The sequence below is a fragment of the Mustela putorius genome, unplaced genomic scaffold (genome assembly GCF_011764305.1).
Source record: "Mustela putorius furo isolate JIRA1106 unplaced genomic scaffold, ASM1176430v1.1 tig00003845_pilon_pilon_pilon, whole genome shotgun sequence".
NCBI lineage: Eukaryota > Metazoa > Chordata > Mammalia > Carnivora > Mustelidae > Mustela > Mustela putorius.
Window position 1 is genome coordinate 5,562,674 of NW_025421998.1, and position 288,358 is coordinate 5,851,031.

General features: G+C 44.7%; 1 protein-coding gene across 1 annotated transcript; it reads right to left on the reverse strand.

Annotated features, from left to right (window-relative positions):
- Window positions 1-8,889: 8,889 nt before the first annotated feature.
- Window positions 8,890-208,941, reverse strand: EGFR (epidermal growth factor receptor). The gene is made up of 28 exons (XM_004739376.3): window positions 208,596-208,941; window positions 71,766-71,917; window positions 70,592-70,775; window positions 67,538-67,672; window positions 64,053-64,121; window positions 62,872-62,990; window positions 61,464-61,605; window positions 59,792-59,908; window positions 55,897-56,023; window positions 55,601-55,674; window positions 54,700-54,790; window positions 51,591-51,790; window positions 50,559-50,691; window positions 48,485-48,575; window positions 46,090-46,247; window positions 43,898-43,936; window positions 41,255-41,396; window positions 40,296-40,418; window positions 39,515-39,613; window positions 33,640-33,825; window positions 24,126-24,281; window positions 23,131-23,206; window positions 19,841-19,987; window positions 18,346-18,443; window positions 17,007-17,174; window positions 16,583-16,630; window positions 15,778-15,880; window positions 8,890-15,046 (listed from the first exon to the last, which is right to left on the reverse strand). Exons 1-28 carry the CDS (start codon window positions 208,681-208,683, stop codon window positions 14,688-14,690), a joined length of 3,624 nt encoding a protein of 1,207 aa, XP_004739433.1. The 5' UTR covers window positions 208,684-208,941; the 3' UTR covers window positions 8,890-14,687.
- Between the last annotated feature and the right edge of the window lie 79,417 nt (window positions 208,942-288,358).

Here is a 288,358-nt window from a genome sequence, read left to right on the forward strand (position 1 = left end):
GAGACTGTAGGAGTAGAATGGTACCGAGGTGGCGAAGCGATAGGATTGGACGATACCACATAACAGGTCTAAAGGACCACATAGCCTGCAAAGGCATAGTACGTTACCTCTCTGGGTAATGACAGAACCTTAACGAGCTCCTGTGCCCATCTCTGTGGGGGCTTCATCTCGCACGGGTCTGGGTAAACTGTGCTGGAGATTCCACACTACTGTGTCATGCTTTGTGCTGGAAGGTTCAGGAGTCATTTCCTTCATATCCTGATGGTCAGAAAAATCATATGGCCCATTCCCCTCACAGGTGCAATTCCCACATGCCAAGAAGAGGAGGTGTGCTGGGCAAGGCTGTCTCTAGAAGTCCTTACCAGAAGTTCAAATGAGACTTTATTTGAAATGTACTTCTCTTTCCTTTTATATCAAATTATGCTCTGCATCTGTATCTCTTGTGTTATGGCCTGTACTTCTTACATACCATGGATTCCTGCAACATCAGGGCTAAATTTCTTGTGGAATGGGGTTGACGCTGGTTCTGGGGTGCTCTGCTTAAAGTGAATATATTTAAGGAAAGCCTTCCTAACCTCCTCTGGCTCCGACTCATATTTTATTTTATTTTATTTTAAGATTTTACTTATTTGAGATAGAGAAAGAGAAAGAGAAAGAAGGAGAGCACAGAGGGAGAGGGAGAAGCAGGCTCCCTGCTGAGCAGGAAGCCTGATGTGGGGCTTGATTCCAAAACCCTGAGATTATGACCTGAGCTGAAGGCAGCTGCTTAACCAACTGAACCAACCAGGTGCCTCCTAAAACACCCTCCATATTTTTCTGTGGCTGATGCCTATAGCCAGTAAACTTAAACAATATTGTTTTATGCCTTAAGTTTTAAAATGTTTTATACTGGAACTTTGGTCTAGAATGGCCAGCACGTGGATGCAAGATCAAAACAGGAATTCCAGGTTATAGGTGGACCTCAAACTGCAGAAGACATGTCCTCTCATTGAGGGCCTTTGTCCTTCCCTAATTTCTTGCTCCTAAAACAAAGAAGACTTTCTGTTACAGACTCTGTTGTCCTTCCCAAATTCATATATGGAATTCACCCCTAATGTGATGGCGTTTGGAGATGGCTTTCTGGAAGTCAAGTTAGGTGAGATCATGAGGGCAGGGTCCTCAGGATGGGATTAGCATCCCTATCAGAAGAGACAAAAGATGGCTTGACTTCTCTGCCATGTGAGGACACAGTGAGAAAGTCGTTCTCTGCAAGTTAGGAAGAGGATGCTCATAAGGAGCAAATCAACCAGCACCTTGATCTTGAGTTTCTCAGACCCTAGAACTGTGAGAAATACATGTCTTTTGTGTAAGTTTTGATTTGTGTGTGTGTGTGTGTGTGTATGTGGCAGCCCAAGCTGAGAAAGGCACTGTCACACTAGAGGGATTCTGTCATCCCATGCTGTGTGTCCATCCTTGGTCATCACAGGAACCCATGCACTCAGTCCCCAGTGTTCTCTGCCCACCACATCCTCCCTGCCACCCACGGTGCCCGAGGACTGCATTCTCCTTCCACTGATGGCTTTCCCAGGAGCTGCTGTCACAAGGCTCTTTGTTGGGGAGAGAGATCAGAAAGAAGAGAATGCTAAACTAGAAATTGCCAACTGTCTCCTTGTAACTAGAGGGAAGGGACAGATAATGACATACATTAAATTTTATCCCAACATGATAGCCAAAGTAATAATCTATTCATTATAAAAATCCAAACAACACAGAAGTATAGAACATAAAAAGTAAAATTCCCTCCTTGCCACTTTCTTGTTGATGTTTTGCTCCCCACTCACCACAGGTCTCTGCCATAATGGGGAGACAGTAATACTTCCAGATGGCCTCCAGACTGTATATGTATGAGTGTGCACGTGCACATTCACACGGCAGGTATATACACAAATAGAAGGTTTTTGAAAAACCAGAAATATTATTCAGCATTGTGTCTTATTTCATTTAAAACTACATCATGAGAATATGCTTCCATGCTACTGTACATAGATTTATTCTGTTCTAACAACTGCACAGAATTCTGTACTATCATGTTCCATGATTTGTTTAATAATTTTTCTTTTGATGGACCTTAAAAACTTTGTTTTTTGCCTATTACAAATAATGTCTTGGTGAACATTCTCATTCATACATCTTTGCCTAGTTGTTTGAATATTTGTCTTAGCTCAGTCTGCCAAAGCAAAATACCATGGACTGGGTGGCTTAAAAACACACATTTACTTTGCTCAGTTGTGGAAGCTGGGAGTCTGAGATCAGGATGTCAACGTTGTTGGGTTCTGGTGAGGTCTTTCTTCCAGGCTAGCATGTGGTTGCTTTCATTTTGTGTCCACAACTGGAAGAGAGTGAGGGAACTCTGGTTTCTTTATTTTCTTACAAGGACACTAATCCAGCTTTACAACCTCCTCCAACCATAATCGCCTCCCAAAGACCCTACTCATTGGGAGTTAGGCCTTCAATATATGAATTTTAGGGAAGTCACATTCGGTCTATATTGATATTCACCAGGAATGAAGACATAATGTGTTTTTATAGTATTTCTTTGATTTTTGTACTATTCCAACCTTGGACAATGAATTGGTAAATTTCCCCATCTTCTTCTATGTTCTGAAATACTTTAAGTGTATAAAATTTAACTAGTCTTTTCAGGTTCCCCAGAACACCCCCAAACTCTTTGGGTCTAGTGAAGTTTTTTAGTGATGGACATTTGCCATTTTAAGTTATCTTATGTTATTGGACTATATGAGAAACAGTGTTCCCCTCCAGATGTTTTTGTCCTTAACAGTCAAAGCTTGTGTGCTGTATTGGATCAATTTCACTTAGACTTGCCCTTGTGGAAAATGGTCAGTCAAGTATAAGAGCAGAAGAAAAGTTGTTAGAGGTTAAAATATCCTTGTTGGTTTATCTCCCTATTTCTGTTAGAGTTCAAGGAATTTTATCTTATTTTTATTTAAAAATTTTTTTAAAAAATTTTTTCAGTGTTCCAAGATTCATTGTTTATGCACCACACCCAGTGCTCCATGCAATACATGCCCTCCTTAATACCCCCTACCAGGCTCACCCATCCCCCCACCAAAACCCTCACTTTGTTTCTCAGAGTCCACAGTCTCTCATGGTTCATCTTCCCCTTTGATTTGTCCCAATTCATTTTTCCTTTCCTTCTCCTAATGTCCTCCATGTTATTTCTTATGCTCCACAAGTAAGTAAAACCATATGGTAATTGACTTTCTCTGCTTGACTTATTTCATTCAGCATAATCTCCAGTCCTGTCCATGTTGATACAAAAGTTGGGTATTCATCCTTTCTGATGGCTGCATAATATTCCATTGCATATATGGACCATATCTTCTTTATCCATTCATCTATTGAAGGGCGTCTTGACTCTTTTTACAGTTTGGTGATTGTGGTCATTGTTGCTATGAATGCTGGAGTACAGATGGCCCTTCTTTTTACTACATCTGTATCTTTGGAGTAAATACACAGTAGTGCAATTGCAGGGTCATAGGGTAGCTCTATTTTTAATTTTTTGAGGAATCTCCACACTGTTTTCCAACGTGGTTGCACCAACTTGGCATTCCCACCAACAGTGTAAGAGGGTTCTCCTTTCTCCACATCCTCTTCAACACTTGTTGTTCCCTGTACTGTTAATTTTGTCCATTCTAACTGGTGTAAGGTGATATCTGAATATGATTTTGATTTGAATCTCCCTGATGGCTATGATGATGAACACTCTTTCAGGTGTCTGTTAGTCATTTGTATGTCTTTTTTGGAGAAGTGACTGTTCATGTCTTCTGTCCATTTTTTGACATGATTATCTGTTTTTTTGGTGTTGAGTTTGAGGAGCTCTTTATAGATCTTGGATATCAGTCCTTTGTCTGTAGTGTCATTTGCAAATATCTTTTTCCATCTCTGGGTTGCTTCTTTGTTTTGTTGACTGTTTCCTTTGCTGTGCAGAAGCTTTTGATCTTGATGAAATCCTAAAAGTTCATTTTTGCTTTTGTTTCCTTTGCCTTTGGAGACATGTGTTGAAAGAAGTTGTTGTGGCCTATGTTGAAGAGGTTACTGCCTATGTTCCAGTCCTTTGAAATATGCCAGTGGGATTTTGATTGGGACGGCTTTGAAAGTATAGATTGCTCTGGGCAGTATAGACATTTTAACAATGTTTATTCTTTTCATCCATGAGCATGGAATGTTTTTCCATCTTTTTGTGTCTTCAGTTTCTTTCCTGAGTATTCTGTAGTTCCTCGAGTACAGATCCTTTACCTCTTTGGTTAGGCTTATTTCAAGGTATCTTATGGTTCTTGGTTCTATAGTAAATGGAATCAATTTTCTAATTTCCCTTTTTATAGTTTCATTGTTCATATATAAGAAAGCAACTGATTTCTATGCATTGATTTTGTATCTTGCCACATTACTGAATTGCTGTATGAGTTCTAGTAATTTAGGGGTAGAGTTTTTTGGGTTTTCCATATAAAGTATCATGTCATCTGTGAAGAGAGAGAGTTTGATGACTTCTTTGTCAATTCAAATACCTTTTATTTCTTTTTGTTGTCCTCAAAAGGAAGGTTGTCAGCTTTTCCTCATTGAGGATGATATTTGCTGTGGGTTTTTCATAGACAGATTTTATGAAGTTGAAGAATGGTCCAAGATAGGTTCTTTCAAGATATGTCTCCAAAGGCAAAGGAAACAAAAATGAAAATTCCCTGTGGGTTTTTCATAGATTGATTTTAAGAAGTTGAGGAATGTTCCCTCTATTCCTATACTTTGAAGAGTTTTAATCAGGAGCAGATGTTGTATTTTGTCAAATGTTTTTTCTGCATCAATTGAGAGGACCATGTGGTTCTTCTCTCTTCTTTACTGACTTGTTCTAGCACATTGATTGATTTGCAAATGTTGAACCATCCTTGCATCCCAGGGGTAAATTCCATCTGGTCATGGTGGATTATCTTTTTCATGTACTGTTGGATCCTATTAGCTAGGATCTTGTTGAGAATCTTGGCATTCATATTCATCAGGGATATTCATCTGAAATTCCCCCTTTTTTGTTGGGGTCTTTGCCTGGTTTGGGGATCAGGGTAGTGCTGGCTTCATAAAAAAGAGTCTGGAAGTTTTCTTTCTGTTTCTATTTTTTGAGACAGCTTTAGGAGAATAGGTATTATTTCTTCTTTGAAAATTTGGTAGAATTACTCAGGGAATCCGTCAGGTCCTGGGTTTTTGCTTTTTGGGAGGTTTTTCATCACTGCTTAAATCTCATTACTAGATATTCGTCTCATCCGGTTGTCAGTTTCTTCCTGTTTCAGTCTTGGAAGTTTATAGGTTTCCAGGAATGCATCAATTTCTTCTATGTTGTTTGACTTACTGGCATTTAACTGTTGATAATAATTTCGGATGATAATTTCTATTTCCTTGGTGTTGGTCATGATCTCTCCCCTTTCATTCATAATTTTATTAATTTGGGTGCTCTCTCTTTTCTTTTGGATTAGTTTGGCCAGTGGTTTATTGGTCTTACTAATTCTTTCAAAGAACCAGCTTCTAGTTTTGTGTGTTCTACTATATCTCTAGTTTCTAATTCATTAATCTCTGCTCTAATCTCAATTATATCCATTCTTGTGCATGGGGTTGGCTTAGTTTGTTGTTGATTTTCCAGTTCCTTAAGGTGAAAAGAGAAATGGTGTACTTGGGATTTTTCAAATTTTTTGAGTGAAGCTTGGATGGTAATGTATTACCCCCTTTGGACTGCAAGTTCAAGGGATTTTTAATTATACAATAAAAAGGGATTAAATAAGAGGGCTCTGGAGAAGTAGAAAAGGGGAAGGAAGCAAACTCTTTAGAAATAAAAACAATCAGTAAGGAGCGGCCCCCAAGTTCTCTCTGGAGTAGAAGGGAAGATGGCTTTTCCTTCTCCAACCTTCTTCTCCACCTAGGTAGAGCATTACTAGATTTTTTAAGATCACTGTTTCAAGAAAGGAAGTATTATGCACTTTAGGATACTGAAGTGGCCTTAAGGCTCCTAGAAACTCTGGGCCTCCCATTTTCTATTAAAATTTCAGGTCCCATTTGCTTGAGCAGTACCATCTTTGGTCCCAGGTGTTGGGGACCCTGGCTTGTAGAGCTCCTCAAACTCACCAGTCTGGTCCCTCACCCCCACCCAATCCATGGACTGCACCCTTTCCCCGGGCAGGAAGCACACACCCGTAGGCTGCCCTTTCTCTCCTCTCCTGCTCTTACTCAGGTATTGGGATTCTAGGGACTTCTTGCCCAAGTGGCCCTGTACTGGAAGCTTGCTCAGCATCTTCATGTGTGTAGACCTCCATGCCAAGGAGTGGCCCTGGAGTGACCTACATGGTGCAGGACTGAGCCCTGGGGGAGAACAGAGTGGTGGGCACACCAGGTCCTCCTGTAGTCTTGCTCCAGACTACACATGTGACAGATTGAGGCTGAGGAATGCACTTTGCTTGGATTCACTTTCAAGAATTGGGTAAAGGATGGGACGCCGGGTATCTCAGTCACTTAAGCATCTGCCTTCAGCTTGGGTCATGATCCTGGGGTCCTGGGATGGAGACCCTCATTAGGCTTCCTGCTCAGTGGGGAGTCTACTTCTTCCTCTGTTGCTTGCTCTGCTTGTGCCCTTTCACTCACGTACGCTCTCTCACACAAAGAAATAAATAAAATCTTAAAAAAAAAAAAAGAATGAGGTAAAGGATATATCTTTGTTTCTTGTAGACCCTATAATCCAGTTTTTCTAGCTCAGTGTCCCAGGAAGGGAGAAGGGGAGTCAAGGCAGAACTTGTAGAAGCACGTCGGAGTATAGATGTGGTTGTCCTACCGATGACCTGTATCTCTCAGGGCTCTCAGTGTGACTGATGGGGAGCAGAGGGGGAGGCTGCTTCAAGGTACTCATTTAGAAACCACAAATGTGTGCCTATAGGATCTCTGCCATATTTTGTTTACAATTTTTCAAACTAGGGCAGAGATCAGATGTGATCTTAGGGCTTTTCTACTCAAGTTTTTAAATGTCCTTTCTGGATGTGGAAGCCAGACAGTTATAATTACTTTCACGAGATTATTGGCCCGGAGCAAAAGTCTCTTCAGGCTGAAACTCCATCTGCCTTGAGCTTTGGCTGGAATTATGGGGAGCAGGATAGTGGGGGGTGGTGGAGACAGAGGTGCTAGTGAGTTTGCCCTGAGGTGAGGAAGCTCCTGTGGGATGGCCATGGCCTTCCCTAGGTGGGTGACGCTTTAGGCTTGAGGTAGCCAGAGACCCATAATACTCCAGGTCTGCCTCGTTTGCTGACACTGGTTTTTCTCTATATGGAGCAAAACCTCCTAATCGAAGGCTTGGGGCCCTAAGAGGCTTATTCCTTCCCAAGGCACCTGACCATGCCAGGGTGTGGCGGTTCAGGAGGCCAGGAAGCCGGCGAAGCCTGGGGCTCCCACGGGGACAGTGAGAAGCTCCCGCCTGGCTTATGCTTCGAGGACCTTGTTAGCCTGGAGTCCTGCTTCCATGTGGATTGCAATGTGCTCCCAGCCCTCTGCATGTAGGCGCTTGATGATCTTCATAATAAACAACACAAAAACAAGGCTGTAATCTCCGGGGAGATGATGAGCATGGACACTGAGCAGCAGGGGCGGCTATGAGCCGGCAGAGGCCAACCTCCTGCTCTCAGTCCTCTTGTGTGACAGAATCAAGGTGGAGCACTGTGCGCTGAACAGCTGGTCCCAGGAAAGTAGTTAGGGGATTGGGGGTGGGGGGGCTTTATTCTCTGGAGTCAGAGCATGGAAGTCAAAGAAACCTAAAGCCCTGTGGACTCTTCCAGGCCAGGGGTGCGGATTCTAGGTGGTAGCTCCACTCTCCAAAGCCAGTTTAGGATGTGCACGCCCACGGCTTCCTGCCTGTGCACTCCCACTGCCCAGCTGCTGTGCTGGTCCCAGTTTCCTGAAGCTGACCTCTCCTGCACGACGGTGTCACCTGCTTCATGACCTGTGTGCATTTCCTCCTTGCTGGGATGGGTTTAGAGCTCCTGACTCCAACTCGGGTTTGAAGAGATAAGAGGACGCACTTCATCGGAGAATCTGGTTATTATAGGGATTTTACCTCAACCGGCACAGAACAATTCCCTCTGGGGCTGATGGTTACTTTCCTGGCTTACATGAAGCCTAGGCTACCGGCATTCCCACCACAGGAAGGCCTCATGGAGTGGGCAGGTCCCCAGCTTGGAAGGGCGGGTGGTGGGGAGGTGAGGTGTGAGCCAAGGATCCCAGCCCCTCTCACACGAGGGTGTGCTTCTTAGTTCCTCAGGTTTCTAGCAGTTAGCAGAATCAAAACAAAACTCCTGTTTGCTTTTGTGCCTGCCGTAGAAAAATCTCTCCTCTTGGCTCTGAGCTTCTCCACAATGGAAGCCAGGCAGTGGTGGGAGATGGGGGCGTTATTCTCTCTCCCTGGGCAGTATCTACACACCAGGGTGAGAACACACGTGGCTACAAAGCATGGCACTGAGGAGTGTCCCAGTCACACACAGGAAACCTCCAAACTTTAAAACACCACCAGATGGGTGCCTGGGGGCTCAGTGGGTTAAGCATCTGCCTTTGGCTCAGGTCATGATCCCAGGGTCCCGGGATCGAGTCCCACATTAGGCTTCCTGCTCAGCAGGGGTCTGCTTCTCCCTCTGCCTCTCCCCCCACTCATTCTCTCACTTTCTCATTCTCTTTCAAATTAAAAAGAAATAAAATCTTAAAAACAAAAAAGGTACCAGGCCATTTGGGTGTAGGCATAATGGTGGGGAAGGCTGGAGGGGTACAAGGAGGGTATGGGAACTCTGTACTTTCTGCTCACTTGTTCAGTTTTTCAAGTTAGAATCGCTCTAAAAATAAAATTTATTAATTTTAAAAAGTCATCAAGAAGAACATCTACAGTAGGTCAGATATGATTATCAACTTGTCAACGCTGCATTGTTAACAAAGGATACAATATTATTTATAAGGTAATCATAAGAAGAGCAATGAATGATATACATCCAATTTTTATATACAGTCAACATGTTCTGATCAACAGTGTAAACCACAGAAAAGAGAGTCTTGCTTTTCATCTGTACAAATAGTTTTCATCACAGCAAAACTTTACAACGTTAAGACGTACCATACATAGAAGCTATCAAGCTCTTGCTCGCTCATTTCAAAAATGAAGCTGTCTGTTAGCCTGTTTTACATGGTAGGCTCTGATTGTCAGCCATCAGACCTGTAGGATCTCTTCATTTCCAAAAGATGGTGTTACACACTGTAAGGTTATTTTTGTAGTCAAACCAGGTCCAAAGGGTTGAAGAAATAATAAATGCACTTATTTTCCTTGCAGTTTTATCTGCTAGGTGATAGGTGGGGATTTGTGGCACTTCTGTGTGCAAATCCTACAGGACAGACCTGTGACCTCAGAGGTCACACTGTGCTTGTACAGTTAAACATGGGAGAGAAAACAGTACAAATCGCTTCAGGTATCTTCCCAGATAAAATTTATGAGGAAAATAGAAAAGTGTTTCTTAAAGCAAGAATCCTTTTCTCTGACTCCTGTTTTTATAAAAGCCATCCTACTGCTTATACAATCATTCTAATGTCTCCCCTTTGTAATGTAACTGATGTGTCAGGGTCTCCTCTGGCTCTGGGAAAGAAAGGTCACCAGGTGACTGTGTCTCCCCTCCTGGGAGCCAACCCCAGGTACCTGCACCAGCAGAATTTGCTGAAAGCCCAGCCACCCTAGGCTGAGGGTTCTCCGCCATGGCTGTGCACAAGAATGACCTCTAGGAGCTTTCCAGAGCAGAAATGCCTGGATTTCACCCATAAAGATTTGTATTTAATGAGTCAGAGGTCCAGCGGGGCCTCACTGGTTTCAGAAGCTCCCCCGGGGATTTCACTGTGCAGCCAGGGCCAAGAACACCCTTTCTGGGCTTGGGGAGGCGGGGGGGGGTGGCTGGGGGAGCATCGTGCGCGGGCCTGGGAAACATGGGCTTCATGCGCGGGCCTGGGAAACATGGGCTTCATCAACATACTGAGTTACCAAGTTACCAAAACATGCTGACCGTGATTAGAGCTCTGCAGGCATTTCTAGTCTATTGGTAAATGCATAGCAACTGTAAATATAAAAATAATTTGTATCAAAGTCAGATTAGTATATAAGCCAGCAAAGTGCTATATTATTGCTTTTCTTTACACTGACGGGATCTGCGTTCACAGTGAGACAGTCTTTCCCTCCAATATGGCTGCCGACTTGACAGAACCCGCTTCAGAGCAGGACTGAGCCACATCACGTGTGCTTTTCACCTTCTCTCGTTTCACAAATAGAAAAAGTGTTCTTCTCTTCTTTATTAGGACCATGACTCAGCTTGGCTCTGCGATGAGGCTGTGCCCTTTTTATAAGACAGACAGACTTGCCCTGCTTGGATTAAATCCTTTAAACAAAGATTTCAGTTTTGAATTTTGATTCTATTTGTCTTTCGAACCTTTCGTAGAAAAATGAGTTTTCCTAAAAACATACAAAGTTCAGTGCTACAAGTGAGGATAATCGTCCTCAAAAAAGTTACAAAAATAGATTATCTTTTAAAATTCCTATCTGAACGCATCTTTCCGTAGTACAAAAAGGTATGCCCCTTGGGGCAAGGATTTCTTTTCGGTAAGGTTTTACAGCCCCAGGCAAGGACATACAAACAGATCATTATGTTGTAATAAAAACGTGTACTTATCAAAAGAAAGAAATGCAAAGTAGACATTAAGGGCAATTTCACCAGCTGTCCCTTCCAGCAAGCCCCTCATTCATTTTCTAACTTCTTAGGAAATCCACACCATTTCAGGGCCCTATCAAGGCTCAGTTTTCATACTTGCCACTTATAGGATAAGCTGCTGGGGACAAAGAATTAGAGGCTTTGGGATAGTCAATAGTAGCCAAGTCTCAGGAATACTAAGGTCAGCTTATTGTTCCCTCCACGCCGTCTCCTCTGGGAACCTTTACCTGACTCAGGCTTCTCTGTCCACCCCCTCTGGGGGGCCCGCTGGGATGCCTGCGGGTCACCTCAGGGATGTGTGTTTCAACTCTGCTTGCCCACTGGGATCACACGGGGAGCCCCTGTGTCTGATTGTACCGGTCGGGGGAGACTGGCCCCCCCTTTTTTTTCTTTTTTAAAAATTTGATTGTGTTATGTTAGTCACCATAAAATGCATCATTAGTTTTTGATGCACTGTTCCAAGATTCATTGTTTACGGCAGCCCTTTCTTTTTAAGGTTGGCAGAGAGGACGAGAACTGTGAGTCGCCGTAACCCAACGGCTTCACCTCTGCTTGAGGAACCCAAGGACTGTGACTGGTGAGTGAGATGCCATCAGCCAAGGGACAGGCCTCCACCCACCCACTGGCCTTTCCTTTTCACCAGTGGTTCCCCAAACTTTGGAGCTCATCACAATAACCTGCGGAAGTTCCGAAAGGCCCCTGGGCCCAGGCTGCACAGGAGGCAAATCAAATCAGAATCTTTGAGGTTGGACCCCGGGAGATACCGGAGAGCAGCCAAGCTCGAGAGCCAGTTCATTTGTGTCTGCGGTTGGTGGGGGGCTAAAGCCCCAAATTAAGAACTTACAACTTGTCATCAAACGATGTCCCCACAGTGCTCCTGGTTACAATAAAGTCGGCGACAACTGGGACTCAGCACATCTAGGAGTTGGAAGATTAATCTTTTTTACTTCATGAGGTGACAGAAACGTTACTTATAGGGCATGAGTACAGGGACTCCTGAGTTTATAGGAGAGGTGTCAGGACGCAGGCCCACTGTCAGCATCACCGAACTGTCTCCAAAGGCCAGATCTCGGGCAGGGCCATGGGCTGACTGAGGAAGGAACGGGCCCTTCGTAGGGTCTTAGGACCTGGGCTCCACAAGGAGGAACGGAAGAGATGCGGTATAAACTTTGAACTCGGGCCAAGCAGGGCCATGAGGTGGAAACACCAGGGCTCTGGGGGGCCCTCCTCTCCTTGTCTGCCCATAGTGATGGTGGGGGTCCCTGACTGGTGGGCTCTGCTGTCTTGGGCTCTGAGGCATCTCCAAGCCCTCCCTGCACAGCCAGGGGGAGGATATCGTGGGAAACACAGTTTTCAAATTGAGGATTTAGCACCTAGATTTTATGCAGGAAAACTGAAATACAAAGGAGAAAAAGCTTGAATAGTTTTTGCTGTTTTATTATGTTATAGTAAAATATTGCAAATTACAAAAATACTAGGATTTAACCGCTACAGTTGAACTGACATACAGTTGCTCTCCCTCACCAATCACTTGCTTCTTGATGAAAAAGTGGTAATAAAATGTGCATCAGTCTGTTTCCCAGGGCCAAAGAAGATTCTGGCTAAAATATTTATGTTCTGAGGCGAGTAAGTAACAAAAGTGATTTACTGACAATGACATAAAATTTGAGAGTCTTAGAAATGTTTAATCTTTTCAAGAATCATTTTCAGATCCCCAGGGAGGGACCCCCCCCCCCCATGTGGGGTGCTGGGGGAATGCCACACGCTAGTTCCCAGGCTTAAAGGGACAGCTGGTTAAGATGCACGAAGGTGGCCTTTCTCCTACTTTTTTAGCAGTTTCTCTCGCAGATGCTTTCTTGGTCAAGGTTTTGTCTGTCGGGAGCACACTCCCATTTCTCTCGTGGCTAAGACCCTGGTCATGTTTTGGCCCAACTCCACCACTCCCTCCCTGATGAGCCTTCCAGGGCCCTCCCAAGGCAGGACGCACTCTTCCCTGCCCTGTGCTGACTGTGCTTGGCTGACCCGTCTTGCCTACCCTGTGTCGTACTGTGTTAAGGTTTGTGTTTGAGTCAATTCCCTTTGCTGAATTGTGAATTTCTTGGAATCGGGGATAATGTTTTACTTATTTTTAGGTCTTCAGAGTCTATGCTGAGCTGGTAGAGGTACTTAGAGTATCTGAAAACACAGCGGAATTGAACTAAATAGAGTTTATATTTCCATCGGAACAAAGTCAATATATTGGTAACAAAACTGTAGGGCCCTGATCCAAGAGTCAATTACTACTTTAACAGCGAAAGGGAAATCTTGTACGTGTGTGGGGCTGGACACATCCATAGGTCAGAAATATGGTCTGAAAGATCTTTTCCTTGAAAGACTAGGGGGTTTAACACCTGCGTACAAAGGGCTGCCACGCACCGGTCAGGCTGCAAGGACACAAGAGCACTCCGGGTCCTAAATTAGCTGGATCCTCCAATGCTAGGGAAACTTTTAGGAGGGAATTTGTTTCCTTTCAAAAAACGATCTGTAGATATTGTTAAGGCATTGTCATGGATTTCAAGCTCTGATTTAATATTTACCGCTTTAATTCCCCCGATGCATAGTGTTAACTTTATTTTGCCCTGTGAAATGTACCCCCAGGGGCAAGGGCTGTTAGTTCCTGCTTGGTGGCCCTGGAATCTGGATCCCTTCATTTTGGGGCCTTGGGGACAGCCTACCAGAGAAGGAGGGGGGTTAGTACCTTTTGAGTAAAAAACATCTATAGTAAAATAAAAAGGAAATTGTCTCCCATAAGCCTAATTTGGTAGTGGGAGGCTCCGTGAGTTTGAGGAGGAGCGTCTCATTTCTGCAGTGTCCGGACAGATGCCCATTCATTCCCCAACCCCCAGGGGACTTGCCGTATTTCCTCTGAGACTCAAATTTGGGAGCCACGTTCTCGTGTGAACTTTTGCATTATCGTTCCATCGCGATTAAAGGCTACCGGATTGAACACCGATCCAACGCAAGCTGGTCCAGGTTAGAGTGTGATGTACCGTCTCCTCTCACCAACAGGGAACTCCTACCGAGCTTCCAAACAGTGGAATGGAAAAGAAACAAGTAAGTCCAATACTTATAGCTAGAAAAAGCTGGTCAACCAATGGAGAGTAAGTACCATGAAGACATTTATATAAAAAGAAGTCCGAAGAAGAATTCTACCCCTTCCATTTCTTTCGTGCTCGGGAAGGGTTCAAAGTGGCTTATCCTCTTGAACGTGCTATGATTTGCTACAGTACCAAACCAGTCCCACTTAGGACACAGAGTACTTCTAGTTTTTTTAAAGAAATTGTCTTGCAGTGGAAGAATCTTGGAGCTAGAGTCAGTGGAATCAAATGTTAGCTGGAAGGCTCTGACCCTTGCTTCTTGGTCACAGTTGGGCCTGGATCTACTCAGTGCAGCCAGTACTTGAGCAAGAAGCTCCTTCCTCGTTGGAAACGCCCAGGAGAAATAAAATCCATAATGACAATTAAAAACCCCCAGGGTCCCCAAGCAATAAAACTCCTTATGCAGATTTTTTTCTTTTCTTTTCTTTTCTTTTCTTTTTTTTTTTAAATCAAATATACCTCACTGAAAAGCAAACTTCTGCCCAAAGAGAATATTCTTGCTGGATGCCTTTTTGTGGCAGTCTCACAGTTTGAAGACAAAGGAACTTCCCAGCAACTTCCCAAAGTGCTTCCAAGGAGGGGGCACTTCCTGGGTGAAAGATGGGTCCGTAGGAGCAAATATGGCCAAACCAGTCCACGGGCCCAGGAGTCAACAAGGGTGTGACTGTCAGCACTGGGCGTTGCTGCCGTGGCTTGGTCCCAGGGTGGGTGACACATCCGAGACTCTTACGGCCACCGCTGTCCTCCGTGGTCACGCTCCAATAAACTCACTGCTCGGCGGGGCTACCCGCAGGTAGTCTGCATGTTCGGCTGCAGGGCCCTTGAAGACGCCGTTGGACTTGGCTTCCTTGGGAAAGAAATGCTGCTGGTAGTCGGGGTTGTCCAGGCTGATCTGGTGGTTGTCTTTCTGGGCCCAGAGGCCGGGGCCACCAAGCGCGCTGGTGATGCCGGGAGGGACAGTGTTGAGATACTCAGGGTTGCCCACGGCATTGCTGTGGGGGTTTTGGTAGTGAGCGTCTCTGCCAGGAGCTGGGTTTAGAGGCTGATTATGATAGACCGGATTCTGCACGGAACCTGCCGGCCTCTTGGGGACGGACTGGTTTATGTATTCTGAAATGGAAAAGAAATCACAGGTGAAGCGATCGGCCAAGCGTCAGCCCCAGCGGACTCCACAGCGCATCTGAACCCTGCCGGTTTTCTCCCGCAAGACCACGGAGCGTCGGGCGTCTGGCAAGACAACGAGCTCGCTGGTGCCCTAAGGGAAACTGTGTCCTTGTCTATAGTTCTCAGAGCAATGGGGACATCGATCTCTTGCCAATTTAATGTTCTCAGAAGGATAGCCTGCCTTGAGATGCAAGTGTGCCCATGGGAACATCGGGGATAAAGCTGAGACTAGGCATATACGTGTGTCACAGGCCAAGAGTGGAACCAGATCAGATGTGTTACACGCACGTGTGCACACAGACACACTCCTCCACACATGCTCACACACTCACGGACACACACACAATCATACCCACACACTCCTGCTCTCTCTCTCTATTATACACACACACATCTTTGACGTTTGCTTCAAGTTCTAGAAAATCTGCAAACTGGTCTTAAAACCACACCTCCCAGCTGGACACGACTTGAGTCCAACACAAAGACCCATGCATGTGCTCAGTCATTTTGTGTTTCTCTGCCTCTTCCTCCCCACAGGTGTCTGCAGGCTTGCCACAATCTCCACTTTTGGACTGGCTTGAGGAAGCAAGAGGCCTGAACCTTGGGGATAGAGGCCGGCCCTGCTGGATACGGGTGCCAAGGTGGGTGACCCTTCTTGTCCAGGGTAAGCCACTCACCGGGTGCTGGGAGGAAAGTGTCATCTATGTTGTCCTCAGTCAAGGTGCCAGTGGGGTCTGAGCTGTACCGCTGTAGGAAGCTGTCTTCTTTGAGAGGACAGCTCTGAGGGGAGGAAATAAGGCAAAGTCACTCCGGTAAGTGCTGCTCAACGCGTATAAAAATCACCTGAGATTCTGTTAAACTGCAGCTTCTGATTCAGTGCGGTCCAAGAAAGTGCCTGGGAGTCTGCATTTCCAACTAGCGCCCAGGGGACGCCCATGCTGGGGGCCCACAGACCACAGGCCGAGTGGCAAGGACCTGGTTGGTACCCTGCAACTGGGTTCCTGGCAATGACAGAAATGTTCTATGATCTGTGCCCTCCCAGACAGTCACCGATTTAAACTGAAGTCGATGCAGAGGGCCGGGGGCTTCTATACTGGGAAGTGTAGGTCTAGATCATGGTTTCGTGGCAAGCATCAGCACCCCCCGAAGGCTGGCTCGGACACAGATGGGGGCTGGCTCTGTCCCTCGCATTCCTACTTCAGCAGGTGTGTGTCGGAGGCTTGGCAGTTTGCACTTGGAACAAACCGCCAGGTGATGCTGCTGGAGGTCCACGAACCCCATTTTGCACAGCACTGGCCTAAGTGAGAGTTGCCTGCTGGCCTTAGGGCAGGGGCTCAGGGCAACCATACAGGAGAAGGAAGGAAGGAAACACAGGAAGCAAAGCCAAGATTCGTTGGGGGTAGGATGGGCATTTTCTTTGTGCAATAGAGCCGTGACACAGAGCTGTTACTTAATTCGGGTTTATGAGGTGTTCATACGTACCCCATTTCTGTCAATGCAAGCCACGGTGGAGTTGTTGCTGGTGGCGCTCTGGAAAAGAATTAAAGATGCTGAGGGTCGATGTGCCTTGTCTCACCCACGCCCACCGAATGCAGGACCTGGGGCCTCACGGGGCCAGTGTCACTATGGGGGCTTAACGTCATCCTGACCCATTAGCTTTAGAAAAACTAGGTTTAGTTCAGACTTAATTCTGGTCCCTAGTAGACCTGAAAAGACTATGGCCCAGTTACTGCAAGGCATAAAAGAACTAATACACCTGATTGATTCGTTCTGAGTCTGGCCTGACCATTTGCTTAAAATGGACTTCTTCGTCTCCCTGTGAGTTCTGCTGGGGGGCTACCATTTTCTCTAAGCAACTCATTCAACCCAGCAGACACCATGCTTGAGAAAGGGGTGCATTTTGTACCAGAGAGCTCAGGAGGGGGGTCCGGGACGTGGAGGGGCTGTGGAAGAAGCCCTGCTGGGGGATGAGGTACTCATCAGCGTCCACCACATCCTCCATGTCCTCTTCGTCCATCAGTGCGCGGTAAAAATTGGAGTCTGTAGGGCTCGGCAAGTGCATTCTCTCATCTCCCTGGTGCAGAACATTTTGAGACGATCAGTAGGACCCAGAGAGGCGCCAGTCCACTGTTTGGGCAGATGCCTCTTTGTTGAGCACTTGGTTTATAATAAAATCAGCCTGATTCTCCGCAGAGTAGTGGCTTCCTCCCCTCCCCCACCTGACATGAAAATATTTAAAAAATTCTCCGATGTTTAAAACCCCCTAAATGAAATAGAAACAGCTTAAGAGGAAGAAGAAAGGTATAGAGCAGAGTTTATGGAGGGTGAGTTTTGCTGTTAGGTGCTGCCATCTTACAGTTTATAGTAAAAAATGTGTCGGAATTCCCAGCAGAGACCTCTTAAACCCTTGGGATCTCCTGAGGGAGGAGAGTGGCAAAGGTGTCATTGTTATGTTAACCAGGGGCTTTAGGCCCACACCTAAGGATGGAGGTGGGGATGGGGGAGTTGGGGATGCCAACCCAGAGATGAGCGGACTGGACCTCTAGGTCAGCCACACCCCCTGATGTCCTGGAATGGGGGAAGGGCTGGAGGTGGACTCAATCACTGTTTGGTCACTAGTTGAACCAGCAAAGCTCATTTAATGAAGATGCCATAAAACCCCACAGGGGCTGGGTTCAGAGAGCTTCTAGGTTGGTGAACACTTGGGAGTGTGGCGACAGCCACCCAGCCTGAGTAAGGGAACTGCTTGCTGGAAGGTGCATGGAGACCCCCTTTTCCCCACCCCCACCCCCACCACTCACACCGGAACTGCTGAGCAGAATCTTCAGGGGCTATGCAAATTATTTTGCATACATGACCTCACAGCCCTGTGAGTTTGGTTTTGTTAAATTAAAGCCTTAAATGGAGACTCCGGTGTGAAGGCAGATTTGCTGCCACGAAGGGCCTGCTTCTCCATCAGAAGGAGCTGAGGCTCTGGCTGACCAGAATATGATAATGGTACATGGAACGAGCATGTCTGGATGCTAGGGTTTAGCTGGGAATGGCAAATGGGGTCGGGTGGCGGGGGGCACCACAAAGGAATTCCACTCCGTTCAGTGGGGCCCGTGCCTAGCTCTACGGCGCTGAGGGTTTAAGGACGGGGCCTAGGAGACAAGAAAATGGAATGGGCACGCAGTGGAACACCGTGATATCGGACGCTCATGAGGACTCCTCCCCGTGCAAGTTCAGAGGCTGTGATCTGGTACCTGGATGACAAGGTAGCGCTGGGGGTCTCGGGCCATTTTGGAGAATTCAATGATCAGCTCACGGAATTTGGGGCGACTGTCTGCATCTATCATCCAGCCTGGGGAAGGAATGAGGAAAACAGTGCGATTAGACCCTGAAAGAAATGGTAAAGACGGCATTGCTTCCAGAAGGCATTTATGGTGAGATCCTTTTAGGCAAGTAAGGGATGCAGAAACCAAATCTTTGTGATGGGCTTTTTAGTCCTGGCACCTTAGCACTGATCCCAGTTTAAAGACCATGAGGACACAAAACACTTGAATCAGAATGACAGCAACATCGTCTAATTTTCAGTGCCTACTCTTCCTGGGGCCGGAGTTCTGGAATTATCACCGTAAGTGTTCTGGCAGCCTCGCATGCACTGCTGTTTGTAGACTACACTGTGCTGTTTGTGGCATCTGGGCTCTCTGGCCCAGTCCTCACGGGGCATCCACTTTCATCTAGACTCGCTTAGCCATCTTGCAAACTGGAAACTAGATTCAATTTAGGGAAAGTTAGGGACTTTCTTTAAGAGCCTCCAGGTTTGGGAACTCCACACCCTGATGCTTTCATTGTCTTACATCCTCAGTCATGCAGCCCACAAGTGAGGGGGCGTCACAGTGCCTTCCCTAGGATCGAAGTCTGGATTGAACAGCTGGAGGAACAGCGATCAGCTGGCAATCCTCGTCTCTCTTGAGGGCTCATATTTATTTTTAATTGTCAGGATGCCAAGTTATTTTAGGACAGACTGCTATGTGACCTCAGATGAACCGTGTGACCTCTCTGGATCCCAGCTTCCTCAATCCACAGCAAGGAAGTTAAAAGTAGGTTAACTCTGTGGTCTGAAGTTGGGAAGGCATTCCTCTTTACATGGACTTGGCCCTGTCCTATTCCGTGTGCTACCTTCTCCTCTAAGTGCCCGTGGCACGTGGAATGTCCCCTTCAGAGCCTGCTGAACTTGTCCTTCTGGTGGAACAAGAGCACTGACCAAGTTACACACTCTTATTTAGATTAAGATGTTTACTTGCTATGCTGCAAAAGACCTCACATAGATCTATTATTTGAAAGGGTTAAGTCAAGGCAGAATTGTAGTTTCTACCAGCCTCGTGGGCTTCTCCTTGTTAGGCTCTCCGATAACAGGCTTCAAAATGTGCAGCTCTGTTTTCATTGAGCAACTCAGAGAATATTTTGGTGTAATGGTTTCTGGGGGAATTTGGTTTTATTTATTTGCAAACATGGGCACAGGGCAGGGCACTGCGCTCAATAGGTCAAGCAAAGGCTTCCTGAAGAATGCTAGGGGAGAGTTTACAGACGTTTCTGGGTTTTGGTCCCGCTGTAGAGAACAGGACAAGGTTTTTTCAGGGAATCAAAGGTCTCAATCTTTTGGCTAAGGGCAGCAACACCTTTCTAGGCACCATAAGGCACTCTGAGTGCTAACACCCAGGTACGCTAGCGTGGCTGGCTGCGGCAGGCACTCACACTTGACCATGATCATGTAGACATCGATGGTGCATATGGGCGGCTGCGGGAGGCGTTCTCCTTTCTCCAGGATGGTGGAGATCTCGCTGGCGGGGATTCCGTCATAAGGCTTGGACCCGAAGGTCATCAACTCCCAAACAGTGACCCCTGAGAGGATGAGAGAGTTGCTTTATGAGTTGGTAATAATCACCATGCCTTGTCCTTAGTCATCATTTAAACGTTTCTGATCTTTAAAAACCTATGTTTCTGTGGCTTTGAGCAATTTGCTCGACAGCCGGAAGCCTCAGTACACCTTTCTGTATAGTGGGATAATGACGGTATCTGTCTTATGGGATAGTTGTGCAGATCAAAGAAGAAAAAGCAACTGAAAAGTTGGCAGATAGTAAGTGGCCAATAAATGTTAAAACTTGAGTGACAGCCACAATGACAAGTCAACCACTATAATGACATAAGGAGCAGGAGTTACACACTCAGAACATCTGCCCTAAGCTACTTGTATCTTTAGAAGATGGAGACCGCAGACAAGGTTGTACACTACACATCTTAAAATAATAATAAAAATTGGGAACCAGAAAACCCTATATTCTTTTTAAAAAACATCAAAACCCCATACTTTTTGTTTCAAAAATCAATAAAATCCATCGTCATGATTCAAAAAAAAAAGCAGTACTTTTAGACTTGGTGTTTTTCCAGATCATCCCTGAGTTCTAATGATTCTTCCCTTTCTATGCCTTCCTTGTTGGGATTCTCTGCTCTAGAAATCCCCACCATGAAGGTGCCCTGGGGCGACTCGAGAGGTGACCCCAGTGGGATTGAGCCTGGGTCCCCAGACTACACAGGAAGGGACCAGACACGGGATCCTGCCAGTTTCCTGATCTCCAGCTGGTCTAATGACCCATTTCCTTTAGAGCTGGCCTCTAGATACATAGTCCCACAGGTCGGCCTGGATTATCCAGAGGCCATCCCAGAGCTGAATGGCCTGAATACAGAGCGTGCAACTTTGAAGAATGAAGCAAAGTCATGGTCCAAGGGCAAGAACGTAGATGCTCCTGTCCCTCCTCACCACAGCGTCAACACGGACTTGATGAAAAAATAAAATCTCATTTCCAGATCCACGAACTCAATTCATCCTAACGAGGTTTAAACATTATGTTAAACACGTACGATGCTTTCCTGTGGGACGGCAGGCTCTCCAGGTTTGGGGACAAATGGTAAGAGAGAAAGTGGTGTGCATAGCTGGTGGTGGCTTTTGAGAGGACCTGGAACGAGGCAGGCATTCTCTCTCTTTCCACCTCCTAAGTGGAATGCATACGGACCTAATTTATTAAAATATTCTGTCTTGACTGGAGACTAGGGAGTGGAGTAATAGGATTTTTTTTTAAAGCTATTTATTTATTTATTTATTTGAGAGAGAGCATTGGGCATGCACAAGTGAGCAGGGGGTAGGGCAGAGGGAGAGACTCTCTCTCAGCAGTCTCTGCGCTAAGGGCGGAGCCTGACGCGGGGCTCGATCTCACGACCTGAGCCGGAATCAAGAGTGGGGCGCTTTAACTGACTGAGCCACCCAGATGCCCCAATAGGATTTGTTTTTTTAAGCTAGAACTTCAGGTCTGTGGTTTAACAATTGTACTTACTGCCAGGGACAGCAGATTATAATCAGCGAAAACACGATTTCCACCGAAATGAAAAACACACAATCGCTAGAGGGATGCTCACTTTCTGACACTGCTTGTAGTCATCCAAAGGCAGGAAGTCGCAGAATTTAAGAGAGTTCTCATTTACTCAACAAATGAGGACCCAGTCCAGACAGGCGGTGGGTAGGCCCACGCTGGTTGCTGCACGGAGGGCGAGGAGGGAAATGCAGACTCGTGTGGAAAGGCCGAAGGAGCCAGGCCACTCAGGAGCTCGGGTTTTATTTGGAACATACGCAGAAAACCAAAGAAGGCTATTAAGCAGAGAATTAAAAGTCTCCTTTGGTTTAAAACTATTTTTTTTATCTGTTGTCTGGAGAACAGATGAATGTGTGCAGAACGAGGAGAGAGAAGACCCGTCAGGAACCTGAGGGAAGGAGGTGACAGCAGAGAGGCCTCTGGACGGGACTTGGGAGCGGAAAAGTAGCATTTTCCCCCGTCCCTCTTGGGGAGCAGACACACTGTGAAAATGACTAAACAACAAGGCATCAGAATAGCCTTAGGTCCTGATCTAGTTCATTGGTTGCAGGCAGCTCTGCTCACAGGTACGTGTAAAAATTCACCTGTTCAGCGAGAAAGATCTCTGTTTTTATAAAGCCTGCATCCTACCAGAAGAGACAAAGATTCATGAAATTGAAATATATTTAGGATATCAGGAAGTTAATAATGCTATGAAGGAAAAAAAAAAAACTAAGTAGATGATGTCCTGAATGATTTGTTTTTTTTTTGTGATAACAACTGGATTCCTCTTGGAAATCTGCCTCAATGCTACTCTCCCCAAACACCCATTTCTGCGGAGATGGGGTGGCCCCTCCCCGTCTTCCCTGTGGCTTGAGTAGTGGGGATAGATAAATGCATCAGATGAGCTATTTTGCAGGCTTCCAGCAGACTGCTGGACTTGTGACAGTGGGTTAGTGACACTTTCTTCAATGGTGAGGCCCTTGTAGGCTCAAGACATCCTTTGTGCAAAGGCAATGAGGCAAGAACAGGACAGGCGTGTTGGGGAGGAGGGGCACAGGCCTGGGCAAGGCCAGAGTGGGATTTGGAGGGGGAAACAGAGAATCCGTCCTGAGGAGATGTCATCCCTAGAGCTGCAAGCAATCACTATTTCGCTCTATCTTTTCCCCCACAGACATCTCCCAGTGCACTCCTGTCAAGCCCTTCTCTCCGACACACAAAGACTTCCATTCACTGCATGAAACAGTGGCCACTGAGTTAGTCCATCACACAAACTCATGCTTCTCCCCGGAAAACCCCATTTGTCATCACCCTTTGGTTCACTTCGAATCCATGACAAGAGGTCAAGTTTGGTTTGATGCTGCAGGTCTACGCATTTCCTAAGTCCAAGCTCTCTCTCCCTCTGTTAACCCGCTCTCGACAAGTTCGCTGATCTCTCCAGTGACACGGAGTGCGCTAGTTAGACCACCCAATTTCCTTTGTCCTGTTTTCTTAGTAGAATAGACAGTGACTACTACGCTATTATTAGTTCCTGTCTTGGAAGAAAGTATTTGGATGACAGAGCATAGAATGTCAATCAAGAAACAATTCAAGCCAGCTTCTGCTCAGTACACATTTATTAGCATCAAGATTTTGACTCACCGTAGCTCCACACATCACTTTGGTGGGTATAAATTCGGTGTAAAATTGATTCCAAAGCCATCCACTTGATAGGCACCTTGGAATGATGAGAGAGGAAGGAATAAGATAAGCTTTAGCTTCCCTCTGTTGCAAAAAATTAAATCACGTTGAAACAAATTACAAGCAACAAATGTGGGAAAGCCAGGACACCCCACCTTGATACCCCAGGATGAGTGCCCCCTCCTAGGAGAAGGAGCAAGTTTTTAAGCTGGTAGAAAACAGGGCTGTTCTGTTCAGCCCCAGGTGTTGTTTCATGAAGGCCTTGGCTGAGGACCTTTGGTCTGTGGGCTGTTCTGGTGAAATGGGTGCACATGCCGGGGGCTGGGGTTTCTGGTGGTGTGCGGTGGTCCCAGCCAGCCCTCGATTATGGGTGTTTGCAGAGACCAGCTGCTTGGAGCCATCCAGGTCAGAGTGAAACTTAAAAGGGGTACAGTGGATTCAGAGCTACTGGAGGGTTTAGCATGGGGACTTGCACCTCCCCCCATGCTGGGAGAGAGTCCCCTGGAGGACCACCAAGCCTGTCTGGGAGGAGGGAGTGTAGGGAGGCTCCCCAGGGAGCCTTCACAGCTCTAGGAACGGCATGGGGAGTTTTCCATATTTCTGAGATGTTCTCAGTAGCTGTATGCCACCAAATGAGCTGTGATATTTCCCAACTGCTCTTCTGAAGGGATGGGCGCAGAGACCCAACCTTGGATAATGGTCACCCAAAGATGGAGCTGAGCTTGTGTTTATTGGCTTTGGCCTCTGAACGCGATAGAAACATCTGTTTTCACTCTCCCTGCAAATCCTGCTCTTAGAGCAGCCCCTCTGGTCTGTACTTCCAGAATAGGACCCTGGCTCGACTCAGGTATCCATGGCTGCTGCCGTGACCTCACCCAGAACGTTCTGAGAACATCCCCTCCATTGGTCAGTCTGCTGGCGAGTGAATGCTCGCTGATCTACAAGCCGCGTCTTACCTTGCCTCCTTCCGCATGGTATTCTTTCTCCTCGGCACCAAGCAGCTTGGCCAGCCCAAAATCTGTGATCTTGACGTGCTGTGGGGTCTTCACCAGGACATTTCTGGCTGCCAGGTCGCGGTGCACCAAGCGCCGGTCCTCTAGGTAGTTCATGCCCTGCAACACGGGGCCATGCAGTGAGGGAATGCATGGCTTAGCAGACTGCCCCGGGGAGCACAGAGCGGGGTTTCAGCACGGATGGCGGGGTTCTGCTCTGCAGAAAGCGGGCGTCCATGCACAGGGCTCTGACGTCCTGTTCCCCATAGACTCAGAGCTTTCCGAACCGGGGGCTGTGTCTGTCCCCGTCTCTGTGCTTCGCCTGATGGACACAGTCCCTTGCACCTTGCAAACACTAGTAACTACCAACTGAGTAGATGCAAAGACAAATTAAGGAGGATATCATGAGCTGCTAACTTGCTAACTTTCCTCCAGCCAGTAACTTGTTTTAAACCCAGATGAACCAAGTATTAGAGGGTAGTGACGGAGCAAGAGCTCTGCTGTCGGGCTGAGACCTGGCTGGGAGCTTGCCTGGAACCTGGCAACCATGCCGCTGCCTGGGGTTGCGCTCCCTACACACAGCTGACCTGGAAAGCAGGGAAGGTAAAGCCGCTTCCCAGGCTGCGGCACAGCCCGGCTTCTCAAGGCTGGGAAGCCTTGCACCCCTCATGCTCTCCCACACTATCCGCTGTGATTTGCTACCAATGGATGACTTTTTTTTTCCAGTTTTATTTCCTCGTTTTTTAAATTGAAATCACATGGACGTTGAATTAGCTTTGACAGATGGCACTTCCCCTCATCCTCCCCCGACCGCCGACCCTAACCCTGTCCTTATCAGAATCACAGCTGAGAGAAAGACCAGCATGTGAATTCCCAGAATTATTCCCCCTCAAGTCCAGTCCTTGCCCACAGCCTTCTTGGTGGCTGTCATAAGCTCTTTGGGCTGGCAGGCGGGGGTCACTACCAGCCTCGACTCTTCCTTGCTCTGTGCCTGCCTCCTTCAGCCAAACTCCCTGGGACCCTATCAAGCTCCAACCGCTAACATGAGCTTGGCAGCTCCCGCCCCGTGCAGGGCCAGCCTGGCAGGCGGGAGATGCCGTAAGCCCTGCAGATATCTTATGTTTGTGCCACATTCTCTGCTATTACTCACGAATGTGGCTCGCTCTCTCTGGCCAGGGGTGTGGACCCCGTTTCCAACCTCCCTTATGGCTGACACTCACCAGCTCTCCAGCAAAGACAGCCCAGAAAAGCTTACTGAAGTGCATGCAATGCAAATGAACGGGCTTCACCCACATGGTTTGGTTTTAGTCTCTAACTTTCTCGAGAGCTGCGGTGGACTCTCCTTGGGAGCACAACAGCGGGGAGAACCCGTCGCTAGGGATGGAGTCCCCAGTTTCCTGGCAAATTCTCTGCTTCCTTTGGCAATAGATAGTATGTGAAAATTCTTCGTGAGGTGAAATTAAAACTTTTTTCTTTCTGGAGCAGAACGAACTCTCCTAGGAAACTAGGATCTTAGGAAGATGCGACCAGGAATTAGCCTTTGGGGGTCATTTTTGAGGACTCTCCTTTTTCTTTCTTTGGAAAAAGATGATTAATTCCCATGTGTCCCTTCTCCCTCGTATGATCTAGAAAGTTCTGAATGTTTAAGATGCTGTTGGATTTAAGTGCTCCCCTCCTCAGATGCAGCAAATTAAGGTTAACGGGGCTCGTGTCTACGCAGGAGGAAACCAGCAGGTTCTCTCTGGCACAGCACTTCCAAATTAGGGATTATTATTTAGGAATGGCATGTGGGGAGCAAGAGGGAAGGAGCAGAAGCTGAGAAAACTCCTCCACCCAGAGGACTGACTTACTACTCCGTGTCACCTCTCCCCACGATGCTGGGTGCCCCATTCAATCAGATTCCATTTCTCCTTTGGTTCTGGGACCCTGCTCTTACAAAAAAGCAAGGCCTCTCTCTTTTACATATGGTGTGCTCTGCCCCATTCAGAAAGGGTTAATTGGGCTTGGCCTCTTTCCTGGTTCGCGAACATGTGCACTGCCGCCTGTATTAGCTCACTTCTCTCTCTCCTTCCTCCTCTCTCTCGCCGGGTTTTTTCTTGTTCCTTTCACCCAGTGTCGCTGGCACTGCTTCTGCAGATACTTCCCGAAGACCTCCTCAGGGCTAGATCTGTGTAGGCGTGGCACGGCCGTGTCAGAATGATCATATGTCAGTGCTGGACACACAGCAAGCAGCCAGTCCAATCTTGCCCTGTCCCTCTCGCTTTATTTCAAATACGTGTTTTCTGAGTTCCTCCGAGCCACCCAGGGTGGACAAGGGGTACTTCAGAGGGAACCACCAGCTTCCTTTCGCTACCATCTCAAACTTCTCATTCTGCCTCTTTGAATGCCCCAGTCTGGCCACCTATTCACCAAGGTTGCTGCAAAATGAACGAACGGAAGAATCAATGAGTGATAATAGCAGCTGACAGTTTGGAGCAATGACGATGTGTGGGTGTTTCCAACCCATCTTCCAAGAAGCCTGCTCTGGGGCTGGAGTGCTGTTACCCCAGGACCACCCCGAGAACTGCCCCAGCGGGTCCAGAGTCCTGTTGGACCAAGTGTGCTGGGTCCCCAAGACCACTGCTGGGACTCGGTCCTAATTTCCTGCTGGGGCCTTCAAGTGAAACTTGCCTGCCAGCCCAGAGGCTGCTTGAGATGTCAAAGAAACTCCAAATAAACAAAGAACACAGCCACCCAGCCCCTTGGCCCCATGCCGCAGAGTAAGTCCATGTTGTTGTGCAAACCTAATAAACTGACCTGAGCCCCTGCCCCCCTGTTCCCCCCCCCCCTTGGGTCTGCAAAGGACCAGAACAGCTTTACTAAATCGTGCTGTTTCCGGAGAATATCCATCTTCAGGGAGGGCTTGGGAAAGAGCCCTTTTGGCCTTCCGGAGCCCCCCAGCCAATCAGTCAGAGGGGTCTACATTAGACATCCCAAGCGGCCAGATGAGGCTCAATTGAACTCAGATAAAACTCTATTTATCAGTCTCTGTCCCAGACCCCGGAGATGAGGCGGTTTAAAAGGCCATCTCCGTGCCCAGAGAAGTTATATTTTAACCAGTCAGCATAGATAAGAGCCCTGATAAGAGCCCCTTTAAACAGGAAGCGGCATCCGCAGGGGGCCTGGTGGGGGCGCTGGGGAAGCTCCTTCCTGATTCCTCTCTGATGTCCTCACTTTAATTGAAATCAATGTATTTATTTGCATTAATTACTACAGGACGGCTAGGATGAATATTGAAATACCAAGGTTAGAAGGGGGTATGAAGAGCCCGGCTGGAATCTCAAAGCACCAAGGAGAAGCCCGGGGGTATGGCTCACATGGATTTCAAGATTTTTCTGGCACTGACACCTACAGCCGAAGGAAGAACTGGGGGTGGTTGGGTTGGACATTTACAGACGTTTCCGGAGGGCTGCAGCATCCCACAACTCTTGGGGGGAGTCCAGAGGGAGAAACTGGAATGGAATCCGTCTCTGTTCTGGTTCATAAACTGCCACGGGGAGAAGCTGGGGGAGCACAGACTTCGTGAGGACAGAAACGGGACACAGCAGGAAGTGGAGAGGCTGGCAGATGGTTTTGGCCGAGTTCCATCAACAGTATGTCTCACCCACCCCTGGGCCCCTGCCCTCAGAAGAGGTAGAAAAGGGTCAGAATTTCCTACCCCAGACGAAGTCATATGGCACCAACATTGTACTGTGGCAGGGACGGGGGGACAGCCAGGCTTACTGGCCCACGGTTTCTGCCCTGAGTCATGCCGGCAAGTGCAAGAGCACGGACTTGGGAGCCTGGCTGCGTGGGGTCCAGTCCTGATGTTGCTATGTACTAGCTCAAGACCTTGGCAAGCTACTTAGACAGCCCCATGCCTCAGTTTCCCTGTGTAAAGCGGCCTAATCTGACAGTTAAGTTAAGCCATGCAGAACACGGGATGGTGCCCGGCGAGAGTCCTCCGTCGGGGCTAGAGTTGTCACGGTTTTCTCCTAGATGCCAAGTACCCCGTCTTTTCTCTATGCATGTGTTGTGAGCCTCAGTTAGGTCACTGTAATAGTCTGTGTAGCTTACAGTTTCCCGGAGTCTAATCCTGCATCAACTCCTGAGAAGCCTTTGCTTGTGAGATGAAGCTGTCTTCTTATGCGGGCACAAGAAGCGACACCTCGGGGTGTCGGCTGTCGTCCCCGGCTTGGCACTGGCGCCCGTTCCTCTCTGCAGCAGCCCTTAACATCTCTCAGCCTCGGAGCCCCTGTGTGTTCTCAACGCCGGGCAATGTCCTGTCCCAGTGTGTGCATCTCCCGCACGTCTCCAGCACAGAACTCTGGAGGCTAAGAGACAGGCTGGCTTGCCTGCCCACCTCCTCCTCCCCCAGCCCTCGCCCCGCTATCCCCCCCAGTACCTGGGGCCCGGCTGACAGACTGAGCTCCCCTAGCTGGTCCCCGCCCACCCCAGCCCTGCCCTGTGCCCTTCAGGGCAGCCTGTGCCAGTGTGGTCCTGCACGCTCCCAGCTCTCCTGCTCTGACAACCCATTCCCTACAGCACTGCTAGCTCTGTACAGATCTCTTTCCCTCTCTGGTGTGTAAGTTGGGGAGAAAAGAAATTTTGTTTTATTTATTTATCTACAGCACCTGATTCCTAACACTGGCAGATAAATGCCCAAGAAATTAATAAGTGAAATATTTATAAAAGCTGGTATTTTAATACTTTTTTTTTTTTTTTTGGAGAGAGAGAGAGAGAGGAAGAGAGAGCACAGGTAGTGGGAAAGAGGGAAATGGAGAAGCAGGCTTCCCTCTGAGCTGGGAGCCCGACATGGGGCTTGATCCCAGGACCTGGAGATCAAGACCTGAGCCAGAGGCAGACGTTTCACCATCTGAGCCACCCAGGTGCTCTGATACTTTAACATAATGATAACTTCTGGCTTTTTAATGACAAACTGCAAAGTGATCATTTAGGCTGATTATATTCACCTGTAATCTTTAGAGGACCATTTAAGAATAAATTTTAAAAAATAGTCCAAATTAGGGAAATGTCTGGTAACAGGATGATGCTGGGCTCTGTCCTGATCAGCCTTATTGGCTGAAGTTTATAGAGCTGTGTGCTTCCGGGGGAATCAGCTCCAGTGGAGTCCTCCTTCCTGAATCAGTGCCCTCCCTTGGGCTGCACCTCGACCCTCCCCTTGATGAGTCCTGACCTATAGCCTAGAAGGAGCGAGCCTGAGTGGGGAAGGCCAGAGCCCACATGGGAGCAGGACGTTGTGCACAGAGGTGAGTGTGTCCTTGCCGCCACAGCCTGGTTGGACTGACGGACTGCAGCCCCTTTTCGAGTTCCTTTTCGGGCATGATTCTCCGTCTCTCACACCCCTGCTTGTCTCTTAGGACCACAGTACAGTGTGTCGACACGGGTTTCACGACAGGGCACCCAGAACGGAAGACAGGCGGCCCGGACCGTTCTGGCTACATCCGGGGACAATGATCCCCTTCTTGCCCCCGACTCAGACATGATAACCTACAAACAGCTCAGCTCGCCCCGTCTCCTCCCCTTTTAACTGCTCCCATGCCCTGACCGTTCTGACAAATGCTTCTGACAAATGCGAGGCCAGTGAAAACACCTGAGGCTTTTTCAAATGAACCTAGACCAAACTAAGTAATCCCACATGCTTAAAAAAACAAATCCTTTGAACCAACTTTTTAAGTTTGCTCTATTCAAACTGTATCGTGTAGATCGACTTAAACACAGTTTGGTGCCTGTACAGTTGTGGTCAGAGGATGAGGCCCCACAGCATGTCTGAGAGCCTCTCTCTCCCCAAATCTCTCCAGGGCCTGCTCTCGAGGATCCTCAACTTCTGGCAATTACCCAAAACCCCCAATTCTGTGAGATCTTAATCTGGGTTAAGTGCTAAGCAAGCTCTTTTGTCCCAGAGGTTTGGGAAATGTCAGATTAATCCATCCAGAGAGTTTCGTAGTAACATGCACTGTGGCGGATGCTCTAAGGGGAAGAAACTCGCACAACAGCAGCGTTTTCCAAGCGACAGGATGATAAGACGATAGGATCTTCCAGATTAGAACATTTTATGACATTACGGTGCCATCTGATATCGTTGGGGGCTTACTGGCCGACTTATGTAGCCAGAAAAGAGTGGATATGCTTTCTGAAGCAACCAAGTCCCAGCATGCAGGGGCCGCCCAGGGCCCCGTGAGCCAGGAGCTCAGGAAGCAACGATCTTTCTGCCAGGGGAGCAGGGGTGTCTCCACGAGCTCCTGCGGCCAGAGAACGGAATCTGTTTCCAGCATGCTGGACGAGAGGGCGTGGCTCTCTTCTGCTCTCCGTCCCATCCGTCCCATCCGGACTTCCTTCTTAGCCTACTCACTTGGCTTTGCTTTCCCTTTTGCCCAGGTGCTAGAATGTGTCCTATTAGCAGATCAGGCAGGGCAACAAGCTTGCCTAACAGTGGCCGGCTCTCCGTCCACATTTAGAAAACGTCACAGGAGAGTCCATGCCTTTGTGAATCAAGGTAGTTCATTTATAAGTCAATAAATTTCACTTTGAAAATGCCAGGAGTGAGAATGGCCTCTGTCGTCCCCTGGAATCGTAAGCACAGGTCCCTGCTGAACAGAACTCGCTGAGGCTATGTACCCCAAGGAGTGTCACCTTCGTGGAGCTATGGACTGACATGACATAATGAGAGAAGAAGTGCTAGCTCACCCTGCCGGCACCCTCTGGGGAACCGGACCGTGGAATCAGGCAGAAGCTGGCCGCAGGTATGCGGAGCCCTGGAAGCCTGGCCCACGGTAGGGACAGGCCAGGACACCCCCCCCCCTTTTTTTTTAAAAGATTTTATTTGACAGAGAGAGATCACATAGGCAGAGAGGCAGGCAGAGAGAGAGTTGAGAAGCAGGCTCCCTGCTGAACAGAGAGCCCGATGTGGGGCTCGATCCCAGGACCCTGAGATCATGACCTAAGCCAAAGGCAGAGGCTTTAACCCACTGAGCCACCCAGGTGCCCCCAGGGCACCCTTCTTACAGAGCTCACCGTCCAGCTGCGGTAGGTGGGCACAAACTCAAGTGGGCCAGTAAATAAGCCAGATCTTCCCAGGTAGCAATTTGTGATAAAAAGAAAAGCAGGGGGCGCCTGTGTGGCTCAGTTGGTTTAAATGTCAGCATTTGGCTGGGGTCATGATCCTGAGGTCCTGGGATCGAGTCCCCACATCGGGAGGGACTGAGCAGGGCGCTTGCTTCTCCCTCTCACTTGTGTTCTTGCTCACCCTGCTCTCTCTTGCACTCAAATAAATAAAAAGTCCTAAAAAAAAAAAAAAGCAAACAAAGCAAAGTAACATTGTCTGCATGGACGAGGGCATATTCTCTGTTTCTTGCCATAGATAATCAGGGAAGAAAGCTAAGGAAGGACTTCTGGGCTCAGGCATCCGTGTATGAGTAGATCCTCAGAAGTAATGCTGTATTCGGGAAAGCCTGCGTGGAGCTGACCATCACCTCCTCCAGATCCACCACTGTCCTGCACTGAATAGGGCCCTAAGTGTCTGGTTGATCAGAAACCTCAGAAAGTGACCTTGTTTGGACACAGGGTGTTGCAGATGGCATCAGGCAAAGGTCCTGGATGGACGCACCCTACAGGATGCCTGGGATGCTCAGTGGGTTAAGCCTCTGTCTTCAGCTCAGGTCATGATCCCAAGGTCCTGGGATCGAACCCCGTGCTGGGCTCTCTGCTCAGCGGGGAGCCTGCTTCCCCCTCTCCCTCTGCCTGCCTCTATGCCTCCTTGTGATCTCTCTTTCTCTCTCTCTGTCAAATAAATAAAATATTTAAAAATATATATATGTGTATATGTATGTGTATATATACATATATATGTTGAAAAAAAAAAAAAGAAAGAAAGCATCCTGCACTTAGGGATGACTGGTGTCTTTTAAGAGAAAGGAAAACGCGATTTAGACTCAGACACAGGGAACAGCTGTGTGAAGACCGTGAGCGTGGGAGGACCTGGAGCCGAGCCTTCGGAGGGGCCAGGCCCAGCCCCACCTTGACTTTGGACTGGCCTCCAGAACCGTGAGTGGATACCTCTCTGTTATGGTCAGCCACCACGAATCTGTGGTAATTCGTGGCAGCCTTAGGAGCCTAATCCAGTCACACATAGAAATAATGAACATTTCTCATGAAGTCACAGCACTGGAAGCGCACACCCTCTTCCAGGACCCCTGCCTACTACCGACAAATACGTCCTCGACCCTGTGACCCGGTGATGGCTGTGAGAAGGACGAGAACACATGGTGGTGGTCGGACCAGGGGCCAGGAGTCTCCAGGGGCTACAGCGGAGAAATCGACAGCAGATGGCGCAGGAATAAACTGACTAGCACTATGACCAGGGGAGGGACGGGCAGTCAGGACCCAGACAAGGCCTGGTGGAAGTCGGGCTTTCTGACTCTGGGGCCTTGGCACACCCCTCCACACCCTGCTCCACGGTGGAGCGAACCAAGGAGCCATGAGAGACACGCTCAGAAAGGGGCCTGTCCACAAGTCCCCTGCATTTGACTGGGTAAAAGAGTGGCAGGAGAAAAGCAAGAATGTAGCATTTGGGTTGCAAGTAATGGGTGCAGCGCTGGGATCAAGAGGGAGAAGTTAGAGATTAAAGTAAGAGCTCCTTGGGAGGCCATGGGAATGGCGAAGTACCCAGCACGTGTCCTTAGCACGCAGGTGGGGTCCCTGGTCCGCAGGCTCGTTCTCAGCTGTCCCTCGCACTAGAACGAGGCTGTTAACAGGGACAGGGAGTCGCACGAGAGGAATCCCAGCACAGCAGACTCATCTGTTTCCCTACTAGTGCTCCTCCAACCTGCACAGCAGATCTCACGCCTGCACCTGCCCTGCCTGCACAGCCCCCTGTCCTCTGGGGCTGCCCAGCCCAGCCCCAGCCTCCTTACTTGCCTTGATAGCAAGTCCTGATGGGGCAGAAGCCACAGCTGCCCCTACTACAAATCACCCTAACATTCAACACAAAGAACACCCGGGAAGTAACACTAGCCTCACACCACACCAAGCACCTAATAAAGCCAATGGTGTGTAAATGGAGCTGAATAATTAGATTTTCCCCATGCAGCGGGACAGGACCTGATTGGATGCAAAACACAATTCATTTGACTGGGTCCCAAACAAAATGCCTGTGGTGTGTGTGGGTACACACTGACACACACACATACTCAGGATTGAGTTATCCCAGGATGGGGAGCCTGTTGATTTTCAGGATGTCTTGATTCCGCCTGCTGCTGCTTTTCTTCACAGCTCTCACTAACGAGCGTAGCATCCCAGGGGAATGGGGGGTGGCAGTGGGGGGGTGGGGGGCAGCCGGCTGAGGCTGCTGCACCTGCTGTTAGTGGGAATTTCTGCTCTACTCTCAGAGCCGGGTGCCTGCTCTGCGCACACTGCTCTGGGCAGGGCCCCCTCGACTTACCTTTGCAATCTGCACACACCAGTTGAGCAGGTACTGGGAGCCGATGTTGTCCTTGTGCTCGCGGACGTAGTCCAGGAGGCAGCCAAAGGGCATGAGCTGTGTGATCAGCTGGACTGTGGAGGTGAGGCAGATGCCCAGGAGGCGGCAGACATGTGGATTGTCCACACTGGCCATCACGTAGGCTTCCTGTGGGGAGGCGCAGAGAGCAGAACGTTAGAAGGGCTCTGCACCGTGGCTGAAGGGAGAGGAAGGCAGACCCCTTTCCAGGTTTAAAAACATTTATAAAAAAGCAAAGCGCAAGTATGATTTTGAGTTCCAAAATGTGTACCGGGGGAGGACAGGGTGTCCCATGAAACATTCAGTGCAATGGACATTTACGCCGGGACTGTCATTTTGTGGCACAGCACACCCTCTGAGCGCGATGCAAGGACTTGCCTGGACAGAGAGACCCAGGCTGTGTGCCCTAGTGGCAAAATATTGAACAAAAATGGGACCTGATGTCTCTGGATATGAGCGCGGCTGGTGCCTGCGTTGGTGAGGACTCTGTCGCAGTTTAAGAAGTCAGCACCTGCAAAAATCCACGTTTGGGTCCCTAAGGCTCGACTTTCCCACTGGACTGAAACACACACGCAGAGGTAGGGCCGCAGGAAAGCTCCCGGCCGGCCGGGGTCATTGGAACCAGACTTCGCTTCCCACCAGGGCTGGAGACGCCCCTCCAGTGGGCCTGTTTCAGGCTTTGAACTGGACAGAGGGCAGCACTTAACGGGAGTCCCAGCCTCTGCCGGCAGCTGAGGATTCATTTCCGGACAGAGGTGGTCTGTGTTGCCCTCTGCCTCAGTCTCGAGATGGGAAACCACGCTACTCTGCGAGGTGCCCCACTCATTCGACTGGCTGCCAAAGCAGGAGCCTTTGTGGACCCAGATCCATGCCTGTGGGCTTTATGTGAACCCTCCTCCTAGTCTTGGGCAGAGGAAGGGCAAGTGTGCACGCAGCAAGGGCCCTCCTCTCTCCCATCAGACCGAGAATTAGGGGACCCTCGCTTTCCTCCCATAAATTCTCCCTTTCAAACACAAAAGGTGGTGACCTTGAATTCAGTTGTGAAAGGGACCACATGGCCAGTCAGAGGGAGCTCTGAGGTTCCTTTTTGTATTTCCAGACTGCCGTGGGTGGGGTGTGGACTTGGGGACGCGGAGTGGCTGGGATGAGAGCACTGAGGTGACAGAGGAGAAGACAGAGTGGGGCTAGGGGTGGAGGCACAGACACGGATTCCTAAACCCAAGCCAGACCACACCTTGTTTCTTGCCTTAAGCCCTCCTCCGGCCTCACAGTTCCTGGGCAGCCCCATGCCTAGCACAGCTGACCCTCCTCCAGAAACCACCCCCTTCCCACCCCCCCTAGCTCTCTCAAACCTCCTTCAGGCCCTCGCCCCTAAGAGGGCCTTTGCCTGGAATGCCCTTCCACCTCCGCTTTCCTTGTCTGATGACTCCTCCTCCGCCTCCGCCTCCTCCTCCAAGGGGGCTTCCTGATTCCCAGGTCTTAACCTCTCCTGGCATCTTGTCATTTTTTTCCTTGGCCGGGAACTTGCTCAAATGCAAATTCTTGGGCCCCACCCAGGCCTACCTTGTGAGAGGCAAGGAGGTGGAGCCCAGCCCAGCCCAGCCTCCCTTTGAACAAAACCTCCAGGGGGTTCTGAGGGGTTTGGAGCTCTCTCCGTAATCTGCACTTGAATACTTGTGTGATTTTGTAAAATGTCCTCCCTCCCCACTGAGCTCCTTGCTGGAAGGACTGCATTCTCAGCTCCCAGCATTTCCTCAGTGCTTTTTGGCACTCTCTTTTGCTGGCAAACAAACACTGCTATTTACTGCCTCAGTATCCCCTATATGTTCCTGCTGCCTGGGCAAGTCAAGTGAGTACCTCGGCCCCACGTCTTTCCTCTTTTGTCTTTGCAGAGGTACCGAACACTTAGGCATAGAAGAGCCTCCAAAATGTCAGGTCTGGACTACGCTGCAGTCACACAAAGCCAGAAATTTAAAGCAAGCCAGAGACGACACACTTCCATTAACAACAACAGAAGTTCCCGTAGCTTTTAATGTTCGCTGTCTGGAAGTTTCCTGAGTGGTTCGGCCCTCTCCTTGCAAGTTGGGCCGGCCTTTCTTCTTCTGTACTGTAAACATCATATCACAAAATCAGAGAGCAGACATGTGATTCTGAAAGACCTGCAAACATCAGGGCTGTTGATAAAAAGTAGGAAAGCCCTATGTGCTTATAAAAAGTATGGAAAGCCCCATACGTGCATTTCTTCTGAGGCCCAGTGACGTGAATGGCTAACCAGAGACACTCTGTGTCAGATCTGGGGCCCCAGGTGGGTCTCCCCACAAGGGCGACACCCTCTGCAAGCCCCCTCGTCACCCCACGGGTCCTGTGGCCTCCCGTGGTGCCCCGCTCAGTGCTCCACTGACCGGGCTACCAGAGAGCTCGGGACCTCCCTACACACACAGCACATACACAAACGTTTGCATTCTTTTTCCACTGCCTGCCCTAAATTTAAACTGGAAAGTCTATGGAAAAATTAATAGGCCATGCGATTGCCAGAAAAGCACAAATCACGTCTCTCCCCCAAGTCTGGGAAACCGTACAACCATAACACCAAAGAAATTCTCTGGCCACTCCTATTTTCTCAAGATCTGGTTGGGATTTGGATACATATTGTATTCATTTTGGAGGAGAGAAAAATCTGCAAACCAGAGCAAGTTTGAGCAGACCATCTGTTGCGGGGCTGTGAGGAGCTGACCTGGACCTGGGCATCGGGGAATAGAGCACCGGGCGTGGGTGTCGGGCCACACAGAGGCTGGAGCTGGGCCAGATCCCCATCCTCCTAAAATCTGATAGAGCCGCAGAACGAGGTCATCACTTCCGCCCCACCCCCAAGGACAATGGAGACGCTGTTCGTCCTATGTCCTGTTTGGTGCGCTGCAGAAGTTAAAGCGAGCTTTGTTCTTAGCTGTTTATCTTGGAATCTCAAAGGTGTACTGTGGCTCGTAGCAAGAATGCTTGGTATTCTATAACAATCTCTGACCTGGGCGCTCCAGCCAGGCGCCCCTGTTCAGAGACCCCAAGGCTGATGTCTCAGTCACATGGCTCGGAGGCTCTGTGACCTTGAAAGTCTATGACTTTGTCCCCGTTGCCAAGATGATCTTCGGTGCCTGCCTTCTTGCTGGTCTCCCTCCTCTGTGAACTATTTTAGGTTGAGAATGGGGGGGGGGGGAGGACTCCTCTAGATTTTCCACTCCTTCAGGGGAGGCATATGCTTAGCTTTTGGAATGAAGAGAAAGGATCCCTACATTTTTGAAATTGTACCAATTAGCTAAGCCTCAGGCCGCGGCTTAAACTAGAGGCTGCCCGATGGGCATGCCGGACTTCGGGGCCTGATCCCCGAACAGGAATCAGAGTATCAAGAATTTGGGGAGCAGAACCATTTACAAGGGAGTGTGAGCATCTCAATGGACGCATGCAGCCTGATGGGCTGTCCGGTCTCAGAATTCACCTGCTCCTTGGCTCACTGCTGAAACCGGCCTTGGATGTGATGTGCTGGGCACTAGGTGTTATACACAATGGATGAATTCTTGAACACTACATCTACGTGGGCTAATTGCATTTAAATTAAAAAAAAAAAAAAAAGAAAAAAAGAAACTGGCCTTGGACTCACTGGCTTTTGCTTCCTAAATGTAGCAGACTCTCCCTGCCCCTCCTTTCCTTCAGGGGCTCCCCATGGCCCAGGCATCATGCTGCACTGATGGGACTCCTGAGTTCTGGGCACACTGAGCTTCAGGAAAAGCAAATGACAAGGCGTCCAGCCCGTCACCCAGGAACTGCAACAGCTGTGATGTGAAACCAGAACGAAGGCGGGAATAAAATAATGGAGGGAGAGAAGAAGCAGTTCTCACTGCGGTCAAGTATATGAGAAGTACAAGAGAGGAGATCGTAAGAGTTCTCACAGCAGGGAGACACTTCTTTTCTTCCTTTGCTTTTTCTTTTTACTGGATTTACAGGCAGTGAAGGATGCCAGCAATGTGTACCCCAGTAACTCCCGTGTAAGTCAAGCCATCCTGCTGTATTAATTCAGCTTACACTGTGCTGTGTGTCTGTTACATCCCAGGAACACTGGGGGTGGGGACCCCAAAACAAAACAAAACTTTTCCAAAAATTGGAGACAGAAGAGAGCCGGAGAGAGACGAAACAAGAGGAAAAGAGGGACTCCCTTTTTAGACTTCTCAGTGTTTATCTCCCCCACCCTGTACCTCACAAAAGCAGGTCTCCCCCAGTTTTTGGGGTCTGGGAGGTCCTTGGCAGTGAAAACTACTTCCCTCCCAGAGCAGAGCCATTGTCCTCAAAGGCGACCCTTACTCTGTGTCGCAAATATTGCTGAAACCCACACCTCAGCGTTGTTCTGTGAGCTTTCTTAGAAAGTCTTGAATAAAGAAGAATGAATTAAGGAAGCAAATTTGGCAAAAAAATATTTTCTGTTTAACAGTATAGGTGAGGCAGCTCTAGGTTCTAGCTGAAGAGACATCCCAAATGTATCTCTCATGGTTACGCTGACATGAGTTGATGTAAAGCTAACAGGACTGCACGTGAACTTGTAAGCCATTAAAAAGAAAGATAATTTCGCTTGATAAGTATCTCCAGTTGGCTGTTGCCTTGTACTAATATGTCATCTTTCCCTGAGAAGCGTGCCAGAGTGGGGGTCTCCCCATAATAGTAAAGGAAAGAAGCCTGTGGGAAGAATTTGGAGTCTAGAGTGGTCATGTCACTGGGAAGTTCACTGTGTCGAAACACAGTTTTCTAAAAGGCCTTGTTTGGTATATAATGTGTGGGTTAGAAGTGAGAGTGGGGAATATTACATTTGGCTCTTGTCCTTCCTAACTACAGGACAACTAAATTCTCTAGATTTCTGAGGTGGCCATTTTGTTTTTTCTGACTCTGTTTCCCTAACCTCCCGCTAAGCCTCCCTCCCTTCTCTTTCTCTGGCTCTGCCTTGGGACGAGAGCAAATGTTTGGCATGTCCCACCATACTCAAAGGCTAACAGTGTTAACAACAAGACTCCATCTGTCCAGTGGATTTTCCTGAGTGTCCCTTAAAAGCGGGCTCTCCCACATTGCATGGTGGCCCCTCTTTTGGACAACCTCTGTTTAAGAGGATGTAGCCCCTTTATTGGCTAGTGAGGGTTCAGAAAAGGTGAAGAAAGTTCAGTGGGATTCAAAGTAAAGAAATGAAAATAATCTTGTGGAACATTCCTAAGTCTTGCTCTAGAAACTAAAAAAGGACACCAGAAATAACATACACATTATTTGGGGGCAAGTACGGAAGATGGGCAACTGTTTCTGGAGGTTATGAAGCATCATACTGTAATCCCAGGCACCTTTAAAAAAGCCATTTCAAAGATAACCTGGTGGAGCCAAATGGAAATGCGTTTCGAAGGCAGAAATAGCGATGGGCTGGAATCCTACGCCAACCACGTAAACGTGAGCAACCTTCTTAACGCTACAGGCTGGTCAGGAGGGTTCACTGTGAGTGTGTGTGCAAAGCAACTAGTCCTGAGACTGGCCCTTGCTGGACATTCAACGACTATGAGTTTCTATCATTTTGGGAGAGAAAGAGAGAGCAGAATTGAAGATGTGACTCTTCTCTTCAGAAGAAACCCTGAGAGGGAATTACACCAACGGCAGCTAGAAAGAAAAAAAACATGAAAAGTGAACAGCTAAAATGCGATGATGAAAAGAAGTCTAAAATGGGACAGTGAGCTGTTAGATACCAGAAAATGTGGCTTCTGACGTCCGGGCCTGTGGAAAACTAGAGAGCAAAGGAGAAACTTACATCAAGAATTTCCTTGTTGGCTTTCGGAGATGTGGCTTCTCTTAATTCCTTGATGGCCACGGGAATTTTAACCTTCTCACCTTCTGGGATCCAGAGTCCCTGAGATGAGGAGGGAGAAAAGACATTAACTGGCAATTGTCATACTATGCAATATGCTGACTCGTGAGACAGACAGACTTTACCAGTGACCCTGTCCCAAAGGGCGAGGGACCTTAAGCACAGCTCTGTATTCCGAGGCCATCAGAGCTGGGAGCCATGACATCTCAGCAGCTCTCCTGCTATCATGTTCCATGAATCAGAGTCATTAGTTTAAAAAAAAAAAAAAAACCCTAAGCATGTGTCAGTTACACCACCAGTGTGGATCATTTTGTCCAGAATTCTGAGATACTGGGTGTCGGGCTCACTGAAATCAGACCTGATGTAATAGGATCCAGAAAAAACAAATTAAGAGGAGCTGTTTTGACTTGGACTTCATTTGGACACTGTCACAGAGTGACAGGCAGCCCTTCTTCAGACTCCCTCTCTGCCACCCACCCCTTTACAAAGTCACCACTATCATCCCTGGAAACTTTTGATGACTGTATAAGGGTCCCACAGGACCATTTAATTTGTCACCATGGTTATACAAGATTTCCTTTTGAGAACCTGGAGAAGACATTGGAATGTCCAAACCATGAGCAACACAAAAGTAGATAAAGTTGATACACAGAAGACAGCCCAGGACTCTGGATTTGCGCATCAACCCACATCCCCAGAAGTCTTGGCGTCCTGGTGGCCTCACCTTGTACACCGTGCCAAATGCTCCAGAGCCCAGCACCTTGATCTTTTTGAATTCTGTTTCCTTTAAGATCCTCAAGAGAGCTTGGTTGGGAGCTTCTCCGCTGGGCGTAAGAGGCTCAACAAGCTGTGAGAGATAAGGAAGAAAAGCCGCTGGTCAATGCTCCGGCCTGTGTGGAAGCAGGCGTTGGCCAAGCCCAGACACAGCCATGCGTGGATGTGCTTCAGCCCAAAGAACCTGCCACACTCACTCGAAAGAAGAAATGCACACCTTCTCAAAGAACTTCACGAAAGGTATGTTGACAAAGGGACTCCCTGGTACAGGAATCCTTGAACAGAACAGCTCCATTTCAACAAATACGATTTCTACTTCCAATTAGCTGGATTGAGAGAATTTTGGTGAGGAAACCTTTCAGAGGGTTGGTCATTTTGGTAGCCTGTTGGGCATCCTAACACGCAAATGCCTTTATGGTATGAGCTGCTGTGGTTCTCTCCTCCCAGGGACTCTGGCTTCTGTCACTCTGCAGGATGAGGATGCCAGCTGAGGACCCATTCACATTGTCACATACAGAGCTGAAAAGGCAACAGCACTGTGTAGACAATGGGATTTTCCACAGTTAGCTTCTCAACCACGTGCCTTCCCAGGAACCAACACCTATGCACAAGCCTTTCCGTACACATATATGCGTGTTGTATTTACACAGGACTCCCCACAGATTGGTAGCTATGTTGTGAGACTTAATTCATTCCAGAGCTGTACCCAAATGGGACTAATTGTTTATAATGGGACATTCAGAGATTCTTTCTGGTTTTTCCACCATCAGAAATAAAACATAATAATACAAACATATACTTAAAATACAAAATCTTGAAGGGCAAGACATGGCAGGAGAGCCCTTGTTTCGTCCAGGAAGCTGGGATAGGGGCATGGGCAGGACATGCCGGGCCTGGGCACCCACTCACCTCTCTTTCTTGCAGCAGTCTACGAAGGGTTCGCTTCCGGACAATATGGCGCCGGCGCAAAAAGAGGCCCACCCCGAGGGCCACCATCACCACCAAGAAAAGGCCGCCCACAATCCCAATGGCAATGGGTGGGATCTTGTTCCTGGAATGAGAGGGAGACATGGCAAAGTGAGGCCTGTGGACAGATTTCATTACATTGACATTTTTTTTTTTTAAGATTTTATTTATTTATTTGTCTGAGAGAGGAGCGAGAGTGAGCACAAGCAGACAAAGTGGCAGGCAGAGGGAGAAGCAGGCTCCCTGCCGAGCAAGGCGCCCGATATGGGACTTGGGATCATGACCTGAGCCGAAGGCAGAGGCTTAACCAACTGAGCCACCCAGGTGTCCCATTACATTGGCATTTTATGATTTCCTACATTTTTTGACACTTTGACATCAATCAACATCATCTCAGAAAGTAGGTACCATGTGGCTTCTAAACAGAGGAAAGAACATCAAGAGTTTCTAGGGTAGTGTTTCCACCTTCTTGAGCATTAGAAGGTCCTCCCTCCCAGCTTTTTTACATTTTTTTAAATTGAGGTATCCTTCGGACATCTCCATATGACAACTGTATTTTAATCTACTGATTAAGAATCCACAAAATTCAAAAAGTAACTCAGACTCCCATAATGCTTTTCATATGAATCTGCATTTACCCCCAGAATCTCTCCATTCATCTGAACTAGAAGGCCACTGCATAAAACATGCATTGTCTCCTGGCTTGCCTGGGTGAAGGCACCCTTTCCATAACGTTCAGCCTCTTTGAAGGGTCCTTGGCTTTCAAGATGGGACCACAGCCCTGTGGAATGCTTTATGAATAAGCATGGGGGAGGTTATAAAGTGATAGGCTTTAACCATAAAAAGCACGATCGTCATAAATCAGTGATGTCACCGTGTATCAGCAAACCACTTTACAGCACTCCTTTTTCCCACTATGGGTGTGCTCGATTTCAGGGACGGCAAAAACCTCCAACAGAAGTTCTGGAGTTCACTGGGGGAAAAGAGCTATCTGGATTTGTGGATTCTGAATTTAGAATCTTTATAAAATTATTATTCTTAAGTATCTATCCCCTTTGAGCTTCTGACAAGCTTCATATTTTCTGGAAGAAATGTTAATGAATATCAAAGATTAATTAGCATCATTAGCATATAACTATCCCAGCATCCTTACAAATTTCTTGTCAGTGGGTCAAAGGTGCTCCATGAAAATGGTATCTACAACACTTTCTCCTTAGTGAATGCAAAACTTGTCTCCTGCATTATGCCATCTCCTCAATTAATGCAGTTTGCATTAATGAGTTTTTACTATATTGAAAGGAACACTAAAATGATACAAAGAATAATTACAGAGTACGCATGGGTTCCGTGGGGAGCTATAGTAAGGGTAAGTGAATAAGAAGAGAAGAAAAAGTAGAGTCTATATAACAATGAATGGTCACAGACTAGTTTCAAGGTGGGGCTTTGATGAAAAACCTCATTATGAATGTACTGATTATAGTGTGAAGATAGGACAAATTTTGCTGATGTAGGCTCAGCAAAGAGGAAAGGATGAAAGGAAATCTTTATCTCTGAGAAACTGCCTTACTCGTCTTTCATGTTTCACTTGATAGTAGGTAGGATTTATTATCATGGCTAAATCTGGGGCAGAAGAGTCAGCCAACACGGAAGCCAGGTCGTTGAAGAAGGGACTGTGTAGACATTACTAGAAATGGAAGAGATGCCTGGAAATTCGGTTAGTGTTGGGTTATGTCAGGAATGGCAAAGAGGTGCCTTGTGCCTAATTCCGATTCCTTGCTTGACATTGTTAATTGATAATACCACATACTCTTTCCTGATGAGTCTGACCAGGAATTCCCAGTTCTGCTTTTCTTAGTACAGCATTTCAAGCAATGATGGCAAATGAATCAGAATTGAAATGCTAAAGGAAGTCACTGTTTAGAATAGGTTAGTTGGGGAGAAAAATGACCTCACGCTGGAGCTCTTTCATCAAACTTGAAGGTCTGAGATGCGGTCCACTGGGTCAGCAAGGGCGAAAAGAAGAGAAGCTAGGAGAAAGATCTGAGGAAGCTGGTGTGACCACGGAAGTCAGAGACAGGCTCCATGTGAAGAGAAGCACTGGGCACTGAGTGCTAGTGCCACACAGAGCCAGGTCCCACTGCTCATATCCTGTGTCCCCTCCCCCGAACACACTAACAAAGTAGGCAGGGGAGAGGTGGGGGGAATCCGCAGGGTGGTCTCAGCCAGGGATGCTGTGCTGGCCCAGAGAAGAACCTGTCAATGCAGAAGGCGATCAGAAATGCGGGAAAGTAGGGCACCAGGGTGGCTCAGTGGGTTAAAGCCCCTGCCTTTGGCTCAGGTCATGATCCCAGGGTCCTGGGATCGAGCCCCACATCGGGCTCTCTGCTCAGCGGGGAGCCTGCTTCCCTTCCTCTCTCTCTGCCTGCTGCTCTGCCTACTTGTGATCTCTGTCTGCCAAATAAATAAATAAAATCTTAAAAAGAAAAGAAAAGAAGAGAAAAGAAAAGTGTGGGAAAGTATTGTCTCTGCCCACACAGTCTTTGGACATTTCTGAGAAGGTCCGCTGGACACCGTTACGACACTTACCCTTCTATCGTACAGCCTTCAAGACCTGGCCCGTCACAGCTGTAGGAATGGAGAGAAGAACACACATTTGAATCACTCTGCTTCTTCAGTATTTTGTCTGAGGTTTTTTTTTTTTTTTTTTCCCCTTTGGATATTTTATTTATTTGAGAGAGAGTGGAGAGAGAGAGCGAGAAAGAGAAAGCATGAGCAGGGGGGAGGGACAGAGGGAGGAGAAGCATGTAGGTCTCGATCCCAGGATGCTGGGATCATGACCCCAGTTTAAGGCAGATGCTTAGCTGACTGAGCCACCCAGGCGGCTCTTAGAGAGTTTTTAATTAAGTCACAAGGCAACACGTTTAAATTACTCTCCAATCATTAAGATCACCAGCAATCCCCATTTTGTGGCTGTGGTTAATCTACTTTGCATTGTTTCATTTATTCATTCTCCCAGCAAGTATTTCTGAGTGTGTACTCTGTGACAGGGACTGTTCCAGCATTGAGCCAAGGGGACAGTTTCTGGCCTTTGCTATTAAGATGTTTTGACGTACACCTCGTGATATAGGTATAGTTGTCTCACGTCAGGCTCTGGGATGTCCATATGGGCTGGGGAGTAGAGGGCCCAAGACTAGAGCCAAACTGATCAAGGAGCAGGTAGGGAGGAACAGATGAGGGAAGACAAGTCTCGGTGGCAGGGAAATGACAGTGATGATTGCAGACCCAGAAAGCCAGGGGTGAGGGGAGGAGCTGGCTTCATTCCCTCCGAAACAACCGAAATGTGTTACATGCATCAGAGTCAGCCCTGGTCTTCCATGACCCCTGAGCCGCTGGGCTCCCATTCTAGTGGGGGAGGCCACCATCCCTTATTTCAATTACAGGATGATGTAAAAAGGCAGAATCCGTGGGCTCTGAGAACAGCAGCATTTGCCAATACAAACATCAGTAGGAAAGCAAACTACTCTAATTAAACGGAAAAGACAACTCATGCTGTTGTGCATGGATGGACCGACAGAGCGTGATGCTAACTGAAATGAGTCAGACAGAAGGACAAATACTGTAAGAGTTCATCTATATATAGGGCCTAAAAAAAAAAAAAAAACAAACGAACACACCAACAACAGAGATAGACTCATAAATACACGTAAATACATAAATACCACAAACCTGTGGTTACCAGAGGAAAGGGCGTAAGGGGGAGGGACATAACGGGTGAAGGGGTTAAGAGCTACAAACTTCCAGTTGTAACAACTAAGTGATGGGGATAAGGAGTACAGCATAGAAAATACAGTCAATAATGTAACAATTCTGTCTGGTGACAGGTGGTGACTACACTTTTTGTGGTGAGCCCTGCATAATGAATGGTATTGTCGAGTCACTATCTTCTACACCTAAAACAAATATAACATTGTGTGTCAGCTGTATTTTAGTTTGAAAAAGGAGGCAGGGGAGATGACCATTTCGTGGCCTGGGAAAGGATGAAGGACTACATTTCAAATTGCGAATGGGATGGGGGTGCCTTCGAGCACCTCATTTCCTATCTCAGTCAAGGGCTGGGATCTGTACACTTCTCTTGGAGGGAGAGGGTCTGTTCCCTGCCCTCATTTCTACACTGTCCTGCTCCTTTCCCCCCAGGGCCTTTGGGCCTTCCTCTCTACATCACACACACACACACACACACACACACACACACACAGAGGCTTTTCAGGCTGTGGGATGCACACTTTATTACCTCCTATGGAAACCAAAGTCAAAGACAACAGGCATCATTGATGAATGACCACTGACTGATAAACTCATACCCTACTCAAAATAACTCTGCTCACTCCCTTTATCCCAATCCCTCACCATGCCTGGCAGTCCCCCAAAAGGGAACACTCTGCAAAGTGAGTGCAAATGGAAATTGTGAATTTGGGGACCACATGCAGGGATGTTTGAGAAAGGCCAGTTTACATCTGAAGAGGTGACTGGCAAGGACGGAGACAGGCCAGGTGCTAGCAGGGAGTCGATTTGAGTAGCGAGATGAAGAGGTCTTTGGGAAAGCTGATTTGCAGAAATGACTGCTGAATATGAAGTAAAAGAGGCCATCGCATATTATCCTTTAATTGCGTCAGAAAAATTGCTCCCTATCTTCCACTCAATTCATTCTTTTCGGTTACATGTAATTAGAACAAGAAACACTTCTGTCCTGCTTCTTCACCTGACATGCTCTCACTCACCCATAGGTACAGTTGGAATGACACAGGTGGCACACGCGATTGGCGTCTGCAAACTTCCAGACCAGGGTGTTGTTCTCTCCCATGATGCCAGCCGGACAGGTCTTGACGCAGTGCGGGCCGTCGATGTAGTGCGCACACTTGACACAGCTGTCCGGTCCCTGTCAAGATTGAGGACGACCTCTCTATACATGTTTCTTTCTCTTTCAAAACTGAACTTGTTACTTAAAATACTTACTGTGAAAACAGCCAAATAATAATAGAAGTTCTTCAAGTAGAAAAACGACAGGCTCATCTGGGATTGCTATCGCTTGACAGGGCCGCTGCTAACAGCTCACTATAAAGTCTTCCCAACTTTAAAGACATTTCATATATAACTATACTAAATACTTCATTACATTTTGCTTAACAGATTATGGGCATCCATCTTTGTCAAAACCATCTAATTAGTCTATGAGTACATTTACATCTTTATTGCTCAGATGAACTTTCTTGCATAACATGTTTGAACTTAAAGGAAGACTGTGGGAAGCCAGACTTGCTGAGGCAAATGCAAGAAAGCCTATATCTCTGTATTTTTAGGGACAACAAGGTGGAGGCAAAATGAACACTGGACTGTGCTAACTTTGATTCTGGTACCTGCACGCTTCACAAAGGGACTGAAATGAAATGGGCAGGGAGGGATGTCCCTATTTTGTCCAAAGACTGAGTGTTCTCAGAACTAGAGCCATCAGATGACTAAAGTCAGTATCACCAACTGATTTATCTCGATGAAAATGTACCCTAACACCATGTGAACTTATAAACCATTGGTTTACTTTGTAACCTGCCATGTTGGCAGCCTATGCCTCAAAACACAGCCTTCTGCCCAATTCAGAGACAACTTCTGAAAAACGTTTTTAATTAGTAGATTTACATATGGCTGTTGAAGCTCAAATCCACACACATGTCCTTAAACATAATATTAAGGATTAACTATAGTTAGGATACTGGTGTGATGGGGGACCTGAATTCTCATTTCTATTCTTTAAAATACAATGTAGATAGAAAACTGAATTTTGGAAAGTTTTGCTAGGTGTTTCTTTAGAAATGCTTTGAACTTCTCAAACTCAACACACACAAAAAACACACACAAAAAAGTCAAGAAATGGGCATAAGACATGAACAGACACTTCTCCAAAGAAGATATACAAATGGTTAACAGACACATGAAAAAATGTTGAACATCAATCGGCATCAGGAAATACAAATCAAAACCACAATGAGATAACACCTTACACTGGTTAGATGGCAAAAATTAACAAGGTAGGAAACAATAGATGTTGGCGAGGATGTGGAGAAAGGGAACCCCTCTTACACTGTTGGTGGGAATGCAAGCTGGGGAAGCCACTCTGGAAAACAGCGTGGAGGTTCCTCAAGACATTAAAAATAGAGCTACCCTATGACCCAGCAGTTGCACTACTAGGTATTTACCCCAAAGATACAGATGTTGTGAGAAGAAGGGGCACATGCACCCCAGTGTTCATAGTGGCAATGTCCACAATAGCCAAACTGTGGAAGAAGCTGAGATGCCCTTCAACAGATGACAGGATAAAGAAGATGTGGTTCATGTATACAATGGAATTTACTCAGCCATCAGAAAGGATGAATATGTACCATTACGTCGAAGGGGATGTAACTGGAGAGGATTATGCTAAGTAAGATAAGTCAGTCAGAGAATGACAATTATCGTATGGTTTCACTCATATGTGGAACATAAGGAATAGTGTGGCGGACCACAGGGGAAGGGAGGGAAAACCGAATGGGAAGAAATCGGAGAGGGAGACAAACCATGAGAGACTCTGGACTCTGGGAAACAAACTGAGGGTTTCAGAAGGGGTGGGGGGATTGGGTAGCTGGGTGATGGGCATTAAGGAGGGCACGTGATATGATGAGCACTGGGTGTTATACACAGCTAATGAACTGTTGAACCCTCCATCAAATTGTAACAAAGTGTTATATGCTGGCTAATGGAACATAATAAAAAAGATAAAGATTTACATGAAATAAAAAAATGCTTTGAATAGTTGTGAACTGATGTTAAATCAGAATTGAGGATGTTTGATTAAAGTGACGAAGCAGTGACGACAGATGTCAGAAATGGTGACAACTGGCTGACAAGGTATGCAGTCTACCACAGGCCTGTTGGTGAAAGAGTAGATGTTATTAAACTTGTTAGGAGGTGTTGGACAGGAAAGGTGAGTGCTCCTGCGCAATGGGGTGTGTGATGACATCAGCTCAACCACAGCCTCTCTGGGACGCAGCTGTGAGGTCACATGTTGGCTCAGTGTTGTGGCTCTACTGCTGGGAGCCTTCTCCCTACGATGTAGGAGGGGCTAACATCAAACGCACTCCTCACCCGTCCCGTGCAGGTTACATTCATGGGCTGGGGCAGGCATTCCGGATGGCACTGTATACACTCGGAGTTCTCCACAAACTCCCTTGGCTCCCTGAGAGAAGAAAGGAAACTGATCAGCACCGTCTCCGTCTCCAGAGATCCTGCTTCAAAATGCTGGGTGGCTACAACCATCTGAGTTGATCCATCTGAAATTTCAGAGGATGCAAATCCTCTTTTCCAGCAATACCAAAAAATTTCAGGTCAACATGCAGCTGTGGGGAATCAGGACTCTACTGTGAGATCATAAAGTGACTGTATTAACTGAATCCTTGGTCATCTTTCCCCTCAACAAATACACAAGCTTCATTCATAATCCAAACATCTTCCCTGCATTATTCTACAAGGCGCAGTTTTTGTCTCTTAGGCAAACAAGCCAATACATGAAAAAGGTCATAGTCCTTAAGAGGTGACCTCATCCCCAACATCAGATTCATGGATATTTAAAGCAAGCTGGAGAAAAATGATTAACCGTAGATTAATGTACAGGAAAAGAAAGGAGAGACGTTAGAACGTACTCCATGGTTATTAACAAAAACCGTAAGTGTGCAATACAGGTGTGAAAAATTTTGCTTGTAAGAGTTTCGCTATTCCTCAGGATGTCCAGATCAATGTTAAGCAAGAAGACCACGTTGGATTGAAAAGACAGAACAGTGGTGGCAGCTACTGAGGTTGAAAGCTGCCTGGGAATTAACTACAGGTCTTCACTCCAGTGAACGAGGAGTGTTTACACCCCTCAACATGTTCCCTAAGTCCTCCCTCATGTCCTCAATTAAACCAAATATGCCCAATTGGTTCTTTCCTTCCCTTCTTCCCTGAGTTATAACACCTGTGGGAGGAGCCCATCCTGCAGGCTGAGTACTTGCTACCAGACAACGACATTCTTAACAGAAAGGGACCACCAACATGGTTATTTAAATTCCCCCCCCCCCGCCTTTTTTAAAGATTGTATTATTTATGTGAGAGAGAGAGTGCACACAAGTGGTGGGTTGGGGGAGGGGGTGTGGGAGAACCCGATGAGCAGGGGCTCTATCCCAGGACCCTGGGATCATGACCTGAGCCGAAGGCAGATGCTTAACCCATTGAGCCACCCAGGTGCCCCAGTTCCATCTCTCTTTAAAACGATGTAGAAACCATGAGACTTGTGTCTCTTTTGGAGCAGTAAGGATTGCACGGATATTTCTTGTTGAAATAACACTGTCAATTATACAACGTACTCGGTCAGGTTACTGAGCCGACCTGCTAAAGGGTTCGTACAGAACTGGACTTGGTCTTCTCATCTTGCTCCTGAATATTTCTGGATCTGTGCTATGGCCCAGACCCCGACAGTGAAACAAGAAGGGAGGTTTCCTGTACTCATATGTAATTCCTATGGCTCCTTCTCTCTGACAAAATTTCCTGTTCTTTAAATTAAAAAAAAAAAAAAAAAAAAAGCTTCTGCCTCTGTCCTTCAATTGTACTTTCCTATTTATTTTTAGTCATTATTCGAGGACCTTCAAAGCTTTATATCCATCTCAAGATTCCCAGAGAATCAACAGACTGTACTTCTACTGATTGCAGATAAATTCAAGAGTGGTTATGTGGTTGTTTATTCCTTTGTCCATGGTTACATTTAAAGTTATATGCATGGTTCAATATTTCTTGAACATAAAACAAAAAATTAATGAGGAAATGTAATTTATATTGCTTTGGACACAGTAGGGAGAGTGTCTCGCAAAGAAAAGTCTAGATGACTGTGGTCTCGGCCATATGAACCACTTATGACTTTTTCGTCTGTCTTGGGAACTCTGTGTGGCTTAGAAAAATAGCAGAGATTTCCAAAACAGAGACTCTATAAATTGGTGAACTGGCATAAGTCATGAAAAACGTTTGTTCATTTCCTTGTGTGATAAACAGCTGTCAACAAATACACGACAAAAAAAAAAAAAAAAAGGAAGAAGAAAAAAAAAAGCAATAGGATCAATGTGAACAACCATAAACCTAGAAAAACAATCTCCTTATCTTTTAGCAAAATCAAGGGGTTACAAAAGAACCTTACCCCTCCAGAACATTGCACTTCTCCACACATTCCTTGCCCCGGCTGACGTTTCTGCAGGACACACAGTCTTTCGGCTCTGGGCCCCAGCAGCCCTCTGATGAGCACAAAGGATGGCAGACGTGGCCCATGGCCTCTGGGAAGACAGGGTGAGCCACAAGGGGTCAGCTGCAGCACTGTGACTAGAGGGGCCAAGCATGAACGCACCCACACCGGTAAATGAGGTGCTGGGTCCTTTGTGACCTTGAGCAGCATGGACGTGCAGAGGGGGAGGGGTGCCAAGAAGCAGGGACACCCAATTGGCTTCTCGAGGTCAAATGCAAGTTCCATTCTCCCCAGTGGGAGTCAAGAGTTCCTGGACTGGACCTGGGCAGCATTCCGCTGATGAATGTCACAGCTGATGGAAACACTGGGAAGGTTTGTGGTTCCTGCCATGTGCTGGGCACTGGGCCAAGAGTTTAACATGTAAAAATTTCATTTCATTCTCTCACTGGCGGCAAGAATCACTGAGAAAGCCAAAGCCTGAAGAAACTATGTAAACCGATCAAGGTCTGGAAGCTAGGAAGGGCTAGAATTGGGGCATGAACGCAGACCTGCTTGTCCCAGTGACCAAGCAGTGCACATGCCCAGCTTCCACAGTGTCCTATGGCTCCCTAATCAGACTAGGAAATGTCAGCATAAAATGTTCATTCTATCTGCAGGCGTGTGCATGTGTGTTGCTAGCTACAGTCATCAGAGGCTGAAATGAACAGGGAGAAACCTATGGCTAACAGGTAAAATAATACAAAATTGATTTCCATTAATTACAAATAATCGATAGCTTAAGCCTCAAGGCAAATTCATCCTGTGAAATACGCGAACTGGAAACAATTCCAAGGAATTTGATATGGTAACTTCACAAATTAGGAATACACAGATTTCTTTTAATCTGCTTCTTCAGGAATGAAAATGTAATTGAAATGTTTGGGAATATTCTAGATTAAAATAAACGACCCAAGGGAACCATCTCCACAATCAGCCAGAGTGATTACTTACTGCAGCCTTTTTCATCTTTGTTGTTTATAATTTTGGTTTTCTGACTTGAAGTCCCAAATAGTTTTTTCCAGTTTATTGTATTCGCATAGCACAATTTTTTGTTTCCCGAGATGATCACATCCCCATCACTGATCTCCTTGAGGGAGCGTAAACCCAAGGACGTTATGTCCAGGCCGACGACCGCAAGAGAAAACTGACCACTACAGTGGAAAAAGAAACATAACGTGAACAATTGCAAAAAGATTCTATCACTTAAAACCTTATTTTTATTTTCTGGACCACCTGATGTTTACTACAAACTGCTTGCCAGCAACTGTAAGTCATACTGTAGTACGTCTTTATTGCAACTTACAAGAGGTTTTTTTTTAAGCAATAGGGAAAAGCCAGTTCCTTGTTTACTTAGTATTTTTGACTTCAGTGGCATATGGGGGGCTGAATAAATGTTAATGTCATTATTATATTTACTGTTTTTTTTTTTTTTTGGCCTGGGGATTGAAAGTATGTTCTAACCTTTTAAATATCCAAATACTTGAAAAAAAAATCACAAGTTCATTTTTTCCATCCACCCACCCATTCATCTATCCATCCATCCACTCACCCATCTATCCATCCACTGGTCCATCTACTCATCTATGCGTGCATGCGTCCATCCATCCTTCCACCTCTCTATTCATCCATCCATCCACCCATCTGTCCATTTGCCCACTCACCTATCTATTCATCCATGGATTCACAATCCATCCACCCACTCACCCATTTGTCTCTCGACTTGTCCATCCACTTATCTATGGATGCATGCGTCCATCCATCCAGCCTTCCGCCTCTCTGTTCATCTATCTCCACCCATCTATGTACTCATCTATGCATCCACACATCCACCTATCCATCCAACTACCACTCATCTATGTATTCATCCATGGATTCACAATCCGTCCACCCACTCACCCATCCAGCCATCCATCCACCCATCTACCCACTCATCCATCCATTCATTCATGGATTCGTCCATCCAACCACCCACTCATCCATCCATCCATCCATCCATCCATCCATCCACTGATGCACTGATCCATTCACCACCCATCCATTTATTGAACAAACATTCAAACGACCCAACTCTGTGCTAGAACTCTATATGTCTATCAATGGGTTTCCATCAAGTGACTGGATGAAAGTAATTCACGCTGAAGGGAGGGAAGTCTTGGACCACCAGGCAGGGCAGGAAGGCAAGAAAGCAGCTGATAGGTGCTGAGAACCAGGGGCTTCTACTGGAGCAGAAACCTGAAAGTGGGGAGGCCTGGGCAAGAGGTCTGGGGAAGGTGGAGGAGGCCAGAGCATAGAAGACTTTGGATACCTTCAGCTTGGTTGTTGTGTGCAAATGATGGAAAACCATAGGAAAGAGATCTGTACTTTTAGGAAGCTCACGGGACACCAGGACAGAAAATGGACCAGTGGAGACAGCACTGAATGAGGAGATATCAGGTAAAATGACAAGTTTAATGTGGACATTCCTGCTCTCCTTGTTTCTCTTTCTCTTCCAACACTATCCTCCTCCTCCCTTCCCACAACCTGGCTCCTGAGGAAAGCGAGGAGGCCTGTGTAGGAGACCTGTGTAGCACTACCATTTAGAAATTCTCTCTTGCCATGTGCCCACAGAAGCCTAGACCCTTGAACAAAGCCGGAGTCCCCTTCCCCTGGTGAGCCACACCTGGAGCTGGTGGTCACCCTGTCCCTGTGTATCACTGGACTCCTCATTAAATGTGAAAAGAAAAAAAAAAGTGATTCTAATTTTATTTAAATTCCTAAAACTAAGTCAAGTGGTACATCCCTGTCACCCAAAAAAACTGATCTCTCTTGTCTCTGCATTAATCTTGGGCAAAAGAAATATTTTTGAGAACTCAGAACAAAAGGGTTTTTCTGTGCAGTTAGTATCAGAGATGCAAAGCCAAGATGGTTTTTAAAAAGCAATATATATTTCATGTGTACTTGTTCTGATATTCTTTAATATTGAGTATCATGTTTAGGGTCAATTAACGAGTAATATTTCTAAGCATCAGAGTTTTTTTTTTTTTTTAGAAATTTTAAAATAATTTTTTTGGTAGATTATTAAGGTTTTTTTTTTTTAATTTTTTATTTGATGGACAGAGATCACAAGTAGGCAGAGAGGCAGGCAGAGGCAGAGAGAGGGAAGCAGGCTCCCTGCTGAGCAGAGAGCCTGATGCGGGGCTCGATCCCAGGACCTGAGCCGAAGGCAGAGGCTCTAACCCACTGAGCCACCCAGGCGCTCCTAAAATAAATTTTGACAGAGAGCGACACAGAGAGAAAGGGAACACAAGCGGAGGGAAGGGTGGAGGGAGAAGCAGGCTTCCCGCTGCGCAGGGAGCCCGATGTGGGGCTTGATCTCAGGACCCTGGGATCATTACCTGAGCCAAAGGCAGAAGCTGAACAACTGAGCCACCCAGGTGCCCCCACATCAGACTGTTTCTAAGGCAGGTTTGACAAAGAGATTCTCAAACTCTTCTTCCCCACAAAACTCATTATTACTCTTACCGTACCAAAGATACTTATATGTGATTTTTTTTTTTTTTTGTCAGAGTTGGAAAAGTGGCAATCCTGAACAAAACACTTATTGTTAAAAAGTCTCTCCACTCCCTCTGATAAGATGTGCTCATAAGGACATGTCGCCTCAGTGGTCTTCTTGCCAAAAATGCACAACCTCAATCGAATCATGAGGAAACATCAGCCATTCTACAGAATGTTTGACCAGCACTTGGTAAAACTGTCAAGGCTATAAAGGATAAGAGTAGAAGTTGGGACAGTTAGAGATGAGAAGGGACTGAGAAGATGCAACAGCTAAGTGCAACATGGCGCTCACAGGCAAACGGCTAAATCTGAGTGATGTCTGGTGCTGGAGTCAACACCATGGCACCGATGGTAATTCCGCCATTTTGTCCTCGTACCATGTGTAGGTGAGAGGTTAACAATTGTGCAAGCTCTCTGGAGGGTCTTTATAACAGTTGTGTAAGTCTAATTTCGAACTCTTCATGGACTCTTATCTTCAGAATAGATAAATAAATAATCTACCAGGCTTTGTGCAGGGTCAACTTACTGTTGCTTTGTTCTTCCACGTATGATTTCTAGGTTCTCAAAAGCATGGAGGTCAGTTCTGTTTTCAGGCCAGGCCTGAATCAGCAGAAACCCTAGAAAGGCAAGAGGAAGGCTCAGACACCCACCACTTAGAAATGTCTTTAGGAGACATTTTAGGAATCTTGAGACATTGTTATTTGAGCAGGAGAGGTGAAGATTTGATTTGATTCTTTTTGTTATCTTCGCCAAGAATCTACCCATGGGTAGATAGAAGCCCAGGCACAATTTTACAGTGGGCACCTGCCTCTCTTATAGAATTCCCATCCCTTGCTGCATCTCTCCTACCACCCAACTTCCACCACAGCCATCCCATGGTGCCATGGCCCTGATAGCTGGGCTGGGCTCCAAAGCTGATGAACCTAACCCTCTCTGCTCTTGACAGCAACCGCCATGTTTGAGCTATCAGCACACAGAAGGAGATTCACATATTTTCCTTACTTAATTCCAATCCTCAAAACAGTCTTGTTATTTAGGTTCAATTACTCCCTTTTTAGGGGGGAGGGCAGGCACATGAGGGCCAGTCTGTGGGCCCGAGAGCCTATGTTGTTCCCTCAGGGTTCTGCCCTTCTTTTCCCCCCACCCTCAAACGTCACTGGGTCATCAGGACGTCTGGCCAGGGCTGAGAAGACGAGGATGAAACATGTTCACAGGGATGACTCAAGGCTCTGATTAAAGTGTTCACCTCTTCCATGCAGGGGAAATTGCGATCATGAAAACTATCAAAGAACTCACGAGTCATTAATGGTAGAAGTTCAGAAGAAATGTTTTTATGATGCTGAGAGAGAAGCAGAGGCAGCCACCAGTTCTCTCTCTAAAACACCCATTTCCCATTCATGTTCATGTGACATGGTAGCCGCACACACCTGTTATTTCCTTTACAGTTTTTAGAATGTCCAGTTCCTTTGGATCGAGAGGCAGAGTACGCGTGAAGGAGTCACTGAAACAAGTAACAGAATGATCATTAACCGTGTCTGCCCGTGAACAAAGTGGATTTTGCGTTTCCCTGTTCCAGTGGGGCTTGATCTCAGGACCCTGGGATCATTACCTGAGCCAAAGGCAGAAGCTGAACAACTGAGCCACCCAGGTGCCCCCACATCAGACTGTTTCTAAGGCAGGTTTGACAAAGAGATTCTCAAACTCTTCTTCCTCTGTTACTTACCCTCTAAACGCTACAGGCAAGATATGAAGATCTCCGCTGATTGACGTGCAATTTTTGAAGTGTTTAATATTTGTAGCATTTATGGAAAGCGTGTCTTTAAATTCGCCAATGCCTATTCCATTACACACTGTAAAGATAAGGGAGATGTTTATTCCCTTCACATATGTTGAATTCAGAAGAGCTCGGGTTCCCCGCACAGAGGAGAGCGGGAAGAGAATTGTAGCCATGAGTCCGTCCCTGCAAGCCATCACTCATTCCTTCGACAGGAATGCAGGCCCGCTGGTATCAATAATGAGGGTGAGGGCTTGGGCTTTGGGTGGCTGGAGAAGGCGATGGCATCCTCATGGCTGGTGATGCCCTCAGCTGGGCTTGCATTCTCCTCCTCACGATATTCCCACTTTAGGACTTAGCCCAATTGCTCTCCCCCATCCCTCCTTGGCAGTGGGATCCAGCTGCTGACGCCAGGGCCGCCTCTGCCCAGCTCTCATCAAGCCACTCCTCTGACTAAAACTCAACACTTTCTATGGTCCTAACCTAGGTTACAGCTTGTTGTCTATTTTATTTATTTTTTTTCTAAGAGTTTATTTATTTATTTGACAGACGGAGATCACAAGTAGGCAGAGAGGCAGGCAGAGACAGAGAGGGAAGCAGGCCCCCCTGCTGAGCAGACAGCCTGATGCGGGGCTCGATCCCAGGACCCTGGGATCATGACCCAAGCTGAAGGCAGAGGCTTTAACCCACTGAGCCACCCAGGCACACCTCATTGTCTATTTTAAAGAACCAATGGATCTGGATTATTTTTATTAAAAAGAGCAAGATGTGTTCATTTGAGAATGCTGCAAAGTAGAATCAAGGGACCAAAATGACCAGAGTTTCCACTGCAGGATATTTTGAGAAATGTTATTTCCAGCTACCCTCCAGGGTTATGTCATACCAGATTATGTCGGGTTTTTGTGTGTTTTGTTTCTTTTACATCTTCTGCTGTGAATGTTCCTCATATTATAAAAACTATTTACGAACATGATTTTTAATGGCTGTCTTACATTACGTCATAGGGAATACTATAATAACTTTTATCAGATAAACTGCTTTTCTTCCCCTGTGTTTACTTGAACCAAATGCTTTGATCTGTGTCCTATTGCTCCATCAGTCTCACAGGCCCTTTTCCACACTCCAAGCCCCTTTATTAATTTATATCCACTCCTAAATTTCCATCTCAAATGCCATCTCCACCCTAAAGTCCGCTTATCTGTTGTAATTCTCCCTCTAGAATTTGCAGAGCAATTTTGGTACCTATCTTCCAGACTTATCTTGACTTTGAAGTATAATCACTGGAAATCTCATTGCTCAGGATAAGGTCCTGTTCTAGGAGGAGCAGTTAAGCTCTGTTGCACCAGAACTGCCACCCCTCCCACCCCCCTTCCCCCATGACCTTGTGCTCCACTCCACTGGGAGTCCCTTGTTGCTCGTAAGGAAACCAGCCATGGCTGACTCTGGTGGCCAAGACTGGGTCTCCAGGCTCACCCTATGGGCCATGTTTCTCTCTGGTTCTGAGAAGCTGCTCTACGGAGTCCTGGGTTGAAGGGCTCAACCAGCCTTCTAGGGCTGCATCTAACACACGGGGGTTATGGGACTCAGGGCCTGGCTTCTTTAGGATTCACAGGGTCTGGCTGACAATGGCGAATGAGGGGGCCCTATGAAGACTTGCCATTTAATTATAGGTCTGGCAGAGAATTCCATGGTTTGGAGAGAATATTCAGGCTCTCTCTCTCTGCTTGTGCGTGACAGTGTGGTGGGGTTACTTAAATCCTAAATCCAGAGACCAACTGTATATGCACCCCTAGACTTCCCTGGCACCACCTTCCTTACCCAGGGGTACTGCCCTGTAGCCAAAGGGATCAGAATCGGGGATGTATAGAAAATTAGGGAATGATAATTACAGGCGAATCAAACTATTTGTTGAACACAAAATTAACAAAACCAAACCAAAACCATCTCTGATTCTATCAGTCCATTTGAGGATGCTGATAGTAACCCTCTCTCTCGTACTTCCCCTGTGCCCGGTACTACCCCACATTCTTATTTTCCTCCTTCCATGTCTGCTCTGCCAGACAGTCTCCTGAAGCCAAAGGATACTCTTCCATCAGGGCACCTGCCCCAACTGCCCCAACTGCCCCAAGGAGTTGCAAGACCAGGAAGACATGGACTTGGCCCACAAGCTCATGGGTCTGGCTTGGGACCTCGACTGCACGAACTTCAAATCTCGACTGCCATTCTTAGCTGTTGAACTGTGTGCAAGTCATTGAGATTCTCTGTTACTCAGTGTCCTCATCTGTAGAATGGGAATCCTAATAACAGACTTCCCTGTGGCATCGGGAGAATTCAATGACATGGTACAGGGAAGGTGACTCTGCCCCACGGGGACACCTGTGAAATGTGAAACGTGAGTAAAGAGGGGAGTGATCCGTTTTGACTGAAAAGACTGATGGCTCCCCAGGGAAGGTGGCACCGGAAGTGGACACCCAAGGTAAGCAGCTATGCACTCAAATGTTATTTGTAATAGCAGAAGAGTGTAACAGTCAAAATGGCCACATAAAGGGAGATCCATTGAATAAATTATGGTACAGCCACAGAAGGGAGCCTACACAGCTGCACCACAGGATGAAGAAGATTCATATGACTTTATCTGGAGTGATTTCCAGGGCCTATTAAGGTTAAGAAGGAAAGTACAGAGTTTAGGTAGTATCTTTTGAGTAGAAGACATGACTGGGACCTGGGGTGTGTGAAAGGGACACAGGAGACATCTGGAGAGGCCATGTGTGGGACAATTCAAGTACCCAAATGAATGACAGGAACAGACAGGAAACTGAATAAAGAAGATTCCATGACCTCATATAGGAACTAATTTTTTTTTTTAAAAAGAATGTCAGTAAATAAATGGGATGATAGAAAAAGAAAATCACTCTTTTATACCCACCAAGATATCTTATCTAATCTGTCACCATCAGTAATGCAATAACATGGCATCATATGACACCTGATTTGATAAAATGAGAGGAAATCAACATGACCTAGGCAACGCTCCTGTCCCAAACACCCAACCGGAAGACGGCCATGGAAAAACAGTCAATGAAGCCAAACTGAGAGACATCGTGCAAAACACCTGGGCTGGACACTTCATGGCTGGTCATGGAAGACAGAAGAAAGCAAATGAGGGGAGGAGGGCTGAGACACAGCTATTGACCAACGAAGATAACGCGGGCAGGACATCTACTTTAAACCCATGATCCTTGACTGGGTTCTGGACTGAGAAGAAGCTAAAAATGACTTACGTGGGACAGGAGGGGGAAGCCTGAGTCGAATTGGGTACTAGAAAAGACTACTGAGTTGATGTTAAGTGATCCTGATGTGAACTCATCTTTCATTACTTAGGAGAATGTCGCCAATTGTAAGAAAACATGCTGGCAAATGTAGGGGTGCTGTGTTGCAATATCTGTAACTGTCCTCTAATTCAGAAGAAACTTGTGCCCAAGCACGCACACATGTACAGACACAAGTATAAAGACAGTGAAAGCAATGGGGCCAAACATTACAAAGTGGGGAGTTTATGTGAAAGGCATACGGGTGTGCACTGCACTACTCTTGCAACATTTCTGGGTGTTGGGAAGTTTTTACAAAAAAAAAAAAAAAGTAAAAGGCAAATTAATAAGCAGGAGTAAATTGGCCTTGAGGAGCCTCCAGGAACAGGGCATGATATGAAGGCAGGAAGAAATTTCTGAGCCTGAAGGAAGAGATGAGCTCAGATCTCTTCCAACTGTGATGTTGGACGGGCTGGTGGACCCCAGCTTTGTGACCAGACGAAAAGCCTTGTCCCCACACCCTGAAGGCTTCCTACCTTTGCGGCAAGGCCCCTCACACTTCTTACACTTGCGGACTCCATCTTCCTCTACCTCGTAGCTGTCGGAGCTGCAGGCTCGGACACACGAGCCGTGGTCGGTCACCACGTAGTTACCTGCAGGGACAAGGAAGGAAGGTGACGAAAGCCACACCAGGTGTTCCTGGGCCTCACACAATTGCCTCATGTTCTCCTACAAAGGAGCCGATGAAAAGGGCCTCTAACCCTCTGGTTTTATTTACTTGAAGGACAAAGAATGAAAGGTTGCCCTCAGAAAAGGAGTCAAGTTCAAGAGTTTTAACAGCTTATCAAACCATGGTACGGAGAAATATAGCTCATCACAGGCAGGAAACGGATGGGATAGACAGAGCCTGGGGTCTGCTCACAGGTTCAGAACATGTCTTTGCAGCTCATTTTTCTGTCAACTCGACCTTCACGACCTGTGGTTAAAGTCTGAATGTTTATTTAAAATAAGTGATCTTGATCAAAGCCCACTAGTCCACATCTGAGGATGGATGGAATTCCTGTGGCCAGCGTGCTGCCTTCTACGGTCCCGCCCAGCCTGATAAACTTCCCTTGGCCGGGGGGTTGGTCCCACCAGCTGGGTTCTGCTTCGAGCCACGCACGTTCACCATCTCCTAAGCCTCCCCTCCCTTTGGAGTAACTTACTAGTCTTAACATTAACACAAACATCAATATGTTTTTGGGGCTCTATGTGTTCCCCTTTTGACTTCCCCAAGTATGTCCTCAAACATATTTACCAGTCATTTGCAATTTTCATTCTATAAATTATTTGCCTTTGCTCTCAGACTCTGGTTTCCTGTGGGTTTTTAAACTCTACCTGTTAAACTCTCCCTCAAAGACGACACCTGTGTCATCATTGTGGCAATTTTGTAAGACTTTAGTTCGTTCGATTCTATTTCTGTGTGTTTTTTTTTTTTTTTTTTTTTTTTTTTTTTTTTTTTTTTCTGCATAGGATTTTAAAAAGTTTTTGGGTCCACAAATCTGGTCGGGCAAATCTCCCCCTCATAGCTGGGCTTCCAATTTTTTTCTCTTGATCTCCCCTCCTAGAAATCAAGATTGGTTTCTAATGCTCCTTTAATTCGACAACTCTATACTTTCTCTATGAGGACACAATTCCCATCATTTCCCTGAACATTAGAGCCACCTGTTGATGCAAACACAAATGAGCAAAAGCCAACCCAAAACAATTCAAACAAAACCAAACAACATACAAAGGGACTCCTCTGAAGTTCTAGTTCCCTTAAGAGGCACAATTTTCACCAGAATCTTAACCACTAAAGAAGGCAGGTTTCCTGACACGCTTTCTCATTTAGGTCTTTTCAAGACCTGCTGGGCACAACAGCTGAACAGTGAAGTGGCCCAAACAGACAACCGAATATTCTGGACGGCTATTATAGCTGGACCTCAGTCCCTGTCCTGGCCCCCACAGACTCCAGAACAGACACTGGTCAGCAGAGCACCAGCCATCGCCTGTCACCGCGGTGGTGACCTGACTCTTCACCCGTGCACTTGGTGACCTGCCTCACAGTGAGGCCAACACACAGACCCAAAGACTCCCCAAGACAAGGAACTCCAGGATCCCAGGGGGAGACAAAGAGGAAAGAGACGCCTGATAAATGAAAGGGTTTTTTGCATGTGATGAACTCACGGGGGCACTTCTTCACGCAGGTAGCACCAAAGCTGTATTTTCCCTCTGGGTTGACGTCCATCTGGTAGGTGGTCGGGTTGTAGAGCATGAGCGGCGGGCAGGTGTCCTTGCACGTGGTTTCGTCGCGGAACTTGCGGCACACCTGTTACAGGAGCACAAAGCTCGGGTTATAGTTCTTGACGTCCAGGATTTGATTAAAGCAAAACCAAGCAATTCTGCCCTCCCGCCCCACAAACCTAGTGAAGCACTTTCAGAAGAGTCGGAAAGACCTTAAAAGTATGATTTTTCTTGTTCTGTCCTAGCTGTGATAATTTACGATTATGATGATAAAAACCCACGTCTTTATTATTTACAAATGATGAAGGAGTTCACTTGCTAGATGGGTCCCTGTGGAGTGAAATTAGTTTTAAATTCAATCTCCTGGGTCTCCCTCATAGGGGACACGTAAGGATGGGTTTTGGCATGTGTTGCCAAACTGCAGAAAACGCTACTGGGGAAGGCTGCTGTGCAGAGGCGACCAGACCACATACACGGGTGACCCGAAGACCCCCAGGCCGTCTCCCCTCCAGCCCAGACCAACCAGGTCGGATGCAGCCTCTGGCATTTAACAACCTCTGCCTCCCTGAAACGGGCGTCTTCTGGATCCCACCTTAGGTGGGCCTCCTCCTCTGGAGCCCATGGGCGTCTCCTGGCACTTGGGGCTGTCCAGGGCTCAAGTTGGCCAGCCCTCATGTCTCTAGGACGCCCAAGGTGCACACTATGGGGGCCACCTCCGGGTAGTGCCCACTGCCCACTGGAGCGAGGAGGCTTTCGTCAGGACTTTCTGCAGTAACAGGGACCAGACCCAGTGCTTTGGGACCCCCTGGGGCGGGGGTGGGCAGGAGGCTTTGAGCTGTGCTGGGGATGGGTCAGAAGAGCTCCAGCCACGCGTTCAAGTCTGTGCGAATCCAGGGACGTGCCTTACCGTCTCTGTGTATTTATGCTAAGGGGCCTTCTGGTGTCAACTCCGTGGGTTTAGACTGAGATGGAATGACAGAGAGTGTGACAACAGAGCCGATGGCCACAAAGAACACTAAGGACAGACAGCTTGTATTTAGTACTGATGCTCGTCCCACGCCCAGGCCCTGGTCACGGACGCCATGTGCACTGTGACATCGGAGCACTTAAAAGGCGCTGTTTACTACGCATCACGCTCAGGTGAGGAAACTGAGGCACGGAGGGGTCAGAGGATTTGCCTGAGGTCACCCAGTAAGTGTCGAAGGCAAGATGATAGAGGGGGATTTGTCCCCTTGGCCAGTGCTCCCACAAGTGTGATTTAGTGATTTCTCCCACAGGAAGCCCCTCTCAGCCATGGCAAGATAAGCCCCCCGGGGGGTGGTCGGCTGGGGGTGGGGGTGGTCAGCCTTACCAGACAGTCGCTCTCGCGGGGCCCTGTGCAGCCGGCGGCACACTGGTTGTGACAGCAGTCGCTGGGGGACCTGCCGCGGCAGCGCCCCGAACACTGCTGGGCACAGATGATTTTGGTCACTGAAAAGGAGCAAAGGTCACCGGTGAGCTCAAGAGCCAGGGAGGGTGGAAGGGCCACCCCTCAGGTACCCTGCAGAACCCTTGAAAACGGTGGGTGAAGTGGCCAACGGGGGGTGAATTCAGCAGTTCCCCAGCTTGTTAGGGCTGCGAAACTTCGCGTTCTGCCAAATCACACCGAATCGTGACCTTTCTTTTTTCTTTCTTTTTTTTTTTTTTATAAATTTATTTATTTGACAGAGACAGAAATCACAAGTAGGCAGAGAGGCAGGCAGAGAGAGAGGAAGGGAAGCAGGCTCCCTGCTGAACAGAGAGCCCAACGCGGGGCTCTATCCCAGGACCTGAGATCATGACCTGAGCCGACGGCAGAGGCTTTAACCCAGTGAGCCACCCAGGCGCCCCAGAATCATGACCCTTCTGTATTCCGCCTCTTTTCCCCACTGATTTTCAGTCACTTCGGAGGACTGACCAGGTCAGGGCTAGACTTTTAGCCGCGCTCAATAATTATGCGCTAGTTAGGACTGAGATTTGTGGTGATACGGAAAATGCCATCCGATAACAAATGTGCCTGCCAGAAAGTGGTGAGTTAAAGGATGAAACTGTCACATCACAATTAAACCAAAGGTCAGACGGTGAAATTTGAGGCAGATGTCCCCAGATCCCTTGGCCGCCCGTGCTCCCAAATGAGGATTCCTGGAGAAAAACCCTCCTGCAAAGTACTGCTCTTGCTTCTGTAGACACGTCCCCGAGGGAAAGGAAACCAGAGGGGCTGGGGACAGGCAACACGGGCAAGTCTTCTGTTCCCAGGAAAATATGCCAACCCCATGGTTCAAAGAAACTGGCTGGCTTGTGTGTGGCTGCCTTCCGCTCATTTATGGCAGACGGGGTGCCCCGACCAGCCCACAGTGGATTAACCGCGCGCATAGAGATCGGCAAGACCATCATTCTCTCGACTGCTGCCATCTGACCTTCTGGAGTCTCCCAAGGGAAAAGGCACACAGTCTGCTGCGTGGAAGGGGAGGAAAGTGGACCCGCGTTGATCTGAAATGCTGCTTGCTGACTTACATTTCTGGCAATTCTCCTTTCCCGGACCCCAACAACTTCCATTGGGACAGCTCGGATCACACTTTTGGCCTAAAATGTAAGAGTAATAGTTAAATTCATATCTCAGGGAAGAGAACAGTGGGGTGAGGGGGTGGGAAACTGGAGGCAAGACCCTGAGCAATGTGACATTCCAGAAACAAGGAGCAGCTCCCAAATTTCTAGTTCTCCATTTGTCTGTTGCTGGCTGAACCCACTGAGCCACCCAGGTGCTCCCGTAACATGATTTTCAATAGCACGGCTATACCATCATTTCTTTAACTAATCTCTTATTTTTAGATATGTAAGTTGTTTTAAAAATTCATTACAGGTAAGGCTGCAAGGAGTATTCTCACACAAAAGCATTTTTCTATATCCTTGTGCTTTTCACTCGCCTAGACATGATGAGTGCACACTTTAAAGCTTTAATACATATTGCTAAAATTCTACCCCGACCGTATTTTATTGGTGTATTTGCTCACAAGAAGAGGATGAGGACTTCTGCTTCTCAATACCTCTCCTCAACCGGGTATCTAAAAGTCGAAAGGAATCCAAATCTTTTGTAAAGGCAAAAATGATGCTTCTTTATTTTGACCTTTTTAAAGTTACAGTAAGGAATAACATTTTACTTTATTTCTTAGGCATCGTGTCTGTGTTGGAGCAGCACAAACTGCTCATGTCTTTGGCCCTTTTTTTTTTTAACTGGGAGGCTTGCCTTCTTGGGATACCTAAGACTACTTTACCACCATCATATTATCAAAAATATTAACCCTTTCCAAGGCAAGCAGATGATGCGCAATATTTTCCTGTTTGTTATTAAGATTTCTTAATATGGAAGTTTTCTTGTATGCCATCTGACTGGGCTTTTCTTCAGCTTGAAAATACCAATAAGCATCTTCATGTTTCCTTCTAGCACTTACACATATATTCAGTAATTTATTGTATATTATATGATTTGGAATTTATATTGGTGTGCAAAGCGGATGATTGATTTAATTTCCCCTTAAGGAAACCCACCTAATTGAACTTCAAATTCCGAACTACATCAACCGTAACATCACGTGGGGGCACACTGGGTAACCTTTTTGATTCTTAAATCCGCTGCCCATAAAATACTTAAATCACGTGATGAGATTTTCCTGGATAAAAATGAAATGCGACAAGTTCTCAGAAGGCATGTGTAGCTTGAAAAGTTCTAGGCAAGGGCAGGGTTTCCCTTCCCTCAAGGAGCGTGGCAGGTTCCTCACCTCGTCACTGGTCGGGTAATTAATGAGGAGAATGCAAGTGGCAGGTGGATACTGTTCTTTAAAAAAAAAAAAAAAACCCTATAGTTCTGGCACTTTGATATCGTCCCCTTAATAGTTCAATCACTCTGGAACGATTTACTGAATAATAAATTCTTTCCTCATTTGCTTGAAATGTCATTCCTTTATGGACACTTAATTAAATTTTAAAAAAAAGATTTATTTATTTGACAGAGATCACAAGTAGGCAGAGAGGCAGGCAGCCAGACAGGGGGAAGCAGGCTCCCTGCTGAGCAGAGAGCCCAATGCGCGGCTTGATCCCAGGACCCTGAGATCATATCTGAGCCACCCAGGCTCCCCTATGGATATTTAATTTAGTGAGGCTTATTCTTACTATCTTTCTCTTCTAGGTCTCTGGTTTATTCTTTAGTGTCTATTCGTAACCCAGCACTCTACTGGTTTGCAGTTCATAGCCTTGTCTTATTTGAATCTTGTTATTGGAAGAGCCTTCCTTCCCAGTATTTTTTTTTCAGGGTCTTCCTCATGGTCTTGGTGTGACGAGGATAGGTGTGCCATTTGGGCTGTTGGTTCTAGTTTATGGCAAACCCATCCTAGCCTCACAGCCGTCCAGTGTCCGTTTTTTGGGTGTTGTTATAAATGTCCACAATTCAACCTCCCCATTGTCTGTCCATCAGACAGCTGAGGAAAGGTTAAGCCGGACATCATGGATAATACAAAATTTTGCATTATAGGATAAAGTCTGCAGTTTCTTGCCACACTGACCATCTGTTGGAATCCTGTATTTAGGAGACAAAGGGGCTCGACACCCAAGTTCACGGCATTATTTGTAACCACCAACAGGTGGAAGCAACCCAAGAGCTCACCAGCTGATGAACGGACCAACAGAACGCGTGCACACAGATATCCCCCCAGTGGACAACGGACTACTCCTCATCCATGTAAAGGTAAGAAATTCTGACATGTGCCGCAACATGGAGGAAACTTGAAGACAGTAACCCAAGTGACAGAAGCCAGTCACAGAAAGCCAAGGACTATGTGACGCCCCTTCTGTGAAGTCCCTAGAGCAGTCACACTCATAGCGATGGAAAGCAGCCTGGGGTTGCCAGGGGCTGGGGGAGTTGGAGGGGGAGTTCCTGTGAACCGGGGACAGAGTTTTAGTTTTGCAAGATGAAAAGAGTTCCGGAGACGGACAGCGGTGATGACTGTACCACAGCGGGAATGTACTTTTACTACCACCGAACTGTACCATTTTTAAGAATGGTTCAGATAGGAAATTTCATGTTAAGGGTATTTCAGTACGATAAGCAAATAAACAAATAAAATAAGATACAATGAAGTAACCAGAAGGGGGTTCTAGTCAATTTTGAAGATCCACAGGAGCTCCAGATTCTTTGAGACCAAAAATAAATAAACCAACAAAACCCCACAAAGAACCCCCCCCGCACAGAAACGCGTATGCAATGCACAGTTTAGGGAAACAGAGAAGCAGGAAACGGTGATGACTTGTTTTAAAGGACTGAAAGACCAGGGAGACCAGGGAGGGGGGAGTTAAAGAGGAGCCTGGTAACTGCAAGCATGTGTCTTCAGAGTTTCCCACACAGTGTTGCCAAGGGTCCAAGTGGTGCAGCCCTGACCTACAGCCTGGCCCCCGGCCAGCCTCCCTCTGGCACGGGCCGCTTCGCCGATGAATGGCGGGGACCAGGTTATGGGCACCAAGGGGAATATGGACCAACAGCCCCCCAACCCCCACCGCTGTGCACTGTGCCCAACTTTGCTGGGGCTCTATTGTTGGAGGCCAAAGGTCAGCCTCCCGTGTTTCCAGAGGGCCTGGCACTGCTCAGCAGCCCGTCGGAAGCACACAAAAGCGTGGCTTGTCTCCTCTGGGCAAGATGGGAGAGGCCCCTGGGGCCAGCACTGACGGCTCCTGTCAGCAGCCACACGAGGGCTCCGTTGTCGTGGCAGGGGGTGATCTGCCCAGTTCGCAGGCATGCCTACTGTCCCCACGAGAGACCAGCTTCCCCTAGGTCCTGAATAAGCACTCTTCTAGCAGGCAGAGCAATTGTTTACTACTTATTTTTGGTTTAGATTAATCTGCTCTCTGTCACACTCCCAACCCCCAACATGCTATAACTCTGTGTCCACCTCCCCCCACCCACCCAGCAACCGTAGGAGCTACAGGCAGAGGGGACTTTCTGGAGCACTTACAATTGCCCGCATGGTTCTGGAAGTCCATTGACATGTTGCTTACAAAACTGTCGTCCACGATGTCCTGCCACTTGATGCTGTCCACGTTGCAGAGGACAGGGTTGTTGCTGAAGCGCACGGCGCCCTGGAGGATTTCTGTGCAGGGAAAGAACCTCGGTAACCACAGGGCCAGGTCTGTAAACTCCCGCAAAGCACAAAGCACGCATGCATTTCTTTACATCTGGAGTTCTGCTAAAGCAGGACCCCCACAGAGCTTGGGCAAGGGCAGGGGTGGGGGAGGCAGCTGAACTATGAGGGGTGGTAGTGTCACAGAGGAGTTGGGCTTTCCCCATGAAACTGGCCTGGAGCACAAACCATCAGAATGCAGAGATACGGGAGGGAAGGAAGCTGTGTGGGGTGAAAGTGAGTGGGGACTTGGGTCGGAGGGGCGTGGCAGACACGCACTGTGGCCAGCAAGGCCAGGAGAAGGGGCTGACGCTGTGAGGTCCTCAGTGGAAACGGTGGCCGGGGAGCGAAGGGGGGGCAGGGAGAAGGCTCTCTAGGTACGGGGAGGAGAGGACAGGCGCCAGGAATGCCACTGGCAGGAAAGACTATGTTTCACAGGAAGAAATGACACAAGATGGAAAACCAGGAATGATGAGAAAAAGGCAAGCGTGAGTGTAGGGAGAGCGCTGCCTCGACGCCAGCTGACAGAAACGGTTCCTGACCGACTTCTGTGCACAAACACCGCAGCTGGGGGTGGGCAGGGGTGAACTGGATATAGGAGCTGATGGGCCAGGGGAGCCCGAGGGGTCACGTGGCTGGCAAGCTCGCGCCCCCCCGCCCCGAGACCCCGCGGGACGCAGGACACAGCCAGGTACTCTGCTGGTTTATTGAAACACACAAGCTTAGCTAATGGTCACAAGGACCCCACCAGGTAGATAACGCCCAGCAACTCCTCAGGCAGGGAGCAGACCTGCCCCAACGACAGAGCACAGACATGAAAGAGAGGGTCCTCCCCAGGAGGAGCTCCGAGGCTGTCGAAGAGAACGACACTTCCCGGAGCATCGTGTGGCCTGTGGGGGGGAGGGGACAGCAGGCTTTCTGAAGCCAGAAGACGGAGCCAATGCGTGTCGGTGGGACAGGTGGGCGTTCTCCCCGGCGGACGGTGGAGAAAACCGCAGAAGGAAGGCAGGGAGGTCCAGAAGGGCCAAACTGTGGGGTGTTGGGTTTAAAGTCAGAGATGACAGCAGGACAATCAGGAGATTGTCAGGAGGCAGCCAGAGTCAAGAGGGTAAATCTCTAATGGGAGGTCAGAACTGGAACCACAAAGTAGGGGCATCAAGGCTGCTGTGACCCTCGTGAAGACAGAGGTGCCAAGAAGAGTGTATGTGGTCGGGCCTTACAGAACACCTTCGGTCTGCCATGGTGAGAAGTAAAAAGTCAGCAAAGGTGCTAGACGATTCGGGTGCCCCTGACTGGGTAGCTTAGAAGAGAAAGAGGCCATCGGCCCGGGTGCCGTCATTCTTCTATTTTTACTTTTAGTACTTAATGATTTTATTCTTTGTGGTGGGCACTGAGTTGATTTTTAGCACCAGTACTTGATTAGGATGGAAAATTTCACATTAAAATAGTTATTTGATCACAAGAAATCACGTGCACGCATCCAACCCCATCCCAAAGCGGAAAGAACACCAACGAGGGGAATATGAACTCCTCAGTGCTTTTACCATAGTGATTCCCTGAATCTCCCCCCACGCCCAGGAAGTGTGTGACCATCGTTATCCACATTTTTAAAGCAGAGGAAGCTGAGACACAGAGAGAACCCGCTCCAGGGGCATCTGGCTGGGGAGTGGTGGAACCAGGCCTGGAACCCAGACAGTCTGGCTCCGGGGTCCACGCTCTTAACCGCACCTGCCCATCACTGCGACAGAGCATGAGGCCAGACGGGCAGATTGAGGCATGCTGGACGCACATACCATTTTGCAAAATGTGTAAATAGCACAAATTAGTATCAGCATAAACGCGAACTATGTGCGTGGGTGCTGTGAGTACCTACTGTGCTGGGTGGAAAGTCTTAGGGCCGTTTCATAGGATGGCCAAACCCAGGAGCCCGACTAGAAGGCTGTGCCAGCCGTTTTGGAGTCTGGGTCTGGATGCCTTGTCTCATTCCAGTGCTGTTGTCTGCCAGGCTCCGACCACTCCCAGGACTCCCTCTGTTCTGTACCCTCTGCTGGCACCCCCTCTTTCCTGGTGGGCCCCCTTCCCATCACAACTGCATAGCACAGGGGAAAGGTAAAGACGCCAGTGGCCATTTTTGGCTTTTTTTTTTTTTTTTTAAATGAATTTGGGACCTTAGGAGGATCACTTTGCCACCATTTCTCTATGTGCGAGACGGTGGCAGTGTAAACACGTGCAATGCAGGACGGGGCTGGGCCTCATGTTCCCGAAGTAACAGGGCCGGCACCAGCTCCGCACCCACCACATTGCGGGGGCACGCTTCCGTTATCTTCACTTTTGTTTAAATCAACGTCTGTCTCTCCTACCCTCTTCCTTAGCTTCTACTTGGAGGACCCTCATGAACGTCCCACTCACGGGAATTCAAACTCTGCAACACCGTCATTCTCTGTCCTTCCCGTCAATGTCTCTGTCCTTAAGTCATGCTCTGTGTGACAGCATCACTCTGAAAGCGGCCTCCGACAGGGGAGGTTTTTAATGCATGTCCCTTATACCCGAGGTCCAGGTAACAGGACCGGCCGTTTACTCTCTCCCTAGGCACAGAGAGCCAGAAGCCCAGCCAAGGTCGTCTGGTCTCTGTTTCCAGGAACCAGTGCCGTTTCTTACTAACTCTCTGGGTATCTCCTCAGGGATACAGGGCAAGTGGTACCTGGCTTAAATCGTCCCTTCCCATCACTGACCGTCTTCTTTAACTTCCACCTACTGTCTCGGGCATGTAGCTAGCACACAGAGCATCTGTACTGGACGGATACGAGACTTCTCTGAGTGGCACAGAGAGAGGTGACCGGTTCGCTGAGCACCTGCAGCCACAGTGTCCCCGCGCCCGGGGCCTCTCACCATGTAAGTTTCTCAGGGGAAGCTCCTGCAGCCCGGTTTTGTTCGTGCCGTAGTTGGATAAGACGGACAAGGCATGCATGTTTTCATAGAGCACGTTTCCTCGGATGATCTGCAGGTTTTCCAAGGGAATCTTCTCCACGGTGTTCAGGGCAATGAGGACATAGCCGGCAACTTCCTGGATGGTCTGAGGAGACAGAACGGGACGTGTTTCTCTTGTGAGGAGTTCCGGAACGCAAGGTCGAACACGCGTCCAGGAAGCCCAGGGCACCTGAGCGAACCACGCGCACGAGTGACCGATGGACATAAGGCAGGCAGAGGACTACAGTGGGGATGTGGGTGGGGGAGGGGTGACAGGATTTCCGTGACTCCTACACTTTTGGCCCTTGAGCCTGCTGGCAGGAATGAAGGGCGAGGTGCGTTACTCAGGAATGCTGTGATTCTCATTTCACGTGGTTTTGGGACACTCAGAATAAAAGGAGAACATTTTATTAATTCATTTTGTATCTGTCTTGCATGCTTTCTTAGTAGAAAAAAAAAAATAATAACCCAGAAGACCAATTCAGCTAGGACCAAACTCTGAAGCCTTCAGAGCTGGGTCCTTTTGGCTCACTAGAGCCTGCTGTGAAATATTTGGGAAATGTGTGAAGTGGTGTAGAGGGAATACCAAGGAAACAGGAAAAAGCTACAAAGTGGAACTTATTTTAAAGTTCCAATTAGGGGTGCCTGGGTGGCTCAGTGGGTTAAAGCCTCTCCCTTCAGCTCAGGTCATGATCTCAGGGTCCTGGGATCGAGCCCCACATCGGGCTCTTCTGCTTGGCAGGGAGCCTGCTTCCTCCTCTCTGCCTGCCTCTCTGCCTACATGTGATCTCTGTCTGCCAAATAAATAGATAAAATCTTAAAAAAAAATAAAGTTCCAATTAAAGAGCCAATACAGCTAAGACAATGGTTAGACGTTTAGTATCAGGGTGTACGATGATGGTGGAAAGCCAGGCCGGCCTGTTTCTCTGTATTATTTCATAGCTGTAACTTGACACTAGCTGGAAGAGTGGTTTTCTGATAAAACTGGCATCTGTAGCTCCCCAGGACTTGTAGTTGCCAGAGTGAAAGCAAATACACTGAGGTTATACTTCTTTTTATCGTATTTGGGTAAGATGGTCAATTTGATAGAACTAACCTTTAAGAAGGAAAGGTCGTAATTCTTTTGCATGTAGGTAATTTCCAGATTCCCAAGGACCACCTCACAGTTATTGAACATCCTCTGAAGGCTCAGGAAGTGGTCTTCAAAAGTGCCCAGCTGGGTGAGCCGGTTACTCGTGCCTTGGCAAACTGCAAAGAAAAGGGAAAAAAAAAAAAAAGATATCACATGAAACGCCAGGTAAAGTAGCAAAGGTAAAATAAAAGGGTCGCACATTTCAACTAACTTTTTGAGTTTTGGTGACTTGCAGTATTAATTCTGATAAAAGGTCACTCAAGACGTATGGGACAAGAAAACGTTTGTCTATATAAGGAACAGTTCATAATATATAATGTATATATATAATGCAGGAAGTCATTTTCAACTGTTAAAAATTCAAGGGGAAATAGGGAGAATTCTATGAAAATCTTTAAGACAACACAGTCTTTTTTTTTTTTTCTTCAAAGATTTATTTATTTATTTCAGAGAGAGAAGGAGAGAAAGTGAGTGTGAGCGCGTGCGATGGAGGAAAAGAGAGTCTGAAGCAGAGCCTGACACACGGCTCCTGTTTGCAAAGGCATGACTGCTATCAGCAGCCAGGCGGTTGGACGCCAAAACAAGGCCAAAGTCAATATGCAGGTACTTTCCTCAGAAACACTTTCTAAATTTACATTTATATTTTATAGGCTTCTTTGTTTCCTCTTCACGGGAACTGCCCGGAAGAGCACCGTCTGACCATCCGCCCTTTGCATTTTTGGGCCACGGCAGCGAGCCCAAGCTCAGACACCCCCTAATCAACCCGAAGCATTTACACCAACATTCAGTGTGAAGCAATCACCACATCCTCTTTGACTCTACAGGGATTTCCCTCTTCTCCTCTTTTGTGGTCTCATTCAAATCTGGTGGTAGCGAGAACTCTCACATGGGAACTACGACAGTCCGACAATACCGAGCCCCCGTCTGCTCCAGGGACAGAAGGGTTCCATAAGTCTCCCAACATTCCATCTGGATGGGATGACCCAACATCTCCGGGCTGCTCTCACTTGTGGGTACGGGCTACTTCGATTGCAACCTCAATCTGGAACATCTGTACACAGCTGGCAGCAATGCGTGCAGATGGGGCCAGACTGATTTCCCAATTCCAAGGTCTTCAAAGATGCCACCACCAATGTAGGTACAGGGTTGTGACAATAACCCATGACCTTTCGGCTGGCACATGTTGAAACAAAAGCTCTTTTCCCAGCTGGCAGACTATGGTCTCTCCATTTCAGCCTAAAACTGACTGGCTGTCATCTCGGTGGCACAGTATTGGTCACACCCTTCATCCCAGCCAGGTGAACAATGTCCTAGAACTTGGGGTCGGAGCGCATCTCCGAAGAGTTTCTTCAGTATCCTGAGAAATGAAAACTGTAACAGTTGCTTTCATTTTAAAGAATTTTTTCTTTTTTTAGGATTTTACTTATTTACTTGAGAGTGCTCGAGCAGGAACGGGGGGCAGGGGCAGAGGGAGACTCCCCATTGAGCAGGGACCTGAAGAGGAGCTCCATCCCAGGACTCTGAACCCTAGGCAGATGGACTGAGCCACCCAGGCACCCCCAGTTGCTTTCATTTTAAATGAGATACAGAGTATCAGCTTGTAAATTTCTCTCAGCTCAACCAAAGAATTTTTATTACTAAATCAATGACAAAGAAACTTTTGTCAGTAAAAAAGGAAAACATGCCCTTTAAGTCTAGCCTGTTACATTATAGAAAAAATAATTTCAAAAAGATTGTAATTGTGTTTTCATTCATTCATTTGAAAGATGCTAAATGAGCTCCTAAAATATTTATTTGATGAATACCTATCATGACCCTTTATTGTTTACAATTAGTATTCTACGTTCAGAAAAAGAGATGCTACATTTGGAAGATAACAGCAACATTACACATTATTGATGTGAACATTAATTCAAAAAACATTTTGGGAAGTAAGTGCACAACCTGTGTGAACAACTAAATATGCTTTAGAAAAGTTCACGCAAAATGTTGTTCATTTTTTTAAATATGGCAAACAACTCCAAACTGCCGTAAATGCTCATCTTGTCCAACATGTGCATTCTTGGGAACAAGAGAGCAGTACGTACACTGTGTGACTCCATTTAAGGCGAATCCATCTTGAATTCTATTCTAGGATTAATTGCTAAAGTCTCAAAAGAAATGATTACAAAGCTGTTTCTTCTGAGGCTTTCTCCTGCCGTCTGCCACAAAGGAGAGGACCGTGCCTTAAAAGTCCAGAGTAAGGATCAGACTGATTTGACCGATGCCTCTTGATTCAACACAGTATCGGCTTCGTTCCATATTTATACCAAAGGTCTCGCAGCATGAATATAAAGTAATGAGAAGACTTAAACGTGAGACCACTGAATTAGTATAATTATTTTTGAAAAAATCAGATTAACAAGTTAGGCAGGTTTAAGACAAAACTGCAATGGGCAAGAACTTTTTAATTCATCCAGGAGAAAGCTTTCATTTCACCCTTCCTCCGTATGTGACCCTGAATGACTTCTCTAAGCTCTCTACCGCGTGCTTTCCTCAAGCAGTAGACACGGTGAAAATAATACTGACCTTCCAGAATTCTTTTCAAGACTGAATAAACACAACAGCTTTCAACTTGCTTTTGTTAAAATTAGCTAGTGAGAAAGGTGACAGTAACACAAGACCCAACTGCACAGATGTTAGAGGACCTCTGCGGAACACATTTGCCCCATGGAATTATCTAAACTGAGAGTGCTGGGATCTGCAAACATCTTTGCTCAAATACTGGGCATTAAATAGAGCCAGTTTGTCTGTAGACTAGTTACCAGAAAAGGAAAGAAAAAGGAACATATTCAGTGATTTCATTAAAATATCCATGGAGGATTAAGGGTTGAAGCCATTGATTCAAAGAGAAACGTGGTATCACTTTAGGGCTGTTTGAAGACAAGACAATTATGGTATATCACAGTCCATACAAGATGCTAGTGATTTGCTTTTCCTGTTAAAATCTGAAGACAAATTCTTCTCCTTTTTTTTTTTTTGAAGATTTTTATTTATTTATTTATTTGGCAGAGATCACAAGTAGGCAGAGAGGCAGGCAGGGAGAGAGGAAGGGAAGCAGGCTCCCCGCTGAGCAGAGAGCCCCAACATGAAAGAGGGCTCATTCCCAGGACCCTGGGATTCTGACCAGAGCCAAAGCCAGACATTTAACCGACTGAGCCACCCAGACGCCCTCAGGTGTTCTTTTTCTTAAGAGTCCCCCAATTTATGTGAACTGAAAATGAAGACATTCCGTCTCCTCTAAGTCTTAGAATACCCTTGATTTTATGGGGTAGGGCCTGTGGTTTTCCCGCCCCGTTATGGGGGTGTACACCTCTCTTTCCCCACAAGTCTGGGCAAATCCGTATTGCTGATTAAGACACAACATTAAAACAAGTTTCTCCAGATTTTCCCAAAATCCACTTAGATACTTTTGAAATCACCTAGGAAAATTTATAATTGTTTTAATTTGTTGTTTTCTCAACTATGTATGAATATTGGCCAGAGCAGCCGGGCTCTTGTAAATCTCTCCCCTTGGCCTCCTAAATTATCTGTCCTTTTATCCTTGCCCCATTTTCCACAGAACACTTCATTTTTTTTTTTTTTAAAGATTTTATTTATTTATTTGACAGTGAGAAATCACAGGTAGGCAGAGAGGCAGGCAGAGAGAGAGAGGGAAGCAGGCTCCCTGCTGAGCAGAGAGAACACTTCATTTTGAAGCAGAAGGCATATGACACTCCTCCTCGGCGGGCATCATCCCCATTTCCCGGTGTAATCGGAACACAGTACAACAAGCTCCTTTCTCATCATCCCTACTTCTCTCGGCCTCCCCTTGCTCACTGTCCAGCCACACTCCCCTAGTTCTCTCCAACTGGCCCGGTTCTCTTTCACTTCAGGGCTGCCCCATCTGCTGTCCCATCTCCCATCTCCTTTCCCTCCAGATGTTTGCATCTTTGTCTCCCTGTTATCACTGGGATTCCAACTCAATGGTCCTCCCTTCAGGAAAGCCTCTCCTGGAACCAGATTAGCTCAAGTTCCCACCATTAAATTCTATCATATCCCCCTGCTCTCTTTACTTCCTAGTAAACTGATCACTACTTCGAACTATTATTTGTATGCAAATATATGCATTTATTTATTCATTCATCTATATGGCGGGGATGGTGGATTTTATTTTTTAAAAAATTTTTAAAAAGATTCATTTGTCTATCTGAGGAGGGGGGTGGCTTGGCTCGATCACAGAACCTGAGATCATGATCTCCCAGAATCAGAGATCATGATCTGAGCCCAAATCAAGAGCTGCTTAACTGACTGAGCTCCTCAGACCCCGCCCCTGGAGGCCTATTCTGATTGATACATGTGTATCTCATTGGACTGACTGCTGTGATGTGTGTACTTGTGTTACTGCATTTCCATTTTAGATGGGGGAGCAATGAGGGGCCGTGGGACCATGAACGACAGGGAAGAGACCACGAAAGTCTTAAATGACTTGACAGGGTCTCTTTGCCTCTGTTTTCAGACATCCAATGGAAGGGGAGGAGACAGGATATCTTACAGGAGTGGCAGTCCTCAAACCTTCTGGTTGGTCACTGTAAAATCTTTCTAGTCTAACATATATGATTAAGCTTTAAGAGCCAGAGGAGGACATTTTTAACCACCTTCATGCTGAAAAGGTTTAAGGAAATCCCCAATAAGATGATATTTATATAACAGATTTAAAAATATAGAAGGCAAAGATACTCAGAAAACTTGTCAGAAGTTTCACTGTATCAGAATTTATCATTTCTTTTGCCTTTAGCCCACTGAGCCACAGGCGCCCCATCATTTCTTTTGCCTTACTGAAACTGTATTGTGTAGTGATTTCAAAATGTGTATGTCTATCCATCTCAACTATGCTAAAAATGCCCAGAAAATGCACCAAGTTGTTAACTGTCTTTGATGAATAGTGGGATTTGGGGTGTTTTATTTATTTTTCATGGGTTTTCAGCTTTTCCTATTTCTACACTGACCATATATGACTTTAAAAAAAAAATTACTGAGGGGTACGTCTACAAACATCGGGGTTAAACAAGGCCAAAAGAAAGACATTTTCATATAATACATTTTTAATGGAGAAATGATCAAGTACAACTATTAAGATCCTCAAAGTTTTACATTGTCCATGTTAAGAACCTGTGTAAATGCGCTTTAAAAATTAGTGATAATTACCCGTTTGCTTCCCAAAACCTAGAATAGATTTTTACTGAATATTGGTGTATCTGGTAATATATGTTTCTTAAAGGTCCAAATGTAATAAATAAGTGGAAAAAAAAAAATTAGTGATAATTGATGAGCAGCGAATTACTACAGACAGAAAATGTTAGGAGGGATAAGCTGGAGATAGTTCAACTCATTATTGTTCTTAATACTTGCATTGAGCAGCTCTTGGAAAACACAATGCATTGCAGAGATAGTCTCGCTTCATATGGCGATGTGCTTAAAGAGTTCCCAAGCTGCATTTTTTCCCCTTGATCTATACATTTTTTTTACATTGGTAAATGTAAATGTAATAAATTGTGATTACAGTACCAGACAAGCCTATGGAACTTATTTAATTAACAGTTGGTAATAGGAAAGTAGAAAAGCTATGGTTGAGTCATAATGAAATCATTGGGCAAAAAAATAAAAGTACAAACAAAGTAGCATTTACATTGTCACTGTGGGTTTAATCAAAACTTTTGTAGAGTGGGAAAAGTCTCACAATTGTGAAGGTTTTCCTTTGTTTTCCAGAACTTAATATTTTATCACTAGTTCCTTATTTTATCCTATTTGATTTTTAACTAGTACATAGTTCTCAGCTTATAGGTATCCAAAGATGGTTTTCAAGCTGAATTTGAATCTACACTGTGACCTGGAAATGCATATAAAATAGTCGAAAGGTCCTCTTAAATATTTGATAATTTGCCACGTGCATCCCTACTGGACTAAACATGCCAAGCTCTGACTTGTCCAACACAACTGCAGGCTACAGGAACTCCAATTAAGTTAATAAGCAGAAGATTTTAAAGTAACATCTCTTTTATTTTTGAGTTAGGGAACAGAACACCTAAGCTGGTTGGTTTCTATCCCCATGGTTCTCTTCCTAGCCATTACATTAATCCCAAGATTTTTAAACAACAGGCAGAATTAGGATACCTTTGTATATCGTGTCTACTCTCTTGGGAATTAACTGATGTGTCTGAGCCCCAGGAAGTCCAGTTCTCCAAGGGACTGTGGAATATGCGTCCAGTGACATCCTCAAAACCTGTCAGAGTGCCAATGGTGATGCTATCATTATGGGATGGTCTCCTGCCGGTTATCTGGGTCTCAATGTTTCTCACTGGTTAAAAATGGGACCAGCTCAGCATACTTGACAGAGGAGCTATGAGATCATGGACCTGGAAGTACTTCATAATTCACAACTCTCTGAATATAAATTACGTCCGACGCTGGGGCTTTACCCTAGCAACCAAACTTTGGCCATCTATTTCTGTCTACATCTTCATGATACCAAAAAACCATTTCCTACCCCCACCCAGGAACTTAAACAAAATTTTTTTAAATAGTCTCAGCAGAATTGATGAGTTGTGTTGAAATTTGGGATAGCTCTAAGATTCTGAAATAAAGGGGTACCTGGGTGGCTCAGTGGGTTAAAGCCTCTGCTTTCGGCTCAGGTCATGATCTCAGGGTTCTGGGTTCTGGGATTGAGCCCCGCATCAGGCTCTCTGCTCAGCGGGGAGCCTGCTTCCCTTCCTCTCTCTCTGCCTGCCTCTCTGCCTACTTGTGATCTCTGTCTGTCAAATAAATAAATAAAATCTTAAAAAAAAAAAAAAAGATTTTGAAATAAAAGTCAGCACTTTGTTTTATAGGCTGTTATCCTGAGAATGGTCCTAACAATGGAAACCAAGTATCTTAAATCACAGGGCTGGAAATCCATTCCATTTCTAAAAAAGATTTTATTTATTCATTTGAGAGGACAGAAAGTGAGTTAGCAAGATACAGACAGAGAATGGGTGGGGGAAGGGGGAGAGGGAAAAGCAGGCTCCCCACTGAGCAGGGAGCCCGATGTGGGGCTCTATCCCAGGACCCCAGGATCTGATCTGAAGGCAGACACTTAACCAACTGAGCCACCCAGGCATGCCTCTCCATCCCTTTTTTTTTTTTTCTTAAATAGGTAGTTTATTGGTTAGTCAGAGATGAATCTGACCTATCTTACTGAACTATGACAAACTGATTTGGACGAAAAAAGAATTTCATAAAGCAATACCAACTTTTTATTCGCTCAATCCAATAAATCCCTTTCGAATACCTAGTATGTATCAGACAACACTCTATCTTGGTGGCCAGTGTCTCTGTATTTTAAACATATGGCTAGGTACTGAACAAAAATTCATGGGTGGAGGAGTTACATATATCACCATTTCTTTCAGCTTATACAGAACTAGGTCTATATGTGGCTAACAAATACCATGACTGACTATTGAACGCTGAGCAGGGCGCACAGGAGAAAGGACAGAACACTGGATTTGGTTTAAAAATCTATGTGAAAATATAAACAACAGTGAATTGAATGTGTCTGGTTTTTCCTTTCTAGAGATACCATGAGCAAGCTCCTTCTCTCGGCCCGGGCTCTGTTTTGCTAATCTCCTAGCTGGGGACGACTGCTTACTCATGTGCAGGGGCTCTCTCTTCACAGACAGGAATACTTCTGAGGTGACTAATGCCACTTCCCTTCCAAAAGTCTAGTAGCCAAACCACTGCTTCTATCCTTGCCTCCACTGCAATGTCTGCTTCTGACCTATTTCTTGCGAGCTCTGCCGCCTTCTCAGACTCGGGCCCCTCAGACCGACCAGTGCAGGGCAGGGCAGAGTCAAGAATCTTGTTGGTGCCAGCCGTCTCCACCGTCCTTCCCAGGTTCCAAGGCTGCCCTGAAACCTGCCTGTTACCCAGATGAGGAAGAGGAGTTGAGGAGCAAGTTACACGGAAGAACCCACTGAGCGAGGATGGGTATGCCCGTCCGATCCATTGTCTGCCTCCCAGAGCGCCAGGAGACTTGGAGGGATGAGGCAGTTCCGGGGCGAGGCTGGCTGGGGAAGGGGACACCAGTGATTGTCACAGACGGTGAAGCCCAGAGAAGGGCTGGTGCGAGGACTTGGGAAATGCAAATACAAATATACAAAAATACAAAACTCCAAAAAGGGGTTGGTGTCAAAGGCCATTGCTTGAAACCGGGTTTCAAAGCTGATGAGAGTTTGACCAAAGGCTGCCTTCGGTTGACTACCTACCAACTCTCCACTCTGACTTGACTCAGTTCAGTAGCGAACTGGTGAGCAGAAAACAGTGGTGGGGGGTTGGGGGGGTGAGAGTGTGAGCCTTCAGGTCCAACATTCCCAAAGCCCTTGGCACGCGTGGTCTGGCAACATGCTACGTTTTCAACAGCTTCTCACCACCTCATGTCTAATGTTGCATCTCAGGGTGCAGCTTTTCTTTTCCTACTTACACCTGCACAATCTGCCATTCCCAGCAAGGTGACGTGGAGGTAAAGTGAGGCAGGGCTGACAAGATTTCACTCCTCTGGGCACAGTCCTCATCCGACTCACAAACCTTCTGTTTTGTATTCTGCTCAGGTCCACATGGCTCACTCTCTAATGACAAAGGCTGAGTAATAGTCCCCACATTGGGCTCTTTGCTTGCTGGTTGAGTTGTCCTTCTAGAATTCATGTGAATGCCTTGCATGGCTGAGAAGCCTCGTGGAGGGTGGAGTCATTAGCCTTAGGTGTCGCCACAGCACCTCTCAGAAAGCGTTCACTCCCCTATGCTCTGGGACCTGCCCCTGGGCTGCGAGGGGCTGTTTGTTCTTTTGTTCATTCACTTAGTTAACTAAAGCATATTTAATAAACTAGCACAGCCACGGCTGCCAAGAATGAATCAGAAGTACTCACGGCCCTGCAGGAATATAGGAGCCCTTTGGGGAGATGACTTTACACATGAAATCATCACAGGATGTCCTAAAGCCACTCAGGGTAGAGATGTACGAAAGGAACCCAAGTCAGAAAGCAGAGAAATGCTGGCCTGTAGTTATCTGAGGGAGAAGACGCCAATACTCCTTATTACCAGGAGAATGGAAACATGATACTTCACCTTCAGAGTAAAAAAACAAGTCGCCAACAAGTGCCAGGAGCTGAGCCCCGTGACTTTGCCTCACACCGTCCCACAAGAAACCACACTCCACAAGAGAGGTGTCTTCCATTGCTATCTGTTTTTCTGGATTCCTCTCCCTTGGGTCACTGCCCATATCCTAATTTGGGGGTTCCAAGTGACCCTTTCTGGTTTTGTTTTCAGTAATCTGTAAGGACCATGTCTCCATCCAATCTTACCGAACAAAATTCTGGAAAAGATTTGTAATTTGCAAGGAAATAAAACATTTCTAGTCCAGAACAGGGGACAAGAAGGACCTTTGTTGCAAGCATATCTCTGCAGAAAGACTCTGGGTTCTATGGGGCAGTGCCTGCCTACTCCCTACGCCAAGGTAGCTTAAATGTTCGTTTAAACTTTCTGTTATTATCCAGGTTTCGAAAAAAATCAGTCTCTAATACACAATTGTTTTAAGGCTGTCTCTGAATAACACACACATATTCAGTTGAATAACACACACATTTCAGTTTACTGATGAGCATTAGAAAGAACAAACAACAGAAACAGCACCCTATACCCCCACCCCACAAATGACGGCAGTAAAAATCTGAAACACGGGGGCAATCACTAAGACGCCAGGAAAAGGTCATTATAGCAGTGTTTTCTTCTTGAAAGGAGGACAGTCCCAGCCCGCCTCCTATCCATCCCCCTGGCGGCACCTGCCAGGGGAAGGTCTAGTTCCTTAGCTAGCCTGCGAGCCTTTGCGGTGTGAAGACTTCCAAAGGTCTGGCTCCTCCAGAACCCCGGGCAAGCCTGGAAACGAAGTGGGGAGATCAAAGAGCTCTTCTATGGGGGAACCTCCAGGAGCACAGGCGGACCTGGAATCTGCCCCAAGCATCAACACAGAACAATCAGGATCTAAAGGAGCTAAAGCAGCTGGGGAAAGGGAGCAAAGACGATGGAGGCAAAAGGAAGCTCCACCAGCCTATACGGGGTACTTGGGAGAGAACTGGATTTGGGAGTCGGGGTCGGAGTGCACGGAGGGGGCAAAGCTGCCAGGCACGGCGGAGGTTTCCGGGCTGCTCCTATCTGACCCAGCCACCGTGCTAGAATCTGCCTCCTCCTTTTTGCTGCTGCAAACAAATGAGAAGCCGTGAAAGGAAGAAAAATGATCTGCCTACAAAGATCAGTGGCTTGATTTCACCGATGAGGGGAGCCTATTGCTTGTTTTGTTTTGTTTTGTTTTTTTCAAGTCACAGGAACATGTCAGGTTCTCAGCAGAACTATTTGAACCAATATTTCATGTTCATGTCATGAAGGATTTGAAAAGTAAAAAAGAAGAAAAAAAAAAGGAAAGCAAAAAGAAAAAAGAAAGAAAAGAGAAGAAAAAAAGAAAACCATGGAAAGCTAGGCATCCCACCCCCGCCCCGCCATTCTGACCACAGGACAACAAACAATCAAACTTCCATCAGCACCTATCAATGATCAAGACCCTGGAGTCACCAGGTCTAGATTAGAACCCTGGTTTTGCTACTACCAAGGCAACTTCTTGATCATGCTGAGTCTCTTTTTCTTATAAAAACAAGGACTTATGACTGGGAAGGATTCCATGCGATGGCAGAATTCTAGCCAAAGCACCTGACACATGGCAGACCCTTAACAAATATGACTCCGGCTTGAATCTGAATTCAATCTGGACGGGACCCCAGCAGAATGAATTGCTTCCTTCCTCCAAGCACTCTGAGCAGCAGACCCCTCTGCCTTCTGCCCGCAAGCTGTGTGTGGCCTGGAGAGCAGCTGTGAGCTCTTGCCATGGAGCGCACCAGCCTGCCGAGGTCGCAGGGACGGGTCTGTGGCTGGAAAGGAAGGCATCTGGACCCATCCCTGAGCAGGGAGACTGTGCTGGGCCCTTAGAGCTGAGGAAGCCACGCCTCGTACATGCCTTTCAGAATTCCCTTAAGAGAACTCCCAGCTTGCTGTGAGCTCAGAACATTCTCTCCTGTTATTTTTCACTTAGAAAAAGCCCTCATCTGACCCCTTTGTGGTGGTTTCGTAAGCATAGCTGGATTTGAGTGCTGTGTGTGTGTGCATATGTTTTTATTTAATGCTTTAAAATGGACAGTTTTTTCATTTACTCTTACTTAATCTAAATATTCCCTTTAAGTTTCACTTCCAAATGGGAAGAGGAAGTAGCAGTGCAAAGAACAGAATTAAGAGCACAGGCCAGTCCCAGGGTGCGGGGGCCCAAAGCCTCTTTCCCTAGCTAGCTCTGAGTTCCGAGGCCCACTTCCTGGGTTCATCGACTAAGAAAGACTGACCTGAAAATCACTAACACCTACTATGTCACCTCAGGAGAAGCCCGAGCCAAGTTTCTGTCACAAGGAGTTGTAATTTTAGCTCATACACTATTCTTTCTAGAACATATTTTCCCCTCCACGAGGACAGCTGTCAATCCAAAGTAGCCATTGCCATACGAGACCGCTCTCTATCTGGTGCATCACCTGCCCAAGCCAAGTAACTTGGTGTTGCTGCCAGGGTTGGCCTTCCCTTGCCACAGACCTAAGTCTAGAAAAGAGAGATTCTGAAACGCCCTTTATGACGTTCCAGAGCCAGGGCTGGCAAACTTTCTGAGAAGACTCAGAGAGTAAATATTTTCAGGTTTGCAGATCACACAGAGCTGTTTCAAGCTCTCAGCTCCGCTGCTAGTGTGCAAAACCAGCCACAGACCAGAAGCAAATAAATGGGCCTGACATGTGCCCATGAACTCTATTTACAACAACAGGTGGTAGCTGGATGTGAACTGTGGGCCGTACTTCATCAAGCTCTACGTTAGAGGAAGGCCTAACAAGAGGTCAGGAGGTAGATGGCTAGGGTTCCCTCCACTCCGTACTTTCTAGAAGGTAAATGTTAAACAGAATCATTTTCCTCTAAGGCCAAACTCTGAAAGAGCTTTCTTAGGGTTGAGATCTTCCTCCTCTAGCATTAGGTAAATAGGGGAATGGAAGATACGAGGCACTGAAAATTGACAGGGAAGTATAGGGGCTGGGAAGTGTCCTTCGTGTATGGTCTTGTGTCGTGGGTATTACAGCTCTGTGCTAGGCATCATTTCCTTTTAGAATTGGATGTCCAACCCCATATATCCCCACCACACCCAAGAACCCTGGCCTTCCGTATTCAGGACAAATGGTTGTCAACTCCTGCTTGTCCGTTCCGAATTTTAATCTTGCTCCAAGTTTGTGAAGCAATATTCTTGTATTTATTTATAATTCTTAAAATGTAATTATTCCTTCGAGTGATCTGAAGTTAGTCCCCTGAGAATTTCCTCTGGCTTAACAGAGATGCGTCTCATTCCTCCTCTACCTTACAGCCCTGCGGATATGGGAAGACAACGGCTGCTTCTCACCCCTGCTTGTCCCACCCAGGGACTTTGCTCCAGATGTCCCTCCTCCTCAGTGCTCCTGGGAATTCCATGTGTGTGGCCTCCCTGCATAGAGACATCCTCCAGAAAGACACTACCCCATCCGGCTCCTCTTCCCGGTCTCCTAGTCCTGCGGCTGCCTCTTACGGCCTTGGATTTGCTCACATTTGGGGGGTGAAAACCTTCTGTTGTTTCACAGCACATTTGGTCTCTTTAAAGAGGAACGTGTCATCTGAGAACAACAGCAAACATTCTGCTTCCTGTGGCTTCCCTTTAGCTCGTTACACTGAGAAATTCAGCAAGGAATAAAAGATGGATAAATGCTGAAATTACTCAAACTTCTGCGCTAGCATCGTACGTCCGTCTTCGGCAAATGTGATTCACTTCTTTCAAGTTTAGTAACTAATATGGCAGTTGAGCAATGAAAATGGAATCTCCGCTGCATCTATTAATAGTAGGGAGGACGGCAAATTCCTCGCCAGCTTGGATGAGGAAGTGTTTTTCCTTGCTCGGGTCTCTCTCAGGTTTTAGTTTTCTATCACATCGCACCAGCCTATGAGAATTAGCTTGGCTCCTGACTGCAGATACAGCATTCGGTGGCTGAGTGCCCGTTTTCGGATCGAACCCCTTTGAGATCTAACGAGAGCAACATCTTCCAAAACCATGAGTCTGTTAGAAGAACAAACAAGAAAACCTATCACTGCCACCCTTGCCTCATTATGAACTATTTAATCAACAGAATACATAACAGTCACTCACAGAGGTGGTTACCAAATCTTATTTTGTATCTTCCTTTGAAAAATTTTCTACCTTCAACTTTTATGCTTTTATCTGGCTTACTGGAGGTATTTTATAATTTTCTTCTTTTTTAAGCTTTCTTAAACAGCCTTCACATTTAAATACGGCGACTAAGGTGGATGGCTCCACCAGCACAAAAACTCCAGGCCAAAGAACACTAGAGAGGACTTCTTATCGCTTAGTAAGGACCTATTTGCTGTGTGGGGACAATTAGGGACTAATCTCCAGGAGCCACATAGCTGGTTTTGATCATCGGGAGCATCTTTCAAAACACATGCCCTGTTCAGTGACAAGGCGTCCACGGGGATGCTCTCCGATGAAAGGAACCTCATGCATTTTGCTTGTGATGTAAGTCTAGGAGACTCCTGGTAATTAAGGGAGAGGAGTGGAATGATGTGGCTGGAGCCAAGTCACCAGGCCTACGAAACCACTGCAGATGAAAGCTGCTTACCCCCACGATATGTCTCAGGACCAAATCCTGGCTCAACAATGCACTCCAGGGGATCGGAAACCTTTCTATCTGTTCCTGTGCCAGCCCTGGCTGCTCTGGCTGTCCCATTCAATCTGACAGAACATGTTGAGGAAGATAAAGTCGTTCTTGGCAACCTGGGGCTCTCTGCATGTCTCTGCAAGGCCAGTGCTGTGTGAGGGTGGCATCCAATGGCCTTTAGGAGGCCGGAGGCTGAGGCCCAGTGCAAAGGACATATTTCCATAAGTCAGTAATCTGTAATCTCAAGCCCTTGTTTGTTTGTTTGTTTTTGGGCTTTTCCAGCGAACTGTCTGGTGGTTGAGGCCAGTAACCAGAGAAGTAAAAAACTAAGTGTGTACTTTATGGCTTTACCAAACTCCTCCTTAAGCTGTTTATTCTGGCAGATCGCCAAATCTTGGGGGTGGGGGTGGCCACAGCAGGGTCACTCCTAAGGGGCTGTAGGAGTGCCCTTCAGTGAACTAATTTCTACTCTGTTGAACGGCCACTCAAACCAGATTGTTTTCCTTGAAGCTGAGAAGGTTTTCTACACAAGCATTTCTTTGTAAGCTCAATTAACTTTTACAATAATTTGTGCTTTTAGTTTAAGAACTACAGATGTTGTGTGGGTGGTGGCGAGGGTGAGGGGCTGGGGATGAGAGCATGAAGGAGTAAGGATGCAGACGACTCCCCCTCTGGAAAATGTGGCCACACTTCCTTTCATGGAAAAAGCACATCAGTTTTTAGGATTACTAAAAAACTCAAATCGTGTGTAGAACCAGAGAAAGCCCCGGCGACTTGTTTGGGGGAGGCCAAACTGGGCCATCCCCCGACTCCCCTCCCTCCTAAAGAGACCCAGATCTTTGGGACAGGATTATCTGGAATTATAATTTCATGCTTGGAGACAGTCCAAAAATTAGGTGGCAGAACCCAGTCATTCATCAAATGCTTGCTCAATTTGCAAAAGAAATACAAAACCAAAAATATCAAATGACAATTAGGATTAAGTATTAATGTGCCAAAGGACAGAGGAACTCTTATTAACTTAATTAATTTCCACCGGGAATGGTTTTTGCCATTAGAAATACACTTGCTTTTTCCCCCTAAGTCTATTCATTTATTACTGAGTGTTGATTTGAGGTTACATGGGGGATGTTTGTGTTGAGCTGGATGTTTGTGTTATTTCATAAAACAATTCCTACATCCCATTATACCTGTCACATACTGAATGCTATATTCATTATATACTCATCCACGCACAAAGAAAAAAGCATTTACGAAATCCTTTAGAGTTTGCACTTGCAAATAATTCAGACTTCCTAATTCATGTCTATCACCTACTACTTAGTTATTTTTTTAAAAACCCTAATAAGGAAATTACTGCGAATCAAGCCCACCAGAATGAATAGCCCCTTGTAGTCTCTGTCCACGTGTGACTTCCATGCCCGTAATAATCAAAGCCAGCTCAAAAACGTTCCCCATAATCATTCATCCAGCAGGTGTTCACTGAACACCTCACCCATGTGCAGAGGCCGGCTGTGGGGGTGGACAGGTATCCTATCTAAGCACATGGGTTCCAGCTCTAGATGCTTGCCTGTGAAGGAGCAAGAGGTGTCACCTGCAGCAAATTACTTCTTGTGAAGCCTCACTTTGTTCACCTGCAAAATGAGGGTAAAAGGTGCCCACATGGGGTCATCATCAGGGTTAAGATGTTAATATCTGTAAGAACGTGTCTGGCTCACGTAAGCCATCATCATCACCGTCATGGTCATTATGGTCACCATCATCGTCATCATCGTCACTGTCATCATCGTTGTCATCGTCACCATCACCACCATCATCATCGTCATGGTCATGGTCATCTCCATCATCACTTCACTGTCACTGTGAGCCCAACAACACCCGAGGTCCAGGGACGTGTGTGCAGATAGGACTGACATTGGTCCTGTCTCGTGAAACTTACACCCCAGAAGGGAAGACCGACGTTCACCAAATTCTGTGTGGAACTGCAGTTGTGATCATGGCTGTGTGGAAGCTTCTAGCATGTAGAAACCTGACCAGGTCTGAGGGGTCATGGCAGGATTCCTTGAGGAATGGCCATTCAGCACAATCCTCAAGGGCAAGAGGAGCTTACTAGCAAATTGTGTGGAGTTTGGGGGGCTTCCTTGTGGGAAGAGCCGTGGTAGCGAAGGGCTCCCTGGCTGAAGTGAAATCCAGCAGAGATGAAGCTGGGAAAGCACGGGGAACCAAGAGGCAGAGGCACCAGGTGAGGGGCTTGCTGCTAAGGGTTTTGATTCCGTTTTAAGAGCAATAAGAAATCACGGGCAGGTTCTAAACAAGGAGGAATTTGCCTTAGATTGTGTTTTTATTTGTATTTATTTTTATATTTTTCAAAGTTTCTATGTATCTGAAAGTGAGCGAGAGAAAACATGAGCAGGGGGGAGGGTCAGAGGGAGAGGGAGAAGCAGGCTCCCTGCTGGGGCTCGATCCCAGGATCAAGACCCGAGCCCAAGGCAGTCGCTTCACCAACTGAGCCACCCAAGCACGCTAGATTGTGTCTTTGAAATACCTGCTGCTTTTTGGAGAAGGACCTAGCTGGCGCCCAGAAGTGGGCACGTCTGGAAGAGCGAAACCAGCGGGCTCCCTGCGGGGATAGAAATCCTGTGCTGGCATTCCTATCTTGGCTGTGATATTGCAACACGTTCCCATCAGGAAGACTGGGTGAGAGGCCCATGGGACTTCTCCATATCATTTCCTACAGCAACAGTGAATCTACACTTTCCTCAAGACAAAGGTTTAATTACACAACTCATTTAGAAGCACACGCTGTAAGGCAGAGGTCTTGCAAAGAACAGTCATCCCTACGTAGGTGTCGGCTTCGTGGGAAGAGCCAGCACCCCAACGGGGGAGCCCGCGGTGCTATTGGTAATGGGTGAGCCTGGCTTCTGCCTGTGCCCTGGTGACAGGTGACTCTCCCCCTCGAAGTGGGATGGACAGCGTAAAGCATGATAGCTTATAATTTTCAGTCACTGTGACTCTTTTCTTATAGAGATAGACGTCATTTTTGGAAAGCACATGGTTTCAATGGTGCATACTTGGTTCATGACCAAGAATTCTTTCTCTCTGTGCCATGCTTCATCTTGGTAAAATTAAACAATCTCCCTCTTCTAATTATCTGCTTCTTCACAAGCTCTCCAGGAGGTGCCTCTGCACAGAGCATTGCAAGTACCAGAATGATGAAAGGGTCATAAACAATCCTGACAGGTGCTAAGGGGTTTGAACCAACAGAATGGGGGATGGCTCACTTATAGGACTATAAAAGAACATCAGGAACCATGAACCTTCTCGGGTAAAAATCTGGAATGTTTGAGCAGCAGGGAATACCAAAGACCTAGAATCACAGGGGAAGAATTTAGTTTCTTCTGTCCTGGGCAAGAAGGGCAGACAGCCTTGGGTAGTGCTTTGTCCCCCCAATAGGGCCGTGGAGAAGAACGGTGCACCCAAGGGACAACCATGCGGTAAAGGTTCCTCCTCGTTCTGTCGGCCTCAAGTCAACAAAGTGCATTGCCCACGATGGGCCCATCTTTCCCCTAGTTACGCCCTGTCCAAACCTGCATTCGAGAAAGCAGATTTCGTCAAAATCCCAAGATCCCCAATTGGTATTCACACAGGGTCCCCTATAGTTTTTCAACCATAACTTACAACCAAAGAATAGCATAAATACCACAATAATTTGGGGCTTAAACTGGAAATTTCGGGAAAATCTGAAGACTTGACACAGTCAAGGAAGTCCCTGAAGCCGTGCTTGGTCCATGGACGTCGTATTTAACTTCTGTTTTGAATGATTTAGTCAGTTTCACGCTTAATGTTTACAAAACTTGGTAGAGCTGGGAAACACATTGCTATCAAGGAAACATGCTGAAACAAAGCTTTTAGACTTTGACTGAAGTAGTACGGGATGTCACAAGGACATTTTGTGCCAATCGCACAAGGGGAAAAGATGGACAAGTCTGAGCATTTTAAAAGCATGAATAATCTAGAGCAAAGTTTTTTCCTGTAACTTCAGCTATAGCTTTCTTGCTCATATCCCTGTTCCTTCACGTCCTCTCCCTACCTAGACTTTGGAACTACACACACACGCACACACTTGGGTACACACACATACACACACATGCAGCTTTAATTCTGTGTCTGAGCTGGGACACATCTGATGCTCTCTAGTCTTTTATTGCATTCCCTGCACATTTTGATCCCCGTCTCTGTCTTCTAATGCAGGCTTTCCTTCTCAGAAACAGCATCTCGAACTGGCATTTGTATCAGGGAGACACTGCAGATCCGAAGCTCAGCTCCTCTTCCAAAGCCTCGAGAAATGAGGCACGTGGTAAACACGAGCTGAAAATCCTCAGGATATCGCCTGCAATCATTCGTATACAAGGCAACTCCAAACACATTTTACAAAATAGGTACACTTCAACTATGAAGAAATGCATTTTTCCAGATTCTCTGTTAAAAGGGAAGTAAAGACCAAAAAGCTTTTAAGAATGCCTCCTTCCTGGAGCATATCATCTGCAACAAAAATATAAAATATTTTTAGTTATATTTTCTTTATATTTGTTTATAAAAGGAATGGTTATGCTAATTAAGTAACTTTCGAACATTAATTTCTTAGTTGCTTGAACAGATATTTACATGCCCAGGAATGCCTCTTTTACTCCTTGGTTTCGCCATGTCCCCATTATTTCATGAATTAACCGAAACTTACTAGGTCATACCAGGAAGGATCGATAGTCGCATTTTTTCCCTGACAACAAATTTAAGATGAAACTGGTAACATAGAGGAACCAACATCTCTTACAGCAAGCCAGTAGACTAAAGAGGAATTTGTGACCTAGACTTAAAACGTTTGCTGATCATAGATTAGTCTAGTCATCATTCTAAAATAGCCTAGTGTGTGGATTATTTTAAGGCGATCTTTGCACTGAAGGTATGCTACTGTAAACTATTAATTAATGAACCAATCAATTTACCCTTTCACCGCCATTTCTGGAATGCGCTGGCCCCTTGCCCAAAGGAACTCAGTCAATGACAGAGACAGAACGGGACTTGGTGGAAAAGAAGTTAAAACAAGCACGTGCCCTGCTGGTTTTTGGTGAGGAGAGGACAGAGGGCACTTAGAACAAAGCTTTCTAAGGGACGCCATGCTCGAGCTATACCGTGAAGAACACCTTGCAGTTGTGCAGAGGAACGGAGCATGGAAAAACCCAGAAATGGAGGCAGGGAGGAAGACACAAGCACCTTGGCTGACGAGTCGCATCAGAGATCAGCCGCTGGTAGGAACGGCCGCTCTCTAGGTGAGCCAGACTCTGAATGGAAGGGAGGGGGTGCCCAGAAGCTCTGGGGGCCGCCTCCAGCTGGGGCCGTGAGAGGGGAGGGGAGCCGCCCGAAGGGCAAGACTGTGGTGGATGCAGCCTTACACAACAGCTGCTAGAAGAAAATTCACACAACCAGAGGACGGGGTGTCTGCGGTCTGGCGAGCCAGGAGCCAGGCTGAGAGCAGGGAGGAAGGAGGTGTGAGCTGAACATGGCTGTTTGAGGTTGCAGAGGGGGAGAGAGACCTCTGGGTGTGGTAGGGTCTCAAAGGGCTCTTTGGGAGGACAGTCCTCTGGTGAGTTTGTGCCTGATTCATGGAGACTCTCTCAGTAGACTTAACATTTCTTTTAGAAAGTGGGTTCAGATCCACCCTCTAAACATTCCTGGATAATAAAGCTTCCCTAATGTGGCCTAAAGTCACTCAACGGTCGGAAATGACTTTTCAAAAAATCAAATGATATGTTGATTTCATTTTTAAACACTTCTCTGTGGTGAGACACTTAACACGAGACCTGTCCTCCTACCAAGTTCCGAGTGTGCCATCCGGCCTGACTTGATGGAATCAGACAGCCTGGGGCCCCCTGCACTGAACAGATCCTAACAGGAGACACTCCCTTTCCAGTCAAGGTCACCAGTCACATCAGGATGACAAATATACGTGTTAGCTGACTGAATTCATTACAGCACACACTTGACTACGTCACAGAAATGCCTTTTTATTGTAAGGGGAGGTTTCTTCTAGTGTGAAGAAGTTCCATGAACTGAAGGTATCCTGGAAAGCTTGGTGGCCATCTAAAATGAAAGAGAAAAACTACCCCTTCTGCTGCAGAGGTTGTATTTCTAGTCTGTTCTTAATGGGAATTCTCTGAACCGTGAGTTCTATAGAAAGAAGCGAAGTCATAGAGTCGTTGTGGCTGGGCAGGGGGATGAAGAGAAAGACACAACAAAGAACATGGCTCCAGCCCGTTGGCTCTTAGGACAAATGAAACTCTAGGCGGGAAGGACCTTTTTGTTCTTCCTGTAAAGGAAAACAAAAAGATGCCTGAGACATTCCTCTAATGGTCAAGCCTTTACCTGAGAGGAAGGGAAACACACGATGCCATTGAGATGACACATCTTTCTTCTCCGGGCCTGGGGAAGGGGTAATCCTCTCTGCTTGCACCCCTGCGGGCAAAATGGCGTCTGAAAGAGCAGAAGCAAGGAAAGGAGAAGGAGCCATTTTTCCCGTGAATATCAGCTGAAGATTCACTTTTCCTTTGGTCTCAGGGTTTTACCCCCAAATCTACTCGTGGCTGTAAACATTCTGGCACTCAGAGGTTTGAACTCGGTGGGCTTTCTTGAGAGGACGGCGTGAAGGACTTTTGTTTGAATGTTCCGTCCGGGGCTTCATCTCCCTGCAGTCTGAGACACTTCCCTGTGTTGTAACACTTGGATCTCGTTCATGGAATCTTCCCCGCTTTCCAAACAGATGACCTCTCACTAGAAGATTCACTTATCTCTCTCCCCCTGGCCCTGTAAACCAGTCCAGCAAAGTCTTAACTTGCAACAAACAGGCAATTCACTCTACCAGAAAACACAGTTATCTAATCTCCCAAAAATGACACCTGGCAAGTTTCAAACCATCATGCCATTTGACTCGTTTCCATCAACATTTCTTCTTACAAACAATGTTAATAATGCCTTTTTAAGTCTGAGGACACTGCAACCAGTGGAAAATAAAATACTACTACTACACTGCCTGATGAAGAGTGTCCAGTCCAGATGAGTGTTTGAAGATGTGTCAACAGTGTTCTATGGAGGACAAATGGGCTCATGTATCATTCATCAAATGTTTATTGGGCCCTGAATGTGTGCCAGGTCCCAGCTTGTTGTTAGAGCTACAAATGGTCTTTGTCCTCATGGAGCAGATAGTCAAGGAAGGAAGATAGACACGCAATACAGCAGGTGAAAATTTCTCCCATCACCACTTACTCACTGATTAAGAGGGAGAATGAGTATTTGCCTTTTCAGATGGGTCATTTCCACATAAATGTCCTCACTGTTGTCAGACATTCTTTTTCCTGTGAAAGTGAATGATTTTCAGATGAAAGAATGGAAACAATTATTTGTCAAACCAAAAAGTACTTCCTTTTGCCATTAATCACGTTGCTCAACATCCATGTAGTGAGGTCAGTTTTTCATACAGGTTACCAGGAAGGAGACAGGCATGACAAATAAGCCCTCTTTGGCCATCTATGTGTAGACAGACAAGCCAAGCTAGAGGCCGGGGACCCCAGCCTTGGAGAACAAGCATCTGTAGCGTGCTACCAGAAACACCAGGAGCGGGGTGCCTGGTTGGCTCAGTCATTGAGCATCTGCCTTCAGCTGAGGTCATGATCCCAAGGTCCTGGGATCGAGCCCTGCATCAGACTCCCTGCTTGGTGGGAAGCCTGCTTCTCTCTCTCCCACCCCCCCCCGCTTGTGTCCCTGCTCTCTCTCTCTAGTAAATAAATAAAATCTTAATTAAAAAAAAAAAAAAAGAAAGAAAAAGAAAAGCCAGAAGCTGCTCATCCCATCCATGGCCCTCCTGACGGGAAGGACGGCACCTGAACTCACAGAGAGAGACGGCAATGTGAGAGGGACACTGGGAAAGAGCGGCCAGATGGACGGCCCTGGGTCCATTTGGGCTGCCAAGAAACAGAGAGGTTCCCCACTTGCATCTAGCCACCCACGTAGAATAATCTCCGGACGTCCGGAGCTCCTCAGACCACTTCTCAGAGCTTCAGGAATATCTCAATGGCCCAGGATTTTGTTGCAATGCAGATTCAGAGACTCTCGGGGAACCTGAGACGCTGAACTTCTCACAAGCTCCAATGAAGCTCATTACCGGAGGCATTAGGAAGATGATAGATTATACCCAGCTCAACTACCGCAGCGGCGTCCTCCGGCGTCCTCCCGAAGGGAGAGGCTGCCGAAGACACGAACAAGGAGAGATCTCAAGGAGACAGGAGAACCAGGACAGGGAGAGTGCCCCAAGGCAGAAGACAGAAGCAGATACCACGTTGTCACATCCTGCAAAAGGATCTCGCAGATAAAGAGGGAAAGGCATGTGCCAGATTGAGCTCAGAGTGACTGTAGTGGTAAATTCTTCGAGCCTTTCTCTGGTGAGTTTCAGTGGAGCGGTCACGACAGAGATTATATTCGGAAGAAATTCAGACACTGACCAGGAGGAGAAAATGCATCGTAGTATTTGCTACTCACAACACACGCTGGGATAATATCATCTCTGACGACCCCAAAATTCTAAGGAAAAACTGGCAAGTGAACAGAGTATCTATTTACGGTGTCCAATGGATGGTTTAACGTACTTATGTGGTGTGAAATGATTACCATAATCAAGGTGATTAACACATCCGTCTCCTCCCCGATAGTTTTTTGCGGGGAGGAGTTGGGGTAAGAACACTTAAGATCTACTCTTCTGGCAAATTGCAAATTATGAACTATAGCCATCATATATTTTGCTAAACACTCAAAAGGCCATGTGGGCATCAGGAACTTACTTCAGATCCTAGTGTGTCAAAGGACAGGAGGGTCTGACCTCCCCTTCTGAGTCTGTAATGTCACTCTGCTCGATCTCATGGGAAAGAGAGCTATAGAAAAGAAAGAACACTCAGGGTATGACAGGCAGCCACACTGGAACTGTAAAATGAGCAGTGGGGACGGCGGTGGGGGACAGTCATTTCAGGCTTACTTGATCCCTGGATGGACCCCTCTGCTTCTCTCCTCGACTTTGGAGGAAAGGGGAGGATTTGTTAAAAAATAAAAATGTCTTTGAGAGGTACTTTTTGCTTTACTTCAAAAACTCATTTGCGTTTTTTAGTAACACAACGTGACCCAATCTTTCTGACAGTGTGGTGCTTCGAGAACATTTATGGGGCCTTCTAATCGGTCACTTCAACATTCAGTCATCCCCGGAAGCCTTCCAGAGGACCAGCCAGACTGGTTGCAGCACTTGTGATTTCTGCTACGGTTGTGAATAGCTGACTGACCTGTCTATGTGTCTGGTGGATGTGAGATTTCTGGAGCGCAGGCCCACTGTCTACTGAACTCACTACGGTCAGTGCCCTGCTGGTCACCAACACACGGAGGGAGGCTAATGACTGATCTGTGTTTGCTGGATGACTAATTCAAAGGTGAGAAGCCTTCCAAGCAGCAGGGAGTGGGCGTGCTGGTGTGGCTGAGATGCCCTTCCCACTCCGGGCTTGGGTGGTACCCTCAGATACCAGCTGGCCCCACACTCTAGCATTTCTGCTTGAAACCTGAAGGGAGAACTTACATCCGGCCAAGCATTTTTTTTTTAAAGATATTTATTTATTTATAAAGATTTTATTTATTTATTTAACAGAGATCACAAGTAGGCAGACAGGCAGGCAGAGAGAGAGGAGAAAGTAGGCTCCCCTCTGAGCAGAGAGCCCAATGCAGGGCTCGATCCCAGGACCCTGAGATCATGACCTGGGCCGAAAGCAGAGGCTTTAACCCACTGAGCCAAGTATTTTGCTCCTGTATATGGCAAATGTTCTCTCAGTCTTTATTTGTTTTCAACTTTGTTACCTATATGTTGTCATACAGCAATTATAACTGTGTGTCCTGCTATCATGCATTTTATTACTTCTGCCTTTGGGTCTTGTTCATGACTGTTTTCTTCACCAGAATTCTACAAAAATAACCTTCTGTGTTTTCTTCTAGTATGTTTCCAGGACTTTTCAGTTGTTCCTTTAGTCATCTGGAGTTCAGTTTGTATATGGTATGAAGTCATTATTTCATGTTATACCCTCCCTATCTATCCTGGATGATCCCAGTTCTTCCTTCCCATACCATTACTTAAAGTCAGTACCTTCCACACTATTCTTTGACAGTCTGCACCATCTCCACACTCTACACTCTGTCCTACTGATGTATGTATCTATTCTTGTACTGTATCATGTTGTCTTAATTACTGTACCACCATAATAAATTCTAGTAACTTGTAGAACAACTTTTCATTTGTGAGTTTTGTTTTTCAAAAATTTTAAACTAGTTTTCACATTTGTTCTAATGAATCTATTTAACATAAACCTATTTATTTAATTATTATTTTTCTATTTTATATGATATAATATAATATAGAAATATATGATATATATTATATATAATAATTATATTAATTATTAATTATATAAACATAAATCTATTTAACATAAACCAGGTGCCCCAAGATTTTGTTTATTTGGGGTGGGGGGGGAAGAAGCAGATTCTGCATTGAGTGCAGAGCCTGACACAGGACTTGATCTCACCACCCTGAGATCATGACCTGAGCCAAAATCAAGAGTCAGAGGCTTAACTGACTGAGCCATCCAGGTGCCCCACTTCCTGCTAAGCATTTGTGAAGACACATGAAGAAGGATGCATGAACAAAAGAGAGAATTTTAAAGCTACTGATGATGTAAGGGTATGGTTATTTTTGTTCCTTTCGGGTTTTTATTGGAATTCCAGCTAATTAACATACCATGCCATATTAGTTTCAGGTACAGAATTTAGTGATCCTACACTTCTGTACGACGCCCAGTGCTCATCACAACCAGTGCCCTCCTTCATGCCCATCACCTGTTTCAGCCCCACACACACCTTCCCTCCAGTAACCCTCAGTTTGTTCTCTACAGGTGGGTCTGTTTTCTGGCTTACCTCACTTTCTTCAACCTCCCCATGTTCACCTGCTTTGTTTCTTAAATTCCACATAGGACTAAAATCACATGGTATCCTTCTCTCTCTGACTGACTTACGTTGCTTAACCTTTTACCCTCTAGCTGCATCGCCGTTGTTGCAAATAGCAAGATGTCCTTCTTGTTGACATCTGAGTAATATTCCACCATCTATATATGTCACATCTTTATCCATTCATCATCAGTCGATGGCCATTTCCATAATTGGCTACTGCTTGATAATGTTGCTGAAAACACAACCATGCATGTATTCCTTTGAATTAGTGTTTTTACATTCTTTGGGCAAATACCTAAGAGTATAATTGCTGGGTCATAGGGTAACTCTATTTTTAACTTCTTGAGGACCTCCATACTGTTTTCCAGAGTGGTTGCACCTGTTTGCATTCCCACCCACTGTGTAAGAGGGTTCCGTAAGGGTACAGTTAGAACACAGTTCTAACAGCGTTTTACAGATGTTGAATCTGGGGGCGGGGGTGCCCGTCCATATTTAGGTCCTGTTGTTCTCCTTTCTCCGGGTCCTAGGTCTGCAGAGGCCCTAACTTCAGGCTCCCCGGCCCAGGCACGGAGGCCCTAGGTCTAATACCCGCTCTGCTTTCCTGTCTGCAGAATCCCATCTTTGGAAATTTCTAAGACCTTGAATGCACTCCATCAGAGGTTTTCTGCAGCATCTCTACCACCCGCAAACACCGTTGCACAAATGTGCACAAATGTGAACCTCAGAAGATGAGATTTTCCTTCACACTCTGTTGACACCATTCTGAAAAATGCTCATGGAGGAGCCTGAGAAACCCGTGTGCAGAATGCTCTCAGTGAGATGCCTGCTGTGGTCTTCTGGGTTATTTTAGAGAGGTCCTTCAGTGAGGGCAGGGCCCCGTTCCCGGAGGGCTTTCGCAGCTCCTTTACAGCCTTTTTTCTCCAGGCCTGTCCTTGCTTCCCTGGGATCAAATGTCCCCCCTTCCTCCCCATCCCCATTCTCCGGCCCCCAATCCCCGCAGCCGCTGTGGCCAAAAGTTCTTCCGTTTTGACAAGTTGCCTTGTTTGTTTTTTGCAGCTTAACTGTAACATGCTTCCCAAATGTGGGAGTTAGAAAGTATGGGTTTTCCCAGAGGAAATGCTCCTCTCTCCTAGTTTGTTACATCTTTCTTTGGACACTCTGAGAGCTCCATCACTGCCATTCATTCAACACCATTTGCTGATCTCAGAAGGCAGCAAGAAAACCTTTAACTATATCCTACCTATCCCGCTTTATAAACCACCTGATTTTATTTATTTATTTATTTGACAGACACAGATCACAGGTAGGCAGAGAGGCAGTCAGAGAGAGAAGAGGAAGCAGGCTCCCTGCTGAGCAGAGAGCCCAATGCGAGGCTTGATCCCAGGACCCTGAGATCCTGACCTGAGCCGAAGGCAGAGGATTAACCCACTGAGCCACCCAGGCACCCAATCTTTTAGGAATTTATTGTGAGCAACTGATTAATTACACTAACTGCATATGTGAAACTTTCCTTTTCATGATCACCTAAAAAACAGGTTCATGTCCTGATTATTAGAGCCACCAAACACTGTGAAACTGGCAGCATGTTACAACTAGGGGGTCTGAGTTCTAGCTGCCTCTAGACCGCAGTGACCGGTGGGGTCTTGGAAGAGTCATTCAGCCTCTCTGAGGCTCAGTTCCTGTGTAACGAATTGTTGGGCTGGATGGTTTCCAATCTCTCTTTTAAGTGTCATCCTCTATAATTTTAGAAATGGCCATGGGAAAACTATGAAAATTCATATTATCTAGGAAGAAAACAGAGACCGTGTGTCAGCTCATCGTTCTTGGTCACGGTTGGCAGCAGCTCACGGCCACACACGACCCTCGTGCTTGGCTAAGGGAAGCAAGCTTTTCTGCAGCAAATATGAATTTCTGTTAAAAAGAGAGAGAGAGAGAGAAACACGTGGGGGGCTCAGTGGGTTAAGCGGCTGCCTTTGGCTCAGGTCATGATCCCAGGGTCCTGGGATCGAGCCCCACATCAGGATCCCTGCTCGGCAAGGAGCCTGCTTCCCCTCTGGCTGCCTTTCCCCTGCTTGTGTCCCACCACCCCCCACCACCTCTCTCCGACAAATAAATAAAATCTTTGAAGAAAAAGAAAAAGAAAATCTGTTGAGAGTGGGGTATAAACAGCACACCATTACTGACTCTAGACTGCCTTAGGGTTTTGCGGGGTTTAGACATTAGGTCATTTAATCTTCACTCAATTCTTGTCCTTTATTCTAATTTTACCAAATGAGAAACCAGTTTTGGAGATAGTTACTCAGTTGAAAAGAGGCAGAAGCAACATTCAAGCCCATTTCTACCTGATTCCATACACACTCATACACTGTCCAAGGACCCATGCTGCTTCCAAGGCATGAAGGACCATACTTATGAATTTAAGAAAAGTAATTAATTTTTAAGAAGGCTGATTAATATTAATTTTCATCATTAGATTTCCAGGGAGCCCACTATCAGAGTAGCTAAAATGAAAAAGTTGGACAATACAAGTATTGGGGAAGATCCAGGACCACCAAAATTCCTAAACACCACAGGTGGTATAAAGTTTGTTAAAACCACTTTGGAGAACTTTTTGACAATATGTACTAAAGCTGAGCAAACTCATATCCTAGAACCCAGCATTCCATAGGAGAAACCCCACGGTGGCATACAAAAGTGCACCAAGAGACACATGTGATGATTTCACGGTCTCATAACTGCCAAAGAAGAGAGACCCCCCAGCATCCATCCATCCATGGTAGATCAGATGAACACTTTGTGGTCTTTTCTTACATGGAGCTGCACAGCTGAGAATGAGAGACACAACCACAGAGAACATCACAGACAGATCTGAACACAATATCGAGCAGAAGGAATCAGACACATGAGGGTACACGCTGGATGATTCTGCTGATACAAAATTCCAGAACAGTCACAGCTAACCCACAGAGCCAGTAAAGTGATGACTGTATCCCGGAAGGAGACACCAAGACCTAATCTGGGTGCTGGTTACAAAGGGAGCATTGCTTTGTGAAATCTGTCCGATTGCACACCTCTGATCTGTGGCCTTTCCTGACTTTCTGTTATACTTGAATTGAAAATTTCCTTGCAAAAGTACGAGGACAGATGCTCCCTATGAGAAAAGCTGTCTGGCGGAACAGAATCCTGTGGTTGGAAATTCAGGGTTTCAGAATGGAGTTGTGCATGGGGTGGGCGGCGAATATGAACAGGAGGGTGGAGGGGGTGGTTAGAATGGTGTGATCGGCTCAGGGCCCTCGCAGCCCCTCACTAAGTTACCTGCGAAAGATGAGATGCTTGGTATAACTGGACTCCTTCTGGGGGGTTTCCAGGGGGGAGGGGAGTACAGTGTAGGCTCCGACGTCTCAATCGCCGGGCCCTAGAGGACAAGCACATGGAACAAAAGGCCTGAATTCTCCCAGAGCCTGGTATCAGGCTGCCAAGTCTTCCTTTTTCTATGGTAACCTCCCCCCCCCCTGCATAATTAAGATGTATTTTCAGGAGTCAAACAAAAAGGTGGTAACAGTAACTATGAACCCATGGGTTTTGCCCTCTATTCCAAATTGAGTAAGCTAATAAAAAAACACTGAATCTGGAGCACCTGGGTTGCTCAGTGGGTTAAGTCTCTGCCTTCGGTTCAGGCCATGATCCCACGGTCCTGGGATTGAGCCCTGCATCGGGCTCTCTGCTCAGTGGGGAACCTACTTCCTCCTCTCTCTCTGCCTGATGCTCTACCTACTTGTGATCTCTGTCTGTCAAATAAATAAATAAAATCTTAAAAAAACAAAACAAAACTAAAACACTGAATCTTCACTTGGGACTACTTTCGTTTCCAACTTCAGATGTTTATCCATGTTGCTTGGGAAAAGTGTGTGTGTGTGTGTGCACGCGCACGCATGCGCGCATACATGCGTGCACACACCTTCTATACATGACCTATTGTCTTCTTTTTTTGGAAGATTTTATTTATGTGAGAGAGGGTGAGAGCGCGAGTGGGCACAGTAGTTGCGGGGTGGGGGGGCGGAGGGCAGAGAGAGAGAGGGAGAAGCAGATCCTCATTGAGCAGAGCCAAATGCGGAGCTTGATCCCAGGACCATCACGACCTGAGCCGAAGTCAGTGACTTCACTGACTGAGAGACCCAGGTGCCCCCATAACCTGTTGTCTGTTAAAATGTAAAATTACAATGATACATAATTGTGCTGAGGATTATAAAGTTTACTGATGTCATTCTCCATTCCAGCTCTGCAATCAGGGGCCAGCCCGTCCAGCGACCCAGCGAAGACACTGGCACGTCGTCTTCAGTGGAGTCAGACAGTAGTGGGATGGGCACACGGGAAGTTCTCCGTGTAATTGACGGGACTGATGTAAATAAATTACCAGGTCAATGTTTGCTCAAAGCTCCCTAGCAGCAGCTTGACCTCCTGAAGGAAGCTTGTGGGTAGAAGTGAAGCCCGTGGCGGGCTCTGACCCTGCTCTCCCAGCACCACCATGCCAACGTGCTGATGGTGTCCCAACGGTCTCACCTTCGAGGAGGCTCCCAGGAAACCCTGGAGACTGGAGGTCTGTGAGTCACTCTCCCATCTCCTGATTGATTACGGAATCAATCTTTTGACCGATAAGAGATGAGGCTCTATCATCTTCCCAACGCCTCTGGTAATGCGCTATATTGGAGCTTGTGAGAAGTGCAGCATCTCAGGTTCCCCGGGAGTCTCTGAATCTGTGCTGTAACAAAGTCCTGAGCCACTGAGGTGTTCGTGAGGCTCTGAGAAGTGGTCTGAGGAGCTCCGTAAGTACAGAGACTGTTCTACATGGGTGGCTAGCTGCAGGTGGGGAACCTCTCTGTTTCTTGGCAATCTGAATGGACCTAGAGCCATCCACTGGAGCCAGAACAGGACGTTCTTTCCCAGTGTCCCTCTCACACTGCTGTCTCTCTCTCTGGGAGTTCAGGTGCCATCCTTCCTGGACACAGACAAGGTGAGCGGCTCCTGGTGTTTCTGACAGCACGCGACAAATGCCTACTGTCCAAGGCTGGGGTCCCCCGCCCTCCAGCTTGGTTTGTCTGTCTACACATAGATGACTAAAGAAGCCTTATCTATAAAAGACAGAATAGCTGAAATCTTAGGTAATGATAAATATGGCTTTTTAAAAGAGATTTATTATTTATTATTATTATTTTAATTTGAGAGTGAGAGCACTGAGAAGGGGGTGAGCCAGAGGGAGGAGACCCCCATGAGCAGGGAGCCCAATGCGGACCCTGGGACCCTGGGATTAAGACCTGAGCTGAAGGCAGACACTTAACGAACTGAGCCACCCAGGTGCCCCTTATTTATTTTAGAAAGAGAGAGAGAGAGATAACACTTGCCAGCAAGCGGGGCAGGGCTGGGGGGTGGGCAAAGGGAGAGGAAGAAAATCTCAAGCAGATGCCGCACTGAGCGCAGAGCCCGCTGTGGGGTTCAATCCCATGACCCCGAGTTCATGACCTGAGCTGAAATCAACAGTCAGTCCCTTAACTGACTGAGCCACCCAGGTGCCCCGATGGTTATAACTTCTTCAACGTGACAGAGGGCGATGAGTACTTGTCAAACAATTCATTAAATAGCAACCACTGACTGGATATTTGCTTTACGCTGGGAACAGGCATGATGCTCCAGCAGCAATCCTGGCAGGTAAAATCCTTTTTTACAAACCTGTCATGGGGTTAAAAGAGATCATACCTATAAAGTGTCTGACACACTTTTATTGTACTTTTGTCTAAGTGGAGTCTTGGTGATATTTTAACTTCAGGCATTTTTTAAAAATCATCTTAACTTTTCATGTGAACCTAAAGAATTATAAATGAAGCGTTGGGATGTTTCATCATCTCTGTGCAACCTCCTCCTCTCAAAAGCTGACATTTACATAGATTGTAACAATATATTTCATTTTTTGGTAATGCCAGGAAAAAAACCACAAACATGTATTTTAATACTTCCAGTCTATTGGATGTGGATACTATAGAACAGAGTGAATTCTCCCATTCCATCAAAGCCAATGGTTTCTTGTTAAAAAAAAATGTAAAAATTCTGCTTTCTCAAAATAGCCTTTTTAAACAATTGCTAAATGTCTGATATCAAGGAACTATTAAATTATTGCACATAAAGTTGAGTACTCTAACCATCAAATATCTCTTAAAATATTAAATGGCATAGAAAAATCTCAGAATATACTTGTGGAAGAGTAAAAATCATACTACACACTATCATGTTAGTCATGGTGTCTCTGGGTAACAATATATGTGCAACTATTATTTACTACTTCATGCTTTTCTGTATTTTTCTAATAATCCTGAATGGCCAGGTCTTAACTTTTTAAATCAAAGAGAAGGTATTGAGTATGGACAAAAAGGGAAGAAGGCATTAGTAGCATCTTTTTGGAGCACAGTTTCCTGCCCTGGGTCCATGGTAGAGTCTCTGGGAGCTTTCAAAGCAGTGCCTGGACCAAGGAAATCAGAAAGTCAAGGTGGGTTCTGGGATTTGTGCACAGCTCCCTAGGTCATCCCAGGGCTACTGCAGTAAAGCATGGGATCTTGCTTTCTGGAGGTCTGTGGATATTTGGACAGGACTCAAACTTACATCCAAAAATTACAGAGCCCAAACAGCCCTGCTTAGAAAATCACCTTGGGGTCTTCGTCAAAAGTACGTACTCAGGGATATTTCTCTAGAATGGGAGCTCTATGAACTTCCAGGGCAAGAATGTTGAGCAGAAGTTGGATTTCTGAGCTATGGTTTTGGGTCAATAGTGAATGTCTTTGAAGCTTTCAGTGAATTTCCCTGTACTGATGTCTTTATTGGACGAGGTCCATCGAAAACATATTGGGAATGTGGGAAAGGTGATTTAGTAATCTACAGGACGAAAACATTATATTTATATACAGCAAAGACTTTCCCCACTATTTCAGGAGTAACATGAAACTGAAGCCATCATACTGTAATACATATGGGGAAAGTGAGCTATCAGATGTTTGAGTGTGTATTTCACTCAGAAAATAAGGAAATTGCCTGAGTGCTAGTGATCTGACTAGGAAATATTTTTTATGGGATTAACGTGTTTCCCGAATGCCTACTATACACTCGGCACGTACACTATCTCACTCGCTCATCCATGGGATGGAGTTAGCGGGGTTATCAGCATTGTCTCACTCTTAGTCACAATGTGTATGTATGAGTTGTTCGAATTCCATGAACTTCCTATTTAACTGGAGGCTGAGTAATGAAACCTTTTATCAATTTGACTTTTTTAAAGATTTTATTTTTTTGAGAGAGGGAGAATGGGAGAAAGACAGAGAGAGCGAGCACGTGCACAAGTGGGGGGAGTGGCAGGCAGAGGGAGAAGTGGACCCCCCTGCTAAGCAAGGATCCTGCCTCGGAGCTTGATCCCAGGACCCTGTTTATACAGATGCTAACCAGCTGAGCCACCCAGGCACCCTTCCAACTTGACTTCTGGAACACTCTGCAGAATCAGGGAAGCCCGGTTCCACCTGTCCAGTCTTCTTCATGCTTCCAGGGTCTGGTCAGTTTCTTTCTTTTCACTCTCAAAAGTGTTCTGGTTTGGACAGAAAATTACATGGACATCCTGAGTCTGTCCAGGAGAATTTTACCACCCTCTGAAGACTATCTCAAATTCTCTGTGCCATCGTAGGAGACCAAGGCTGGAATCCAGAGACTTCCGCTGTGGCTGTGGCGTGACTGGAAGGCTCCAGGGTACCATGAGCGGCATGTCCCCAGGTTAGGAGTGAAAAGTGAAGGTCAACAGACAATGCCAATGCTGCATCTTCCCCTTAGTGCCCGTGTGGCCTTGGCCAGTTTCAAAAGCCCCTTGGACAGCAATCTCAGCACTTCTCCAAGGATCATCAAGATACCATATTTCTAAATAGTCTTCACATGCCTTTTTTGTTCTTTCTCGATTCTCACAGCAAACCTGAGAAGCATGTAGGAGAACCCTCTCCCTTTTCAGGTGAGGCTATTGATGCACAGACGGGGTGGCCTGGCTTTCTGATTTGGACCCGCTGAAGCCCTTCCTTCCTGCTCCCCTGTCTGCTGCGGCATCTGCCAGGGAGCCCCCAGGTTCTGAGACCATGTCTAGACGATGCTAAAGCCCTTGATTGAGAGTGACAACCCCCAGCTAATCATCTGTTTGTTTTGACCCCAAATTATGGGTTTGAGGATAGACTCCTCCTACCAGCTGCCTCAGTCGCCCGGCTGTTGTGCTCCCACGGCTGGCCTGAGCTTCGGTCCCCTGCCACGCGGGACACTGACGTCTTTGCTGCACTTGGAATATGGGAACCCCGGGATGCAGGAAGAACTCTGAGATGCAGCGGTCCATGCATCATGACTAAATGACCCTTAAAATCATGTGGACATCAACACGAGCATCATTAGATGCAGAAGAATGAAAGTTATCCCTCTGGGAAGGTTTTCTCTTAGAAGACTGGAGAGTCAGCTGTAGACCACAGACTACATTCTCATTCCTCCTGTATTGGTTGTCTTACAGCCTGAGGAGGAGGGCATAAAAGGCAGCTTCTGGACATCAGGCAGAATGGTCTCTGCTGCCCTTACTGCCTCTGAATCTTGGGCACTGATCGGCGGGACAGCCCAGGGGCGCTGGCACCAGTCACCTGGTTCTTGTTCCCAATCTATCTGTCAGGCATTATTAGCAGGAGATGGTAAGCCCATCCCTCAGTTCCTCAACCTCTCCCAGCTCCCGTGTCCCCACCTGAACGAACATCAGCCCTGGGCTGACTCTCGGGACAGGGGAGATAAAGTAGACAAAGCATCTCGCACAAAGCCTGGCACCCAGTAGCACACGATCAGGGGCACCCATTTCGCCTCTTTCCTGTTTTAACAATGTTTCCTTTTATTGGCACCATCCCAGGCCCTCCTAAATGCGCTATTTAGATGGTATTTGCCTGGTGGGCTGCTAACAGAAAAGACCTGGTCTTTTATGGAAGAGCTCTTTAATATAAAGGACTCCAAAACGTTTCTCAGGTTCACACTCGTCTAGTTTGATCTTATCTTAGTTTAACTGATTTAACTGAACTCGTTCACTCCTGAGGTAAAGCCCAGCTCACTCTCACAAGTCAAGGCATTCATTTCTAGAGGATTTTATCCAATCCGGAGAGTAACCATATTTTTAGTGATTTTTTTTTTAGACCACCTGTGGGGCAAATTTGAACCTTCAAATACATTCATTGCTGGGCTTTATTCAGGAAGCCTGTCTGATTCAGTGGTAACTGAAAGGCTCAGGAAACTAAAATCCAAGTCTAATTAAAAAAAAAAAAAAAAAGGTGTGAGGGGTTAAAAAAAAAATGCAGCAAGCAAGCAAGATGAAACCTGCCTCGTTGGGCAGCTGCTCCAAAACCGGTTATTGTGGATTGCAAATCATACCCTGGTTGATTGAGCCCCAAACCACAAAATGTCTAAAGAATGAAGCAAAACACTTGAGTTCTAGCGCACTTTGCTTTAAGATGTGGGTCCGGTGGAGTTAGAGGCCCGAGCAGGACGGTCCAGGAGGCCCGCCACACTCGATGCCCTCACCCAGCTGGCTGGATTTCGGGGGGAAGAGTGCAGTCAGCTGTCTGCAAGCATTCAACAAGTCTAAATCCAATTTCTATGGTTTCTGAATCAGTTCCTGGGATATAAATGGAAGGGGGAGAAGCAACAATGATGCTTCCAAGAATGAAAGCAGCGTAAGTCTGGAAACCCCCCAAAACTCCACTCACTGGAAGGAAGCTTTTCTGAAGGCACTTGAATCCCCTTCATTTCTGCATAGTGTCAATGGAAAATGAAACCACTCCCTTCTTGGCTTTGAAATGCTTCTCCAGCTCCTTCACACCTGGGCCCAAGATCTGCCAGGGGCCAGCTGGCCATTGTGCACTCTGGTGGCTGATGGCCAGCAGAGGCAGGAGAAAGGGAAAGCGGAGCTAAAATCGGTCCCAAATAAAGTCTGAAAAGCAATATTTGAAATTCAACTTCCGGAAAGGAACAGGAAACAGCATGGAAACCCAGGAATTACAAGATAGAGAGCAGCCTGGGTCCTTGATTCTGTTCACAAGGATAGAGTCTCCGATGCATTTCTTAGTTACAGATACGTGTTCATCGAGCTATAAATAATTTCAAAATCTTAAGACAGTTGGGATGTAACAGAAGGGGCTGTAAATCACTGAGGCTGCTGCCAGTGAAAATCTTGGGCTGTGCCCAACCTCTGCCTGCCTTTCCTGCGGTTGTAGGGCAAGGGGGTGGGGAGCTGTACCTCACCGAGGGACTGTCCCTGGAAGGCTGGGCGGGCTTGGCTGCAGGGGCCCTTTGGTTTTATCATCTACTGGGAGGAGTGGTGATCAGCGCACAGAGCCATCTATCTCTAGACCCCCAATCTCTCACCTTGGCTGCATTGCTATGAAAGTCAGAAAACTTCTCAGTCCTCTCTCTTTGGCATTTCTCACGACATTCACGTCAATCTCCCCCGCCTTCCCCCCACCCCCGCCGCCACCTCCTTCTCCAACAGAATCTCATAATGATGGTAAGACACCTCTTAACAACATAGGTTCATATTTTTGTATCCTACATTTTTCTATCCTTTTGAGCCCCCTGATGTACTTCACATTTGTTTATCTAGATAATCTTGTCCAGGACGGAGGGGAAACTTCTTGGAGGTCATGTACAGCCAACCCCAGAATTGTCCCTGGCGGGGTGCGGGGGGGTTTCCACTTTCTTCTGAAGTTCACAGGAGAACTATTTTAGTACTTATTTTTTAAAAAAAAGAAAAAAGAATGGCATTATATATCTGTTTCTATTTGTTGAAATGCCATACAGACCTCTTTGTCATGCAAATAAGCAAATGTCCACAGTCCTAGGGTCAGAGAATTAACAGAATATGTCCTTGGAGACAAAACTTGACACCTCAGCCAAGAGGAAGTATCGCTCTAAAGTCTGAAAGGAATTAAGCTTCTCTGCAAAGGTAATATTCTGACTAACAATGACTCATATGGGAAAGAGAGGGAGGCTTTGAATTACTGCTTCAGGACCTGTCTTGTCTTGCTTTCTTCGGCTCGGTCTCCGGCAGTAGGATGGCTCCCATCTCCGCGCAGCAAGCGCTGGACTTTGTGCCTCGGACGGGTCCTGGTTGGTGTGAAGACAGCCAGGAGGCCGCACCTCTGGGGCAACATCAGCCCAAAGCTACGGTTCCCCGGGAACAGAGCCCCACATCTGAAGAGCTTTCATTCCTGTAGATACCCCCGACCTCCCCGCAGTCTTCCCCATAAGAATGGAAGCACCCAGTTTAACTACAGTAGAAAGGTGATCCTTGGGAAGAAAATGAGCCCTTGTCAATACCTTTTGTTTGGTTGACATCGATACATCTTCAGTGGAAAGAGACTTTAAGTGACTTTGCAGACCTCATGATTGAATCCTCCGTGAACATTAACAGTTTCCCTTTCTGACTTCCAGCAAGGCAGCCTGTTCCGCATTCGAGGGTCTGCTATTTATCCTATTAAAGGCTGCTTTCCCTCCTCCTTCTCCTATCACTGTATCCCATTTTTTTTTTTTCCAGTGAGCACTGACCACAATAGGACATCTTTGCTTTGTTGTTGTTGTTTTTTTTTATAAATTTACTTCTTCATTTTCCATTTTTCCCAGTGAAGGATAAGCTCCATGAAAGCAGGCCCCGGCTCTCAGGGCCTCCTGCACACCAGTGCTCGGGACTTGGTGAGGTCAATTAATTCTAAGCCTAAGGAAGTTGTGCACAAAGTCAAACTTTGGTACCATGCCTTCCCCTGGGGTCCTAACAGATGAAAGATAACCCTTGATTAACACCGGCTTGAACTACACCGGGCCACTTACAGGCAGATTCTTTTCAATAATTACAGAACATTACTACGAATGTATTTTCTCTTATGATTTTCTTAAAACATTTCTTATTTTTCTGGCCTACTCTGTTGTAAGAATACAGCAAAGAATACATGTAACAGGTGTGCCTGGGTGGCTCAGTCGGTTAAGACTCTGACTCTTGGTTTTGGCTCAGGTCACAATCTCATGGATCATGGGATCGAGCCCCACATCAGGCTCCATGCTCGGTCAGGAGTCTGCTTGAGATTCTCTCCCTCTGCTGCGTGCATGTGTGTGCTCTCTCTTTCTCTCTAATAAATAAACTGATCTTTAAAAAAATGATACACATAACATTCAAAATGCATGTTAACTGTTCACCTTGTCGGTAAGGTCAACAGTAGGCTAGTAGTAGTGAAGTTTGGGGGAGTCAAAGGTTATACTTGGGGGGGCGCCTGGGTGGCTCAGTGGGTTAAAGCCTCTCCCTTCAGCTCAGGTCATAATCCCAGGTTCCTGGGATCCAGCCCCGCATTGGGCTCTCTGCTCGGCAGGGAGCCTGCTTCCTCCTCTCTCTCTGCCTGCCTCTCTGCCTACTTGTGATCTGTCTGTCAAATAAATAAATTTAAAAAAAAAAAGTCTTAAAAAAAAAAAAGTTATGCTTCGATTTTCAACTGTTTGGAGGGTTGGCACCCAAACCCCCACGTGGTTTATGGGTCAAGTTGTCAATCTTATTCTGCTTCTGAATGATGGTTCTTTGAAAATTTGAGGATGGCTCTCATACTGCAACTTCCTTTCCGGTCTCAGCTGTCATGACTAACTCCCCAAAGCCTTTTCAATGACTCATGAGGCTACTGTTGTTCCTCAGTCTTACTCTAGTTTCTTACTTTCTTAGAATGTAGAACGTATAACTGTCACATGCGTTTGGAGACTTCAGTTCTAGAAGTGGCTGAGGGAGACTTGCTCTAGTATATAAGAACGCCTAAACAAGAATGCTCATTGTAACCGTTTATGGAATAACCCAAATATCCAGCAAGAGAGGACTGAACAAACTGGGGATCTGCATACACTGCCATACAGGGCCGCCGTTTAAAAAAAATGAGATGGGCCTTGAGGGATCGCCCTGGAAATCTGCTCAAGTTGTAGTATGAAGTTAAAAGGAGAAAGGAACTTTTAGACCATGATCATGAACATGAGCTATAAGCTCCGATTTATGGTTTAGAACACAAATAGGATTCTGTTTTTATTGAAAATTCATTATCTGTATCTATGCATACACATACATATATAACCGTTCGCATACATATTATGCGTACGAAGGCAAAATTGGGGGGGGAGCTATAAACTTGTTATTTCTCAGGAGCATAGGGATGGGCTTATGAGGATATTTTACTTTGTGCCAAATATTTCTATAATTTTAAAGGTTTTTACCAGTATATGTAAGTATAATGTTGCCTTGAATATCACAGAAGCAAAATGTCACTCCAGAAGTGGGTCTGGCTGGGGAACACCAGCCAACCTCCCATTAATTCCGAAGAAGAATTCCGGGACTATTTTGGAATGCATGTTTCCGTCTGCACTAGTGTTCAGGGTGGGGATGGGAGAAGCCACTCGTGGCCTCCCATGAAGCCCGCAGCCAGCCACAGCTGCTGGTCTGTCCCTCTGGTCTCCTGGCCCACACTTCACCCAAGAGCCTACACATGGCCACTTCCCATCACTCCTGGCTTTCCTAGGCTCCTACTAGAAAAACAGAACTATCTCAGGGTCAGAGAAATTTACATTTGGGATGAATCACAGCACAGCAAAGAATCACCTTTCAGAAGTTCTGCCAACTTAAAAAGAATAGAACTTTTGTTTCAATTTCATTTTTCAAGGATAATCATTGAAGGGGAGTTATACAGATCCTTCTAGGAGATCCAGTGGGATCTGGAGAAAAGATGATTTCATTTTCACAGCAGTGGAGTTGTTTATGACTCATTCCTTGTTTACGGCCATTTTTATGTATAATGTAACATAGCACAACTACTTATATGGATTTTAAATATTTTTCTTAGTTTGCAAATCATTTATCTTATTAGTGGGCCTGTCTTGGTAGTAGATTGCTTCCGATAATGAGGGCAGGGACAGACAGACCGAATGGGCAAAGTCTAGGTCGTATGTGGGCACTTGTGCAAAAATCATCTTCCAATTTCATAGGCAAACACTGCTCTGTCTCCAAATCCGCAGCCTCAGGAATCCGGAAGTCGAATATAGGGTGAATAAAGACGATTCACCCCTGTGCTTTATAATGCGCTCTGTCTGCAGGACCTTGCTGGGACAGGAGACAAACAGAGGCCCTGTACCCCACCCCTATTCCTGCCAGAACCTCCTCCTCACGGATTCCCTCTGTTAGGGCTACATCACCAATATTTTACATGCAACGATTAAACCCCTGAAATAACAGATTTATTTATTTATTTTTTAGATATCACTTAACCCCATAGATGTTACGGGGTTTTCTTCACTGAGGGAATAAAATTCTTCTAGTGATTATCTGCTTGTCATGGGGCTTCTCAGTGGAAATGGAAAAAATATAAGCTCCTAGTATCAGAAAGAAAAACAATGGGGAGGAAGAGGAGGCATGGGCAGGGAGGGAAACATTTGCTACCTGAACTATTCTGTGTAAGCAGCAAGAATGTCTGAGCTGGGGTGGCTGGGTGGCTCAGTCATTGGGTGCCTGCCTTTGGCTCTGGCCATGGTTCCAGGGTCCTGGGATCGCCCCCCTGCATCAGGCTCCCTGCTGGGTGGGAAGCCTGCTTCTCCCTCTCCCGCTCCCCCTGCTTGTGTTCCCTCTCTCATTGTGTCTCTGTCAAATAAATGAAATCTTTTAAAAAAAGAAAAAAAAGAATGTCTGAGTTTTAATAAACCAGATGCTTCCTAGTTAGGCTTCTTGTTATAGTTTTTCTTTCTGACAAGACAGCTGACTTTTCCTGTATCATGACTTTCTGGGAAAGGCACAAAGTTGGAAGCATATACATCTGCTTCCACTTAGAGATACCTATTTAACGTGTTCACTGCGAAATCAGATTTAGGAATACTTTCCTTATGAGAACTGAAAACAATTCGTAGGATAATTCATAGGGTAATGTCCTGACTCCTAGGTTTTTAAGATCTCCAAATACCATTTTAAAACAAAAAAACTGACTGCAAAATATACGTTCTAAAATGCAGGTTTAGGGGATTAAATGATAAAATGCTGCATCAAGGACACACATTGATAGGATGCAACAAAATTCCAGAGTTCGGGCAAAGAATGTCCTAGAATTAAAGTCTGAAAGGTCCTCTTGCATGAATCAGATCTAGCCTTCCATTTGGAATAGTTAGTTTTACTTTAAGTCTCCACATCAAAGATACAGTGTGTCTCAGACCTGTGGACAGCGAGGCACACACCGCATTCCAGATGCATCGGGTGATGTGTGAAGGGAAGTGACGGGGGCGGGGGGGGGTGGTGACTGGCGAACAGCCACTGGACAATGGGTACCCAAAGAAACGACATCTATTTCATGTTAGCAGCAGGGCAAACTCACTATGAAAAACAGATCAGCTGCTGCTACAAGGATGAAAGGAAATATGACTGGGGAGACCTCCTGGGTGGAATGATACTATGAGCCGATTCTGATGCAGAATGAATTCTGAATTGGGGTGAGAAGCTCGCAGCTCTCACTTCTGAAGCCAAGAGGGGGCCTGGGCAAAGAGTAAGACACTGGGGCTCACGTCATTCCCCGTGGTGTTCAGGAAGGGATCACCGAGCATCTATCTATAATATCGAGCTTTTTGCTACCAGAATCACCCAGGCTTTGAGCTCCTCTTCCTGACACAAGGTTTCTACTTGCTTTTTAGAATGGCCACGGCCATGGCTTTCTACTGAAGTGGTCCGGCCTGCAGGTCTCAGAGCTGGCCCCGGACCCCGGTCTCTGCATCTCCTGGGGATTCTCGGTACTACCTGACACACCTCCTTGACCCAATTCTTGAACTTTGCTGTTTTCAAAGAAGAATGCAGAAAGCCATGGGTCAGCCCTTCTCATTCGAGCTTACAACTTTATCACTTATTCTCATCACCCTACTTCTTTCAAAGGAAAGAATAAAAATACCTTGGTTGAAAAAAAACCTGTTCAGTAAACTAAACATTTATTTTAAATGATGTCCCATCTATCAAATAGAACTTTCTACCAAAACAGCTATATTACCACACTATTAATAAGTCACCGTGCTGTATATTAGATCTTTAAAACTCATTCATATATTTTTTAAAAGATTTTATGTACTTGAGAGAGATAGAGATCATAAGTAGGCAGAGAGGCAGGCAGAGAGAGAGGGGGAAACAGGCTTCCTGCTGAGCAGAGAGCCCGATGCAGGGCTCGATCCCAGGACCCTGGGATCATGACCTGAGCCGAAGGTAGAGGCTTTAACCCACTGAGCCACCCAGGCACCCCTAGAACTCACTCATCTTAAAACTGGACCTACATCTCCCCATTTTCCCTTCCCCCAGATTCAACTTCTCTTTGATCACGGAAGATAACGCTAACACTCTGTGTTGTAAGGTTATAGAGTAAATCCGTCTCTCCTGGCCATAGAAAACCTTTTTCAAAACTTAGGAAGACTTGCAAAACCACTTGGAATGAGATAAAAAAGTTAACAGCGAATGAACTGGTTTCATAGTTAAGTACTTGAAGCAATTAAGGTACAGACTTTCTGCAGTTTCCCACGTGTACAGACTCTATTCTTCTCAGCCATAAACCACACCAAAAAACTACATGGACTTGTTCTGAAGGAGCCACATTATAATTGAATGTATTATTCCTGCCTTAAGTATTTGACATCAGGGGAGATAGCTAAAAGTAAGCAATTAAGATGAATGTTTAGCAACCACAAGCTCACATAATAATTTAAGACACTGATTATACTCCAAATCCTAAACTCAAAAGCAAATGTTCACGGTACAAATTATGCGTAATGTAAAAATCATTGTACTGTAAGTTTACCACGTTCACCAAAAAAGGTTCTTATTAATTCTTAATAATATTTGTCTCAATAATACTTCTCTGATTTTTGGTTAGTAATCTAGAGATTACTAGAGATTTTTGGTTAGTAATCCCTAGATTAGCCCCACCAACACACCTTTTCTTCATTTGAGTAACTTTCTGAGAGCAGCTGATTTGCATCAGATCAAATGAAGCCAAAGTTGAAACAATAAGTGATTCTAAATCACTTTCCCTGACAGGCTGCTCATTTCCTACTTCACTGGAGAGCAACAGGAAAAACAACAACAACAAAAAACCAGGGTCATTAACATGGGTTTTGAATGAAAGGAGTCAGTGCCTCCCCCATGACCCAACCCAGCCCTTCCTCACTATGGGGCATGGGGAGCGCTGACCAAGCGGGAGAGGGAGCTAATCACCCAGACAGCCAGGCCAGGCACAGGGGGCTGTGTGAGCTGGCACACTCAGCCTCGTTCTACTGAGAACTCGGGAATGAGGCTTGGGAATGACTTCTCGAAGGTCACACAGCCTGCAGAGAACTGGGGTAGGATCTAAACCCAGCCCGTCTCAGCATCCAGTGCCATCAACCAGATGTCACTCATCCACGGGGCCCAGGGGTGAATGGACTCGGGCTTCAGGCCAGCTTGGCTAGTTGGGGGCCATGTGACCTTGGGAAATGTACTTAGTTTCATGCCTCAGTTTCCTCACACTGAATAGCTTCAAATGCTCCTTGCCACACGCGGTTGTTCATGAGACTCTGAAGCCCACGGGGCAGGGCCCATCACATAGTAAGCATTCGATACATACTTCCTATTATTATTAGCAACAGATGTTCTTTTAGACTCAGCAAGTCCACAGGTGCTTCCAGACAGATGCATGCGTGATAGAGCCTATCAGCTGGGGTCTGATTTAGGCAGAGATCCACACTGCTTTTTTTTTTTTTTTTAATATGAGCACAGGCACTTCTATAGTCTGGCATGGAAAAATAAGAATGTAATGCAAGTAATGAATTTTTAGAAACCGTATCATTCAAGAAAAATTAATTCTCATGAATTAAAAGACGCGAACTTCCCATACTGCATTCTTTCTTCTTGCAAACGGAGATGACAAAACCTATGTGAATATTCCCAAATCATGTTTGGTGTTTAGGTTCCATTATATGCAAAGATATAAAAAGGAAGAGGCAGTTTCCAGAATATTCAGGGGTTTTCTACACAGTGTATTCTATAGACTTGTGTTTGGAAGAACACAGTCTGAAGTCTGAATCCCTTGATACTATTCCTTGCTCAGGTGTGGACACCACCACCAGCTAGCACCTCATTTCTCCCCACGAGCTCTACACAAATATTCTTCCTTAGGCCAAATGTCAGAGAAATATGTCAGCATTCAACTCATTCTCCTAATGGGACACTACATGTTCACGAACGTTTGATTAATTCTGTAAGGACATCTTTACCTTTACAACGCATTAGACAGTGCTAGGGGAATAAAAGCAGAAATATTTTAAGACACACCACAATTATGCAATTTTGCAATGAGGCCATCTGGTTGACCAAACCATCATTTTAATCAGTACATTCTTTTGAAAAGTCATGCCAAGATAAAATATCCTTTTCCACATAGGAAGCACATGCTTCAGATAATGCTCAGAGAGGACACTTTTGAAGGACTTGTCCAGACCTGGCAACAATCATCAACTTAATAAAACTCTCTGCCTCTCCTACAGAACAGTTCAAAAGGAATCAAAGTCTTAACTATTTCTTTGGGATTCTTATTTAGCAATTCAGTCTTTGAAGATACTGGATGCTAAGAGAATTCCTTAGTGAGAAGTTGTCTGCCTCATTTGTCTAGGAATGCACTCAACACCTAAGAACAGAGCAAGCCTCAAAGAAGCATATGATGTTGGAAGCGATTCACCATCTCCATGAACCAAATACTGAAACGGAACACGAGAACTTCAGTGCAAAAAAGATACTTCGTGGCCCACTTGGGAATTCGTTTCCTTCCATTTTTCTCCGTCTTCCCAAACTTCCCAGTTTCTTCAAAGGAAAGAGAAAACCACAGAGAGGTTTTTAAAATCCAGAGTCGAAGCATGTGGCTTTTTATCACACTACCTGAAATTTCCCTTTCAAATAGAAGGACTTCAAAACCGGCAGGGACTGATTTTTCCATCCTCCACACTTTGAACAAAATTTTACAGTTTCTTCTAGCTAAGTATGTCAACCAACAGCTACCTAATGGGCCTTAAGGAAATTTTTATCAGGGCTATTCCTTTTTTTTTTTTTTTTTTAAGATTTTACCTACTCATTTGACAAAGAGACTGAGGGAACAGAAGCAGGGGGAGCAGCAGAGAAGGGAGGAGAAGCAGGCCCCCCACTGAGCATGGACCCCCCATCCCCCAACAAAAATGTGGGGCTCAATCCCAGGACCCTGGGATCATGACCTGAGCCGAAGGCAGGTGCTTAACAGACTGAGCCTCCCAGGAGCCCCTGGGCTATTGCTGTTATTATGGCTTTAAAAAGATTATGTTAGGGTCACCACAAAACTGAAAGAAAGGCACAGGGAGTCCCCATATACCCCCTGCCCTACACATACATAGCTTCTCCCACTATCAACATCCCTTCCACAGTACATATGTTACAGCTGCTAAACCTGATAAAAGTACTGATACGTACTTATCACCGAAGTCCGCAGTTCACTTGGGTTCCTCTCTTGGTATTGTACATTCTACGGCATTGGGAAAATGTGTAAGGGCATACACCTGCCACTGTAGTATCATACAGAGCAGTTTTACTGCCCTAAAATCCTTAGTGCTCCTCCTAGTCATCCCCTGACCCCCCTTGGTAAATACTCATCTTTTTACTGTTGCCATAGTTTTGGCTTTTCCAGAATGTCATATGGTCAGAACACAGAGTAGGCAGACTTTTCAGATGGCTTCTTTCACTTGCTAACATGCACTGAAGGTTCCTCCATGCCCTTTCATGGCTTGAGAGCTCATCTGAGTGCTGAATGGTACTTCATTGTTCGGGTGCGTCCATTTATCTACCCATTTACCTACTCAAGCGTATGCTGGTGTCCTGCAAGTTTAACTGCAAGTTTTGCAATTATGAATAAGGCTGTTATTATCATCTTTGTGCAGGGTTTTGTGTAGACAAAGATTTTCAACTCCTTTGGGTAAAGTCCTAAGGAACATGAAGAAAATTCTTGAATGATTTTTTTAAACCTTAATTTAAGAAATACAAACGAGGGACATCTGGGTGGCTCAGTGGGTTAAGCCTCTGCCTTTGGCTCAGGTCATGATCCCAGGATCCTGGGATCGAGCCCTGAATCGGGCTCTCTGCTAGGCAGGGAGCCTGCTTCCCTCTCTCACTCTGTCTGCCTCTCTGCCTACTTGTGATCTCTCTCTCTCTGTTAAATAAATAAATAAAATCTTTAAAAAAGAAGAAGAAGAAGAAATACAAATGAAAAGGGAACATGATGGGAAGAACGTGAGTCAAACTAGCTGAACCACCACTGTCCGACCACAGGGACTCTCATGCTGTGGAAAACTGCTGGCAGGCAAATGCTCCCATTTTCAAAAAGGGAAGGAAAACGAAGAGAAATACCTATCTTGGGAAAAACACTGTTATTAAAATCTGATGCACGTGCATGTAAAGGCAAGGGATTTGTTCCCAGGACATGAAGGAAGTCCCGGAGCGTAGGGCTTCCGTGGTTAACCTCCTCGAGTCTGGGGGCAGACCAGGCAGTCGCTGAGGCCAGCAGGCGACCCAGACACAAGGTAGTTGGTGACTCAGCCTAACGGGGAGATGTGGTGGCTGACAGGATCTCACGGGATCCTGACAGGACGGGATTCCTGCAGGGTAAACAACGCCTGTGGACAGTGGGTTGATTTCTCTGGACAGATGAGGGGTCCTGCAGTTAATAATGGAAAATGGGGCCTTGTTCAACATTGTCATTATGATTCCGTAAATGCAGCCAGAGGAACGGGCTGAAGCAACGCTGAGCAGTGGCGTGCAGGCCAGGTGACAACGTCGGCTCTGGGGTGACCTCAAGAAGCTCGAGCGAAGACGTGTTGACAGCAGTCCGCATTCTGTAGAAGGCCAGATAACAGGTGCGCTATGTAGGCTCCAAACCCCGATGAGACGGGGCTAGGAAGCAGCAGCCGGGAGAGGGCAGGAGAGCTAAGGGCCAGGGTCCCGGTTGACACCTGCCTCCCTGGGCTGCCCCGGAAGCATGGGGCTCCTTTCTGGGCAGCGCACAGTGACGCTGTCAGCTGTTCAGGAAGGGGACTGCTCAGCGTCTGGAAGAGGAGAATCAGCGGTCTCCAACAGAGGGGCTGGCGCAAGGGGAAACAAATCTCAGGACGTGGTGTCAGAGGGCCAGCATTAAGGTGAGGCAGAGACCCAGAACGAGTTTGTTTTCTTCCTTCCTTCCTTCCTTCCTTCCTTCCTTCCTTTCTGCTAACTCCCCCCAAAAAACCCAACAACAAGATTGTGTCTTGTGGTGGTAAGTTCCCTGTCATTGGAAGTATTCAAGTGGACTTAAGGGACCACCAGCCCTGGGGAGGGGGGTGTTGTGTAAGGCCTATGGCCGCCCCCCCACCACCCCCAGACAGCTGAGCGTCTACAGTGGGCTTAGGTGGTCAGTTCCTTTTCATGAGCCGCAGGGATCGCAGGACCTCGAGGCCCCACGCGGGCGGACAATGGAGTCTCCTGTCTGATGCTCCAAGAGGGGGTTCGCGGCCTTGTGTAACCACGCCCGGGAGCAGGGTCACTCTGCAGTGAACAGCTGTGGTGGCTCTAAGACAATCTCGGACACAGCGACAGGAGGGAGAGAACGTCCTGCAGACATGTGTCTCTGGAGGGCCCTCCCGCCCACCTCAGGCTTCACCCAACCCCGGAGAATCGGAGGCAGACGATATCTCCAAGATGCAATGAACACCACTGTTGACACGGAACATCTGCCGGGTCACTGAGGACGGCTGTGTGCACGACGCAGCTGCGACGGGAGCGACCTCAGGACCCTGAGCTCAGGACCGGCCCGAGGGAGCTACTGGCTTGACATAACAAAAATGAGAAAAAAAAACTAGGTCAGGTGGCCCAGTGCAGCCCTAGTGGAGAGCTGTGTGATCTTCTAGTACTTTCTCTTCTCCTCGAGCATGGTCAGGTGTCCAGCGGAGGCTGGTTCCATGGAAGAGGCAGGCCATTCTGGGGCACTCTGGGGGATGAGCTTGCCACTCAGACTGGCCACCAGGCCCATGATGAAAACCGACCTCCTTTTGACAAAACAAGAGGTTTGCTGGATTGAATGGAGTGCTCCTAGACCCAATGCCTAAAACATTTAAAAACATGGAAACCATAGAATGGGGGCACCTGGGTGGCTCAATGGGTTAAGCCTCTGCCTTTGGCTCAGGTCATGATCTCTGGGTCCTGGGATTGAGCCCTGCATCAGGCTCCCTGCTCAGCCAGGAGCCTGCTTCTCTATCCCTCTGCCCCTGCCCACTGTTTGTTCTCTCTCACTCTCTCTCTCAAAAAAATGAAATCTTTAAAAAAAAAAAAAAAAGGAGAAAGAAACCACAGGACGCAGGACGCAGCCCACCTTGTAATATCTGTAAACACCAGTGCATTTAAGATGTAGGTTCTATATCTGAGACTTTAAACAATTGAGGAACCTGTCCTCTTCTATTGAAAATGTTCCAGTTAACAATATGAAGTTGAGAATGAAGGTCCTTTGGCTTTTTTTGTTTTTCTCTTCTTTCTTTCTTTCTTTCCTTCCTTCCTTTTTTTTTTTTTTTTTTTTAAATTCCACATCTGTTCATAGAAGTTGGCAGAATGCACTGGGAACAATTGTGAAACCCACTTGCGTTTTCTCACGGATCAGACCAGGGAGGACGCCTCCCACCCCGCTGCAGCCTGGTGAGACTGCTCTCTCAGAGGGAAGCCACAGCTGGTGACAGCCAGACAGCCCTCGAGAAGGTGGCTTTGGCAGCAGTAAATCCTGCCATTTCTGACTGCAGCTCTCAGGCTCTCTTCCGAGCTAATGGGGAATTCCTCCAATAACTCTGGGACCAAGTGTCCTGCTCAGCTATTTCGAGAAATTGTTTCACCTCTTCATAGACAGGAACGGGGCCCTCTCTCATGGCTTGTACCATCCCACGGACTCCCAACTCTGACATTCAAATGGTACCTCTTAATTCTTAAAACAACGTAGCGTTTAAAAAATAAAAAACACCTAGCCCATGGCCCCCCCAAAACACAAGGAGTCAGATGGAGCTGCCCTCCCCCCAAAACAGGCACCTGTGATATCATCTGAAATGTCTGTGTGGATGAATGAGATGAGAGGGGAGATCAACCACCCAATTCACAGCATTCTGGGCATGGAATCATGACTCAGTTGATGCCAGAGGAAAGATCAAGAGACAAATACGGAAAAAAAACAAGCACCATCGCAGATGTGCAAGGAAGAGGTAAGAACGAAAACGTAGGAATATTTGAGAAACTGATTTTCATGTCCTCTTTCAGGCCATGAGAAGGAATAATGAAAGTGGGGAGAAAGCACATTTATTAAGAGCCTGCTAAGGTTCTGAATGCTGTGGGGACATCTTCAAGGTTCTGTCCCGGGCTCGCCACCAGCACAGTGTGCAGCAAGAGAAGGCTTTCGCTGGGCCCACTGCTCCTGGGACTCGGACGACTTTGGGAGTCAGGAGTTGAATGACTTGATACATCGACACACAGGAAACACCTGAACACCTTTCACGGTGCGCATTCACATATCATTTTAATACTCTGTTCAATGTTTTTCTCCATTTTCATTTTTTTTCCAAGTTTTAATTTCAATTCCAGTGGCATTCACACACAGTGTTATACTACTTCCGGTGTACAGCAGAGTGATTCCACACCTCCACACACCGCCCTGTGTCACAGCGGCAGGTGCCCTCCTTCGTCCCCATCCCCCACCTCCCCCATCCCCCTCCCTCCTCCCCTCTGGTGACCATCCGTGTGTTCTCCATAGTTGAGTCTGTTTCTTGCTTTGTCTCTTATTTTTTTTCATTGCCTATTTGTTTTGTTTCTTAAATTCCATATATGGGGAGTGCCTGGGTGGCTCAGTGGGTTAAGCCTCTGCCTTCGGCTCAGGTCATGATCTCAGGGTCCTGGGATGCCCCGCATCGGGCTCTCTGCTCAGCAGGGAGCCTGCTTCCCCTGCCCCCCGCCTCTGCCTGCCTCTCTGCCTACTTGTGATCTCTCTCTCTCTGTCAAATAAATAAAATCTTAAAAAAATAAATTCCATATATGAGTGAAATCATATGGTATGTCGTTCTCTGATGGACTTATTTCTCTCCGTCCTATACTCTTTCACTCCATCTACATCATTGCAAATGGCAAGATTTCCTCTTTCATGACTGAGGGATATTCCATTATCTATATATCTCCATGCACACTTCTTTATCGATTCATCAATCAATGGACACTTGGGCTGCTCCCAGACCCTGAATATTGTAACTAATGCTGCTGTAGACATAATGGTAAAGATTAGACATAATGGTAAAGATATTCCTTTCAATTACTGTTTCTCTGTTCTTTGGGTTAATACCTAGTAGTGCAACTGCTGCCCCAGAAGGCAGTTCTAACTTTCCGAGAACCTCCATACTGGCTCCCACAGGGGCTGCACCAGTTTGTGTCCCCAGGAAAAATCATCTCGACTCAAGAGTTTCAAGTCTTCATTCTGGCAGGAATTTGCAGAGTGAGCTTTATGTAAATTGACAGAAAGAAGAAAGGCTTCTAATTGCAGGAGGAATGACCGTAATTATGAGGATGCTTGGACGGCTGGACACAGGAGAACAGAACATGTCTCATCGGCTTGTCCAGATCTCTCTTAGCCTAACGCCACAGGGCAGCCCTCAGCCAGCGAGGGGTACTGCTGAGAGCACCACTAACACAGTCAACACATCAAGTAGCTACAGAACAGGAAACAGTGTCCTGGGAACACCAGGATGCACGACCGACAGTTGACTTCGAAACCATGTGACGGTGAGTTACACACATCTAGGCTTCAGTCCTCCCCCAAAACAGGACAGAGGGTTGCACTGGAAAACCTCTGGAGAGACGATGAAGACAAAACGAAGGCTTGGATACTAGAATTTAACCAGGAGGAAAAAGGGGACACATCCTCCGATAAAGGGACAAGAGCTTCACTATGACAAAATGAAGTAGCTGTCCATGCAACCCTAGCAATTTTTTTTAAATGACAGTATTAAGTTTGGGTGTGTGATACCAAGCCTTGAGATTTCGGAAGTGAAACAGCTCCAATGCCCTGAGAGCAGGAAGGAAAAGGGACTTGGAGTTGAAGGTCTTTGGGGTTCTGAATGAGTCACTCTCCTGGGTTTTGAGTGATAAGCCGCACGGATGAGGAGGCAGCACTCGTCTGCACAAAAGCACATGAGAGCTACGAAGTATCATGCAACCCCCTGGGGCTCACGCGTGCGGAAGCACAGAGGAGAGGCGAACTTGGGGAGGCACAAATGAACTGAAGATATGTCTTCTGTCGCAGAATAGGTTAAGGACCCAGCCAATAGCATCCGTTAGTATTTAAATTTCACAAAGGAGAAGACTAAAGCCAAAAGGTAAAGTTCGGGTCAACAACAAACATGGGAGCTAAGAACAGGGCTTGTCATGAAACCAAGAGGTGTATTAAATCCCACTGACCCCCAACAGCTGGATGTGTCCTAACAGGACTGTCCCAACGGGGGGAAAGGAGAAGGTGGAACAGAGCCTGCTGCAGGTCTACACATCCAGAGGTGCCCAACAGCCCATACACACTTTGCAGACACCTGGAGTGAATGAGTGAATGAACCCTTTAGTGACCAGGACATGCCAACACAGTATTTTTTCATCCAGTGTAACACTAAGCTGTTTAGAAACAAAACAATGACACAACCATCAGATAATTGCCACCAGCAAGAAGAAACTTCCTAATGTACAAATTCACTTTAATACATGGTGGGGAGACAAAGCCCCCCTACGCTTGTCTAGAAAGTTGTCATCAGGTGAATTCTGAGTGACAGGGTTCGCACTGCCTTGAACTAGAACCAAGAGGTGCCAAAGCGAGAAGACACAGTGAGCTTCCATCTACAAAGAAGATGAAAGAGAAAAAAACTTGCCAACCGCCTGATTGGGTCAGACATCCAGTAGGTCATACTAAGGCACTCGGGGGCTTTTAAGAAATGCTCTTTGCAGAGTCTGCACTGATCAGGCTGGGGTAGGCACTGGTGTTTAAAAGCTCTTCAGAAGATCCCAGGGGCCAGCTGGAGCTGAGGACTGTGGAACTCCGGGTTGGCGAGGGGAAAAGGAGGTTCTCGGGGGAGCACAGTTGCCTGACTTCTGTCTGTGTTCTACCTGGCTTCGGTCCTAAGAGCTGCTGCTTCTGCTCCTGACTGCTGGATATTAATACAGGCTCCCAAGCGAGACTGACTCTGTGTATGCACGTGTATTTTAATTACGAACACAAAGGCCCATGCAAGGGATTGTTTTCATTCATAGGGCCCTCCGTACACTGGCCTCTGGGCTCTTGGCACTCTTCTTGGGACTTGGTTTCCCCACTTAGAGGTTCTGTTTCTCAGACACTGGTGTGTTTTCATCACATTTATCCTTGGTCCCTTTGAGGTAAGCTGTGTAATTATAATCATTTCCTGCTATCAGATCACCGAAGACTAAGTCTGAAAAAGAGACAGTGGAGAATATTTGAGAATGTGGATTAGTGTGATCGAGAGAAGAGGTCACAGAGAAAAAGGGTTAGGTGGGTCCTGGGATTCACTTTTGGACTTGACTTGCCTCAAACTGAGTGTCCATGTTTCCTTCCGTAAAAAGTGGAGAGAAAGGAGTTTCACTTTCTCCCTCTTAACTAGTAAATATTACTTTACCTTGTGTTTTCCGTTTTTAAGATTTACTTATTTATTTGCCAGAGACAGAGACAGCATGAGTAAGGGGGAGGGGCAGAGGGAGAGAGACCAGCAGACCCCTTGCTGAGCAGGGAGCCCGATGCGGGACTCAAAGCCAGGACCCTGGGTTCATGACCTGAGCCAAAGGCAGATGCTTAACCAACTGAGCCACCCAGGCACCCGTGTGTGTTTTTGTGTGTCTCTTTGTAGGCTTATGGTGTGTGTGCACGTGTGCGTGTGTACACGTGTCTGTGTCTCTGCGTGTACATGTATGTGTGAGTCTGAGTGTCTCTGTGTATACAGATGTATACGTGCTCATATGTCCGTGTGTCTCTGCATGTGACCCTCTGATATGGAGTGTTCATTCTCTCATTGCACAAATCAGGAAACTGCTGAGCCTAAGCTGACCTGAACTCCCACAGCTGCACAGAGCAGGGCAATGGTCATGTGAAGAGGGCTGCCTCTCCCAGACCCCAGCACCCGCCCCAGCACCCACCCCAGAACCACTAAACTGAATCCTCCATGGCATGGCTTCTGGAAAACAGAGAGGACATGGAGAACAACAGTGAACAACAGCAATGGCCACGAACTTTACCGCACCCATACCATGGGGCAGCCCTCCTCTCCACATGGAACCCTCACAACTTTCTCCTGAGTTCTCTACTTTGGAGAAAAGGAAATTGCGTTTTAGAAAGGTTAAGGGATTCGGCCTCTTGAATTTTGCACGGGGGAGGGAAAACCAAGCAAACAGCTCTGACCAAAGACAACATGTCCCTGCAGGGGCGGCTCCTTGTTTGAGGGGGCCTGAAGTTCCAAGTGTGGGATGGGAGCTTCAGAAGGCAGCGCTGAACTGTGAAGAGAGAATGGGACCCTGAGGTGTGCCCAAGCAAGAGGGGCCAAGGAGCCCGAGTGTCGTTAGCTTCTGAGGGAACCTACCTCCAGGCCATGGCTTTCTTTAAAAGACAAGTCATTTTTTTCCTCTTTTATTAGGAGATATAAAAGCCAGAGATAAGAGAGCCAAGAGATAAGACGGCTGGCGCTAGGTGCACCCTGGGCTGAGCTGTGGGGAAGGATCTCCCAGAGCTGCCGCACCCTGCTGCCTCCTGCAGCATCTGAGGCCGACCCCGGACGGCTCTCCACCTCCCTTTGTTTTCCCACCCCAAGCTCTGGACCCTGGAAGTGGCTGACCACCGGGGCTCCCAGCAGAAATGCTTGGTGCAAGGTGTGGAGGAGGCCTGTGATAGGGACCCCAGAGAGTGGGTTCTCTGAAGTGGACTCCTCTGTCAGGAAATGGGCCCCATGTCTGCGGAGACAAGTGAGACGTCAGTGACTTCACGTGCAGAAAGAGAAAGCACCTCCCTGCAGCTGGACACAGTGAGTGGCGTGCGAGACGGGCCAGCTTAGGAAACTAAAAAAGACCCCTTTCTCCATGCTGTGGTGGGCTCTGTAAGTACCGCCAGGAACTGAAGATTACAACGTTCAGTTCTCCAAGATGACTTCTAAGAAGGCTATTCTATAGTGCTGACTGAATCGAAACTAAAGGAAAATACAAACTTTAGTTTTAAACCCAATTTTCTCCTTTCTCTGTGACATCCATTCAACCAAATCTTCCAGAAACGCTTCCCTTATCAGTACCGAGAGCCGGTAAAGCCCCCAGGGTCGACTTGCATTCACCCCTGACTTTCCTGTTTAGCTGGAAATAATCCTTTTCCCAAGATCACAGATTCATGTCCCCAGTGTTGCCCAAGCCTACGCACCCATGCATTGCAGTGAGCGTTGGAGGGTGCAGAGATGGTCTCCAGAGACCACGCCATCAACGCCGTGAGTCTGGGCACCAGGACAGTTATAAAAGAATAAAGAGACCAAGTTAGTGCCCTATGGAAATGACTGTCAGGGACACCTGGGTGGCTCAGTGGGTTAGGCCTCTGCCTTCGGCTCAGGTCATGATCTCAGGATCCTGGGATCCAGCCCCGCATTGGGCTCTCTGCTCAGCGGGGAGCCTGCTTCCTCCTCTCTCTCTGCCTGCCTCTCTGCCTACTTGTGATCTCTATCAAATAAATAAATAAAATCTTAAAAACAAAAAAGGAAATGGCTGTCTTTTTGTTCATACTTGCAAGGCATTTCAGCTGGAAAAGGGCAATTCTAAATTACTGGCGTTTCAGTTGAGAAAGGAGAGTAGACAAACTACTCAGGAAGAAAGCCCCTCCCCATGTCTTGTGAAGTTTGCAAAGCAGTTTCCCAAGCCTGGACAGCCCCCAAAAGTTCTGTTTCTTTTGCTTAACTACAATTAGAGTCCACGAATTTGCACCCCTACTAGTTTTGTTTTGAATGGACCAAAACGCTTCTGCTAAATTCATCCGGACCTTTCTAATATCCCAAAGCCATCTGCCTCACGTGCCAGAGAGCAGTCTGTCTGTCTAGAGCCCGTGGATAAAACTCATGAAAATATGGTGCCAGGACAATTGTGATGGCCAAAAACACACATAGGGCATTGTGAATTTACTTCCGTTCTCCCTGCTTCCACACCAGATTTGAGAAGGCGCGGATACACAACCTCAGAGCATCTAGCATATGTGAGAGGTGAAGTTTGAAGGGGACTGCTGGCATGTTCTGTAGCACATTCCTTTCCCTAGTTCCTATGGACTCTTAGTAGAAAATGCAGACCTAGACATTGGCCTCCAACTTAAGGACTCTCTAAGCACTTGGCTTTGGCTGCCCCAAAACCAGATCTTTGGAAACCTCTTTATGACCAGACCTCCTGACACAACCCGCTAGCCTGTCCCCACACGACCACCTCAAGGGCAGGGCGCCCACGCCTACGAGGCGCCATGGCCATGCTCAGGAAGCACGCGTGCAAACCTCCCAGACTCGGCTCTTGAACAAGCCAGCTGCCCCTCGTGACCAGCCACGAGCTCTCTCTCCCGAGAGTAAGTTGCTGGCTGCTGCTGGACCAATTCCTTTTTCTCCTCACCCGTCAATGGAAACTTGCTCTGAGATTAATTTCCAACCGAATAAATGTTATCACCAGATGTCTTTCTGTGCAGCAGCCCTTCTTGAAAACAAATTTTCCTTAGTAATAGGGAAAATGTAACTTCAAGGAGCCTGTGCACAGCTCTGAACAAAAGTTTCATTTTGTGTGTGTGTTATACAGGCCTCACGTTGGCCGTATTACTAGCTTTCGGGGGCTGCACTTCCTGTCCCATGTACGGTTTTGCCATCATCTGCAAAGTAAACGACGTTTGATGGAGCCCACCGCTCTGTGGCCGTCGGCACCTCCACACTCCCATGCGTCCCCAGCACTCTCTGGGCTTCCAGAAATAGTCACCACATGGCTGGCGCCCCGAGCAGACCGGACTCGAACAGTAAGCCCTACACCCCACTGCTTATGAGAAACTTAAAGAAGCTGGTGCTTGGATCCCAGACACAGATGTCTCCATGTCCCAAAATTAAAAACACTCTCACTTGTTGAAACAGAACAGGCAAAAAGCGAACAGAAACGCTACACACACAGAACCCCGGTGCGTGGCAAAGTCACCATCCCAACTGGAGTGGGTATACAAATGCAGTTTCCTCCTCAAAAAAATCACTCCTTCACTATTGACTCTGCACAGGTATGAGTAGAAGTTACTGTTTCCAGAGTAGGAAACTGTGTAACAACCTGAAAGGATGGGGAGAAGTAGGTGTCTCACTCTCAGGTGAGAAATGCTTCTGTTTTATCATGAACTAGGACTCAAACCCAGAAATAAGCCGTGGGAAGGGTGTTTGGATTCGGCTACCTTTGGGTTTTTTTTTTTTTTTTTTTTTTTTTAATTTTAACCCATTTTGGTTAGAAATGGGCCAGGCTAGCGATTCCAGAAGCAAGTGGAGTAAACACTGCCAATACAACCACCAACCCAAAAGCCACTCCCTTCACAGAGCACAGAGGCAGGATTTCTACCCTTCAAACATGGAGCAGGAACTAAAAGAGTAGAAGATCGAATGTTCTAAGGGAGCACCGCTGACCGAGGGGCATCACCAGCCTGATCCCGGCACGAGCAGATCACGACTAAGGGCTCCCTCCCCTTCGACCATCTACTTCATCTTTTCTCCCCAGACATCAGTTGAGGAAATGGTGACACAGGCTAACTGATGTTTGAAGGTCCCACGGGAGTTGGGATTCTTTTGATTAAAATGAAAAGGCCCCGTGAGAATGCGGGGCAAGTTAGAAGGGCAAGACACGTACAGGTAAGCAACTGAGGAAGCGGTGGGCATGTGGGTTTCCATGGAGGTTTCTGGGCTAGAACTCAATACTCTGGTCCATCGTATCACCGTGCAACCGAAGCCTCCAAAGTCCAAGTGTCTGTTCCAGTCTCGAGAGGAACAGAGCTCCAGCAACACCCTCAGAACACAGGCATCACCTGCAAATCGCCGGAGCTGCCAGGCCCCGCTGACCCCGCCCAGCGGCTGACGCCAGGGCAGACATCCGTCATTAGCCCTGCACAGAAATGACATCCATCTGCTCGTCACTGTGCCTGGGGACATTTGATAGCACAGCAGGTTTTGAACTGGTGAAAATGGGCAGATAAACTCTATTCCATAAAGATATTTCAAGGGATAGAAAATTGAAACGCTTTCTTCTGAACCGAGTCTTCTGTAGTAAATATCAAAAAGGCAGTTCTGAGGAAATGAATGAACGCCAGGGTCCATTTATTTCCTGCACTGATGGGGGTGGATGAAATGTAAGGGTGGTGGACTGGGGGTCCGGTGTGGGTCTGAAAGTGCTCTGCGCTGGGGGAGGACAGAGAAACAGGAGCATGTCACTGCAGGGCTCCCAGTGAGGTGGGAGCCAGTCCTCCTGATGCAGATCTTGCTGCGGTAATTAAGGTGAACGCTCAGGCCGATGGGGAACCTGCTGATCTCACCCTCTGGGGCACTTCCTGCCCTCCTCCAATTAATCTGCAGGACTCAGCATCTCACTGAATTGCTGGGCCCAATGCAAAGGAAGCAGCAAGGCGCAGTGTACAAAATCTCACCCACAACACCGGGTCATGGGCGCTTCTGTCCCCAGCACCTCAAGAAGCAGGCACGATGAGAGAACAGAGACAGCTTAGTTTTGGGTAAGGCTTGGCTCTGGGATACACTGTTTTGCCACACCTCCACCGCGTGGGCTCACACCGAATTAGGGTGGACCTGCCACCAGCAGGTGGCTCTTCAGAGGGATGATGGCCCTTCTCAGAGGCCAGCTCGGCCCTCATTCAAGTTCACGGCCTCTTGCTCAACACTTGTCAGGGCCAGAGTTTAAAACACAATACGGGCTTTTTCAACAGACAGCTTTGGCATTTAAAAAAAAATATTTTATTTTGAGATGCCTGGGTGGCTCATTCTTTAAGCGTCTGCCTTCAGCTTGGGTCATACCCCGCATCGGGCTCCCTGCTCGCAGGAAGCCTGCTTCTCCTTCTCCCACTCCCCCTTGCTGGGTCTCTCTGTCAAATAAATAAATAAAACCTTTTAAAATAACAGGAACAATGATTTAACAAAAAGAATATTTTATATTTATTTACTTATTTGTCAAAGAGAGAGAGAGAAGGAGCGAGTGAGCGGGCACATACAAGCAGGTTCCCGGCTGAGCAAGGAGCCCGACGTGGGACTTGATCCCAGGCCCCTAAAATCATGACCCAAGCTGAAGGCAGACGCTTAACCTACTGAGCCACCCAAGCGCCCCAGCTTCGGCACTTCTTGACTCCTCCCGTTCTCCTCAGCCCTGCTCCCTGGCAGGGGACAATCAGAGGCCTGTGTGTTAGACGGAGGCTAGAGGGCACAACAGCTGACTGTGCGCTCTCGCCGGGCGATCCTTCATGTCTTTTTCCTGAACTGGTACTAGTTTTTCAACCCACATACCTCTCTGTATTAGGAACACGGTCACCAGAATCTTCCACAGGATGGCAGCTTTTATCACTTTTTACCCCATAACTATAGCTAGGACTCTCATTTATAATACTCTGTTATCAGAGCTCTTTTTCCTACATATTGCCAATCCTTTAATTGGAAGGACCCATTCGGCGAAGTTGACAGCATCCTCCTTTAACACAAGAGCCTGTGGAAAGGATGCCAAACTTTGAATTAAGAAATTGGGGTTAAAATACTGGCTTTATTACTTGCCAGCCTGGTGATCCCAGGCAAAGAGACGGAGATTCTCTGGCTGTGTTGCTGAGAAGATCAAATGAGATCACGGTCAAAGGAGAAGTGCTAAGCAAGACACCTGACCTCTAGAAGAATATCACGTATCTCGTTAAAAAAAAAAAAAAAAAAAAAAAAGATCCAAGAAACCAAAAAACTCCTGTATCAAAGTACAGCCTGTCTTTTATAAAACACACAACTCTATGTTAGGTCCCTGAAATGCATTTTCAGTTCTTCAGAGTTAAAATGAGATTTCTTCTACGAAGAAAAGTTATTGCTCCCTGAAGCTAAAATTTTATCTTTTTACTGGCCTCACTCCTTTAGGCCAAGATGGTCATCTTTAAAAGAAAGATATAAAAAGATAAGATTCAGACAGCATTTTAAAAATCTGAAGATTAACATATGACTCCCTCAAGACGCAGGGCTTGTCCTTTCTTGATATCTCCAGGCAGAGGTCTGAGTAAGTTCGGACTTTGAATTAGGGCTTCATGTGTGCACTTTTCAAAATCTGGTAACTCAAGTTGTAAGATCAGTGGTTGTAGCAAATCACGTTTTCCACTCTTTTAAATGTTTCTATATTTTTCTTCTATTGAATCACTATATCTGAATCCTAAGTTACATGACCGTTCCGTGGGAAGGGGGAAAAGTGCATTAAAGAAAGTGCTCCTTGTGGGGCGGCCGATGGAGCATGGGTCTAGAGGTGGGGCTTCTTGGCTGCGTATCCTTAGCCTGTCTCCTCACCCCTCTGTACTCCCAGTTTTTCTGTCAGCAAACAAGGGCGTGCACCTCACAGGTCACCCAAAGTCTTTCCTTAAAAAATAGACATTCTTGTCAAACTAAAAATACACATGTAACCCTTGATATGGTACGAAGCAGAGTGCATTACCTAGGAAGAAGTCAGCCTGAGAAGAGGAGTGAGCATCTAATCAACGCCTTGAGCAGCTTGAACTGATGGGACGTGGAGAAGACGGGCCAGCAGGTTGGAGGAAAGCATGAGAAGCCAGTCCGGCAGGTGGGGTATTTCCCAGCAGAGGCGCAAAGAACAGGGTTCCCACAGTCACCCACACACCGTGGAAAGGGGCTGATCCGGCTGGAGGATCATAGATGATCACGGAAGGCAGGTGTGGGCCCAATTCTGGGGTCATGGTTCCAACAATCTACCACTAAAAAGACATATTGAGACAACTAGAGAAATGCCAATGAGACTGGTTGTCAGATAACATAAGATCAGTGGTTAAGTTTTTAGAGGTGATGATGACATTTGATTACATGAGAAAAATCCGTGTTTTCAGAGATGCAGAGTGACATAGAGAGTGGTGAAATGCCATTCCATCTTCTTAGCTGTGACATAACTGGTTTTAAAATATTTCAGAAATGAGAGAGTAGACAAGAAAAAATAATCTTCCTGATTTGGGGCCCTGGATGTGTATTATGACTTTGGTAAGTGAAATGAAAAAAAAATATTGAAAAATCCAGAAGCAGCAGGCCACACGGAGGACCAGGCAAAATCACACAGATGAGGCCGTTTTCTACCTGCTGCAATTTGGAAAGCTCTTAAGTAAAGTGAAATCAAGTTAAAAAGAAAAGGCAAAATGATATGCAGTATATGAACCCATTTGTATAAAAATATGAACAAAACCTAAAGTATGTTCATTTGTACACACAGTGGCATGTAACCTACAGGGGACAAATTCTGGAAGGATACCTCCTCCCAAGCTCCTGACAGAGTCAGCAGGACCCGAGGGCGGCGGAGAAGCACGGCCCCTATTCTTCACCCTCTAGCTTTCCAATTTCCGGAGACCCATGCACTTTTTCCCAAGGCGGTGTTCTCATCTCATGTCATTAAAACACAGCCAAGTGAATAAGCAAATGAAGGCAGGAGGGTAGAAATGGAGGGAGCAGAGGAGGACAGAAGGACAGAGGAAGGGAAGCCGGCAAGGCATGCTGGTGAATTCCAGAGCTCGCTGATGACGTCTTCATACGCAAAGGGCAGGGGTGTAGACACACATTTTAGCTCAATCGGCAAAGGCCTTTCATTCCAAAAAGAAAACAGTGTCAGCATTAAAGAAATGGGGTTCATCCTGCAGCCAGGTCCCCATTAGCAGGAGGAGGGAAGCTTTCATCAGAGCCGATGGGCGAGGATGGCTGTCCCTGGTAATCACAGGGAAGTCAGATGACCATGAGGGCCACGTGCCCCAGGCGTACCCCTGTAATTTGTAGCATAATGAACTATTACCTTAGCAAAATCCTCTGCCAGGCATTTAATTTGCAAGTGCAGATGCCTGCTGGGTGACTTGAAAATGACTCTGAAATTACCCCTGTGCAATCTGAACCAACCAGAAGTGTGACCGGGGCTGCTCAGGGAGAGTGGCACGCGGGAAATGGGAGGCCGTGGGGCGACGCTTCTAGGGAAGGTGTTCGATGCACCTGTGTTCTGACTCATGAAGGAGTCTGGGGACATTTCCCGCAGCTGCTTTCAAGATTTGATTTCGGGCTCCATCACGGGAGTCCTGGGTGCCCAGGTGGGGGTCTCCCCCGATCTGATCCCATCTTCAGAGTAGGGGCAGAGGGACTCGGCGTATGGAGTCTGGGAAAGGGTTTTCTTTTTCCTGGAGGGGACTACCCCGTCCTCAGGCTTTGTGGGGCCATTCAGCCAGATGTGAGAGGAAGAAGCAGGTACAGCAGGTGCCAAGGACACAGGAAAGAGGGAGCTTTTTACTCTCCTATGTTACATCAAGGTTTGAGGGAGGAGATCACTGTTTCCACTGATTACCTTCCCCATGGGCCTACCTCCATCAACCACCAGCATACACACCTTTTCCTCTCTCTGATTACGGTAACAAGAGAAACTACGACCATCAGTTCCTTTCTTCTGTGGCCTGTGACGGAGGGGGGCGGGGAAGCCACTGCACACCAGGTGCTGGAATGTTCTCTGCTCACCTGCCCCAGTTCCTGTCAGCTGTGAGTCATGCGAAGCCTTCCTATACCCTGAGGAGCGCCTGGCCGGGCCGGGTCTCCACTGGGGACACGGGTGTTCATGCATGAGTAAACCCAACAGCCCAAGTTTCTAATTTGTCACAACATCACAAAAAGCATGTGAGAAAATGCCACTATCCTAATCCTCCTCCAAAGTTTGCTTTTGTTCTGAATATGCCTAATAAAAATCCCTGGGGTTTTTCCCTTCTCGCCCCGTTGGTGCTCATAAAATACATGTTGCCACACCTTTTAAATGCTTCCCATGCTTCTGGTACAAGGCTCCTTCTGCCAGAACAACGGCTCTTCCTATTTTGGTCGCCTGGAATCGGACTCTTAGAAGGGACGTCCCTGAGATCGACGCTCTCACCATGTCACTCAGGAGGCACTGGCAGAGGCAAGAATTCGCATTTTTACTAAGCGCCATTGCTAGCGCTCATGCGAAGAAACAGCTGGGTTTAAATGAATCGCGAGTGCGGGTTCCGAGCGCAGATAACTGAGAAGCATCTTGAAAACAATATAAAGGGGCGTCTGGGTGGGTTAAGCCTCTGCCTTCGGCTCAGGTCATGATCCCAGGGTCCTGGGATCGAGCCCCACATCGGGCTCTCTGCTCGGCAGGGAGCCTGCTTCCCCTTCTCTCTGCCTGCCTCTCTGCCTACTTGTGATCTCTCTCTGTCAAATAAATAAATAAATTCTTTAAAACAAAAAAATATATATATAAAATAGTGTTCACCAGAACGGTTGCGCTGGGCACCACAGCACGGTTTTGCCGACTTGGGAGCTCTGGACGGGAACAGGCACAGCCTCTGAGCGCCTGTGGTCAGATGTGAACAGGACACACAGTGCTGGGGGAGACAGTTTTCCTTGCTTCAAGTGGGCAGTGGAAGTAGTGAAAGCCTAAGTAAACTCTGACCATTAGATAATGGGCCATTATAACTCTGGACAACTTCCTGAATGGCTCTAAAAAAAAAAAAAAAAAAAAAAAAGGGTCTCTCGTTTCCTGCCTGAAGAAAAGAGAAATATTAGGATAGCGTTGTGTGCAAAGAATGCAAGCTTGCGAGAGGAGGTGCACAGAGTTGGGGAGAGGGGGGAGGGGGTGGGGGAGAGGGAGAGACTGATTCGTGGCTTAGAAGGGAAAACAAGAAGAAAAAAAAAATTCTGTTTTCTCCTGGGCCGTCAAAGCCCCACATCCCACACGTCCCTCCCGCTCGGCCAGCCAGCTGCCGTGGGTTCCCCCCACCCTCCCCGGTCCTCAGCTGGGGGGGGGGGAGGGGCTCACCCCAGAGACCTCCAGCAGCAGGGCGGGCTGGCAAAAGGGAGAGAAAGATGAAAGCATGAAAGCAAAGAGTCCCCGTGCAGCTCCTACGAAACCAGAAAACTCTGAGATCTAGATGGTTTTATTCCAAAAGGCTGCCAGGAAAGAACTGGCTCCCAGAAAAGCCACAGCTTCATTTTTTCCCATACTCTAGTGATACGTTTCCAGGGCTCTTTTTTTCTCCAAGGGAGCAAAATAATATCACTTTTTGGGATGACCACAGTTTTTTGTTTTGTTTTGTTTGTAAATCTTACAAACCGTCATTATGGTTTTAAGGCATTAAAAGTGTTCTGGGTTGGGAGCCTGGGGGCGGCGCTTAATCAGTGAAGTGCCTGCCTTGGGCTCAGGTCATGGTCGCAGAGTTCTGGGATGGAGTCCTGGGTCAGGCTCCCTGCTCAGCAGGGAACCTGCTTCTCCCTCCGCCCCCCCTCCCCCCCTGCAGTGCTCTCTCTCTCAAAAAAATAAAATCTTTAAAAAAAAAAAAAAAAAAAAAAAAGAGTGTTCTGGGTTGGAAGCCACAATGTCTGTACTGACCCGCTAGTTGTGGGAACCTGAGCAAACTCCTCTCTCTCTCTCTCTCCTCCCAGAACTGTAAAATGCAGGGATCAAGCAGGGAAATTGTGAGGCAACAGAGAAATGACATAACTCATAAAATTCATTTGGCACAGGTCTTGGTATATGGTACACATCTGACAACCAGCAGCGGTACAGCACGACTCTTAAACTGTGGATGCGACAAGAAGGCAGTGCTTCGTGGAAGAAGGTCACTGCTTCTGGGGCAGGGTCACGTCCCAACACAAATCATGAACGCAGTCAAATCAGAGCAGCATAACGCTGAACATACGTGACCTTGCACTCTGCGTCCCCATTCTCTCTTGGGGCCACGACGAACCCCTCATTCCTTATTTTTGGACTAAAAAGGCATGTGTGAGAATTAAAAGATATGATTTATCAAGAACCCAGTATGGAGCTGGAAGACAGAAACAGAACTTAAGTTTTCTCCTCTGCCCTGATACCCAGCGAATTTAACCTAGAATTCGTACCACTGACTTTACAGTGTGACCGAAATGAAATTTCCTCATGTTCAAGGATTCCTGTCCAGTTACCTCTGATGTAATTTTTCCGGAAGTAGGAAAATTTTATTTTGGAGGCACCAATGATGTACTACATTCTTCTGCTCCTTTAGAGACAAGAATCACCCCCCACTGGACTCAGGAAGGTGGAGCGAAGTCTCAGGACCCAGGAGCACAGGGTAGAGCGCTGGGTCCTAGAGTCAGTGATGTTCTGACCCCAGAACCCACGTGTTTTCCACTCTACCACACAGAAACCGATGGAAAAACCACTGCATTCAGCAGACTTCAGGAACACGGAATGTGTTTTGTAATACTGAGAGGATTTGCAAGAACTCAGTGGAAAGGGAACAAGGCCGTGCCGACTCTCTCATACCTTGGGCACGACACAATTCGTAACGTAGCTGTTAGTATTTTTTTCTATCTGGCATACGTCCTTTACATGATGAACTACAAAATACCTGTGAGGATGTTTTGACTCAAGGCAGGCTAACTGTGGTCCACTTTTGAAGGTTTCTGGTGTCCTGACTTTCTGTTGCTAAATGATCATTTCAGGGTTTAGAGAAATGGAACGGGCAAGTAAATACCTTTCATGGATTCAAGCACGCCCTTCAGTGCACCATTCCTAGGAAAACTGAATGCCCCGTTTTACTGAGTGTCTGCAATATGTCTGATTGCTCAAGATTACGGACAGGCTGTCCTCCTCTGGAATTCAGACAAGGGACTGAGGTGGGGGGTGCAGGAAGGAATGCGGCAGGCGAGCCTCGGGCTGGTCCGAGCTCCTCGGGACATCTCCTCGCTCCTGTCTGAGGCCAGAACATCAACACGCCAGATTCCTTCTCCCAAGAACTGCCCTCCAAATACCACAGACAACTATGATATCCTCTCTTCGTCTCCCCCGACAAAAACATCCCACCCCATTTTTATCTGTTGTTGTGACTTTTTCCAAGTGCCATTCCCACCTCTTAGCCCGTTCCAGTTTGCAAACACCCTTCCCAAGTGCAGCTTTGGAAATGAGCACTCCAACAGAAACCCGTCCAGCCTCACACGTCTTGCCTAGCCCTTTCTACAACTTGACCCAAATGCATGATGGGTAATATTCTTGGGAATCAGGCAAATGGCAAAGGTGAAGACATTTTGCAAAGGGAAATTCCCCTGGGTGGGCCTGACTCAATCAGGTAAAAGCTTTGGACAGATGTCTACACGGTTCCTGGCAGGATATACTTGGGCTGTGAAGAAGCAAACAGCTCTACTGTAAACAGGCTACAGAGAGGGGCTGCCTCTCTGAGCACCAGCCTCAGTCCTACCCATACACAGCACTGGATTCTGCCAACAATCTTGACTGACTGGGAGAAGTGGGAGCTCCAGATGAGAACCCAGCCTTGGGAGTCCCCCAAAACATGGCATAGAGACAATGTGATGACATAAGGGTTGTTTCAAGCCATGACATTTGTGGTTATTTGTTCCAACATCATAGTTTGGACTTTTATTCCATTATGATAAACAAAACCAATGATTTTCCGAAGTTGGGTTTTGTTACACCAACTTTACTCCACCCTGTAGCTCAGCAGTTGGCTTTGCCTTGACCTTGTTATGAATAAATTCTCGAATTCCATTCCATGTATAGTGGTCTATATCAAGATCTGTCTACCCCGATCTTGCCAACTCTTGTATTATAATCTCTTCTCGCTTCTTGTATTCCAAAACTCTGGGTACTTGCTGAACCTGGATAATCCGTCCTAGCACGTTGCCCCTGACCCATGCACACAACATACGGACACTGCAGATTTCATTTCACCAAAGACTCCTCAGTCTAATTAAATGCTAATGACTGGTTGCATTCTATCAGTGCACATATTTTTAAAACACAAGTTTGGTTAACAAGGAACAATTTTTTTTCAGGAGAAACAGAATTGTCTTTCCTCAGTTTTTACTTACTGCTGGTAAACCCACTGGAGGTCTACTTGGTATAGAAGAAATTTATTTAAGATTTTATTTATTTATTTGAGAGAGAGAGAAACCACGAGGAAGTGGGAGGGGCAGAGGGAGAGGGAGAAGCAGGCTTCCTGCTGAGCAGGGAGCCCAATGCAGGGCTCGATCTCAGGACCCTGAGATCATGACCTGAGCCGAAAGCAGATGTTTAACTGACTGAGCTACTCAGGAGCCCTGGCCTAAAAGAAATTCAAGGCTCAGGATAGATCTGGTGCGTCACAGAATCACTGTTACACTTCAAATAGGTTTTCCTGCCTGTAAGAATGACTGGTTGCCATTCTCACGATGCAGTCACCAAAGGCAGTGCTCCATGGAGGGCCCCACAGGCATCTGCTACAGTCCTGGACTGTGGCGAGGACTCCGTGGAGTGAGTCATGAAGAAAATCCAAAGGAAGGCCTTCACTTTCGAGGTCCTACACATCAGCTGCCTGTGGCATTGTTGATACTGCTGTGGTTAACACCACCAACATGAAAGTCCCTGGGGAGGAGTGTACAGATGACTGTGTTGTGAGTTGAATGGTTCAGGAAGACATGTTCAAGTTCTGATCTCTGTCTGGTACCTGTGATTGTGACCTTATTTGGAAGCTGGTCCTTTGAGGATGGAAGCAAGTTAAAATAAGGCCATACTGGACTAGGGTGGGCCCGAATCCAATGACTAGCATCCTTACAAGAAGAGGGAAGTTTGAACGCATGTACAGAGAAGAGAATGTCTGGTGAAGGCACAGAAACAGGCACACTGGAGAATTCCACATGATGATGGAGGCACAGGGTGATGTGGTTCATCCACAAGGCCAGGAACACCAAGGATTTCTGGCAACTCCAGAAGCTAGAAAGAGGCAAAAGGGAGGATTCTCTCCTACGGTTTCACGGAGAGCATGGCTCTGCCAACACCTTGGTTTTGGGCTTCTGATCTCCAGAACTGTTAGTGGACACATCTCGGTGGTTTTAAGCCACCCGGTTGGTTGTATTTGCTCTTAGCTCTTCGGAACTGATATACTATGATTGCCCTGGACCTGCCACCCCCACCAGACCTCCAAGGAAGGATCTCAGACTGAGTGTCTTCCAGAGCAGGAAGACCAAGGGACTGACTGTAAGGGGGATGAAAAGTCAATGAAAATTATTGGACAATAATTTTTCGTGAAATAAATCCTTGTCTGAGGTTCTGGAAAATAACCACGTGAGGGTGCTACATTGCTTTGGTCCCCTTGGTGGCTTCATGTCTAAGGAATCTCTTGAGCCCCGACTGCCACCAGCTGAGTTTAAATAAACTGTTTCTGTACAAGTCTCCAAAAGCTTATGAAGTCATAGGCAGGACAAAGGAAATGAAAGGAAAACAAAGATGCTTATGAAGGAAGTGTAGGATCGTGGGGGGAGCAAAAGGGAGAAGAAGCGATCAGGGAATAATGTGAGATGATGCATGTTCTGTACACACAGGAGGTTCAGGCTATCCCTGTACTCGACAAGGTTAAGGCTATCCCTTAACTCAATGGAGTTAAGGCTATTCTTCTACTCAACAATGTTAGGGCTATCCCTCTACTCAACGAGGTTAAGGTTATCCCTCTATTCAAGGAGGTAAAGGCTATCCCTCTACTCAACGAGGTTAAGGTTATCCCCCTACTCAACAAGCTTAAGGTCATCCCCCTACCCAACGAGGTTAAGGTTATCCCTCTATTCAATGAGGTTAAGAGGTTAAGGCTATCTTCCTATTCAACAAGGTTAAGGCTATCCCCCTACTCAACGAGGTTAAGGCTATCCCCCTACTCAACGAGGTTAAGGCTATCCCCCTACTCAACGAGGTTAAGGTTATCCCTCTACTCAATGAGGTTAAGGCTATCCTTCTACTCAAAAAGATTAAGGCTATTCCTCTATTCAGTGAGGTTAAGGCTGTATGTCTCTACTCAATGAGGTATTGACAAGACACTATTTCACAAAACTTTACATATAGCAGTATAGCCATGATTTTTAAACACATTTCTTACTTTGGTAAGGCTACAAATGTTTGAAGGTCATGGAACATTTATATTATCTTGGAGCCTTTCGCATGCCACCTTTTTGTGAGTCTACAGGTGGCTTCAAGATTCCTTACAGAATAGACAAGGAAACACTAACTGTGTTCAGGAGAGAGGAAAACAGCTTGGAAACCAGAAACAAACAAACTTTGCCCGTTCTGCAGGCATCCAGGATCTGTGCAGAAATTGGTCACTCCTATTCCAGGTTAGTGGGTAATCTCATAATTGCCAATATCTAGGGTACATGTTCCAGGCCCACAACACTGGAAGATAATGTTCCCTCTGCTACCAAGAGTCCACAATTGGTAACTCCCTTGTTAATCATTTCCACTGTGTATCAGCAAGAGCCCTGCCAAGAGCACATTTCAAAATGCTTTCTGTTCAGATTAAATTGCTGTGGCTTCCCATGAGGAAAAGTTCTCCCTGTAAAACTCTCTGATATAAGGTGGCATCAGGAATGCTTTTCAGGCAGTTAAGAAGCAGGGCTGAACTTCTGTTGCTTGATGTGCACCTTCTGCAGGACATTTTCCTCAGCCTGCCTCCTGATAAATGACTCATATCACTGGATCCCCTTAGCTTGTAGCTCAATAGAGTGGACTGCCCCACATCTGTCCCTACTCCATCCATGTTGCAGTGGCTGAGAGCTGTTAAAAACAAAACAAAGAGGAATAAGAGTGCCTTGACTGTTATGGCTATATAATAAATCTCAAAATTGGTATTTTTTTTTTTCCTCCAAATGGTGCTGGAGCAATTGGGCATCAGAGAGGAAAAAAAAAAAAATCTCAAAACAAAAAAACAGTAACAACAACCTAAAAACCAAACCAAACCAAACCAAAAACCAAAAAACCTCTACCTAAACTTCACACACTATACAAATATCAACTCAATCTGGATCCTAGTTATTGTGTTTTTTTAAGATTTTATTTATTCACCAGAGAAACAGTGAGAATAAGAGAGAGCACACACAAGCAGAGGGAGAAGCAGACTCCCTGCTGAGCAGGGAGCCTGATGTTGGGCTCCATCCCTGGACCCTGGGGATCATGACCTGAGCCAAGGGCAGACACTTAACTGACTGAGCCATCCAGGCGCCCCTAAAATGGATCCTAGTTTTTAGTCTAAAACACAAAACTATGAAACTTTTAGAAAAGAACATGAGACCATCAGGATTCAGACTTTTGATGTGAAGTTCTTAGACGCAAAAAGCAGAAGCCATAGAAGAAAAAAAATGGATAAATTAGACTTCATAATTAAGAACTTTTGTTCAGCCAAAAGCCCTGTACATGGCGTTGGAAAGACAAGCTACAGACTGAGAGTAAGTATTTGAAAACCACATATCTGACCAAAGACTCATATATAGAATATACAAAAAACTCTCAAAATATACAAATGTTTACTTCAGGCCACAGCTTACATGTTCTCAGCTTTGGAGGATTCATGGGCCAGGGGAGAAAGGGCTAGTTTCATGATGGAAGGTCAGAGGCAAGTAGGACCTGCTCCTCAGGCATTTTAACCTGAGGGGACACCTAAAGACTCTGTAATGGGAATAATATTTATTGCAATATTTTTTAACAACCCAAATAAATGTCATAAAATCCACGATGAACCAAATACTGAAATTTAATGCACAATGCATTTAACACCCACCTCCCTCTTTGCCTAATTTTGGCCGTGAGAGGAAGAATGACAGGGAGAACAGGCCTCTGCGGGGAAGAAACTAAAATGCGCAACCCTGACATTTTCGGTTCATTTTATGTCATTTTCAGCCCATGAGAACCACTGGAGCGCCTCCCATCTCTCATGGCAGCCACACTCTTGGAGGTGCCCCTCGTCCTCCCTGCGTAGGTGAGCTTCCCCAGAGTGTCTCCTCACCCACCGCCTGTCCCTCTTCCAACACGGTGGTCCCTGCTGTCCTCCTCGCCTCTCCGGGTGCTCCAGCGGAAGCCCCTCTGTGCTTCTGCTCCATCCCGCCCTGGATGTGGGCCCATCTGTCCTTGTGTCTGTCCTGACCTCACTCGGCACAGTCTCCAGGTTTGGGCTAATTTACCCCTGGTTTCCTGCAGGACCCACGCTCTCTCCTGTTGCCAGGCCCACTGCACCCGGAACGCCTGCTGCTCAGAGCAGGAGAGCGTGAGGAACTCCTGAGTAGTGACCTTATCTTCTCTTCTCCCTTTTGAAACCCAAACCCAAACATAAACTCCCTGCCTGGTCTCCGGAGGTGGGCACAGGCAGAGGAGGAGGGAGTGTGGTGCCCGGGGTGAGCATCACGCCCTAGGCCACCCCAAGATGTGCAGGGGCCTCACAAAACAGTGGGGCTCCCAAACCTTTTTCCTCCCCTTGTCTCACCCCATTTCTCTGTGGAGGCAGCCAAGGTGGGGGAGGAGATACTCTGGGACCCAGAAACCTCGTACTGTCCACCGGCAGCCCACACCCCTGTCCCGAGCGGAGCCCCATCTGTGGACCTGTCACAGCAGCCAAGCCCTCGTCACTCTGGCCCACACAGGCCCCACAGACGCATCCACTGCACATCAATGTGCTCCTCAAAGTCCACACAAACATTTTCTCCAGGTGTGGAAAGACACATGGTAGTGTATGAACAGTTCTCCTCAGGGTGCTGAGATCGGAGGAAAGCGGGGAGGAAGTTTATAAACTCTTGGCATATTGCAGGTATTACCTGGAACGGTCCTTTCAGCATCTATCCTAAGTATTAAGGAAAATAAAGGAAAAAGGTATTTTTTAAAATGCATGTGGTACCTTTGGAGACAGTGGGCTACCTACAGGTATGGCGGTGGAGAGAAACCTTTCTGGCACCGTTGCGGGTGTTAGGGAAGGTATGGGGGTGGCGCGGAGGGCAGGGTCCTCACTTCCCCTCGCACCCTGGCCCCCATGGCTGTCACCTTGTTCCCCTACCTCCCCTCTCCACACGTCCACAAGCAACCACACGTCCACAAGGCTCTGGGACTGGAATACATCACAAAGGGGAATGGGGTAAACATTCCAAAGTTTCTAGAAAGCCAGGAGGGACAGATGCAGCCTTACTCTAGACAATTTCTCTGCCCGGAGTGGGAAGCCAGGCCCACTGTGTACTTTATCCCAAGAGAGCCTGCTCAAGTGCCTCCCCGCCTCCTCCCCCTCCACACCCACAGTGCCACTGGCTTACCACGATACTGTTTAGCTGGTGAAACATTACAATTGTGTGAAGCTTTGCTAGCCAAACAAAACAAAGCCCCATGGCGTCAGAGCCTGCTCTCCAGTCCCGGCCCGGAGGACAATGTCCAGCTGTCTGTTGCTACCTTAGTCGAAAAAAAAAACCAAGGCTACCTCCAGAAAAGTACCTCCCCAAGGCCTCTTTTTATGAGCATTTAACGAACTCTAGCTCCAAGGAGTCTGTGTGGCTTCCCAGGACATTTCTGGAGGGACCTGATATTCCTGCTTTCCAGCTCTCGGGCAGGCTGGGGTCTGAGCACTGGCTTAGTTCCACTCAGAAGTCCACGCTTTGTCATCGGAGTCATGCATAATCAGTCTAGATAATAAGACGAGGAACTGCATGGTAAGGCAGGCAAAACAACACTTACATACCTCTCACTGCTACAGAGGAAAACACAGAAGATGGGGTTTTGCTGTCTATAGAAATGACAAGACCAGGATCAGAAAATTTAGTGATAAAATTATACAACTTGCTTTATGCAATGTATTTATTTACAATAGCCCCCCGGGGGAAAAAATCAGTCTTAATAAGATCTTTCTTTCACCTTGAAAGTTTATTCTACAATTATCAAAGAATTTCCATGTGCCCAAGGTTCTATGCTAGGCACACTGAGGTGTCCTTTAGAAAATACCACATCTGGGATGCCTGGGTGGCTCAGTGGGTTAAGCCTCTGCCTTAGGCTCAGGTCATGATCTCAGGGTCCTGGGATCGAGTCCCACATCGGGCTCTCTGCTCAGCAGGGAACCTGCTTCCTCCTCTCTCTCTCTCTGCCTCTCTGCCTACTTGTGATCTCTGTCTGTCAAATAAATAAATAAAATCTTTAAAAAAAATCACATCTGCTGCAGAATATGAAACAGCCCATTTTCACCCACATTGACAAAGGATGAAGATCTGATCTAAACATCCTTTTTGGAATTTGAGTCTAAATAGTAACCTGTAATTCAGCTCATCAAGACATCGAATGGCTTATCAACTTCACTTCTACTGACATACTGGTATTAACATGAATTTTTGTACAATTCTCATTCTGTCTTTTATGTCCTATCATGGTAGTGAACTCAGTTTTCAAACACCAAAGCAGAGAAGGTTCAGATCCTGGTGACCAGTTAATTTCCCTCCTTCCCTCGCGGTTTTATTCGTCACAGACTAATGACAGCCTACAGGGCAGTGCCAACGGCCAGGCAGCGGGCATCACGAAGCTCCAAAAACTTCAAGGGATGTTCCAAGCTCTCAGGACATTATATCCTAGCAGAGGAGGAACCACAGAGATACAAATAACTCCTTCAGGGCTGAAGGGGCCATATATTCTGCAAAGGAAATTCGAAGGAAAAGAAATTTTCTCTGCAGGAAGGCTGTTGGGAAAAGCAGGGATCACGCACGAAGCAGGTCACATTCAGACAACTGTATTTCACACAAATGAAACAGAGGAAGGTAACCGTGTGCGTCTTTGCTTGGTTATTTCGGCTGATGTACATGTGGGGCGTGTGTGTGTGTGTGTGTGTGTGTGTGTGTGTATTCTAGATGACAGAAACAAACAGAGATGTATTGGGGCACCTGGGTCACTCAGTCGGTTGAGCATCTGACTCTTGGTTCTGACTCAGGTCATGACCTTGAGGTCCTGGGATTGAGCTCCTCATCGTCTGCTTGAGGATTTCTGTTCCTCTGACCTTCCCCCCAGTCACGTTCCTTCTCTGCTCTCTTTAAAATAAAAAAAAAACAGGGACTCCCAGTGGCTTAGTCAGTTAAGCCTCTGCCTTCAGCCCAGGTCATCTGGGATTGAGACCCACATCGGGCTCCTTGTTCAGGGGGGAGCCTGCCTCTCTCTCTGCCTGCTGTTCCCTCTGCTTGTGCTCGCTCTCCCTCTCTGACAAATAAATAAATGAAATATTTTTAAAAATAAAACAAAATAAACAAATCTTTAAAAAAGAAGAGACTTACTGTTGACAATGTGTTCCTAAACAGAGTCCACACAATATCCTGAAAATTATAATTATAAAAATGAAAAAGCCTAATGATTATCAGAACCTCTCTAACCACGCAGCCTCCTTTCGACTGGGACCCCTGGGTTTAGAGGACAAACTGTTCTGTGGTGCCCCTTATTAGGACGAGAATCGTATCTCAATTCAGAATCTCAGTTAGGTATGCCATGTGAAAAACTAAATAAAGTTCACATGTAGTTTGGGTTTGAGGACATTTCAAGCTGATGAAAAAAAAAATTCTAATAGAATGTTATCATAAACAGCAACAGTACCTTAAATGAGCTGCCTTAATATCAAATGCCCCATTCATACCTAATTACTGATGGGTAACTGCGAGGCTGGGAAAGTGGACAAGGACAATTAATCGAGGCAAACAGGCTTGGACATTTCCAGTTTAATGGAAATTATCATGTCATGTGCTCATTGGTCTTTTTTAAAGGACCGTTATGAAGTTACGACACCGCACCCCCACCAACAGAAAGCCAGCCCGTCTAATTTAACGGTCTTTTCAGCTGAGCAAATTCGAATTTGGAGAGTTGATTTGCATGGATTTTTGTGCAATCCTATTTACAAACCAACTGAAAAAAAAAAAATCAAGCATTCCGATTCCAGAGTACATCGTGTCGCTCGGAGCTTGCCAGGGAAGGCAGCTGCGGCACGCTCATGATAGCCTTGAAGCCCTGTCCTCACGGCCGTGGCTTTGCCTCCTCAAGGGTCCCCGTCGGAGCAACACCAGCTTCAGGTAAAAGGCTGTAGTCACAGGCCAGCCCGGAACACGTGTTCGGGAGAGACACAGCTCTATTTCGGCTGATGTGCGTGTGACCAAATCTGGGGGGAAATTAGACGGACACATTTATTCCCAAGTCCACTGGGTTTCCTTTTTTTTCTTTTTTCTTTTTTTTGTTTTTTTCTGTTTGTGTCATTGCTGTTGCTGTGTCCTCTCCCCAGAGAGCATATTCTGAAACTCAGTATAATATTTCTATTATAAAAACCCCAAGACAGGAACTTCTGTCATTGTGTTTATAACTCAACCGACAAAATGACCTCTCTGAGAAGGGCCAAGACCCAAAGGAACGTGGCTCTGGGCGCTGGAGAAGCTGGAGGCTCCGCCCGTCCTAAAACAAGGGGGAAGCAACACGGGGGCCAAGGAATTCCAGTCTGTCATAGCCAGGGCCCTCTGCTTGGTGGCATTACTTATTTTTATTTTTTAAAGATTTTATTTATTTATCAGAGAGAGAGAGTGACCACAAGCAAGAGGAGGAGCTGGTAAAGGGAGAAGCAGGCTTCCCGCCCAGTAGGGAGCCGGATGCAGGACTCGAACCCAGGATGCTGGGGTCATGACTGGAGCCGAAGGCAGATGCTTAATCTACTGAGCCATCCAGGCATCCCTTGGTGGAACTATTTAAAACATGTGCTTCTTTTAGCTTTACTTTCAACTACATCACTTTGCTCCTCCTTTTAGAGGAATCAAGACAAGAACCCCTTGATGCTCTCTAGGAGTTAGCTGACGTTCTCGGCTACCCACATACCATTGACCTTCTGTGTACTTACATGGATCCTATAAAAGCTTCAAGTTGGTGACAAAATGATTTCACCAGTATTGTTAGATACCTTCCCAAGTCGCTTTTTTATACACTGATTTTCCATTCATGTGACTCTTTCGGTAAGAACCTTCTTCACTAAAAATGTGTAAAACAGGTTTCAAAAATATCTTACAATCGTAAGCTTCAAATTCTGGATGAAAATGTTCTGTTGAAACACCCTTACAAAGAGAACTCTTTATTTAATAATTAGAATGACAGGTTAGGATTATTCCTCAGCTACCTTTAGAAAAAATACATTGATTTTGCCAGCTAAGCAGCTTACTAATTAATTACAAATTTCTTTGACTCCAGTGAAAGGGCCAATTTGTAGTAGTCGTTTATACTATAACGAATGCATGTTTATACTATAACGAACTTATTTCCTAAGCGAAATAAGTCAATCAGAGAAAGACAATTATCATATGGTCTCTCTGATATGAGGAATTTGAGAGGCAGGGCTGGGGATTGTGGGGGGAAGGGAGGGAAAAATGAAACAAGACAGGATCAGGAGGGAGGTGAACCATAAGAGACTCTTAATCTCAGGAAACAAACAGGGTGGCTGGAGGGGGTGTGGGAGGCACAGGGTGGCTGGGCGATGGACACTGGGAAGGGTATGTGCTCAGTGAGTGCTGTGAATTGTGTAAGCCTGATGAATCACAGACCTGTACCCCTGAAACAAATAATACATTACATGTTAACTTAAAAAATGCATCCCTGAATGTTTTATATTGTTTAATACCCTAGGTATAAACATCAGGTGTTTGGGAAACAGGCAAGATGTTTAAAATAATTAGGTTTTCAAAGAAGATTGATTTACTTATTTTTACAGAAAGGGGGGGGGAGAGAACACGAGAGCACACATGCAGGTGGAGAAAGGGCGGAGGAAAGGAATCTCCAGCAGACTTCACGCTGAGCATGGAGCCCAAAGAGGGCCCAGCTCACACCCATGGGATCACGACCTGAGCTGAAACCAAGAGCTGCACGCTTAACCGACTGAGCCACCCAGGTGCTCCTAAAATAACTAGGTGTTTTCCAAAAATCCATTAGTCTCAAAAATAATTCTGAAAAAATTTTCAGTGGCTTTTCACCCTGAGGGAAATAATATGACGTCACTCCTTACACTTTCTGTTTCTATTTTATCTACACAAACCCAACGAGGGAACCAGCTGTCAGCCCGGGCCCTGTCTGGATGCTATCTTCCTATGTTCAGTTCTACCTGGCCGCAGCGAGAACGCAAACAGAGCAGGAGTAAAAAAGTCATGAAGTAATCAATCAGAGGGGGGGCGGCAGGGGGGAGTAAAATGGGAGGTCACGGTGAGCAGATGGTTCTCCAGGAGTTGTTCGTGGATCCAGACGAGGACTCACTGTCAAAACAGATATTCTGAAACACTGGCAGTGTGACTCAGAGCAGGCAGAAAGGGTGGGGCGGCAGCCTCTCTGTTTTCTCTTGGGGTTGAGTGTGTACCTTAGAACCAGCCACAGCACCAAGGGAGTAACACCGTGTGCTGAGTACCACCAGAGAACCACAAATGGTGAACGAGAGAGCCACTGATGGCCGCCCTGCCACCACCTAACGTGCGATCAGAGCAAGCCCTCCCCGTGCCCATGCCTGCTTGAACTCGGTCTGAGAAATCGTTATTTCCATTCTAAAGAGGAAGAGATGTAACCAGATTTTAATTATAATGTGCCTAAAACTTACCCCTTGGAGAGGGCATACATCCCTGTCAGTACGCAGTCTTGAAAGAGAAATGTTATAATTGCTATAATTGCTTGACTAAGGGACAGAGTAAATAGCTCATTTGCTTGCTTTTTTTTTTTCTTTCTTTAATACAAAGCTGATAACATCCTAAGAGGTAGGGAAAACCAAATCTGATGTAGGTGTGGATGTCTCTGTATAATTAACAGTGTGGCAAAGACAGGAATGGGATTCAGATGACTAGAAAGTAATGTGTGCTACTTGGTTTCCTCAGGGGAAAATGGGACAGAGTGCATAGATATATGTTCTCTTACCAGTGGCCAAGAGCCAATAAAGTTCTGTAAATTCAAAACCGAGTTCACAATTGAACTTCATAAAATGCTACACATTTCACTTGCCCACGGGCCACACACAGACTGTGAGCTGCATTCAAAGTCCAAGTCAGGAAGTTTGGGGTACTATGCACATATCATTGCAGTGTCTACACTGGGCATGGCATCAATCCCAGTGACTACGGAAGCATTATGGCACATGCCTTGTCCACATACTGTGCTGAAGTTTCCCGGTGAGTGTTTGATTTTGTTCTCACAAAAAGCAGTCTTCCTAGGAAGGCACGATACTCACACCCGGGAACAGTGGCCCCACAGAATCCGTCTGTCTGCTGTGGGTGACGGCACTCAGTCATCGCGTTACAATGTTCCCCAATAACTGATCACCCAGCCTGGGATCCTGGATGTATTTGAATTAAGTATTTGGAAAAACCATAACTGAATGGTTAAATAACAGGAAAAAGACAGAGGTTAGGTGTTTGCCTCACCACAGGGAGGGAAAACAATGACAAAACTGGTCAGGTCATTAGCTCAAAGCCTCAGCAAGGGTTATCAGATACCACGAAGCCTGAATATTTCTTATCTAAAAGTAATAAGACGTTAACAGGAGAGATTTTATTCTTAGAGAACTTTCTAGATGGTGAAATGAATGGAACTGTCACCATGTGCCTAAAATAATTAGTGAAAGTCCTTTGATGTGACATTTTAGAAACTGGTAAGTATACAAGAAAACTCATTCACTTGGAGATACGGGAAGACTCCCGACATCTTTTCATTGCCCTGTCATCTTTCAGAGACCCCTTTAAGGACCATCGAAGGAGACAAAACACCAAGTTTTTAAAGGCATTTGTCAGTATTTATGTAACATAACTGAGTAGTTGACTCTGGTCCTATTCATGGACGCAATGAATGGAGTTGACAAGAAACTGTCCTCATGTGGTTGGTGCCTTGACAAGAAGAATTCACTTTCCTAAACGGGGAAGCCATCATTAATGACATTATTAATGACATCATTAATTAAAGACATCATTAATTAAAGACATCATTAATTAAGACATTAATTAAAGACATCATTAATGACAGCAGCCAACATACCACGTGCCCGGCACTACTCCACTCCTCACCCACTAGCGAACTCTCCACACCACAGCTCCCCCACCCCTGAGGAAAATGTTCTGATCAGCTTCACAGTTCCACAAGAAAACGCAGGCACAAGTGACTTAAGGAACTGACTGAAATCCCACAGCTGCTAACTAAGAGAGCTGGGATTTAAACATCATTCACCTGACTCCCAGGTACGTGCTTTGCCACTGTGGTAAAACTCTACAAAAGATACCGCGCTAACATCAGTCCGCTGTCAGTGAGCGGTACGTGTCAAAGTCTGAGCAAAGTGCCTTGAAGAAGAAAGTCTCAGGTTACTTGGCTAGTAACAACTATGACACGTAAAGTAATGTCACGTAATTTTTTAAAAATAAGTTTGCATCTGCAATTTATAAAATATGCACATCTCTCTTTCCTGCAGGTTACACACAAAATAAGCACTGTATTTGAAGTTCTCATTGGGGGTGTGCGGGGGATGCACACAGATTTCTGCAGGATACCTACTAACTGCACTGACAGTGTTTCAGGGCTCTCGTCACGGTTTCCTCTGTGGTACTTCCTGGTACAATCCAAGAGAAAAACCTTCCTGCACTGTCAGCTCTATTCTGTTTATGGTGCTAAGTTACTGAATATTTTGCCTTGACTTGCCCAGAAAACAGTGTTGTCTTTAAAGAGATAAGTTACATTCTGGAACGTCTTTGTATATGTGACCTAAACGTGCTGGGGGTATTTTTGTAGAATAAATTTTGCTTTTTTCCTTTCTCTTACACCATTTCTTTCTCTTACACCATTTTCTCTTTCTTACACCATTTGTAGAGAACCGTGTGATTCTGCACCAGTGAGAAATAAAGATTCCGAACATATTAGCACTTAAGCAGAAACAGATCTATTTCGAGGCCTTGTGAAATACCCAGTGCTTGCAGACGCACACACACGCACACATTAGTAAGACTTTCAGAAAGGAAGGACATCCACACTTGGAAAGAGATGATAATATTGAAGGAAACAGATTAATAATCACGATTCTGCGAATTTATACAGGAACAGCTGTGAGGGACAGAAAAACCTAGGCCCTGTCTGTGTTCTGAGACACTCAGGTTACCTGTTTCCAATTTTCTTTTTTAAAAAAACTCTGACAGACCTTTTCATTTATTGCTAGAAGGTTTTGAATTAAAACAAACAAACAAAAAGAATAGCTAAAACAGGATTCTACAGAATGGAAGACAAATTGAAGCCTGTATTCAGAATGATGGCTTCGTTCCTCTCGCCCCTGAAAAGTGTTAACACAAAAACGCACAAAGTCAGTTCTGGAAAGAAGCATACGCATTTGTATCTTCTTGGAGTTTTCCACTATCACGTACACTTAATGGCATGCGAGGGACAGCTCTCTCGTGCCCTCACATAGCTCTTCCTGCCTTTGAACCTTAACACAAACCCACTGAATTCCTTGCCACTTCTTCCTAACAGGGCTGCAAGCTGCCCACACTGTTTCCTCTGTTGCAGTGGTTGGTACTACGGAGATCTTTCCGCTGAGACATGAGGGAATAAGCGAAGAGCCAGCATTTTAACATCTGGGCTCATCTTCGTATCGCCCCCAGTCTGAAGCATGTGGCAAAGACCTCACCTGCTCCAAGTGACCAAAACATCCAGCAAGATGCATCTACCCATGTTATCATGGAATAAAGCAACAGTTTAGAAAACTGGGATTAAATAAGATTCTTCTGGGGGCGGCTGGGTGGCTCAGTCAGTTAGGCGTCTGCCTTCGGCTCAGGTCATGATCTCAGGGTCCTGGGATCGAACCCCGAATCAGGCTCCCTGCTCAGCGGAAGCCTACTAGCTTGAGTGAGTTCTTCTTGCACACATTTGTTTGCCAAGAGGCACTAGCCATGAATCACCGCATACCCCAGAGGACTAGAGAACCATCCACATCTGTCTGGATTCCTTTGTCTGCAAAAAGGAGACCACGGAACTGGAGCCTGCTAAGTCCAGTTCCGACTCTGGCATCTCGCCGCCAACTAAAAGGCTGGTGCTGCTTTCTCTTCCATATGCTTTTATGTATGTGTGGACCTCTGTACTTAAACCCCAGAACTCTACGTGGAAACTAGATACGAATTTCCACACTTTGGTTCTTTTCGAACTTTAGTTACGGCAATCCATTACCAAACGGGTCACCGGACTGTATTTTAGGCAATGGAGGTTTTGCTGAGGCAGGCACGTTAGTCATTCTTATGAACACCTAAAAGAGAATAATAAATCCATGATATTAGCCGACTCCGAAGAGCCTAATTTTAGCTGATGAGACTCATGTCTGTCACCCGACCCAAAACGGTGGGACGAGGACCACGGCTTCAGCAGTCAGAAAAGAGCACATCTCCTTTCATCGTCCCTCACGTGGCCTGGGACAAGGGAGAAACACAGAGAATAGTGGGACGGGCCATGAAGCATTATTGTCCTTTTTAAATAATTTGAGGCGCACTGGGCCGGCTCAGTCAGTAAAGCATAACTTCGAGCCCCTCATTGGGTGTAGAGATTACATAAAAATAAATTTTAAAAAAATATTTAAATGAATAAATAAACAATCTGAAACCTATTTTTCTAAGTATATGTACGGTCATGTGTTTTCAGGTGTGATGTTTGAAAAAAAATAACACAACCTGCATCACTCTGTCTTGATCTAAAGGAACTTCAGTAATACCTGTTTGGTATAGAATATAATCCTGGACACTCTTCTGAAAGAAGGATCAACAAGAAGATTGTGTGTGTGTGAGAGAGAGAAAGGGAGGGAGGGAGAATATGAGCGTGTATGTAATCAGATCTCTGGGGTTGGTGGAGGTTTCAGGCAGGTGACTTTTCAGGGTGCTCTATAAGGGTTTTTCTCCTTGAAAACAAGGGAAACAAAACAAAACAAAACAAGGGAAATCTCCCTGGGTTCACAGCCTCCACCCAACTCTGCTGTCAGGGATCTGTTATTCAAATTCCCACAGAAAATGTCTCAGGTAGCTGGAACAGTCTGGAGGCAAAGGGGAGGGTCTCTGCCCATCACGAGATCATGCCCTAGAAGGTCTCCAATCTTTGAAAGGAAGATGAGGTTGGGGGGGGTGTTCAGTCTTAGCAGGTCAAACACCTGTTGAGTTCTGTGGCTTCTGGGACAGGTCCCAGGTCTGACGTATGCAGACACCAGGGCACGTGGGGCCCTGTGAGGAGGAATTAGGGTGAGGCGGAGCTGGGGGGTCTTTCACGCATGGCAGCGCAAGCCCTCGCAGACCACCTACTGCCTCTTTTACTGAGGCTGTTTATTATTCACTCAACGAATAAACACTTATTGGACAAAATGTGCAGCAGCACCCCCACAAGGGCTAAAAATCACCCCCTTCTGGGTAGTCACAAATGACTTTGTTCTGCAGTTGAGCCCACGGGACTCAAGAGACACCCGTGTAAACTGCTTTTCTTCATAAGCTCAACAATTTCAGGAGAATCAATTGCCTTAATTATCTGAACTTCGGAAGGAAAACGAACTGTAGAGCTTTCACAAGGTTATTATTATTATTATTTTGCATTTCCTGAAATAAGAATTTAATTTAAAAAATACATTAAAAAAAGAAAGTTTCATGCTCCTCTGTAATCAGTCTAGAACTGAATGTCTCAAGTTGCTTTACAAGAAGACTGAGTCTCGTGATTTTTCTTTGAAGAAATTGTGGCAAAAAGAAGCAAATACTGTTCCCAAAGGGTCCTACAAGTTCATAATAAGGCCAGACCTGTCCACTCTAAATGTGTGGCCAAATATGTTTTCCCATGTTCCCCTTCCCATCGCTACTCCCAGAGCTCGTAAGTGTGGAGGAGGCCTTTCCTGGGTTCCTCTCGCTCTGCTGTAGGCTTTATCCAAGTTTGTTCTCAGAGGCTGGCAGAATATTGCTTCCTGGCTTGACGGGACATTTCCACAGTTCAGTCCTTGACAGGACATGAAGGCCCCCGCTGGGCACCGTGGCCCGGCTTCTGGAAGGACCGGCCTAGGGGAAGAACAGTAACCACCAAGGGCAAGACCTCAGGGAGCGTCCAGCTAGCTGATGGCCACCGTGCCACCGTGCCCCGCACTCACACACACTGCCAATCCCTTTTGCACCTTGCTCATCGCTCACTCACCGTAGGCTGTCTCTGAAGAAAACCATCGCCTAATCTGACCCAGCTACTACCAGAAACAAGCAACGCCCACGGGAACCGAACCCAGGGAAACTCGAGGTCGCAGAAAATAAGAGAGAGAATGTGGCCGCCATCGATGTTTTGGAATGTTGTCTTTGTATCCTTTTCTACCTTCGGGGAAAAAAAAAAATTCAGTAGTATCAAGCCTGAACTCTATAAGGAACACATGAAACAGAATGATAGTGTTCTTCGAGGAATTCTGTCTGTGCAAAATTACTGTTGTTCTGATATTTCAGATCGAAAACCCAACCCAAAACAATGACCTGGTTTTTGTTTTGGTTTTTTTTTGTTTGTTTGTTTTGTTTGTTTTAGAAAGAGAAGACAGCGAGCTGGGAACAAGGGAGGAGCAGAGGGAGAAGCAGACTCCTGCGCTGAGCAGGGAGCCCAATGTGGGGCTCGATCGGAGGACCCTGGGATCATGACCCATGCCAAAGGCAGATGCCCAACCAACTGAGCCACCCAGGTGCCTCTGTGCTCTTGATTAAAGAAGCAATGGAGCATTCCTACTGTAGGTTTGGAACACCATATTCTAGGAATTAACATTTCAGGGCTTTTATCATGATTTTTCCTGTTTCTTCAGGCATGTTTTTGCTTTATTGTATGCTTTCTGTACTGATAACTTTCTCTAATTAATGGAATACTGTTTTTAAAAGATATTATTTACTTGAGGGAGCAAGTAAGGGGGGAGAGAGAGAGAGAGAGAGAGGGAGAGAGAATGCAAGCATGAGCAGGGGGAGAAGGAGACTCCCCGCTGAGCAGGGAGCCTGATTCGGGACTTGATCCCAAGACCCTGGGATCATGACCTGAGCCAGAGGCAGATGTTTAACCTACTGAGCCACCCAGGTACCCCTAAATGGAATACTTTTCAATAATTTTCTCCCTCCTATTTCTTTCCTCATACTGTGTTCTTAATTAACCTTGAAAGCATTTTAGGGTACAACAGTTTTTTCCAACTTCAGTTTTGGTTTTTTTTTTTTTTCTCTGACCTTCACCATTTACTCTAAAACTGCAGAACTGTACTCAATCTGATGAGGCCTCCGTGGGCTAGGTGCCCTAGTGGGTGCCACGCCCCCTCCCCTCCGGTCATCCCAGCAGCAGGTAGGGATCACCTAAGATCACCCAGTCAGCTCCTGGGTGATGGAACGGAGGCATCACCACGAATCTTGTTAGATCATAAGCACGCATCTCACCACCCTGCCTCCTGGGGCTACCACCGTCCATCTCCATCAAATTCTACAATGTCAACTCCGCGTGACTACAGGACTGATTTTCAAGTTGTGGGACATCCATGTAAATGTGAAATCATGTATTTTTCCTCACTGTATTAGTTTTCAAGCTTATGAATTACACATATCGGATGCCTGGTTGGCTCAGCTGGTGGAACATACGATTCTTAATCTTGGGTTGAATTCAGGCCCCATAGAGGGTGTAAAGATTGCTTAAAAACATTAAAAATTAGTTTATGCTGTAGTGTATTTCAGAGAAGAGGATGGTGCAGCCAATCTCTGGGGCAAAAGCCAGAGAAGGTGACCAGAAGTGCACAGAAGCTTGACCTGGGAGATTCCCTCTCCTTTGCAGACCAACAGCACTGAGCATAGGGGGACGCTCAACTCGAGCCTGGCCTCCAGTCCCACAGGGAGGAAAAGGTGATCTTATTTTCCTAATATCAATCCAAGAATCAGAGTTTTTGAACAGCCCTTTTCTGTAACTAAGCAAACCAAACTCGACAGTAAAAAGAGACGTCTCTGTGAAGCCCAAGGTTATTTTTTACAGTGAGTTTCAAACTAAACTGCACCTAGGAATCTTGGTTTCAAACTTTATTAGACCTGAAATTGGTCTGGTGAAGGCTGATGGCACTCCTTGGCTGGGGTGTATTTGAGATCATGATCAGAGCTCCCCCCACCCCAGTTCTACCTCCACCAACTTGCCAGAGCACAGGTCACCAAAAACACTGCCTTGTATTTAAAAAAAAAAAAAAGCAGTAGAGCAAAAGCCTGAAATAGTATTAATCACGGCAACGACTCATTTTCTAGCAGATGCCACAACATTATCACCGCAGTATTAACACTTCAGGTACCGATTTGGTGATTCTGTTTTTAAACACGGGCTATCATTCTCCCAAATCAGTCTAGATTATGGTGTTCTGCACGTGCTACTTTATGTTTCTGAAGATGAGAACAACACTTGCTGAAAGACAAAAGTGTCTTTCTAAAGAGTGGGAAAATGTTAACTTGCAAAAAAGGAAAGCCAGAAAGCAACACACAGAGTGACTTCCCCAAACGCTGATGGAGACATTTGTAGCACCAGATGCAGGTGACACATATGCCCTGTACTCTAATCACGCAGTCACTGCTAGGAAGCAAGGAGGCTAGAAACAATGTGAAACTATTTACAATGGTTACCTTTTTCATAATGCAGAGGAGGGACGCCCTTCAGGAGCCCCCCTCCAGAGTTACAAAGGGAGACAGCAGCGAGGGGCACATAGGAGCCAAGGATTGTCTTGTATTGGCAGAAGCTACGGGACTCGACTTCATCTGGTAGAAAAATTATTTCACTATTCTGTCGCCCCCCAGCACCTTTCAGCCTTGCCATGTATATCAAAAACTTGTCAGTGGAGAGAAGAGGGGAGACACGGTCCCAATCCTCTGCTTCTTCCAATACCTTCCAGACCTTCTGTCTCACCTCCAATTTACAGTATAATTCACACTGCGGTGACCCCAAGCTATTTCTTGTTCTTTCTGCAACAGGAACCTTTTAATGACTACTCTCAAAAAATGGGAAACCGGCTGTCAGTTTTTAAGGACTTTCCAGCTCTTCCTTTGTAGTTTTCATCTTAAAATAGAAGTGATCTTCTCAAGGCTACAAATGTGTTAATAGCCACCCAGATGCTTCTGGTGAGTAAATGACTCTTCGGGAAGAGTCCAATTAGAGGCTTTGGAAAGTGCATTAACCCTTTAGACTCGCCCAGCACAGCTTTCATGCCCAGGGAATTTCCACCCAGTACATGAGTCACCAGGCAAGGTTACTCCTTGTTCACGCCTCTCCTCTCTAGGGAGTTACTTAGTGAGACCATCTAAGTGTTGATGCATGAAAACTCCAGAATGCAGCAAGAATCTCCAGGCAGACTACGGAATTCCAGAGCTACACTTCTGAGAAAGGAGAAGGGGAAATCCTCCCTCATTGGCTCTTTCCGTTTATTATGGATCAAGCTGCCGCCAAGAAAAAGTCACCTTCTAGGGTTCCTGGGTGGCTCAGTGGGTTGAGCCTCTGCCTTCAGCTCAGGTCATGATCTCAGGGTCCTGGGACTGAGCCCCGCATCAGGCTCTCTGCTCAGTGGGGAATCTGCTTAACAACCCCCTACCCGCCTCTCTGCCTACTTGTGATCTGTCAAATAAATAAATAAAATCTTAAAAAAAAAAAAGTCACCTTCTAGATAACTCTGGTTGACTTTTGTGAGCTTTGAGGATGCTTACTTAATGCTTCTGGATAAGCATCTCTAAAACCTTTACTATATGCCTTGCAATGTCACTACACTTGCTCTGTAGTATGGTGTGCCAATGAACTTTGCTGTGCTGGTACTGGTTGGTTACAGTGACTAAAGTGCCAAGGCACACAGGTCTTTGGGGCTCCTGCTACGCGCGTGATGTTTGCCATTACACAACTGACTTCGCCTACTGGGTTGTGTCTACTTTCCATCATGTCCTTTATCCCCTGACATTTCCCTTGTTGCAGAATTTGACATGAGAATTCCTAAAATTTAACGAGAAAATCCATGCTTGTGTTGTGAGATAGCCTTCGCCTTGCTGTACAATTGCTTGGCTACCTCTTCTTTAAAAAGCTTCTGTCAAGCTTTTAAAATCTGCTGTGGACTTGTAAGTGTTTCTGGTTTCTAATTAGGCTTGGGTTGTACCTAAAATAAGAGCAAATGGCACTAAGAATCTGAAGGATCCAACAGGAAAAAAAGAAAGTGCTTAACACCAGTGGATCACTTTAAAATTTGCTGTACTTCTGGGGTGCCTGGGTGGCTCAGCTGGTTAAGCCACTGCCTTCGGCTCAGGTCATGATCTCAGGGTCCTGGGATTGAGCCCCACATCAGGCTTTCTGCTCAGCAGGGAGCCTGCTTCTCCCTCTGCCTCTGCCTGCCTCTCTGCCTGCTTGTGATCTCTATCAAATAAATAAATAAAATCTTTAAAAAAAAATTTTTCTGTACTTCTTTAAAAAAAGGGGGGGGCAAAAAAGCAGAGGGGCTCTTTTTGGAGGTCTGGATAGTAATACATCCTCCTTAACAAAGCAATACAGGCTGCTCTGTAAAAAAAAAAAAAAAAAAAAATCCAATTTCAGTCTCGTGAAATTGCAATGAACACTCCATTAAATTATTTCCCTGGTGTGATGGCAAAGCTTGCATAATTGGCTTTCTGTTGGGGAAGAACACAACACAATTATTACAAATTAAAATTGCTTCTGACAGTCAAATATGTCCCGAGAATAACACACATAACCTATTATTAAACATTCATTCTTAATCTGTTGGTTTAAACTTGCATGGACTTTTAAATTAAAATCTAAATATGAAGGACATAAAGAACTATATCCCTGTTGTACATCAAAAAAAAAAAAATGGATGTTCACTGGGCTTGGAAGTTTCTTTGGTTCATGAAAGACACAACTTCTTTTTGTTTGTTTTTTGTTTTTGTTTTTTCTCAAAATATATAGTTGACAAACAAGGTTACATTAGTTTCAACGGTACGACGTGCCGCTGGACAAGTCCATGGTCTATGCTAGGCTCACGGTGTGTGCAGCCACGATCCGTCACCATAAAATGCTATTACAATGTCATCGACTCTAGTCCCTGTGCGGTACCTTTCATCTCTGTGACTTATTCATTCCACAACTGGAAACCCACACCTCCCACTCCCCTTCGCCCATTCTACCCACCTCCCTCCACCTTTGACAGCTTTCAAACTTTGACAAACTTTCAGTTGGTTCTCTGTATTTATGGGTCTATAGCATTTTTTTAAAATAGTAATAAATCTATTATGTTCAGGCAAATAAACCTAAAATGCTTAATACAATTTTTCCGGCACTGTTGAAATAAGAATACTGAAAGGAATTACCTTCCCACCAGCAATGAAAAACCGTGGCAGTTTTTCATATTAAGATTTTTATTCTCTGAGGTCTGCATGTGGAGGTGGAGAACCAAGAAAAACAAGACAGATGTGTTGTACTAAGCGAGTAATCTTGAGAACCACTGCACTAATGTAGCTTTAGTGTTTAGTTTAAAAAGGGAACAGTTGGGATCTGCCATCCAGGACAAGAACCGCCTCCTATCTTGAGGGGCACTGGTCTGCCGCACTGTGTCTCCTCTCTTAGGGACAGCACACCTTCCTAGATCACCCCATCTACTTGCTTTGCTCCCCTCACGACACAGATCCGAACCTGAAATCAGCACCTGCTTGTGACGTTCTTCTTGCCAGCCTGGCCCATGCTCTGTGCCCTCCAGTTGATTTCAAGATGGCATCAGCCCAGAGGACTGAGCCCGGCAGCCTTGGTGTGTGTCAATGGCAAGATACTTTGAGAGGCTCTCGTGGGAAGAGAGCTTTTTCCATCAGTGTAGGTTTGGTATTTTTTAAAAATCTACTTTGGGTTCCTTATATTTCCTTCCCCACACCTGGTCTTTTAATCTCAAATACATACACTCAATCCCTCCACGATTGGACGGCTGTCCAGAGATTTCCATAATCACATCAGCACATGTGGTTTGGTCTAAATGATGGACCAAAGTAAAATAATAGCTTGGACCTAATGACTTCACCAGGGAAGAGGTTTCAAACCAGAGCAAGGAGGAAACGTGGGGAGAGAAAAACTGCCAAGAGGCAGAACAGGACGGGAAAGAGAGGAGGTGAAGGCAGCCCGTTTTAATGAGGGCAGGCATCCTTGCTTCCGGGCACAGACTTCTTAATTTCTCTCATTGTTTGAAACTTGACCCCATCTGTTCTTTCCACCTGACCCTAGCTGATGAGAATGGAGAAGCAACATGGTAGAGAGGAGTAAACACACTTCGGCAGGCAACAGCCCTGGGCTCCGGTTTTAGCTCTGTGAGTTTGGAGAAATCCCTTCACTTCTCTGATCCTCGGGGGGAATCACGTGAAAAGGAAACATGGTGTCTCTTTGGAGGCTAATTAGAAGCACTAAAATGAGGAAATGATGGGCTCAAAGCCCAGGGGCTGCCATGACACAAGCATCCACAACATGGTAAGATGAGCCCTGGCTCCATAAACTGTGCATGAAAAGCACATTTCCAAGCACAGAGCACAGCATTACATTCTAAGCAGCCCTGCAAGGATGCCAAAAGTCAGTTTCTGGCATTTCCAAAGAAATGAGAAAGAAAGAAGGCAGCTGGGAATCCACAAGACCACCCCCCTACCTGCATGTAAAATAATAATGTGAACGCTGTGAAAAAGAAACAGACTGAAAATGGAGTTGCTTATGTTAAGCCCGACCGAACTTAATACCTAACCTCATCGCCGTTTCAGCCAATCAGTTTGGAATTTCCTGGTCAGCACCAGCTACACGGTAATTTGCCTGGTAAGATCCCCTGCCCTTCCCACTAGTGACCTTGCCTGAAACAACCCTTTCTTTTCTTTTCTTGATCTTGCCCCATTTCTACCTGTAAGAGCTTCCATTTTATACCACTTCTCAGGGCTCCCATCTATCTGTTAGAGGGGATAAAGCCCCGGTTCATCAATCACTAAATAATGCTAGTTAGATCTTTACATTCACTCAATTTACTCAGTTCAATTTTTGTTCTTGAACAATGCAGGGCGCCTGGGTGGCTCAGTGGGTTAAGCCTCTGTCTTTGGCTCAGATCATGATCTCAGGTTCTTGGGATCGAGGCCCGCATCGGGCTCTCTGTTCAACGGGGAGCCTGCTTCCTCCTCTCTCTCTGCCTGCCTCTCTGCCTATGTGTGATCTCTCTCTGTCCAGTAATAAATAAAAGTCTTTTTTAAAAAATTAAAAAAAAAAAAACAATGTGCAGTGATACAAGGTTGTTTGCCTGCAGAGTGTGTGTGTGTGTGTGTGTATATATATATATATATATATATATATATATATATATATAGTCAGATTCAAAACATCATCACCAAGACCGAGGTCTACAAGCTTACTGCCTATGTTTTCTTCTAGGTGTTTCATGGTTTCAGATCTTACATTCAAGTCTTTAATCCGTTTTGAGTTAGTTCTTGTGTATATGTTGGGAGACAAGATCCCAGTTTCATTCTTTGGCATGTAGGTGTTCACATCTCCAAGGCCCATTTATTGAAATCTGTCCTTTCCTCACTATCCTCTTGGCTTTTTTGTCATAAGTTAATTGACCATATATATGTGTGTTTATTTCTGGATCCTCTAATCTGCTCCACTGACCCATGGGCCTGTGTTTTAATGCCATTGCCATATTGTTTTAATTACTACAGCTTTGTTAATGTAGTTTAAAATGAGGGAGTGTGATGCCTGCAGCTTTGTTCTTTATCAAGACTGCTTTCGCTGTGTAGAGTTTTTTATTATTCCATGCAAATCTTAGAATTTTGTATCATATTTCTGTGAAAACTGCCATCAGAATTTTGATAGCAAAAGTCCTTAATCTGTAGACTGCTTGGATGGTATGGATATTTTAACAACATTAATTTTTTCAATCCATGAGTACAAAATATCCTTCCCTTTATTTGTACCTTCTTCAATTCTTTTCATTAATTTTCAATACACAAGTCTCTCATCTACATGGTTCAATTTATTCCTAGGCATTTCATGACTCTTTCTGAGGCAGTTGTAAATTGAATTGTTTTCTTAAATTCTCTGATAGTTCATAATTAGTATATAGGAACACAACAGATGTTTGTGTATTGATTTTTTTTTATCCTGCAACTTTACTGAATGTATTAGTTCCACCATTTTTTTGGATGGGGGTTTAACAATTTTCTGTATATAATATCGTGTCACCTGTACTTAGTGACAGTTATACATCTTCCTAATTTGGATGCCTTTTATTTCTGGTTCTTCCCTAACTACTCTGGCTAGGATTCCCAACACTATGTTGAATGAAAGCAGTGAGCGGGTATCTTCATCTTGTTCCTGCTCTTAGAAGGAAAGCACTCAGTTTTTCATTGTTAGGTATGCAATTAGCTGTGGGCTTCTCATACATGGCCTTTAATATAATGAGGTACCTTCCCTTTACAAGTGTTCTGTTGAGAGTTTTATCATGAACGGATGTTGAAATTTTGTCAATATATATATTTTTTGCATATACTGAGATGAGATGATTTTTACCTTTCATTTTGTTAATGGGGTGTATCACGCTGGCTGATTTATGGAAGTTGAACCATCCTTGCAATCCCGGAACAAATCCCACTTGATTTGTCTGATCCTTTTATTGTATTGTTGAATTTGGTCTGCGAATATGTTGTTGAGGATATTTGCATGTCTGTTCATCAGGAATATTGGCCGTTACATTTCTTTTTTGTGGCATCCGTGTCCAGTTTTAAGGTCATGTTAAGGCTGGCCTCATAAAATAAGGTAGGAGGAATTCACTCCTCTTCTTTTTTTTTTTTTAAAGAGCTTGAGGAAGATTGGTATTATTTCTTTCAATATTTGGTAGATTTATCAGTTAAGCTATCTGGTCCTGAACTGTTGTCTGTCGACAGGTTTTTGATTACTGATCAAATCTCCTTGCTAATAATTAGTCTGTTCAGATTTTCTGTTCATCATGATCCACTCTTGTTATGATTTGAGGTTGGATGTCTCTAGGAATTTATCCACTTCTTCTAGGTTGTTTAATTTATTTGTGTACAATTGCTCATAGCAGTCGCTTATGATCCTTTATCTAATGATCCTTTATCCTTTGTCAGTTGTAACATCTCCTCTTTCGTTCTGGATTTTGTTTGCATCCTCACCCCGACCTTGCCCCTGAGGAGTCCAGCTAAAGGTCTGCCAATTTATTCTATCTTTTCGAAGGGCCTGATCTTAGCTTCACTGACCTTTTCTATTGTCTTTTCAGCCCCTATTTCTTTCTTTTTAAGATTTATTTATTTGAGAAAGAGAGAGAGTGTGTGTGTGCGGGCACACAGAGCGGGAGAGGGAGAAGCAGACTCCCCACTGAGCAGGGGGCCTCATGTGGGGCTCAATCCCAGGATCTTGGGATCATGACCTGAGCTGAAGACAGATGTTTAACCACTGAGCCATCCAAGTGCCCCTTTTATTTTTTATTTACTTTATAAGATATATTTGGCCCCCATTTATTTCTGCTCTGTTATTTCCTTTCTTCTAACTAACTTGGGGCTTTGTTTGTTCTTTTCTTTCTAGTCCCCTGAGGTGTAAGATTCATTTGTTTACTTGAGACTCTTCTCAGTTCTTGAGGTAGGCCTATCATCGCTATAAACTTCCCTCTCTAAACTGCTTTTATTGCAGGGAGTAAAATTTGGTATGTTACGTCTCCATTCTCATTTCTCTCAAGGTATTTTTAAAAAATTCGTCTTTTGATGTCTTCTTCAGCCCATTAGTTGTTCAGTAGCATGCTATTTAATATCCACTTATCTGTAATTTTCCCAAATTTCTTTATGTAATTAATTTCTAGTTTCAAACCACTGTGATCAGGAAAAAAGTTTGACATGATTTCAATCCTCTTAAATTTACTGAGACTTGTCTAACATATATATATGTTAGACAATATATATATATATATATATATATATATATATATATATATATATGAATGATATATCTTGGAGCAGGTTCCATGGACGCTTGGGAAGAGAGCGTGTATTCTGTTAATTTTGGATGGGATATTCTTTGAATATCTGTTAAGTCCACCTGGTCCAATGTGCCGTTCAAGGCCCAAGTGTCCTTACTGATTTTCTGTTGGGATGATCTATCCACTGATGTGCCTGAGTAGGGCTATGATCTCAACTAAAGGGTTAAGAAAGGGGTACATGTGGTGTGGGGTCCTTTGTTTCTCTGCTGTTTAACCTTTTCATGTCTGCAAATTACTCTAATTTAGATTTATACACGTCCAAAGCCAAAACTCCTGCTTTAGTACACAGTGGACCACGAATGCAAAAGATAATGTGCCTCCATCCTCTGCCATGTCTTTGAAGACTAAACAGAACTCAGAAGTGAAGTTTCCTTCTCTACTAAGTCTTAGGAGGTGCTGGTGCTGGGGCTGGGACTTAGCTCGAGAACAGTCCCTCCTCACCTTCTCCCTCATTCCACCCCTAGCTTCTAGCCTTGGGGCTCTCTTGTTCTTCCTAAAGCCTGGATTTATTACTTTTCACTTAACTCTCCAGCACTGAGTTCCTCTCCTGGTTCACTGGGGTCCTTTAATTCCTTCTCCAGGGTCCTAAATTCTCCTCTAAATTAGAGAATAAAGCTCCATCACCCTGGGCAATTAGAACCCTGCCCCCCTATTCCAGCCTACAATGAAAAGTGAACCACCAAACACTCAATCTTTTGAGGAAGAGTTAGTCCAAACCACTCATCTCCAAAAACCATACCCTTTGTGATTTTGGTGTTTGCAATACTTAAGTAGACTCATTTCTTGAATGCCACATAAACCGTGCCAATCAAGTCATAATAAATTCCACAGTAGGTTAGGGAGATTAGGTCATAACTGGTCTACCTTTTCCAGTCTCTTGGCTCAGTTCCATTTGTCTTGGTTCCAAAAATTTGCATATGTAAAATGAAGTTTCACACAGAGATATGTTTATATTTATGTGGTGATTTATCTCTCTGACATCCTTTGAGACCCTCACTCGTGGCAGGGAAAGGCTTGCCTCACACACACCGAATCTGGCCTGTGAAGCACTAGTTTAATCAGAGAAGAGAAATTTATGCACTGCCAGAGCTGAAGTTAAAGGGAAAGCTATGTTATAAAAGCATGTTCATTGTTGTCTCCTTTTCCTCTGTGGTTTAAAATTTGCATCGACATGGGAGAATTGGACTGATAAAGATACAACCCGGGGTTATGGATATTGGGGCTAATTGGAAACAGCTGAGAACAGTGGGAGGAAAAGCTATCCACATTTGGACAATTGCTTTCCTTACCGTGGGTGGGCCAGTTACTAAAGGTCCTGTAGACTTCCCAGGCCTGGGACCTGAACGCTGGATTGCAACACATATCTTACATAAAAGGCAGAATCCCCATCCACACACAAGAGACCTAACGTGCATTACTAAGTGGCCTAGTAAATAAAATGAATAAAAATCCATTGGGTTCATTTTAAATGGTTCACGGCGGAACATGCTGTTTTTCAACACAAATGTTGCTGGTGGAAACGTGGTCAGGAACAGCTCGTGGGGGCTTTGCCTGTGGCTCACACCACCTTGTTTAAACAGCACAAGGAATGATTCCCAACATACATCTACCTTCTTTACGGACTTTTTTTTTTTTAAGATTTATTTACGTATTGGAGAGATCGAGAGAGCACAGGGGTGGAGGACAGGGGAGAGGGGAGAGACAGCATGTCAAGCAGACTCTGTGCTGAGGACAGAGCCTGACGCGGGGTCCCAGCTGAGGACTGTGAGATCGTGACCTGAGCAGTAACCAAGAGTCAGACATTTAACCAATGGTGTGACCCCGGCACCCCTAGGGTTACTTTAAAAGACTGCTGTGTGGTGGAAGATAAAATACAGATTTGACCACATCCATATAACAATTGAGAATAAAAATAATTTACAGAGCTTCCATTCTGTGCTAACCAAAACAAGCACATGATTTTCAAGGGTCACATGGTTACGTGATTGATAATAGGCAGGATGGGGATTTAGCCCAGGCTCCTTCTCTAGGCCATACAGCTTCCAGACTTCCAAAAAACCTACTCACCTACTTTTCAGAGGGAACTGCATTGTTGCACTGGGATCGACCCCAAATAATCACCTAAACTGTGGTGTCTACTATACAGCCATCCCCCTGCCCCTAACCATCTATGGCTCCCAAAACACAAGGTGAAAAGTTATAAAATGCTTTCCTGAAATGTAGGTTAAATAAGTGGCCATACTTATGTAGGGGTATTTATTAGAGTCTGGGTTCTGGAAATAGTCAGGTATTCCAAATACAAAGATAAATGGAAAAGATACTAAGAAAAGGTCAATTTGGAAAGTTTTTTTTGGTGCCTCAGTATACTTTCCTCCCAAAAGATGGGACTTTGAAAATCGGCATGACATTGTGAAGCTCAAAAGTTTATCATGAGATTGCATTAGCTTCACTTCTTCAACTATATACCACATGGAAATAATGCAGAAGAGAAAAATAATTGTATGTAAAACTACTGACTCACAAAGACAGAAATATACAACCACACAAACTGGCCCAGTAAGAGAATGGTAGAACAAGCTAGAATACATTAATGAAATAAAATCATATGACTATCAATGAGAACTCCATCATTAAAAAGTCATTAAGATTGTGCACTTGAAAAAATAAAAAAAACTTAAAGCAACAGAAATAAACTCGAATTAAGCTGTTCCTCTGGGAGCACTGGGCTGGCTCAGTCAGTACAGCGTGTGACTCCTGTTCTCAGGGTTGTGAGTCTGAGCCCCACATTGGGTGTAGATATTACTTAAAAATAAAATCTTTAGGGGTGCCTGGGTGGCTCCATCATTAAGCATCTGCCTTTGGCTGAAGTCATGATCCCAGAGTCCTGGGATCAAGCCCCGCATCAGGCTCCCTGCATGGCAGGAAGTCTGCTTCTCCCTCTCCCACTCCCCCTGCCTGCGTTCCCTCTCTCGCTGTGTCTATGTCAAATAAATAAATGAAATCTTTTTTAAAAATCTTAAAAAAAAAAGGGCGCCTGGGTGGCTCAGTGGGTTAAGCCGCTGCCTTCAGCTCAGGTCATGATCTCAGGGTCCTGGGATCGAGTCTCGCATCGGGCTCTCTGCTCAGCGGGGAGCCTGCTTCCCTCTCTCTCTCTCTGCCTGCCTCTCCATCTACTTGTGATTTCTCTCTGTCAAATAAATAAATAAAATCTTTAAAAAAAAAAATCTTAAAAAAAAAAAAAAGGAATGGGGGGTGGGGAGCAGAGGGATTCTCTGCAAGTCTTTCTCACGCACCTGTGTGTTTAGCTAATAGTAGCTAACAGAGATTAGCCCGTAATCCCCAGAAGCTGCCGGCAGTGCCTAGAACTGAGAGCTGGCTTCCGGTTCCTCCACTCAACTTTCACCCAGAACCGGCTAGCTATCTGGGTCAAGAGTACATCCAGTGTCCCCTCAGTCCATCTCTGTGAGAGTGCTGTTTTCTCATGATGATGATGTAATGGATAAGAAGTCTTGCAAAACTGATTATTCATGCATTCATGCAAATACTCTACACAGATTCCCAGAACACTTACTACAGGCAGAGTGGCTTCACACTGTCAAAATACAGTAAGTGTACAGTAACACAAAGTGTAACAATAAATACATTTAGTAAAAGGTTAGGTGGTTACCAGCAGGCTTGGAGCAGAAGGAGAGGAGTAGATGGAGGTGAGTGCAAGGGATATTGGGGGCAGGAAAACGATCCTGTACGATCCTGTGACGGTGGACACGTGTCATTAGACATTTCTCAAAAGACGCAGAAGACACAACCCCAAGAGCGAGCCCTCATGGGAACCTGGACTTTCGTTAATAACGTGCCAATATTGGCTCATCAATTGTAACAAATGCACCTTGCTGGTGCGGGACCTAATGAAAGGGGAAAGCGGAAGGTTTGGGGAGGAAGAGCAGGTATGCAGGAACCCTCTGGGCTCAGTTCTTCCAGAAACTTTAAAACTGCTCCAAGAACTTAAGAGAAAGGTCCTTCACCCCCACCCTGATGCGACCAGGGAGGACGACCACTGCCGAGCACAGAGAAGCGGGGGGGATCGCAAACGAGAGAACTTGCTTCTTGGTCCTTGTGTCCTCTGGAAACCTTAGCTGCATGATCTGTGTCTGGAAGACTTGTCCCCCAGAATGTCACAGGTGACATTTACTCCTTTGTTCACTTCAGTGTTTTGTGTTAGTGTGTATGGGACTCCTGTGTCCACTCACACATCTAAAACCTCAGGACATAACACCAAGCCCAACAGAAAAAAGAAGGGTTAAAATTCTGATTCTTACAGATTTATTTCAGCCTTGCCATCAATGAAAACCTCATTCTTTCTTTTTTCTTTCCTTTTTTTTTTTTTTTTTTTTGGTTAGAGTTCTCCCGACACTTATTCTTTAGACGACTAAATCAACATGTGCCCCGTCTAATTCTTTTTTTTTTTTTTTTTTTTTTTTTAAAGATTTTATTTATTTATTTGACAGAGAGAAATTACAAGTACACTGAGAGGCAGGCAGAGAGAGAGAGAAGGAAGCAGGCTCCCTGCTGAGCAGAGAGCCCGATGCGGGACTCGATCCCAGGACCCTGTTTAATTCTTAACTGACGTACTGTTTCATATACTATAGATAGGCAACTCTTGATCTGGTTAGTAGCAAAACTACCACTTGCTTTTAGGCAATTTTGAGCAATTATTTTAAAAGAATTCAATCAAAACCACATTGAGATACCACCTTACACCAGTCAGAATGGCCAAAATTAATAAGACAGTAAGCAGCTGTTAGAGAGGATGTGGAGAAAGAGGAACCCTCTTACACTGTTGGTGGGAATGCAAGTTGGTGCAGTCACTTTGGAAACCAGTGTGGAGGTTCCTCCAAAAATTAAAAAGAGAGCTATGCTACGACCGTGCAATTGCCCTGCTGGGTCTTTTCTCCAAAGATACAGATACAGTGAAAAGAAGGGCCATCCGTGCCCCAATGTTCATAGCAGCAATGGCCACGGTCGCCAAACTGTGGAAAGAACCAAGATGCCCTTCAATGGATGAATGGATAAAGAAGATGTGGTCCATATATATACAATGGAGTATTATGCCTCCAACAGAAAGGATGAATACCCAACTTTTGTATCAACATAGGACTGGAAGAGATTGTGCTGAGTGAAATAAGTAAAGCAGAGAGAGTTAATTATCATACAGTTTCACTTACTTGTGGAGCATAAGGAATAACATGGAGGACATGGGGAGATGGAGAGAAGTGAGCTGGGGGGAATCAGAGGGGGAGACAAACCATGAGAGACAGTGGACTCTGAGAAACCAACTGAGGGCTTTGGAGGGGAGAGGGGTGGGGGGATGGGTGAGCCTGGTGGTGGGGATTAAGGAGGGCACGGATTGCATGGAGCACTGGGTGTGGTGCATAAACAATGAATCCTGGAACATTGAAAAGAAATAAAATAAAATGAAAAAAAAAATTGTCCACAACTTAAAAAATGCAGCTTTCTGGTGTACGACTTAACAATATTAATAAAAATAATTTCCTCAAAAAAAAAAAAAGAATTCATTTCTTAAGTGAAATGAACTTGAGTGCCTCCATGTCACCAGTCTTTGGGCACTCTTCCCAGGTAATGCTGCCCACAAAACAGAGGTTCCATGACTGTCCTAAGGCAAGAGTGTCTTTCCCCCTGGCTTCCTGGGACATGCACCATACCACAGACTACCGACCTGGCAGCATTCAGGACGTAGACCACAAGAACTTCCAACGTTCCAGCTCTGCCCTCATTGTAAGTAAGAAAACCAAGCCCTGAGATGTACATTAAATGACCCAAATGCTGGTGAAACTGCATTTTGCACACAAGCGTCAGTTCAAAGGGAAATCCAATGAAATACTTAAGGAGAGCCACACCCACCATCAATACCGCTTCCCTGGCACTCCAGTTTCACTGGAACCAAAAATCTTCCCTTTTTTATAGTGTTTGTGGAAGAGCAGGTGAGTTGTACTGAACGGTGTTACCCAGAAATCCAAGCTGCAGAAACTACCAGAAATAAAACGGCTTCTTTGAAATCCTGAGTTTGTTCACTTATGAGATGCTTCAAGGCCAGGAAGCTCCGCGCATGAGTGAAGGCGGGCATCTCCGCTCGGGAGAGGAGATTACAACAACCGCCCATCCCAGCTTGGCTTCAAGGCTTCCAGGGCGAGGCATTCACAGATTTATGAACCGCAAATTCCATTTTAGGAATCATGCTAGCTGTTTATGAAATTCTTTCTTATGTGAATCCAAAAGCTGTCTCCTTCCAACTTCACACCGTTTGTCTCAGTTCTCTACTCTGGAGCCAGGAGGATAAGCCTCCTCGACTCGCTGCCTCCCGGCATCTCCAGTACATGGGGGACAGCTGTCCCAGCACCCAGAAGTCTGTCTACCATGCAGAGAATCGCTTTGCCTTCTGCCACTCTTTGCATGGACTCTCTCTACCCCCCCAGCCACTGCCCCCATCACAAGCTCCGGCGGGCTGCAGTCCCTTTAAAACGTGCCCTGAGTCACAGGGGCGCTGCACACGTGTTGTGCCCAGCACATGGCACTGGCCAGATGACCGCCTCCTGAATTCAGGACACTGTGCTCTTATTAACGTACTCCAGCCTCCACGTCACGCCGTTGTGGGCTCACATGGAACTCGCAGCCAACTAAAACACCCAGATCTTTCTCACACTTACGCAATCGGTGTTTTTCATTCCGTCAGTCATTCAACAAATATTGCCTTCAAGAAAATTATTTCCACACCAAAAGCTGACACTTTTCCATAAGATGGTTGGGCGACAAACAGATTAAGGAAACACGAGAACATCTGACCTCCAAGTGAACCTGAAATTAAATTTTTCCATGTTAACTGAACACTTAGCTGTATTACTTATCAGTGTGTTGTCAAAGGCAAAGCAACCGCAGCGAGTGCCGGCGATACATGCAATGGGAACCGCAACAGACAAATGAGCTGAAACTCCATCATGTCTCACGTCACGTTCAAGTGAGTTCGTTCAGAAGGGCACAAAGCGTCTTTCTGGGGGGCAGGTCCTGACTAGCTAGTGCCACTTTGAAAATCAGTGGAAATCTTTAGGTCGAAAAGATTATTCACAGAAATTACATAAGTAGCTCTGCCAGCTGCTTTACTGACGATGACACATCAGACAAGCTCCTTAATTTCCCAGGTATTAGCTGCACATAAACCCAGGGCAACTCTCATTTTCCTTAAATCTTCCCCATAAAACTCTCCAGCAACCAGCATTGCTACAGAATTACAAGATGCCTGTATTCAATGTGCCTTCATCTATCTGGTTGTTCATGTTCTGTGAGTCATTTGCTCTAAACTAAGAATCTAACTCACCTTTTGCATTCTCTCTCTTTTTTTAAGATTTTATTTATTTATTTGACAGAGAGAGAGAGATCACAAGTAGGCAGAGAAGCAGGCAGAGAGGGAGGGGGAAGCAGGCTCCCCGCTGAGCAGAGACCCCGATGTGGGGCTCAATCCCAGGACCCTGAGAGCATGACCTGAGCCAAAGGCAGAGGCTTTAACCCACTGAGCCACCCAGGCACCCCCTGTATTCTCTTTTTAATTGACAAACTGTCACAGAGTCACTGAATTACTGAGTGCAAAGTCAGGCTCAAGCTGGAGGAACCCAGTGGATTGGCCAACCCAAGGCTTTATTATACAAATGAGGATAGTGAGGATCCCAGAAGCTGCCCTTCCTTCCTTCAGGTGTGTTGAGCTCCATACTAAGCATGTGAAGCCTCACGCTCAAGTGGGTGGAAATATGATTGGGAAGAGAAAACACAGCGGAACAAAAAAGTGGGACACCTGGGTGGGACACTGGGGTGGCTCCATCAGTTAAGCGTCCAGTTTTTGGTTTTGACTCAGGTCATGATCTCAGAATTGTGAGACGGAGCCCACACTCAGCGAGGAGTCAACTTGGGATTCTCTCCCTCTCCCTCCCCCTCTGCCTCTTCCTCCATGCCCTTGTGTGTACTCTCTCGAAAATAAATAAATGAATAAAATCTTCAGGGGAAAAAAGAGTAAATCATTCAAACTTAAGGGAGTTCAAGACAAAGTTCAATGTAGGTAACATGGATCTGTGTGTGTGTGTGTGCGCGCGCGCATGTGTGTGTGCACGTGTGTGTGTGTGTGTGTATGTGTGTGTGTGTGTGTGTGTGTGTTGTGTTGGTGGGATTGTTCAGGGAAGTAGACTAGGTAAGAGGGGAAGCTGGACAACCAGGTGTGGATCCATTCAAGGAGACCCATCTGTCATGCATTTATGAGGAAAATGGTCGTGCGCATGATTATGCGTATCTCTTGTAATCTACACCTACAGTAAACAGTTCTTAAATAATGCCTGTGGGCTGAATGAGTTAACGCACAAGTGGAAATGTGTATCCCGATTCCAGACATGTTCCATTCTGAATTTCAAATTAAAAGGAGCTACTACAAAGAGTTACGAAGTTAGTAACATGATCAGAGTGGCATTTTAGAACAATCCCAGCTACACAGTCCCTCCTGGAGAGCTTTCAAAAGATTCCTGTAAGGCCCCACTCCAGACTGACTACAGAAGAACCTCAGGTGCGAGAGCCGATGTCTCCTGGCTCCCCAAGCAATCCCAACATGCAAGGTTGCGAACCCCTGTTCTAGAGGTGGTTCCAGCAGCAACGTATGGAAGCTCTCAGACAGACCCAGGGAGATGAGGAGGATACATCTGAGCTAGTCATACAGAAGACAGGAAGGGCTGACCCGAGACTGTTCTCATAGGGGAACTGGGGACCTCTCGGGTGGCTCCAGTGTGTGACTCAGGTGCACGAATGAACAGGGGTGAACTTCCCCCACTGTACTGAAGGACAAGATCCCTCTGCACAGCTGGACTAGAAGTGGTTCTGGGACCTGGGCCGGTGGGAACAGCTCTCCTTCTGTGGGCCAGACGTGAGCCTGGAGAAGAGCATTTAGAACAAGGAGGGGAAGGTCAAGGCTGGGAGTGGGGGAGATCCTGCCATGAACATAACAGCAGTAATGTCATGAAGAACCTCAGGACTCACAGCCTCATGAGGAATGCGAACCCAGACGCAGACACCGAGTACCAGACCAGAATGCCTAGGTCCTAGCTGCAGACTGGGGCGCGGATGGGTTCTTACAAGGCATCGGGCCCTGGGGGGAGCTGAGGGACACAGGGCAGGTGGTCTGAGGCAGTGAAATGGAAAGGCCAGCTGGAAGCAGGTTGGATCAGACCTTCCAGAAAGCGGGAGGGTAGGGAAATCCAAGGCAGGGAGTGAGTAAGAACAGGCAGCCACTAGGCAACGTTCTCCTCTCCCGGCCTTGACAGGAGTTCCTGACACGTACCGTACTCCGCGACTGGGAGTGCAAATGGAAAACATTCCACTGAGAGGCAGGGAGGGCACCTGTCTCTTTGCAAGTTGGGGAAAATGAAAACTCTTGCTTAGAGACTGAAGAAATTGTCACCGCCCCTTGAGCACTGGCTTTGTCTGCTCCAAACAAAACTAGTTCACTGTAGGATCAGTTAAGAGCTCAAAAAAAAAAAAAAAAGACTGTGAGCTCATTTGAATCACCTCAAGAGAATGACCGGGAATCAAATGTCGTCCTAGGAAATGTGCCGCCCATCTGAGGTCACCGGGGACACAGGGAGGCTGGGCTGGGGAGTGGCCGGCGCAGGCCTGTCCCATCGGGGGAGGCAGGAATTCTAGGGTCCATCGACCTTCGTATTTTAATTGTAGCCTTGGTTTTTCGGCCCTGGGAAACTAGTAAGTAATTACATAACCCACATTTCTCCCAGGTCTGCCGGGGACGGAGACAGGCTCAGGATGGCTTTTCCAAACTCCTGGCTCGCAGGCCTCCCCGCACACAGCTGCTGCCTGCTTTCTGTCCCTTCAACCCAGGTGGACAGCACTGTTTCTTTTGTTTGTCTGTTTCTTTTGTTTTTCAAAGATTTTATTTATTTATTTGACAGAGGTCACAAGCAGGCAGAGAGGCAGGCAGAGAGAGAGGAGGAAGCAGGCTCCCTGCTGAGCAGAGAGCCCGATGTGGGGCTTGATTCCAGGACCCTGGGATCATGACCTGAGCTGAAGGCAGAGGCTGTAACCCACTGAGCCACCCAGGCACCCCAACAGCACTGTTCCTAAATGGAAAGCAGTGCAAATGGAGTTCTCTAAAGAAAGTGTCATCCCGGAATCGCTCTGTGAACCTCCCGGGAACAGAAAGCATGCACGGGGGTGGGGCTGGAAAGGCAGCTCTAGTGACTGTTAAAGCTGGAACATTTCAGGGAAGGCCAAAAGACACCCAACTTGCGGGTCCTGAAAAGTTGCCACAAGCAAACGGAATGCCACAGATACACACGTTTGCCGACCGGGCCCCGTCCTCTGGAGGTGAGAACACACTTGGTTCTTGCCAACGGTGACCTTGGCTCTGTGGCTGGCCTCATTTCTAGAGGCAGGCCCTCTCTACCCAGTGGTCAAGGAGGTTCCCCAGCCCCAAGGATTAGATCTTACAGGAGCCTGGCTGTGAAGTCTTATTTACTCAGACACAAAATTATGACACTGAAGCATGTCAGGGAACCGCAGGGATTTTCCTTAAATAAGCAAAACACACATTAAACTGGTAATAATTAAAAGAGCATGCCCTGAAGAATGTGCAATGGGTTGCATTTTCTCCCTGATTTAAGAAAGGCAAATATCCGCTGCGAATGAGAAAGCTACCGTAACATCTTTCTCATCCCCCAAATGTTTGACAGGCACTATTTTCAGATATGATGGGGGGTGTGTGGCGTCTTCCAATGAGGGGATTTTCTCTCCTCACCACTTCACTGTCTTCAGGAACACTGGGGAGCTGACTTGAAGTCAAGGAGACCCAAGAGAGGCCTGAGCTCTCACCAGCTCATTTTCTGGAAAAGTCACCTGTGTCGGTGGTGTTACAATGTGGCAGCTTGCCCCTCTCCTCACCACACAGCCCTGCCCAAAATTTGATTCTGGGCCACTTACTTCAGCTTTCCTGTGTGAAAGTCTGGCCAGCACAGCTCAGCTGCGAATGCAGGGGAGGCCGGGAGCCCCTCTGTGCCCGCCTGCACCTTTCCTCATCCCCCTCGATCCTCACACCTGAGCGTGACACGCTTCCCGAGGCTTCTGGGGAGGGCAGCATGGAATCTGCTTTTTACTACAACACAGCACAGACAGCATGGGGCAGAGTTACTCTCATTATTATTATTATTATTACTAATATAATTCCGATCACTGATAATTACAATGATTGGTAAGAATTGATGGACGGATTCCTGAACCTGTTGAAAGAAAAATCTGATTTCTGAAGAACGGCAAGGGTTAAAAAGGACTCGGGCCAGGACATCAAGGACCAAGATGCGCAATCCAGTCAGGGCTGACACTAGCCCTTCCTGAGAAATCATGTCTCCACCCCTATTTAATTCATGAATAAGTTGTGCACGAGGGAGGAATTTCATGTAAGTCTCCCATGCCGGGCTTGGAACTGGCTGGTCCTTTTCTAACTGCGCAGGCGCTGGCTCAGTGCCCTTCCACGTTGAGTCCTCCAAGTCACCCCAGAGAGGGGGACTGTCATCTTGTCTTACAGAAGAGGAAACTATGTCCCAAGGAGAATGAGGTATTTGACGAAACTCACACAGCTAAAGAAGGTGCCACAGAGCTGGGGATCCAGGTTCTTTCACTTCAACTCAGCGCACTTCGTGTCGAGTAAGCTGCTAGTCAGCGCTGGGCTCTGTGGGTTTGTGGGTCAAAGAAGCGGATAACCGCAGCTCTGCCCTCGTGGCATTGACAGTCTGGCTGGAGAGACGTTTAAAGGGCAAACAAATACCCTTGCAAGGTAAGAAAGATCCTACAACTGAAGACCCAGAACAAGAGCTTTCCAGGCAGAGGGAACAGCTTGTGCAAAGACCCTGAGGGAGCAAGAACGTTGGTTTGACAGAGTAAACAGTGGCCAGGGAGGCCAGGGCCAAGGAAGCCATAGGACAGTGCACTGGAGAGCGGGCGGGGGGTGGGGCGGGCAGAGCACATAAGGGCAGCTCTTGGAAAGTTCCTTTTAATGGTGAATAAGCAGACTTCAGAGGTTCACGACCCTAACGTGACCAAAAAAGGCTAAAACCCGATCTTTGTGTAGAAGGGTCCTAGAGTCACACCTGCCACACAGATCATTTCTCTGTGGTGACCAGGCACACTCATGCAAAGACCTATGACCTTGGCAGCAACTGGGGTCTGCAAAATACCATGAACAGCTCGCCTGGGGGTCAGGCTCTGTCCCATCTGTCACACTGCTGAAGTGAGTTAGTTCCAGTGAGTTCATCCCTTAATCAGGGAAGAGGATCCACTAATTCTAGGATTTCCAAAAAGAAGCAGACGGTCTGCCCACCCACCAGGAGCTGATCCTAGAGGTGACACAGACACACGGATGCAACCTGAAGGTGTGACAGCGGAGGAACGGATGCGGAGAGGGCCCTGGGCACTGTCCGAGGCCGGGACACTTGAGCTCTTTCGGTCTTGTTTTGTTCCAAGAAGAAATAAGATTTCACTGGGCAGATACCGGAAAAACATTCTAGATGGAGGGCAGAGCATGGACCCAGGCAGAGGGCTCTGAAAATGGAAGGCCTGGCCAAGGACGGTTGAGCAAGAAGACCCAGAGAGGGCTGGCAGGAGAAGCTGAGGCGATCTTGGACGTCGTGCCACAGGTGCCGAGAACTGTCGAAGATGTTCAGCCGAGGAGTGACGTGATCGTATTTGGGCTTTGAAAGAGGACAGTGGACAGCCACATTCAAAGCAGCGTTGTTCAGAGCAGCCAGAATGCGGAAGCCACCCAAGTATCAAGAGATGGATACACGGATGACCCAAACATGGTGAATGCGTACAATGGACTATTTAGCCCTAAAAAGGAAGAGAATCCCAACACCTGCTCCGACACGGATGAACCCTGAGGACATCGTGCAATGGGACAAGAGCCAGGCACTGAAGGACAATACTGCAGGATTCCACTCACACGAGGTGCCCAGAGGAGTGAAAAATCCTACAGGCAGAAAGTAGAACAGTGTTGCCAGGAGCGGGCGGGGAGGGAAGCACCGGGGGCTGTGGTTTCGTGGGGACAAGCTCTGTGGGAGCTCTGTGGACGGACGGTGGCGATGGCTGCCCAACAGTGCGGCTGGGCTCTGGCCACTAGCTGCACCCTTAACACGGTCAAGATGGCCTGTTTTGGGTTATGTGTATTTCATCACAATTCAAAATAGCTTGAGACAGACAGACAGAAGGGGGGAACTGGTCGAAGGAGGCTGCCAGAGGACTGGGGAGGCTGCCACAGAGCTCTGCTCACAGTGAGACCAGTTGGGGGCAGGAAGGGAGAGATTTCAGCAGCATTTGCAGAGACAGTGTGGGTGTGAGGCCATAGGTGGGGCTTCTGCAGTTAAGACGATGCCCAGATGCCAGTCCCAGGCTAGTTTTAAAGGTTGCCTCTGCACCACATGTAAGCAAGGGATTTGTGTCCCTCTGATCGTGTGGACACATAGCCCAGATTTTGTTTGGGTTCATCCATATATAAATCAAAGAGCTCTGCCTGCTCCCCTTTGGCCTGTTCCCGAGACAGGCCCTGCTGGACCCCGCGGTGTTGGTTCCTGCAACCCCTGGAAGGGATAGAGTGGCCGGCCGGGGCCGGGAGCAGCACGGAACAGTGAAGGGCCTCCGCCAGGAGCTGATGAGGAAAGGGTCTGGAGGAGGAAGGAAGGAGAAAGCCAGGCCTGATGTGAAGAAACACCTAACCCCCAATTGTCAAAAACAAACTGCGAAAGAAGTATCAAATTTCCTTCTCGGGAGATGTCTAAAGGCTGATGTAAGCAGAAGCCCAGGGCTTAGAAGCTCTGGTGGACCGGGGCGGGGGATGGGACGGATGTCTGGGCGGCCGCAGAGGTCTCAACGGATTTGTGCTGTGGGTGAAATGATGGCGAGGGGAGGGCTTCGGTAGCAGAATGTGTTGGGGCAGGAGAGTGCAGTAGTTTCAAGTTTTCCCTGTACTGAAGCTGTGTCAAAATCCTACTCTCTGTGCTTCCAGCCCAAGGTTATAAACACGGGGTAGCGCTTTCTGTGGAGAGATCAACAATCCTTATTCCTATGGTCAATCTGTAAACATCATATTATGATTTATAATGTGGAGGGAATTCATGCTTTTACCAGTGTGAGCATGAAAAGTCACATAATACTGTACCGCATTAGCAAGATCCTTCATCTCGCTAAAGCATAATACTAAAAGGAAACAGCACTACTGCTTATTTTAAAGAATTGAAAATATTACTTGAGCTACATGGGACTATTACTCAGCCGTAAAAAAGGATGAGACTGAGCCATTTGCATGGACACAGATGGACCTAGAAGGAATTACGCTAAGTCAGACTGAGAAAAGCAAATACCATATGATTTCACTCACATGTAGAATATAGAGAAACAAACAACATAGAAACAAACAAAAAGCAGAAACAGACCTATAAATACAAAGTAATGGTTGCCAGAGGGTAAGGGCTGGGGGTGGAGGAGCAACATGGGTGAAGGTGAGTGGGAGATTCGGGCCTCCAGTTATGGAACAACTACGTCACAGGAGTAAAAGTTACCACATAAGGAGCATGGGCAATGACACTAATAGTAACATATGGTGACGGAGGGTGGCTAACGGCCTAAGGTACAGCAATGTTGAAATCACCTTGTTGTACGCCTGAAACTTGCATAACATTGTGTCAACGACACTCAAATAAAAAAGAAAATATTATTTCAAAATAGCATTTTGAGTTTCTAGGTCTATCTTTGATGTAACTGCAGGATCCTTGGGCTCCCGATTACTAAAGCCGGCCATTCCATGAGTCGATGCCACAGGAATGTCTTCTTAGTAAGAAATAAGTTCACTGGCTTCTGTTATCCACGTAGCCTGGGGGTTTTCCTACACGACTTTTTTCTTCCCGATGTTACAGAAGCAAATAAGGTCTAAAGGTCTAGGTTTGGGTCCTGATTCTCTTTGAACTTGTCACATGGTCTTCTGACCACATTCCCTTGTGGACACCAGAACCGAAGGCGGCACCCAGGTCTATAAAAGCTGCCGGACACATGATCCAATTCTGGTCACACACTTTCCCTGATCTTTCACAGCTAATAAAAATACTGGCACAACACTTTTTTCTAACAGAAGGAGATTTCAAACCGCTGTTCAGATTTATTATTCTTGTCAAGTTGTGAGCGTGTGTGCATGTGTGTGTGTTCATTGAGACCCGTTGACTACCTCTCATATCACACATACATCCACACATGCTCAATTTTAATTGTGCAGAGTAGGGGGAGGGGAGAAGTACTTGACACAACATACATTCACAACAGAGAATGTTCGTTTTTTTAAAAAGTTAAATAAAGATTGTTAAACTTTCTAGGAAGGTAGGCTGGTTGAAACTGACACGGTCATAAGCATTTGGCAAATGAAAGAGTCCCTGCAGAATTTAAACTCGGAGAATATTTCAAGCATCAGGTCAATGAAAGCATAGCAGGACAACATGCCCTTCACGGTCACACAGTTTGCAGAGAATCTGGTGCCTCAAAAGGCAGAGAGAGCAAGAATTTGCTTGGAGTTGATTTTAAACACGGGATCACCCTTGGTTTCCCAGACACCGGGTGGGGAGCTGGGCGATCACCAGCATCACAGGGCACTCGGGGGAAAGATTTAACGGAAGTGGCTCCAAGTTCGGGCAGTAATCACAGTCGGTTGATTTTATGGCCACTCCATATTATAATTCAAACAACCAGCCCGTAAAGCCAAAGATACTCCTCTTGGTCCTTAGAAGGTGTTCTAGAGAGCAGGATACATACCCAGGGCTGCTTGGTGTCCGCACCAAAAGTCAGAGCAGAAAGTCTGGGAATTACTTATCACCAGAAACAGGTGATCCTGGGGGACCTCGGTGGGGTGGGTGTGAATGGCCGGTTCACAGCGCTCGTGTTAATGGTCCGAATTTCCCTTCACCGAATAGACAGGTCAGGCTTGATGTACAACTCCTTCCTGGAGTCATCAGCACTGTATGCTCTTTTAATTCTTAAAGTCATTCAAAAAATCGGAAATCTCTTCTGGGCCCCTTACTTCATTTTTCTCCTTGTTGAAATTCTGGACAGGCTGCTGCTGTGTTTGGCCTGACGGTGCCACGGACAGGGTCCTGTGATCGCCACGGCCATCAGTCCCGAGCGGCACACACTGTCCCTGTCACCGCTCCAACAGAAGGCGGAGGCTCTACCCTCACTCTGAAGCTGCAGAATCTGATGCCTATCATGGCCGAGGTCATAAGGCCAGTGAGCCGCAGCCCCTGTCTGAACCTGGTCTGTCTGTAAAAGACATGCCTTCAACCACTGTATTCTATTCGTCCCATGAAAGTCTGTTAACCGAAAGAAAAGAAACCAAACAAACAGAGCCACTTGAAAAGCACCATGGAAGGTCCTATCATACTAAAAAAAGGATGTGAGCATCCCCAAAGGTAAATTACAGTGATGTCCAAGGTCACCGAAAGGCCATGGGGCAGTCCCAGCTGTGTTTACCTAAACTGCGCCAACTTCATCATTGCTTATAACTCACATTCCTCGCAGGACCCAGATACCAGCTCACACAGCTTTGCACAACACACATGCTGTCACCTATGACTCACACGTCACCTCAGAATAGAGCATATGCCCTTTTAAAAACTTACAAATATCCCTCATTACCTATTCAAAAGTCAGCAGACCTGGTAGAGCAGGAAGGTTTATTTTTGATGACCATTCCATGTCTGCAAAAAACAGTTTAAAAACATCCCTCTAATAAATGTTACTTAATTATAACGCGCACACAGAGTGTATTCATACAGAAAATGAGGAGCTACCAAAGAAACAGAAGTTTCTGCTCCCCAATGGGACATTTTCCTAGTTAATGAGTATGTTACTGAATTTATATGATGGATTACTTTATGGCCATATCATAATATGTGTTTAGATGATTCAGCATACAGATTTCTTTTTTTTTTAACCCACCTATCACCTCCCATTCTTTTTTCTTTTGTAAAGACGCCAGAGATCTGTCCTCTTAGCAAATTTCAAGTGTACAATACAGTATTGTTAACTATCATTACCACGCTGCACATCAGACCACCAGACATTTTTCATTTTATAATTCAAGGTTCATGCCCTTTGACTATCATCACCTACTTCCCCCACCCCCAGACCCTGGCAACCATCACTCTACTATCGGTTTCTAGGAGTTCAACTTTTTTTTTTTTTTTTTTTTAAGATTTGACATATAAGTGGGATACAATATTTGTCATTCTCTGGCTTATTTCACTTAGGATGGTGGCCCTCAGGGACATCCATGTTGTCAAAAATGGAAGGACTTCCTTCTTTTTTTAGAGCTGAATCATATTCCATGGTATCACTTTTTCTTTATCCGTGCATCTGTCAATGGACACAGGCTGTTTCCGTATCTTCACTGTTACAAAGAATGCTGCAATGAACACGGGAGTGCAGACATCTCTCTCAGATTCCGATTTAATTTCCTTCAGCTATAGACACAGCAGTGGAATTACTGAGTCACAGGATAGTCCTATTTTTAATTTTTTGAATTTCCATAGGGGCTGCACTGGGTTGCATTCCGACCAACAGTACAAATGGACCCTGTTTGGGGCGCCTCGGTGGCTCAGTGGGTTAAGCATCTGCCTTCGGCTCAAGTCATGATCCCGGGGTCCTGAGATCAAATACCGCATCAGGCTCCCCCTCACCTTGATGGGGAGCCTACTTCTCCCTCACCCTCTGCCTGCCACTCTCTTGCTTGTGCTCACTCTTCTTTTTCCGACAAATAAATTAAGTCTTAAAAAAAAAAAAAAGAACCAGTTTCTTCCACATCCTCCCCTATTTATCTCATCTTTCAGATAATAACCATTTTAACAGATGTGAGGTGATACCTCATCGTGGTTTTGATTTGTATTTCCCTTATGACTAGTGATGTTAAGCATCTTTTCATGTACCTGTTGATGATCTATATGCCTTGGAAAAATATCTATTTGGGTCCTTTGCCCACACTGAATTGGATTGGGGGGGTTGCTACTGATTTCTGTGAGTTCCCTATATATTTTAGAAATTAACCCTAGAAATGAACCTCAGCTACATCATTTTATTTCAGTTTCTTTGACCTCGGTTTTAACCTTTGGAAAACAGTAGGCTGGATCAAGTACATTTCCATTTATATATATATATATAAAAGTAACAATGCGGAGTTCAATCCAGGATCCAGAGATTGTGACCTGAGCTTTGCAAAGTTAGGTGCTTAACTGACTGAGCCATCCAGGAGTCCCATGCATTTTCCACTTAAAAACAATTTTTTTTTGTTTGAAAGCAAACAAAGCTTTGAAAGGTTTCTTTATAGGCATTAGATTTCCATTTTTTCTTTCTTTTTTTTTTTTTTAAGAAGGTTTTCTGTGTAACAATTTCTTTAGGAAGGCAAAATCCTCTAAACTGAAATCTGCAGTAACTACATGTTCCCAGGAGATGCTCCCAGAGGTGGCCTTGTACACAGTGATTTAGGCAGCAATCCGGCCACATCTGCAGTGGGGACCAGGAACTCGAAAAGGCTTTCCCTGTACCTGGGAGACTCAGGGCTGACTCTCCACCTTTAGCCTCCAGGTGCTAGCAAAGCCATTTCTACTCCTTTGTGACTGCATTCTTGTAACTTTACAGTTTTGCAGGAATGGCCCTATCATATTTGCAGCTCTCATATTTTCGTGAATCGATTATGTCTCAACCATTTGCAGAAAACAGACTGTAAATAAATATAAATGTAAGGCAGAACTTTTGTAATGTTTTATTTTACTTATCTAAACAAGGCGTTCTTTTTCAAAAAGCTGACGTATTTACAAGACAGCAATTCCTCTGTTTTTTTTCACCTTCCCACCTTTTGGAGACCCATATTAGCTATTTCTTCCTACAAAGGCAATCAGTAAAGAGTGACCTTGGAAACATTTTCAGAGAAACTGTTTTCACCTGTCCCTCCCTAAAAACATTCCTCAGGTGAATGGATCTTTTTCGTTATTTAAGAGTGTTTCTGAAACAGTGTTCCATATGGGCTGTGGGATGTGTCTTACAGATATTGTTTGAAAAAATGATCTACAGTCAAATAAATTTGAGTAATTTTGAATTGCAACATGTTAGATGGGCCTCTTTACTGCAGGACCTTTCAAAATCTTTAATATGAAATGTACACAAGGAGTGGTCGTGTAGATACAGTGCTCTCCAGCGTAATTAACTACGGAATGCTTTTTTCCCCAAGAACATCTATTAAGACTAACATGTGTCTAAGGACTACAGCTGGGAACCACTGATTGAAGGAGCACCAAGAAAAGTGCTACCCTTGATAACGACATCCAGTGCCACGAAGGTTAACCCAGCAACTTCAGTGCCACTCTCTCAGTGGGCTCTCTGAAAAACAAGGGGTCGGATCTCCCTTCAATTACTGGAGGCAGATTCATGCCTAGATAGTACTTCCTCTTGGCCAGAACAGAATGGTCAGCAAGCAAATTAAATTCATGTTTGCCTAGATGCTTATTTTTTCTTTTTCCAGTCTTGGCCAACCTTTCAGAGAAATAAAGCCTAAAAAAATAAAAGATTCAGGTCCAACTTGCAAGAGCTGGAAGCAGAGGAGACTAGGAGATACTTTAAGGTCATAACAAAACACGCAGCACATTCTGGGAACCTCACCATGTGTACTGCCCATTGCACCGTCTAGTAATGCAATGAGAACCACATACATCATTAAAAAATTTGCTAGCAGCTACCTAAAAACGACAAAAGTGAAACTGCCAAAATCAATTTTAACAAGTTATTTCACTTAATGCAATGTCTCAAATATTTTTATTTCAAAGTGTCATTAATACAGAAAAGCATTCAATGAGATTTTTTTTAAAGCCCTTCTTCTTATACTAAGTCTTCAAAATCCAGGAGGTGTCTTACGCTGTCAGCACATCTCAGCTTGGACGAGCCACATCTCCAGGGTCCAAGAGCCACCACATGTGGCTCACAGCTGCCATATTGGATGGCAGTGATCTCGAACCATGACAACAAAAACAGCAGCAGCAGCAGCAGCATTAAAGGGCTGACATTCATCAAACATCTTCTATATGCCAAGTACTTTTCATTTGCTACCTCTCTGAATCCCCATGACAGCCTGTGGACTTGGGTCCCAGTGGCAGGCAAAGAACTAAGGCTGTCAGAGGAGTCTCCGCTAGATCGCACCATGATGGTACTAACTCTGGGGCTCTAGGCGCCCCTCTGAACACTGAACCTCCCTTTACGCTACTTTTCTTCAACTTGGAATGTACCTTAGCTACCAAGCAGTCTAACCTCTCCTTTTTACTGATGGGAAAATTGGGTTCTTTTGTTGGAAAAAAAACATCACACTCAAGTTCCACAAATTAAGTTACAGACCTGGCTGTCGTCATACTAAGCTGGATTAAAATGTGTCCAATTTGTTTAAAAAATGATGTTTGGGTCTTGAGAGCTTATTAACTTATACAGAGAGGAATGCTTGTGTCGCATTTACATAGAGCAGTAACTAATACATATGATAAACTCAAACTTCCTGAAAAATCTTATTTAATGGAGCCAAACATGAGGGGATATCTCTTTCATTATTTTAAAATTATGAGTTATACTGAGGTCTTCAATGCCCTGACTCTTCGTTCTTTAGATTTTTCTCAACTGGGAGTGATGTAGACTTGGGGAATGGAAAGCTAAAGCAATTCTGGAGGCCCTTTTTAAGAATGTGGGGGGGCAGGACCAGGAGGGTCCTCTATCAGCACGTGATTCACAGAGCCACATAGACCACAGACCACAAAAACAACCTTTTCCTTTGAAATCATAGCACCTCTGTGGACCCTGAGTTTCTTATCCCGTTCAATGAGAGAACTGGGCCAAGATGCCATCTAGTCCTGAACTCATTCATTCACCCAACAAATATTTATTGAGTACCAGGTGTATGCCCAGCATTGTTATAGGATGGGACTATAAAATTCAAGAAATTGTGTTTTATGTTACTCAGGAATTACAGAGGAAAGAGCAGTGTTACTCAACTCCCGCTCACAAACACATCTGTTTCTCACGCTGGCCTCCAATTCCAACAGGACCGATGGTCCCCTGTCCTGTGCGAATGCCACAGGAACACCCACAGGTGTGTGGCTGTGTTACGAGACTCTGGTAACTCCCTTTAGGCATGGCAAAAGGCATGGGACCTCTCAGCCCCTGGGGGATTTTGGGGTCGGGGACGACCCTGACCTGATGACCTTGACTTGGCAAGAGGCTTTCCTTCCCTCTGCTAAGCCATTAGGTGTAGTAATCTAAAACCTTAGCACAAACGGCAGACCACAGGACAAGAACAAGCGTACGTTTACTGCTCGCTTGCGCTCGCTTGCTTGTATAACTCAAAACTATTAAACGCATTTTCACCCTTGGGCAGAGAAAGGGTATTCGGACTGGAGCAGCTACCTTCTCTCCGTGACACAGCTGGCCTTGACCGAGCTGGTTTTTCTTCTGGTCCTCAGAGAGTGGTGTGGCGAAAGGTTTCTTTACCAAATGCACTCTTACATTGCCAGAAGGGAAAGAAGGGGAAAGAAAAGCGCATGTTTTATGTTAAATTTATGTTGTTTCTACAACACTGAAGGAGCCAATTTTGAACTCCCAGGGCCTCACGGATTCCTTTTCAAGCAAGTTTACGAGTGGGTATAATGAAGGCGTCTTTGCATGACTCTTGCTTTCACTTGGTAAGCTTTCAGGTCAGACAAGCTGCCACAGGTGAGGCTGGAATGCTGGCAGGAGCGAGTGGTCAGGAATGCCAAGCTCCAAGCAGGCTGCCGCGCCTCTGTGCACACGCAGAACCCAGGCAAAGGAATCATTAACTCCAAAGGCAGAGGAATAAAGACAAGTGCATTCTGTTGCATTGTTAAAGAAGACAGAGAAGTAAGAGCTGCATGTGGTTGGCTCCACCTAGCCCCGGGGTCCCAGGGCGGTGGCACAGCCAACATCTTGGGGTGGGGACCACCCTTTGTGGTGGGGGCTGTCCTACACAATAAAGAACGTTCAGCAGCATTGCTGGCCTCTACCCGCTAGACACCAGTGACACCCCCCAGGGGGGGGCAATCAAAGACTCCTCCACATTGCCAAAGTGGGGGTTGGGGACGCGGAGTAGGGTGATGGGCAAAACTGTCCCCAGCTGACAGTGATGGGTCTAGACCTCCATATTCCTGAAAGGCAGTAACCTGATCTGTGACTCAAGTCCTAGGCCACATTTGAAGTCCTAACTTTGAGTGTAACACCTTGCATATAGAACGCAGCCACTAAAGGGCAGTTTGAAGGATACAACTTGATTTGAAATAGGTAGAATGTACCCTCCTAGATGGGTATGTTTCACATTTCTAAAGGACGACAGTTCATCCTAATTTTTGATATTTAAATGTGTTGGTCTATTTTTTTTTTAAACGGCAAAAGGAAGTTTACAGACAGCCTCTGCATTCCAATAAAGGCATTTACAATGCTAAATTACATTTCCAGAGGTAAAATGAAAAATAGTCATTTGTTATAAACTTGTATGTCCAAAATCAAGACCAATATTCCTCTCCAGACTCACTATTATTATTTGTTTAAATAATTCTTCTGATTCCACCAATTTTATGTCTTTTGCTTTGAAGATTCAAAATATCACCTGGTTGATCAGTCAAAACTTCGGTTTTTAAGATTTCACTCGTTTATTTGAGACAGAGAGAGAAAGACAGCACATGAGCTGGGACGGGGAGGGCAGAGGGAGGGGAAGCAGACTGCCCAGTGAACAGGGAGCCCAACGCGGGACTCGATCCCAGGACCCTGAGATCATGACCTGAGCCGAAGGCAGATGCTTAACTGACTGAGCTACCGAGGCGCCCTGATCATTCAAAATCTTCTTAGTATCTTCCTCGTATGCTTACATAGAATAAACTGCATTAACTCTTTGTAAATGAGACTCTCACCCACATCCATGCCATGCGGAAATAAAAATTGAAAACGGGTTATCTTGCACTGAGTGTATAAAACCATATGCTACTCGGGATGCGAAGCACAGAATTAAATAAATTTTGCTTTCCCTGTTTTTGAAATTCAATTTTATTTCATTTATAACTCCTCATTTAGTACCCATGACTCTATCATCCCTATGCCAACTCTGGGCAGTTCCAGACACACAGACACCCAGGACACGATTTCTGCCTCTTGTCATTAGGAAACGGCCCCCAGCCATCTGACTTTTATAACACTCTGGTGGGGAGAAAGCTCCCTGTTCATAGTGTTTCTCGAGGTTACAGTTAATGATTATTTCCAAGTAAATGAGAGTCGAACTTATTTTTCTTTGATGTAATATTTAGGAGTTATCATGGTCATGACCTTTTATTATGCACTTAAACTCGCTTCATCATATTCAACATAAAAACAGTTCTCCTTTAATTACTGCAAGGACTCTGAAGATGATCCATTTCTCTGAACTGCCTAATACTTTCTACTAATTTTAATTTAAAAAAAAAAAAGAGAGAGAGAGATCTATACCCCCGTGTTGTTTGGTTGATGGTGAATATTGCAGATAACTCTTAGACTGCTCTATATCAAGACATCTAATCATGATTGCATGAAATTAAGAAGCACTCTTCCTTGTTAATTCAATTTTAATCCAACTACTAATTCAAAATACTTTTAAACCAATGCATGCTCTTTATTTTAGAGATGAATTCTCTGAAATGTAAAACAAGAAAACACTTGTCACGCTCCGTTAGACATGCTGGTTTTTCTATATTACAAATTAAGTATAAAGAAGGCCAGTGAGGAAATTCATGAACTGAGATTATTATAATCTAATTTGCTCATTCAAACAAAGTCTCTCCCTCCTTTTGTTAAAAAATATTCATGCTTACCAGTGAATAAAGATGTGTTAGGATTTCAGAGGTTTATATGAAATGCAATTATACCTTAGATACGCTCAATGCATGCAATCAGTATTTATTTAGTACCCACTGTGTACACGCGTGGTGATGTGAGTTATGAGGCTGAATAAACCAGACAGCTCCTTTTTGCACGGAGCTTACAATCTAGAGAATCCCATACCAGAACGTAAACAATGACCATGCAACAGACAACGTCATAAAAGCAGCTCAGGGTACCTGAGGCTCGCGCATGTGCACACACACACACACACTCATAATCAATGACTCTAGCAACACACGTGTAGTGACAACATTTACCGCAACAGAGGCTCAGACGGAATTTACTAAGGTTGCCCAGCAACTGTGAACGGTCCAGACAGCCTTTGTTAATTCTCGAAAAGTCATCAGGCTGTCACTGAACACAGATTTCCAGAAAGAATCACATATATTCTTTCTCACTTGGCTGATGTTGTCGCTAGATGAGTGACAAACATCTTCTGAGATAGACATCGTGGACTTCACCTGACAATTTCAGAAGTTTATAGGGAAACTCTAAATGTTCCAGTGACCTCTTACCTAGTTAACAGCATAAAGTATATACAAAGGTTACCAAATTTCTCATGCTCCAGTAAACAAGATCAGATAAACATCCAGTGCCTATTTAATGTTAACCTGGGATTTTCTGGGAAAAGGCAGGCTGTCCCCAAAACACAGTAGTTGAAAAAACATGTTTTACTAAGTAGACACCGAGAAACAAAAACAAAGAAAGTTCTCTCCGATGACTTACTTATCCGAGGATGAAATGCAGAGGAAAGAAAAGTTTAGGAAGCACTTTCAAATTTTGTTTTGTCATATTTCAAATCAGTTCTGATACAAAAATAGCAATGGGTTAACATAAATTGCAAAAGTCTTCAGCCACCCATGGTGCATGTACCAAAGCTGCTCTCCGAAGGAAAAATGTTCCCGGGACGTCAGGCAGAGGACGTGCCTAGTTATGCAGATGTTCCAAGCTCATCTTTTTCTTGTTACCTGTGAATTCTACTTGACATTAGCTGTGAGTCTCAGGATTAATATTTCTTTGAAGAAAGGCAGGAGAGATACATATACTCATGTACATGTATGTATATATATACACACACACACAAATATATACAACCGTTCTATAGAAAGTTCATAGGCAATAATTTAGGCAATATAGCTACAGAGGTATTTTCCTGGGGAGGGGGGACATTCTTCTGACCTCACATTTCAAGCTTGAGCAGACAATCCAGGCATCCCGGCAACCAAACCTAATGATAAGCAACTTTCCCTGTTGGAACAAGACCCCTGTGGAGACAGACCTGATTCTAAACTGTATAAAAACTTGTTTACAAACACATGCATATAAACTGTGACACATTCTGGGAACTCCGAATTTCTGCTTCACCATCAGTGGATGAGCTCAGCGGACAGTCATGGGCCAGAGCTTAACTATCAGGTTTAAAAAAGAGCCAACTCACAGAGGGTCCCAGCTGCCCTCTCCACAGCCCCTCACTCTCAACAGCTTATGAACAGTTCCTGTCCCTTTCCTGTTGGGGTGCAGCTCAGGCTTCCTCGGCAGCCAGTGTAACAACACAAGAGAACACGAAGGGAAGCGGATGCACAGAATTTATCTCTTAAGTATCTACACACTTGAGTATCCCTAGACCTTCCATTATTTCTCTCTATATAAATGAACATGTATCTCAAGAAACTAATGATTGCTCAGTTTCTGGAAACTTTCACGGACAGAGGGTCTCCCTCCTCCTGGATGTGATGTGAAATGAGGTGTACCTCCACGTGCCTCTGACCACCTCTTCCCGTTCCCCTACACCCAAGAGAGGCAGATGTGGCCCTACGGTTCCTCTTCTCGCAATACACCTCCTCAGCTGTCTGAGCTGGCTTCAGGCCTCTGCTCTTGGCCATCTCTACCATTTCACACCTGTTTGCCGAGTTCCCCGTGAAGGATATGGTCGAGAGACAACTCCCTGTCCTGACTTCACTTTGGGTACCAAACGCCATCCCAGCATTTCATGAGCAGCTCCCTTATGTGCTACGCAGAACAGGACGGCCCATCTCCTCACTCCTCCGAGCTCCGTGACCTGTAGAATGTATATCACCTTATGGTGGTTCTTCTCAAATTTCATAACACACTGGCCTTTTTCTTACAGAAAAACAATCTCCACAGATCCCCAACTGGACAGGCACTGACTGTAGAACGAAGTTTTTAAGTTTTAAAATGTCAGCCACACACTTCTGCTTCTAGCAGCTACTAAAATGGTCCCAGACTTATCTCCGGGCTGTAAACAACCAGAAAACCAAGCGAAATATTTGGGGCAACGGTTTTCAGGCAACGGACAATGGGGCTGTGCGGGACTGAGTGACCTAAGAGGAGGGAAACACATGGCTAATATGTGAGCCAATATGAAACAGCAGCTTCCCCTTTTCCCCTCTTAATTTCCTTAAGATACAAGTGATTGTTGAAAAGAATATCATGGCATGATGGGGTGATCGTGATTTATCGCTATAAAATTGTTCGGTCTGTGTCTAAGTTCAAAAGAATTCAAAAATGAATAAATAACATTTTGAAATAGTATAAAATGCTCAGGCCACTCCCCGTGGGGAGACTCGCAGCTCTGTTTGAGGAAATGCTCTTGGAGCAGGTTCATAAACGTCCCACTGCTTCCTTATAGCCTCACTGATGCAGCATAAATAAAAGTCTGCATCCTGGAAGCAAGCAGAGGTCAGCACCCGTCGCAGGTGCTCAAGGCCAGGCTGCGGTAGAAACAGACACTGGGCCAGGGCGGGGGACCTGTGGGCAGCGCTCAGTGCACGCAGTGCCAGCCCTGCGTCTTTGGGAAGCTTCACTGGAGGTCAGTGTCAAGTTCCCCGGGGGGGAGGTGTTTCCTCCAGCTTCCTCAGTGGTCATTTCCCACCACTGCCCTGTTGTCGTCCGTGGGCTGCGGGACCTGGGGTTACAGGGAGCATGGGTTCCGGGACTATGGCCCGGGTCTCACGTCTACCTGTGCTCTTCCCTACAGCCAACCTGCCTGCGTGTCGTGCCCCAGGCTCTCCTCCTGCTGCCACGTCCTCTTCCGTGCTGCCTCCCACCAGAAGTATAGCAGGCCCCCAGGAACGAAGGACAGCAGGGTGCAGACGGCCTCGCTCAGCTCCAAAACGGAGAGGCTGAAGGCAACCGCCTCCCGATGTGTGCCTCTGCCCATCTTCCCATCAGTGTGGTCAAATACCCACCTTGGAACCCACGTTCAGAACGGAGATAGATCTTTGGAGGAAAGCATTAACACGTTGTTTTGTTTGTTTAATCGGGAAAAAAAAAAGTCAATCTTTCTGGCAAAAAATCAATCCCCAAAAAAGTCAGAAACAATCTGGCAGAAAAGCTGCTGACTAGCTGCTTTAAATGGCTGAAGTTATTATCTCTTACAGCTATCAAGCCTATGGAAAACAATTTTATGTTATTATTTTTTAAAATAAGGTCTCTTTTTTTTTTTAAGATTTATTTATTTATTTGACAGAGACAGAGAGAGAACACAAGCAGGGGAGCGGCAGGGAGGAGGAGAAGCCGTGGTGAGCCCAGTGTAGGACTCGATTCCAGGACCCTGGGATCATGACTGGAGCTGAAGGCAGAGGCTTAACCGAATGAGCTACCATCTAAAACAATTTTAAAACAAATTTAGATGTCAATTTTTACAAAAGATTTTATTTATTTATTTGATAGAGACACACAAGAGAGGGAACACAACCAGGGGGAGAGGGAGAGAGAGAAACAGGCTTCCTGCTGAGCAGAGAGCCTGATGCAGGGCTCAATCCCAGGACCCCAGGATCATGACCTGAGCTGAAGTCAGCCGCTTAACTACTGAGCCATCCAGACGCCCCTTGATGTCAATTTAGAAACGTGAAGAGAGTACACAGATTTTCAGAGCTAGTTCAGTCCTTCCGTGGGCACAGAGGCTTCTTATCACTGGGATCTCCCTGATCAAGAGATCAAAAAGGGAACTCAGGCTATTTTCACATAATTATTCAAATGAGATAAAGTATGTCCAAGGCTCTCAGAAAGCTATAAGGGGTTCTGCAGAATTATCTTTTTAGACTTAACATTCATATATACACATTCTGGACTCTGTGACCATTTCAGTTTTGAAGTACTCACAAACCACAATAGACAAAATTCTCACTTCGATGAATGTGACAGACTGAACGGGGTTCTGGACTACCAGCTCCTTGTGGGCACAGATGACATTTTCCATGTAACCCAGCACCCAGCAGATTTTCATATACACTATGCAATAAATATTTAATGCACGCCTATGGAGTCGAACCAAACTGAAAAAGAAACATGCGCATGAGATTCTGCCAAATTATACCAATCTACTGAAATAAACTGCCCTGCTATCTTGCAAACGTGGTTTATGGCTATGCGATATAACAGGTGTGAGGACTGGGACTCAGAATGCTGGGAGCGTTGGAAAGCTCTGGAAACTCCACCAGAGGACCTGCAGTGTGGGTATGCACCCCCTGTATGAAGTGGGAACTTCCCTTTACCCTGGGAGTCACTTTCTCTTCTCTTCCCCTGTGTCGGTCTGAATATAGCCGCATAAGAGCCTGACCCTGGGAAGTCACAGACAGGGAAGGAAGCTGTGGTTGCCCACAGAGGACACTCTTTCTGCAAAGATTCTGCAGCTGGCTAATACCTGTTACGAAAGGCTTTCCCTCCAGGGATTTAGGGATGCAGGTAAGGAGGAGGGCAGGTTACTCTTTTTCACCCTAGTTTTAAAATAACCTGTAACTTAGAGCAAACTGAAGTAGCAGTAAGAGGAGTCTCACTTTTAAAGGGCCATCTTTTTGGTTATATATACTAAAACAGAATAAGTGCATCACCTTGACTGCAATCTGATACCTTCTTTGAGATACTAAATTTCCTTATAAAATATGAGCGTTAGCCTATAAGGTTTTTTTTCTTTTTTTAAGACTTTATTTATTTATTTGACAGAGAGAGAGATCACAAGTAGGCAGAGAGACAGGCAGGGTGGGGGAAGCAGGCTCCCCGCTGAGCAGAGAGCCCAATGTGGGGCTTGATCCCAGGACCCTGAAATCATGACCTGAGCTGAAGGCAGAGGCTTAACCCACTGAGCCGCCCAGGCGCCCCTAGCCTACAAGGTTTTAATCTTCTCCATGAAGTGACTGAGTACAGTATTTAAAACTTTTATTGCAGTATAATGTAAATGTAGAAAAGCGTACCTACCAAAACGGTGCAGCTCTGTGAATTTTTTACCAAAGGAGTATGTCTGTGGAATTACTAATAAAAAAAATGACATCATCAGCATTCCAGAAGACCTCCTCTAGGGTAATACACTTAATAAAAGAAGGCCAATTAGGACAAACAGATGAAAACAAACACAGGCTGAACAGGTGGTACATACACAAAAACTCAAACCATTTGTGATTTGAATAGAATATAAACTTAGCTTATGTAAACGGACCCAAAACTACAAAAGAGAGTGTTTGGTTTGTCCAGTCAATGAATGAAAACCCATTCTCCTGTCTGTTTCTCTTCTTTTGTTTTTTGTTTGTTTGTTTGTTTGTTTCAAATTTTTTATTTAAATTCTAGTTAGTTGATATATAGTATAGTATTAGTTTCAGGAGTAGAATTTAGTGACTCATCACTCACATACAACACTCAATGCCCATCACAAGTGTCTGCCCTAATACACATCACCCATCTAGCCTGTCCCCAACCCACTCCCCTCCAGCGACTCTCAGTTTGTTCTCCACAGAGTCTCCCATACACTTTGCCTCTCTTTTTTCCCTTTCCCCTATGTTTGTCTGTTTAGTCTCTTAAATTCCACATATGAATGAAATCACATCATATTTGTCTTTCTCTGGCTGATTTGTTTCACTTAGCATAATACACTCTAGCTCCATCTACGTCATTGCAAATGGCAAGATTTCTTTCTTTTTGATGGCTGAGTAATATTCCATCACACACACACACACACACACACACCCCACATCTTCTTTATCCTTATCCATTCTTCAGTTGACAGACACTTGGGCTGTTTCCATATTTTGGTTATTATAGATAATGCTGCTATAAATGTTGGGGTGCATGCACCCCTTCGAATTAGTATTTTTGCATTTTGGGGGTAATACACAGTCGTGTGATTGCCGGGTTGTAGGACAGTTCTATTTTTTAACTTTTTTGAGGAACCTCTATACTGTTTTTCTATTTGTTTCTCAATTTGTCTGTCTGCCTACCTATGTTCTTCCTCTCTCTGTCCTTCCCTTTTCCTCCTCATTCCTGCCTCCAAATGTTAAAGACCAGAAAACATAAAAAGGAACTTCTAAACAGTATTGTGAAGATGATGATTTTTGTAATATCATCTCACTAGCTAATTAAAACAGTGAGCGTTTAGCCTAGGTATTAGGTAAAGATGTCAAACTAAATATTTAAAACTTCGTACTACGATGTTACCATTGGGGGAGGTTAGGGAGAGGCTACGCCGACCTGACCTCCCCATGCCTATTTTTGCAACTTCCTGTGAATCTGTAATTCTTTCAAAATAAAAAGCTAGTAACAAAAACCTTTGCTTTCGCAGCAAACCACTATTCTTATTTATGTAACATGGTCAGCGTTTTGTTTTTAGTATGATTTTTCTAAGAACTACAGCAATTTTAAAAGAACCTTAACTTCTCTGTTAATTTCTAAAAAAATACTGAAAAGAAGATCAAAATATTAAGTTCAAACAAATACCTACTCTACAATGTGTTTTGAAAGTGCTTAAAAATACTAGCTAGTATATGCATGATAGTTAACTTTCATAATTCTTCCTTTCTAACCACACATTCCCCCTACCCTAACCTCACCTCCCCGCTACTTTGACTCCCCAATAAATGCTAACCATGAAGTTAATGCACAAAAAGAAAAAAAAAGTTTGCCTCCCAGACCTTACATATAGGTGGTAAGAGTCACTTCCCTTTGTGTCTCTTATGTTTCCAAATACAGTGCTCCAAGCACGTTCCATCTCCACGACTACGCTGCTGTGAGCCCAGAAAGCTCACGGATGGAGAAAATGGGCCCAAAGGTTAGACCACCCTTCAACCCATTTGTAAATCACATAGTCTCATAAATCGTCTCACTGTTTAATAAAGCAGTTGGGCTGCTAGCAGTTCTTACAAGATAAATTATCATCTTTGAACTGTTAGCTTTTCCATTTTTGGTGTTTCTTGCAGCAAAAGCCATTTATTTTTACTCGCAGATATAAAACAACTTTAAAAATAACTTTAAGATACTGCGGGGGTAGGACACAGCAAGTCTCTAGTGTATGTAAACTCGTGACCAGTCTGCTCCCTTGCAAATTTGGAAACAACGATAGAGACTGACAGACTTTCTCGTACTTTGGAGGTCCACATAAACACTTGCAGGCCTTGTGATTATGAACCGGGGAAGAACAGGAACCAAAGGAAGTTCTGAGGACAGAGTCCTGGGAAAAAGGATCAGTCCTTGGGGAAGGACAGGCAGAGGCTCAAAACCCCAGCGCACCAAGCATTACCTGAAACAGCTTAATTAATTTTAGATCATGTAATAATTAAAAGAGAGAATGCAGGCCCATTATTTTCGCTCTTTAGAGAGCTGAACTGTTGCAAAGGGCCGAGGGCTTGAGGGTGTTTGCCTCCCTCCTTGTGAGATGGTCCATGCGTCCGGGGGACCATGAAGAAGGCATAAAGGCTGGACGGGGAAAAGGTGCGTGCCCATTGCGGCCATGTATGCCACGGAAGGGGAGAAGGATGAACAGGAGAAAACAGACAAAACAGGAGCCTTCACTTTAGCCATAACAAGTCTGAAAGTAAAAACAGTGCTGGAATAAGTCAGGGCCATCCCGAAGACTGGCCCAGAGCCATGCAGGAAAACCACCATCCTCTTTTAAGGGAAAGTAAGACCCGCCGTGGAAGGAAAGAGGGGTCAAACGGTTGTGCTCTGGGAGTCCCGAGATGGGGAATGAGGAGGCAAGGCGAGCTGAGCCTTCCCCTGCCTGGGTCCTGTGGCCTTTTGAGGAGGGCCCAAGGGCAGGGCAAACCCAAGGGCAGGGCAAAACATCTGGGGCACAGGAATGCGGCCGCGAAGCTCCCCAGTCAGAGGCCAGAGCCTACCCTTCCTTGGCAGATGACCTTGGGTAAGTGACAGGACCTTCTTCAACCCAGGTTCCTCTACACCTACGACAGGGATCATTAAGGTCATGGTGAGGGGCAGTGGTCACAGTGCAAGTCAGCGCTTCAAACACTGATAATATCCACCCATTCTGGAATGTGCTCTAGGGACGGGCCTGGTGCTTCCCGTCACCATCCTCTCTCCAGCCCCATGGGATAAGTGTCATTGTTTTTTTTAAGGTTTATTTATCTGTTTTAGAGAAAGGGGGGGGGCATGGGAGGAGGGGCAGAGGGAGAGAGAGGCTTAAGCAGACTCCTCGCTGAGCATGGAGCCCAACCCAGGGCTCGGTCTTACCACCCTGAGATCCCGACCGACATCGAAACCAAGAGTCAGCTTAACCGACTGCGTCACCCAGGTGCCCCAAGATAAGTGCCATTATTATCTTCATTCTGCCAATGAGGAAACCAGGACTCCTAGGAGTTGCTCAACTTGGCCAGCAGCACCCTGCAACCAAAGTAGGGCCTGGGTCCAGAGACAGCACCCCTGTCTGTGACGTCCTGCACGGCCCAGTACATGCGGAGGAGGCAAGGCTTTAATGCATTATTCCATCCAGAGAAAAGCACCACACCACAGGTCTAGAGACTTTTTTGGTATACTTACTGTCTTGTATACTCATTTTAATCCCATGTGTGCATTTTGGTTTTTCAAAATATTTTAACATCAAATAGATGCCAGATATAAGAAGGTTATTATTGCCTTTTCTGGAACAACAATAAAAACATCCATCAAATGTTAGTGGTGATTAGTCTAGAATCAGTGGCCTAATGCATTCTTTAGCCTATTATAATAATGTTCACATTGGGAAAATTATAGACATGATCCTTTCAGACACACTTAGAACCAGTGCAAGTTCCCAAAGGTCCACCTAGAGCAGCCTTTGTTTTAAGAGCAAAGTTACGCCAATGGCCCTAAACAGGTGGCTTTTTTGACCTCTGGCTTGGTCACTGCATTTCACCCCAAAAATGCAGTAAACTCCTGGCTGAGGAAGTGCCCCTTTTCCTCTGAGTCATGAAACCCTGAAGTATTTTCCCCATTTTTAATCAGTGACATCCCACTTTACAGCCAGAAAAAAATACAAAGGGGCAGAGATTCTTGGGGAGAACCTAGACCAGCAGGTGGGCAAACCCCCGATAAGCGACTGGAAGTATCTTCTGCAAAAAGTAATACCAACAGGGAGTGCAGGGGAATCCAAGGGCCAGACAGCTGCCATTGCCCACAAGATGGCCAGGAGACCAAGTACTCACCTATCTCTGGAGTCATCCTGTGCTGCTCTGGAAGTGTTACCCTGGTCACTCACATCATGAGGCACCCTTCCCCCCAAATAGGAGAGCCAATCCGGATCACACCAGGTTCTGCTTACCCGGTATTGGAAGGCTCAGTAGAAATGTGCACAGGTGAGGCATCACCAAATCAAACTCTCTTTGGGAGGAGATTCATCTGCAGACAGACTGTTCCCTGAGGGGCGCACTGAACCCCTGACCACTATGTTATGCTGCTTCCTCAGACAGAGATGGGCTTACTGAGCTCACCGTTCTCACTCCACCTCTAAGAGGCCTCTACCGAGTTGCCATGTTGGGTGGGTCCTTTTAAAATCACTGGGTATTAATTACTATCTGTTATTTTATAAATAATGTAATAATTACTATTATTTAAAACTACTCTTAAACTTAGTCAAGGCCTTTTGTGGGCTTAGCAGAACAGCTTGTGAACAGGACATGTGACGACCATGAGATCAGGACTACAGTTGTTACACTATGTGGTACATAGTGGTTCACTTTTAATTAGAATTCAACCTTGTAAATAGTGTTCAGAAGTCCCCCAGCCTATAAAAGTCCGACTAGTCGAAAAGCTTGCATTCAGACACCTGTGCTGACCAACATGGCGGCTTCACCACCTGTGCTGACCAACATGGCGGCTTTACCACTTGTGCTGACCAACACGGCAGCTTCACCTATAGCTACCACCTTGCTCTACCTCTTCCCTTACCACTAGAGAAGAGAAAGCAAGCCTAGAAGGGAAATAGAGTCTGACCTCCTCCCAAAACAAGGTCCAAGAAGGAAAGGAAAAAAAATCCCCCAAGTAGCAAAAGAAGTATATATACACTATTGGCAATTTCCCCACCCTGGCACCCCGTTTCCACTGGCTTCATTAGCATAGTTCAGGCCTTGAATTCATGACTACTGATTTTCCTGGCTATCGTTTGAACGTTTTGTTTTTGCAACTGGGCAACACGATGAATATGTAGCAGTCCTGGCCCAACACTCTCAAAGCCCTAGCTTTTCTAGCCAAGACGTTAAGAACAAGACTCTGGCATGAGGGAAGATGGACCCCGATAACCACCCAGGTCTTCAATCCATCTGGGACTTTTTCCATTCGATGCCTCGCCTCAAACCAGGCACATCACTGAGTTTGCATTTAAACAAGAGAGAGAGAAAGTCTTTAGAAGACAAAAGTGAAGTGAAAAACTGAGCAACCCATTTCACCAAATTGCTCAACTTTCTGTTCTGCCTTGGCTGGGCGGACTTTGTTGATTGAAGGTGAAGTGGCATAGCTTTTGCCCAAATAACTTATGCAATGCATAGAGGCCAGTTACTAAGCAAGCCCTGAAAATCAATACTCTAACTGCCTGCTGACTGAAAGGGTTTGTTCATTCAACAAGAGATGCATCAGACTCGGCTCTAAAAAAAAAAAAGAAAAGAAAAAAAATCAATGTTTTTCCTGAATGATATTCTCCAAAGCTCCACAACATCAATGACAATTACAGATCATTTATCCCGTTGAGATGGGATATGGGATTCTTTCTACTCTGAATGGATTTCTTTCTACTCTGCTTTATAATTAAGAAATATAAACGTTCGTTGTGGGGGGGAATTTCTGCCGGAGTTCTGCTGAAGTTTCCACTATGTTAGAAATAAACAATAAGAAAAAAAGTTCGTTCCTTCCCAGTGGAGGAAAATAAACATTGTATTCTGACATTTCTTTTGGAAAAGGTAGATCACCATCAACGAGAGATCTACGAACGGTCCCATCGCCGGTTCGATTCATTCAAACAAGGAAGGTCCTCTAAGTGAGAGGGGATTTCTGTAATCATTTCTCCTTAAAGTCAGTGCTTCCAAATATAATGACAGGCAGAATGGCTTCTTATAAGGGACCTGATATAGAAAACCAGCAATCCTGGAGGGTCCACAACTTGTTAAGTTTGTCCTCTTAAAAAACACACAAAGACTCAAAGACTTCATCACAAGAAAAAGTGGGAAAGAACAAAACTGGAGCAGAATATACCAAAATCATGAGGGGGCACTGGTTATATGAGTGACAGAAATGTAACAAAAAATATGAAAGTATTTTATTAGTCTTTGACTCAGGAATAGGACTACCAGGGACAGGAGGCAGCCACTGGCTAAAAAGCAACAGTGTCTTAAAGGAGGAGGAAGTAGAGTTTTGGAGACATTCCATACTGGTGTCAGGAGTCTGCCCTATAGCAGGAAACTCCCAGCAGCTCAATGTCAATGAGCTCGGTGACCACGGCAAACTGCAGAATTGCTGACAGCCTGAGTCCCTAACCTTCGAATGTGGGTAAGTGTCCCCATCCTGTGGGGTTCTTAGGAAGCTTGGAGATGGAGGTGAAGGCCTCCTCTAGGTCAAGTCCTAGACAAAGGCAAGGTGTTATTATTATTATAACATCAGTCTTTTAGCATCTCAATCACAGAGCACACTTACCATCTGTAAGTTTCAATATGTATCTTGCATGCACTTAGGTTTGCTTTTAATTTCATGGATATCTGCAGCTGCAAGAAGCCATCAAACCATCTAGTTGAGTCATTTTATGGAAGCGGAAACTGGGGAGGTAGATTCTAACCTGTTTTCTCTATTATAACGAACAACAGACTGCATGGGGAAAAATGCATTAAGCCACGTCCTAAGAAAAACTCCTTTAGCAATACAACTTTTGAAGGAATGACACATGTCTATCCATATTTGTATAAAAACTGATCATAAACACTGAATATCTCTGACGTTCTAACTTTAAGAAATTACATAATATATTTTTGCAGTCATTTGTCAAAGTTTTTCATTCACAGTCATACATCAAAATTTTCTTTCTTGGTGAAGATTGATTCGTAACAGCTTGCAAAAAAGAAAGAGAGGAAGGAAGTGGGAAAGGAAGGGAGGGCGGACAGATTAAGGCAATACATTATTCTCGCTCATAAATACACTGCGTGCGTACCGTCTATTAAACCACCAGGAAATGCCAGCAGAGGTAAAGAAATCAAGAAGTAACTACAAGGATAAGGTTTCTGATTCTCTATTAACTATGCAGCAAATCAAAGCCAAGAAAATGTTCTGAAATTCATCAGAGGTAAAAGCCCCTTAAAATCAGTCTCTTAAAAGCCAACAGGTGGCACAGTAATTTTTCAACAACCACTTTCATTTTCCTGACATTCATCTGGAATCAAAAGTAGATGACACTGGCGTGGGGTTGGGGGGTGGGGGTTCTGGTTTTTTTTTTTTTTTCCTTTTCATGGAAAAGAGATGATAATTATTTAAATTTCTGATACTATATTAAAATGTATTTTCAAAAACAGATCTCCCAAGTTAGTACTAGAACACACACAAGTAGTTTGTCTAAGTGATCTTGCTCAGTGCAATTTAACTCTTTGCTATGGTTTGTGATATAGAAGAATGAACCAGGAGATGCCTGTAAACACAGACAAGCCGGCAGTTGTCAGATAGTCAATGTCTGCTAGTAAATAACCCAGGTTTTTTGACGTTACAAAAAAATCTTTCCGAAAACCCTTCTGAAATCTCATTTACGGCGGTAAGAACATTTCCAGGAGCCCATGACCATCCTTGAGGACTCGCCCAGATTCAAGACGTGATTTGCTTTTATTCCAGACTCTGAAATAGTGGTAAGTTTATGAGCATGGGCAAAGGAACTAAAACAGGCACAGTTTTTCCCCTTAAAACGTCAGTGTGTCATGTCGGAGAGATTATACACAATGCATCAATTTTCTGCAAAACCTGGAGTGAAAGAAAGAACTTTCAGTTATAATGAGATCATTATATCATGTGTAAGGACACACAACTAAGACAACCATGACCTTATCCAGCACGGGCAGGCCCAAGTGTGTGCACAGTGGTACACCTTCAGGTATCAGGTTTCTAGTTTTAAAGTAAAATCCTTCCAAAATGTTCTTAAAACCACTGCTAAGTACAGGGGTCTAGAACCACTTCTCTACTCCCTGTTACATAAAGGCATGGGTACCCAAGATAGCACAACCAACCATACTCATTCTTCACTACAAATCCACCTGTTTCCAAATGCTCTCTGCCAAGAAACAGGTAAGTCTGTGCAATTTTCCCTGGTGAATCAGGACATGGATGTCTTCTAACATGTGGCAGTGGCTCACTTCATGTGAGACATTTTCTGACTTCAATGTGATTCAGCGTGCATTGACTATGTCTAAAATTATGAAGACTTTTGTCTGTTTTCTGTGGTAGGAGTTAAAGTACACCAAGGAATCATTTTTCTTATTCATAACAAGCTGTAGGGCCAAATTATGCTACTGGGAAGAATGCGGAAACTATCAACTATAACCCAGATTCTTCACATCCGGCCGTAAGTTTAAAAAAGGCCATTTTCATTTTAAAAGATAAAATATGTCATGTCTCAGGCACTTAACATTTGACGTTGCAAGTTTCCTTGTGGTCATTTAGGAACATAAAGCAGGAAATTCTAAAACCTTAGCAGGTGCTCTAATAAGACAGTCACATTTATGGATGACCGGTGATGGTGGGCTTGCTGGAGGAGGGGCAGCAAGTTCACCAGCACGTCCTCATTCTTTTCTCTTTGCCTGGAGATGGGACAAAGTCTCCTTGTTGAGATCCAGCTAAACTCTTCCGAGAAACTGCCCCCATCACAGAAATACGATTAACCCCATTTGGGGACTGTCACTGAAATCCCAAATCGCCTCTGTTCTAAGACATTGGATTACACGGGTTCTTCCTGTCTCTCTCCCTGTTCAGCCCTTCCCAATGTGAGCACTTTGAAGATAAGCAGTTACCTTCTTCCTCTCGTAGATCCAGAACCCAGCACGAGGTCTGCCTGAAGCGTCTGTGGTTCTAGACCTGTTGTGCATCAGAATCTCCTGGAAGGCTCCGTCCCCAGACTGTAAGCCCCACCCCATAAGGATCCTATTCAGAGGTCCAGGTACGGGATCCAAGAATGTGCATTTCTAGCAGCCTCAAAGGGCTGCTGTGGCTCTCTTAGGAAACACACCACGAAAGCCACCGTAATAGGCTTTTCCCGAGTTCATGGGGAAAAAACATTCAGCTTTGAGACTGATTTACTACGGAAATATCAAATTATTCCTGGACCTTCAGGAAGCTCAGGCAATGAGTAAGCATCGGGAGTCTGAGAACAAAGACAAAATTTCTTCTCTGCCACAGCTACACACACCACTCGGTGCCCTCATCGGGATTGCCTAAGGAGTTTCTAAAGACGTGTGTGCTGACACTCTGTCCCCGAGGAAGACTTTATTCGGCTGGTCTAGAGTGCTGCAAGGCATCCTCCATTGCATTCTCCCCACGTGATTCTAAGGTTCAAAAGCTACTGCTTAAAAAAAAAAAAATTCACCTTCTCGTCTTTTCAATTCAGTAACTAATGTACAAACCGAGCGATCTGATGCTGCCGTTAGAAACAGGGACTCCCGTCTGAGGACATGGGATACAAGGAGCGTTCCCAGGGCTGTCGGATGCTCTGTGTTATTCATCGCTCACTTCTAACTGCAACTCCTCAGGCTGTGGACCCAACCACAGCGGCCAGGCACAGAAAGCAGCAGGCTGACCCAGAACCCAACCTGGTCAACGCGGACGGAGCCAGGGAGCAGGAGATAGGCTGGGGGCTGGGGTTATTTTATGGGCAGGGACAACCCCTGCAATGGAAACATATCAAATGACAAGTCAAGGCCACGCTGCTCTCCTGGGCTCCGGACCCGACTGCTCTACCTACCGGCCCGTCACCTTCCCCATCGGACCACCCCACGTCCACCCAACCCACTCTTCCTCCTGGGGCATTCACAGCCCCTGCGAGGGGCAACGGTGTTTCATCCTGACTTCCAGGGCAGAACCCTGGTGCACCTGGGATCCTCTAGGTCTTGCACTGGTTACACATTAACGGCCTCCAGGTCCACCTGAGTCACTGGTCCCGCACGCTCCCGCTCTCCCCTTCCGCATCTCTCCCAGCTGGCAGGACTCACCCAGCTCCCTATTTCCCTGTTCCCTCTGCAGGCCACTCCCACTCCAGCTGGAGTCCTTCGTCTCAAGCACCCAACCCATCAGCCGGTTCCCAGGTTAGACCTCCCCCGGAGAGCCTCCTCTTGGGGAAGAGGGGGCATCGAAGTTCTTGTCTGGTGTAGCCTCCCCACCTCCCCCTTCTTTTCCCATCTCACCGAATAACCAGGGCTCCCCGGGCCTCTGCTACTATGGGACCTACTCTTGGGATGCCTTGGCTTGTCTTCTCCGGGGAAACACCCACGGCTTGGGGCGATAGCCGGCCCCCTCTCCAGGTAGAATTGAAAGCAAAGAATAATACCAGAACACTCCATCCCTTTCAGAATTCTATCATTGCTTCTGTGACAGTTTCACACTTTGTTATCTAGAGATTTCTCTTCCCCTAACAGACTAAAGGGCAAGCACCAAACCTGATTCATTCCTAAGTCTCCAAATGTGGACAGGACAGAGCAAACTGTTCACTGTGGCTCAAACACAAAGAAAATAAAAGCCTAAGTTGTAATAGGTAGCACTTCGTGTCCTTATACTCAAAGGACAAACAACAGAGGTTAACTTGTGCAATTATTTCTACTAAATCAGGGCCAGGTGTGCTGGCCCACCAGCACAGGAAAGAACTTGGAGTGGAGAAGGAAATTCTATCCCCCTGTGTTCACTTTCACATACTACTTTCTGAAGCAAGCTGCTGAAATTTGGTAGGAACAGAATTTATTTTAAGCCTATGCAATTCACAGATGCTTAGTCAACACTCTCAGGCATTTGATATTATACTTTAGGGCCTGCAGAGATTAAAATGTCAAACCCAGCACTTAGTTTCTAACAGGGCTAAGTAAACAAGCCACCACTGCTCAGTGGCCCTAAACACCCTTCCTGCTCCCAGCTGGCTCCGGGAACTTTCTAGACAACTGTACTGAGTGTGTCTATCTGAATGTGTAGGAAGGAGACTGCACCTAATGACTCTGAAGAAGTGAAAATTTCAGTCAAACCGGTTATTTGACATAAGCTTGGATCCTTGCCTGCATTCAAACTAACCTGCTCATACCCATACCCTGAGATGTTGTGCCAAGAGCCAACTGCTGGGACTGTCTAGAAAAGACAACCTTTCAGGAGGAAAATGAAAAAGAAGGAACAGAGAGAAGCTATGATGTCAATAGGAATGGCCCATGAGAACAAGGTTTATATTCTATTCCCTACGTGTGTTGATGCCTTAAGAACAAGCAAGTGATAACTGAAGCCAAAAACGTTTCCTGGGATAATGTCAAATGTCTAAAAGTGACAGAAGAAAACAAAACTCAAGTAGTTCAGTACAGATCTGAGGAGCGGAGTCTCGTTTTTTGAAATTGTATATGTGGGAACAATGACCAGGTGGGCCATTCTCGAACTTTGAGCTTTTCTCAAAACATACCCCTATTAATAAAACCTAGCTTTAAACCAGCCCATTTCTACTGTATTAAGTCCAAATTAAAACACACACACACACACAGGGGCGCCTGGGTGACTCAGTGGGTTAAAGCCTCTGCCTTCGGTTCAGGTCATGGTCTCAGGGTCCTGGGACGGAGCCCCGCATCGGGCTCTCTGCTCAGCAGGGAGTCTGCTTCCTCCTCTCTCTCTGCCTGCCTCTCTGCCTACTTGTGATCTCTGTCTGTCAAATAAATAAATAAAATCTTTTAAAAAAAAATAAAAAGTAATTAAAAGAAACACAAACACACAACTTTCACAGCAAGCCACAAGGCAAGGGCCAAATGATTCCCAGGTGGGTCCTTCAGCATTCTGATCCCACCCTAATTCTGGGGTCTCGGGCACCAGTGTTGGGGCTCTCTTCCCTCAACGTTCATAATCATCAATTTAATACTTGGACTTGGTTTGCCACTCCTGTTAGGAAAGTTTCAGACACTAGCTGCTGGTCCTGAAGCTTAGATCAAAGGGAAAAAAAAAAAAGTATTTTCTTTTTAAACAGGGTGGACTGCTTCATCTTCACTGACACTACCTCTAAAACATTTCAAAACATGTTAGCGCTGTCACGTGGACCAAGTCCAATCATGTAGCACAATGGATTTTGGCAATCAGCTTCTTCAAACTTCAGAATGAGTTTCTGAAAAATTACAGACTATGAAACTAAATGCATAAAGCCAGAAATAATGGTCAAAAACGTACCGGGGCCATCAACCAGCTACTGCTAGACAGAGCCATATGGGTTTGAGTACATGACAGATACAAGGACCGTGGGTCTCCTTTTCAGATCTGGAAAGCAATTTACTAACGCGCACCTTCCCTGATTTATGATGGGGCTGTGTCCCCATAAGCCCATTATAAATTAAAATTATTTTAAGTTGAAAAGACATTGGATACGCCCAACCTAGCAAATACCATAGCTTACCCTAAACTACCTTAAATGTATACATATCACTCACATTAGCCTACAGGCGGATAAAACCCAACACAAAGTCTGCTTTATACGAAGTGTTGAACAGCTCATATAGTTGGCCGAATTCTGTCCTTAAAGTGACAAACGGGATGGTTGTCGGCATGTGGGCTGTCGACCCTGGTCACTGCGGAGCTGACTGGAGCTGCCGCTCGCTGCCCCCACCCAGTATCACGGGAGAGGACTGTACCATGTTATCACTAGCCCGGGGAAAAGATCAATTAAAATTCCAAGTAGAGTTTCTAGTGAACGTGCATTGCTTTCACACCATCTTTAAAAAAAAAAAAAAAAAAAAGGACAACAAACCGTTGTAAATTGAGGATCATCTGTACTTCATTAATGACTTAAGGAATCCCACTGTGGAAGCAATGGTAGAAACTACTAAGATCACCCCTGCCCCCTTTTAACTCATGTCTGGCACATTCTATGCACTCAATAAATACTCCTTGGATTTAGAAATGAGGACTCGGGAGCCTGGAACTGGTAAGTGACACGATCGCCTCAACACAGAGCTGGAACGAGAAGACAGACCTTCTGGCTTCTGGCCAGGACTGAACAGGGCATCCTCACATCTGAACTCCCTAGAGAAAAGGGTAGGGGTTCTTCACCTGGGATAGGATTCAAAATCCTCTTTTATTCCTCATCAACAGAGCCCAGACCTACTGAATCGAGACTGTCTTCCAAGGAGGAGCTAGAACAGCTTCCCCACTTCTGCATTCTCCAGAATACCATCCAGGCTCTCTTCTAGAATAACACCTTGACCTCTCCATTTTGCAAGAGGGAGGGGCTTGCTTAACCATCCCCCGAGCAAGCTCCAGGCTCCCTCATGCTCTGGTGACAGAGCTGCCCCCACAGAAGGCAAGCAGAGCGACCAATGAGGAAATGACCAACGATCTAGACCACCAAACTGACGTTTGCTCCAAGTTTCACACTGAGACCAAGTCTAAGGGGCCAGTTCCCAGGTCCTTTTCCTCCCCGACTCGCAGCATCGGACATGAGGTGATGGCACACAACGGAGCTGGCTCTTCCGAAAACAGAACTCACATAAGGGGGTGGAGTCAGGTGGTTGAGGCAGGACCCAGGTGGAGAAGGTCTGAGTTTGAATCCTGCCTCTGCTTCTTACTAAAGGTGGAAGTTACTTTACTTCTCTGTACCTCAGTTTCCCATTTTATAAATAGAGTACCCACTACATACGCTTAACCCAAGTATTAAAAGGACACTTAAAACACTGTTTGACAGTACTAAGTGCAATCAGAACAGAAGATACCATATCTTAGAACCAAAAAAGTCTCTCTAAAATGAGCAAATTTCCTTGAACACACTGAATCTTACATGGGTCTTCAACGCCTTTTATAAAAATATCTCATTCTAACATTTTTAATAATTTACCCCTTAAAACTGGGTTGTTGTTTTTTTTTTAACGTTACTCTAACAGAATGACATTTGTTCGCCTACTCTCACAATTTTATTCAGGAGCATTCTGCTTGAAGCAAATACAGGACAGTCAAATTAAGTGGTATTTATATTTTTCTCAGAAACAAATCTCCAAGGCACTAATAGCAGTGTTCAAAGGGGTAATAGAAAAGAGCTGTGAACACTTCTGGAGTTTTAAAAAAAAAAAAAAAAAAAAAAAAGGTGGTGCTTTGGAGGTGCTCCAAGAGTGAATTTAAAATACAGAAGGGGTCCCCTGTATCAGAGAGGGAGAGATGCCGCCTGCCTAAGAGGACTCTATCGTCGGCTGATTCAGGAGCAGGTCCATGGTCTCTAGGACTCCCTGCAGAGATGAAGGGGAGCCCTTCAGACCCCTTAAAGGACGCAGAGCTTTCCACTAGCTCTGTTAGTGAAAAGACTAACCTCTTATTACTGAAATCACCTCCCACCTCTTCTTTCCTATATTTTGCAAGATTGTTAACATTCCAGATGTTCCAAAAGATTATATGTCCCTTACACTGGCAGGTCATCTTTCCCAAACTCCCAAATCTGGCTGCCCCGCAGAATCACCAGAGGAGCTTTTCAAAAACCCCGATGCCCAGGGCTCATCCCCAGCCAATGAAATCAGAATATCTGGGGTGGGGAGCCAGATATCGTTTTGTTTTGTTAAAATCCCCCCAAGCGATTCTTATGTCCAACAAAGTTTGGGAACCACTGGTTTATGCATTAATGTTCCCCTAACAAACTCGCTCAGCACCAAACCCCCATGCCAATGACATCAACAGCAAGTACAGACCTGACTCTTGGAACCCGGGTTGCTTGATTTTGAAATTGTGTAATTAAACCTTCTGAGGCATGTTTCTCATGTGAAGTGGGTTTATGGCCGGTAGTCACCAAGCCAGACTCGCTCATGTTCAGTCTGGACATTTGGCACCCATGAACCATGGACAGCAATCCTTTTTTTAAAAAAAAATTTAAAATGCTGGTTGGCCCAAAGTCAAACTCTTCAGAGAGCTAAAAGGAACATCTCAAAGAGAAAATCTCGGGATGCTGAGTAGGAAAGTTTGGTGTGAGCCTTATTTTTGACAAACCGTGGAGACCTGACCAGGATGGGTACGGCCCTATGAAGTTGGGCTGCAGGGCCCAGCTGTCCCGCCGCTGCTGGTCCTACCGCTGGATCCAGCTGCACCTTAAAGCCCGGATCCGCAACCAAAGGGCTGCAGGTGGGGGCAAATCTCACAAGTTTTCCCGGGAAGCGACGATTTAGCGAAACCCCACAAGCCCGAGGGGCGTGGACGCCTAGGAGGGAGCTCTGGGCTGGCCAGGAGCCTGGGTTTCCCCCTCCGCTACCTGCACGAGGATGGAGAGCAGGGCAAGCGTCGGGGGTCTGCGCCCAAGGGGCGGGCCCGACCCCACCCCCTTTTTTGCTTAGGAGGAAACTACGCCTTTCCTTCCCCGCGGCCCCAGGTAGAGGCAGACAGGGGACCTTCGGGCCCCTCAGCTCAGGGCTGCAGCACCGCACCTGGGAAAAGGGCTTGCAGGGTCCTGCGACGCACCCAGGCCTGGCCCCGGGCTGGCAAGGCCGGGTCCCCCGGGAGCGGCTCAAGTCCGAGACCCGGGTCCAGGGAGGACGCGCGGCGGGGTCGGCTCGAGAAGCCGCCCGTCCCAGGAGGCCCGAGGAGTGAGCGAGACGATTCCGAGGGGTCGTTCCCCAGCTTCCCCAAGCGCCTGGGGCGCGCGCCCCGGGCCGAGCCTGGCCCCGCCGGAGGACAGGCGCGGGCGCACGTGCGGGAACCAGAGCCGCCGCCGCCGCTGGAACCAGAGCCGCCCGCGCCTCCGTAGGCGGACCCGGCGCAGGAGGCCAGGAAAGTGAGGACGGAAAGTTGCGAGCGCTCCGGGGCGCCGAACTCCGGCCGGTGGTTCCCACACCCCGCCCGCAGCCCCGCTGCCCCGCGCACGGAGCCTCCGGTCCTGCGCCGCCTCACGCTCGCCCAGCCCAGAAACGAAACGTCCAGTTCCTCCCACGGTCCCGGCCAGAGGCGCAGCTGATCCTCAAGGAAACAGGAAAGGAGGGGCGGGCGGCGCGGGACGCCGAGCCGGTGCCGCGAGCGCGAGCTGGGCGGGCTGCGGGTTGGGGCGCGTCGGGAGGCGGCGCGGGGCCGGTGGGTCTCGCCCTTACCTTTCTTCTCCTCCAGCGCCGGACTCGCCGGGAAGTGCGCGGCCAGCAGGACCAGGAGCGCGGCTCCCGCGGTCCCGGAGGGTCGCATCGTTGCCCCCAAGCGCCGGCTCGGGGTCTTCGCAATCAGGCGGGACCGAGTCGGGCGGCCGTGCGCGGGGACGGCGGCGGCGAGGCGGGACTCGGGTGGACGCGGAGGTCGCCTGTCGTCCGGTCTGGGAGGCGGCGGCCACCGGGGCTCGCTCGGGACCAGCTCGGGACTCGCTCCGGGCTCGGGCCGCCCTGACCGCGGGCGTGCACACCGTGCCGGGGGCGGAGGCTGCTGCGGCCGCGCCGCGCCGGGGGCTGCCCAGACGTCTAGCTCGCGGGGGCGGGGGCCGGGAAGGCTGGGCTGGAAGGAGGAGGGACCAGGCGGCGGAGGAGGGATCGGGAGGAGCCGAGGAGGAGCGGCGCGCGAGGAGAAGGGAGGAAGAGTCCGCGGCGAGGACCGCAGGCGGCCACCGGCTGGAGAGGCGGCGCACGGCGGTGGCCTCTGTCGGTCCAAGCGCACCGGGGAGGCCCGGGGTGGAGAGAGGAGGCGACGTCCGGGAACGGAGCCGGCGCCCTTAGGAGCTCATTTCCGAGGGGGACGTTCCCTGCGCTGTCCCTCCGGACCCAGTCCTCGCGGACAGGCACAGTTACTCAGTGACCCAGCCTCCGTCGAGCCAGATTTGCACCAGGGCCCCCCATTTTCGCCTTCCGCCCCTCCAACTTTAGGAGCAGACTTTAATCATCTCCGGGCAAACTGGCCGCGCCTTATGCCCAAGGCCAGATAAGGGCAGGGCTGGGAAACCATTGCTTTACTCTGGCCCCCAACTCCTCCACTGCACCCCAGGATCCTAATGGGGGTTGGAAGCTGGTCTGGCAGCCCAGGGTTCCTCCCCGCACCCGCCTGGCAGGAGTGCCAAGCGTCCGAGTTGGAGCTCTTAAGTCTCAAACACCCTAGAAATTGACCGAAATAAGGGAACCCACCTTTGGCTCAGGAACGGGCTTTGGAAAATATCAGTTGAATGAATGCGTGAGTACCCAGAGTGCACAGCGTTTCGTATGCCAGGAACCAGCCAAGGGTACCTAAAACGCAAGCACGTGTGGTCAATTACTTCACCAAAGACAGGCTCTTCGAATAAAGCCTTAACACGAACATCTGGGGAGATACTTTTAAGAAGCTAGGTGCCCAGCTGCCCTGAGAAGACCGGGTAACTCAAGCAGGAGAAAGGCTATTCAAAAAAAGGGGGACCTATTCTCACCGTTCCTTCCCAGACAGGACGGATAGCCACTGGCCCCATCCTACAACCAGGTTCCCTCCTCTCCTCCCAAGATTCACTAGAGACATTCAGGCCTGGTTCAGCTCTGATCTCCCCACTGTTTGAGGTAAAAATCACCCACCTAGAGTAAGTAGAGTTACAGCCCAGAACTTTCCTGCTGCTGGAGGAAGCGTGCAGAACACAGGGCTCTTCGATATCCACAGAACCTGCATTTTTTCTTCTGAATGTAGAGTCCTGCTTGTTTGTTCCTTTGTCTTAAGAACAACCCGCTGAGCCTTCTGGACTCATTTAGGCCCTGGGTGAAGAAGGCCATGAAGATTCGAAGGCCACATGTTGGTTTCCTCCCCACGTTCCAAACAGGACTTAGAGCCATTTGCAAAAAAAAAAAACAAAAAACATGACCATGGAAGTAACCCAAGTTGGAGAAGAGCAAACCAGAACCAGAAACATCACAGTTGAACAGAGGATCAATCTGAAAGTGAGTCTTAGAGAAGATCTACACACAGCAAGGTCCTGGGCATTAATTAACAAGGTCACAGATTTGGCTCTGACACGTCTGTCAAGGAAATCCGAGGGATGGCACAAATCATAGGGTCCATGTGTTAAAACACCAGTCGATTAAGGATACAACTAATTTTTTTTTTTTTTTAAGATTTTTGTTGTTGTTGTTACTTGACAGAGAGAGACACAGCGAGAGAGGGAACACAAGCAGGGTGAGTGACAGAGGGGAAAAAAGGCTTTCCAATGCGGGGCTGGATCCCAGGACCCTGGGGATCATGACCTGAGCTGAAGGCAGATGCTTAAGGACTGGAGCCACCAGGCGCCCCAGAGCTACAGCTAATTGTTAAGGCTGCATAGCAATCTCTTCCACAGGCCCCTCCAAAGAAGTGTGTAGACTTCAGAGTTCTCACTGGCCACTGCTTTGTCATAGTATTAACCTTTATAGTGATATTTTGTCCCAGCAACCTTTGATCTGCTCTGATGGCATCTCAGGAAGCCAAGCTTTAGGAAAACAATTACTCAAGGAGGCCAGGGGACACTATCCGGCCCTGGGTTGATCCTAAGGAATGGATGGCCTTAACATCCTCCTGGGATACTATGTCAAGTCTGAGTTTCTCCTATGAGTTTGTGACGGAAGGGATGATTCGGTACTCTTCGGCAGGTACATGGAGTGGAGTGATAATGTGTTACTTGTCAGGTGAAAAACCATATGGCCAATCTGGCAGGGTTGGCATCCTCTTAAGAGAACAGAGGTGTGCCCAGACTGGGCCCTGCATAAAGGGTTCTCAGGCACCCAATGTCTGCAGAGACAGCTGCCACGGCATGTGTCACGCCACATCCCACACAAAGGCGACCACCATAGGAATAAGCAGGGTCAGCGCCCACTCCATGCTAAGGACTGATCGGAAATTAGCTCATCAGATTCCCATGAGCTGGGTTACACTTCGCTTGCCTTTTATATCAAGATGACGCTGCAATATGACACTGGCTTGGAAAGGTCAAATAAATAACTTCGCTAATTTCCCAAAGTAGTATTTGCGAGTCCTGAAGCCAGCCTCGAGCCCAAATCCGGACCATGTTCTCCCTCACTCTGATGCTACAACTTTTCAAATAGAGACATCAGGATTCCAAATTCTATTTCAGAATGTGTCTTGGAAAGTTTTCAGAGAAGCGACAACCCACATTTCTGCTTGGCTGGAAACATTGCTGGATAAGGTACCCATGCACATCGTATTAGCGGGGACGTACTGAGTTGGTAGTGTTTCCCATACTAAATTTCATATGATCTATCAATTTTCGTAACAAACTGTTCTTTCGCTTTGCGAGCTACAAATCGGAAACCGTTTTGCTCTTCTGATGAGCAGTTTTCCTCTTTTTGAACTTTCTATTTTAAATAAAAATTTAATCTTTTCTAGAAGAACATGGTGGCGAGTCCCCTGCAACCACACATTCTGTGGGAAGGGCGGAGAAGTGGGTTATTTGACAGGGTAAAGAAAGGAGGGCGTCACATATTTTAAGTTCCTTCTTAGGCGAGAGGCATTTGACCACCTGTTTTCCTTGGCCTTTGAGGGCAAAGCAAAGAGCGATGAGGGAAAAAACACCAGATTGGCAGATCTGCCAATTTCAGATTTCAACATTTTAAAAAAAATAATCATTAGGAAACTACCAGAGCTATCTAAAAGTGGAATGAGCTGCCTCTGAGTGGCAATGTCTCTCATCCTTAGAAAGGTTGGTATGCAGGAGAGATACTAAGGGAGGTTGTGAATGAAGGGCTGAGGTAGTCCCTCCCAAGCCAAAATTCCGAACAAACACGCATTTCTAAAACAGGCTCCCTTTTCGATGGCTGAGCATTCAACAGTTCTTCTGAAGATATATTTTAAGAAGACACAAGAATGCAGTAACAAAGGGGGTTGCCTCTGGGGACCAGAATTAGCTGGGGTAGGAGTTAGAAGGAGGCTTATTTTTCAATGGTCCTTTTATACCTTGCAGTTTTGTACTGTGAAGAGGCATCACCTAATCACCTATTTCTCTGAGGGAAGGGTCAGGAGCATCAGTAGGCCCCCTGCTGAGATGGGGGGTGGGCAGGGCTGGTCATGACCTTTCTTCAACTATTTATTCTCTCCCTTTGAGTCAAGTTATTAGCATTTGACTCTGAATCCAGGACTATCTCTGGCGAGTAGGGAAGAAGCTGCCTCTTCAGACATAATTCGCTGACACAAAACTGACGAGGCATTCTTTTGTCATTAGTATTCTTATTAGCATTATCTGTCATTAGTATTCTTGGTTATCTCTAGGGGTTGAGGGTTAGTAATGCTTAAAAAGCAGGATCACATTTCAGCATGCTGGTTTCTGGCATCCTTGAGACGTTTGTTAGTTACTTTGCCAGGAATTTTGTAGGAAGTTTCTGGCCCCTATACAAAGCTTTGCCCAGGTTAAAGGTTGAAAACTGAGATTAAATAATTTTGTCCAAGGTATGACTACTTGTGTCAAGGATGGTTATAACCAGAAACATTAGCCTCCGGATTGCAACTGGTGGCCTGATGACTTGTATGGCCCATTCAGTATTTCTTTTAATTGCATTAATGGCAACATTTAAAAATCAGGACATTTCACATTTAAAATGGGATTTGGGGCATCTGGGCGTCTCAGTCATTAAGCGTCTGCCTTCAGCCCAGGTCACGATCCCATAATCCTGGGATCGAGACCCGCCTTGGGCTCCCTGCTTCTTCCTCTCCCACTCCCCCTGCTTGTGTTCCCTCTCTCACTGTCTCTCTCTCTGTCAAATAAATAAATAAAATATTTAAAAAAATAAAATACGGACTTTGTGTTTCTTTAAAAAACTGGGCCGTGCTGGTCCACTGCATCCGCCTTAAAGCCATGTGGCAGTATGCGGGGTGACGACTGCCCCTTCAGGAGGGATATCGTGTCTCGGACTCACACTGACACCACCGAGCGTGACTCAGCAGTCCGTGGACCCTGCGTGGCTAGTGCAGGCTTTCAGGTTTGCCACCGCGCCGCCCCCTTCCCGCTCAAGCAACACTAACGTCAGCCGTGCAGTGGGTCTGATTCTCATCTCTGGTTTTCCTTCCCTGCTCCTTCAAGCTCGCTCTCACTCACCTTACGTGCGGGCATATGCATTTGCTGGTAGATTTTGGTCCAGAGGTCAGAATACACTGTATGTCACAAGAGACCTCACCTTACATTAGCATATTTCAAATTCTAGCACATTTCGATTTTTTTCAAAAACGTACGTGTTTATCAACGCTAACACTTCTACCATTATCATGGTTGACATTCTACGGGCATATATTTTCATTGATATGTATACATACACACATATATACATATATATCCATTTTAATTTATATATTGTTATATATAATTGATATATATATTACCTATATAACAATTATAAACTATTGTTTATACAGAGTCCTGTTGTAGGATAGAGAAAGAAGACCTGCTTCTCAACGGTTGGTATGTACAATACCATGTACCATGATCTGACCATGAACTGGCAGTGGTCGAAATTCGGAGGTAGGAGGTAGGGGTTTAGGAGAGTGCCTTGACTAAATATTATTGCTTATCTTGCAGATCAGCAAGTTTTGGCCAGCTTATCTGTTTCTAATAAATTATAATAAACGATAGAATAGGTGCATCATTAGGAAGCAACTAGAGACATTTTGAGGTATTTTAGCTATTCATAATTTAATTATTTTAATTAATATAACTATGTCTCTTCTTGCATGATAAAGGTAACATGGCAAAGTCCTATGGTCAAGCTTCTGTTCTTCTAAATGGGAATTCAGGAAACTTCACAAATTAAGAGAATTGGGTCACTTAATTCTTCTTCACGAAGACTATAGATACAGCGAATAAAAGATTTATCTGTACTAAACAAGGGAAAATCACTTTTGAGGATGTCTCCAAAAGTTAGAATCAAAGTGGCATTTTGATTTTTTTAAGATTTTCTGTTTTTAAGCAATCTCAACATCCCGCATGGGGTTTGAACTTAATCCTGAGATCAACAGTCACAGGTTCTGTGGACCAGGTTAGCTAGGTGCCCCTCAAAGTGGCATTTTTAGGTGGTGGTGGGGTTTGTAGGGAATGTAAGGAGGAGGAGATCTCAGGTTAAAAATGATCAACAGGGCTCGAGAAATTGAAGTTAATTGTTTTTCTGTTTCTGTAATTGAATGGAAAATGAAGCATTATTACAGTTGTTAATTTTGTAGATCTGAGCCAGAAGAAAGCCTGAGCTTCTGCTTAGACTGCCGTTTTTCAGATGACAGGGTGAGTACCTGGTCCCGATGAATTGCTTCAGGGAAGGGAAGGATTAATACATAACATTTCCGTAATAAAATAAAACACAAAGGAGTTCTCCGGGGGCTGTTAGCGTTTGTACTAAAATTCACAGCTGGAGTAACTGGCATTTACTCCACATTCACTGAGTGTGGAGTAGCTGGGAGACAGAGGTCAGTCACCAGTTCCTTCTCTCCTAGAAATTACGGTCAGTCTGCAAAAGGTCACCTAGACTAACCAAATGTGTGTGTGTAAGAATAAAAACCTTTCTACCTTAATCATCAATTTCACTGATTTCTAAACATCACCCAAAATAGGATGTTTTACTATTCTTTTAAAAAAATAAATTCTTAGTGTCTGCATTTGGGGAGAATACTGTGACATTGGAGATTCGTGGGTTGTTCTGACAGTGACATTTAGTTTTGTTATCTGGTAAGATGATTTGCAAGTGCCTACTGCCTTTCCTTCTGAGTAATCTCACTGGAGAACGATTCCTTGTAGCCCAGCGGGGGAATGTAGAGTGTGTCCCTCAGGATCCGGCTACCCCAAGCCCCAAGGGAAGGTGGTACTTTCTGGTCTCTGGCAGTCAGCTGTATGCCACATTAATGGAGGGAAATGTGTCACTTCCGGGTAGAAGCTCTCAGAAGCTGGGTAGGCTTCCCCGAGACACCTTTTCCCTCCTTCATGTTGGCTGGTCATGATCCAGAGAGCGACTTCCTCCTCAGCCTGGGCCCGGAAGGGAACCGATGACAGGTAGCAGACCCTCTGCCAGACATGTAAGTGACATCTACATGACGGCCATGAAGAAAAATGGAGAACGTCATCCCTTTGTCAGGCTATCAGGATTTTCAGATTTTAAAGATTTTATTTCTGGGACGCCTGGGTGGCTCAGTTGGTTGAGCGGCTGCCTTCGGCTTGGGTCATGATCCCAGCATTCTGGGATCGAGTCCCACATCGGGCTCCTTGCTCGGCAGGGAGCCTGCTTCTCCCTCTGCCTCTGCCTGCCATTCTGTCTGCCTGTGCTCTCTCTCTCCCTCTCTCTCTGACAAATAAATAAATAAATAAATAAAATCTTTAAAAAAAAAAATTTTATTTCTTTCTGGGAGAGAAAGAGTGAGTGCAGGAGTGGAGGGGGAGGGCAGAGGGAGAAGCAGACTCCCTGCTGAGCAGAGAGCCTGCTATGCAGCTCAATCCTAAAACCCTGAGACCATGACCTCCGTGGAAGGCAGACGCTTAATTGCCATTCACTAGGGGCCCCTGGGTGGCTGACGGAGCCAAACAGGTGCCCCTCAGTTGATTTCTTACTCCCTTGTACCCTAACACACTTTAACTAATACAAGAAGTGTTTACCCCCAATTAAATATGTACATATTTTATGCATACTTTATATTAAATTGTTTTCTGTTTGATATATAAGCATTCATATATATGTTTGTACCATAGATAGGTGGTACCTAAATGGGGTGACTCTCGTTCAGATGTGGGGGTCCCAGATGTGGGGCGATGATCAGAGGGAAGCCCGTGGCTCAGGAAGTGGAAGAATTCACCCGGGGCAGAACAAGGAGGATGGAAGCGTCTTGGATATGCAGCAAGGGAGCTGCACACAGGACGGCAAAGGAGAGACTGTCTGCCGCTCGTTCGTGGATGGGGCTGTTTCTAAAGGGGGAGGATGAGGAGGTATGGTGACAGCCAGAATTCTCCTTTCTTGGGTAACTGTGCCCAGTTGTTAAGCAGCCCATTGCTCAGCTAAGGCTTATGGATATTTTGAGGTGGGTCCCATTGCTCAAGCCTGTTTGCTTAAAAACAATATACATATTAATATGTACACATGTTAATATTCTGTATATTTATATATGTACACTACACACACACACGTATATATATATTTACTGTGGAGGGGGACAAGAAGTAACCATATGATCTAAAAATTGCCATTCACTAGGGGCCCCTGGGTGGCTCAGTCGTTGGGCGTCCGCCTTGGCCTCAGGTCATGATCCCAGGATCCTGGGATGGAGCCCCACATTGGGGCTCCCTGCTCAGTGGAGAGTCTGCTTCTCCCTCTCCCACTCCGTGCCCCCCCCCGTCAAATAAATAAATAAATAAATAACTCTTAAAAAATAAAAATTGCCATTAAGTAAATACGACCTCAAGCATGCTTTATTTCTTCAGTCTTGCCAACCAAAAAGTCTTGTCAACCAAAAGCCTTGGTTTTTTCCTCTTGTAAATTGTCATAAATGTTGGCACCAGAGGTCTGTTATGGCTTGAAATCATGTAAGCACCTAGCACAGAGCTCTTGACATAAACTGCCACGTCCTTGTGTGTTTGGAGCCACAGGGGGCATATGTAACATTCTTTCATTTCCCTGCGTTTTCCATACATGCAGACAGAGCAGTAGACAAAGACCATTCACTGGCTCTGCTCTGAGTCCCCGGCACACAGTGCACCCCCTTACGCTTATCCCTTAGTTGGTCTTCATGGTCCTGCAAACAATCAAGACATAGAATTCGTCATTTTTTTTAAATTTAAGAAAAAGAGACCCCCTTCCCCATGGCATGACTTAGCAACAACGATTTTTCTGTGAGATTTCTAATTATGAACTTGGAGGACCAGCCTTGTTCCTGGCCTTCAAAGGAACGGCTATTTGTTGTAGCAGCTGCAGGGGAAAAAAAAGGGCAATGAATGTCCCACCGCCGGCTGGCACCCACACTCCGACGGCCGGGCTCACAAGGACCGGGCGCTGTACTCCATCAACTGGCACTTTTTCCGAGCCCGGCTGGAGGCCTTGCCCAGCACAATAGCTCCCCGATGGCCTTTTTTCAAAGGTTGCTTTCAATCCCGCTTCCCTTCCTGTGGGGCGGGGGTGGGGAGAAGTCTCGGGTTCCAGACTGATCTTGGGATCATAGAGCAGCTATGAAGGTGAAAGTTAGCTGTGCTCAAGCGGTGGGGTTTGGAGGCCAAGTGCAGAGCGCGGCAGGAGGAGGCTGGTAGTGCTCTGAGGGCCTCTGTGCAGACTAGAGGCACTTGCCCTTGGGAAACTTGGCCCGGCTTTCTGTGGGATTTTGACATTGGAGAGCTTCACCCGAGACGTGTGGGAAGCTGGCCCAGCATCTGAGCCACACCTTGGGATATGTATGTATGGTGTTTTTAATTCCTTCCTTTTATTATGTTTGCCCCCTCCCTTTCTTTTTCTTTTTCTTTTTTTCTCCCTCCTGGGGAGTTTTTTTGTCTGTTTGTAGATCTTTCACTTTTAAATGAGGGCTTGGAAGCAGGCAGAGCCAGGGAGAATTGAGGGGCGGTCCCTGCTTTCCGTAGGATGGAGAAGGGGAATATTAGTTCTTTCCCCGCCTCCTTTTCTGAGACTTGGGATGTTTCTCAAGTTTCTCTTTGAAATTGTGAGTTAGATTTCCGGGCGGTGTCTTTTGCCCAGCACCTGCAGAAGAGGGAGGTCCCAGATGTCTCCAGGGAAGCTGGCTAGGGTAGTTTCTTTTTCAGCTGGGCATTGAGTGAACCATGGAACACACAGAGTGACTTCCCTGGGGCCTCAGGGAACCAGTGAAAGAAGCAGTGGGTTGAGCTCCTAGCTCCACCTCAGGGGTCCTGGCCGGCCACCAGAGAGGGCATGTCCCAAGATGCGGGGCTCCCCAGCCAAGCACAGAGATGCCTCTCCTCCCCAGCGTGTTATTTTGCTTTAGGATCACCCTACACAGAGCCAGAGTTCTCCTGGTCAGCCTCCTTTGGTGTATAGCCAAGTCTCTCCTGCAGCACCCACTCCCCTCACCCTAGTCCACAGCCAAATCTGGCGGAAACAACCTCCCCGCCCTGCTGAAGCTGGGAAGCAGAGAAGTTCTCATCTGCTCCCTGTCACCTGGTCCCTATGGGTCCCCTACTGCCAGCCCTTGGGTCGGTCAGCCAGCTGTGTTTTTCCTGGCGTATAACACCTTTACCTATGGTGTTTTTATGGCGGTCCCCTTGCTCCACTGACCTCAGCTCCTGCCCCTGTAGGAAGATCTAATGACCCCAAGTTCTCCACAACAGATGAAGATAAATTCTGAGGCTTTGGGCAGCTTCATGGACCAGTCTGGTCCAGGATGTGTTTTCCCATGATGTGTTTAAGCTCAGGCTGCTCTCTGGGCACAGGAGATGGGAAGAGACTACCTTTGGAAAATGCCTTTGGAAAAACCCCCTTCCTAGTTCCAGGATTCTGGTTAGAATGTAACCTGACCCCAAGGCAGAGGATTTAGGCCTCTGCTAGGAACAGACAATCCAGGACCAGCTCCAGGATGCCATGCCCTCTCCAAGGCCTGTTTTTAAAAAAAAAAAAAAAAAAAATTTTTTAAAGATTTTTATTTTTTTATTTACTTGAGAGAGAGAGAGTGAGAAGGTAAGAGAAGGTGAGAGAGAGAAGCAGACTCCCCATGGAGCTGGGAGTCCGATGCGGGACTCGATCCCGGGACTCCAGGATCATGACCTGAGCCGAAGGCAGTCGTCCAACCAACTGAGCCACCCAGGTGTCCCAAAAAAAATTTTTTTTAAAGATTTTGTTTGTTTGACACAGAGAGGGGCGAGGGGAGAGCAAACACAAGCAGGGGGAGGGGCAGGCTGAGGAGGGAGCCCTGGGCAGGTAGGACTGGATCCCAGGACTTGGGGGTCATGAACTGAGCCAAAGGCAGATGCTTCACAGACCGAGCCCCCCCAAGTGTCCTCCGAGGTGCTTTAACCACAGAAACCACCAGTTCTTTTTCTCCAGCAGCAGCCGGGATTCTCTTCTGGTGACCACCCCAGAGACAGTTCATTGATTTGTCCCCTTTACACAAGTGGGAAACCCAGCTATGGAGACTTGGAGAGACCGTTGCCTTCTTTTGCATATCTTGTTTGGGGATAAGGAGAAAAGTGAGTAAAGATGTCCTTCAGTGAGTTCCTGTTACATAACGTAGTCAGCTCCTCAGGCATCATCACCGTACACACACACTTGGTCGAGAGACCTCTGTGTGCTGAGCCCTGCTTACGGTTCCATCCCCAGATTGCTCGAACAGCTCCCAGTGCATACTCCAGTAGGCGGCAGACTGCCAGTATGCACATATGTTACAGGATTAAGTGCTACGGAGAACAACAAAGGAAGGAAAGAGCATGAAGGGCAATGAATTTAAGTGAGATGGTGTGGAGGGCCTCACTGAGAAGAGATCATTTTTTTCTTTTCTTTCTTTTCTTTTCTTTTTTTTTTTTAAGATTTTATTTGTTTTACAGAGAGAGAGCATAGGCAGGGGGAACAGGAGAGGAAGAAGCAGCCCCCGGCCCCCCTCCCCCACACTGAGCAGGGAGCCGGATACAGGGCTCCATCCCAAGACTCTGGGATCCTCACCTGAGCTGAAGGCAGATGCTTTACCGACTGAGCCACCCAGGCGCCCCAGAAGGGAGCATTTGAATGCATGGAGGAGAGTCAGTGACTCAGGCATGAGGAGGACTTGTTTAGTCAGGGGGCAGCAAGAAAGCCAGTGTGGTTGGAATGGAGTGGGAAGTGGGACAGGGGCAGGAGCTGAGGTCAGTGGAGCAAGGGGACCGCCAGACCTTGGGAGGACGTTGTAATCCTTTCAGCTTTTACTAAAAAGTAAATGGAGAAAAAATTGGAAGGCTTTGAACAGAGAAGTGACACGCATGGTTGACCTGGGTCATAACTGGATCCCTTCTAGGGCAAGGGCTGTGTCCAGCATGGATTGAAGGTAGGGAAAAGCTGCTCTAATAACCCAGGTGAGACGTGGGCCTGGTTGGGTGCTGTGGAGGTAATGACACGTAGCCAGGTTCTGGTTGTAATTCAAGTGTAAGAGCGGGCAAAAATTACAGATCAGTTGAATCTGGGTCACGAGAGAAACACAAGACCGACGATGACCTCAAGGCCCTGGTCGGCAAGTAGGAGATGGTAGTCTTTTCTGATATGGAAAACAGAAGAGGAAGAAAGATTTGGAAGGGGGAAATCTAAGCATCCGGTTTTGAATTTGGCCTACGTGAGATCTTTTAGATTTTCCAATGGAGATACTAGGTAAGGAGTGGGATCAAGGAGTGGGATCAAGGAGTTTGGGCTTTAGGACAGAGGTCCAGGCGAGAGATAAAAATCGGGATCGTCAGTGTACAGATACTACTCAAAGTCTTGAGATCCAAAGAGATCATAATGGGATTAGTAGAGAATGTACAGGCTACAGACAAATGATTAGAGTTCTGAGCCCTGGGGGCCTCCAGTGTAAAACAGGAGATAAGTAAGGTACAGGAGATAAGGAGGGGAGGGCAGAGAGAGGAGTGGCCCAGTCTACTGTCTTGGAAGCAAGTCCAGAGCAGGTTCCAGTGGGGAGGGGTTAATCTGCTACATAGAACCTGCAGGTACATGAATGGGATTCTTTTCGCAATAGCCCTGTGTTTCCTCCCATGTGAGTTCTGCGATTTATTTTCCTGGTTCGTTATGGGAAGACATTTAGAGTATTTCCGAGCAATGCTGGAGGAATAACCTGGAGTACTGATTTCACACATTTGCAGGTGAGATTTCTGAGTGTTTTGTTTCTGATATTAAAAGAAAATTTATTTTAATTCTCTTTTTTAAGATGTGCACTTCAAAACTCAAGGTACAACCGGCATGCAGTAAAATGTATGCGTTAAATGGCCTGTATGTCTTAGATTTGCATTTCTCTATTGTCTAATGAGATTTTTCATGTACTTATTGACCATTTGTGATGTATTGTTTTAAATCTTTTGCCTATTAAAATAAATTATTATCAACTGGGTGGAGGTATAGTTTACATAGGATAACCTGTATCTGTTTAAAGTGTAAAATTCAGGGGGTGCCTGGGTGGCTCAGTGGGTTAAGTGTCTGCCTTCAGCTCAGGTTATGATCTCAGGGTTCTGGGATCGAGTCCTGCATCCGGAGAGCCTGCTTCTCCCTCTCCCTCTACCTGCTTGTGCTCTCTCTCATTTTCTCTCTCTCTCTCAAATAAATAAACTCTTAAAAAATAAATAAATAAGGTGCAAAACTCAATGACTGCTGACATTACAAACCTCTGTGAAGTCACCGCCACCATCAAGACAGGGGACATTTCGGAATGCCTGGCTGGCTCAGCAGGTGGAATGTGTGACTGTCAATCTCAAGGTTGTCCGTTAGAGCCCCACAATGGGTGTAGAGATTACTTAAAAATAAAATCTTTAAAAAAAAAGAAAGAGAGGGGAAACTTTCATCTCCCCCAGAAGGTTTCACGCAGTCCTTTGCAGAGCCCTGTCTTTGTCCCTTGCTTCAGGCAACTACTGATCTACCTTACGTCACTATGGATGACTTGGCATTTTCTAAAACTTCAGAAGGAATCTAGACTTCAAAAGGAATTATACAGTATGAAGTAGTTTGTGTCTGGCTTCTGAGATTCATTCACGTTGTTGTGCTTATGAGTAATTTGTTCCTTGCGCTACAGAATTAGGACTCCATCGTATGGATACGCCATGCTTTGTTTATCCATTCATCCATTGTTGGACTTTGGGTTATTCCCAATTCTTGGCCATTATCGATATCAATAAAATTGCTATGGATATTTAGGTACAAGTCTTTGTGTAGACATATGTTTTTATTTCTCTTGGGTAAATACCTAGGAGCAGAATTGCTGAGTTGCTGGGAAAATGCTTATTTCACTGCTCCTTTTTCCTCTTCTGTTGCTGTATCATGTCTGCCTTCAGGCTGCTGTATTTTGGTAGGGCTGCCACAACAATTCTGCCATCATTGCCAAGGATAACTAAGCATTTTAAGGTAAAGCAGATGTTCTTTACACAGTGTCTTGGTGATAACCTGAAACATTCAGATGCTACAGTTGTATTTACCCTCGTTTCTCCGTGTATGTGTCCACAGCTAGAAAAGGGAAGAGGTTAGTGGCACATTGCTCTAAATAATGTTGTATTTTTGCAAACTCTAAAAGCTTAGCATAACAATAATCTTTATTGATGTTTCAGACTTCCTATAATTTCCGTTTGGATAGAATCTAGAGGTGAGATTGGACATGATAACAGTTATTGGCATGACTAAGACAGCTCAGGAGGGCTGTGTATCCTGCTGTTTCCTTACCATGACTCAACCTGCCCCAAGAAAACAATAGGAAAGGAGTTCCTCGTGGATGCCTCTTGTAATAAATAATGTTGACTCATGTATAACACAAGTCATCTGGACTTCACCAGAAGAGTGCCTACACTCTGTTTAAGCATTAAGAATGTGATGTTAATTGGTAAATTAAGATCGGAGATCAATCTCTCTTCAGGGGGGTGCACTTTCTTCAGACTTCTTGAGGAAACATGGACATACTAAATATTAATGAAACTGCACACTCTATTTCTCATAAAACACTAATAAAATAACTTAAAAATATTAAACTGTAGCTGAAATTGGGGCGTCTGGGTGGTTCAGTTGGTTGGGTGACTGCTTTTGGCTCAAGTCATGGTCCTGGAGTCCCGGGATCAAGTCCCTAATTGGGTTCCCTGCTCAGCAGGGAGTCTGCTTCTCCTTCTGACCCTCCCCCTTCTCATGCTTTCTCTCTCTCCCTCTGTCTCTCATTCTCTCTCTCTCTCAAATAAATAAATAAAACCTTTAAACTGTAGCTGAAATGAAAATAATAAAGATTAGAAAAACTACACACAAATTACAACATTAATTACCAATAAACTAATATATTTGATTAACTAGATATAAAAAGTAATATTTTTATAAGAGTTTAAAGTAAACATAAAAGTATTAAAAATGAAGATATTTACCACCTAACTAAGGTGAAAATATGAAAGGAAATGGAGCATAATCCGTACATAAAAACCTAAAATGTGAAGGACAGCACAGAAAGATAACCAGAGAAGAATGCAGTTAATTACGTTTTAAAAGAGTTTATTTATTTATTTGACAGAGGGAGACACAGTGAAAGGCAACACAAGCAGGGGGAGTGGGAGAGGGAGCAGTAGGCTTCCTGCCGATCAGGGAGCCCCATGAGGGGCTCAATCCCAAGACCCTGGGATCATGACCTGAGCCGAAGGCAGATGCTTAAGGACTGAGCCACCCAGGGAAGCCTCCTGGGACTGAACCCCTGGAGAAGGATTCAAACAGAATCATAATGACAATGAAGAGCAAAACAAAACCCATCCAAATAAGGGGCACATAAAACATGAAAGTATGACTCAAATGGGAATAAAACCAATAGATACAAAAAATATTTTTCTTTCTTGGGAATCAAAGAAGAGAAAACTTAATCACTTTTCAGTGGCTTTGATATATATACATAGGGCCAGTGCGTTTAGGGTGAAGCTAGATATTTATTCCTTTACAGTAGCATTCTAAAATTTTGAGAACAATACCAACCCCCCCCCCCCAAAAATCCTACTTCAGGATCTTAAAAATGTGTAGACCCAATTAAGGCAACAATACAATATGTCACATTCATCCAAATGTCACCTTTCAACGTATGGGACAAATACACAAAAGACACACCAAAGCCTTCCATCTGCCACCTAACCTGGGAGGGGAACATCAAACTGCACCTGTCATAAGCTAGCCTTTATGCAGTGGGTGAGTCCTCAGTCTCATGTTCCTGCTGCTCAGAATTTGTTCACACCTCCTTTCTGACTGTTTAGAGACCAGAGGAGCTTGACTCGTCCTCGATGGAAGTGACCCGATGAAAGAAAATGTGCTATTTATGCAGTGCAGGGACACTGGCTCCAGACCTGAGCTTACCAAGGCTGCTGCTGCTGCACTGGCTGCCCTCCCAGCTGGAGGTCTGACCATTCTGGGTCGCAGGGCAGAGGGGAGGAGGGAAAGAGGAGAAGGGGAAGTGCTTGGGAAGTCAGGAAACCTCTCAGGTCACCGCCACCCCCCCCACCCCTCCACCCCCCCCCACCCCCCGCCAAGTCTGTCTTCACAGAGGATGAGCTTGGTGCTCTGATTGTAACAACCGCCTTTAGTTAAATGTAAGAAATCTATATTTATGTTATATATGTAAGAAATCTATATTTAGCTAAAGGACTTGTAATGGAATTACTACTACTTTTGTTTTTGGCATATCCATAAAGTAGATGAACAACCTACAGGATCTGGACGGGAGAGAACAGACAGTCACCAAATCAAGAAGGGACTGCTTCCTATCCAAGGAGGAAATGGTGAAGGAACTCCTAAAAGGTCCTCAGGGCTTCTAAATGGATTCGGAGATCCAGTGGGAATATTCGGCCGAAGCATTTTCTAGAACATCAAGGAAATGCAATCTTTCTGCTTGCTTTATAAAGGAAATGTAATATTTTGTAACGTAATGTTGCCAATAAAATGGTCACAATGAAGACTGTAGAAACAGGAAGCAATGCAGAATTTCAATGGCGAGTTAAAATAGAAATACATGCAGAAAGTGAAGGTTTTATTTATTTATTTATTTATTTATTTATTTGAGAGAGAGTGTGTGCAGGAGCTTGCAAAGGGGGCGGCGGGAGGGTGGGAGGGTCAGAGGGGGAGAATCTCAAGCCGACTGCCCACTGACCCCGGAGCCCAAGGCAGGCTCCATCTCCAGACCCTGGGATCATGACCTGAACCGAAATCAAGATTTCCGATGCTCAACAGATTGAGCCACCCAGGCCTCCCTCGCAAGCAGAAGTTTGGATGCGATAATGACAACAATGCTAAGTGTAAAAATTATCTTCCTGAGAGATAAGATGCAAACATGTAAGCAGTGATTTTTTTAGGCTAGAACAAAGAGCGAGGTGTCATTCGTGGATACTTTGTGAAAGGTTAAGGCTCTGATAGTGTTTCAATAGGATTTAAATCTCCTTTCATCGTTTGCACATCTGGGTAATTAAAGCATCAACTTCAGGAGGCACGTTGTGGCAATAAAATCAGTTTCCTCTTAAAAGTAATTTAAAGCATGTATTCCAAGCTTGTAGAGCATATTGGGTTAATTATTAGCATAGAGATCAATTTTTTATATTTGCTCATTTCTCTTTGTTGCTACTTTGCTTTAAATTAAATGATCAGGGGCGCCTGGGTGGCTCAGTCGTTAAGCGTCTGCCTTCAACTCAGGTAATGATCCCAGGGTCCTGGGATCGAGCCCCTCCTTAGGCTCCCTGACAGGCTGCAAGCCTATTTCTCCCTCTCCCACCCCTTAGGCTTCTGTTCCCTCTCTCACTGCCTCTCTCTCTGTGTCAAATAAATAAAATCTTTAAAAAATTTTTTTAAATAATATAAAAATAAATTAAAAATAATTCATAACTAATAATAACTAATAAAATGATTAATTAATTAATTAATTATATGATCCGTTTTTAAAACACCAGAAACCAACTTAATGACAAATAAAGGGGTTATTGGCAGAGAGAAAGATGTATGCAGACTGACAGAGAACACCGGAATCAGCAGTAGATGATTGAGGGTAGGGTACTGTTCAAAACACTGTCAGCCAGGGGCACCTGGGTGTCCCAGTGGGTTAAGCCTCTCTGCGTTTGGCTCAGGTCATGATCTCAGGGTTGAGTCCTGCAGAGCCCCACACTGGGCTCTCTGCTCAGCAGGGAGCCTGCTCCCCCCCCTGCCCGCACCCCCCCCCCCCCCCGTCTGCCTGTCTGCCTACTTGTGACCTCTCTCTGTCAAATAAATAAAATATTCAAAACAAACAAACAAACAAACAAACAGTGCCAGCCATATGCTCTGGGTTGGTAATAAATTCCACCGAGACCATGGTGAAACAATTAATGTTAAAATATAGTATTTTCTAGTCAGGGGAGACTGATCTGGAAAGAGTCAAACACAAATACGCCATACTGAAATAAGTTATTTTCTTCCAATTTCAGGTTCTTATGTTAGTATTTTTTTTTAAGTTAGTAAATTTATAACAAACTGCATTGTTATTTTTACTAATGAATTTTTCATATCAGTGTTGAAGCGAGGCATCTCGGAAGTCCTAGCTTTCCTACAACTCCCCAGCTGAGATACTATTAAACACTTTTTCCCACCTTAGCTCCTGTGAAAAGATTTTCTTAGACATTCATTTCTAGGAGTTTTCTAGACCTCTGAACTCTTCAAGACAAAAAGGAGAAACTAAATTCCAGGTGTGGGATAAGGTCAGGACTCTTTCACTTGCAAATGCAAGAAAATAAACAAAACAAAGAACCCCCACACTCTGATTGATTTAAGGCAAAAAAAGAGAATTTACAAGCTGGGCTACGGGCTACTGAAAAGCCTCAAGTGGCTGTTGGCAAGTGCAGTCTACGAGCCGGTCTAGCTCATGGCCTGTTGTGAAGCCGGCAAGTTACGAATGGTTTTTTTGCACTTTTAAAATGGTTTGGGGGGAATCAAAAGACGGAGAATGCTTCAGGGCACATACAAATTATGTGAAATTCAAATTTCAGCATCCAGTAAATAAAATTTTGGGAACACAGCCTTGCTCGCTAGGTTACATATCGTCTGTGGCTGTTTTGTGCTGCGAGGCCAGTAGGGTAGTCACGGTAGAGACCATGGGCCCACAAAACTTAACCTATTTACTAGCTGACCCTTTACAGAAAAAGTTTCACCCTGCCCTAGATCCATGCTGGCACTCACACTCAAATTATGCCTGGGCTGTCATCTCACCATCTCCCACTTTTGCTTTTCTGTGTATTGGCTCCGTTTTCATCTTGTGGGGGCAAGAGGGCAGAAAGCCACGGCACGCTATCTCCTCTCAAGCAGGTTCTCCTTCCCACTCAGTTCGGAGAATAGACTTGGATTCTGTTGGCCTGGGTCCGTCTGTGTGCCAGTCCCTTGGCCAAGGGAAGCTGTACTCTGATCAGACAGGGGTCACTCGCCCTTCCAGAGCTGGGGATGGGTCAGTGCCACCCCAACCAGGCAGACTGAGAAGGAGTGCCGGATGCTGGACCAACCCCAGCAATCTAAATTTGCTGAGGATGGATTTCGGAAATCTCTCTTATTGGAGAAAGACAAGTTGGACGTAAGAGTAGGAGAGACTTGTCTGGAGCTGATGACCTGATCATAGATCTATGCAAAATTGCCATCAATACTACAGCATTTAGCACAGCCTAGGCTGCCATGTTAACTGCACTTTTGTCCAAATTTTTTTTTTAAAGATTTTATTTATTTATTTGACAGACAGAGATCACAAGTAGGCAGAGAGGCCGGTAGAAAGAGAGAGAGGAGGAAGCAGGCTCTCCGCGGAGCGGACAGCCCGATGCGGGGCTCAATCCCAGGACCCTGGGATCATGACCTGAGCCGAAGGCAGAGGCTTTAACCCACTGAGCCACCCAGGCGCCCCTTGTCCAAATTTTTAAAAAATGATAAAGCTTATTTTAAATTTCTATAATGTGAATTTATTTTACATAGGGAATTGAAAGTTAATGGGACAATACAATTTAGCAAATTAGCTACAATCACAACAAAAAGTCATTAGCAATGACTCAGCTTTGTAAAGTCAAAGACATCTAAAGATAAACAGTTCTTTGCCTTGGGGCACCTGAGTTAAGCATCTGTCTCCAGCTCAGGTCCTGATCTCAGGGTCCTGGGATCAAATCCCACCACTGGGCCCCTGAGCCTGCTTTTCCCTTTGCTGCCACTTCTGCTTGTGCGCTCTCTGTCAAATAAATAAAATCTTTTTTAAAAAATTATTGCCTTATAAATAAATGACACATATTCTCTACTGATAACACCAAATCTCCCTCGCCTTTTAAAAAGATTTTATTAAAAAAATTAAAAAAAGATTTTATTTGTTTAAAAGATTTTATTTATTTGAGAAATAAATTTGACAAAAACCCATATATCATCTTTGTGCAAAATGTTGTGCTTGTTCCTGGGACCCAATGATGAGCAATCTCCATGTCCCACCTCCAATATTACAGTTCATTGAGGAAAAGACATTAACCAAATTACGCAATGTATAGGGACCTATGAATAAGTATATTAGGTATTAGCAGAACTAAATCCTGTGTCTGTGCATGTAATGGGGTCCAAAACGTGTAGGGATCTGGAGGAAGTAACATCTGAGTTGAGATCTAAGGGTTGACCAGGATTGGTCTAAGGATCGGTGGCAGGGAGTGAGCGGGCTGCAGGAAGAGAGAGAGAGAAGACGTCAAAGACTGAGGCCAAAGGGAGTAGAATATGTTCCATAAACGGAAAGAAGGCCATTGGTGGCAAGAACCCCAAAATAGAGAGTTAGTATACATTGAGATGGGCCTAGAAATAAAAGAGGAAGTCAGATCATTCAGGAATGTATGGACCGTGTAGAAACTGGAGTTTTGTTCTATGGCTATTATGGGATGACAGCGTCAGAAACTGTGTTTTAAAAAGCTATCTCTGGGGGAGCCTGGGTAGCTCAGTGGGTTAAGCCTCTGCCTTTGGCTCAGGTCATGATCCCACGGTCCTGGGATCAAGCCCCACATTGGGCTCTCTGTTCCACGGGGAGCCTGCTTCCCTCTCCCTCTCTGCCTGCCTCTCCGCCTACTTGTGATCTCTGTCCATCAAATAAATAAATAAAATCTTTAAAAAAATAAATAAAACAAATAAAAAGATATCTCTGGTGATATCACAGAGAATGGATTGGAGGAGACTAAGAACAGAGGGACCAATAAGGTGTGGCTCCAGAAAGAAAAAGAGAGAGAGAGAGAGAATTGCTGGTTTATATGTGAAGACTGATGGAGAGGGAGATCATAGGATCATGTTAAGTTTCTGCCTTGCTCACGTGGGTCAATGGGCTCGTTCATTGAGTTAAGGACTATTAAAGACAATCAGGATTGCAATGGGTGAGTTGGTACTTGAACATATTCAATTTGAACTGCCTTTGAAATACCCAAACAGCAGTGCCAAGTGGGCAATTGCTGAATCAAGTCTGAAGCCCCAAAGAAGAGTATAAGACAGAAAATACAATTTTGAAGAGTCATCAGCATCACTAATACCTAGAGCCATGGGGATAGACGAGTTTACCTAGAGAAAGAAAGTGTACAGACTGGGAGATGGAAGAGAAACAAGTCTCACCTTGATCTTGAAATCCCCACATTTATTGCCCAGGCAGGGGAGGAGGAAGGGACAATCAGATGGAGCTGGAGAGGCAGATAGGGAAGAGGAAGACCAGGAGACAGGGTGGCAGGGAAGCCATGGGTAAACAATGATTCACGAAGAAGGAAATGGTCAGAAAGCCAAAGGCTACTGAGAAGCCATGTGGGATGAAGAATAAATATGACCCATCGGATTTGTTGATGTCAAAGTCATTGGTGACATTAATGAGAGCTGTTTGGGGAAAGTCTGGGGGTTGGACACCAGATTTTAGTGGGCTGAAGAGTGACTCAGATCCTGTCTTCACAGGACTCCTGACTTTTGATTCTGTCCATCTTAATTCCCTGTCTGCCCTTTGGGGCTGATCTCTCTGTCGTGTTTCTCAGACCTGACTCAGCCACAGTCTACAGGAGGCCCCCTCCCTTCCTAACTAGTCCCTTCGGAACCCAGATCTTCGTTCTGGACCATCCCGCACCTGAAATAACACAAGAGCTACTCCACAAGTGAAGATAATTGAAGCTTTAGCAATTTAGATGATGGGACCTGGGCCTTGGACTTGAGTGCGGGCTTTTCTACTAACTGCACCAAATCGGAAAGTCGCTTCAGTTCAGTTTCCTCGCCGGTGAAGAGAGAACTAATCATACCTCTTTTACTGTGTCCTTGTAAGGATTAACATTCCTGGCACATGATAGCTGCTCAGTAAACGGCGGTTACCTTCTCCCAACCTTCCCATCCTTTCAGGAAATAACGTCCCTTTAACTACCTTTCTAAGAAGCATTCCTAAATTAGAAAAAAAAAAAAAAAGTTACTGAAGTGATCTATTGTCCTTAAGGAGTGTAGATGTCTCCCTGGTAACCTGCTTATTCACCCAACATTTATTTATCAAGTGCCTTACGTGTGACAAGCCCTGAGCCAGGATTTGGGCAGTCGGTGATGAATCAGAAGGACATGGCCCTGTGCCACATGGAGCTCATATCTAGTGCCGTCAGTATATAAACATAAAAAAAATAATAATAATGAAGTAAGGTCATAAATAACATGATTATAGATTTTGATCGGTGCTGAGGAGAAAGAAATCATAAAGGTAGCTAAGAAACAGAACAAGGGGTTAGGGTGGGTTCCCGTAGAATCATTGGAGAGGTTTTTCTGAGCATTTAACATGCCAGCTGCCATCTGAAGGGCTTGAAGGAACAACGGACATCTGTCATTCTGGACACTCATGGATAGACTGGCCTGTCCTGTGGTGGTCCCCTAGGAGCTCATGAAGGGGGCAAACTGAACCCCCATCTGGGTGGCTATGCATTTATGAACGTTTAGTATTTCTCCTTCACCGTCATGTCAGTAGAGCAAGAGAACGACCTTTTAAGTACTTACTATTTCTAATCTCTTTGTGGGCTGAGGAATTTTGTGCTCAGGCTGGTTAGAAATAGGGAAAGACAGATGTGACACTGGCTTTGGATAAGGTCTCTGCCATGAGGCCAGTACCTACACTTTAGAGCCTGAACCTGGCCCGGGTTCATCACACTTCTCAGGGGTCCGTTTCCCTCCTGCGTTCTTGGCTGACAAGTAGGGACTTGGGCTAACTGAGCTCTGGACAAGCAAGGTAGTGCTATTCAATCGTAAGAAATTATGACACGTTTTCTTTGTAAATTAGGGGACCAGCTGAATCTGCGTGGAGCCCTGGTATGCCAAGGACTAACTGTAAAGCGGGAAGGACGCTGGGCAAATAGACTAGTTCCCTCTCTGATTTTGTGGGTTTGTGTCTCTCCACTCATGGCTGTCACCTCTGCCACAGGATTAGTTGTCCACTAGTGAGAACCTCTATGTTTGCATTCCCGGGACACACAACTTTGGGTGGAGAACTGTGTTTAGAGTAAGAGGAAATGTACTAGGAGGATTGCTGAGGTGCCTTATCTCTTGAGTCAAGTTCATGGGTGAGTCACTGGAAGTTCAGAGATACCCTAACACATATTGAACTCAAGTTTGATTAGAAGGAGAGTTTTTATAGCAACCCCTTTTCCAGTTTCATCTGAAATTAACTTCCCCTCCTACAAGACAGCTTGATGATGGGGAAGCGAGTGAAAAGGAGAGCAAGTCCTAAAACGACCTTCTATCCTTAAAGAGAGATGGGAATGAGTGTGGTCTGTCTGTGACCATAGCTCCCCTATGGGTAGGGTAATGTTTTTTTTATTTCTAGATCATCTTCTCTCCTCCAAGAATACCAGCCCTGTTTCAGATAACCCTAAGCCAGGTCCAGCTGGAGAGGCAGGAGAACAAAGGGTAGATTTGATATTGAGATTTTATTCTTGCTGCTAAAATGCTTCTCTCAGTTGTGGGGCTGAATTAGAGAATATGTCTCCCTCCTCAGTAAACAAAGAGTTCAGCCCCTGAGAGGACTCAAGAATTGTAGGACAAGTTTGCAGACACTATCTCTGAATTCAAAACAGAAATGTAGTATTTACATCCTCTTTCTGTTATAGCTTTCCAAAAATCTGGCCTAGCCCAGGAACTAAGAATGAGGTATGAGGGGCTGGGAGAGCTCCAAAGCCTCCTCCAGTAGGTACTAATTTTAGCAACAAATGATTGACAGGCAGTGGGTGTTGTGGAAAGCACTAGAGAGCAATCGAGAGGGCCCAGTGGCAGTGGTCGACCGGGAGACTAATTCACTATATAACTTCGAGCAAATTGTATAATTTCTTTTGGTTCTAATTTCCTTACTTAGAAATGAGATTGTTCTCATTTTTAAATCCATGATTGTTATGGACTCTTCCAGCTTGGAAACGCTGCTTTTGTGGATGGATAAGGCACTTTTAGGATCAGTCTACATCTACTGTGAATTTATGGAAGTCCTAAAAATCTATTTAGACATTTTATAGCGGATGTCGAAGTCAATTCAGCATTAAGTAAATTAGAGGTGGTGTGTACCAAGAGCTGCTACATGAAAATGTCCCCCAACAGTTGGCCATTGTTATTGCCATTGTTATGTTTATGGTTGAAATTACAATAATTTCATTTAAAATCATAACTTAAATTGTACACGTAGCTGATGATAACTATAAAAACAAGACTCTTTTACAATAGGTCGAAAGACTGGAAAGAAAGAAAATGCACTCTTAGAAACACAGCTCTATTTGGACAATGGAACTAAAGATTTTTCTCCTTTGTCTGCTTTTCTGCATTTTTATACTTTGAGTATAAACTATTTTGTGATCAATGAACACTATTTTTATTTATTTATTTATTTATAAAAAGATTTTATTTTTTTATTTGACAGAGAGAGAGAGATCACAAGTAGGCAGAGGGGCAGGCAGAGCGAGAGGAGGAAGCAGGCTCCCCGCTGAGCAGAGGGTCTGATGTGGGACTGGATCCCAGGACCTTGAGATCTTGACCTGAGCTGAAGGGAGAGGCTTAACCCACTGAGCCACCCAGGTGCCCCAAACACTATTTTATTTTGAAATATTGTATACTTAGTATCATGCCCAAAAATAGTAGTAGCAAAATTATTTTGTCATCCAAATTAATCTGAAAAAATGCTTCATATTTTTTCCTAAAAGTTTGGAATTGATATTTAAGTTCTTTTTTTGCAATTTTTCCCAAAGATTTTATTTATTTATTTGTGTGTGTGAGAGAGAGAGAGAGAGCGCACAAGCAGGAGGAGTAGCAGGCAGAGGGAGAAGTAGCCTCCCTTCTGAGCAAGTAGTTGGAGGCGGGACTCGATCCCACGGCCCTGGGATAGCCATCAGAGCTCAAGGCAGCCGGTTAACTGACTTGAGCCACCCAGGCCTCCCTAGATATTTAATTTCTATGCAAAAACTTACTTTTAAAAGAAAGGCCTGAGGCAAAGACAGTACTCAGTTTTGAAGTCTTCTCAGAAATATTTAAATTTAGGTGACTTGTTTGAATTTCACAGGCCACACTGGTAACAGGGAGGCAAAATAGGAGGACCCTTCTATTTAGCAGAATTTGGGAAATATCCACATTTGATACTTAGAAAACTCAGCAGTTAAAATGATTCTCTGAAATTTTGGCATCAGACACTCCACATATTAGTTTCTTTTGTATGATGAGAAATCCAAAAAAGGACTCTGTTCTTTTTAGCAGTCCAAGGGCCATTACACCCCATCTTGGTTTGAAATTCCTCACTTTTTGTTATTTACATTGGTTCTTATTCAACACTTCTCTTTTTCTACATTTCAAATAAAGTCAGTCTTGTTACTCTATTTTTAGGACATGCTAATTTAACTCTTTTTCCTGCCCCTGCCCTCCACCAAACTTTGAAGATTAGATTTCATTTCAAGTTTCTACTCCCTAGCTGAAAGCCCCACGGAGGTCTTCTTGCTCCCTAGATTTCTGGTGGGAAATGTTTTTTTCTGTCTCTCTGAGCGGGAGTAATATTGGAATCCTTTACTTTTCCCACAGGGAGACCAGAGACGATGCCTTTTGGGAAGGAGAGGTCCATTGCTTTCTGAGCAATGATGGCGGCCCAGCTGGCTGCTATCTGACGCTTCTCATGGAAGCTTCTGTGATGCGTGCAGGCGGCAGGAGGCCGGTCATCAGCTCCCATCCCGCAGGGTCACTCAGCCGTCCCTCCTTGCACTTGTAGCTGTTCGCCAGCTCATGCCGTCCATGCTTCTGCCATCAGAGGCTGCCGCTGGCAGAGAGAAAGCCCAGCAGCCACCATCATTCGGAACTTGAAAACGTTCTTTGTGTTTCTGCAGGCGCTCTCCCCTCGAAGTCATTTGTTGCATCCATGATGTCTAGTGAGCTGGGGGCCTCTCCAAAGGGCAAACTCAGCTCCGTTACTCAGAGCCTGCAGGGATGGGTACCTTCATACCAAGCTCTTCCAATGACTGCCATTGGTTCCTTCCTTCATTCATTCATCAATAATTGTGTACTGAATGCCGGATATGTGCCAGACACTCTGCGAGGGGTTGGAATTTAAACATTGGCTGAGCCTCTGAGGGGAAGATTAGTAGGAAAGATCCAAATTAAAAACAAAGCAGAACGAATGACAAAACTGATTACGCAATGTCAGAAATGTCTTCAGACCAACCATAGAGTAGAGCGGAGGCAAAGATGAACTCTCCTCTGAGATCACCTCAAGTCTTCATGGACGAGGTGAGTAATCGGGCTTTCTTTCGGAACAGGGTTGGAAAAGCAGCAGGAAGAACATGTATGATGGCGACAAAGCACAGAACAGCCTGCAGGGTTTTCAGTATTGACAGAACCCGAGTTTCTGAAAACCAGGATGTTGCAGGAGATTGAGCGAGTAAGGAAGAAAAGCGTCATGGCATGACAGGTGTTATAAACACTTTGTTTAGGAATATGCACGTATTTTTTTTTTAAAGATTTTATTTATTTGAGAGAGAGAGAATGAGAGAGAGAGCGTGACGGGGGGAGTGCTAGAGGGAGTAGCAGACTCCCCACTGGGCAGGGAGACCCATAAGGGACTCAGTCCTGGGACTCCAGGATCATGACCTGAGCCGCAGTCACTGAACCAACTGAGCCTGAGCCCCCTAGGCGCCCCGGTCTGTACATACAACGCGTACTGTCATAGCAGGAAAGAAAGAAACACTGACCCTAATTCCAAAAGGTAGCTCTAAAGATAATTCCCTGCCAATGTGTAGGAAGGAAAGGCAGAAGGAGATGCCTAAAGTAAGGATAAGTGGCGCCCGGGAACTCAGTGGGTTAAGCCTCTGCCTTTGGCTCATGTCATAATCCCAGGGTCCTGGGATCGAGCCCCACATGGGGCTCTTTGCTTGGCAGTGAGCCTGCTTCCCTCCAACCACCCCCACCCCCCGGCCTCTCTGTCTACTTGTGATCTCTATCAAATAAATAAATAAAATCTTAAAAAAAAAATAAAGTGAGGATAAAATGTTTGGGTAACTGGAACCGTTTGCAGCTTTGGACGTCCTGGGAAATGCCCTGGTTGGGGCTACACAATTTCAGAGGAGCAGGGACTGACGATCGGGGAGCACGGGGAGTAAGGGAACACCCGGGAAGCAATAGCGGAGGTCGCTAGGGACAAGGACAGGTCAGCCTCCAGGTGACACGCGTTTGTTCTCGAACATATCTGGATGCCCTTTGAGGCCTCCCTGAATTAATTAGAGGTAAGCAGCAGCGTGCTGCAGCTGAGATCCCGTGTGAGGTAATGAGCCCCCGGACTTTGATTTTTAAACGATAAACATCTGGGGGCGGTTGAATTTTTTTTCTGAGGCCCAGACGAATATAAGAAGTGTTTGTCACGTGGCAGAGTATTCTCTAAAGTGAGATTTTGTTTTTTCCTGACAATGAAAGTAAAATTCAAGAGAGGCTGAATCATTTGCCACACATCACAGAGTAGCACCCTTGCTGTTTCTCTAAGGGAGAAATCTTGGCACTTGGCTTTTTTTTCTGATTTTCTCTTCTAAATGAGAATTTGTGGAATTTTTCCTGGGAGCACAGTAATCATTTGTGATGATGAAACTCATGTATTATTCCTTAATGAACAAACACAATAAGTTTCTGTAATAACATGTGTATAAGAATATGGTTTTCAGCAACCAGCCACTGTAGGGTGAGGTAAGTCTCTGCTGCCGTCCCTACCCCACCCTATTTATTTTTCAAAACCGTAAAAGAAATGAAAGCATATACCCTAAGTTCCAACACACAGACACTTTTACACACACACACACACACGTCAGGAAATACAACATCAGGTTTTCATAAACATTACTCAGCCACATGCGATGTATTCTGAGTTAAGTTCCCCGCAAACATCATCACATCTGGTCTTCTAAATGACATTTCTTTTATGTGGTCTGTGGACAGTGTTGCAATTATATATTGCTTGTTTGTTACAAACTTGTGAAAGTGGTTCGAGCCATATTTTCATTGTTACAAAAAGCAGCACTAAGTGCCCACATGTGCGGTGTACTGTGGCAGCACATGGGGAGGAATCTAACACAGGTAGGGAACCTCCTGGCTCAGTCCTTGAGCATCTGCTTTCGGCTCGGTCATGATCCTAGAATCCTGGGATAGAGCATCGCATTGGGCTCCTTGCTCAGCGGGAAGCCTGCTTCTCCCTCTCCCACTCTCCCTGCTTATGTTCCCCCTCTCACTGTGTCTCTCTCTGTCAAATAAATAAATAAAATCTTAAAAAAAAAAAAAAAGACCATCAGTCAATTGCGAGATTAAAGCTTTCACAATAAATTAATAGAAATATCTTGATGGATTCTTACTAGCTCTCCTCCCTCAGAACCCAGACACTTAACGGGCTCGGTGTTCCCTGTGCCACCCACCACCAGCTCCCTAGAGGAGAGTGAACTCCTCTGTCTCTGTTTCATTTCAACTAAAACAGAGACAGGTGTGTAGTGGGGCATTAAGGGTTGTGCTGCAGAGGGAAGATTGCCAAATTATTATTATTATTTTTTAAAAGATCTTATTTATGTATTTGGCAGACAGATCACATCAGGCAGAGAGACAGGCACAGAGAGAGGAGGAAGCAGGCTCCCCGCTGAGCAGAGAGCCCAATGCGGGCCTCGATCCCAGGACCCTGAGATCATGACCTGAGCCGAAGGCAGAGGCTTTAACTCACTGAGCCACCCAGGTGCCCCGATCACCAAATTCTTAATGTCAAGGTCATCAGAGCAGCAAAGATCCCAAGGATGGTTTTGTGTTTGTTGTTGTTGGTAGTGGTTTCTCCTGGATTGTACCGTTTACTTCGCCATTCCTCCATAGAAGGACTCCCATCACCCGTTTTCTACTCCTTACATGTGATTGAGATGGATTTCTGTCAGTTGCAACCTAAAACATTATCTTGAACATAATAGTGATTTAGTATAGAATATACAGATATGCCTATGGAGTATTGAGATCAGTCCCACAGAAGTCTTTTTTTTTTTTTTTTTTTTAGATCGCGCTAGACTTTACAATCATGACCCACTGGTGAATGGTCAATTTCCTGAAACTGATGGGCTTAGCTGGGAGCTCAGTGACCATATGTCAGGACAGGGAGCACTGTGGGCAAGATTGTTCTGATGAATGCTCAACTCCATGGTTTAATCATGGCCAGTGATGTTATTACACAGTTATGTCATGTAAATAGTTGGCGACAAGTGGTCAGTGGTTTGAATATTAGACATAGATTCAGTGAACGATTTAGATCACACATCTCTGCTAATATGAGAGTTTTTGGTGTGGTACCAAGTCTGGAGTGAAAATAGATGAGTTGTACATTCAGAGATTGAGATAAAGGACAAATTAATACCTGCTCCTCAATGTCTGGGAGAATTTCCAGCTAAGTATGAAAATTGAACTTCTGAATGCTCCTTTTTATTTTATATATAAATGAAAAAAGTAGGTTACCGGCACACCACAGTATTTGGCTTTGAAACATCTTTTATAAAGACAAAGAAAATGATCATGAAAATGATGAAAACAAATTTTTGAAAAGCATCTTATTCATGTAAGGTTCTATTTATTAAAACTATTTTTTATTAAAATAAATAAATGACCTCTTGGCCTCCGAGTCCATGCTATTCCACTTTCAGTTTTTCAGCTTTTACACAACCATGCCAACAAGTTATCAAAATTAACCCAACTGGATTTTACTGTGGAAAGTCTGACTTGAAATCGTTTTTACTGTGTGTGCTTTTTCCAGATAGAACTTGTAAAATTACCAAGAAACAAATGTTTTATTTATTTATTTTTTTAAAGATTTTGTTAATTTGTCAGAGAGAGTGAGAACAAGCAGGGGGAGCAGCAAAGGGAGAAGCAGGCTTCCCACTGAGCAAGGAGCCTGATGTGGGACTCGATCCCAGGACCCAGGGATCATGACCTGAGCCAAAGGCAGCTGTTTACCCCACTGAGCCACCCAGGCCTCCCAAACTGAATATTCTAAAAAACGATAGTGTAAAATGCTTCCTCACCCCATGGGCAGTCTTCTCTCATCACCAAACTCAGGCCATTTTAGTCTCTTCCTTCTCTGCGCCATCATGGAAGCTTCGACCCTTCTTTTAAATGTTTTGTTGACCCGCTTGTTATCCTACAAGACAATAAGCCCTTCAAGGGCAGGGGCTGTTGTTTCACTGTTTTGTTTTGGTTTTGGTTGTTATACATTGGGGTTAAAAATGGCACACATCCACAATTCAAAGTCATGAAGATACAAAAAAGAAAGTTAAAAAACTTACCTCAAATGTCATTAATAAGAAGTAGCCTTTCTTGGTATCAGGTGATATTTTTTCTAAATATCTGTTACTGTCTAGCTGCAGATATGAAGATGGAAAAAAATATAAAGACAAATAATTTTAGAAAAAGAGAGTCAAATTACTTATGCTATTTCAAAATAAGTTATATTACATCTAATTTTATTTGAACTTAAAAGAAACTAAGTTAGGGGCGCCTGGTGGCTCAGTTGGTTAAGTGTCTGCCTTCGGCTCAGGTCATGATCCCAGGGTCCTGGGATTGAGCCCCACTTAGCAGGGAGCCTGCTTCTTTCTCTCACTCTGCAGCTCCCCCTGCTTGGGCTCATGCTGTCTCTCTGTCAAATAAAGAAATAAAAATCTTAAAAATAAAAACAACTAAGTTAAATTGAAAAGACAACAGAAGTTTATTTTCATCACAATTCTAAATAATCTCTTTATATTAAAAAAAAAGTTGTACAAGGTCTATTTCTTTATAAAAGACCAAGGTTCTTATTTGAGTTAACTAAATATTTCAATATTAGGTTTTATCTATTCTCCCATAACCCTGATTTTTCTCATTTTTGTTATATACATTTTAAAGCTTCTATTCTGGGGCACCTGGGTGACTCAGTCATTAAACATCTGCCTTCAGCTCAGGTCATGATCCCAGTGCCCCATATTGGGCTCCCTGATCGGTGGGAAGCCAGCTTCTTCCTCTCACTACCCCTGCTTGTGTTTCCTCTATTGCTGTGTTCCTCTCTGTCAAATAAATAAATAAATAAATAAATAAAATCTTAAAAAAAAAAAAAAACCCAAAAAACCCTTCTATTTTGAGCGGCACCTGGGTGGCTCAGTTGGTTAAGCAACTGCCTTCCCCTTAGGTCATGATTTCAGAGTCTGGAGTTGAGTCCAGCATCAGGCTCCCTGCTCAGCGGGGTGTCTGCTTTTCCCTTGCTGTCTATACTCCCCCCCTCCCCCAACACCAACCCTCCCATCTCATTTATGCTCTTTCTCTGTCTCTCACAAACAAATGAATAAAATCTTAAAAACAGACAAACAAAACTTAAAAAAAAATGTTATTTATTTATTTGATGGAGAGATCACAAGTAGGCGGGGGTGGGGGGGTGGGGGGGAATCAGGCTCTCTGCTCTGGGGCTCGATCCCAGGACCCTGAGATCATGACAGGAGCTGGAGGCAGAGGCTTTAACCCACTGAGCCACCCAAGTGCCCCAACAAACAGAACTTCTATATTGAGATGATTGTAGACTCACATCTACAAAGTAATAAAATAAATAATATAAAGAGATCCTTTCTACCCTTCACCCAGTTTCCCTCAAAGATAACGTCTAGCATGCATGCAGTAGCACAACCAAAAACTCTGTAACCCATCAATCTTATTTAGGTTTCACCAGTTTCACAAACGTGTAGTTTTATGAAATCTTATCACATGTATAAATTTGTGTGATCCCCCGACTCACAACAGCCAAGATACAAAATAGTTTCCATTGCAAGTATCCCTCAAACCCTTGCGCCAAGGATCTGTTCTCCATCCCTATAATTCTGTCATTTCAAGAATATTACACCAATGGACCCATGGATTATGTAAATATTTGATACTAACTTTTTTACACTCTGTGCAATCCCCTTGACATTCACTAAGTTGCTGCATGTTTCAGTAATCATTCTAGTTTATCGGTGAGTCATATTCCGCAGAATGGATGTTTCCTAGTTGCTTATCTAGTAACTCATTGAAGGACATTTAGGTTATTTCCGTTTTTAGGCTATCACACATAAGTTTCTCTGCACATTTATGTATAGGTTTTTCAGTGAACATAAGCTTTCATTTCTCTGGAATAAATACCTAGAAATGTATTTGTTGGATTATATGGTATAAACATGTGCTTAAGTTTTGTAAGAAACTGCCATACTCGGAGTGGTTGTATATCATTTTATTTTATTTTATTATTTTTTAAAGATTTTATTTATTCATTTGACAGACAGAGATCACAAGCAGACAGAGAGGCAGGCAGAGAGAGAGAGAGGAGGATGCAGGCTCCCCATGGAGCAGAGAGCTCGATGTGGGGCTCAATTTCAGGACCGTGGGACCACGACTTGAGCCGAAGGCAGAGGCTTTAACCCACTGAGCCACCCAGGCACCCCATACCTTTTCTCTTTTAAAGCCAGTATATATATTATGCCTGCTTAAGTTCTGAACTAGAACTACATTTTAGTAGTTATAGAGTTATTGATATTAATTAGGTTTTTTTAAAAAAAGATTATATTTATTTATTTGACAGAGAGAGATCACAAGTAGGCAGGGGGGCAGGCAGAGAGAGGGGGAACCAGACTGTCCTCTGAGCAGAGAGCCCGATGCGGGGCTCAATCCCAGGACACTGGGATCATGACCTGAGCCGAAGGCAGAGGCTTAACCCACTGAGCCACCCAGGCGCCCCTGTATACCATTTTATATTCCCGCTCACAATGGATAAGTGATTCAGTTTCTACGTATCCTTGCATGCATTTGACATTTTCATATATTATTTTTCAATGTCTGTGGCAATAATATATTCTTTCTTATAGTCACTGTTCACCACTACTTCTCTTCCCGCAGTTGTATACTCAAATAGGTTGAAAACTCAAGACAAATGAATGCTGTATTTGGACTGGTGGATGGATTTTATTAAGCACTTTTGTTGTGACTTGTGTTTAAAATCTTTTTTTTTTTTTTTTAGGATTTTATTTGTTTGTCAGAGAGAGAGAGAGAGAGACAGAGAGCAAAAGCAGGAGGAGCGATAGGCAGAGGTAGAAGCAGGCTTCCTGCCGAGGAAGGAGCCCATTATGGGACAAGGAGCCCATTATGGGACTTGATCCGAGGACCCTGGGATCATGACGTAAGCCGAAGGCAGATGTTTAACAGACTGAGCTACCCAGATGTACCCCTTGTGTTTAAAATTTTATTTAGGGGCACCTGGGTGGCTCAGTCGGTTAAATGTCTGCTTTTGATCTCAGCTCAGGTTTGATCTCAGGGTGGTGAGTTCAAACCTTGGGTTGTGCGCCATACTTAAAGAAAAATCTTATTTAAGAAATATTATTGGTGTAATCGTTCCTACATTCTTGGTTGAGAATATTTTTGGCCTTTATACTTGAAGGAAAACTTGAGTGTAACAATTCAAATGGGCATTGTTCCATTGTCTTCCTGCATTTCTGGTTATTACAAACAACCTGAAATCTTCCCACCACCCCCCACCCCTTCACCCCTGTAATTTGTTTTTTTCTACCTGAATAGTTTGATGATTCTTTATCCTTTAAATACGTAATTTCACTGGCTATATCTTGCTGTGAATTTTCCTTAATGTGTTTATTCTGGGTTAATCTGCATAGTCAAATATTTCTTTATTTTATAAAAGCTTTCTTGTATAATTTGGAGTATTCCTGTTTACCTTTTCCTGTGATGTTCTTTAAAAATGACAATTTATTTCACCTCTGGCAGACTCTGCCTACAGGGAAGCAATAGAAATGGCCCATTGATACAGTCTCCTCTCCTCCGCATTCCACGGTGTTGATGTAGGTCTTTCTGGGGACAGTCTGCGGTCACCGTTGTCTCTCTGCATCTTGCAGCTGTGATCTCAGTGATCTAACTGACACATCTCCTGATTGGAGCTTTTGGAGGGAATCCGCAGCACTGCTTGACCCGTCCTGAGTGCAGACGGTAGCAACCGGCAAACAGGCTGTATTGTTTATCATGTGAAGTTAGGGCATTTCTTTGATTCCTAAACGTGGTATTTTTCCTTCTACCTTTCATCATGTTCTGGTTGTTTTGAAGGATTTCAGGAAGGAGAATAAAACAAAATGCCCAGTGCATCTATCTTTAATAGGACCCGGTGTTCACCTTGTTCTCCTGCTCCAGGCACTGTTGACACAGAGTTGGGTTATACTTCTGAATGACTGAACAAATGACTAAATTAACTAAGGAGAAGTCATAGACTTGGGTTATACTTCTGAATGACTGAACAAATGACTAAATTAACTAAGGAGAAGTCATAGACAATGATAGTGGCTATAATCAACTAAAAGAAATAACCAAGACCGGCTATGACAAACATGATTGAGTGGCCCATTAAAGAACTCTGGATATTTTTCATCATTTTCTGAATTACCCATATACAAATCAAGTAAATGAGTCATTAATAATCTGTTCCCATTGTGAAAATTGCTAAATTAAAAGATCTTTATAGTCCAGTAATTTTGGTTGTAAGAATATAGCTATCTTCATTAAGCTTCTGCCAGATTTTAACTATTGTAATTACTATTGAAATTTCATGGGAAAGAAGAAATAAAAGAGCTTCCAGGTGGCAAGAATAATCTGACGGCCATACCGTCAGGTTCTTGGGTTTTCTGATTGACCTGCCCTTTGTGTTCAACACAGGTCTGGGCACAGAACGTATAAATGATAGCAAGGCTCTGGTTTTCTGAGGATGCTGGTAAAATCATGAGAATAATTGTAAAGTTTAGAACTCTGAAATCTTTTAGTCTTAGGTGCAAATATTCAAGTAAGTCTTTATTCAACTTAATAAATGTCAACCTAAAAAAATAAGTAAACAAATGAATCAAGGAACTTTTGCATGTTGTTGGGGGGAGGGGAACCAAAGAGGCACAACCACTGGAAATTGGAACTATCTATTAAAGGTGAAAAATGCATTGTCTGCCAAACAGCAATCTAACGTCTAGATATTAGACCTGACAAAGGTTCATACCCATTTGCACTAAAAGACATGCACAAAGTATTTATAGCAGCATTGTTTATAATAGCTCTAAATTGGAAAGAACTAAAATGTCTATCAGGAGTGGAAAGGACAAATAAATTATGGTAATTCATATAAAGAAATGTTATCTATTAATTTAAATTAATGAACTAGAGCCACACAGATCAATCTCACAAACAATATTGAGTGAAAGAGGCCATACTCAAAGAAATTAATATTGCCCCATGCCTTTGACATAAATCCAAAACCAGGTAAAACCATGTGCTGGAAGTCAGCATGGTGGTTCCTTCTGGGTGAAGGGAGGGGTTCCAGACTGGCAGGGACATGAGGGAAGCTTCTGGAATGCAGGAAAGATTTTACTTCCTGACACGGTGAAGGTTACATGAGGGTGTTGACCTTATGACCAGTCATCAAACTGTTCACTCTGGATTTGTCTGCTGGTGGATATTATAATAACCCCCCAAAAAGTTAAAAAAAATACAGAAACAAAAAAAAATATGTAGAAACAAATCAACAGAACTGGGACTTTTAGATGGGAGACTGGAAAAAGAAGGGGTTATAGTTGAAAACAAACCCGACATGTTGCGTGTGTGTGTGTGTGTGTGTGTGTGTAGGCTAACACTAAGCATCTTAGGAAAACAAGTACATATGACAACTCTTCAAACAAAGAGACCATTTCTAAAGGAAATCCTAATAAGTACTAATTTACATTAAGAAAACAGAGTTGTTTGGGGCTGGGCAGAGAAAGAGGCATGTGACTTTTTTAAAGATGTCTGTGGGATGAAGACTAAAGGGGAGGAGAAGTAAATTCACCTTAAAGGATTGCTCTTATATGATGAAGTAATGATGAAATAGAATTTCAGGGAAGGAAATAGTTGGTCCCCCCTCCCCGTTTTTTAAAGGAGGCTCCATGCCCAGCATAGAGCCCAGTGTGGGGCTTGAACTCACCACCCTGAGATCAAGACCTGAGCTGAGATCAAGAGTGGGACACTTAACTGACTGAGTCACCCAGGTGCTCCAAGTTGGTTGTTTTTTTTTTTTTTTAAATCATAGTTTCATAAGTATTTATCTCTGAAAGCACAGTAAAAAAATATGATTAATGCAAGAAAAAATACAGTGGAAATTTAAAACAATCTTGTGGAAAATGATATTAAAACATCAAGAGACGATGACAATAGTAAAGGATAGACAGAATAATATACAGTCATTTACCAAATGGGTATTAAGAATATCTGTAACTACACTATGTGTGGTGGGAAGCCGCTAAGATGGACCTCAATATCCTTGCATCTTGGTTACATGTTGTGTAATATGGTCCCCTGAATGTGGGCTGGTCTGTGACTTGTTTCTAAGAATAGAACATAGGAAAGTGGCAGGATGTCACTTTTGAGATTAGGTGACAAAAGAACTGTGGTTTCGGTCTTGGACTGCCCTCTCTTGTTCCTTTGGGCACTTGCTCTGAGGAAGGCATTTCTACTTTGTGACTTCTTCTTTCCTTTCCTCTCTCTCTCTCTTTCTTTTTTTTTTTTTTCCATTGATGAAGGAAATGAAGACCAATCAAACGAAAAGAGGTGAAGACTATTGAATCAGAGCTTGTTCTAGCAAAGGGGTTTTCCATCATCAGAGACTCAAAGGCAGACAGAAGTGTGGGAAAACTTTCTGGTAGAAAAAAAGGAAGTCTCCAGGTGCCGTGAAGGTGAGGCCGCTGGTGTGCGGAAACGGCAGGTAGCAGCTAGAAGTGCGGCACACTCTGACATTTGTTAGGGGTACATATTTGCATTTCTCTGATTGATCCTAAGCTGGAAAGGGGGACAAAACTAAGAGGAGCGGTCAACAATAAATCCAGTCCTGGCCATTTGAGGCCAATTATTATAGTGATTGTTGTTTGGATTTTTATGAGACAGAACTGTCTGATTTCCTCCAACTCTGACTTCCAGCAGGTTGGCTGTAAGAGGGGAGAGAAACAACCGGATAAGGATGCAACTGAAGGCCAAGGAGGGGAGCATTTCCTGGGGAAATGAATCTAGCTTGTTCTCTCTTAACTTGTGAACCGGCTTACTGACCTTGGCCAAAGGTTCCTAGAGTGAAGCACTGTTTTATTCAGAATTTCATTTGGAATCTTCATACACCCATCAAAACATGCTGTTCACTGTATTTGTGAGACTCATTCCCTTTCTTTCCAAAGGCACCTCACAAATGACCAATTTTGTTCCAATCAGAACGGCCAGTGAAGGCCCCAATTGTCTTTGGTGAAGTCGTGCCATTTAGAAAGACAGGCTCAAGGGTTAGGGTTGTAATGAGAGCTCACACAAGATGCAGGAGTCTTTCCTGGTGGAAGATTCAGACTTTCAAGACCCCAGGAAACTTGGCGATGGTCATGAGCAATGCAATGCTTGGGCACCTGGTCTCGGGCTTTTCGGTGGACAGCTGGCTGCCCCCAACCAGGACCTGACCGTCTGGGCCCCCTGCAGGTGGGGCTGTCTGCTGCCTCTGGATCAAAGCCAACCTCACAGAACACAAAATTAAGATAGGAGGAGAACCTCCTCCAGCTTTACTGGTGACCCACAGTAGAGTTTGTCCAAGTGGACACGAGTCACCGAAAACTCGCCCGTCTAGGAGGTCGACTTGAACGACAGGCTAATAGGGCCTGTGCTCAGGTTCTGTATGATTCTCTTTTTTACAACAGCCCAATATGAAACAGTAACACAGAAGACAGCAAAAAAGGAATGAGAGGAATGGCTGGATTCCACCAAGAATCCCAGACAAATGGGCGTGGATAACAAAACTCGGGTAGCCAAAGAAGTCGTCCTAAAGAGCCAGGGCCGACTTATCGTGTCTGCACGAGCTGAGCAGTGGGGCCACAGGGCATCCGTGGGTCTCATACCTTGTTGAAGGCAGCATCCACAGCAGTGGCTGGTACAGACTGGTTTCACTGGGGCCTCCCCAATTAACTGTGGAAATAAAAAAAGATTAACTAAATGAGAACAAAGGCTATTTGTTCAAAGCTGTAGCAAACAAGGAAGTCAGCCAATGTCACTTTCGTTTTGTCAGAGATTCAAAAGCAGGTCAAGGAGTGGGACAGCTTTATAGTAGCAAAAAGAGAAGGCTTCAGGTTTGCCCTGATTGGGGGCTACTGACCTGGGGAGGCTGGAAGTGGCTGCACAGAGAGGGGCATCCTCGTTGATTCGTGAGGGGTGAAGAGTTCGCTTTCTCTCGTTGGTCCCACAATGATGCTAAGTTTCAAGCAGGAGCAAAATCTGGGAATCTGTAGTTATTTATCGAGTCCTGGCAATTTTGGGCTCATTGTCACAGAAATTATTGTTTGGCTTCCTGTACTGTTACTAGAGATAGCGGTCTGAGGTCCTGCCAGTCTGGTTTCCTTCTGCGGGCTGCAGCAGGTTGTGGGTGAGAGCTCTATTTTTATAGATATATTCTGGTACTGTTCATTTTTATATTCAATCTCTTACCAACGAGAGCCAGAAAAGACCCAAGGCCTGCCAAAAACAAGGGATCTTGGGTGAGGGGTCTTGGTTGTGGGTTTCCCCACTTGAACATAGATATGATGAAATCCCTGGTCAATGCCGTGATTAGAACTTTGTCAAAGACCCTTAGCCAGAAGCATCCAGATAAACCACTTCCCAATGCCTGCCCTAGAGATACTGTGGGATAATAAGCCGCTAGGTTTTGAGAAGAATTGTTGAGCAGCAACAGATTTGTAATAATTAAGTGTAAGAAACTCGACACCCATAAAACGCTATCAGGTTGCATTAAAGCAATGAAATCTATCTATCCCCTATTTGAAAAAGATGAAAAAAAAATGAATGTATTATATCCAGGAAATGAATGGAGAGGGGAACATATTTATGAAAATACAAACATAAACAGACCTGACTTTTTTGGCCACAAGATAATATATTAGAAGGTGGAAATTGTTAGTCTTCATTTGTCGTATTATGGATAAATTATATTTTCCTTTTCATAATTTTTTGTTTTCTAATTTTCCTACACTAAACATATTTCTGATCAGACAATATTAAGGAAATAGTCTTTCTTCCTTCCTCTCTCCCATACTCCTTCACTTCTTGTTTTTTTTTTTTGAAAGTGTTTTTCAACTAACATTTTCCTTTTTTAAAATTTAAAATCAATTAATTAACATATAGTGTATTACTAGTTTCAGAGGTAGAATTTAGTGATTCATTAGTTGCATATAACAGCCAGTGCTCATTATATCGCGTGACCTCCTTAATGTCCATCGCCCAGTAACCCCATTCCCCCACCCCTTCTCCTCCAGCAACCCTCAGTTTGTTTCCTAGACTTAAGAGTCTCTTATGGTTTGTCTCCCTCTTTGATTTCATCTTATTTTATTTTTCTATCCCTTCCCATATGTTCATCTGTTTTGTTTCTCAAATCCCACATATGAGTGAGAGCATATGATATTTGTCTTTCTCTGACTGACTTAGTTCATTCAGCGTAATACGCTCTAGTTCCATCCATGCCATTGCAAATGGTAAGATTGCACTCTTTTTGATGGCTGAGTATACACGTTTCCATTGTGTGTGTGTGTGTGTGTCTCCCACCTCTTCTTTATCCATTCATACATTGATGGGCATCTCGGCTGTTTCACTATTTTGGACATTGCTGCTATAAATATTGGGGTACAGGTATTCCTTCGGATCACTATGTTTGTATCTTTTGGATCTCCCCCCCTTTTTTAAAAAATATTTTATTTATTTATTTGAGAGAGAGCATGAGCAAGGAGAAAGTCAGAGGGAGAAGCAGACTCCCTGTGAGCTGGGAGCCTGATGCGGGATTTGATCCCGGGACTCTAGGATCATGACCTGAGCTGAAGGCAGTCGCTGAACCAGCTGAGCCACACAGGCGCCCCATGATCTTTCCCTTTTTGTTGAAATGTTGAGGTCTCTTCAAAGAGGAGAGAAGACTTTCCTCATTCATTATTTTGAGACCTATTATTTATAGCTTTCAGCTTTTTTTAATCCATTGTTTTTCCTCCCATTTCTGTCCTCCCTTTGAGTCTCAGATACTCAGTTTAACTATCTTCTTAGCTCATGTGAAAGCTCTGTTTCTAGCAACCGTTTCTAGTTCTAACAGACCAGTGGTGTGTGAGGGAGTCTTGGATTGAAGGACCACCTGGCCGATTGGACTTCAGTTCTTTTCTGAATTTTCTAAATTGCTTCCTCCTTAGCACCTGTAAAACAGGTTCCTGGGATCCCTGAATGTGAACTGTGCAGAAGATTGGCTAAAAAAATTGATCCTCACAAGGGAATCAATAGGTGTGAATCAAATGTAAATCACAAAATAATTTGTGTCCAACACAGTTAAATGAGTATTACATTTATCTGATTATAAAGCTATCAAAAACTATTCTGAAAAAGATTAGTTCACATATATCTTAGCCTAAACATATAAAAACATAATATATGAGCACAATAATTAGAATGCAGTCATACTGACATGTTCCTAGACAATTAAATAAGTGGAACCAATAGGGATTATAATTATAATTGTAAATAAATGACTTTAAAATTTAATAATTGAATTTTAGAAGGCAAATTAAAACACTTGAAAAAATAAAGAAATACAGGTTTGGAGAAACTCATTAGCAAAAAGTTCTCATTAAATTACCTACCTAATTGTTAACTCAACCAATATATATTAATCTTCCTGCTGGTCTGTTTTAAGCACTAGGAGTAGGGATATGGCATTGAACAAAAGATACAAAACCCCTTTTTTCATAGACCTTATGTTTTGAAGGGGAGAAAAATGTAGAAAAATGATTCTTCAAGATTTGAATAGAATATAAAATGATAAAATAGAATATAAAACTAATGATTCAGAAATTATGATTAAGAATTAATCAGTTCCCATATTTTCTTACTCTAAATGTGAAACATAAATTATAGAGAAAAAATTCGATTTGATTTGGTTATATGCAACATTATTTTCTTATTTGAAATTTATTACTTTTTCTGATCATAAAAATAAGTTATGTTGGGTACCCTGGTGGGTCAGTTGGATAAGTGTCCAACTCTTGATTTCAGCTCAACTCATGATCTCAGGGTTGTGAGATCAAGCCCCGCATCAGGCTCTGAGGTTCTCTCTCTCCCTCTCCCTCTGCCCCTTCTGCCTCTAAAAAAATGAACATAAAAATAATGAATGTTGATTATAAAACAATGATGACAAAGTGAGACAAAGTGATGATGTTGGAACCCATAGATAATTTAAAATGTTCGTTATCACATATAAAATAAATTGTATTGAAATGATATTCAAAATGTTAAATAAAATAAAGAATAATAAAAACCCATAAAGTAGCACAATTTTTAAGCTTTTATTTATTTATTTTAGAGAGAGAGACAGCATGAGCGGGAGGGGCAGAGAGGAAGAGAATCTCAAGCAGACTCTATGCTGAGCTTGGGGCCTGATGTGGGGCCTGATCCCAGGACCCTGGGATTATGACCTGAGCAAAAACCAAGAGTTTAATGCTTAAGCAACTCTGCCACCGGGTGCCCCCAAAGTAGTACAAATTAAATAAGAGTCTGTTCCTACAGTTTGGGCGCTGAAGGGCTTCCTAAATAGGCCAGTAAATCTACTGAAGAAAAGAGAGAGAAAAAACTACATAGCTACATAACACAAATTTTATGTTGTGAAATATACAGTAGAGAAGTTACAACTGAAGAGTGTAGAGGGCTGGTTGCTCAGGCTGTTGACTGGAAGGAAAAGAGGAAGATTTTGCAAAGAAGGAAGACCAGCAACAAAGCTGCTGAAGAGGTAGCAAGAGCACCAAGATGGTGTGGCATCAGGGAAGCTAACTAGTATCAAGAAGGAGGGAGAGGTTAAAGATGATGAGCACTGGAGCACTCAGCAGCTCCTGGTGACTTCTGGCAGAACACTTCCTATGAAGTCCTTGGCCCGAAGCCAGTTTGGAGTGGGTTGAGGCACAAGGAGAATGTGAAGAAGTGGAGACAATAGAGACAAGAGTAGATAAAAAGTCTTCCACAACAGGACAGGAACAGGGATCCATGACCGAGGTTGATTTGTTGTTGTTGCTTTGAAATGGATCCTATTTGAGCATGCGGTATATAGGAGGTGATAGGGAAAATCTAATTGCAAGACTGATTTGTGGATGTGCAACCTGTGGAGTCTGCACTTGGTAGGGTGCTGCTCTCAGTAGAGCCCTGCACTTGGTTGACTAATCTGCTGTTACTGTGAAATCCTTAAGTTTTGAACCAGGAGCACTACTGGACTGGTTCATTTTCATTTTGCAATGGGACCAGAAAATCATGTAGCTGTTGAGAGGGAAAAGTTTAAAATGCAAAAGCAACGAGGGCTTCCAGTCATTTTGATGGAGGAGCTCCAGAGCCTGGGAGCTCTTCCCCAATTGTCCAATTGGACAATAGGCAATTTCCTTTTACAATAGAAAGGAAACAGGCTGCATGAATCTATAGGTTAATTTTACATGTTTCCTGTCTCCATGATGTCTTCAATTTTTTCTCTGAGAAAGTGAAAGCATTTGCTGAAACTGTTAGGCTTACAAGCAGAGCTGGAAGTTTGGTAGGAGTAAGGCAGATATGAGATAGTGGAGAGTGGGACACTAGTTGTCGAGGGCCTCGAGTATATGGAAACCTCTCTGTGTCTTTGTGGGACTTCATGCTCTGTTGTTTGAGCAAAGGCTCACACAAATCAGGTTCATCCGACGTTGTTTTCTAGGTGGGTATAATAAAAAATCAGTTTAAGCTCACTGTTCTAGCTTTCTGCAGGAGCCAATCTATTGTGTGCTGTCTTCTTTTGCCTTTTACAGTTTGAGTCATTTTTCATTGGTATTCAACTTTCCACTGGCTTTATACTCTTATTGTCTATTGAAATTTATACTTAAAATCTTCTGAAGTATCATATATATCTAGATTGTTTTTACTCACAAGATTTCCACACTAAGAACCAATTCTCCAACTTCCCCAAACCAACCAGGTATCCTACAATTCAGTCCAACTCTGACACGATCTGGAGTTGGCGTCAGACCCCACAGGTGTAAGGGCTCAGTCCCACAGGATTGCCCTCACTTTGGATGCTAGTTACCAGTATTGTGTACCCAGGGTACTTCTGATTGACTTAGCTACAGAGTAGGGGATTCCCATACTTCCCAAATTAATCTAGTGATAATTTGCTAGAAAGGATAACAGAACACATTTTACTTCCTTTTGTCAGTTTACTATAAAGGATGCAAATGAACAGGGGGATGAGAAAATATCTAGAAAGAATGGGAAGGCCCCTAGCATAGAGCTTCTGCTCTGTGGAGCTGGGGTGTGGAGTCCTCCCAGTACGTGGATATGTTCTCTCCCCCCAAAGCTCTTCTAACCCAACCTTCAGGAGTATTTTATGGAGGTTTACAAAGGCATAGCTGATCAAATCATCAGCCAATGGTGATTAACTCCATCTCCAGCCACTCTCACCTTCTTGGAGGTTGGAGGTAGGGCTCAAAGTTCCAACCTTCTAATTACGGTCTTTCTTGGTTTTTCTTGAGACCAGCCCTCATCCTCAAGCTGTCTAGGGGCCCACCAAGAATTGCCTCATTAGTAAGAGATGTTCCTATCACTTAGGAAATTCTAGAGGATTAGGAGCTCTGTGCCAGGAGCTGGGAACCAGATATATATTTCTTTTTATTTTTTATTTTTTTAAAAAGATTTTACTTACTTATTTATTTGACACAGAGAGAGAGACCACAAGTAGGCAGAGCAGCAGGCAGAGTGATAGGGGGAAGCAGGCTCTCCGCTGAGCAGAGAACCTGGTACAGGGTTCAATTCCAGGACCCTGAGATCATGACCTGAGCCAAAGGCAGAGGCTTAACCCACTGAACCACCCAGGTGCCCCCTATACATTTCTTTTTTTTTTAAAGATTTTATTTTATCTATTTGACAGACAGAAATCACAAGTAGGCAGAGAGACAGGCAGAGAGAGAGGAGGAAGCAGGCTCCCCGCCGAGCATAGAGCCCGATGTGGGGCTCGATCCCAGGACCCTGGGATCATGACCTGAGCAGAAGGCAGAGGCTTTAACCCGCTGAGCCACCCAAGCGCACCCCTATACATTTCTTTTTAATTCACACTATGATAAACAAAATACTAAGTATAAAGTTAATATAAGTGAAAAAGCATGGTAATAAAGGCTCTGTGCTGAGCGTGGAGCTTGCTTGGGGAGTCTCTTTCTGCCTCTGCCCTATACCCCCCACTCTTTCTTTCTCAAATCAATCAATCAATCAATCAATCAATCTTATAAGAAGAGAGAGAGAGAGAAAGAGGCCAAAAGCAAGCTGCCTTTAAAAAAAAATGTAATTTCTTGCACAAATTCAAACTTCTGACTTCTACATCCCTTTCTAATCAGCCACCTGAAGGTGAAATATTGAATATGGGCAAATCCTATCGATGACCAGTGAAATAATGAGGAGAGTCAGTCTTTGGCAAGCCAGCGAGTGAGGTTTATTTCTGAGGCTTCCCTTTGTTGTGCCTTTGAAACTAGCTATTGTGGCATTTAGCTTTTTGCTTATACTATCACCTTATTCCAAAGTGTAACCTTTGCAGGGTGCTGACAGGACCTACTTCTTCTATCAACTTAGCTTAGATGCTGTTTTTTTTTCCTCAGGAGAGGTAGTACATTTGTCATTATTTAGTTTGATATCGTCTCAATTTTATTTCATCAATATTTCTCAAATTATCTGTACATTATTTATTTCTCATTCATTTCTTAGGGATCTTTCAAGTATGAGAGTATGGGCATTGCAAGATATCTCCAGCTGATGCACAAATCATGAGAATATTAAGAACTTAAGGAAAAATAATACAAGCATAATACTGATCAAAAGTAAAAATAAATAAGTTGGAGAATATTCTCAGCATGTATGGGAAACATATTTATTATTGATACTAATGAGCATCAAATGAGATTTCCAATTTAAGTATAGAAAATTTACCTAGTAGGAGATAGTTACGTGTTTGTTTCACGCTTTGTTTGTTTGCTTGTTTAAGGAGGCTCCATGGGTGTGGAGCCCAACATGGGACTTGAACTCACAACCCTGAGATCAGGACCCGAGTGGAGATCCAGAGTCAGACACTTAACTGACTGAGACTTCCAGGCACTCCAAGATAATTTTAATATGGAAACATTAAACATTGGTCAACATTGTTATTTATGAATGAAATTATACTTAAGCCATCAATGAAATATCTTCTACAATTGTGGGATGGCAAAATAGCTGGTGTGTTAGAGATGAAGGTGGTTGCCCTCATTCATAATGTATATAATGTAGTGTTTTTGTAATTAATTTGGCAGCATCAACCAGGAGAAAAATAATAAACTACCAGACACACATACTGACAAGCAAAAATGTCTTTTGATCAAAATCCTACTTTGCAAATTTAAACTAAGGATTTTACCTAAAAGTAAGAGGATGATTACTGTAGTATTTTTATAGAATAGCAAAATATTGGCATCAACTTCAATCTTCACACAAAAAATTTAAAACTGAAGTAAATTACAGGATGAAGAACTTAAAATAATAATTACAGAGTTTATGCAACCTGAAAATAGTTGACATAAAAGCAAATGTAGAGCAGAGAGGGGGAAGATGGTGGAAGAGTAGGGGACCCTTATTTCCTCTGGCCCCTTGAATTCAGCTAGGTGTCTATCAAATCATTCTAAACACCAGTGAACTCAACTGAGATCTAAGGGAAGAAATGCTGCCATGCTACAAATAGAAAATTGACCACTTTTTGCAAGGTGGGAGTTGCAGAGAAGTGAATGTGAGAGAATATACCAGAAGGTAAACCATGGGGGGAGGGAGGCTTTGTAAGCTGGCTACCAGAAAGTGATATACAACAGAGAGCAGAACTGGAACTTTTAGAAGTCTGCTCCAGAGAGGGAGGTCCCTGCCTGAAAGGTGCTCAGGTGGTGAGGCAGGGCAGAATCCTGGGTGGGATACTGTGGTCTCAGGACACCCAGGGTCACAGAAAGAATGGGGGTGCCTGTGAGCAGCAGAGTTCCCAAAAATTGGAGTAGGGAAACGAGCTGCAATCAGCAAGCCCAAGAGTGGGCTTTCAGCTTAGTGTTGCCACAAACTATGAACCATGGCACAATCTGGCAACTGCTCTCTGAGATGAGGCCAACCAAGTGGCAGAACCAGCAAGACCCTCCTCCTTCCCGGGAGAGGAGTGGTCTAGATGCACGCCATGGGAATCTGCAGAGTTTGGGGCCCACAGAAGTAACTGACTCTTTCTCTGTGGGCACACTAAAGGTGGGGGCCATGATCTTTCAGCTCTGAGGCTGGAGATCTGGGCACCATCATTTTTATTTTCATCCTCTAAAGTAGCACAGAAAGCCTTCAGGGAACAAAAGCCACACAGAGCAACAGAGAGCTGCTTACACTGAGCCCGGCCTCCTGGCAAGGGTGGTGCAACTCTGCCCAGGCAAAGACACCTGAGAATGAGTGCTCAGGTCCCTCCCCCAAAAGACCAGCAGGAACATCTGGCTAATACCAAGTTTACTGATCACACAGAACCGAAAAACTCCAGTGCTATAGAATTTGAAGGTTTTTATCCCCTCACGGTTCTTTAGTATTTTAGTTTAAAATTTCCTTTTTCTTTTTCAACTACTTTCTTATTTTATCAAATCTTTTTAAAGACTTTCCTAATGTTCATTTTTACATTATATTTTATGTAAATATTCTGCATTTTTGACTTCTGTTCATGTATTCAGTTTTATTTTTGTACATATATAAGTTTTTCTTTCTTTACAATTTTGGGATCTAGTGTTCCCTAATAAACAGACCAAAATACACTCAGGACCTGGTGTATCATCCAGTTCTGTTCACCTGATGGATTATATTCTCTCTTTTTTCCCTTTTGTTCTTTTTCTGATTCATCTAGTGTGTATTTCACAGGGGTCATGATTGATATTTCTGTATTTTCTCCTCTCATTTATCTATTCTTCTCTGGAAAAAATAACAAGATGGAAAAAATTCCCAGAAAAAAGAACATGAGGCAATATTAACTGCTAGAGACTTAATAAATATGGATATTAGTAAAACGTCAGAGCTAGAATTCAGAATAATGATCATAAAGATACCAGCTGGGCTTCAAAAAAACATAGAAGACACTTGAGAATCTCTTTCTGAGAAATAACTAAAGTCTAATCAGGTCAAAATAAAAAATGCTATTAATGAGATGCAATAAAAAATGGAGGCCCTTACTTCCAGGATAAATGAGGCAGAAGAGAGAATCGGTGATACAGAAGATAAAATTATGGAGAATAAGGGAAGTGATGAAAAGAGAGATAGACAACTACTGGATCACTAGGGGGAGGATTTGAGAGATCCACAATATCATAAAGTGAAACAATATTAGAATTATTGGGGTTCCAGAGGAAGAAGAAAGAGAAAGAGGGGCAGAAGGTATATTTGAGCAAATTGCAGCTGAGAACTTTCCTAATCTGGGAAAAAAAACAGGCATTCAAGCACAGGAGGTAGAGGGAACCCCCTCAAAATCAATAAAAATAGATCAACATCCTGACATATAATAGCGAGGCTTGCAAATTTCAGAAATAAAGAAAAAATCCTGAAAGCAGCTTGGGAAAAGAGGTCTTTAACTCACAGAGATATGATCATTAGACTGGCAGCAGACTTATCCACAGAGACCTGGTGGGCCAGAGAGGACTGGCATGATATATCAGGTACTAAAGGTGAACAAAAACAAACAAACACCAAACAAAACGACAACAAAAAAGATGAAGCCAAGAATACTTCATCCAGAAAGGCTGTCATTCAGAATAGAAAGAGCTTTCAGGAAAAACAGAAACTGATAGAATTTGTGATCACTAAACCAGCCTCGTAAGAAATATTAAAGGGGATCCTGTAAGTGAAGACAGAACTCAAAAGTAATGTAGACCAGAAAGAAACAGAGACAATCTACAGAAACAGAGACTTTACAGGTAATATAATGGGACAAAATCAATATCTTTCAGTCTTTACTCTGAATGCAAATGGACTAAATGCTCCAATTAAAAGACAAAGGGTATCAGATTGGATAAAAAAGCAAGACACATCCAGACGCTGTTTCCAAAAGACTCTAGCCTCAAAGACACCTTCAGATTGAAACTGAAGGGGTGAAGGATGATTTGTCATGCTTATGGACATCAAAAGAAAGCTGGGTAGCAATCCTTATATAAGACAAATTTTATTTTAAATGAAAGACTGTAATAAAAGATGATGAGGGACACTCTATCATATTGAAAAGGTCTATCCAACAGGAAGACCTAACAATTGTAAATATTTATGTTCCTAAGTTGGGAGCAGCCATTTATACAAACCAATTAATAACCAAGCAAAAACAACACATTGATAATAGTACAATAATAATAAAGACTTAATACCCCACTCAGAGAGATGGACAGACCATCTAAGCAGAAGATCAACAAGGAAACAAGGGCCTTGAATGGCACACTGGACCAGATGGACTTCACAGATATATACAGAGCATTTCATCCTAAGCAACAGAATACACATTCTTCTCAAGTGCATATGGTACTTTCTCCAGAATAGATCACATACTGGGTCACAATTCAGGTCTCAACCAGTACCAAAGGATTGGGATTATTTCCTGTGTATCTTCAGACCACAATGCTTTGAAACTTGAACTCAATCACAAAAGGGAATTTGAAAGGAACTCAAATACTTGGAGGTTAAAAAGCATCCTAGGAAAGAATGAAGGGGTCAATCAGGAAATTAATTTGAAAAATCCATGGAAACAAATGAGAATGAAAAACAAGTGTTCAAAACCTTTGGGATGCAGCAAATGTGGCCCTAAGAGGTAAGTACATAGCAACATAAGCCTTTCTCAACAAATTAGAAAAGTATCAAGTACCCAAGCAAACCTTACATGTAAAGGAGCTGGAGGAAAGAACAGCAAATAAATCCTAAACCAAGCAGGAGAAGAGAAATAATAAAGAGTAGAGCAGAAACCTATAAAAGAGAAACCAAAAGAATAGCAGAACCCATTAGTGAAAATAGAAGCTGGTTCCTTGAAAGCATTAACAAGATCAATGAACCCTAGCCAGATTTATCAAAAAGAAGAAAGGACCCACATTAATAAAATCATGAATGAAAGAGGAGAGATCATGACCAACACCAGGGAAATACAAACAATTGTTAGAACATATTGTGAGTAAGTATATGCCAACAAATTCGACAATCTGGAAGAAATGGATACATTCATAGAAACTTACAAACTACCAAAACTGAAACAGGAAGAAACAGAAAACCTGAACGGACCCCTAACCAGCAAGGAAACTGAAGGAGTCATCGAAGTTTCCCAACAAACAAGAGTCCAAGGCCAGACAGCTTCTCAAGGGAATCCTACCAAACATTTTTTTAAAAATTTTTTTTAAAGATTTTATTTACTTATTTGACAGAGAGAGATCACAAGTAGGCAGAGAGGCAGGGAGAGAGAGAGAGAGAGGAGGAAGCAGGGACTCGATCCCAGGACCCTGAGATCATGACCTGAGCCAAAGGCAGCGGCTTAACCCACTGAGCCACCCAGGCGCCCCTACCAAACATTTAAAGCAGAACTAATACCTATTCTTCTGAAGCTGTTTAAAAAACAGAAATGAAAGAAAAACTTCAAACTCATTCTTTGAGGTCTGGATTGCTTGATCCCAAAACCACCTCACCAAAGAGGAGAATTGTAGACCAGTATTCTTGATACGCATGGATTCCAAAATTCTCACCAAGATACTAGCCAGTAGGATCTGATAAATGGATGATGAAGATGTCATATATATCTATATCTATATCTACATATAGATATATATGTATATGTATACATATATATAGGTATATGATATATCTATACACACACATGAATGTTAGTGGGTCATCAAAAAAGGATGACTACTTACCATTTACATCTTACTTCAGGGTGTTATGCTGAGTGAAATTAGTCAACCAGAGAAAGACAATTATCATGTGGTTTCACTCATATGTGCAATTTAAAAAATATAACAGAGGATCATAGGGGAATGGAAGGAAAACTGAGCGGGAAGATATCAGAGAGGGATTAAAAACCATGAGAGACTCTTAACTATAGTCTGTCTATAGAGAACAAACTAAGGGCTACTGCTGGGGAGTTGGTGGGGGGATGGGGTAACTGGGTGATGGGAATTAAGGAGGGCACGTGAGGTGATGAGCATGGGTCTTATATGGAACTGATGGATTTTTGGACTGTACATCTGAAACTAATGATGTACTATATGTTGGTTACTTGAATTTAAATTCAAAAAATGGTTAAGGTGGTGTATATAATGTTAAACGTATTTACCAGAATAAAAAATTAGAAAAAAGTATACTTATTTTCTATAGCAAGAATATAACTATGTGGCACTTATATTCTTTTTTCTGCATCAGAAATGCAAATATTTTGGATACTGGTATAGTAGTATCAATTTAATTTAAGAACAACGGGACAGGGGCACCTGGGTGGCTCAGTGGGTTAAGCCGCTGCCTTCGGCTCAGGTCATGATCTCAGGGTCCTGGGGTTGAGTCCCGCATCGGGCTCTCTGTTCAGCAGGGAGCCTGCTTCCCCTCTCTCTCTCTGTCTGCCTCTCCGTCTACTTGTGATTTCTCTCTATCAAATAAAAAAATAAAATCTTAAAAAAAAAAAAGAACAACGGGACAAATATTAAAAAGGTACATTAAATGTTGCATATATAATATTAAAAATACTTTAATTTCTTATGACTGCTATTGATCGTATTAAAAGATTTTTTCAAATGCCAGTCCTCGTCTCTTCTATCCCCAAATTGCCACCTGCAGTCTCAGGCCTTCTGATCCCACAATGTATATACCTGGGTATATTGGCAGATTTTCCTCAAGTGCAAAATGAAATCTGCAAATGGTTTTCTGCCATATTCCTGGGAACTGTGTTGGGCAGTGCCTGAAGGAGCACTGGGTCTGCCCATGTACTGGTCTTGGTTTACAGTGTAAGTCACACTGGAACTATGTTTGTTTATTCAGCTTTCTCCCTGTATTAGTTTTGCTAGATTCTTGTATCTGGAATCGAGTATTAGTCCTCAGAAGATCTGTGGGCTGTGAAAGCTCCCCAGATAATCTACACCTGCTACTTCTCCTATTGGTGATAACATTTTTGGGCCACCAAGTCTGTAGAGGTCTAGAATTTGTTGTATCCATTGGATATATTTAATTTTTTGGAAATCATTGACTAGTTATGATTAGACCTAATTACTGCTCTTTCACAATCTCTTAGAAACTCTGAACTTAATACTGTGGCTTCTCCTGGGTCACTAACTTATTTATTTTTTAACCCTCCTTCTGAATCATTATTGATGGATGTTTACTACTTGACCTGAGAGCGCCAGGTTCCTGAACATGTTCAAACAATGGGCCCAGGGGCTGTTTCGGTTCTTGTTTGAAAAAAGATATGTGCTGAACTGTGGAGACATAGCTGGAATAGTTGGCATTTGTTTGTGGCTCAGCACATTCCAAGGACACGTTCAGGTGTGTAATTGCCCAGACTGTTGCAATACATCAAATGGGATGTTCTGCTGGAGTTAAAGCAATCTCAAACTGTGCAAAGTACAAACGTCTCACAACTTGAAATTTTCTCTGGAATCCCCACATGATGACTGAATGCCAAAATCCCCATCCCACCAAAAACAAATGGACTAAATCAAGGTTATATATTAATCATGAAAGTGTCTTACATTGACTATCACTTGGAATTCAGGTGCTTGTCTGAAACTTGGCATCTAGAACTGAAAGAGAAAGGCTATGAAAAGAATGTTTAATTTGCTCCATGCAGAAACTTGACATCCAAGCACTATTTAAAGAAACAGTTTGGATAATCTCTAAATTTAACATTTGAACAGTATTGTTAGTTAAAGTCCTTATATCTTTCCAGTTATGCTTTTGTATCTCAGAAATAACACCTAAACCCTTTACTTTTTGAAAATTATTTATTGATCTCTTTCATTTGTCCATTCGATATTATAATAACTGCCCTAAGTATAGGCCAGACACTGAGCTGAAGAATTTGGAAGGTTTACTTAACTTAATTGTCATGACAGCCTTATGGCATAGTTATAATTTTTGTGTGTATTATACAGCTTGGAGAATTGAGACTTAAAAAGGCTTGTTAACTTACCTTAGTAAATAAAAGGCTTAAGAAGTTCTAAAGTCTACTAAATTCCATAGCTCTATTTTTAACTAAGAGCTTAACTCCAGAGTCCAATCTTGTACTAACTACTGCACAATATAATGAATGACAAACACAAACAAACAATACTTTGAAAAGTCAAAACAGATGTCCTGGCATCATAGCACTGAAGTTCATATCCTTTTCTCATGAGCATAGTCCTGGTGTTTGCATTCTACTCTGTCCTCTGACCTACCTCCACCATGTTGGTGATAAAAATATTACTAAACTGACATGGTGTATGCATGTGAGTGACTGAGTAGCATTGCTAAAATGCCATAAGATATTTTGCATGGACACATCTTAATCTGTCTTGTATCTGACCCAATGCCTGGAATATAACTATTGTGTCCAAAAAAGCTGATCACAAAATAGAGGATGAAGTCAACGTCATGGTTCTGGAGGAGAGCTAACCATTCTAAAGACAATAAGGTTAGCTCCCAAACAGTCAAGATCACTAGACAAGGTTTAGAATGAATTGTCATTCCTCCTTTCCCAAGAAAAGCATCCTATAATGAAACTTTAAGTATAAGAAAAGGCTTTAATTTAGTAATTGTTGAATCCATCTTATCTTGAATCCAGCAATCCAGGAAATGAAAACCTACCATCTAAAATGTGTAGTAGATTAATGAGTACAGAATTCCTGTTTAGGATAACTAAAGTTTTGGAATTAGATATTGATGATGGTTTCCCAACATTGTGAATGTAATCAATGCCACTCAGGAGGCATTTTTAAAAGTAAAAAGAGATTGGGGCACCTCAGTGTCTCAGTTTGTTAAGCACCTGTCTTCTCCTCAGGTCATGATCTCGGGGTCCTGGGATTGAGCCCCATGTCAGGCTCCCTGTTCAGCGGAGAGCCTGCTTTTGCTTCTCACTCTGCCTGCTTCTCCCCTGCTTATGCTGTCTCTCTATGACAAATAAATAAAATCTTTAAAAAAATTAAAAAGAGATAGATATTAGAATGTGCTTTGGCTCTGCTCACGGGCTTGCCAAAAACTGAGGGACAGAGTAGTAAGGTAAAAGTGGGAGTTCTAGGATGCACCGTACCCCAAGAGGAGGACCTAACAGTCAAGATCATTTAAGGTCAGCTTGCAGTAAGTCTTCACATTAGTATAAAGGGGAAAGTGGCTCTTCATTCATGGGGAAGGCCTCAAGATTTTAGCTTTAGTGTCAGTTGAGGTTGAAGCAAGAGTCTACTGGGTGGGGGTGAATGTGGCAGAGTTATTTAAATTATCAAGGCTCTGAACAGAGTGAGGCTCAGGACAGAATTTCATATCCAGCAGACACCAAAGGACAAAATGGACACCAGCACAAAGTGCATGAGGATGGATGAGACATCTGTGGGGGAAGTGAGAGAGAAGCTTCTGTTTGCTGAATTTAGTTAGTTGGTAGCATCAGTCTACACTTAAGTCTGCCTTCATTATGGAAGACACCTGGGAAGATGGAAGCCCAAACATACATGCATAACATCATATTCTCTTGGACTCCATGCTTTTCCAAGGACCAGGCCTAGAGGGCCACATGGACAAACCTATGGCAAAGAGTTCTAGTAGGTGTGGTCTCAGGATAGGAACCTGGGTCCAGGAATCTGAGAGAAGATTTGTCTCTCAAGGGAAGACCCTAGGAAAGCTTAATATTTTAGGGTCACCCAAGAGATACTAACCAGTAGACTAGCTAGGGGAAGGGTCTTGTGTATGGAATTCTTTAACGATGGTGGTCCTCTTATTCTGCTGACACCAACAGGCTAAAAGGAACTGCAGCTCTGAGTGGAATTCCTATTTGATTAGGTGATTGTCAGAGGATTGTCTTTCTTATTTGTGCCCAGAGAGCCTGAGCACTGAGAGATTCCTCCATCTGAAGGCTCCAAGTTTTCCAGGGGCTTGCTTGTTTATCACTTTCCAAGAGATGCCAAAATCCTGATCTATACAGGTTGAGGGAAAACCCATACAAATGGATGAGCAAGAAAAAACCTTACAACTCAACTGATGAATCTTTGAATGGAAAGGTTCTACTGAACAGAACCAATGGAAGAGAACTTTTTTTTTTTTTTTTTTAAAGATTTTGTTTATTTATTTGAAAGAGAGAATGAGAGAGAGGCCACTGAGCAGGGAGCCTGATGCAGGACTCGATCCTGGGGCTCCAGGATCATGACCTGAGCTGAAGGCAGTGGCTTAACGAACTGAGCCACGCAGGGGCCCCAGAAGAAAACTTTAATAATAATATCTAAAGTTGATTCCTAGTAAAATAGCAAATGGCCTAGAAGAGTGAGTGAGTATAAGAAGTCCTGGAAAGACTAAACTTTCAGGGATCATTTCTATTGTTCATTATTGTTCATTATGATAAGTTTCTCACATAAATAAGTATTAAGGATGTAACATACAACATGATGACTATAGTTCACACTGCAGTATGATATACAAGCAAATTATTAAGAGAGTGAATCCTGAGTTCTCATCACAAGGATAATTTTTTTCTTTTCTTTCTTAAAATTGTATCTATATGATGTTATATATATGATATATATTATGCTATATATGTTATATATACTATATTATAGATGATATATATATCATGATTAGTTATATATAGTTATTTTATTAGTTATATATTTATATATAGTTATTTATATATATTTTATTTATTAGTTTTATGTATCTAACTAATTAATTTATTATGGTAATCATTTTATGATATATGTTGTTCAAACCATTCTGCTGTACACCTTAAACTTACACAGTGATGCTTGTCAATTATATCTCATTAGAAATGGAGGAAAAAAGAAACCCTGTAGGAAGAAAAGAAATCAAATCAATTCCTGTGATATTGTGTCTAAGTTTTATGCCGTTTTGAAAGATTGGATTTCTGTCTTTTGTTATTAACTTGTAGCTCTTTATACACTGTGGATGTATCCCTTTGCTGGAAACGTATCATATAAACATTTTCCCTCTCTTTGTAGATTCCATTCCCTTCATGGTGTCTTTTGGTGAATAAATTTTCCTAAATTAATGTAGTCCAATTTATTATTTCCCTTTTTTATGTAGTTAGTGTTTTTCGTGTCCTGCTTACGATGTCTTTGCCTTCTGAATGGCCTTTATTTTCTTCTAAAACATTTAGCACTTTGCCTTACATTGCTCTCTTTGTGTGTATATGGTGAGGTAGGAGCCAAGATTAAAATTTTTCATAAGGGTATCTCTTTTTGACCTTGTCCAGTGTACTGTCATAAACCTGGTGGCTACCTGTGTGTGCTGTGTCTGCTTTTGGATTCTCTGTTCATTCCATTGGCAAATTTGTCTATCCTTACACTAGGTCCACCTCATCTTAAACACTATAGCTTTAGGATCGGTCTTCACAATTGTCAGTTTAAGTCCTCCAGCTTTGTTTTCAGTTTTCCAGATAGCCTTATCTATTCCTAACCTTTTGTATTTACAAGTAATTCTTTTTTTTTTTTTAAGATTTTATTTATTTATTTGACAGAGAGAAATCACAAGTAGTCGGAGAGGCAGGCAGAGAGAGAGAGAGGGAAGCAGGCTCCCTGCTGAGCAGAGAGCCCGATGCGGGACTTGATCCCAGGATCCCGAGATCATGACCTGAGCCGAAGGCAGCGGCTCAACCCACTGAGCCAGCCAGGCACCCTACAAGTAATTCTTTAGAATCAGCATGTCAGCTTCAACACAACAACAAAAACATGCCCAGGTACTGAACGGGATTTAATTGAATTTACAGATCAGCTGGAGGAAAAAATGACATATTTACAATGTTGTATCTTCTAGACCATGAATATAATAAATTCTTCTGTTTATTAATGTGCTCTTTATTTTATAACAATATTTTCCAGCTTTTTTCTGTAGAGATATTGTACGTATTTTGTTAGATTCATTTCTAGGTATTTAATGTTTTCAACACTTTTGCAGATAGTATCTTATTAAAATTTTCATCTTTTTTGCTGTTACACAGAAACCGAATTTTTCCTTACATTTTATTATGAACATGTATGGAACATTTGAACAAATTTACTATGAACACTTACACCCTGTCAGCTAGATTCTAATATTAACATTTTATCTTGCTTTTTCACATATTTATATATCTGTGCAACCCTTTATTCATCTGGTACTTTATCTTAATTTTTTCTGCATATTTATTTCAGAATAAGTTTCAGACATTAGCATTTTCTCCCTAGTTACTTCAGTATACACTACCATCAACTAGAGTTCAATATGTACTTGCTGTTTCCTTATTTCTTTTGAGGTAAAATATCATACAACAAAATGAATAAATCTGAAGTATATAATTCGAGGTTGATAAATGTATACTCATGCAACCCAAATCCCCATAATCATACAGGACATTACCATCGCTGTGTTCCCTCATGTCTCATCCTAGCCAATTCCCACTCCCACACTTCTAGAGTCAACCACTGTCCTGAATTTTTCAACACAGTTCAGTTTTTGCCTATGTGACGTTTATATAAATGGAATCAAACAATTGTTGTGTATATAAATAATCTGGTCCTTTTTGTTCCTGAGCAGTATTCTATTTATAAATATGCCACAATTTATTTATTAATACCCTTACAAATTGACACATGGGTTGTTTCCAGTTTTGGGCTATTACAAACATTCTTACACAAGTTTTTTCAGGAACATTAATTTTCATTGGTTTTAGATAAATAGAATTAGAATTGCTGGCTCAAGGGTAGTTGCAGGCTTAGCTTTATAAAAACTTCCAGTAGTTTTTCCAAAGTGGTTGTGATATTTTCTACTCCTACGAAGTGAATGTGTTTTGGTTGCTCCATACAAGTGGTTTTTGCATATTGACATTGTATTTAGAGACTTTGCTAATATGACTTATATAACTGGGGCGCCTGGGTGGCTCACTTGTTTAAGCATCTGACTCTTGATTTCAGCTCAGGTCATGATCTCAGGGTCAGAGATTGAGCCTGGTGTCAAGCTCCATTCTGAGAGTGGACCCTGCTTAAGATTCTCTTCCTCCCTCTCTCTCTGTCTCTGCCCCTCCCCCGACTTGTGCATGCACGCTCACTCTCTCTTTAAAAAATAATTTATTAAAGGTGATATTTTGGATTTGAATGCACACAAATAATGAGATTTTATTTCTTTCTGTAGCATCTTTTTACGTTTTATTTCTTTACCTTGTCTGGCTGGAATCTCCAATTCAGTGTTCAATAGAAGAAGTGATTGTCGGGGCTTCTGGGTGGCTTAGCTGGCTAAGCATTTGCCTTCAGCTCAGGTCATGAACCCGGGGTCCTGGGATCAAGTCCTACATCGGGTTCCTTGCTCAGCGGGGAGTCTGCTTTTCCCTCTCCCACTCCCCTTGCTTGTGCACACACTCTCTCTTTCTCTCTGTCAAATAAATAAAAAATATCTTTAGAGAAAGAAAAAAAGAGAAGTGATTGTAGACATCTCTGTCTCATTTCTGATTCAAAGAGAAAGCTTTCAATAATTTATTGTTAAGTATGATGGATGAAAGTGGTCAAGGGTACAAACTTCCAGTTATAAGATGAATAAGTTCTGGGAGCTAATGTACAGCATGGTGCTTGTAGTTAACAATACTGTACTGTATTTTTGAAAGTTGCTAAGAGAGATCTTAAAAGTTCTCAACAGACACACACACATAACATACACACAAGGTAACTATGTGGGTGATGGATGTGTTAAATAACCTTACTTAGTAATCATTTCCCAATACATATGTATATTAAATCATCATGTTGTACACCTTGAACTTATGCAATGTTATATGCCAATTATATCTCAGTGAAGGTGAAAAAATTGTTCATCCTGAGTTTAAAAAATAGGATATCTGTTCCCTTTTATTTCATGTCTGCTAAGATTTAAAAAAAATCATTGTGTTGATCTTACTAAATGATTTTTCTGTATCTATGGTGATGATTATGTGTGTATATATGTGTGTGTGTATGTATATATATATATTTTTTCTCCTTTGTAAATTATTGTATACTATTATAAATTATCATGGCATGTAAGTTCTATCTAATCCCACATAACGAATTATTCCAAGATTTAGCATTTTGAAACAATACCTATCTATTTTCTCACACAATTTCTGAGAGTTATAAATCCATGAGCAGCTTAGCTTAGTGCTTCTAGCTCAGGGTCTCCCCTCAGGTTACAGAAAAATGCTGGCCAGCGTTACAGTTGTTTTTAGTTTTAACTGGGGCTTGAAGACCCACTTCCAAGATGGCTGACTCACATGGCATTTGGCAGGAAACCTCATTTTTACTCTGGCTATTGGCAAAAAAACTATGGTTTCTCACCAAGTGGGGATTTTCATAGGCTTGCTTTAGTATCATCACTAAAAAGCTGTTTGCCCAGTTCCTTTTATGGCCTTGTCTCCAAAGTTAAATGCCCTTCCTTTGTTTTATACTATTAAAAGAGAATCATTAAGGCCAGCTGACAGCAAAGAGGAGGGAAATTACATGCTACTATTGAAGGGAGGAGTATTAAAACGTCTGTGGGCATGTTTTAAAACTACCACAGGTAGTGAATTATGTTGAACATGTTTAAAAAATTAAGCTACCCTTAATTTCCTGGAATAAATATATGTATATAATATTCTTCTATATTCTATACTTGATTACTGTATATATATATGCTACATATTATATTTGATTACTAATTTTACTAATTTTATGTCATATTTTTGCATGCATGTATTTGTAATGTGGTTGTGAAGTTTGGTATCTAAGTTATTCTGCCCTCAGAAAATATTTACAATTTTTTATTTCTTTTTGTGTTACTTTTAGTAAGTAGTATTTTTCAAGGAATCTGTTTCATAAAAATTGTCAAATTTAGAGTTGTGAAGTTGTTTTTACTGTACTTTTGTTATCTTTTTAAAAAAATTTTATTTATTTGACAGAGAGATTACAATAGGCAGAAAGGCAGGCAGAGAGAGGGAGAGAGGGGGGAAGCAGGCTCCCCGTGAGCAGAGAGCCCAATGTGGGACTTGATCCCAGGACCCTGAGATCATGACCTGAGCTGAAGGCAATGGCTTAACCCACTGAGCCACCCAGGTGCCCCTGTTATCTTTTTAATATCTCTAGGATATGTAGTGATGTTTCCTTTTTCATTCCTAATATTGGTAATTTGTGTTTTATCCTTTTCTTCTCCTCGATAAGTCTTGCTAAAATGTATTGATTTAATTAATCTTTTTAAGGATATAAATTTTACTTTGTTTCTCTTTTCTCAAACATCTTTACTGGGGTATAACTTACATATTATAGAATTCACCCACAGTAAGTATATAACTGTGATTTTTAATAAATTCTAACCAACTTCACAATCCAGTTTTAGAAGATTAATAAAACATTCATTCAGTATTCTGAGAGTTCTAGTTAACTTTCCTATAATTTCATAAATGAACTTGAACCCCCAAATGTTAATTATTGATGTTCCTGTTCCTCCAAGAATAGCGACAAAGTCCAAGATTTTTGGGAGAAATTTATTACTTCTTTGGACATACCAGGTCCTGCCACTTTGAAAATTTCTTTGGCTTACTCTTTACCTACTTCCTGGTAAATACCATGCAGCTAATTTCCAGATTAGTGCCTGGCTTCCAAAAACAATAGGAACACTGGTCAAACTACTGCCCAAAGTCTTTTAAGGTCACTCTCTAGTTTGAGGCCTCTAAATGACCCTGTTGCTAATTAGGCTTCAGGGGGAAGAATAAATTATTTTCCTTTGTTTCTTTTGATCCTTTTGCAATAGTGTGTTTCTTCTTAAAGCTTGAGTCTTGTGAGTGCTATTTTTTGCAGCTCACTTTTGAGCTTGCAAAGATATTGCCATGGCCCGAGGTATTCGCCAGGAGTTGAGCAGTTTGTATGTTGTTTGTGCCCTTAACACTGAGCCCGAGGAAGGGAGGCAGCATGATGGACAGGAAAATCAGCGCCAGGGCCAGGTATGCAAAATCTGCTCACCACCCAGGCATTACCTGATTGACTTTAGGACTGGTCATTTAAACTTTTAAAATTCTAGGATTAGAGTATTTATTTTGGATGTGGTTCTCTGATAGTTTAAAATATATACCTTCTTATTCCCAATACAAATTAAGAGATAGGAAATATCACTCTGTTTTACAGATCTTAGGCAAAAACCAATCAAATAAAAAAACTCAGGGTCTTAGCATAACTTGCCTTAGTACACTCTTTCGACAAGAAGCAGAGCTGAGGCTGGAATTCGTCTTCTCCCAGTCCCTGCTTTATGTGGGAAAAGAGTCATATGGTTGCTTTGAATTTGGTAGAATTGTTAAAGGGATATTTGTTATTATCTTTTTAAAAAGATTTTATTTATTTATTTGACAAAGAGAGACACAGCAAGAGAAGGAACACAAATAGGGGGAGTGGGAGAGGGAGAAACAGGCTTCCCGCTGAGCAGGGAGCCCTATGCGGGGCTAGAGCCCAGGACCCTGGGATCATGACTTGAGCCGAAAGCAGACGCTTAATGGCTGAGCCACCCAGGTGCCCCTTGTTATTATCTTTGATCCTTTCTATCACACAACTGCTTTTCAACAGGGAGTGTTTGAGCTGTCTGGTATAGCCCCACAATCCACCTATGATCCCAGCAGCACGTGCTGGAACCCATGCCAAAGTGGCCGGTGTCTGGACACACAGAGCCTGGCCCTCAATAGAGCTCCTTCTCCACAGCCATCTTATCTCAATGTCAACTTCCTCCTCCACCCACTGGGCTACTTGCTGTTGCTTTACTGGTTGATATTTTCCTTATTTGGGATTTTACCACTCAATATCCTAGCCATTTTGAATCATTCCACTTCCTTCCCTATGGTGTTCTCCATTTGTGACTTTAAGGTAGTTCACCTGTGACCACAACTGAGACTGCTTACATAGAGTCCCGGTCATTGACTCATCATGGAAGAACTAGAACCCATTTCCCAGTGCCCATGTATACTCGGATAAATCAACCTTCTCAAACCAAATGCACCTGTCTTATCCACTGGCCTGATAAGTCTCCTTCCCCTCATGGTAGAGGCTGTCACATGGAAGTCAGTTTTAGATGCAGGACATGTCATGTCAGGAGATAAATAATATAAATCTCCTTTGATTATTTCAAACACAATAACGGGAACTGGGGTAAGGAGTATAACTTAATGCTGTTTCTAAATTATTTTTTCCCCTATTCTTTATCTTGATATCTTTGTAACATCTGGCACCAGAATCCTCTCTATTTCTTGAAAAGTTTCTTCTGTATTGGCTTCTTTGATGGTATTCTCCTTCTTTTCAGGACTTTCATTTTTTTTTTTAAGATTTTATTTATTTGATGGAGAGAGAGAGATCACAAGTAGGCAGAGAGGCAGGCACAGAGAGATGGGGAAGCAGGCTCCCTGCTGAGCAGGGATGTGGGGCTCGATCCCAGGACCCTGAGATCATGACCTGAGCCAAAGGCAGAGGCCTAACCCACTGAGCCACCCAGGTGCCCCAAGACTTTAATTTTTTAGGTTTCTTTTTCAGCTCCCTTTTTCCTCATTTCTCCTGAAATGTTTCTCTCTGGGGTTCTCTCTATATCCTCTTCTTGGATGACCTCATCCAAACCTAGCACAACTATTTCTTGACTTATTACTATCTCTTCCACCTAAAAAAATTGGGAATGGTTTGATAGCATGGAATAGTAACATCTTTTTTTTTTTTTTTTTTTTTACCTCTAATGAAATAATAGATCTAGGAATGGGTGGATCTATTAATGGCTGCAGATCTATACAAAAAAAGGGGGGGAGAGAGAGAAAGAGAGAAGCAGACATTATATGCCTATTGATTAAAATGTGTAACATCACCTATGTATTTTTTTGCTAAAAATTTTAACTTAAATCTGATCAAATATCTAGATTGAATTACCAGTTTACAGGGAATATAAAAATAGTTTACATTCAGCAAAATCTAGAATATATAAATATTATAGGACAAACCATTCACTTTCTTCAACAAATAAATTGGGAAAGAGGGAAGGAGAGAGAGATGAAGAAAGAGAAAGCCAGAGGAGGGAAGGAAGGAGGGAGGGGGAGAGGAAGAGATGGAGAGACAGAGAGAATAGATTTTTTAAAAACCTTAAGAGAGATTCTTGTTTGAATTCTGAATCAAACAAACTTAAAAACACATATTGGTCATTGGGAGAAATGTATATACTTACTGGATATTGGATAGCATTGAGCATTTGTTAATCGGGCGCTTGGGTGGCTCAGTTGGTTGAGCAACTGCCTTCGGCTCAGGTCATGATCCCAGACTTACAGGATCGAGTCCCGCATCGGGCTCCCAGCTCCTTGAGGAGTCTGCTTCTCCCTCTGACCTTCTCCTCTCTCATGCTCTCTCTCACTCATTCTCCCCAAGTAAATAAATAAAATCTTTAAAAAAAATGAATTTGTCGGGACGCCTGGGTGGCTCAGTTGGTTAAGCTGCTGCCTTCAGCTCAGGTCATGATCCCAGGGTCCTGGGATCGAGTCCCACATCGGGCTCCTTACTCAGTGGGGAGCCTGCTTCTCTCTCTGCCTCTGCCTGCCACTCTGCCTGCTTGTGTTCTCCCTCTCTCTCTCTCTGGCAAATAAATAAATAAAATCTTTAAAAAAAAATAAAAAAAAATGAATTTGTTAACCTTTTAGATGTGATACAGATATTGTGGAGTTTTTGAAACAAAAAAAATCTTTATTTGTGAAACATTTACAGGTGAAAATATATACATCTAGTATTTAGCTCAAAATAATGCAGGTTGGAGGCATCAGTGGGGACATACATAAAACAAGATTGGCAATGAGATGAAATTTTTTTTTAAGATTTTATTTATTTATTTGACAGAAAGAGAGATCACAAGTAGGCAGAGAAGCAGGCAGGGTGGGGGGGAGCAGGCTCCCCAATGAGCAGAGAGCCCGATACAAGACTTGATCCCAGGACCCTGAGATCATGACCTGAGCCGAAGTCAGAGGCTTAATCCACTGAGCCACCCAGGAGCCCCGAGATGAAAATATTTTTATGCCATCAGAGAAAGCATCCTTGTGAAAGCGATATTTGAGCACAAGCTTGAATTAGTTGCTGTGGTGTCCATGTGCCTCTCTGAAGGAAGAACGTTCCAGGTGGGAAGGGCAAGTGCAGTGGCCCTGGGCTGGGTGCTGAACTTGTGACTCGCACAACGGAGGGCAGCAAGGAAGGCAGGTGTGAGGGGAGAGCAATGGGAAATGAGCTTAGAGAGGTGACAGTGACCTCAGTCCTAGAAGGCCTGTGGGCCACTGAGGAAATTTGGCTTTTACTCCCTATCTATTCGGGAGCCATCTCTTCAGACAAGGGCGTCTCACAGATGGAAAGAATCACTCAAGGCCGTGTGTGCAGAACAGCTAGAGGTGGTCAGTTGGGGAATCCTCTAATACTTCATGTAGGTGACACAAAGCTCAAGGCATGGCAGTTGGCAGTCACGATGAGAAGTGCTGGATCCAGAATATACACTGAAGATAAAGCTGACAAGATTTAGAACAGACAGGATGTGGGTGTGAGAGAAAAATAGAAGCCAACAGACAAGAAGACATGTCGTAGACATGGTACATAGGAGGTGCATAAATACCTTTCTTTAGCGAGTGAATGTCACATTCGGATACACTCCTCTTCTTCACTAAGCTGAAATGTACTGAGGGCTGGGATCCCTTATTTGATTTTGTACTACCAACACCGTACACAGTCCTGATTCATAGTAGGAGCTCACCAAGTATTTCCTCCATAGTCAAATGTTCACATTTTCCAGATTGAGTGGAGAGGAACACCACTTGAGTAGTGACTGACAGATGTGGCCCAACTGCTGATTGGGATTCCTGCTTCTGGTCCTGCCAGCTTCTTCCTGACTGCCCCTATGCGTTATCACCAGTTCCCAAACTCACTCAGCTGACGAGAGAATGCACATCAGCCATGAAGCCCATAGTGTTCATTCAAGACCCATGAATATATTTCAAACGTATTTGGAGACCTGATGTATACAATAAGAACAAAGTGAGTTCAGTGGGAAATTAAGACCACAGAGACAGATGCCCTGCTTTTTGTAGGTTGCCAAGAGTTCAACTGAGAGGAAAGGAGAACAGCCATTGTCTTTTGAGGAACAAAGATGAATCTTGCCCAAAATGAAGAATAGGCAGAGCTCTGGTTCTTAAGGTCTCATTCAAATGGCCCCTTGTGTGTGGTGGGTACAGATTAAGGGCTGAGAGGGAATGGCCAGGATTCTAACCTGACCTACTAAGACTCGTCTGGGATGCCAGCTGCTGGGGTTGACTGGAGTCCAAAGTGTTGGACCCAGAGAAAAAGAAATCACAGGGGCCAGGACTGGCCTTTTTAATTTTGTATTTCTGCATCCCAGAATGGCAGAACCCACGATTGGCAAGACTAGCAATTTCCCTGCTGCTTCTTGTTTCTCTGCACTGTGGCAAATAGAGCTTCCTTCAAACCCCAGAATTAGCTTTTACAAGGTGAGCCTAGTGTGGCTACTTTCAAGTCTCAGGAAATAAAATAAAATAAACATTTTCTTCTTTCCACACCAAATTCATCAGCCAGTATTATAAATATTATTTGTAAAGGGCTAAATTCAGTGGCATAACTGAAAAGGTGGGAGGAAAATATATATTATGTGTTAATTACGTGGTAGCATATGATTGCAGCAGATACCAAAAAAACCTCCAAAATGTATTTGTGGAATCTCTCTCTCCCTGTTTCTGTCTGTATGTGTGTGTCTCTCTGACATTTCTACATGCACAATATAAATAAAAGTTTACACACACAGATACACACCACACAAAACTTTTTATAATATTACACAGAATTCAAAGTTATTTTCAGTGCATTTAGTTTAGTTACATGATTAAAGGTGAATGCTGTAGAAGTGAAGACCATAACAAAACATGGGTGAAGAAATTAAATGAATCCAATAGGTCCAGGAAGATTTAATAATTCAACTCAGATATGGTAAGTACAAGATACTTATTGAGAATTTCATTCCTCTTTGCTAACATTAATTTGGTATTAAGGAAATAAATGAAAACAATGTTGGTACACGTTAACCTCTGTTACAAGGTGCAACTAATAAATTCAGGGGCATTTGAATAAATTTCAAGTCAATTCTCTGTCCTCTTTTACTGAAGTATCTTCATGGCTCATTTCATTTTGTTGGCCGTGCTTTCATTTTGACGCATTCAAGTCATAAAGCTTTGAAACTTGTTGACCAATATGTAACAAAGGCTCCTAAAATGTGGACTGACAGTAAACTCAAAGTCTCAAATAAAAGCCTTCCTGAAATGACATGAGCCAGGAAGCTTTCTTGTATCTGTGCTTCCTTCATGCAAACTTGACATGTCTGTAGGGTCAGCTCTGAGGGCTCACTGCTCCAGGTGTCCACTCGGATGTTAACATATTTTAGTATCTGGAGTCCCAGAAGTATGTTCCTTTATTCCCTGGACTCATTATGATTTATAAGAGAGAAACTGTGTTAAGATCAGCCTCTCAGTTCATTCTTTGCTGCTTCAGAAACCTGTGTGTGCAGATGGCTTGCCCACTTCCACGGAAAGAGAGGGAGGAACTCTTTGCTTTCGGGGCTGGGACTGGAAATCTGAGAATGAGACTGCTTTTTATGTAGACTTTTAATCAATCCCTTATTTTCAGCCACATTCTGAACCTGGCCTTAAGAGGAAGCTCTGTTGTCAGTTGCTGACTCTTTCAGGATTCTGTAGTCCAGACCTGCTTATTCCCTGCTGGTGCCTTTCCATCCACTACCCACCACCCTTCATTTCCATTCTATTAAGTCAGTGACCATTGTCCACAGGCCTCCTCCTTCTAATGGACTGTGGTTCTCTCTCATCTCCTTTCTTCCCACTCTCACTTCTTTTTTTCCTTTTGGAGACATTTAAATAAAAACCTAAATTTCCCAGTTTCTTTAAATATTCCTTGGGACTTCAGGAAGCCCTGAAGATAAATGTGTAGGTTCGATCTATCATGCCTAACCAGTGTGTGCGTTCAAGTTTATCTGCAGGCCAGGTTCTTTGTCTCCTCCTGGAGGCCCAGTTAACTCAAGTTCAGGGACTAGTCCATATTACTGTGCATTTGCACAAAGGGATTCCAGACGCCCTTTTCCTCATCTGAGTAGCACCTGCTTGTGCTTTCTGTACTCCAAAGAAGTGACCCAATAATAGGACTTTCAGAAAAAAGGAGGCAAATAAATCTAAACAAGTGACATAGGGGGCTGTGTGTGCAAGCCACATTAGACAGATCGTTGTCTGCTTAATTTATTTCAGCACTTCTCTGTGGAATGATAGTATTCATTCAGTCCCTGCAATATTATAAAACTAAGCACACTTAGCTTTGTAATTATAAAAACAACACATGAATAACACGGCCTTGCAAATCTGTGTGAAGTATTTTATTTGTAGCCAGAGGAGAAAATTTTAATTTTGGTTGCCTTGTTCACTGATGTGTGGGTTTATGTTCAGCTAATACTTTATCAATGTCTCTGTCAACTGTGTATTTACTGAGAATTTTTTGTTCTCAGTGATATTTATCAAACCGCTGCTTCCCTGATTACCAAAAATATGCATGCTGATAGTTGACATTTTGAGAAACACAGTATAAAGTATATGAAAAAGTCTTCATAACCTCATCACTGATGATTATTGATATTTTCTCATATTTCCTTCCATGTATAAAAATGTCTCTATGTTAATATACATACTTTCCCCTTTATAGTTTATATCGTATCATATGTGTAGCATCATATCCTAAGATGATTTAACGTTATCTATCTCATGTTTTCTTTAATGAAAATGAGATATTCTACACATATTGCTTTGAGACATGCTTTCTTACTTTGCAAAGCATGGAGATCATCTTGTCTTCTATAAGTGTTTTATTATTAAAAATCATTTTCTTTTTGATAAAAGCATGGTATTTCTTATTATTTCCACTTGCATGTATTTGTTTATTATTTAATATAACAATGTCAAATCTTATTGTTGATTTTTTTCCTCTCCTTAATTTTCAATTGTCTGCCCTGGTGTCTTTGGCTGAATTTTCTCTTGATATAGTTGTTTTTCTTTCATTGCTTTTTAAGACATTTTTACATATCAGTGTAAGTAATCCTATGTCTGTTGTATGTGGTTCAAATTTATATTGCATTTTTATTTATATTTTCTTTTTTCAACATGAAGAAGTCCTACATTATTTGACAGGAAAATTCTTAAAATTTCCTTTATGTTTTTTGCTTTTGTCTTATCCTTTATCTACACTCTGCTGTGTCCACCGTCCCTCGAGTGCCCTCCTTCATTCACTCACTCAGTTCAGGCTTTATGTCACAGGTATAGGTCACATCGCCCTAATTGAGGACTCCAGTCAGACCCTTCCCCCGCCCACACTCCAGGCTGCAGAAGCAACTGCTTACTTGATAGTCTCCCTTGGATTCCAAACAGGCATTTTAATACTTAGAATGCCTGCTATCTCATACAGGAAACCCCTGAGCTTAAGCCAGCTCGGCCTGTTGCTTCTCTTTCCCCAACCACCTCAGTCATTAAAGCCAAAACACTTGAGTCACCATTCACTCATCTGTTCCTCTTAACCCCCTAATCCAGTCTCTCAGGAAAACTGTTGGGTCTCTGTTCAGTTACACATGGAATCTGACCATGCCCCATCATCTCCTCCACAGTTACTTTCTTGTTCTGGGCATCGTTTTCTCTACCTGGGACACTCTGCGTACCCCCAACTGTGCTCTCTGCCCCCACTTTTACCCTCTTCCTCTCAAGGTCAATCCAACACAGCAGCCCGAGTGATTCTTCTGGATCTCCTTAGTCCAGCCCCCATTGTGTAGGAGTAAGAGCCAAACTCTCACAGAGGCCTCGAGAGCCTATGATCCGTACATTCTACTTTTGACCCTCCTGGTCTCTCTCTTTCCACCACTCTGGCCTCTTTCTTGCTTCCATCATACCAGGGACATTCTTGGTTCAGAAACTTTGTCCTTGTGGCTTCTAGTGGAGGGAAGGGATGCCCTTTCCCCTGCGTTTTCCCTCATCTTCTTCAACTCTCCTTAGATGTCACCTTCTTATTCTGCTTCAGTTCTGGTTTTTCATAGCATGTCGCAACGAACCCACTGCATAACTTCTTTATTTTGTCTGTTCTTTTATTTTTTTTAGATTTTTAAATTTATTTATTTGGCAGATAGAGATCACAAAGAGGCAGGGAGGCAGGTAGAGAAAGAGAGGGGGAAGCAGGCTCCCTGCTGAGCAGAGAGCCCGATCCTGAGATCATGACCTGAACCAAAGGCAGAGTCTTAACCCACTGAGCCACGCAGGCGCCCCTTGTCTGTTCTTTTAATCACTTATTTGCCTTGCTTGAATGTAAGCTCCATTAGGAGAGAATTTTTGAATTATTTATAGATGTATCCCAAATAGCTAGAAAAGTCCTGGCATGTAGAAGATATTCAGTAAATATGTGCTAGCTCAATAAATCCTTAGAAAATCCTCCATGTTGAGGCCACAGTTTCATTTCTTTTTCACTACAATTTTGGTTTCATATGGCATATTTGGTTTAAGGAGTGAAGAAAAATTTCTAACTCTTAAACATTTTAGACCGATGTCCATTTGTATCAGTAACACTAAGTTAACATTCTGGCTATAACCCCATTTGTTAGGAATACTGGATTTATGACATGCTTAATTCTTTTTTTTTTTTTTAAGATTTTATTCATTTGAGAGAGGGAGAGATAGATAGCAAGAGAGAGCTCGAGCAGGGAGGAGGAGCTTTCTGCTCACAGGAAGCCCAACATGCAGCTTGATCCCAGGACCCTGAGATCATGACCTGAGCTGAAGGCAGATGTTTAACCTACTAAACCACCCAGGTACTCTGATGTGCTTAATTCTTATATGCAGCTGCTTTGTTTTTAGAATCTTATATTTTATTGACAGTCTATACTATACTCTAGATGTCATGATCCAATTCATGGCTTTGTTAACTCCAGGAGGGTATTTGTCCAACGTTCCATTCCTCTTTCTCCTCCTCCTCCTCTTTTCCACCTTCGCCTTCTCCTCTTCCCCTTTCATTATTAGAAGTTTCCAAAAATTGATGAATCAAGAAACAGTGCTATAAAGTTATTATTAAAGCTCATAATGTCACAAAAACCCCTCAGAATGTCACTTAGTAAAGAAATTAAAGCAAAATCTTAACAGTGGTAGTGATAGGAAATGAAATTGGAATAGGAAAAGGAAATGACCTTTCCTTTCAATTTTACACCCTCTTGTAATGTCCAAAAAAATGTTAATCCATGTATGTAAGTTATTTTAAAGAAATTTTAATTTTAAAATATTACTAAAGTATTATCAGTCTGTAAAATATAATGAATAATTTAAATAATATATTGTATGTATAATTGATACTTTTAAAATTTATTTTGTTTAATTTTACCTTATTTTAATAGATGATTTTGATTGCTTGCAAGAATATTATGCTGCAAATGAACTAAAGAACATTATGTTTTTTGTTTGTCATACACCATTGAGTTAGACTCTATCATATATTAAAGAGATGATAAATAAAAATCCATGGGATAACTTGGGCAAAAATTTTTTGAGATACTTCCAATTGCCTCAATAGTTTAATCTGCCAGAATTTTATACTGCTGGCCTATGCACATCAAAATATTGACTTATTATGTTATCATTAAGCTTCCTGAATTAGATAAATAACATATTCTATTCCTATGCATGTTAGCTCACCACATTCTTATCTTTATTGATGGTGTAGTTATTTTTAGAAAGAATACTGTTAAGTTTTATCCTTAGCTGAGACAAATTTTTTTAGTTAAATTCAATTAGCCAAAATATAGTACACCATTAGTTTCAGGTGTACTGTTTAGTAATTCATCAGGTGCATATAACATACGGTGCTCATCACATCACGTGCTGTTCTTAATACCTATCACCTATTACCATCCCATCACCCACCTCGCTTCCAGCAACCTTCAGTTTGTTTCCTATGGTGAAGAGTCTCTCATGGTTTGTATCCCTCTCTGATATCTTCCCATTCAGTTTTCCCTCTCTTCTGCTATGATCCTCTCTCTGTTTTGTTTCTTAAGTTGCACATAGGAGTGAAACCATGTAATTGTCTCTCTCTGAGTGACTTACTTCATTCATCATAATACTGTGCAGTTCTATCCATGTTAATGTTTACATCCTGGTAAGTATTCATCCTTTTTGACAGTGGAGTAATATTCCATTGTGGGTATACCACATTTTCTTTATCTATTCATCTGTTGGTTCTTCCCAGTTTGGCTGTTGTGGGCATTGCTGGTGCCCCTAACGGGTCATACATTTGTATCTTTGTGGTAAATACCTACTAGTGCAATTACTGGGTCATAGGGTGGCTTTATTTTTAACTTCATGAGGATCTCCATACTGTTTTCCTTAGTGGTTGTACCACCTTGCATTCCCACCAAGAGTATAAGAGGGTTCCTCTTTCTCCATATCTTTGCCAACATTTGTTGTTTCCTGATTTAATTTTAGCCATTCTGACTGGTGTGAGGTAGTATCTCTTGTGGTTTTGATTTCTATTTCCCTGATGCCAAGTGATGTAGAGTACCTTTTTACGTGTCTATTGGTCATTTGTATGTATTCTTTGAAGAAATGTCTGTTCATGTCTTCTGCCCATTTCTTGACAGGATTATCTGGTTTTTTGAGTGTTGAGTTTGATAAGTTTTTTATAGATCTTGGATATTAGTCCTTTATCTGATATGCCACTTGTAAGTATCTTCTCCCATTCCATAGGTTGCCTTTTAGTTATGTTGACTGTTTCCCTTGCCATGCAGAAGCTTTTTATCTTGATGAAGTCCCAGTAGTTCATTTTTGCTTTTCTTTCCCTTGCTAAAGGTCAAAGAGGTTGCTGAGGTAGAGAAGTTGCTGCCTATGTTCTCTTCTAGGATTTTGATGATTTCCTGTCTCACATTTAGGTCTTTCATCCATTTTGAGTCTATTTTCATGTATCTTGTAAGAATATGGTCCAGTTTCATTCTTCTACATGTGACTGCAATTTTTCCAACACCATTTATTGAAAAGACTGTGCTTTTTCCACTGGATATTCTTTCCTGGTTTGTAGGAGTTCAATTGGCCATAGAGTTGATGGTCCATTTCTGGGCTCTCTGTTCTGCTCCATTGTTTTATGTGTCTGTTTTTGTGCCAGTACCATACTGTCTTGATGATTATAGCTATGTAATATAGCTTGAAGTCTGGAATTATGATGTCACTAGCTGCAGTTTTCTTTTTCAACATTCCTCTGGATATATGGGGTCTTTCTGGTTCCACACAAATTTGAGGACTATTTGATCCTGCTGTGTCAAAAATGCTCATGATACTTTCATAGGGATTGCATTGTATGCATAGATTATTCCAGGTAGCTTAGACATTTTAACAATATTTGTTCTTCCAATCCATGGAATGTTTTTCCATTTTTTTGGTGATTCTTCAATTTCTTTCATAAGTGTTCTGTTGTTTTTACAGTAAAGATCCTTTACCTCTTTGGTTAGATTTGTTCCTAGGTATCTTATGGTTTTTGGTGCAAATGTAATGAGCTCTATTCCTTAATTTCTCCTTCTTCTGTCTCATCGTTAATGTATAGAGATGCCACTGATTTTTGTGCATTGGTTATATATCCTGCATTGCTGAATTGCTGTATGAGTTCTAGCAATTTTGGGGTGGAGTCTTTGAGTTTTCCACATAAAGTATCATGTATCCATGAAGAATTTTTTTGCCAATTTGAATGTCTTTTATTTCTTTTTGTTGTCTGATTGTCGAGGCTAGGACTTCTAGTATGATGTTGAATAATAGTGGTGAGAATGAACATCCCTTATCTTAGGGGAAACATGTTCCTGACTTTAGGGGAAAAGCTCTCAGTTTTCCCCCCTTGAGAACGATATTTGCTGTGGGCTTTTCATAGATGGCTTTTATGAAATTAAGGTATGTTCCCTCAATTCTTACATCATGGAGGGTGTTAATCAAGAAAGGTTGCTGTTTCAAATGCTTTTTCTGTGTCAATTGAGAGGATTGTATAATTTTTGTCCTTTTTTTTTATGAATGTGATGTAGTACATTGATTGATTTGCAAATGTTGAACCACCCTTGCAGCCAGAAATACCCACTTCGTAGCAATGAATAATCCTTTTAAAGTACTGTTGGCTAGTATCTTGGTGAGAATTTTGGCATCCATGTTTATCAAGGTTACTGGTCTACAATTCTCCTCTCTAGTAGGGTGGCTTTGGGATCAAGCAATCCAGACCTCAAAGAATGAATTTGAAATTTTCCTTTCATTTCTATTTTTTGAAACAGCTTCAGAGTAATAGGTATTAGTTCTGCTTTAAATGTTTAGTAGGATTCCCTTGAGAAGCTGTCTGGCCTTGCACTCTTGTTGGGAAACTTTGATGACTGCTTCAGTTTCCTTGCTGGTTAGGGGTCGGTTCAGGTTTTCTGTTTCTTCCTGTTTCAGTTTTGGTAGTTTATAAGTTTCTATGAATGCATCTATTTCTTCCAGATTGCCGAATTTGTTGGCATATACTTACTCACAATATGTTCTAACAATTGTTTGTATTTCCCTGGTGTTGGTCATGATCTCTCCTCTTTCATTCATGATTTTATTAATGTGGGTCCTTTCTTCTTTTTGATAAATCTGGCTAGGGTTCATTGATCTTGTTAATGATTTCAAGGAACCAGCTTCTAGTTTCACTAATGTGTTCTGCTATTTTTTTGGTTTCTCTTTTATAGATTTCTGCTCTAATCTTTATTATTTTTCTTCTTGGTTTAGGCTTTATTTGCTATTCTCTCTCCAGCTCCTTTAGGTATAAGGTTTGCTTGGGTACTTGATAATTTTCTAATTTGTTGAGAAAGGCTTATGTTGCTATGTACTTGCCTCTTAGGGCCACATTTGCTGCATCCCAAGGGTTTTGAACACTTGTTTTTCATTCTCATTTGTTTCCATGGATTTTGAAAATTCTTCTTTAATTTCCTGGTTGACCCCTTCATTCTTTCCTAGGATGCTCTTTAACCTCCAAGTATTTGAGCTCCTTTCAAATTCCCTCTTGTGATTGAGTTCAAGTTTCAAAGCATTGTGGTCTGAAGATATACAGGGAATAATCCCAGTCCATTGGTACTGGTTGAGACCTGATTTGTGACCCAATATGTGATCTATTCTGGAGAAAGTACCATATGCACTTGAGAAGAATGTGTATTCCATTGCTTAGGATGAAATGCTCTGTATATATCTGTGAAGTCCCAGTGTGTCCAGTGTGTCATTCAAGGCCCTTGTTTCTTTGTTGGTCTTCTGCTTAGATGGTCTGGCCATCGCTGTGAGTGGGGTATTAAGTCCCTTATTATTATTGTACTATTATCAATGTGTTTCTTTTAATTTTTAAAAAAGATTTTATTTATTTATTTGAGAGAGAGAGAGAAAGAGAGCATGAGAGGAGAGGTCAGCAGAGCAGGGAGCCTGATGTGGGACTTGATCCCAGGACTCCAGGATCATGACCTGAGCTGAAGGCAGTCGCTTAACCAACTGAGTCACCCAGGCACCCCTCAATGTATTTCTTTTATTTGGTTATTAATTGGTTTATATAAATGGCTGCTCCCAAGTTAGGAATATAAATATTTACATTGTTAGGTCTTCCTGTTGGATAGAACTTTTCAATGTAATAGTGTCCCTCTTCATCTCTTATTACGGTCTTCGTTTTAAAATATAATTTGTCTGATATAAGGATTGGTACCCAGCTTTCTTTTGATGTCCAGTAGCATGACAAATCATCCTTCACCCCCTCAAATTCAATGTGGAGGTGACTTTGGGTCTAAAATGAGTCTTTTGGAAACAGCATCTGGATGGGTCTTCCTTTTTTTTTTTTAAAGATTTTATTTATTTATTTGGCAGACAGCAGAGATCTTAAGTAGGTGGAGAGGCAGGCAGAGAGAGAGAGGAAGCAGGTTCTCCACAGAGCAGAGAGCCCGATGAGAGGCTTGATCCCAGGACCCTGAGATCATGACCGGAGCCGAAGGCAGGGGCTTAACCCACTGAGCCACCCAGGCGCCCCCATGGATGGGTCTTCCTTTTAATCCAATCTGATACCCTGTGTCTTTTAATGGTGACTCAAGGATATGAACTCAAGTATACCAATAGTAATTTTAGTCATGTTTTGAGAAATAGTTTGTAATATTTAAACCCAAATAGTTTTACATAGATGCCTTTACTTATCCATCTGGTAAGTTTGTTTTTCAGTATTAAAATAGTCAGACACCCAAGACTGTTGAAGTTAACTTTCAGGAATAAAGATTTTGTCTAGGAATTGGTTTTGGCAAAAGGTGACTATAATTTGAAGAACAAAAGAGTATAGTACTTTTCTGGAAGTATTTTTCACCCAGTTTGATACACTTTTCAAAATATGAACTCATTTATAAATTGAGATATAAGTCACATGCTATAAAATCCAGCCGTTTGCAATGTATAATTCAGTGGCTTTTAGTATTTTAACAAAGGAAAGCAACCATCACTATTATCTAATTCCAAAATATTTTCATCATCCCCCAAGGAAACCCTTTATGTATTAACAAGTCTCACCCCACAAAGTCACAATCTTAGCCTATGGTAACCACTGATCTGCATCTTTCCATCTGCATATATCTCTTCTTGTCATTTCATATAAATGAAATTATATAATGTGTGCTATTTTGTGTTTGCTTCTTTCATTTAGCATAGTGTTTTTAGAATTCATCCATGTTGTTGCATGAGTCAGAACTTTATTCCTATTAATGGCAGAATCATAACCCATTGCATGGATATACCATTCATTCACTGATGGAAATCTGAGTTGTTTCCAATTTGGGGCTGTTATAAATTACTTTGCTATGTACATTTGTGCACAAGTTTTTGTGCAGACATGTGTTTTCAGTTCTTTGGGATATATACTTACAAGTGGAGTTGCTGAGTCATATGATAACTTTGTTTAACCTTTTGAGTAATTGCCAAACTGTTTTCCAAAGAGATTGCATCATTTTACATTCAGCATGTACATTTTACATCAGCAGTGTATGAGGGTCTAATTTGATATCCTTACCAGCATTTACTATTTTCCATTATGCTTTTCATTACAGTCATCCTAGAAGGTGTGAGCTGTTGTCTCATTGCAGTTTTGGTTTGCATTTCCTTAATGAGTAATGATGTTTATTATATTTTTATGTTCTTGTTGGGCATTTGTATATCTTCTTTGGAGAAATGTCTATTTAAGTCTTTGTCTAGTTTTTAGTTGATATTTTTGTCTTCTTTTTGTTGAATTGTAGGAATTTTTTCTATGTTCTAAATATTAGATTATTATCTGATTAATTTACAAATATGTTCTCCCAGCCTGTGGGTTTCTTTTCTTTCTTTCACTTTCTTTTGGTTAAAGATGTTATTTATTTATTTGAGAGAGAGAGAGATAACATGAGCCGGGGAAGGGGATGGGGTTGAGCAGAGGGAAAGGGAGAAGCAGACTTCCTGCTTGGCAGGAAGCCCAATGTGGGACTCCATCCCAGGATCCTGGGATCATGACCCGAGCCTAAGGCAGATATTTAACCGACTGAACCACCGAGGTGCTCTTTTCATTTTTCTTCTTCTCCTTTTTAAAATTTAATTTAATATTTTAAAAAGATTTTATTTATTTATTTGACAGAGATAGACACAGCAAGAGAGGGAACACAGCAGGGGGAGCAGGAGAGGGAGAAGCAGGCTTCTCACTGAGCAGGGAGCCTGATGTGGCGCTTGAACCCAGGACCTTGGGATCATGACTGCGGTGAAGGCAGAGGCATAATGAGTGAGCCACCCAGGTGCCCCCTTCTTTTCATTTTCTTTTTTCTTTTTTTTTTTTAAGAGATTTTATTTATTTATATTTGACAGAGAGAGAGATCACAAGTAGGCAGAAAGGCAGACAGAGAGAGAGGGGGAAGCAGGTTCTCCACGGAGCAGAGAGCCTGATGAGGGCTCAATCCCAGGACCCTGAGATCATGACCTGAGTCAAAGGCAGCGTCTTAATCCACTGAGCCACCCAGATGCCCTCTTTTCATTTTTTTGTTCATAAATTTGTTGCATAGAATTTCTACATTTTATATTTATTTATTTTTAAAAGATTTTATTTATTTATTTGACAAAAACAAAAACAAAAAAAGAAAAGAAACAATTAAAAAAGAAAAAGAATAAAGAGTATAAAAAAGAAAAAATATATATATTAGACAAACTAGTTAAAAAATGTTAACAAAGAAAAGGGTAAAAGTTAAAAAAAATTAGCAGAAGAAGAGAAAAAAAATTGAAAAAGAAAAAAAAATTAAATTAACTGCAAGACTAAAGAATCATGGGGAGAAAGCCATGAGTTCCATGCTTTGCTTCTCCTCCTCTGGAATTTAGCTGCTCTCCTTGGTATTGAAACTGTACTCCTTGGTAGGTGAACTTGGTCCTGGCTGGATTTCTTGTTGATCTTCTGGGGGAGGGGCCTGTTGTAGTGATTATCAGGTGTCTTTGCCCCAGGCAGAATTGCACTGCCCTTACCAGGGGCCAGGCGGCGGAGTAATCCACTTGGGTTTGCTTTAGGGAGCTTTTGTTCTCTTTTTTTGATTTGAGTACTTTTCGTAGAGTTCTGGAGGACAGGAATGAAAATGGCGGCCTCCCAGTCTCTGACCTGGACGAACGAGAGCTCAGGGCCCCACTCCTCAGTGCGCCTCAGAGAACAGTGCCCATTTACCCCCATCTCCCTGACCTCTGGCCATGCTCGGAGCTCACCGAGCCTGCGACCAGTTCAAGGTAACACCGAGCTGAGAGCTCACTCCTCGGCTCTGTCTCTGTAGCCGGCTTACCCATTCTAATACCTGTAAGCTCTGTGACACTCAGACACCCCCAGTCCTTTTGTGTTTATCTAATATATATATATATTTTTTTTTCTTTTTTATACTCTTTCTTTATTCGTTTTCTTTTTTTAATCGTTTCTTTTCTTTTTTTGTTTTTGTTTTTGTTTTCTCTTTCTGAACCTCTTTTTATCCTCTTTCTCCCCCCTCATGATTTGGGATCTCTTCTGATTTGGTTAAAGCATATTTTCCTGGGGTTGTTGCCACCCTTTTAGTATTTTACTTGCTCCTTCATATACTCTTATCTGGACAAAATGACAAGGCAGAAAAATTCACCACAAAAAAAAGAACAAGAGGCAGCACCGAAGGCTAGGGACCTAATCAATACAGACATTGGTAATATGTCAGATCTAGAGTTCAGAATGACGATTCTCGAGGTTCTAGCCGGGCTTGAAAAAGGCATGGAAGATATTAGAGAAACCCTCTCGGGAGATATAAAAGCCCTTTCTGGAGAAATAAAAGAAATAAAATCTAACCAAGTTGAAATCAAAAAAGCTATTAATGAGGTGCAATCAAAAATGGAAGCTCTCACTGCTAGGATAAATGAGGCAGAAGAAAGAATTAGCGATATAGAAGACCAAATGACAGAGAATAAAGAAGCTGAGCAAAAGAGGGACAAACAGCTACTGGACCACGAGGGGAGAATTTGAGAGATAAGTGACACCATCAGACAAAACAACATTAGGATAATTGGGATTCCAGAAGAAGAAGAAAGAGAGAGGAGATCAGAAGGTATACTGGAGAGAATTTTTGAAGAGAATTTCCCTAATATGGCAAAGGGAACAAGCATCAAAATCCAGGAGGTTCAGAGAACGCCCCTCAAAATCAATAAGAATAGGACCACACCCCGTCACCTAATAGTAAAATTTACAAGTCTTAGTGACAAAGAGAAAATCCTGAAAGCAGCCCGGGAAAAGAAGTCTGTAACATACAATGGTAAAAATATTAGATTGGCAGCTGACTTATCCACAGAGACCTGGCAGGCCAGAAAGAGCTGGCATGATATTTTCAGAGCACTAAATGAGAAAAACATGCAGCCAAGAATACTATATCCAGGTAGGCTATCATTGAAAATAGAAGGAGAGATAAAAAGCTTCCAGGACAAACAAAAACTGAAAGAATTTGCAAACACCAAACCAGCTCTACAGGAAATATTGAAAGGGGTCCTCTAAGCAAAGAGAGAGCCTAAAAGTAGTAGATCAGAAAGGAACAGAGACAATATACAGTAACAGCCACCTTACAGGCAATACGATGGCATTAAATTCATATCTCTCAATAGATAACCTGAATGTTAATGGGCTAAATGCCCCAATCAAAAGACACAGGGTATCAGAATGGATAAAAAACAAAACCCATCTATATGTTGCCTCCAAGAAACTCATTTTAAACCTGAAGACACCTCCAGATTTAAAGTGAGGGGGTGGAAAAGAATTTACCATGCTAATGGACATCAGAAGAAAGCAGGAGTGTTAATCCTTATATCAGATCAATTAGATTTTAAGCCAAAGACTATAATAAGAGATGAAGAAGGACACTATATCATACTCAAAGGATCTGTTCAACAAGAAGATCTAACAATTTTAAATATCTATGCCCCTAACATGGGAGCAGTAAACTATATAAACCAATTAATAACAAAATCAAAGAAACACATCAGCAATAATACAATAAAAGTAGGGGACTTTAACACTTCCCTCACTGAATTGGACAGATCATCCAAGCAAAATATCAACAAGGAAATAAAAGCCTTAAATAACACACTGGACCAGATGGACATCACAGATATATTCAGAACATTTCATCCCAAAGCAACAGAATACACATTCTTCTCTAGTGCACATGGAACATTCTCCAGAATAGATCACATCCTGGGTCATAAATCAGGTCTCAACTGGCATCAAAATATTGGGATCATTCTCTGCATATTTTCAGACCACAATGCTCTGAAGCTAAAACTCAATCACAAGAGGAAATTGGAAAGAGCCCAAATACATGGAGACTAAACAGCATCCTTCTAAAGAATGAATGGGTCAACCAGGAAATTAAAGAAGAATTGAAAAAAATTTATGGAAACAAATGATAATGAAAACACAACGGTTCAAAATCTGTGGGACACAACAAAGGCAGTCCTGAGAGGAAAATATATAGCGGTACAAGCCTTTCTCAAGAAACAAGAAAGGTCTCAATTACACAACCTAACACTACACCTAAAGGCGCTGGAGAAAGAACAAGAAAGAAACCAAAACCCAGCAGGAGAAGAGAAATCATAAAGATCAGAGCAGAAATCAATGAAATAGAAACCAAAAAAACAATAGAACAAATCAACGAAACTAGGAGCTGGTTCTTTGAAAGAATTAATAAGATAGATAAACCCCTGGCCAGACTTATCAAAAAGAAAAGAGAAAGGACCCAAATAAATAAAATCATGAATGAAAGAGGACAGATCACAACTAACACCAAAGAAATATAGACAATTTTAAGAACATACTATGAGCAACTCTATGCCAACATTTTGACAATCTGGAAGA

Excerpts from the sequence above, each read along its gene's own strand:
- EGFR (XM_004739376.3), bottom strand. The coding sequence starts at position 208,683 with ATGCGACCCTCCGGGACCGCGGGAGCCGCGCTCCTGGTCCTGCTGGCC. Across the intron at positions 19,988-23,130 it reads AAGTGATGTGTGGAGCTACG|GGGTCACTGTTTGGGAGTTG; the intron begins GTGAGTCAAAAT and ends TCATCCTCTCAG. Across the intron at positions 15,881-16,582 it reads CTTGCATTGACAGAAATGGG|AGCTGTCCTCTCAAAGAAGA; the intron begins GTACGTATGAAC and ends TCCTCCCCTCAG.